General features: G+C 38.2%; 2 protein-coding genes across 5 annotated transcripts; one reads left to right on the forward strand and one right to left on the reverse strand.

The window, feature by feature from the left end:
• Positions 1 to 11,284: 11,284 nt before the first annotated feature.
• Positions 11,285 to 53,631, reverse strand: LOC136866908 (zinc finger protein 724). 2 transcript variants are annotated; one of them, XM_067144004.2, is made up of 5 exons: positions 53,481 to 53,631; positions 41,544 to 41,658; positions 28,711 to 28,806; positions 14,680 to 14,762; positions 11,285 to 13,032 (listed from the first exon to the last, which is right to left on the reverse strand). In XM_067144004.2, the coding sequence occupies exons 2-5, from the start codon at positions 41,607 to 41,609 to the stop codon at positions 12,393 to 12,395; spliced, it is 885 nt and encodes a 294-aa protein (XP_067000105.2). In that variant the 5' UTR covers positions 41,610 to 41,658; positions 53,481 to 53,631; the 3' UTR covers positions 11,285 to 12,392. The 2 variants fall into 2 exon arrangements, with proteins under 2 accessions (XP_067000105.2, XP_068083000.1); XM_068226899.1 differs by having other exon boundaries at positions 28,694 to 28,806.
• Positions 53,632 to 67,382: 13,751 nt separating this feature from the next.
• Positions 67,383 to 242,145, forward strand: LOC136865915 (gastrula zinc finger protein XlCGF57.1-like). 3 transcript variants are annotated; one of them, XM_068226897.1, is made up of 6 exons: positions 67,383 to 67,411; positions 67,536 to 67,629; positions 144,591 to 144,700; positions 177,437 to 177,532; positions 221,481 to 221,563; positions 240,619 to 242,145. In XM_068226897.1, exons 3-6 carry the CDS (start codon positions 144,635 to 144,637, stop codon positions 241,517 to 241,519), a joined length of 1,146 nt encoding a protein of 381 aa, XP_068082998.1. In that variant the 5' UTR covers positions 67,383 to 67,411; positions 67,536 to 67,629; positions 144,591 to 144,634; the 3' UTR covers positions 241,520 to 242,145. The 3 variants fall into 3 exon arrangements, with proteins under 3 accessions (XP_068082998.1, XP_068082999.1, XP_068082997.1); XM_068226898.1 differs by lacking the exons at positions 67,383 to 67,411; positions 67,536 to 67,629 and adding an exon at positions 137,158 to 137,237; XM_068226896.1 differs by lacking the exons at positions 67,383 to 67,411; positions 67,536 to 67,629 and adding an exon at positions 137,371 to 137,487.
• Positions 242,146 to 288,358: the final 46,213 nt, after the last annotated feature.

Consider the following 288,358-nt stretch of genomic DNA (forward strand, 5'->3'; position numbering starts at 1 on the left):
CAAAATCGCCAAATCCTTGAATGTGCCACAAAGTGTCACATCCAGACTTAGGAGATGATTTTGAGAAACAGGAGATGTTAGTTGTAGGCCAGTACCAGGTCGATCAAGGGTATCCACCCCACATCAGGATCTATATCTGGCCTTAACCACCTGACGAAATCGGAGTGCACCTGCAAGACAACTGCCGGCAGAGCTTGCAGCCATCTCAGGGGTTGCAGTTTCCTGGAAAACTGTGTACCGGAGGCTCAGAACAGCAGGGCTGTTTGCCTGATGTCCAGCGGTGTGCGTCCTGCTCATTCCAGCAGAGATGGGCCAGTTTACTGTGGAGACATTAACATCAAAACTGGACCATGAATGAGTGGAGGCCAGTGCTCTTCACAGATGAATCCCGCTTTAGTTTGCAGAACGATTCCCGTCGCACATTAATCTGGAGAGAACCGGGTAGTTGATACAACCACAGGAACATCGTGGAATGGGACCAGTATGTTGGTGGTGGTGTCATGGTGTGGGGCGGCATCATGTTGAAAGGCCATACGGACCTGCACATCTTCATGGCTGGTCCAAGAAACAATGTTAACGCTCGGGGATACAGCGATGAGGTACTGAGACGTCATGTTAGACTCTTCAGAGGTGCGGTTGGTCCAGACTTCCTCTTAATGGACGGTTATGCTCGACCGCACCGTGTTGCTCTGGTGGATGAATTTCTAGCTGGGGAAGACATTCATCGCATGGACTGGCCAGCGAGGTCTGCGGATCTGAATCCTTTAGAACAAGACTGGGATGCATTGGGGAGGCGAATTGCATCCCGACAGCCTCCACTAAGGACCCTCCAAGACCTTCACATTGTCCTTTAGGAGGAATGGGATCAACTGCAACAAGAGCTCTTGGAACATCTGATAGAGAACATGCCACGTCGCTCAGAAGCATGTGTGGCCATTAGGGGTAACCATACACACTATTTTGTTGTGGAAGACATTGCCAAGTTTTGTTAGTTGTAATCAAAGGTGTACCTTACCTATCAGAATCTTTCTGACACTGTTTTTTGGACTAGTTGTGTGACATACGGCATGAGATTCAGCATCTGTAAGTTCGGCAATCTGTCTGACATTCCTATCAGGCACTATGGCCTCATTCAGTGACTATGCTTAACTTTTGGACACTAGTGTAAGATTATTCCATTCATTTTTCATCCATCTTTTAATTTTATGACATTCTCTTTCTGACTAAATACTAATAGTTTACTATTACTAAAAAAGGTTTCTTCTAATCACTATAGTTTCTTTACTTTAATGAGATGAAATTCTTCTCTTATTTCCCCACACAACACACATTTTGCATTGTCCTTTTCCCTTATCCATCCCTTGTTTTTGTGGATTTCCATCATTCACCATATGAGTCCTCTTCTTTCTCTCCTGTTAACATTACTTATCCTCACATTACTTTCCTGGTTAATCATGTTAAATACCAGGAGGGTCGGCTTGCTCCTGCACAGAGACTCCAACAACTGTCTTTGAATATCCTCGACCCTTCATACAATTCGCTTCCATAGTAGGCTTCTTCCACACCTATCTCCCAATAATAACCCAATACTAACCTCTCTAAGATACTTTTCACCTTTCTTCTTCTTTCTTCTTTTCTAGCCTATTTCAATCCACTGCTAGATATAGGCCTCTTCCATATGCTTCCATTGTCTTCGGTCTTGAGCCAATTGGAATCAGCATGTTTGAGCCAACAGCTTCATGTCATCGAGCCATCTCTTCTGGGGTGTTCCAATGCCTCTCTTGTGTTCCCATGATCTCCAGTTAACAATCCTAGAGGCCCACCTGTTGTAGTCCTGTCAAGCTAAGTGTCCTACCCATTGCCATTTTAGTCTTGCTACTCTCTCTAGGATGTCTGTTACATTCGTTCTTCTCCCGATGTCCTCTGAACGGATCTTATCCCTAAGGCTGATCCCTAGCATCTGTCGCTCCATGGCTCAATGACATCAATGGCGGAGAGGGTGACCTTCGGTACGGCGGAGATGTTGGGAGAAGCAACCCTGTACTTGGTGACTTTTCACTTTACCTAGCCAATAATCTTCGGACATATTGTCTCTCTGGAGTTGATATGCCCTCTGCAGGAGCAGCCTCCCACTCTTCTCCTTTTAGCATTAACCAATAACTTATAATTCTCTCTACTTCAATATTCTCATCACATATTAGTCTTGCACCACAATTTGCTGTACAATATGGCAGTCCCATTACAATTTTGCTAAACATACTTACTGTTTGGTTCAGCCCTTACTCGCCTCTTCTACTCCCCATATCTCAGAACCATATAACATTCTGCTCTTTACTACAGCTTATAGTCTATATTAGGGAACTTATTTTCTAAAATCTTTATTAGTGAAAGTGCTGCCATGCCTTTCCATTTTGCTTGTTCCAACCTTACCAAGAAGTGCACGAAACAGCACAATGCAAATGTGCAAACATCAAGATGAAAACAAACACAATACTTACCGTAAGGGCAGTAACACAAAACACGAAGCGTGGAGGGCAAAAACATGAAGGAAAAAGGCCAGGGTCTTAGATTAACGTTGACAGGTTGCCAGGTCAATATTACTAACTACTAAATAACAGACAATATTAAATTTAAAATAAGGAATATTTACTTAATAAATAAAATTTGAAAGTCAGTATAGTATAAGAACAGCTAAATATATATATTCCTTTTTTAAATTAAAACCAAAATGCAATTAACACAAAGGGAGAAACAGTATTTTAAAATGAAATTTAAATTAAGATGAAATGAAGCTGACATTAACATAGGCTTTCACAAAGAATTAATGTTGGTAAACTCACAACTAATACCATTAAATAAAATAGTCAATTAATTAAATTGTTTTAAAAATTGGTTGCAACCAGGAACAATGGAATGATAATTCTAGGAAATTATTTCATGAAAATCATTTAAAATATAAAATATTCAGAGTATAATCAGTACGCGGGCCCGCGATATTAATACTGTTTAAAATTGAAATTTGCTACACTACTAACGAATAATAAGTTACTCACAAAGGCACACACAATAACACACATACAATAATAAATCAGTGGCTCCAACCGTGAATTAAAATTTATATAAACAAAACCAGATTAAATTATAATAAAACAAAGGTGGAAAACTATCCCAACTAACTTTAAAAAAATATCAATTGAAAAGATACTATATACGTTCCCACATAGTAACAGAACACGGAAGCATACAACAGGAGTGACATTTACCGACGCCAAGCCATCATCTCATTATAATCATCAAAGCCACCAAAATTAATAATGTGTCCATCAGATAAGATAAGAAAGGGATGACCATTACATAATAATAACAAAGGCAAGGAACACAAACAATGAGTAGAATGTGACAAGAAAACGAAAGAGAATGGGATAATTTAAGTTCGATATCGATGGGCAAATTTCAATCTTTCCCAGATTTGACGTTATTAAAATAAATAATTATTATTATTATTATTTATGCAAGAGGTTAGAAATTACATTTTCTTTTTTTAAGCAGTTAGCCTACAGCTTAGATAATCCAGAAAGAAGGGGGCTTTGGATTACACTAGGGTACGTACACGAAGTGTCATTAATTAAAACCCAAACAATACAAATAACAATCACGTCCAATAAATTAGCCAGCGAAGGCAATAGCAACAGGTAGAAGTTAAATACAAACGACGGAGAAAAATTTAGGGAGGAAAATCAACACCAAAATTAAATAACATAATAATAATAATAATAATAATAATAATAATAATAATAATAATAATAATAATAATAAAGGTTAGGACGATGATAATAATAAAAACATCACAAAGAATGGGTAGGCAAACAAGGTACGAACCACAACACAGTAAGATTAAACAACTCGCACAAAATACAACCTCATAGATGCATAACTAGCGATTCCAAATTCCCACATAATTTAGTTACATACTTTTACAAATTTAGTGCATTATGACACAATGAATTTTGCTTGCAGACATTGACAGTTTTTAATTAAGCAGCAAAAGTTTCAAAGGATGTGGTCCTTGGCTGTAAGACATCACTTGCATAATAATGACTTTCCAGTACTTACTTGAGTAGAGTTATCCAATACCAATACTTGCCATGTTACTTAACGGTTAATACACACACAAGGTTTTCTTCTTACACCTATGAAAACTTAAGGTTGGAGCACACTGAGAAACAATTAAAAAGTAACGGGCATAGCCCTAAAGTGCACGGAATCATCCACCAGAGTCAGGCTCCATTACTAAGTCTCTCTCATTACGCAAAGATGTCTCTTTCAGAGTTCTCCGTAACGTAGCCATGTTGAAAGCTTCAACGCAACAGGCCTACTGCCCCCGCTCTCCCACAGAGAAGGCGGAAGTTTACAGCTCCTAGCATTCAAAGTTGCACACTGCGCATGGCCGTACGGCCTTCGATCAAAATCGCGCGAATCAGATTAATCCAGCAAATATGTAACAATAAGAGAAATAGTTTGAATTAAGTGTGGATGGAAAATTCCACAACTTGATGACAGTTTCAAACAATGAACGATAGATAACGTCTCGTTTCAGAAGTAGACATGCCAGATAAATAAATACTCGTAGATGTTTTCAAGTTAGAATTCCATTATGCCAAAAAATATTAGTTCCCATTTTCATGTCAAGATTGTCTTATTTGGTGAGTCCATTTCCCATGCTACTTATATATATATATATTACTAAATACTCTAGTTTATTGGTTATCTCCATTTTTCTTCCTTTATCATCCATTGCTCATTTGCCACTCCCTTACATATCAACATCATCTTACCAATGTTAATTTTCAGTGACTATTTATAAGAGAATTTTATCACCTCATTTATACTTCTTTCAAGCCTCCTGCTGTTAGAGTCATCAGGAGAACATCGTCTGCAAAAATCATGCTTGGAGTTTCTAGATTTCCTAATACTGGACAAGCCCACCTCTCTCCACCATGGGCCAGTAGTATAGCATTTATAAATAACAAAAAGAGAATCGATGATAACTTGCACACCTGTTTCAACCCCATATTTGACTCTATCAATCCATATACTACTCCATCATCTACTCTAATACTGCAATATACCCTTTCATACATAGCCTCAATCGCCCTTCTCATCTTGTTTGACACCCCTAACCCAGCCAACTTCTCAAACAATGCCCCCTACAAACTGTGTCATAGGCCTCTTCAAAGTCCACTGAGGTAATAAATAATTTACCTTCTTTCCTTTTAAATATTTATATATTATTGTTTTAACAATCATGATATTATAAGTTGTTCATACTGATGGAATCTAATAGTGTTATTCCTCTATAATTAATAGGATTACTTCTATACACAAACTTTTTATAAACTGGGCAGTTTATGCCCCTCTGCCATTCCTTTGGAAATACTGCAACCTTTACTAGAGTTCCCAGAATTTGTTTACTTTTAAATGCTCCTTTCCAAAACTTGTTCAATAAACAACTTGTCACCCCCACCCCCTGCTTTCCTACATTTGGCTTTGCCCATCACCTCTAGTACTTCGTATTCTGTTCGCATCATCTAAGTAAGGTATACTTATCTTAACACCCCACACCACATCCAGACAGCTCTCATTATTATTCCACACCTCTTTCCTTCTTAATAATTTCATCAACCCACTATTCTTTATTAATTTTTGATTTTACATAACCTCTCTCCCCTCCATTTATTATGTTAATTCTACTCCATACCTTACCTCCTTAGTTATTTTTCCATTCTAAATTAATCAGCCATGCCTGCTCTTTCTGCCAAAGTTTCTTTCTTTCTACTAATAACTATACCCCTTCCTTATTTTACAATACTGTTCCCTGATCTCCGTATCCCCAGTCTTCTTGCAGGCCTTCAATCACTTCCACTCTCTTGGTTTTGTGTTCCTTGTTATATCATCCTTCTGCCCATCTCCTGTGCTCTTGTTTCCACTTGTGCTATGGTTTCTGTAACAATTCTACAGTTAAATGCACATTCCTACTACCTAGTGCTACTTCGACACAGCTCTTAATAATTTGAAATTCTTCCCTTTTTAGATAAGCATTTATTTTATTGTTGGTGTTTTCACACCACTTGTACTTTTTAACTATAGTACTCTTAATGTTTTCCTCCTTCCACTAATGTTCTCTTACCCCTTGTGCCTCCTTAATAACATAAATAGGGAAATGCTGTGATTCCGCCCAACTCTTTACTTCCATCTTCCTTAACATCTCCAATATATCTCCTGAATACACTACCAGGTCAATTGTTCTCCGTCCCTGCATTTTAATGTATATCAACTCTCCTCTTTCATCCCCCTCCACCATCCATTTAAATACATAGGTTTTCAGTGGCACATAATTCCAAGAGTTTATTCCCATAGATATTCCGCTCTTTGTCCTGACTACTTCTATTTCCTTTTGTTACCTCCCTCCCCTCCTTAATGCAAAGTGGGGTTAAGTCTCCTACTCTTGCATTCCACTCACCAATCATTACAATTCCTGCTTCTTCAAACTTCCCTCTAATTATACTTATTTCACTTATTAAAATCCTAAAAAAATCCTGGTTGCATATGTTGATCCTGTGATGATATAGATGTTGATTCCCACAGGGAACCTGAAATATTTGTCCCAAATGGGCAAATATATAATACCAGTATAGTTGGTCCATTATTGGACATTATAAATTTTCCAGCTAACTCATTCCTGGTTGCCAGCTTTTTGCCCAGTGTGCTAAGTTGGGCTCAACAGTTGGTAAATAGCACATCTACCAAGACGCATGGCTAGTGCATACCGTGGAGGCCACTGTGTAGGCTACTTGGAGAAAATGCACTATGAGAGACTTTGTCTCATTTAAAAAAATTGATGCCTGCCTGGCTACCAGATGATATTGATTCCTATAGGGAACCTGAAATATTTGTTCAGAATGAGTAAATTTATAATACCCATATAGTAGGTCCATTATTGGACATTGAAAAAGAGCATAATGCTTTAAATTTCTTGGATATGTCTGTGAAGAGGGAAGCCAGTATTTTCTCTTATAGAAAGGATACGTGCACTCCAGTGCCCATTAAAAATGATTCTTTATATCCTGGGAGTCATAAGAGGGCTGCTTGTTTTAGTATGTTTTATTGAGCCTTCAATTTACTTTTATCTCATATGGAAAGAGAGAGAAAGAATTACGTTTTATACAGAAGACAGCCAATATTAATGGGTTCAGTGTTAATAACATTATAAGTAAAGTAAAAAAGAAAGAAAAACATAAGAGTAACACCAGAGAATCACAAGAATTCAAAATACACTACTTTCATGTTTAGAGACCCAGGGATTTCACAAATCACAAAATTATTTAAGAAACACGACTATCAGCTTTCATTTTCAACAAAGAACAACAAAGAGTGTAAATTATGATAAGGAAAATTACTTAAGTTCAGGAGTCAGCAAACTTAACTGGGATCAATGTTTTCTCACGTATGTTGGGCAAACAGGTAGGAGCTTTCAAACTAGGTATCAGGAACATGTCAATGCTCATAGACACAGGAAGTATTATGCCATGAGTGTCCATTTGGGAGATACAGGTCACTAGTATACCGGTACAAATAGAGACTTGACCATATTAAATAATGTGCAAAGGGAACCTGATGAGTACATACAGAAAACATTTATATACGTTTGTACAAGAGTTATAGTATGAGCAAAAATTTGTTTGACATAGAAGAGAATAAACATCTCTTATATGAACAGATACCATTACTTTTATCATCATGAAAATTTAATACTTTTAACTTTCCTCCACTAAAGCAAACAGCCCACTCTTCCATTCTGCATATAGGTAGAGCAGTTGCCCCTTCCCCTGCTAACAGTACTGTTCCTCCTTCTACCGCCCCCAGCCAAGTTCCGCCGGGCGAGAGGAAACAATTAAAACACACACAGTATCTAGACTCGGATGGGGACTGGCTATAGGGAGATTTTCCAACTTCGAAGGTAGGTTTTTATGTCGTGTAATCGTGATGAAAACTCGTTTCTTAATTTCTGAGGGTTGAAACCCACTCATATGTACATATATCTCTTCTTTCCAGACCTTGTCTTTTGAAAGGAATCTTCTAAAGCTTTCAGTATTCTTCAGATGATAAGACCCCATCTCCCTCAGTCAGTACACTGAAGCTACCGATGTCAAATTTCAAGAAATATCATTTAGAATCAAATTCTAACACGTGAAGAAAATTTATTTGAAAGTGATGGACTGTTTTATGGAAAAATATTGTGTACTGCTTTTAGTGCACTTTCAAACATTTCACAAAGGACATGAATTCAGCCATTTCAAATTATTAGACAGTAATAATGACAATTCTTAGTTACTTGAGACACTACGTCTAAAGAAGTGCTAAATTGGATGAAACGAGTACCCAAAAATATATTTTAATACTGAATGTGTTCTCACTTGTAAAGTGAAGTGCATTGATTGGGTGGACCATTAAACTTAATACTAATTCTTAATTAATCATACCACATAGTCAAGCAGCTCGTCTCCTGCCTTCAGGGTCATCCAAGCCATAAACTGTAACATTTTCGTAAGGCTACTCTTTTTATTACAAGTTGTCCATTTCATGACCGTATCGATGTTTAATCAAGAAGTAAGTATAAATAACCTCCTAATCGATACTTTATTATTTCCTCAGGCAAAATTGAATAAAATTAAAACTTACAGGACATGTTTCGACCACTTAGTGGTCCTCTTCAGCTGTATAAATAAAGAATTGAGAAGAAAAAACATTATGACAATAAGCACAAATAAAAGTTCTTTGGAGACACCTTTCATAAAAATGGAGGTCATCAGAATAGGGCATCCTGCCTCTCGTTCTTGTTTGGAAAAGATGTTTATTACAGTGAAGTAACGATGTGATACAGTTTGACTTCACCAGGTCGCGCTCAAAGACAGACCCTCTAGACAGCGCACAATAAACACCTTTTCCAAACAAGAACGAGAGGCAAGATGTCCTATTCTGATGACCTCCATTTTTATCAGAGGAGTCTCCAAAGAACTTTTATTTGTGCTTGTCATAATGTTTTTTCTTCTCAATTCTTTATTTATACAGCTGAAGAGGACCACTAAGTGGTCGAAACATGTCCTGTAAGTTTTAATTTTATTCAATTTTGCCTGAGGCAATAATAAAGTATCGATTAGGAGGTTATTTATACTTACTTCTTTCTAGGCTACTTTTTTGTCGGAAATCACCCAGAACAAATCAACCTGCTTTCTTTGGATTTTTTCTAGTCCTTCAATCAAGCAATCCTGATGAGGGTCCCATACACAGAAACCATACACTATTTGGGGTTTTACCAGACTTATATGCCCTCTCCTTTACATCCTTAATAAAATCTCTAAACACAATCATTACCACGTGCACAGATCTGTACCCTTTATTTACAATACCATTTACGTGACTACCCCAATGAAGATCTTTCCTTATATTAACACCTAGGTACTTAAAATGAACCCAAAAGGAATGTTAACCCATCAATGTTGTAATGAAAACCTTGAGGAATTTTCCGTATTGCAAAACACACAAAATGTCTTTTTAACCAAGTTTATCATCATACCATTCCATACTGACCATCTCACGACATTATCAAGGTCATTTTGCAGTTACACAAAATCTTGAAAGTTTTATTACTGTATAAAGAATAACATCCGCAAAAAGCCTTATCTCTGATTCGGTTCTTTACTCATTTCATATATATATATCAGAAGAATGTCCAATAATACTGTCTTGAAGAATTCACCTCTTAGTTAAAGCTTTGCCTACTCTAAATCCCTCAGTTCAATTTTCTAGAAATATAGCCACGCATTTAGTCAATTTGTCTAGTTAAATTGCACTCATTTTTGTCAGTAGTCTCCCATGATCTACTTTTTATCATGTGCCTTAGATATGTCAATTGCGATACAGTACATTTGACCTCCTGAATCAAAGATAACTGCTATATCTTGCTGGAATCCTACATGTCGAGCTCAGGTGTAACTACCTATACTAAACCCAAACCGACTTCTATCGAACCAGTTACTGAATTCACAAATATGTCTGCTATATCGAAGCACTTTAGGATTTTTCAATAATGAAGTTACCAGCGTTTCACACCAGTGTAGCAGTGGCTCATCGGTTGGATTCCTACACCTTTCTAAGGTACTGGCGGCTAGTGCGCCGTTAAGAAAACACTGCAAACCTTTTATGTAGGACAACGCAGTGATGTTGCACTAGGGGAAGCAGGTGCCTCCACTTGTATAAATGCCTGCTTTTAGCCTACATATCCAAAATATATGTAATGTAATGAGAAAGTGTGCATTCCCAAAGCTCACATGCAATTCATGTTAATATTTCTGGCCTGTAATTTTCAGTTCTATGTCTATCACCCTTCCCTTTACACAGAGAGGTTACTATAGCAAATTAATTAGGCATAGTTCCTTCATACAAACAACAGTCAAATAAGTACTTCGATATGGTACTATATTCCAACCCATTATATTTAGTGTATCCCCCATCATCTAATTAATTTCAGCTGCTTTTCCTAGTTTTCAAGTTTTGTATCTTATTGTACATCTCATAATCATAGATAAATTTCAATACTTTTTTATAACAGCCACATCCACTTTCTGGACTTCATCCTCGTAATGAACAATTTTGATATACTGTTTTCCTTGGTTGACTTCTTTGCTAGATTCAATTTGCTAGTAAGTTCCTCCAATATCTTCTTACTTCCACAGCAATTTCTAACTCTATTTCTTTTCAACCTGGACCACCTTCTTAGTCATTTTACTTCTCTGTTATAATATAGTGGATCTTTATCATCCCTTACCACCTTTAGAGGCTCAGCAATTACTTTATACCTACCCCAGAGTATGTTTATATTTTTATTTTATTTTTTTTTGCTAGGGGCTTTACGTCGCACCGACACAGATAGGTCTTATGGCGACGATGGGATAGGAAAGGCCTAGGAGTTGGAAGGAAGCGGCCGTGGCCTTAATTAAGGTACAGCCCCAGCATTTGCCTGGTGTGAAAATGGGAAACCACGGAAAACCATCTTCAGGGCTGCCGATAGTGGGATTCGAACCTACTATCTCCCGGATGCAAGCTCACAGCCGCGCGCCTCTACGCGCACGGCCAACTCGCCCGGTATATATATATATATATATATATATTTTTATTTACTGTTTTCCACTGATCAGTTCCTTTCGAAGAACTCACTCATGCCTGCTTTATTAGCCATATGGTATTGCCTAATAGTCCTAATTTTAAGATCTTCCTTTCTATCACATTTATTTTTACTATGACTAAAACAGCTTTGTGATCACTAATATCATCTATTACTTGGTTAACCTATAAAGTTCATATGGTTTTACCAGCAGGAAGTCCAAAATATTTTCCCATTTAGTTGGTTCCATCACTTTGTGAATCAGCTGTCCTTCCAATATTAACTTATTTTCCATTTGTTGTTCTCGTCGTTCGCATTACCTTCCCAATTGACATTGGTAAATTGAGATCAGCCACTACAATCACGTTCCTTTCCATAGTTTTCCTCGTAGCTGATTATCTGATTAAATATTTCTGAATCAGCATCAGCGACACACTTTCCTGGTCTGTACAATCCAAAGATATCAAGATGCCTATTATATTTGAAGATGAACCTTACACAGGAATTTTCCTGTTTGTCACCTTTAAATTTTCTGTAGCATACAAATTCTTCTTTCACCAGAATGAATACTCCCCCTTTCTACCTGTCCTAACTTATCTCTACTACACATACTTCAGTTACATGAGAAATTTTCTGCATTCATTATATCTTTTCTCAGCCATAATTCAAACAAACCAAACACCATGGCACTACAGCCCTCGGCCTACCAAGCGACCGCTGCTCAGCTCGAAGGCCTGCAGATTACGAGGTGTCGTGTGGTCAGCACGACGAATCCTCTCGGGCGTTATTCTTGGCTTTTTAGACTGGGGCCGCTATCTCACCGTCAGATAGCTCCTCAATTCTAATCACATAGGCTGAGTGAACCTCAAACCATCCCTCAGGTCCAGGTAAAAATCCCTGACCTGGCCGGGAATCGAACCCGGGGCCTCCGGGTAAGAGGCAGGCTAGCTATAATTTAACAAAAAACACAACTCTCTGGAGTGTGAATTACCATGTTGGTTCAGATACCACTATGCCGAGTAGATGTACCTGACCGTTCTTAAAACCAGTACGGCCTTTCTCAAGTATATATCGGGATATATCTTTGCAGATTTCGTCGCCCAGTAAATGTACCAATTATTTTTTTATTTTGGGTCCTTTCTGCAGTATGTTTAAAAGTACTGCCGCATTATCACAATGGTACAGCTTTCACTTTGGTATGATTTGCCATGTGTGTTAGCATAATATCTCGTCTGTTGAACGTTTTGCCGCATACTTCACACCGATACGGCCTGTCTCCAGTATGAATCAGCATATGCGTTTGGAGTCTATAACGTCTGACAAACGACATATCGCATTCTTTACACTGGAATTTTCCTGTATGAATGACCATGTGGTTACGGAGAGTACTCCGTTTGTTAAACGTACGGTTGCATCTTTTACAGCTGTATGACCTTCCTCCAGTATGAATGCCCATATGGGAACGGAGATTACTTAGTACGTTGAACGTACTGCCACATTCTTTACAGGAGTACGGCCTGTCACCGGTATGAATTACCATGTGGGCACGGAGTGTATCTCGTCTCTTAAATGTCTTGCCGCAGTCCTCACACCGGTAAGGCCTGTCACCACTATGAGTTACTAAGTGATTCTGGAGGATTTTTCGTTGAGTAAATGTACTGCCGCAGTCTTCACAACGGTACGGCCTGTCTCCGCTATGAGTTACCATGTGGCTCTGGAGAATTTTTCGTTGAGTAAACGTACTGCCGCATTCCTCACATTGGTACGGCCTCTCTGCAGAGGGCATTGACAATACTGCAATATTCTCCACACTGAAATATACACAAAAATAATTACAGTTTCCGAGAAATTGAACACAATAACATTTTTAGTAGGTAGATCAATATAGTTACGAATACACTTATTGAATACTTCAATGAAACTCTATTGAATCCTCAGGCACTCAAGTCGCGCATTATGTGTAGTTTAGGACTTACCAGCAAATGTACCCTTGCTTCACAACGGTATTCTACATTGCATATGGATTTCTACGTAAAATACTGTACATGCGGTGAGCGAGATTTATTAAACTGCATGTCTTAGCGTTATCAAGGAAACATCATGGGGAGGACTCCATACGTTTTTTCCCGTGTAAGGTGCGAGTTGTGATCATAACGTCAGGCTCACTTGCCTACTGCCATTCTCAATCAAGCTGGTAATTTTCATTATAATGGCAGGACCTTTCCATAATGACCTTCACAATCGATTTGGGGGGGTTTTCGTTAAAATGGCGGCCACTTTCCTGCTTACAGACACATTCCATTCAATGTGTTTTCTTTATAAAGGCAGGTACCTCCCCTACTGCCTGTCAAATAGAAGTTTTGCTGCTATCATTATGACAGGCCCCTTTTCCTAATGGCTGTCAGCATGCTGCCAATCACAATCGAGTTGGTGGATTTCAATTATAATAGCAAGCCCCTTATCCTAATGCCAGTCATATTTCTTTATAATGGTGGGCACCCCTGTGTACTCTCAGATACGATTAGGTACAGGAGTTTGAGGAAAAATTGCATGCTCCACTGCCTTCTGCCAGTGATGTCCAGAAGGAAAGTTTCATTACAATGGTATGCCGTCCTTACTAATGCCACTTACACAAGAGTTGCAGAAGGCCCTGGTTCCTACTGCCAGGCAAAGTAGATGTGGGAAGTATTGATTAAAATTGCAACATGTATAATTATTGTGTGCACGTGAGTGAGCAAAATTACTTGATATTCGTATTGGTTAATATACAGTATACTATTGCAATTCTTTTATGCATGTAAAAGCATGTGTCTGTTAGCCTGATGGTAGATTATGAGTTAATTTATCCGTAGGTAATATTAAAGTAGATATAATTAGTATATAAATAAGTAAACACAAGAAATATATTGCTCAATGAAGCTTTGGTTTCTAAATTTCTGGATGTAATTACAATAGTTTGAAATAATAATATTGCTTTCAATGTATTATCACATGTAACAATGTTCATCTTGTAGATTATGTTTACAACCTATGAACATGTGTCACTGGTGGCACAAAAGGCTTAATATTTCTGAGAAGACACAGAAAACTTTGATGGAAATAGTTGCAAATGACATTTCAGTGATAAAAGGATCATGACAAATGATGCAATAACTGTGAAATAATGAGAAATATGGAACAGTTATGGAAAAGGCCTACACAATGGCTGATCAAAGGAAATCTACTTCAGACATGTATTCAATAAAACTATATTTAAAAACAGAGTAAACATGTTCTTAACATACCTGACTATTTCACTTTATTCTAGCCAGTACTTTCTTAACATATTACAGTTGTCAAGAAAGAATTAAATTGATCACAAATGCAGAGTTCATAGATACTGAACACCCACCACTGAGCATGACAGTGAATAAGTAACAATTATATTCCATATTGTGTAGGGTTAGTGGTGTACTTACTTGTTTTCTTCTTCGACGTATGGAACTGGTAGATCAACCATCCCTTGTTCCACGAATATTTCCTCTTTAATGGCTCTAGAAGGCTAGAAGAAATAAGGAAAACAAAGTAAAGAGGTGAAGAACCAAAATATATAAACAAGAAACAGCTGACAAAATAAATTTCACATTGACACAAACCTAGCATTAATTTATCCTCCAATGCAAAAATACAGGAAATTGAAAGGAAAATGTGTTAAATAGTAATTATACAGAGAGATATAACACGAAATGGAACACTGAACAGGATAGCACTTGAAGAGGAAGCAACAGAAAAGGGGAAACTTGGAACGAGGAGGGCAATCTCCACTCTTTCTGTTGCTCCCTCTTTTCACACCAAGTAGCTACTTTTCCTCTTCTAAACTTTCTTGTCACGACTCGATTGTTACTTGATTGTCTCTTTCTATTACAAACAGGATTCTAAATGCCAATCATCCCAACTGATCTCTCCAGCTTGATGAGTTCCTACCATCATTCCCAGACTGTTTACCCAATCATTATTTCTAAAGACAATTTTATCAGTAGATTCTTTCCAGTGATAATTTTCCCACAGACTATATTTCCCTAAACATATTATTGTACTACCAATTATTACCACAGAACTTTTATCCTATCAGTGCATAAATTGTAACTATAACAATATTACTGAGTGTAAGATCAAATAATTGAAAAGGAGGTTCAACCTATTCAATACTTAAAAGAAAGAAATGCAGTAATCACATTCCTATTTAAATGGGACCGGTTTCGACCTTAGTCCAGGTCATCATCAGCCGTAAAAATATGTACAATGTTTATGAATATTGGAGGTCAGTTTCACACTCTGATAGGCACAAAGACACGACACCACATTCTGTCATGCACAAAGTCACAACACTATCAACTAATATACGAAGATCAAAAATAACTTGAAGTCACAGACGAATAGATTTGTAGTAGAAAGCCGCCAGCTACTGGTGATCAGCGCGGCACATTCAAGGTCATGCGCTGCGGTCGAACGCCAAAGTAGAGTGGAGAATGTTTTGAAGGTCCAGAATTTGTCACGGTTGCGGGAAGTTAAGTACGTATATAAAAATATACGACGCAACCGTGACAAATTCTGGACCTTCAAAACATTCTCCACTCTACTTTGGCGATCGACCGCAGCGCATGACCTTGAATGTGCCGCGCTGATCACCAGGAGCTGGCGGCTTTCTACTACAAATCTATTCGTCTGCGACTTCAAGTTATTTTTGATCTTCGTATATTAGTTGATAGTGTTGTGACTTTGTGCATGACAGAATGTGGTGTCGTGTCTTTGTGCCTATCAGAGTGTGAAACTGACCTCCAATATTCATAAACATTGTACATGTTTTTACGGCTGATGATGACCTGGACTAAGGTCGAAACCGGTCCCATTTAAATAGGAATGTGATTACTGCATTTCTTTCTTTTAAGTATTGAATAGGTTGAACCTCCTTTTCAATTATTTAATTTTTAACATCAATAATTTCAATACGGAACAATGAAATTTTTATCTTTAAATGTAAGATCAAAGCAGAAAGCAGAACTGAAAAATCGGCAGTAGGAACACGTGTTTCGTCAGCAGGATGAGCGAGGCAAGTTCTGCCTTCATATCACATGACATGATGCAGGAGAGAAACAAGCGAGCGCAATGCGGGAAGACTGTGTTTTTGCTAGAAGCTTCCTGCTTGAAATGTGTTGTAAATGTGGCATATCCTAGCAGCAAACCACTAACTATGCATTCAGAACAACCTGCTTGCAGAAAGAGCAGTGAAATGGTGTGAAGAAAACTGTACTGTTTCCTTTTGTTATACCATGTTTATTGTATAGTATTTTTCATGTACCATCAAATATCCCAGCATCAAATTCCTCATTTTCCAAATCATCCACATCATCATGTATATTAGTGAAACAATTCCGAACACCATATTGCGATAAGCTTTTTTCAAGTTTCCACTTCCACTCATGTGATAACAATGTGAAAAATCTATCTTGAAAATATGTCAACTGGAGTGTCATCTCTTTGCCAGCATCGTTACTAACAGTGCAAAGCTTAATCCCCCAATGTTCATACATGCAGAAGCACTGCTTAGCAAAATAACATTCATTTAAATGAGCAAGTCATAGGTTACGAATTTCATTATGGTCCGTATTGACAATTGAAACCTATCAAAGGGTAGAGGAAGGTCCACCTATTCAGTACCATTAATTTGTATAGTGTTTTATATAATTGGGACTAATTTTGACCCCATATAAACTGGGTCATCTTCAGCCATGATTCAATTGCAAAAATATATGCTCGCATACAACACATAATAAATTAAACAATCAGGTATGTCTCAACTTCGAATCCACATTGTGAAACATTCATGAAGTCCGAACAGCATATCCAAAATTGAAATCAAGCAATGACATAGTTCGTCACCAACAGCAGGAGTTTGGAGTGTCATTTGATTTCAATTTTGGATGTGCTGTTCAGCCTCCATCAATGTTTTTAAATTTGGATTGTAAATTGAGACATACCAGATTGTTTAATTTAATTCTTCAACTGGATCGTGGCTGAAGATGACCTAGTGTATATGGGGTCGAAACTAGTCCCAATTATATATGACACTATACAAGTTAATGGTATTGAACAGGTGGACACTTCTCTGCCCTTCAATAGTAAATGAGTGAGCCCATAGAGACTGTGGCGATTCTGGGAGGAAGGCGGCCTGTAAAATCTCTAGGCTTGGTAACGAGAGTGTTAAACCTGAGAGAAAGGACATTTAAGTTTGAATAATTTGATATCAATATGATTATTCACTGTACAGGTAACTGTCATCGATGTCAGGTACTTCATGGTCCGATGCACGGTGAGCAACTGTGACTGTCACCTCCCACAGAACGGGAATCACTTTCCACTATTACTGTCTAAATCATCTGAAAATTTAAAGGTATCAAAATCATTCGGCCTTGAACATTGCCCAGCCATTACAAGAAAAATATGTCGCAAGCACATGCAACAATGGAGTAATGAGAAGATTTACAACTATTATTTAGGAAGTACAGCGAACACACGATATACCTAAGAAATAAATTAACTCTAAACTGAACTGGTAGCAAGAACAAATTGTTGCATTCATAAGCCAACCAGAAACAGATCCATGCAATAAAATGTTAAAGCTACTACAGCATAAACATTCACGCTCAATACACTTCATTTGTCGAAAATGAAAACATTATGTAGGGCTACTGGATCTCTTGAGTAAAATGCAAATTCAACACTTTAACTAACTGTGACGATCATCCTTTACCGTTAAACAGGCACACAAATGACCAAAAGCCATATATAGGACAGAGCCGATGTATCGGTGCCGTGAGTGGTCTCATCATAACATCTCGCACAGATAAATCCGCTTGCTGATTGCAAGAGGGTTAAAGACACTTATCATCAAAAAATGATCAAGGAACATTACACTCTCTGCATGGACATAAAATAAATACACTGTAAAATGGAACCACAAGAAGTCAGATTTAGTCCTAAATATATTCATTTTCACTGCCCAAATATTCACTTCGTTAGACCAAATACCTGTCTTCGTTTGACCACTGGTAAATAAATTTACCTTAGATGGTGGTCCACAACGTCTTTCCACTCCAGTAGCACCATGTTTTCTCTAGTACTTCTCATTCAAATGCTATAATATCTGTAAATTTTCAAAACAAATAACCGACCTGTTCGACTCTGCAACCCAAAACATAGTAGAGACAGCAAGCATCCTCTTCGCTGGTCACTACCGGTACTGCTGTTTAACATTAGGTAGCTTATCAAAGACAATGATATTATAACAAGTGCATATCTGTATAGTCAGTGACAAATACCTACAGACATTCCGACCATATGGTGCAGGGAAGTATCAGGTTGTATATACTGGATATAAAGGTCCTTTACATGGTACAGAATATATGGCGCATAGAGCAAAAAGTAAGATTTATTATTATTTGAGAACATTAGAGCACAATTAGAAAATGTAACTTACTGGCACTAATGTAAAAAATTCACATACAAAAAATTGTACCTCATAAAATACAGGATGCACACAAATGATTGGAGCAGATTCAAAAAATTCCTGATTGTTTATTATTTGTTGTAAAATTACAAAATTATATAGACAGACAGAAAAACTCACAAAGTTTTACTATGATCCTACAAGTGCTCGATATATGCTCCATGAGTAACTATACACACATTAACTCTATAGTCAAGTTCGTCCCACACCCAACGTAGTATATCACTGTCAATTTGACCAACGGCGTTGATGATGTGGGCACGCAGTTCTGTTAGATCAGCCAGTAATGGTGGCATAAAAACTGCATCTTTCACATAACCCCATACGAAGAAGTCGCAAGGGGAGAGGTCAGGAGAGCGTGGAGGCCACGACATGAGAGCGTGATCTTCATTCCTGATATGACCGATCCATCTTTCTGGCAGTCTGATGTTCAGAAAGTCATGAATATCAACATGGAAATGAGGTAGAGCACCATCATGTTGGTAGATGAAGTTCAAGCTATCTGTCTCCAACTGTGGCATGAGCCAACTCTCCAGCATATCCAGGTAGATGAGCCCTGTAATGGATTTTTGCAGCAAAGAAGAAGGGACCATAAACTTTAAATTTCGAGATGGCACAGAAAACATTGAGCTTGGGAGAGTCATGAATGTGCTGCACACAGGTATGGGGGATTTTCAGCCCCCCAAATTTGTACATTTTGCCTGTTAACTTCACCACTCAGAAAAAATGCTGCCTCATCACTGAAGGCAAGGTTGTCACAAAATTCATCATCTTCCATACGCTCCTGATAACTTGTACAAAAATCGAAATGATTCACTTTTCAGCCGGCAACAATGCTCGGACCAGACGCAAATGGTAAGGGCACATCTGCAATATTTTCCTTACGACTGTCCAAACAGTTGAACGAGGCACGTTCATTTCTCTGCTTGCTCGATGAGTTGACTTTCGCGGGCTACGTTCAAAACTGCGTCGCACACACTCTACCGTTTCTTCAGGCACACTAGGATCACCTGTTGATTTTCTCTTGCACAGACATTCCGTCATTTTGAACTGTTCATACCATCGGCGAATGGAGTTGGCACTGGGTGGATCTTTCCGATACTTTGTTCTAATGTTTTGTCACACGATTATCACTGATTGGCTGTCTGACTCGTAGGCTGAATGGCCAGCATACTGGCCTTTGGGTCAGAGGGTCCCGGGTTCGATTCCTGGCCGGGTTAGGGATTTTAACCTTCATTGGTTAATTCCAGTGGCCAGGGATATGGGTGTTTGTGCTGCCCCCAACATACCTGCAACTCACACAACACACATAACACTATTCTCCACCACAATAACACGCAGTTACCTACACATGGCAGATGCCGCCCACCCTCGTCGGAGGGTCTGCCTAACAAGGGCTGCACTCAGCTAGGAATAGCCACAAAAAATTATTATTTATACTGATTGGCTGGAATGAAATTCCAGAACAGCATACGCTTTTTCACTGTTAGTTGCCATATTTGCAACTGTTCGAGTAGAGGATGCATCATGTCTGCTGGATGTTGCAACTGTTGTGCTCTCGCGAGCATTGGGGAAAGCACAATATATGGAGGGCTATTCAAACAAAACAAAACAAAATAAAACAAAACTTTGAGGGATACTTGTCTTAGAAGATCAAATACCATCACAATATCTCTAATAAAATGACTAGAAATATTTGACAAAACTGCTCAAATCATTTGTGTGCACCCTGTATATAGTCTAATTATTTCATACTCAGTATATATAATATATAAAATATATTACAATGAAAAATTATACTAAAAAAAAGTAAGGGGAAAAATATTTTTAGGAATATTGTCAAGGGGCAAAAACTGTACTAAGAGTAAAACTGTTTTTGGGAAAAAAGCTGGGGAAAATCTCAGTGAATCACCTGCCATATCTAAGTTCATAGAACCCTACTAGACAATGACTTGACTTTGTACGTAAAGTTAGGGTTGATGATATCACCTTGGTTTATGAAAGAAACAATCTACAGTGTGAATCACAACTGTATGCATGAATTCATGAATCTATACTTAACTAAGAAAAGTTAAAGAAATATAAGCTATCATAAAATGGGGTTATGTTGACATTTTTTGCAGTTTTACTTTCACCAGAAGAAACAATTGCTTGAAATACATTTATTCCAATCCATATTATTCAGTGTATCTATAAGGACTGTCTTAACAAGTAATTTTACAGAATACAACAGAAAGCAAATTGTTATTAAAAAACTGAGTAACCCCCACATTTCAGATAACCACTGACATACTTCCAGAGTAATATAGGAAACCACAAATGTGCAGTTTTTAAAATTTCCATCCATTAGCAGGCTTTGATCTCTCAGGTTGAGGTGTCCCGTACTTTTCCGCGGATTCCCTGTACATGAGTCATTCATCCAGTATCCCTGTAAGGGCTTTATCAAACATATCTACACTTTAATTCCGATAGAAGATGCTCAAAGTTTACACTTATATTCTCCTGGCATTGTCAGAAGAAGTACCTCACACAACCACCTGATTTAAAAAAACACATACAGATGATGCTTGCAAATGCGTGGTGCTCAAACAACTACAAGCTGATCCTAACAGAACGTCAGTTCGTATAAAGCACCAAAACAAAATTGATTTAAATTTGCACTTGCTGACTATGCGAAAGCTCACAATACATTCAGTACCATGCGGTATAATAATAAAACTCTCTCAACAGGAAAAGTGCAAAAGTGCCGACATTCAAAGTAAATACCATTCACACAATAATACTAACTTTCACTCACAAATGGCTGGTTAAAAAACAATGCATGCTACATCAACAAAAATCTATCCATGGTCAGAAAATGAGCGCATATTCATCTGAGGATAAACCCTTATCATAATCAACCCCATTTTACGATACATGGTGTGGGGTACTGTAGTCACGTCCTAGTTCGTGAACCATGGGCAATGGCTGAATGGCCTAGTAAGTTGTCCTGAAAGTCGGGATACCAGCTGTTACGGAATAGGAGTGGGCATCTCGGACATATTCTAAGTCAAGGTCTTCCTTGTGCTCAGGCGGCTAGGGCTATACAATCCACCGGCAGTCCCTAACCCATTACGGGAGAGATCCTCACTTGGACTATGTGTAAGTAAGGTAGCACCTTGCTTCATGAATTAATCGTGTTCAGAAAAATTTAAGCAAGCCTCGGACCTATGGGAGTAATGGAGTCCCACTCCCATTTGACAGGCGAAGGACTCCTTGGAGACAACTTGGCAAACAAAATGGAATTTGTTGGGAAGCTATCAAAATTAATGGGGCTTATGGGAGAAAGAAATTAGAACTGGCTGAGTCAGCAAAGAGGATGTGCTAGGACTAAGGGATATTCAGGTAAGGGGAGATAAGGACAAAGAGATAGGAGATTATAAAATGTACTTGATGGGTGTTAAAAAGGGAAGGGCAGAGTATGGGATAGGACTGTTCACCAGGAATGTTATTGCACACAATATAGCTTCTGTCAGGCATGTAAACGAGCGGATGATGTGGGTAGATTTGGCAGTTGGAGAAATTAAGACGAGAATTGTCTCTCAGTGTATTCACCATGTGAGGGTGCAGTTGAGGATGAAATTGAAAAGTTTTATGAAGCATTGAGTGACATTGTAGTCAGGGTCAACAGCAAGGATAGGATAAAGATAATGGGTGATTTCAATGCAAGAGTATCCCATAATACCAAAACAATTTGATTCCTGGTGAGATAAGTGTCGAGGTGTGCAGCTCCAACATGTTCTTGGACTTAGGCATGTTTGATAGACGGCATTTTGGGTTTAGGAAAGGTTATTCCACTCAAGCTCAACTTGTAGGATTTTGGCAAGATATAGCATATATCAGAGGGTAGATCATGGGAGTCTACCGGCAAGAATGAGGGCTATTGGACTAGACAAAAGTCACTGAAAGCGTGGCTATATTTCTACAAAATAGAACTTAGAGAATTAGAGTAAAGGAGGATTATCAGATACTGTAATTAAAAAGAGGGGAATTCCTCAAGCCAGTACTATTGGACCTTAATGCTTTCTTACATATAGAAATGATATGAGTAAAGAAGTTGAATCAGAGGTAAGATTTATTGTGGATGATATTATTCTGCAGAGAGTAGTAAATAAATTACACACTTGTGGGAAGCTGCAAAATGAACTTGACAATGTTGTGAGATGGACAGCATAAAATGGTATGAGGATAAATAGGCTTAAAGGTCAGGTTGTGAGTTTCACTAAAAGGAACAGTCCACTCAGTTTCAGTTACTGCATTGATGGTGTGAAAGTTGGTAATGTGGATCACTGTAAGTACCTAGGTGTTAATACATGGAAAGGTCTTCATTGGAGTCATCACATAAATGTGATTGTAAATAGAGGGTAAAAATCTCTGCACATGGTTATGAGGGAATTTAAGGGAAGCAATAAAGATTTAAAGGATGGGAGATACAAGTCTCTGGTAATAACCCAACTAGAGTATGGTTCCAGTGTATGGGACCCTCACCAGGATTACTTGATTCAAGAACTGGGAAGAATCCAAGGAAAAGCAGTTTGATTTGCTCTGGGTGATTTCCGGCAAAAGAGTAGTGTTACAAATATTTTGCAAAATTTAGGTTAGGAAGACTTGAAGAAAAGGAGATGAGCTGCCCGACTAAGTGGTATGTTCTGAGCTGTCAGTGGAGAGATGCGTGGAATGATATTAGCAGGCAAATAAGTTGGAGTGGTGTTTTTTTAAAAGGAGGAAAGATCACAATATGAAGTTGGAATTTAAAAGGATAGACTGGGACGAATATTTATTTACAGGAAGGGGAGTTAGGGATTGGAATAACTTACCAAGGGAGATGTTCAATAAATTTCCAAATTCTTTACAATTATTTAAGAAAAAACTAGGTAAACAACAGGTGGGGTATCTGCCACCAGCGCGACTGCCCTAGATGCAGATCAGTGGATGCACGTTTATAATTTGCTGACGTTCATTTCTAGATTAACTGATGCTATACGGTATCTCTTACTGACAAACTGATTGTGCCATCAGATGCTATTTATTGTCATCTACATGGTCGGTCTTATGACATTGTCATATTCATGTGTTACATCGAATAAGCTCAAATTTGGGTGCAGTTTTCATACATTATTTTTCATATACTTCTGTAGCAGCTGGAATCACAAAATTTGGCTTGCATATGGCTGCTGCTAGTGCCAAAGTACACGCCAAATCTGATGATTCTTTCTCTTCTATGCTATACAATATACATATCATACATGTATCATATAAATTATACACAGGAGAGTTTTCCACCTATTCAATACTAAGTTGTATTTACAATGTTATTTACATTACATGGGACTAGTTTCAACCCTACTCGGGGTCATCATCAGCCATATTAAACATACACAATATTTGACGAAATCCTAAAACATGTTTCTACGCAGTAAGAATCTTATGAATATACAATTTGCAATATGATGTGTGGTTGAATTAGGCAAGGGCTATGGTGCTCAAAATGTTGCAAATGAAATGAAATATTACGTGTGACATAGGTGAGCAATAAATAATACAAGTACACTAAACATGCTAAAAAGTCTGGAATAAAAGTACAAATGAGGTGCTTTGGGTTGTAGGCTAAAAATTTCAGAATGATTTTAGACTCGTGGAATTCAGTAGGTCCTGGTAATACGTAACGGTTGTGGACCGAGTGCTATGATACTAAGAATGAACACAATGTAAACTGACACAAAATATATAAGTATGTACAATGTCTGAGTAACAAAATGTTTAGTTGATACTCTCTCTAGAAGAAGAGTCGACTATACATTGTATCAGCTTTAGCGGAGAATTTGGTACTTGGTGTATTAAGTAACCAAGCCATGTTGATAGGGCTTCATGGTTGATTGTTGGAATTGTGCAGACTGAATATGAAGTTTTTGAATTCTTCTTGAGAAAGTAGACACTGTGCGTGGTGATATTAATTGGTGGAACTCTCAGTTCATAGGGGAAAACAAATTGGACCCATTAAAATTGAGAAAAGCCAGTAAAATGCAAAGTATGCGGAAAGAGGAAAAGATTACCACAAAGCGAATGGACTGCGGTGTGTGTAGCTTAGCTGATAGTGTGTGACTGGTGGCGGACAGAGAAATATGGGAGGGGAGGAAGGCAGGCACATGCCACCTCCACTCTATCCATCTCTCTCAACTAAAACCTGTATAACTCTCTTGTTTTGCAATTTAGGCCACTAAGTTATGGCAGTAAGAAAACAGTTAAATTTCTTTCCATAACAGCTTAGAATCTTAAATTTGTAAATTGAAAAGTGGAGGACTTCTGCCGCACTAATCTAGTATATTACCTTTTATTGTTCCACCTGCGTAAAAAACTTTGCCTCTAATTAGGTTTACTTTCTTCCATTGCCCAGCTCTCATTACCTTTCCCCGCCTCCAAAACCGAGCTTGCATTTCACACACTCATCCTCGATGCCCCCTGCCTCATCTGAATGTGCAGCTTATATATAAACAAACTCTCTCCCTCTCTCCATAGCAACACCACTGTTGCCCAGTAAATTGTTTCAGTGCCCTCCTTGTCATCTGCGGCCGTGTCTCAACATCTGGCAAGTGATGGTGGAATGGGGTAAGGGCCCACCCTGCTCTGGCTCAGTCTCCTTCATAACGTCGTGCTGGAGCACCATACTTTCCGGCAAGAGCTCAGGTGCGGTAACTCAACCGCCTACTTCATCTTGGAGCAGTGTCTCTATATCAGGTCAGAGGCGACCATCACCATGGCTACCCCTCTCATTGTAGCGGGAGAGATGTATCTGAGGGTACTTGGGAGGTCCAGGAGACCCCACCCGGGTATCGTTGTGGCGGCCACTCTTGCTGTCAAATTTGACCTGAACATCCCAGACTTCTATGGCTTCAGAAAGACTTCAAGACTTGTTTTGACATAATTACTAACAAATGAAATTACATCAAGAAATTTTCAACTTCCAATATTTCTAAAACACAAAATTTCTAAACTGTGTCACCCGAGGAAGGACTTTTGGGGGGAAAAAGTCTGTACCGGAGGTTCACCACCCCATTCATTTAAATTCAGCACCTTGGAGAATGCCATCAAAAATATAAAACTTGCAAAACCTAGCACAAGAAGTTTGAATATTTCACTGCAGATGTCACTACTATAAACTTATGTTATGCCCTCTGGTGTGAACGTGAACTATTAAAATTCCAGAGTAATTTTGTACATTAAACTGAACAGTTTATTATTTGTTTTTGGTGTGCTAAAGGTTACAGTACTTCTACCTCTTTCTGCCAACTTAAGATGTTAGCCTATAGAAAATTTTGTATATATCTATTTATCAACCAATCAAAATGTTCTGGTATTTATTTAACTATCCAATAAGAATTAGGGGTGTGTAGGGCCTTAGCCCAGAGTTTTCTGGAACTTTCCCCTTGGTTATAAATGCTGGCACATTTTCGGACCAGGTTGGCTTATTGATCGCTGAAGTCTAGAGTGTGTGTTTATAAAGAAGGCCTCATCCATCTTCGAGAGGTCCACCATCTCAAGGTAATGGCAGATCCTGATTAAAATCTGATAGTCTTTTTCAGCTAGTTCGAGGGGAAGGATTTAAATCTTTAGTGATGTAACTTTATTTTCTAAAATGTAAATTACAAGCTTAAATGTAAATTTCAACTAGCCAAAAGAACTTAACCGAAATCAGGCAACAGAGAGTGAGGTACTCTCTCGTGTTCCCTCTCAACTTGATCTTCAGATGACTATGATGTTGTAACCATTAAAATCTATCTTATAATTCTGTAACTTAACCTCTTATCTAGTCACCTCAGTAGCGTAGGCTTAGCCTCTGCAATGTCGGGCCATTAGCCCAAATAGGTTTTTATGCATATAATGTAAATTTCTGGGAGTGCAAGGGTTCGCCTCCTTTCCATTTTGGTTTTCGGGCCAGCAATTTAACTTTTTGTTTTTACCAAAGGCCTTGTAGAATGGGTACTTACTACCCCTGTTAAACTCTATGTCATTCTTTTCATGGTAAAAATACCAGACTGTTGAGCATTTAAGAGAGTGAAAACTGTTTGATTTTGTAAAATGTAGGTTGTGCCTTTGATAGGCCTGGACATTTTTGAAAATAGATTCCTAAGTGTAAATTGATAGGGCAATAAAATGCTTCCTAATAATGTAAAGGTTCAATGATTTGGAGAGTAGTCTCCTGGAGCAAAGGCGCTTGACATTTAAAATATTATTTTTATATCTCAATGTTGTACCTTAAATCTTGTTATCTGCTTAGCAGATTGTTTTGTTAAAATTTAACATCTGAAAAAAAAAAAACAGAAGAAAAAGAAATGATGTTGTTGTTTGAGTCATCAGTCCATAGACTGGTTTGATGCAGCTCTCCATGCCACCCTATCCTGTGCTAACCTTTTCATTTCTACATAACTATTGCATCCTACATCTGCTCTAATCTGCTTGTCATATTCAAACGTTGGTCTACCCCTACCGTTCTTACCACCTACTTACTTACTTACTTATCCGGCGCTACAGCCCTGCGTGAGCCTTGGCCTTTTCTACGATAGTCCACCATTTACTTCGATCCTGAGCGGCTGGTCTCCATGGGCGGATGTTCATTGCCCTCAAGTCAGCTTCAACTTCATCACTCCATCTATTACGGGGCCTTCCTTGTCACCGTCTTTTGTCTACTCGGGATTTAACTACTTTTCTTGGCATTCGATCTTCCTCCATTCTTTCCACATGGCCAAACCATCGCAGTCTCTGTGCCTTAATAAATCTAACTATATCCTCCTGGTCTAGTATGTTTTGTATTTCAGCATTTGTCCTTATCCTCCAACCATTCTGGTCTTGAATTGGGCCATATATTCGTCTCACCACCTACACTTCCTTCAAAAACCAACTGAACAAGTCCTGGGTGTCTTAGGATGTGTCCTATCATTGTATCTGTTCTTCTCATCAAATTTAGCCAAATTGATCTCCTCTCACCATTTTGATTCAGTATCTCTTCATTCGTGATTCGATCTATCCATCTCACCTTCAGCATTCTTCTGTAACACCACATTTCAAAAGCTTCTATTCTCTTTCTTTCTGAGCTAGTTATCATCCATGTTACACTTCTATACAATGCCACGCTCCAGACGAAAGTCTTCAAAAACATCTTTCTAATTCCGATATCAATGTTTGAAGTGAGCAAATTTCTTTTCTTCAGAAAGCTCTTCCTTGCTTGTGCTACTCTGCATTTTATGTCCTCCTTGCTTCTGCCATCGTTAGTTACTTTACTACCCAAGTAACAATATTCATCTACTTCCTTTAAGACTTCATTTCCTAAACTAATATTTCCTGCATCACCTGCCTTCGTTCTACTGCACTCCATTACTTTTGTTTTGGACTTATTTATTTTCATCTTATAGCTCTAATTTTAAAGTTTTAAATTTTTGCGGGGGGCTTTACGTCGCATCGACATGGATAGGTCTTATGGTGATGGTGGGATAGGATAGGCCTAGGAGTTGGAACGAAGTGGCCGTGGACTTAACTGAGGTACAGCCCCAGCATTTGCCTGGTGTGAAAATGGCAAACCACGGAAAACCATATTCAGGGTTGCCGACAATGGGATTCGAACCCCTATCCCCCAGAAAGTTTTAAATTAATCTTCTGACTGTTATATCCACCCATTCATGCCCGCACCTTCTTTCACCTCTGTAAACCAAGGTATCCCCGTTACAATAATAACAACTATAACAACAATAATCAAGCTTGATATTTTCATTATATACCCACGGGTTAGAGAATTCTTTCCAAGTTATACAAGTTTGTTACGCATGCATCATGGGTGCGCACTGAAATTATTTCTGCAATTTTCTTGCTATTTCCATTATCAGACAGTGGCTTACCAAAGTATATACACTACCTCAAATGCATTTTCCTGTGTTGGCCCTGGCTCAGTTAACTCTGATTTAGTTTCTTGTTTCAGAGGTATCATATCTGATATAAATTCAAAATTTTCCTGTGGAAAGAGAGATATATTAAGCACAATCCTTGCACACATCCACAACTATATTCACTAGCAAATGAACATGATATTATCAGGTGGTATTTTAAATAATTTGAAAGTTTCATAAATGCTTTGGGAAAATTTCTACACGTAGACGATCATTAAAATCAAAAGGTGCAATTCAGGAGAGAACAAAAGCTTCCTATTTGAATGATCAGAAATATGTTTCATTGTGGAGCAATCTTATGACACATTAAAAAAATGAAGTTATCATAGTGACATCAGGAAAAATGTATAGAAACATTGATAATTATTCTACTCACAATAAAAGAAAAAAAGATTCTTAAAAATTCTGACCATCAAAATTGACACCAGGAAGTATAGCTCAGTGTGACATATGTTTATTACATCTCACCTGCTGGGCCGATGACCTTCGATGTTAGGCCCCTTAAAACAACAAGCATCATCAAGCAGCATGCAACCATCTCACCTGTTGTATGCTAAGTCCGCAGCTATAAGACTGGTTGGATACTCAACAGAACTAAAATCAACTATCACAAACTGTCCAGGTGTCACCTAGCCAGAACGTGCTATTTACACATTATTCTACCATGACTACCGAAATGTATTTTTACAATACACCTTGCACTTTATTTTTTTGACTGAAGCCCCTACTTTCCCATCAGAAAACTCCTGAGTTTTTCTTGCTTAAGCTGAGTGGATGTTGAACTAGACATCAGATTCAGGAAACAAAATACCTAACAGGCCAGTAATCAAATCAAGAGCCTATACTTAACAATAAGGCTCTTTCCCCTGATACGGTAAAAAGTATGAAGTAACCAAATCCTAACCTAAATTCTCTCTCAATAATGGTAAACATCAGGGGTCATTGTGAGGGCTTATAGCCCCACTGCCTGAAAGTGTCATGTTTGGACACACTACAGTTAGAGCACCGTGCATTTATTATTATGTCAAATCTGCAAAAATTTAGAGGGAATATAGCACAATATCATTGCAATTACCCACAATTTTCAATAAGAATAAATAACTTCCAGGATTCCATGACTGGTGCTCTGATGTTCAACATAGGAATGCTACAGCTTATATCATGAAGGCCTCTATGTATGCCGTGTGATGAAAGGATTTGCTATGCCCAACTAAGGAGCACCTTCTCCTCCCAATATCTGTCCATCCTCTTGCATTGTCCATCCTCTATTTAGTCAGGTGGGCTTTGACAGAAAATTTGTCTTTGTGAATTAACGTTCTGAATTTTATTCTATCTTGAATAGGGTGTTCATTAATGCCAATCTCGTTTAGGTCTTCACTGAATTCTTTTAGCCAATTATTGTGATTATTCATTGATGAGGATAAGTTTAAAATTTTCCTTGGGAGCCTGATATTATCCATTCTATATAAGTGACTATAAAATTGCAATCACTGTTTCCTGATTGAACCTGTCTTATTTTCTGTAACTTGGTAGATTTCATGTGATTTCTTTCTTCCACCCAAATTCCATTTTTGCATTTTGGTCTTAAGATTTCCCTGAGGATTTTTCTTTCTTGTATTTTGACTATCTTTATTCAAGGTTTGCTGCCAATTATAATAGTTCCAGATGCATAAAGTGCTACTGTTTCATCTACTGTATTATAATGTCATAATTTTGCCTTGTTTGGATATAGTTCTTTTACTGTGTCTGTTCCATGTAACTTTGTATGCTCTTTGAAGTTTTACATTTCTTATTATGTACCAAACATTATTTTATGTGAGAGAGTTTATACAGGATTAATTTAAAATGCAATGAATCATTTAGAATAATCCGGTATGTTCAACAAGGAAAAAAGCATTTATAAAATTCATCTCCCACACTGGCACTAATTTCTTCTACATATCTTTGATATTCTCACAGGTATTACACAGTAACATTACTTGAAATATCAAACTTAGAGTTGTTGAATATGAGTACACTCGTGTGACGGATATATGAAGACATTACTCTCTTCTGTAATATTTATACCTTGGAACCTTTTCAGCACATATTTATTCTGAGAATATTACTGCATTATGTGCAGAATTTTAGCTTTTAGCAACTCCTGGACAGCAGCACATTCTTTGTAATTCTATTAGTCATGTGACTTTCAAAGACACCTGTGTGTGTAGCAATTAACTTACATGTCAGTGTAACTTTTTACACATGCCGCAATATTTCAGCATCTTCAAAATACCACTGGACCGAACCAGTATCACTTGCGCCAACTCGGAATTAGCGTGCCACTGCTTTACACTCCGAGCTACCCAGACTGACATTTTTCCATTCAAAATTAAGAGTCAATAAACAGCAAACAACACACTCAAAAGTTTAAAATAGACTGTGTTGAATTTAAAAACAGGGCAAAGAGGCAAATAAATAAAAACTTGCACTTTTCTCCAAAACATTTCACTGGATTTCAGCATCCATCAAAGTATTTTGCATTAACCTGTCAAACCAATTTGACTACTAAAGGTTAAATTCAAATCACTATAATGTCAGTCACTAATCAGTCAGTAACTACTGATCTGCATTTAGGGCAGTCACCCAGGTGGCAGATTCCCTATCTGTTGTTTTCCTAGCCTTTTCTGAAATGCATGATGAATAGAATACCAAGTGTGATCACTCCACTCTCTTAACATTGTAGTTGGAGCATGGCGCTGCAATCTCAACGAACCAGCTGCAACAACACGTACAGCGAGCGTGCGTGAAGTGCCTATTTGCTTGTTTTAGTATTTTCCGAAAGTCCATGTTAGTATCTGGCAGTGCTTTGTATGTGCAATCAACTAGTTTTCTATTATTTCAAGAAAATATATTGTTTCATTCCTGGTTGAAAATCGGGTTACGCAAGGAAACATAAGGGTAGACACTTTTTACACCGCCAAAAGCAAATAATCTGTTTGTTAAGTGGGCTAGAGTTATTCCGCAGAAAGATAAGCAATTGTCAGCCAAAAGCAGAATATGTGACCTGCATTTTTCAGCAGATTTATTTATAAAGGCGGAATGTTCTGTGGTGAATGGTGAAAATGCTGAACTTCCTCATGTGACACGGAAATTAAAACCAGAAGCGGTGCCTCATGTGTTTCCAAATTTAACCAAATACCTATGCACTGACGTAAAATTGTGACAGGCAACCAGTAGGAAAAGGAGTAAGGACAATATTAAGAGGATAAGGAACAAGAATCACAAAGTAAGTGAAGCAATGATGGCAACAGTAGTCCGTAAAGTTCGAAGGTCAGCCTAGTTGTAGTCAAAGTGAGGGTCAGTCTAGTTCTCTTACCAATGCTGAAAATACAATATTGCCTCTCAAAATGCGACTAAAGAATGCAACTCATAATTTAATGCGAGCTAAATGCAGTCTTTCCTGAAATAAAGCTCAGATTAATTTCCTACAGGGGCTGATTAAGAACACAGAATTTTAATTTAAACATTGTAAATTTCTTAGTAAGTAGCAGAAAATTATTATAGACACTATGTTAAAGAAATGCCAAGTAAAATCTCCCAATGGTATGAGATACAGTAGTGATTTTCTTTCAGAGAGTTTATTACGTAGAATAAAATCACCTAAAAAAATATAGGCACTGTCCGTGGCATAATTTATTACATCTTCCCCCACAAAGCCATTTGAGGAAACTCTGCATAAGTGCTATTTCAGATTATTTTAAGGATGAAATGGACAATAATAAACAGTACGGGATAGTTATATTCGAAGAGGTAAACTAAGAGAAGAGATTCAGTTTAATGGTTCTTCACTGAAAGTATATGGCTTTGTCGATTTAGGCAAACTAATGCCAGATTGTCAAAGAAATCAAGGTGGCAAATCATGCATTAGTTTTTTATGTTTAGGCCTTCTTTGCAGAACTGGGTGCAACCTATCACCTTTTATGCAAGCAGAAATGCTACTTCAGGAGATATCCTTGCTAAACTTCTAATTCAGGTTATATTGTAGCTACAAAAGGTTGGGGCGAGAGTGGTAGGTTTCACCTGTGATGGTAGCCAGTCCAATAAGAAAGCCTGGAAATCTTTAGGAACTGGTGGGAAGAAAAATCAAGCACAATGTTATATTCCGAATCCAGCTTATATAAAACGGAAGATCGGGGGTTATTCAGATTTTGTGCATACCTTGAAATGTATAAGAAACTTTTTCCATATTAAAGTACGACTATCTTACAAAGGCAAAAATATGAATTTTGACTTTTATAGGGAACTGTTTAACGAAGATCTCTGTGGATATGCAGGACTTAGAGCTTGCCACAATCTAACAAAAGCTCATGTAGATCATTCCTCCGTTCAAAGAATGAATGCCAGGCTAGCATTCCAACTATTCAGCGATAGTATAGCCTAAGTATTAAAATTTTATCAAGAAATGGGACTGACCAGATTTGTAGGCAGTGAGGTATTTACAAGTGACTTAAACAATGTTTCTGATGCACTCACTGCATTCATAACTTCTAAGGCTCTCTATAAAAACTCACAACTAACCTCAATTTTCTTCAAGCTCTAAAATCTAGGACCACGGAATCCTTAATGGTAACACTTCAAAGTACATTAGAGATGAGCGAGTGGCTCTGGGAAAGAGGTTATGCATATGTGTCTGGCTCCATGGCTCAATGGTTAGCATGCTGGCCTTTGGTCACAGGAGTCCCGCATTCGATTCCTGGCAGGGTCGAGAATTTTAACCGTAACTGGTTAATTTCGCTGGCACAGGGTCTGGGTGTATGTGTCATCTTCATCATTATTTCATCCTCCTCAAGACAGGCAGGTTGCCTACGGGAGTCAAATCGAAAGAACTGCTTCTGGCGAGCCGAACTTGTCCTTGGACACTCCCGGCACTAAAAGCCATACGCCATTTCATTTTATGCGTATGTATTGACAGGAAAACCCACTCAAGATCCCTTGGAGTGAAACTTTGGAATCACGCGTTCACTCAGTTCGGATCCATCCATGACTGATATTTTTTATTTGCATTTACTACAATGTCCCTACGTTCCTGTAAAGAAGGCACTATCACCTGAAGGAAACTGTGAGCCTAAAAGCGAAGTAGTGCTGACATCCTTTATACACCAAAAGCGAATGTTGGCCTGGGATCAGAAAGTGTGCGATGAGACTGTAAAAAAGTCAGTGGAAACTTCCATAAAAGAAAAAATCGTTATTCAGTACAGTTCAAATATTGAAGATTGGGAAAGTGCTGTGCCAGAGTTGAGCCCCAACCCCGATCCATTGATACGAAAGTATTTATTTTATCATGTGGCTGGGTATGTTGTTAGGCAATGATCAAAGTTTATTAAGTGTATATCCTGTGTTCAGTTCTTACGGAAATTAAAGGTATCGATGTGCCAGTGGTACGAGATTTCTAAACCATCCGTCTAAAAGTGTGTATGACATTCTTTTTCAGACTGAAAGGAAAATTCATGAAAAACTGAGCTCGTCTAGTTCAATGTGGGGCAATAATTTTTTACGAGTGTCATGACTCGACTGAGGCGATTTCAGTTGTGCCATTAGGAGTTGGCTGTTGTATTGAACACACTTTGGACCTTATTCCAAACCTGGTCTACCACTATTTAAAGTGCTGCTTCGTCTTCAGAACGAGAGAAATCTGCAGAGAACTGCAAGCTCGATAATCTGCTGAGTCTACTCGTAAACTATCGAAAGTGGCCTCAAACTAGTTTTGGTGAGTAAATTAATTCATTTAATTTCTTTGAGAAAAGGGCCAGTGTTATTTACAATCAGGTGTATGTTTAATGTGCTCAGTTTAAAAAATACTCTTTAATTATTGACAGTATTATTCATGGGTTGTAACTTCCATTAAATCAGCTGACAGTGTAGCGTTGGTAATAGGCTCACTAGCGCCGCTGTGCAGGAGCGCCCTTGAACTCGGTGAGTGACCTCACTAGGTAATCTATTCGTAATGTTAAATGATTGCAAAGAAATTGGAAATTTATTGAACATCTCCCTCGGTAAGTTATTCCAATCTGTAACTGCCTTTGCCCCAATTTGTCCTCTTGAATTCCAACCTTATCTTCATATTGTGATCTTTCTTACTTTTAAAGACACCACTCGAACTTATTCGTCCACTAATGTCTTTCCACATCATCTCTCCACTGACAGCTCGGAACATACCACCTATTATTTTATAACATGTAAGTATTCTCATGTTTAGACCCGTATTGAAATTTGCTATAATCTGTATACAATTTTTACTTTTTATATTCCACATATTCAATACAATTTCGCAGGCACGGGGACTGGGTGTATTTGTCGTCTTCATCATCATTTCATCCTCATCACGACACGCGGTTCACCTACGGGTGTCAAAACGAAAGACCTGCTTCTGGCAAGCCGAACTTGTCCTCGGACTCTCCTGGCACTAAAAGCCATATGCCATTTCATTTTATGCGTATGTATTGACAGGACAACTCACTCAAAAAAAAAAAAAATTGTATGCAAGTTACATACCACCTAGTCGAACAGCTCATTTCCTTCCTTCCCAGTCTTCCCAGCCCAAAATTTGCAACATTTTTGTAATGCTACTCTTTTGTCGGAAAACACCCAGAATTAGTCGAGCTGTTTTCCTTTGGATTCTTCCAGTTCTTTAATCAAGTATTTCTGGTGAGGATTCCATATACTGGAACAATTCTCTGGTTCGGGTCTTACCAGAGATTACATGCCCTCTATTTTACATCCTTACCACAACCCTTAAATACCCTCATAACCATGCACAGAGATCTGTACCCTTCATTGAAAATCCCATTTATGTAATGACCCCAATGAAGATCTTACCACCAGGCGAGTTCGCCGTGCAGTTAAGGGCGCACAGCTGTGAGCTTGTATCCGGGAGATAGTGGGTTCGAACCCCACTGTCGGCAGCCCTGAAGATGGTTTTCCTTGGTTTCCTATTTTCACACCAGGCAAATGCTGGGGCTGTACCTTAATTAAGGCCACGGCCGCTTCCTTCCACTTCCTAGGCCTTTCCTATCTTATCGCCGCCATAAGACCTGTGTCGGTGCAACGTAAAGAATATAGAAAATACAGCAGCGAAGATCTTTCCTTATATTAACACCTAGGTACTGACTATGATCCCCATAAGGAACTTTCACACAAAAAATGCAGTATCGTCAACCGGGGTGAGATTGGTCCTACAAGGTGAGATTGTTCCACTTGGGGAAGTTTTAAGTATGTTTTTCCCCTTTGCATTTGATGGGGGATAATTTGGATTGTGTGGTCCCTCATGTTTTTAAGGACATATGTTGGCCACACTGAAACAACTGTTTGAGTTTCAGGAGAATTCCCATTGGGGCAGCACTAGTTAGTTTTGACTTTATATTTTATTGGCAGGAACAACATCCGATAACTTTCGCATGTGTGATTGGCAAGAAAAGTGGCAAAAATTGGTAAGTATTGTGCCCTTCAAAAGTGGTAATATTTTATTAAGAGAGAACATTTTATTACAACAGTGAGTTGGGACATTATTTCGACAGCCAGGAAGGGGAATTTCAACACTTCCGAGCTGGCGAGAACAAGTTATTTGGAGACTGGATTTCCCGGTTTAGTAGCGAGCAAGGGCGAGTCGGGAATTCTGTTAGTTAGATGTCCTTCAGTCAGCCGTGTGTGCCACGTGACAAGGTGAATAGTATGTGAGCTGGTCCATCGATAAAGCCAAGGATGATTGACGTAGGACAGTGTCAGCCAATAAAACGACAATCTTCGCCTGAATGTAATGGATCGACCAATCAAGATTAATTAAGAGACGCACCTCCGTCTCAAGACGATGAAATAATGGTATTTCCAAAGGAAAATTTTATTCTGGATTCTGCTTCTGAATTCTGCGTCTGATAGTTATTCTGACTGCAACTACTGTCGAGTTTAGACGTCTTTTACTTCGCTGGGGAACTTTACCTCACAGAAGGCATTGAAATTTGAACATACAGCAATTCAGACATTCCCTAAATTCTGTCTACGAATAATTTGAGATTTGCAAAAGATAAGTGTTTTTACCCATCTCAACAAGCATCGGGCGTGTGTCCTGGACTTTTTCTAAGGCCTGTTTGTCAGTTTCAGCTTTGTCATAAGGAAAATCAGGAGAGGAAGACTACTGGTTCGAGTGCATTTCAAGATGCCTGTCCTTCTACAAACTGAATTCTGCTGCTGTTTCCTGTACGCCCTCACGTCCTCAATGAGCTTCTAATTATGTGAGGCACCTCAGACATGGACGGGACACAGTTTGATGGTGGGTGAGGTGATCATACTCTAGGTCATCAGCCAGAATCCAACAGTCAACAGTCACATGAGTATCATTTAAAAAATTTTCTTTCTGTCTATCTATGTATAATTTGTGTAAACATAGCTTTTTCTTATTCATTTAGAGTAACTTCTATTAGTATTGTTATAGTTAGATTTTTCATTCCTTCTTTCCTTGGTGAAAGGTAGTTTGTGTTACTGAATGGATGTGTATTGGACTCTATTACCTAGTCATTTGAGTGAGTGTCTTCAAGAGGAATTTCGATTGTCCCAAGTTCAGTATGGCAGGAGAACTAAAATTAATTTGACCTCTACATTAATCTTGGATGAGTTTAAAATGATTTTATAATTTAATTGAAACCAGATGGGACAGTATTTCAGTACTTTTCATTATGTTAAATCTCATTCTATGATTATACGATGTTTCAATGGATATGAGATACGCTAGAGTCATATGAAATGTTATCGTACAGTAACCTTTGCGAGTGTGATCATGCGCGGTCAGAAGTAACAATAATAATAATAATAATAATAATAATAATAATAATAATAATAAAATTAAGTCAACTTAATTACAGGCTAAAAACATGAATAAGGTCATGAGTATAATATAATTTATTCTTGAATGAGATTAATGTGTGCTCATTTTGTGTAAATGTAGACCTGGAACATGGCAGTATCCTGACAGATCATTTGTATATTTTACTGTGCTACGGTATTATTTTTGACTTGTAGATGGACACTATAATTTGTGGAATAATTTGTGCATCTATTATAAGAGTCATTTTGGAAAGAAAATATGTTATTCAACATAATTTCTTCAGTTTGAGCACAGATTAATTGAGAGCCACAAGTATTAGGAGAATAAAATTAATACCGCATCTCATGAACCGTAAGCACATATTTTTGATTTTTGACTTGTGTTAAAGGCATTTTTAATTGATAATTTCTTGATGATTCCTATTCATAATATTCCCTTGGGTATCGTTGTATGATTAATTTCTTCACTGAAGTGATAATCTTGACTCTATCACATCCCAAGTCGATGCAAGGAATTTTACATGATATCGTCATATTAAGAATATTTACCCTGACTTAGATTAAACTCAAAAATAATAATCAAGGGTTAGTATTCATGTAAATAGTTTTATAATGTTACCATGTGCCTTTGTGTGAATGTGTTGTGTGTAATTTACTCATATTTTGTGTATTGTGATTTTTCTTGTCAATACTTGTGGTGATATTCTCCGTTGTGCGCGTAAATTTGGGTCGATTTTATGTCATTTTCGCGTGCTCATAATTCGATTGGATATGAATCTTTAGTAGATTTTATTGAATTTTAAGATAGAATAGGGTCTTATCTACTAAATAAAAATGAATAAGTTAAGGCCATGTCAGTGGATCAAATTCACGAACTCAAATTTATAGATATTACATAACCATTAATTATACGTAAATGAGTAACATGTGGATTGACATGATGTCAGGTTTAAACTGATTATGAGTGAATTATTTACTGAATAATTATAAAAGTAATTTAATTGGTAAATTTAAAGTCTAAGAAAGACAAATTGATAATAATTTCATGAAGGAAAAATTTTATTTTATTTTTAATAAGAGGGAGAAAGTGATCACTTTTTCATTAATATTACATGAGATCCAGAGGAAATATTTTAATTTTCGAAATAATTTTATTATTATTTGAGAAAGTGTTCTCGGAAATCAATTTGATTTTGTTACTAAGTTTAATGTAGGTTAATATTTATTATTATAATTGCAGATTCGAACATCTGCCGTCCTTTAAAATGATGAAGATTTCTTACCAGTAGTAGCCTGAAGAGAAGACAATAATACAGAATTTCCTACATTTTGTAATTTAAATGTTATTTGGAGAGTGTTAGTTATAATAAATGTGAAAAACCTATTTCAGCATTCTTTCATTTGCTGCTAGTCCTTAAGCTATCCTTGCCCTTAAAATTTTCTGCACAGCCAGTGAGCGAACAGTCTGCGACTGAGACTCTCGCTCACCGGCCGAGCTGAGCCCGGCATGACGGGGGCAGTATACATTTAGTGCTGAAAATTATGCTGATCATGAAGCAGCTAATATTATAAAGAATCAATGTACATATTCAGCAACAATTAACAAATTAGTTAAGAAGACAATTTTGAGGTTAAAATGGGGTAAATTTGGTCCTGGAACAATGTCATCCCATTTTAGGTTAATTAGTTGAAGGAAAGAAATTTGACACATTGCAGTTGATGAATTGAATCAAATGATGTTAATTGAGTTTACCAAACCAAGTTTCTAATATAGAATGAACTTTTTCCTACTTTCAGCTCCTCATGCCTATATTAGATATATTCAGCTGAAACATTAAGCAAATGCCTAGAAAACATCAGATGTAAGCGCCTCTCTCAAAGTGAAGCTGCAGAACAGTATGGTATTCCTTGCAGTGCAATAATAAACAAGCTGAAAGGTGTGCGCAGCTCAGTTATTGAAGGGCCAGCAGTGTTCACTTCGCAGGAAGAGGAGGGATTCAAGAGCCATTTATTGAAACTTGCAAAATTTGGATTTCCTGTTACTGAAATAGACTTACGGTTCTCCATCAAGAATTACCTAGTCAAAATTGGCAGAGTTGTCTCCAATTTTAAAAATAATATGCATGGCCCCGACTGAGTAAAATTATTTTTTGATTGTCATCCCAATCTAACAACTCACTTTTCTTCAAACATAAAAACATTAAGAGCTGTTGTTAGCAAAGAAATGATTGAGGAATACCAAGGAAATTTAGCAAAAGAAATCGAAAATATTCCACCAACATACATCTGGAACTACGATGTAATGAACCTGCAAGATGATCCAGGTCTAAAACATGTAATTTGTCACAGAGGGACTAAGTATTTAGAGCAGGTCTGTAATACAATAAAAACATCTACATCAATGATGTTTGCAGGCAGTGCTAGTGGGGAACTGATGCCTCCCTATGTTGTATATAAGGGACAGCATATGTGGGATACTTGGACACTGAATGGGCCCAAACATTCCCATTACAACAGAACAAGCAGTGGCTGGTTCAACAATTCCACATTCGGGGACTGGTCTATGAACCTGATGTTGCCAAGGTTGAAATGACTGGATGGTCCAAAAGTAATAATTGGTGATAATCTTGCCTCCCATATCAGTGAGGCAGTTCTTAAAGCTTGTGCAGATTTGAATATTCGCTTCATATGCCTGCCATCCAAGTCTATTAATTTAACACAGCCATTAGATGTTGCAGTATTCAGACCAGTGAAAATGGCATGGCAAAAATTTCTCTCACAATGGAGAGAAACCCAGAGTGGTAGCAGAAGCAATCTCTCCCAGTGTGAAGCAAAATTTTATTTCAGGTTTCAAGAAATGCAGTATCTATTACCTGAACAAACAAGAACTTTTGTACAGATTTCAAAGGCTTGAAGATGTTGACATGAATACTACTGGTGAAACGTAAAAACATTGAAGGAGTCAACACTGGAAACCAAAGAAAGAAAAAACTAACAGTGCCTGCTGGGCAGATTTGAGAACTGAGTCTGAAAAAGAAAAGCCAAAAGAGAAAACCTAGATGTCACAAACAAGCTGTAGATCTGAATACATAGAAATGGAACTGGGATCCGACCTTCATTCAACTACCAGTACCTTTATAATTCGCTACAATGGAGAAGAGTATCCAGCTACCTACTGATGATGAGAAAGGACCTACCGTCAGCTGTATGCAAAAAATGGAAATGGCCTAAGAAATAAGAAAATATAATCAGTAAAATTGCCCCTCCTAAAAGGGGATTCTTCAGTGTGCCTGAATTAAATTATTTTGTTTAAGTAGAATTTTAATGGGTGCAGTACTTTAACAATGTCTTACTGGTACTTTGAACTGTGTTGAATATATTTAGTTTTTGTTCATACTGGTGTTTGAAGAATTGTTTAGTATTTTATCTATTTCAAATTAAGTTTTATAACACTTCTGGACATTTTCCCTTTTGTTTTCTATGTTTCGTACAATAAGATTCATTCTTTGGGGTACTTTAATCATAGATTGCATTCAACCTTACCTGGTGTAGGGGTGACATTATTCTAGAGCGGAATATCCATCTGTAAACGGAGTATTCACAATATGGGTGAGATTGTTCCACATTTTTCTGACTCTGTATCTCAAATCATAAGATTCATTCTTGATTTACTGAATATTAGATAACTTCTATATTAGTTTATTTCATATAACAGAATTTATTTAAATTCTTGCAATTATAGATATCAGTTTCAACACAATCAAAACATAAACGAACACAGGTAATGGATCAGTCTCACCCCAGTTGATGCTAATTAAAACTGAGAGGACATTTCCTATTTGTGAAACTCACAACCTGACTTTTAAGACTATTTATCATCATACTTTTGCCTACCATCAATCTCACAAAATTACTGAAATCATTTTACATTTGGAATGACACTTACAAGAGAAGTACTGGTTGTTCCCTCAAGACAGAGAGGTTCCTCTTTGATCTGTACTATCTGGTCCATTTCACACTGCAAATGAAGTAGTTTGGAAATTGCTTCCAATGGCACCGCACTGAAAGATGAGCCAGAAATGTATATTAGATTATTATTATTATTATTATTATTATTATTATTATTATTATTATTATTATTGTGCCATTTATATTGTGATCAGAGCCATAGGATTTACAGCTTTACACAGAAATCAAACCACATGCATTTCACCTTTCAATTAAAAATCTCATGTGCATCAATCAGGACCAAATACCAACAAAATTAATGAAATTCCAGTGCCTAGGGCTTGATTACCACCTTGAACACTTAGAACCATATGCTAGTTTGATGCAACACCATACTGTGCTAACATCCTACACATATTCCAAATTAATTTTTATATCCTGCTTGTATCTTCCTATCATTCTTATTCTTTGTACTTTCCTTCAAACCAAATGAACAAATTCCCTGTGTCTTGATATGTGATCTAACAATCCTTTCCTTCTTAGAATCAAAAACTCACAAACCATTCTTCTCACAAATCATTATTCTCTCAAAAAGATTCACTTTCTCTTAATTTGTCACCTGTTCTACTCATCTGACCTTCAACAAATTTCAATGACACCACATATCAAAGAATTGTAGTCAAGCCCCATTTCATACATACATACATACATACATACATACATACATACATCATGATAGACCATTATGCTTTTCAGTGTTCAGTCTGAATTTACTAAACTTTGCCACAATCCTCCATTCGCAACTTGTGCTGTGGCCTCACTTATTTCTATACCTCTCATCTTTAAATCATTGAAAATTGAGTCTAAACATCATCATCTTAGCTTCCCTCTATTTCTCTTACCCTCCATAACAAGTCCATTATTCTCCTAAGTAACTTATCCTCCTCCATTCGCCTCACATGACCCAACCACCAAAGCTGGTTTATGTGTACTGCTTCACCCACTGTGTTCATTCCTAACTCAGCTTTATCTTCTCATTCTGAGTAACCTCCTGCCATTATTTTCACCTGTTTGTATCAGCAATCATTCTTGCTACTTTCACGTCCATTACTTCTAACTTAAGAATAAGATATCCTCAGTCCAACCAGCTTTCGCTCCTGTAAAGAGACATTGGTCTGAAAACAGACTGATGTAAGGATAGTTTGTCCGGGAACTGAGTTCCTACTTACAGAACACTGTTGATCGCAACTGCAAGCTCACTGCATTTGCTTTACTACACCTTGATTCAATTTCACTATACTACCACCCTGGCAGAACGCATAACCTAAATACTTGAAATTATCTACCTTTTTCAGCTTTGTATCACCAATCTAACATTCAATTCTGTTGAATTTCTTACCTACTGACATCAATTTAGTCTTCAAAAGGTTAATTTTCATACCATACTCATTGCACCTATTTTAAAGTTGCAGGATATTAGACTGCAGGCTTTCAGCACAATCTGCCATTAAGACCAAGTCATCAGCATAGGCCAGACTGCTTACTACATTTCAACCTAAGTGAATCCCTCCCTGCCACTTTATAACTTTCAGCAGATGATCCATGTAAACTACAAACAGCAAAGGTGAACGGTTACAGCCTCGTCTAACCCCTGTATGTATCCAGAACAAAGAACACAATCTACCATCAATTCTTACTACAGCCCAATTGTCAACATAAATGCCTTTGATTGACTTTAATAATCTACCCTCAATTACATAGCCTCCCATAATGGAGAACATCTTTTCCCTCGGTACCCTGTTATATGCTTTCTCTACATCTACCAAACATAAACACAACTGTCTACTCCTCTCGTAGCATTTTCCAATTACCTGGTGTATACTCAAAATCTGATCCTGACAGACCCTGTGTGGTCTTAAATCACACTGGTTTTCATCCAACTTCCTCTCAACCACTGATCGCACACTCCATTCCAAGATGCCTGTGAATAATTTGCCTGGTATATTGATTAATGAGATACCTTGATATTTTTTGCAATCCTTCCTTTCTGTTACTTACAGATAGGTGCAATTACTGCTTTCGTCCAATCTGAAGGTACCTTACCAAAACTCCATGCTAATTTTACTCCTCTATGAAGGCATTTCATCCCTGCCTTCCCACTATACTTCACCATTTCAAGGTCTAATTTCATCTATTGCTGCTGTTTATGACAATGAAGTTTGTTTACCATCCTTTCCACTCCCTCAAGCGTAATTTCACCAACCTAATTTTCCTCCTCCCCATGAGTTTGGTAGTTTGTGACACCACCATAGAGATTTCCTTTCATGGTAAGATTTTCAAAATATTCCCTCCACCTGTCCAGTGATTTTTTTTTTTTTTGCTAGTTGCTTTACATCGCACCGACACAGATAGGTCTTATGGCGATGATAGGACAGGGAAGGGCTGGGAGTGGCCTTAATTAAGGTGCAGCCCCAGCATTCGCCTGGTGTGAAAATGGGAAACCACAGAAAACCATTTTCAGGGCTGCCGACAGTGGGGTTCGAACCTACTATCTCCCGAATATTGGATACTGGCCGCACTTAAGTGACTGCAGCTATCGAGCTCGGTCCAGTGATTTCCTGGGGTCTATTATGAGTTCATGTTAATTACCCAAAACACTGTTCATTTCTTCTCTCCTCCCCTTCCTAAGATTCTTTATTACTGTCCCTAGCCTTTCCATGTTATTACCAAAACATTCCCACGACTTCTTTTTTGATTCAACAACTATATGTTTCACTCTGTTTCTTTCATCTACGCACAATTCCCTGTCTGCATCGGCCTTTGTTTCGAGCAATTTTTGATAAGCCTTCTCTTTCCATTTACAAGCCACTCTCACTTCATCATTCCACCAAGATTTTCACTTTTTCCCATTTTTAAACAGAGTTGTTCATAGGCATTCCCTTGCTGTTTCTACTGCAGCATCCCTGTATGCCACCCATTCACTTTCTATATACTGGACCTGCTTACTGTCCACTGTTTGAAACTTCTCACTAATCATATCCATGTACTTCTGTCTAATTTCTTTGTCCTGGATTTTTTCTACCTTAATTAATTTGCGGATAGATGTCACTTTCTCTATCCTAAGCCTAGAGATACTTAGTTCACTGCAGATCAGATAGTGGTCTGTATCATCGAAAAATAAGTCTCTGGTAAGACCCCAACTAGAGTATGGTTCTAGTGTATGGGACCCTCACCAGGATTATGTGATTCAAGAACTGGAAAAAATCCAAAGAAAAGCACCTTGATTTGTTCTGGGTAATTTTTGACAAAAGAGTAGCATTACAAAAATGTTGCAAAGTTTGAGCTGGGAAGAATTGGGAGAAAGAAGATGAGCTGCTCGACTGAGTGGTATGTACCAATATAAATGGTCCGTTATTGGACATTATAAATTTTCCAGCTAACTCATTCTTGGTTGCCTGCGTTTCGCCCTCGTGTGCTAAGTTAGGCTCGTCAGTTGGGACTTAGCACACCACCCAAGACGCAAGGCTAGTGCATACCGTGGAGGCCACTGCATAGGCTACTTGAAGCCACCAGCAGTGCCAATACACTATGAGAGCTATGTCTCATTTTCAAAAATTGATGCCTGCCTGGCCATCAAATGATGTAGATGTTGATTCCCATAGGGAGCCTAAAATATTTGTCCCGAATGAGTAAATTTATACCACCAACATAAATGGTCCGTTATTGGACATCATAAATTTTCCAGCTAACTCATTCTTGGTTGCCTGCGTTGGGTGGTGTGCTAAGTCCCAACTGATGAGCCTAATTTAGCACATGAGGGCAAAATGCAGGCAACCAAGAATGAGTTAGCTGGAAAATTTATAATGTCCATTAACGGACCATTTATATTGGTATTATAAATTTACTCATTCGGGACAAATATTTTAGGCTCTCTATGGGAATCAACATCTACATCATTTGATGGCCAGGCAGGCATCAATTTTTGAAAATGAGACATAGCTCTCATAGTGCATTGGCACTGCTGGTGGCTTCAAGTAGCCTATGCAGTGGCCTCCACGGTATGCACTAGCCCTGCGTCTTGGGTGGTGTGCTAAGTCCCAACTGACGAGCCTTACTTAGCACACGAGGGCGAAACGCAAGCAACCAAGAATGAGTTAGCTGGAAAATTTATAATGTCCAATAACGGACCATTTATATTGGTATTATAAATTTACTCATTCGGGACAAATATTTCAGGCTCCCGGGAATCAACATCTACATCATGAGTGGTATGTTCCAGGCTGTCAGCGGAGAGATGGCGTGGAATGACATTAGTAGATAAATAAGTTTGAGTGGCGTTTATAAAAGAAGGAAGGAGCAAAATATGAAGATAAAGTTGGAATTCAAGAGGATGAACTGGGGCAAATATTCATTTATAGGAAGAGGAGTTAGGGATTGGAATAACTTACCAAGGGAGATGTTCAATAAAATTCCAATTTCTTTGAAATCATTTAGGAAAAGGCTAGGAAAAAAGGAGATAGGGAACCTGCCACCTGGGCGACTGCCCTTAACAGAAACTATGTTGCGTTCAATAGTTTTCCTGATAAACAGCCCTATCCCACTCTCTGCCCTTCCCTTTTAAACACTCATCAAGTACACTTTATAATCTCCTACCTCTTCCTCATTATCTCCCCTTACCCAAATATCACTTACTCCTAGCACATCCAGATGCATCCTTTTCGCTGACTCAGCCAGTTCTACTTTCTTTCTTCCGTACACCCCTTTGATATTGATAGCTCCACATCTAATCTAATTCCATTTCATTTGCCAAGTTGTTTCCAAGAAGTCCCTTGCCTGTCAAATGGGAGTAGGACTCCGTTGCTCCCATAGGTCCGAGGCTTGCTTAGAATGATCTGATATCGGTAAATTCAGGAAGCAGGATGCTACCCTACTTACACATAGTCAAAGTGAGGATCTCTCCTCCAACAGGTTAGGTACCACCAGTGGATTGTATAGTACTAACCGCCTGAGCACAAGGAGGGCCATGACTCAGAATATGTCTAAGATGCCCACTCCCATTCCATAGGGACTGGTATCCCGACTCTCAGAACCACTTAGTAGGCCACTCAGCCGTTGCCCATGGTTTACGAACTAGGACGTGACTACAGTAACCCACACCATGAACTATCCACATTTCATGTCTTTAAAAAATGTTTTTAATATGAATATCTATGATGGAAGTGGGAAAATTTTTCTTAAGAAATGCATTAGTATTGTTGGCTCAGGTGATGATATTATTGCAAATATCATTAAAGTAAAGTTGAAGAGCACTATGTACATAAAATGGGGAATGAACAATATGATTTCCAAAAAGGTAGATCCTGCAATGATGCAGATATGAAGAAGATATTAATAGAAGAACACAGAGAATTCAATTTGGAAACACTTTCGTAGACTTTGAAAAGGCCTTCTCAAAGTAAGCAGGAATAAATTACTTGAAATTCTAAATAAAGATAATGTTCATCAACAGATCATACACAATACCAATATAGTTGCAGCTAACTCATTCTTAGTGCCAGCATTTTGCCCCAGTGTGCTAAGTTGGGCTCATCACTTGGTAAATAGCACTCCTACAAAGACGCATGACTAGTGCATACTGTGGTGGCCACTGCAAAAGCTGATGCCTGCCTGGCCATCAGATGATGTACATGTTTTGTAAATTTACTCATTCAGAACAAATATTTCCAGGTTCCCTATGGGAATCAACATCTACATCAGATCATATACATATCTACAAATACAATCTCATTTCTGTAAAACTGGAAGAGAATCAGGCAGAGAAGAAACCAATAAATGGAGTGTAAGACAAGCGTGTGGACATCCTCCTTTTTATCATTTATATAAATACTATTATGGAAACTTAGAGGCATAAATGCCTTGGTTCAATACTGAACGGTAAACATCTCAAATATTTATATGCCATTCTCATTGCTGGCTTTGATGAAGATGACCTACAAGATTCAAATTTAATGTTAGTAATGTTTACGTCGCACCGACACAGATAGGTCTTATGGTGACGATAGAAAGAGTAAATGTGTTCAGTTACCTAGGGCACAATTTATCATACTATATAGAAATAGATGTCTGTCTGTTAGGTCATCAGCCCAGAGGCTGGTTGGATCCTCAAATAGCACCACCAAAGGTTATGCGGTTATAAGAAAACCCCAAAAACCAATGGCAGCACCAAAATGAGGCGTACTAGGCAAGATGAGGAGTGAGGTAGTTTTTTTTTTTTTTTTTTTTGCTATGGGCTTTACGTCGCACCGACACAGATAGGTCTTATGGCGACGATGGGATAGGAAAGGCCTAGGAGTTGGAAGGAAGCGGCCGTGGCCTTAATTAAGGTACAGCCCCAGCATTTGCCTGGTGTGAAAATGGGAAACCACGGAAAACCATCTTCAAGGCTGCCGATAGTGGGATTCGAACCTACTATCTCCCGGATGCAAGCTCACAGCCGCGCGCCTCTACGCGCACGGCTAACTCGCCCGGTAGTGAGGTAGTTTGCCATTGCTTTCCTCACTGGGTCACAAAGTACTATTGCAGCACGACTGACCCTATGAGCAGCACCTTTCATAACACTCAGATGCACTAGTCATGCTCTGAATGTCATTACTCAGCACTACCCATATCCCAGCAACTTCCATGTTGTCACAGCCATGGATGAGACTGGGACTTCGGCGGAAGCTACACTTTACTCTGGCCTGTGCCAAGAGATGGATGCAAAAGTACTGTATCCATCAAGAAATGACAGCAGGCAGCATAGAAATAGATATAACTGCAAAAATTAATAAGTTTGCAAAACATCAGGAATAATCAACCATATCATAAAGCCATCACTCATACAAAAAACCACTCATTTGCAACTGTATATATATACCCTTGCTAGGCCAACACTTTGCTACGGCTGTGTGATAGGGTCAAGAATCACAGCATAAGAAATGACGTTCGTATGCCGTACCGCAGGATACATCAAGTTGGACCATAATAGGAATGGAGAGAAGCTAAAAGAACTGAAAATACAGCCAATAACTGACTACATCTACAGTTATCAGGGAAACGGGAAATGCCTTATGCAAAAGATGTAATGTGGAAGAAGGCCAAAAGAGACTCTCCAATAGCAACCCGGGAGAAAGATATGCGGGATGTCTGATGAAGAGGTGCAAGACCGTAATGGAAAACATGGCTCAATACATGAAAGGAAGACGATGATGAAAAAGAAAGGTCTATGTGGAACTTCTGTACGCTCCATCACCTATCAGCACAAGAGCACACCACACAGGGCACTATAGGACAATTCTTTCTTGTTGACTTGCTGGAACAATGCTATCAATTGTTACTGTCAGACCATTGGTCTAAATGATTAGAAGATTTTATTGTTCCCCAGCTGGTAATGAAACCTGTCTGTGTTGAATTCTGGGAGTGACTTCAGCCAATAGAAGTGATTTTTCAGCTGAAAACATGGAAAATATTATTTGTTTTGAGATAATTTACTATCAAAGTAAACATACATAACTGGGCAGATAATTAAACACTGACAATGAATACTTCTATTTCTCTCACATGTAATACGAGTTATAGTCCATCTTCGTAGTAAGCGTCTTTCTGGACGACCGGAGGTGTGGCCTGGCCTCGTGTGCGAGGAACTATGGGAGCGTTCGCGCTGGTGGTGGGGGAAGAACTTGAACCTTTCCTCCAGCTGACACAGTCGAGTTCAGGCAGCGGACGTAGCCCTGGGAACTGACTGAAATAGTGTGGAAAGCTTAGGCGCGATACGTTCCAGGGTCGGGGTGGTCATTATGCAATGGCTCATCGGTGTATATACAGCACACTAACTCAAAGGTGTAGGAATTACTTAATATGATAAACTAGTGAAAATAAAATAGTACCGTACATTGTACAAATCGAGTCTTATATTTCGATTGTCTGCCTTAAAACCTTGTCAATTAACTACACAGGCCTTTGAGCATAACATTCTAAAATTTCAGTTCTATTCCAGTACGGAAATATTTTTTAACTTTCGTCGTAAATGTTGGTGACGTCAAGAAATCAGAGGGTCATGCCTAAAAGAATTCATATCGCATAATGCTTTCGACACAACGTGAAATAAATCTCAGTGTATAGTAAAAGTGGAGGTCAATATTTTGGCACTCTGTAGCCTTTAATTTACTCTTATACAGTCTTATTATACATTCTTACGAATATGAAATCTGTTATATAAAATTGAAAGGTTTGAACCATTTGGTAGAAAATCAATTGAACATAAGACAGTAACTTGCAACTGGTAATACTGCGAATAAAGGAAGTTCGTTTGAAACTGTACTGTGCTGTATACCAAGGAAAGGCGCATCGGTACGCGCTATCAGTTCATCAATCGCCTAACGAATAGGAGGAAGTTGTTTCCACTGACACCCTGGAGATATAATCTACTTAACGTGATTTCTAGTGAAATACGTATAAAAGAGATTAATTAATGCAAATTTGTCGGGAAAATGCAGAGAAGAAGCATTAGTAGAAATACTTCAGCTACTTTCATAATAACATTAACAATGTCTACTTTTCTTGTCCATCAGAAGAAATATAATAATATATAATACTCTAGAATAACCTGCTATTGTTATGACTGAGAGAACAGGTCTCCTACAGCAACAGCAGCAACAAAAACAACTACGAAAACAGCAACAAAATGCTCCGGAATAATAGACAATCTAAATCTGTCTCATAAAATCAGAGCAAAAATATTATTGGACTTCTTACATGTTTGTTTAATATTCAGAGTTCAGGGATCTTATTTACAAATTATTCAGAATAATCTTCACTCTCGTCTGAATCAGTGTCATCTGAAGTTTCACTGAGGTTGATGTCGGACTGGTCTAATTCTAATTCCTTATGCATGGTGTCGTCAGGCTCCCAGTATTCCTGCTCAGTGTCTTTTAGGTGGTCGCAACATTTTTTCCGTTTGTCTTGCGAATACTGTGCAAGTAATATCTGCAAAGAGCTTCTTTTTTGTCGAGTGTGTCTGCTGTCAAGTCTTGAGTGATCTATAAGACAGAGAAATATTTTGTACAGAATAAGCATTTTTATTTATATTGGGAATAGGAGCGCCTCATTTATGAACAGTGAAAGCATTAGAGATGCTAAGGCACACATTTTTATGCTAAAAAACTAATTATGCTGTATTACTATTAATTGAGATATATTCTTTTCTTTTTTTGCTAGGGGCTTTACGTCGCACCGACACAGATAGGTCTTATGGTGACGATGGATAGGAAAGGCCTAGGAGTTGGAAGAAAGCGGTCGTGGCCTTAATTAGGGTACAGCCCCAGCATTTGCCTGGTGTGAAAATGGGAAACCACGGAAAACCATCTTCAGGGCTGCCGATAGTGGGATTCGAACCTACTATCTCCCGGATGCAAGCTCACAGCCACGCGCCTCTACGCGCACGGCCAACTCGCCCGGTGAGATATATTCTTATCACGGACCTCTCCTTTGATATCTCCCCAAACCTACTCAGTGTGATTGAGATCTGGAAGATATGTTTCATATGTTCACTCATGGTATAAACACTTTCACCTGCCTAGCCTCCCAGTGGTCTCCCAGATTTAGAAGAGGACCTAGAAGCCATGCTCGTCACTTCAGTAATTTCAACTTAGTCCGCACGTAACAACACGCGCCGCTTGAGAGACGTTTTCACTTCAGCGCTAGCCTGGCGACTGGACCTGCTGTAGGAGTGGGGGGACGATAGCTCCCACCACTGCATGCGCAACCATTTCTCGCGCAGGATGCTTTCAACCAAAATGGACTATAAGGTTTGACATGTTAGTTTTATATTTCAATGTGCAGGGACAACACTAATGAGTACCAAGTTTACTTGTTCTGGTAATCAGTGGTTATTCTATTAATATATTAATGCTTTTACAAGCAAATATCTATCTTTTACAATTTCCAGAGCCAAAGAAGTTCTTTTGTGCACTGATATAACTCATTAAATATATTACAAGAGAGGTGGCCTTCTGTTATGATATCATACAGAAAGAAAATGTCGGGAGTAAATACTGGCCATCAACTGTCGTGAGGTATTGATATGACACACAAGATTCTCGAAAATAATACTGATATACAGAGAAATTCTACAGAAAATCAGATAATCTTACAGATAACCTAAACAGAACAACTCCCATGATTTCAAATTTGGAATATTACTACTAATATGTTTTCTAGCCTACAGAGTAGGAAACAAATGAAAATCGCTCCCACAGGTACGTTAAGTCACATGCCAAACAATAATTAAAACTATACACAAAATCATGATTATAATTTTACCTTCCGCAGCCCAGCACTCGCTACATTCAGCTGCACACTGTACGACTGTTGTTTGTTTACACGCTTGGGTAGAATGTTGTCGAGAGGCAATCAGGGCTGCCAACCTCTGTACTTAGGTACTAATGAGTGGTACTTACTGCTACTGGTGGAGATTATTGTTTAGGATTCTTGCCGTGGACAAGACGATTGGTCTAGACGGTTAGGATTGTTGCTGTGGACAAGACCATAGGCCTGGATGGTTAGAAGCCACGAAGCGGCCTTAGGCACCTAATTTCGTAAGAGAACATGATTGGTCCGGATGGTTAGGATTCTTGCCGTGCACAAGACCATTGGTCTGGACGGTTAGAAGTCGCAAAGTGGTCTTAGGCACCTAGTTTTGTCAGGAAAGATGATTAGTGAAATTCCTCAAAGCTGCCGCAGCCCTGTATCCACCTCTACATTAACATAGGTATTAAATTAAACTACTTCTGTTGTGTATTTCACACTGTTTCCTTTACATGGTGTTTTTTCTTTGCGCTTTTATTCAGCCGGAGTTGGTACCACAATGTATCTATTAGCATTGATGGCAATGACGCCACATTCCATTCACATTGATCAATGACAATGCGATTAGTTACTCTACTCATGGCTGATGGCGGCTGCTGCTCATATTAGGTTATAGAAGTATCATCAGCACACTTTATCTGAATGCATTTACACCCTAGTGCTGAATCAATCAACCTCGGCAATCTTCGAGATTCGTACTGGCAACCTTTGAAAGACAAACTATGAATTGCTTAAGCATTGCTGTGCGACATCTGGCGCACACTTTACGTACTAGTACTGTTGTTGTTTACACAGCAAAGCAAAACTATAGAATTCATGCTAGGAACAAGATTCACATCGAGAAATGTCATATAATGTGTGTGTGACACAGTTGTTGGCTTAAGATGATAACGTTTTAGAAACTTCATATCTATCGATCGATCATATTCTCAATTCAATTCAGATTTCATTTTCATTAAGTTGGCAGCATTACCAGAACCGGGAGAGCTCCCTCCTTACTCCTCACCCCGGTACACAAATGCATCCAGATAAAGTATGCCGATAATAAATGTACTACTGGGGGTAGGATGGTGAGTTCCTAGACATCGCAATGAACACATCTCTCCTCTACAAGGTATTCCAAGTAAGATTTGCATTATATTAGCTTCCTTATGATGTTATAAACTCTGGGCTGCAGAAGGAAAAATTAAACCAAATCATGTTACGGTACTTCTTTCTAAAATTATCATCCTCCACTCTAATAACTGTTAATGAATAATCACATAATAATAACGAATGATTCAGGAAAATTCTCCAAGCCATTATATTTATACATCGGATGAAGTGAAGCACAAATAGGTTTATACACTGTTTCAACACAAGAGGGAAAGACTTGCCGGAAATTGAAACTCAAAAGCTACGGATTTTCAAAAGAAAGCTAGTTGTATGCGTATAAATTTTTAAAGCTTAACCATAAAGAATGGCACTAGCAAAAACTATGTGAATTTCGGAAACAGTTTTGCCTGATTCCTGGTTAAGAAAGATTTCTTACGATTTCTCCTGATGAAGTGCACTACTGAGATCTAGAAGATCAGTAGGAGTAAATGATTGACCCTTGAACTTTACCGACAATACAATATGTTAGAAGTTGTGGACCATGTGTACAACGACAGAATTCACAGTCTGTTGATGAAAATATGTTGGAGAAGTACGGTAACACAATTAACGGATTAAAGCTGTTCACCGTACAGCGATATGCCTAATACACATCATACAAATTAATATTGCATAACAACACTACCGTAACTAACAACATACTTACCACTTCGAAACCAAACTGGATATTATGATGAAGTAGGTACGATAATCGCAACTTACGAACTACTATCACTTAAACCAAATACTTGACGAACAAACTTTAATTTCTGTCTGGATTTAGAAAACATATTTGAGGAGCAACTGTAGATTATGTTCCAAATGTTTAGACAAACAAGGAGTCAAATGTACGTTATGATATTGTTGACCGTATAACGAAAAATAAAATAAAACTTTCCGTTAAATTATCGTTTCTTTTGTTGATGTTTTGTAATAATTATTATTTTTCTCATTTTCTATTAACTTTAGGATAATTATTTCCCCGGATGTGCGGTTAATACTCTACTGGATTGCAAGCTTGCACATCCAAGTGTACTTCACGATACCGTAGCACCGTAACCCGTACAAAGTTCAATATGTATTTATTACCTTCGAGACAGTTTGTGAATGAAATTTTTGACCGAACGGTTTCAAAGTGGAAAATAAAAAATAATTATATTCATTTGAATAGGAAATTCGTGAATAAATGTAGACTACATTAACGTTAATTACAAGGGGATGAACGCTATCCTGTGAGGAATAGCTGATGCCTTTTAGGAGCTGATTGTAAAACTGTGCTCAGTTGTACATTACGATACGAATTATTATTATTATTATTATTATTATTACAAGCGAATGGACCACTAAGGATCACGCTACAACTTCATTTCTTTCTCTTCGTGCGGAGTTTTCTCTGTGTCCAATACTCCTTCATGCGCTCACTGGCCTGCTTTCGTTGTTCGTCTGTCCAGGCTCTTCCGGTCTTCCTAGTTCCTCCTGCGGCTTGAACACCTTCCAAATTCTTCAGTGTGTTCCTAAACGTATTCCTTTCTAACAGCTGGTCTTGCAAAATGCTTAACCTTTCCATATCCTTCTTCGTTTCCTTAATCCATGCTGTAGTGGTCTTTTCTCCAGAAGTAATCAAATATCTATTTGGTAAGTCTGTTTGCGTCCATTCTGTATAGATGTCCAACAAACGCCAGCCTCATTTTCTTCATGATCTCTAAGATTCTTTCCACCTTCTGGTAAACTTCTTTGTTACTCCGAAGTTTCCATCCCCTTTCAGTTTGGAGAGCTCCTATAATTTTTATGAGGATTCTTCTTCCCAGGACCTCGAGCTTCTCCAGCTTGTAGTTCATAGACAGGCATTCACTGGCGTACATGCATTCTGTTTTGATTACGGTGTAGTAATGTTTAAATTTGGAATTCCAGGATAAGTACTTCTTATTGTAGATTTTTTTTTTTTTTTTTTTTTTTTTTTTTTTTTTTTTTTTTTGTCAAGCCGTATGCTCTCTCCATTTTTGAGATCCGATCTTCCAATGCAACTTTTTCTAGTCCATTGTCCTCTATCGTCTCACCAAGGTACTTGAAATTCTTGACCCTTTCTATCCGTCCTATCTCTGTTTCCAGGAATTTTGGTCAATCTTTGATGTTCGTCATGAATTTGGTCTTTTCTGCTGAGATCCTCGGTCGTGTTTGGTTGGCGATTCTTTCCAAGACGTTAATCTGGATGGTTGCGACCTCTGAACAGTCTGATAGTATAGCAAAGTCATCACCAGAAGCCAAGCAGTTGACTTTAATCCCACCTGATTTTCTCCCTAGACAGATCGGGATTATCCCTTGATATTCAAGTTCTGAGTTCCATATTCTCACTATATTTTCTAGGACACAGTTGAATAGGAGTGGGGATAGTCCATCCCCTTGCCTCACGCCTGTCTTGATTTCAATTGATTGTGAGAGATGCCCGAAGAATTTTACCTCGGAGGTTGTGCCTGTTAGGGTCTCTTGGATTATATTTGCCAGTTTGGTTTTGACTCCAAATTCCCTAATGATCTTAATCAAAGTCTCTCTGTCCACCGAATCGAAGGCTTTTTTGAAGTGTATAAACGACACCACGATTTTCTTACCACTCAACATTCTGTGGCGGAGTATTGACTTGAGGTTGAATATTTGTTCGATACAGGAGTGGCCTTTCCTAAACCCTGCTTGGTATTCCCCTACTTGTTGGTCCAAAGTCGCTTCTATTCTATTAAGAAGCAGTTTTGAGAGAATTTTATAGGCAATCAGGAGGAGGGACACGCCCCTATAGCTGTTGACATCTTGCTTGTCGCCTTTCTTATGCAGCGGATGGTTAAGTGCTGTTTTCCGTTCTTCTGGGATTGTCTGCTTCTCACAGATTTCTTTAATGATTTGGTGAAGAACATCTAAGATTTCCCATTCTGCCCATTTCAACATTTCTGCCGTTATTGAGCCCTCTCCACTTGCCCTGTTGTTTTTGAGGTTTTCAAGAGCTTCCTTGACTTCTTCCTTTGTGGTTGGTTCGTCATCTTCTGAGTTCTCTGAGTAGTATAATTGGACTGTTCGGCGGTCTCCTCCTCCTCCGGCTCCCAGGGGCCCGCTCCTCCTCCTCCTCCTCCTCCTCCTCCTCCCGAGGGGCCTTCCCAGGAGCCTCCTCCTCCGCAGCCAGGGGCCTCTTCCAGTGCGACCAACTTAAACTTACTAGCGCGAAATTTGAATTGGTAAACAAAGCCACGTGCTTTTTGACAGCTATCATCAACAACAACAACGCAACGCTAACCTCACTGCTGCCATATTGACGGACCTAAACCTCAGTGCTACCAACTTAACCTCACTAGCGCGAGATTTGAATCGGTAAACAAACCTATGTGCTTTTTTTGAGAGCCACGTGCTTTTTGACAGACAACAACGTATCGCTAACCTCAGTGCTACCTTCTTGACGGACCTAAACCTCAATGCTGCCAACTTAACCAAACTAGCGAGAGATTTGAATCGGTAAACAAACCTATGTGCTTTTTTTGACAGCCACGTGCTTTTTGACAGCTGACATCGACAACAACACATCGCTAACCTCAGTGCTGCTATCTTAACGGGCCTAAAGCTCAGTGCTGCCAACTTAACCTAACTAGCGCGAGATTTGAAAGGGTAAACGAAGCCACGTGCTTTTTTGACAGCTATCATCAACAACAACGCCTCGCTAACGTCAGTGCAGCCATCTTAACGGGCCTAAACCTCAGTGCTGCCAACTAAACTTTACCAGCGCCAGATTTGAATTGGTAAACAAAGCCACGTGCTTTTTTGAAAGCTGTCATCCGCCATCTTTAATCTACAGAGCACAGTGCCGCCCTCTTTATGGCACGTAGTAACGGGCAATTTCGTTAGCCGTCATCCGCCATCTTTAATCAACAGAGCACCGTGCTGCACTCTTTAGCTAAAATGTGGTGGCGGACAATTTGACAAGCTTCCATCTTTAATCAAGAGAGCGCCGCGCTGCAATTTTTATCGTAGTGGCGGCAATTTGAAAAATTCCACGTGCTCTTGTTTGGAAACAAATCCACGTGCTTTTTGTCATCCGCCATCTTTAATCAACAGAGCACCGTGCTGCACTCTTTAGCCAGATACCTTTTAGCAGGCAATTTCATCAGCTGTCATCCGCCATCTTTAATCAAGAGAGCGCAGTGCTGCACTCTTTAGTTAAAATGTGGTGGCAGGAAATTCCACGTGCTTTACAAATCCGCATGATTTTTGTCATCCGCCATCTTTAATCAACAGAGCACCGTGCTGCCCTCTTTAGTTGAAATGTGGTGGCGGACAATTTGACGAGCTACCGTCTTTAATCAAGAGAGCATCGTGCTGCCTTCTTTATAACACTAAACTTTATTCTTTGACGTGTGGTGGTAGGTAATGTGCTTAGCAGCCATCTTTTATCAAGAAAGCACCGTGCTGCACTCTTCATCGTAGTAGCAGATAATTTAAATGAACATGTCAAGGAACACCTGAAGATTATATTACAAAATAAGTGATTAAGAATATAATCGAACACTGTACTCGATCCAACATATGATCAGAACATCGATTGATGTGTTTAGAACATGACTGGGGGTATACCTTTGTTCTAAGACTTCAGTTCTGAACAGCTTGCGTAAGATAGGGATTGTTTGCTTAGCATAACTTGCACCTAACATGCTTTTGTAACTTAGCTAAAAAAATAAATCCTAGTCTTGTTACATCAGGAAGGGTAACTGGCTAAATCCCAGTCTTTCAGCGTCATGAAGGGCATCTAGCCGTAAAACAATGGTTTATGATGTAAAACAATAGATGCTTTGATTTAGAATCCTAAAAGAGTATCCGGCTCTAAAACAGAATCTTGCGACTTAAAATCTCATGCCAGGAAGGGCAACCGTCCGTAAAACAAGACTAGGAGTATGAGAGCAACAGCTAGCTGCTTTCTAGTGTAGTTCAGGTGTTATGCCTTGCGAGTAGGTATGTACTAGCACCGGGTTTCGAATAAGCAGACTCTAGAGTACCTGAACAAGGAAAAATATCGGGGATGTGTTTTTAAAGTAAGCATGAAGTAAGCCTACATACACACAAAAGCTACATCAGGCCGGCGAGCTCCCACCGGAATGTGATGCTTCAGCAAAGTACGAAGTTCACTGCACGCGTACAGTCCGCATCAAAATTTTTGGCAGCAGCAGCAACTTGTTGGACTGAGCTTAGGGGTACAGGCTTAATCGCGGTGAATATATGTTTGCCTGCAGAACTTATATTTCAGCACTTAAGCGTCTTGTGTTGTTCTCAAAGGTCGCTAACAGGTAGGGGATACCGTAGATGTAGGCTTTTTGCTTAGCTTAGCAACCTGCTAAATACAGGTTGGGGATACCGTAGATGTGATCTTAGCTCATCGCCCTTGAGGATCTCTTCTTAGCCTAGCGCTTACTCTCTACTTACAGGTAAGGAACACCGTAGATGTAGGCTTAGCTCAGCACCCTGCTAAGTATAGGTAGGGGATATCGTAGGTGCAGTCTTAGCTCAATACCCTTGAGGATCGCTTCTTAGCCTAGCGCCTCTGTCTACCTACAGGTAGGGGATACCGTAGATGCGGTCTTAGCTCCATGTCCTTGAGGATCGCTTCTTAGCCTAGCGCATTCTGTTTACCTACAGGTAAGGGATACCGTAGATGTTGGCTGTTTGCTTAGCTTAGCACCCTGCTAAGTACAGGTAAGGGATACCGTAGATGTGATCTTAGATCATCGCCCTTGAAGATTGCTTCTTAGCCTAGCGCTTACTCTCTACTTACAGCTAAGGAATAACGTAGATGTAGGCTTAGCTCAGCACCCTGCTAAGTATAGGTAGGGGATACCGTAGATGCGGTCTTAGCTCAATACCCATGAGGATCGCTTCTTAGCCCAGCGCTCTCTATCTACTTACAGGCAAGGGACACCGTAGATGTAAGCGTTTTTGCTTAGCTTAGCATGCTGCTAAGTACAGGTAGGGGATACCGTAGATGCGGTCTTAGCTCAATGCTCTTGAGGATCGCCTCTTAGCGTAGCGCCCATGTCTACTTACAGGCGAGGGATACCGTAGATGTAGGCTTTTTGCTTAGCTTAGTGCCCCGTTTAAGTTCAGAGGTCGAGGATCGCGCGCTGGCCTTCCTAGGTTCGATACGCATCAGCTTGCAGAATTCCTAAGTCCCGGTACCTCGGCATCTTTGAAAAGAGCAGGTTCGATTCTAGCCTAGTGCTTAAATACATCAGCCTGCAGAAATTAGCGTAAGGCACTCAGAAGAAGTCTTGTTGCATAAACATTTCATTCCAACTGTAGTGCACATATTTGCAACCTCGACATCCGCTTAGTGATAAGCTGCATATTTACTCGGTGCAGCCTGTGTCAAGCGCTCACAGTTCTCCCGTGTGCGTTAATTGTGTGCACATCCTCTACTTTCATACTCACCGTCTAGTAGTAAAAAACAAAAGCAAGATTAATTCCTTGCATATTATTATTATTATTATTATTATTATTATTATTATTATTATTATTATTATTATTATTATTATTATTATTATTATTATTATTTACGATTTATTTTTTCTTTGTTTTTTGGAAAATCACTGTCTGCTGTAAATATTATTCTTCAGTTTGCAGCCTTCAACTTAAGATAAGCCTAAACTGTTTGTTAGTGTTTGCATTTTCTGTTCGAAAGCAACTACTACGCTAGCTTACCCTTTCATATCCTATCGTCACAAGTGCTTTCATACTAGTAAAGATAGCTAGGCTAGCTGACTTACCCTTTCATATCCCATCGTCACAAGTGCTTTTACGCTAGTAAAGAAGGCTAGGCTAACTGACTTGCCCTTTCATATCCTATCATCACAAGTGCTTTTACGCTAGTAAAGAAGGCTAGGCTAGCTGACTTGCCCTTTCATATCCCATCATCACAAGTGCTATTACGCTAGTAAAGAAGGCTAGGCTGGCTGACTTGCACTTTCATATCCCATCATCACAAGTGCTTTTACGCTAGGTAATAAACATCTTCGAGTTAAAGATAGCTAGGCTAGCTGAATTGCCCTTTAATATCCTATCATCACTATGTGCGATGCAAGTGCTCTGTGTGTGAACATGAGAATGTGCTAACGCTACTTTCAGTTAGACGACATTTATAACAGGCTAGTTGTTGACGAACCAAGTAACTTTTGTAGCCCTTTCCTATCCCATCATCTCAAGTGCTTCTACACGAGGCAATAAACATCTTCGAGTTGCATGTTTCTAAAGATAGCTAGGCTAGCTGTTAACAAACCAAGTAACTTTTGTAGCCCTTTCCTATTCTATCATTACTATGTGCGATGCAAGTGCTAACGCTACATTCATATATTTTTGTTCTTTTCTAGGTACATCAAGAGTCATCGTCGACATTTATTCGAGTTACAGGCTTGAACGTGCACATTTTATTTATCCGAGTAACCGTTTGCAGTCTGCAGCGTGAACATTTTTAAGGTATCTTTCGATCTTTTCTAATTAATCTTATATGTTTGCATTATTTTTTAAAATCTAAAAAATAGTATTCCGCTTTTTTGTAGAAAAACCACGGAGAAGATTAACCAGATAGGTCATATTTCAACTCCAACTACCAAGACGCTCACAAGTCTACAGCTAAATGAGCAATTTAAAGTGATTGTACTACGAAGATTAGAAACGAAATTTGGAGAAAGGATTTTATGCGTCTGCAAACTCTTTCAAGTTTTTTTACCTAATAGATTTAGTGTGCTAACTGATTTAGAAATAGAAGAACTAAATCAACGTTCTATTTGCATTATATATCGCGGAATAGAGAACAAATCTTGTGTTATTAGTTTTGTTGATGCATAATAAATTAGGAAACTACACCTGTTACACCTTGCAAAGCTCTTAATGCATAAATTACACTAAGCACTTCGAAGTATTTCTACATATTAGTTATATGCACATACAATTTTAATACAAACATACATCTATGCCGCTACCATTGTCAAAATGCAACAACTTTAGCTAACTTACACTCTTTAGTTAAAATGTTGTTCTATTGTAGCAGCTTTAAAGTATTGTAGTGTCGGAATTTTATCCTGCAAGCGTTGTTTTCGATATTAAGCGTGTAAGGCTATCTTGTCTTGCGAATGTTACTCTACACTGCTCGCAGAATAACATAGTACATGCTTGATGTTTTTGATTTTATGTGGCGAGTGAGGCTATCCTGTATTCCGAATGTTACACTACACTGCTCGCAGAATAACATAGTAGATGCCTGATGATTTTAATTTTATGTAGCGCGTGAGGCTATCCTGTCTTCCGAATGTTACACTACACTGCTCGCAGAATAACATAGTGATGCCTGATGTTTTTGATTTGATATGACGTGCGAGGTTATCTTTTCTCGTAAACGTCGCCTTACACTGCTCGCAGTGTAACGTATCGGATGCCTGTTGATGTTTCCTTTTTACATGAAGTGCGAGGTTATCACATCTTCTGAACGTTTCATTGCACTGCGAGTAGGGAAAATCTGAAAAGAAAACAACCATTTATCAATAGAGATTAGGCGAAAGTTGTGATGTTCGGAAGAAACCAAGTTTTAACCTGTAGAGGTCAGACATGATCGCGAGTTCGGAAAAAACAACTTTTTACCTAAAGAATTTAGATATTATGGTAAATTTTAAAAGCAGATTGAGAGATGAATGTTCTATACCTAACAAAGTAAAAGCACTCTTGCTACCTTCTTAATAGACACATACATCCTTAGTTTCTTAGTAAAACCCTAAATCTTTTTGAATTCCTTGTACTTTCTACTTCTTCGATTGCTAAGCCTTTTGTAGTAAAGTAATAATAATACTGCAGTTTCAAAGTTAAAAGTTTGGTTATAGGTTTGTTCACTGCAAAAAGGAAGATAAGTAGGATATATAACTGTAAAGAGTGTAGTACAAGTAGAATAGACATAAACATTGCAACAGTATAACGTCTTACCTCTGTAACAATAGACATTACAACTGAACAACTTCTTACTTGTGTAACGATAGACATTACAACAGTATAACGTCTTACCTCTTTAACGATAAACATTGCAACAGTATAACCCTTCACTTCTATAACGATAAACATTGCAACAGTATAACACTTTACTTCTATAACGATAAACATTGTAACAGTATAACACTTTACTTCTATAACGATAAACATTGCAACAGTATAACACTTTACTTCTATAACGATAAACATTGCAACAGTATAACACTTCACTTCTATAACGATAAACATTGCAACAGTATAACGTCGTTCCTCTGTAACATTGCAACAGTATGACTTCTTTCATCTGTAACATTGCAACAGTATGACGTCTTACCTCTATGACGATAGACATTTTAACAGTATAACACTTTACTTCTATAACGATAGGCATTTGCAACAGTATAACAATTTACTTCTATAACGATAGGCATTGCAACAGTATAGTCGTGTAAGCCCGGTGTTAACAAAGACTTTACTTTTAGTACTACATTAATTACAGGAATGTAAACGCTCCCTAGTAAGTGTCAGCAGGTGTCGCTAAAGACGCGACTTCTAGAAAAAAAATTTTAGGAGTGTAGATGCTCACTAGTATGTGTAAGCAAGCGTTAACGAAGACTTAACTTCAGGTACTACATTAATTACAACAATGTAAACGCTTTCGAGTATGTGTTAGCTAGTGCATCTAAAAACGTAACTTCTTCAGATTTTTAATATTACATTGCTCACTACTGCATGTATTGCAGTAGCAGAATTTTTGTTCTGCGAGTAATTGATTTACTATCAAACAGTCTCAAGTTTTGTATCGCTTGGTTTTTAGTTATAGCCTTGTTTACTATAGCATAACATCAACTAAAACTATTACATACAATATTTACATTATTAATTGTAAGATAAAGCATGTACACACAAGAATTACATCGAGAAGGAAAAAGTACGCAAACATCACTACAAGTAAAATCATTCAAGATAAATCTTGTACATACAGGATGTAAATAAATACTGTAGAATTGGCATATTATTTTATTTTAGATTAGGTAATACCTTTTCCTTCTCCCACACCTTTCTCTTAAAAGTTTTGTTTATTACTTGGAGAAGAAGAGTAAGTATGTCAAGAAAGAAAGTGTTTAGCAAATTCGTAATATGTTTTCGTCTTAGAAGAGCAGCTCAGTAAGTATGTTGAGAAGAGAATTTTTTCTAAACAGTGTTTGATTCTACTCTTGCAATGCTGTATACAACATCGAACTATAGTATGTATATATGTTTTTGAACGGTAGTATGTGTTCAAGTCTAAACTTGCACACTCTCGCTTTTGCAATGCATGTTCGATAAAGATGTACCTTGGCAGAGTAAGTAAAGGTAAAGGAAGTTATAAGAGTTGTTATCTTGCCCAAGCTGTTCAGAATTCCAGTCTAATTTTTTTCTTAGAACAAAGCTATACCCCAGACATGTTGTAAACACTTCAACTGATGTTCTGATCATATGTTGTATCGAGTACAGTGTTCGATTCTAGTTTTGATCACATCAAATAATGTTCTGATCACATGTTAAAGTTAACAACATCGAGTGCAGTGTTCAATTCTAGTCTTGTTATGTTTCAATCTGATTTTCTCAGAACAAAGGTATTTCCTAACATGCTCTAAATACATGTTTCATCGAGTTCAGTGTTCGAATCTAGTCTTGACCACTTATTTAGTGATCTGAACACATCAATTAATGTTCTGATCACATGTTAAAGTTAACAACATCGATTTTAGTCTTGTTATGCTTTAATCTAATCTTCTTAGAATCTGAACAGAGCAATCATTGTTCTAATCATATGTTGAAGTTAATGGTATCAATTCTAGTCTTGTTATGTTTTAATTTGATTTTCTTAGAACAAAGGTATCCCCTAACATGTCGTACAGTGTTCGAATCTAATCTTGATCACTTATTTAATGATCTGAACACATCAATCAATGTTCTGATCACATGTTAAGGTTAACAGCAGCGATTCTAGTCTTGTTATGTTTCAATCTGATCTTCTTAGAACAAAGGTATCCCCTGACATGTTCTAAACACATGCTGTACCGTGTTCGGTTCTAGTTAGTGATCTGAACACATCAATCAATGTTCTAATCACATGTTGAAGATAACAACATCGATTTTAGTCTTGTTATGTTTTGCAAGTCTAAACATGCACAATAATGTTATCGCTGCACACTCTTGCCTTCGCGTTGTATGTTCGATAAAGCTATGCCTTGACAGAGCTGGAAAAGGAGGTTATAACAATCGCTATCTTACGCAAGCTGTTCAGAACTGAAGTATTATCTTTTTCTCTTAGAACAAAGGTATACCCCCAGATATGTTCTGTGTGCTAGTTGCTTTACGTCGCACCGACACAGATAGGTCTTATGGCGACGATGGGACAGGAAAGGGCTAGGAGAGGGAAGGAAGCGGCCGTGGCCTTAATTAAGGTACAGCCCCAGCATTTGCCTGGTGTGAAAATGGGAAACCACGGAAAACCATTTTCAGGGCTGCCTACAGTGGGGTTCGAACCTACTATCTCCCGAATACTGGATACTGGCCGCACTTAAGTGACTGCAGCTATCGAGCTCGGTCAGATATGTTCTAAACACATCAATCGATGTTCTGATCATATGTTGGATCGAGTACAGTTTTCGATTATATTCTTATTCACTCCTTTTGTAATATAATATTCAGGTATTCCTTGACATGTTCTTTTAAATTCTCTGCTACTACGATAAAGAGTACAGCACGGTGCTCTCTTGATTAAAGATGGCTGCTAAGCACATTACCTATCACCACATGTCAAAGAATAAAGTTTAGTGTTATGAAGATGGCAGCACGATGCTCTCTTGATTAAAGATGGCTGTTTGTCAAATTGTCCGTCACCATATTTCAACTAAAGTGTGCAGCACGGTGCTCTGTTGATTAAAGATGGCGGATGACAGCTAACGAAATTGCCCGTTACAACGTGCCATAAGGAGGGCGGCACTGTGCTCTGTAGATTAAATATGGCGGATGACAGCTGATGAAATTACCCGCTAGAGGGCAGCGCGGTGCTCTGTTGATTAAAGATGGCGGATGACAGCTGTCAAAAAGCACGTGGCTTTGTTTACCAATTCAAATCTGGCGCTGGTAAAGTTAAGTTGGCAGCACTGAGGTTTAGGCCCGTTAAGATGGCTGCATTGTCGTTAGAGATGCGTTGTTGTCGATGACAGCTGTCAAAAAGCACGTGGCTGTCAAAAAGGCACATAGCTTTGTTTACCGATTCAAATCTCGCGCTAGTTTGGTTAAGTTGACAGCACTGAGGTTTAGGTCCGTCAAGATGGTAGCACTGAAGTTAGCAATACGTTGTTGTCTGTCAAAAAGCAAGTGGCTGTCAAAAAAGCACGTGGAATTGTTTACCGATTCAAATATCGCGCTAGTGAGGTTAAGTTAGTAGCACTGAGGTTTAGGCCCGTCAAGATGGCAGCAGTGAGGTTAGCGATGCGTTGTTGTTGATGATAGCTGTCAAAAAGCACGTGGCTTTGTTTACCAATTCAAATTTCGCGCTAGTAAGGCTAAGTTGGAAGCACTGGAAGAGGTCCCTGGCTGCGGACGAGGAGGCCCCTGGGAAGGCCTCTCGGGAGGACGAGGACGAGCGTGCCCCTGGGAGCCGGAGGAGGAGGAGGCCGCCGAACTGTCCAATAATACTACTTCTCTGGTATGTCTGGAAATTCTAATTCAGAGGTTGGGGAAGGACAAATCAAGAGAGTGTGGTAGTACCTGGCTAATATCTGAAAGTTTTCTTGGTTGTTCAGTCCGATTTTACCCTGTTCGTTTCTGAAACTCTAACTTGGCGCTTGGTATCTTTTGAGTTTTCTCTTGAAGGTCTGATAAAAGTCTCTAGAATTGTTCTTGACAAAGTCGGTCTGGATCTTTTCCAGTTGAGCTCTTTCAAATTATTATTATTATTATTATTATTATTATTATTATTATTATTATTATTATTATTATTATTATTATTATTATTATTATTATTATTATTATTATTATTATTACAGGGATTTATCGTGGACCACAGAGGTAAGGAAGCGGATGGAGTGAATGGCTGGATAGGGAACCATTTCGAGTAAAAATTAGTCTCATAAAGAATTGGAAATGTTATTTCTTTCACCTCTTAAAATCCAAACAGATTATTTTAATGTTATAACAAGAAGCAGAAAATCATAGTAGTCGTAAATTTACTAGAGAATACTAATACATACAAAAAGCTCGTCAGCTCCAACAATATAGCGAAGTTGTAAGTCCTACGTGGTGTGTTCCGAGCTGTCAGCGGAGAGATGGCGTGGAGTGACATTAGTAGACGAATAAGTTTGAGTGGCGTTTATAAAAGTAGGAAAGATCATAATATGAAGATAAAGTTGGAATTCAAGAGGACAAATTGAGGCAAATATTCATTTATAGGAAGGGGAGTTAGTGATTGGTATAACTTACCAAGGGAGATGTTCAATAAATTTCCAATTTCTTTGAAATCATTTAGGAAAAGGCTACGAAAATAACAAATAGGGAATCTGCCACCTGGGCGACTGCCGTAAGTGCAGATCAGTATTGATTGATTGATTGATTGTCCTTAATCAGGTACAGATTAAATGGAAGAAAATCACATGTATTAATCTACATATTGAAGAGCATAATTGCTCTTAATAGGTACAACCATCTGGGCCGGTTTCTTCAGCTGTATGTTAAATGTAGCTTAACATATGTTAACTAACAAGTGTTTCTTTTTAAGATTTCGGTTAACAGGTTCCTGTTTCACAAAATTATTTCCAACATGTGTTAAGTAACATTTGTTAGAGACAAGTTAACACGTTCGCGTGAGGTTTCTGAACGCGCTCGACGGCGCACGTGGTGCTTATCGCGGTTAATTGGAACCTCATGCACTCTGGACGCGGGTTTTGTTGGGAGGATAGAGGTTATGGCTAGTGAGCAGCGCACAGCGAGTGTGAGAGGAACCTGGTTTTAGATATAATGGGAAATTGGGAAAATACAATAGAAAATCAGAGAACGGACGGTGTCAGCATAAATGAAAAAGACATTTCATGGGACAGGAATTTAACTCGGATATTAGAATTACAAAGCGCTGGACGAAACAGTTAAAGCAGTTCCATGTGAATATGCGAAGAAGGAAAAATGCCAGGGTGAAAATTGAAACTTATAAATCTGGAGGTGGTATTTTTCCTAAAGGGATGAACGATTGCTTGCGATAACGGGTGACCACGTGGAACGCCTTCAACGGCGATGCGGAATATAATGGTAAGTTTTATTGATAGATGTCTATTTCCAACCTTCCCACCAGTAAGTTTACATTGGAATGGAATTGAACATAGTACAACCTATACGATATATATAAGCAACTCTTTCATCCACATGATTCCAGTACCTGGACCGAAGAAGTAATTTCTCTGCAGGAGGAGAATCAAGAAGACCAAAGTACATTGGATACTCCCAAAGCTTCCAGGGGTAATGAAAATGTAAGTAACTTGTGTTTCCTTGCTGAAAAATGGGAGTGTGTTAGTTATCATCATCTTCACACAACAGGGACTAGGCCTTACTATATCATCACTTGCCTTGTACGTAATGAAAACTCCTTCTGATTAGTGCAAAAACATATTTTTTTTCTTCTCAGATTTTTATTTTGCACTTGATGATGATGATGCTTCTGGTTTAAAGGGGCCTAACGTCTAAGTCATCGGCCCCATTTTGCACTTAAGAGGTACATGTAAACAGAACTGCATGCATGAGGGCAGTGGTACGTGATACATCATGGTTATTGGTGAATGCTTTGCTATATGCACTTTGGATAATGTTGAGATTAATTTCCCCTTTCTGAATTTAATTGTTATTTTCCACCTCTTTTCTAAAATCTTCTTCTAACCCTAGAACATAAAACCTATGTTAATAGTACATAGTACATAAACCTAATATTGTTTACGACCGCACTTTCCATTTATTATTTTGCAGTACCGGTATACATATCACTATATTTTTTTAAAATCACACATGGCAACTCTTGTCAATCGAAAGTAATCTATCCACTGACTGTCATCATATTATCTGCAGTTGGCCACCTTCCGATAGTAACTGCAACTCGACATCTTTCGTCTCTTCATAGTAGCATGTTAGCCTTCTTTGTGCTGCTAGGTCCTACTTATGCTTGTCAAGATCCACAAAAACATCGCCCATAACTTAAGTGTTTCATTCATCAGAGCAGTTTGCATACTGATTTGCATGGTGTAATTTGCAGTATGTCTACGAACACTCTAACGTTATCATTCACCTCTTTTAAAAGACATGTGGCAAATTGTCCTCTTCGTCCTGATGGTTTCAGCTTCTACTTGAGATGGTCCACTTTTAACTCCTACTCCTGTATCATTATCTGGAGATCAGATTACGAGCATTCATTCCAGCAACATTTTCCAATATCGTTTCATTTCACCTGTCAACTAATACACTATATACAATACTGGACATTTTCGCATTCTCCTGTGCTAAACTGCGAAACATTTTGACAGTGGCGCACCTGGCGGAACGACCTTAAAAGTCAGGTGGTAAGATTGAAGCTGCACAAGTTGCATGTTAAAATTGACAGATATAATGTAACTAAATAATAATGTCGGCTTTTTCTCGGAATTCTTGGCGGAATAGTCAGCGTTGAGGCCTCCTCTTCAGAAGGTCACGGAATCGATTCCATCGGGATCGGAGATTTTAAACGCGTCTAATTAATTCATCTGGTTCGGGGACTGGGTTATATGTTCGTTCCAACAATTTCTATTGATATTCAGACAACACATTACACTTCCAACCATCACGATAACATGCTGTAGTGATTAATAGACGTCGGATTTTTAGGTGCCAACATGTTATCCTGTTGCCTAAAATAGGCTTTCAAATAGGTTTTAAAATATGTTTCGGCAGCTTCAATTTTACGTATTTTAATAGGCATCAATGAAAATACAATTTTTATTTTGCTAAATTGATAATACCTCGTTAGGGGAAAATGTAAAAACAAGTTTTTACTCACTTCCTTGTTGCAAACTGCTTCATTAAAGGCGAGTTGTGACCTGACACATAATTTACACCCTGAACAAACGGGAATACCGGAATGTTCTCACAGGTCAGTGGATGCTGTCTCCAGCCTCGTGACAGACTAGGAAGTGTTCGCTGCGGGAGGTTCTTAAGGTTTCCCAGGGTGTGTGGTTTACAGCTTTTCGATTTTAAGATTTGTTTAAAATACTGAAAAAGAGCCAAAAATATTGTATTTTCTCGGAGTACCTCATATTAAGAGCATGTTAACCGATTTAGGGATAAAATAGCAAACATAGGTTCAAACGTCACTATAGAACCAACGTTTCTAACATTATAAATACATGAAACGTGCAAATACAACCTCATTTTATGTTCTGTCTTCAAGAACAAAGTAGGCTTTCCCTAAAATCCGAGGTCAAGTGATTACATCCATCCGTATGGGTTGGCGTGAGGAAGGGCATCCGGCCGTAAAATAGGTTCAGATCCACATGTGCGACACAGCTCGCACCCGCGACCCCACAGTTCTCAGAAATACGGCAGAAAAAAGAATTGTTGTTTTATGTATTCTGTTTTAATTTTCTTCATGTAACAAATCAAAGATAAGAATACTTAGCAACTAAATGTTGCACCTAATGTGATATGTACACTAATACTTCGCAATATTGGGATTTACTTACAATGTTTTGTCTCGAGGAAAGCGGAAGAAAAATTTATATAGCTGAACAAGTGCAGCCAAAAACAGCATAAACCTTAACAGACATGGTTCAGTGCTTGTATGATTGTAATTCCAAAAAACTTTTGTCACTGGATAAATGAAATTTTCACGAAAATCTTCTTCTCAACGTAAATCCAAGATCAGAATTTCATTCTGCATAAGCTGATCGGTATAAGCAAATACAAAGAGACAATACGCGAAACTTACGGATTTAGCCTTGTTAAAATGGGTGACAATTCGCAAGTGGCGCTCCTAGTGGCGTGACCTGAAAATCAGCGCTAAATACAAATATCAATGGAAATGCATTTACGGAAATGGATAAATAAGTTACGTCTAGACAGTAGGTGTTACTAACATATTAACTTGAAAGTTGCTAAAATAATTCTGGATAAATATTTGAAAATTTATTTAACAAGTTATCATTTAAAGACTGAAATTAGACATATAACCAAGATGTGAAATGGACTGCTGTGATAGGGCTTGATCTTTCATTTATGCATTACTTTTTTACCTTTAGTATTCCTACCTGAACAGTCACGGTTAGATTTGTCTTTTTCTCATTTAAAAGCATTGTATCATCACATTAAGACACTTCTCAATAAAAATATCGGCACATTCCTTACACACATGATTCAATGAATTTATATTTAAGATTTGCACAATTTTCCTATTAACTTGAAGCCTACTAACAGGAAGAAATTCTATAAATTTACCCTCAAGAACATTCAAAATTTCCGTATAAGCAATACTTGCCATTACATTAGGGTAAAGCAAATTTGCATCTTCATATTGTTTCAACAAAATATGTACATTTCTTAAAACACCCATACTTCCTTCGGAGCTTGAGGACGCATTGCGGCATTCCAAGTGGGTTAACTTGGAACACAATCAGTCACACACAGGTGCATATGCATTTTCTAGAATTAAATCAAAACTCACAGATCACACAACAACACATCGGCATTGAAGGTTAACTGCTGCACTGTACAATAAAATAAGATTATATTTTAAACCAGTTAAAATATGGATCGCGCAGGTCAGAAATGGTGGAAGTACTATACAAATATTTTTGAAACTGGAGGAATATCTATGCAAACACAATATTTACTTACATTTTCTTGTCACGAGGGAAACGGAAAAAAAGACCGAGAATCCTTCTGCACTTCATAGTGATTGCAGCCAAGCACAGCATATATATTTCCACTGATATTGAGGGGAGATATAAAGGAATGACACACGCTACTATTTACTTGTGTCAACTTAATGCAAACGCATAAATGACGCCAAAAACTTTACAAACATTTACACGTGCTCTTATGACAGAATCAGTAACTCCCGGGTTACTCCGCTAGACAGAGCTCTAATCGCTGCCCTTCGATGTCTCGCAGAGCGTCGCGTATTGTCTCTACCACGGCCATCTTGATATATAGAGGCCTGCTACCAACAGTTGTGACGTCACGCGTATAGTGCTCACTCTCCGTCGTCGCGTGTAATTGCTATATTGCTGATACGATACCTTTTATCATAATTTGACAAAGAAAATTCAATAATAAGCCTATAAACACAAAACACAGAAGAAACACTATCAAAAGTATGCATACGAATACACAAATATATGCACTCAAGGTAATATATTACATATTGTAACATGTTCGACTGAAGGCTACTCACCTGGACTGTACGATGACGGTGAATAGGCGAATGGTTTTCTCTCAAAACAATGCAATTCTTTTATGCTTGTCTGAACACATGAATAAGTTAAAAACGTATTTTCCAAAATATGACAGATATTGGTCACAACACTCATTAACTCAGCAGCACACACCCACACTTGTCACAGGTTTTTCAACTTTCATTATCAAAACATTGAAAACATTGAAAGAAACATCCCTAGAATTTCCACTGTCTAAAAATATATCTTTGAATCAGACATCAAGGTATAAGTTAATGTATAGCTTTCCACAATTTAAAAAGTAATATGATGGTCACTAGGCAAATTGTTGCTGTTTCTAAAATGCCATTATATTACACTTATTTGAGCACATAGTGTTATTAATTAATTATTTATGAATGACAGGAAAATATTTGCTATGGTATGATAGATCTTGGACACAACGCTCATTAACTCTGCAGCTCACACCCACACTTGTCACAGAAATTACCAGGTTTTTCAACTTTCATTATAAAAACATTGGAAGAAACATCCCTACAATTACTACTGAATGAGGTATCAAGGTCTGAGTTAACGTGTACCTCTCCAAAATTTGAAAAGTAGTATGATGGTCACTCGGCAAGCTGTTGCTCTCTCTAAAATGCCCTTATATTACACATTACACTTATTTGAGCATATAGTATTATTAATTATTTATGAATGACAGTTAGCAAAAATATGTGCCATGATATGATAGATCTTGGAGACAACACTCATTAACTCTGAAGCACACAGCCACACTTGTCACAGAAATTACCAGATTTTTCAACTTTCATTATCAAAACATTGAAAGAAACATCCCGACAAATACCACTGAATGAGATATCAAGGTCTGAGTTAATGCGTAGTTTTCCACAGTTTGAAAAGTAGTATGATGGTCACTCGGCAAACTGTTGCTGTCTTTAAAATGCCCTTATATTACACTTATTTGAGCACATAATGCTATTAATTATTTATGAATGACAGTTAGGAAAAATATTTGCCATGATATGATAGATCTTCGACACAACACTCATTAACTCTGCAGCTCACACCCACACTTGTCAAAGAAATTACCAGGTATTTCAACTTCCATTATCAAATCATTGAAAGAAAGATCCCTATGATTTCCACTGTTTAAAAATACATCTTTGAATCAGATATCAAGGCCTGAATTAAATGTAGCCCTCCATAACAAATAATTTGATGCTCAATAGACGAACTGTTGTCTCTAAAATGTTAATTTTTTACCCTTATTTGTGCGCACAGTGTTTTTGTTAATTATTTTAGAGTAATTGTTACTAAAAATATTTCCGAAAATGTGGCAGATGTTGGACACAATACTAATGAACTCTAAGCCTACCACACACATACTTATTACAGTAATTGCCAGTTTTTTCAACTTTCATTTTCAAAAATTTGTAAAAACATCCCTGTGACTTCCGGTGTTCAAAAAGGCATCTTCAAAATCAGATGTCAAAGTCTGAAATAAAGTGTAGCCCTCCACAGCAATTTGGAAAACAAAATCTGTAGGCTGTTTCAACCCCTCTCTGCACAGCTTTAGCAAGTATGAATTTGGTTTGAAGCTTGTAAACAAAACTTTATTGACATCAAAATTTGGTAAAAATTTCAAGTACATTTAGGGTTGTTAACTTACCCAACAAGTCCTCATAATTTGATATCTTGTCTCCATCTTCTGGCGATTTTCCTTTGGCAGGTATTGGTTGAGACATATATGACGGCTGTCCAGGAAATATAGTTGGCACAGCATCGACAGTTAGTTTTGGCTTTACCCTGGGCACAGTTAAAACGGAACCATAGGGTCGTTTTGCAGTATCAACTCGAATTATGTGATTTTCGAAAAAAATGTTAGTAGTATAATTGGACAGTTCTGGCGCCTCCTCCCGCGGAAAATTTGAATTTTGGCGGAAAATTTGAATTTTTGGCGGGAAATTTGAATTTTGGCGGGAGATTTGAATTTGTAAACAAAGCCACGTGCTTTTTGACAGCTGTCATCGACAACAACGCATCGCTAACCTCACTGCTGCCATCTTGACGGGCCTAAACCTCAGTAGTGTCAACTTAACCTAACTAGCGCGAGGTAAACAAAGCCACGTGTTTTTGACAGCCACGTGCTTTTTTGACAGCTGTCATCGACAACAACGCATCGCTAACCTCAGTACCGCCATCTTGACGGGCCTAAACCTCAGTAGTACCAACTTAACCTAACCAGCGTGAAGTAAACAAAGCCACGTGTTTTTTGACAGCCACGTGCTTTTTGACAGACAACAACGCATCGCTAACCTCAGTACAGCCATCTTGACGGGCCTAAACCTCAGTAGTACCAACTTAACCTAACTAGCGTGTGGTAAACAAAGCCACGTGCTTTTTTGACAGCTGTCATCCGCCATCTTTAAACTACAGAGCACTGTGCTGCCCCCTTTATCGTAGTAGATGTAAAATTCGTCACCTGTCATCGGCACTGCTGCCAACTTGGCGGGCTAAAACCTTAGTGCTACCAACTTAACCTCACTAGCGTGAGATAAACAAATCCACGTGCTTTTATGACAGCTGTCATCCGCCATCTTTAATCTATAGAGCACAGTGCTACCCTCTTTGTGGTAGCGGATAATTTGAAAAATGCTTTTTGACAGCAACCATCTTTGAGCACCGTGCTGCCCTCTTTAGCTACTTACCTTTGAAATGTGGTGGCGGTAAATTCCACGTGCTTTACAAACCTATATGCTTTTCTGACAGCTGTCATCCGCCATCTTTAATCCAGAGAGAACAGTGCTGCAATCTTTAGTTTGAAATGTGGTGGCGACAAATTCCACGTGCTCTTGTTTGGAAACAAATCAACATGCTTTGTTGACAGCTGTCATCCGCCATCTTTAATCACTGTGCTGCCCTCTTTAGCTACTTACCTTTGAAATGTGGTGGCGGTAAATTCCACGTGCTTTACAAACCTATATGCTTTTCTGACAGCTGTCATCCGCCATCTTTAATCCAGAGAGAACAGTGCTGCAATCTTTAGTTGAAATGTGGTGGCGGCAAATTCCACGTGCTCTTGTTTGGAAACAAATCAACATGCTTTTTTTGACAGCTGTCATCCGCCATCTTTCATCAACAGAGCACCATGCTGCTATCATGCGGGCAATTTCGTCAGCTGTCATCCGCCATCTTTAATCCACAGAACACCGTGCTGCCCTCGTTATGGCTACTACCTTAAGAACGTAGTAGCGGGCAATTTGAAAAGTTCTGTTAGCTATCATCCGCCATCTTTAATCAAGAGAGCACCGTGCTGCCCTCTTTACCATCTTTAAGCCAGAGAGAACAGTGCTGCAATCTTTAGTTTGAAATGTGGTGGCAACAAATTCCACGTGCTCTTGTTTGGAAACAAAGCCATGTGCTTTTTTGACAGCTGTCATGCGCCATCTTTAATCAACAGAGCACCATGCTGCTATCATGCGGGTAATTTCGTCAGCTGTCATCCAACATCTTTAATCCACAGAACACCGTGCTGCCCTCTTTATGGCTACTACCTTAAGCACGTAGTAGCGGGCAATTTGAAAATTTCTGTTAGCTATCATCCGCCATCTTTAATCAAGAGAGCACCGTGCTGCCCTCTTTAGCTAGATACCTTTGAAATGTGGTGGTGGCAAATTGAAAAATTTCACGCGCTCTTGTTTGGAAACAAACTCACGTGCTTTTTTGACAGCCATCATCCGCCATCTTTAAGCAACAGAGTACAGTGCTGCCCTCTTTGTTGTGGCGGTAAATTCCACGTGCTCTTGTTTGGAAACAAAGCTATGTGCTTTTTTTGACAGGTGTCATCAGCGATCTTTAACCAACAGAGCACTATGCTGCTATCATGCGGGCAATTTCGTTAGCTGTCATCCGCCATCTTTTAATGAACAGAGCACCGTGCTGCCCTATGCGGGGCAATTTCGTCAGCTGTCATCCGCTCGCATACCCGCAGTGACGCATGTTTAGACTTGAACACACACATACTACTGTTCAAAACTTATTACAACTTGAACTGCATACTAGTGTTCGATGTTGCAGAACACAGCATTGCGAGACTAGAATCAAGCACTGTTTAGAAAAACAAAAAATTCTCTTCTCAACATACTTACTGAGCTGCTCTTCCTGCTCAGTGAAGGTACATCTCTATCGAACGTGCATTGCAAAAGCAAGATTGTAAAACATAACAAGACTAGAATCGAACACTGCACTTGATGTTAACTTCAACATGTGATTAGAACATTAAATCAGGTTCAAACATAGCAAGACTAGAATCGAACTCTTCCTACTCTTTCAAGGTACACCTCTATCGAACATGCATTGCAAAAAAACAAGATTGTAAAACATAACAAGACTAGAATCAAACACTGCACTCGATGTTGTTAACTTCAACATGTGATTAGAACATGAAATGAGATTAAAACATAGCAAGACTAGAATCGAACACTGCACTCGATGTTGTTAACCTTAACATGTAATCAGAACATTAATTGATGTGCTCAAAACACTAGATAAGTGATCAAGACTAGAATCGAACACTGCACTCGATGTCGTTAACCTTAACATGTGATCAGAACATTAATTGATGTGTATAACTTCCTTTACCTTTACTTACTCTGCCAAGGTACATCTTTATCGAACATGCATCGCAAAGCGAGAGTGTGCAAGTTTAGACTTGAATACATACTACCGTTCAAAAAACATATATACACATACTATAGTGCGATGTTGTAGTACACTATATTACAAGACTAGAATCAAGCACTGTTTAGGAAAAAATCTCTTCTCAACATACTTACTGTGCTAGACGATAACATAATTACGAATTTAATCAACATCTTCTTTCTTGCTCTTATTCTTCTTCGAGAGGAAGGAGTAGGAGGAGAAGGTAATACCTAATCTAAAATAAAAGAATATGCCAATTCTACAGTATTTATTCACATCTTGTATGTACTAGTTTTATCATGAATGATTTTACTTGTAGTGATGTTTGCATACTTTTGCTTTCTCGATGTAATTCTTGCATGTACATGCTTTTACGCATCAGTAAAACTAATAACACAAGATTTGTTCTCTATGCCGCGATATATAATGAAAATAGAACGTTGATTTAGTTCTTCTATTTCTAAACCAGTTAGCACGCTAAATCTATTAGGTAAAAAAACTTGAAAGTCTTTGCAGACACATAAAATCCTTTCTCCAAATTTCGTTTTTAATCTTCGTAGTGAAATTACTTTAAATTGCTCATTTAGCGGTAGACTTGTTAACGGCTTGGTAGTTGGAGTTGAAATATGACCTAGCTGGTTAATCTTCTCCATGGTTTTTCTAAAAAGAACAAATATATAAATGTAGCGTTAGCACTTGCATCACACATAGTAATAATAGGATATAAAAGGGTAAGTGTGCTAGCCTAGAGTTACGATGTTCGGAAGAAACCAAGTTTCAACCTATAGAGGTCAGACATGGCTGTGAGTTTGAAATTATAAGATTAACCTCTTCTACAGCATGAAAGTTTGAAGAGAATAACTATTTATCAATAGACTAAAGTTGCTATGTTCGGAAGAAACCAAGTTTGAACCTGTACAGGTCAGACATTGCTGTGAGTTTGAAATTATAAGATTAACCTCTTCTACAGCATGAAAGATTGAAGAGAACAACTATTTATCAATAGACTAAAGTTGCTATGTTCGGAAGAAACCAGGTTTGAACCTGTACAGGTTAGACATTGCTGTGAGTTTGAAATTATAAGATTAACCTCTTCTACAGCATGAAAGATTGAAGAGAACAACTATTTATCATTAGACTAATGTTACGACGTTCGGAAGAAACCAAGTTTCAACCTACAGAGATTAGACATTGCTGTAAGTTTGAAATTATAAGATTAACCTCTTCTATGGCATGCAGATTAAAGAAAATAACTATTTATCAATTGACTAAAGTTACGATGTTCGGAAGAAACCAAGTTTCAAACTATAGAGGTTAGACATTGCTGTAAGTTTGAAATTATAAGATTAACCTCTTCTATGGCATGAGGATTGAAGAGAATAACTATTTACCAATATACTAAAGTTACGATGTTCAGAAGAAACCAAGTTTGAACCTGTACCGGTCAGACATTGCTGTGAGTTTGAAATTATAAGATTATCCTCTTCTATAGCACGCACATTAAAGAATATAACTATTTATCAATAGACTAAAGTTACGATGTTCGGAATAAACCAAGTTTGAACCTGTACAGGTCAGATATTGCTGTAAGTTTGAAATTATAAGATTAACATCTTCTATAGCATGAGGATTGAAGAGAACAACTATTTATCATTAGAATAATGTTATAACGTTCGGGTGAAATCAAGTTTCAACCTATAGAGGTTAGACATTGCTGTAAGTATGGTATTATAAGATTAACCTCTTCTATGGCACGCAGATTAAAGAAAATAACTATTTATCAATAGTCTAAAGCTGCTATGTTCGGAAGAAACCAAGTTTCAACCTATAGAGGTCAGACATTGCTGAAAGTTTGAAATTGTAAGATTAACCTCTTCTACAGCATGAAAGATTGAAGAGAACAACTATTTATCAATAGACCAAAGTTGCAATGTTCGGAAGAAACCAAGTTTGGACCTGCACAGGTCAGACATTGCTGTGAGTTTGAAATTATAAGATTAACCTCTTCTATGACATGCAGATTCAAGAGAACAACTATTTATCATTAGACTAATGTTATGACGTTCGGAAGAAACCAAGTTTCAACCTATAGAGATTAGACATTGTTTTAAGTTTGAAATTATAAGATTAACCTCTTCTATGGCATGCAGATTAAAGAAAATGACTATTTACCAATAGACTAAAGTTACGGTGTTCGGAATAAACCAAGTTTCAACCTATAGAGGTTAGACATTGCTGTAAGTTCGAAATTATAAGATTAACCTCTTCTAAGACATGAGGATTGAAGAGAATAACTATTTACCAATATACTAAAGTTACGATGTTCAGAAGAAACCAAGTTTGAACCTGTACAGGTCAGACATTGCTGTGAGTTTGAAATTATAAGGTTATCCTCTTCTATAGCACGCAGATTAAAGAAAATAACTATTTATCAATAGACTAAAGTTACGATGTTCGGAAGAAACCAAGTTTGAACCTGTACAGGTCAGACATTGCTGTAAGTTTGAAATGATAAGATTAACATCTTCTATAGCATGAGGATTGAAGAGAACAACTATTTATCATTAGACTAATGTTATAACGTTCGGGTGAAACCAAGTTTCAACCTATAGAGGTTAGACATTGCTGTAAGTTTGATATTATAAGCTTAACCTCTTCTATGGCATGCAGATTAAAGAAAATAACTATTTATCAATAGTCTAAAGTTGCTATGTTCGGAAGAAACCAAGTTTCAACCTATAGAGGTCAGACATTGCTGAAAGTTTGAAATTGTAAGATTAACCTCTTCTACAGCATGAAAGATTGAAGAGAACAACTATTTATCAATAGACCAAAGTTGCAATGTTCGGAAGAAACCAAGTTTGGACCTGCACAGGTCAGACATTGCTGTGAGTTTGAAATTATAAGATTAACCTCTTCTATGACATGCAGATTCAAGAGAACAACTATTTATCATTAGACTAATGTTATGACGTTCGGAAGAAACCAAGTTTCAACCTATAGAGATTAGACATTGTTTTAAGTTTGAAATTATAAGATTAACCTCTTCTATGGCATGCAGATTAAAGAAAATGACTATTTACCAATAGACTAAAGTTACGGTGTTCGGAATAAACCAAGTTTCAACCTATAGAGGTTAGACATTGCTGTAAGTTCGAAATTATAAGATTAACCTCTTCTAAGACATGAGGATTGAAGAGAATAACTATTTACCAATATACTAAAGTTACGATGTTCAGAAGAAACCAAGTTTGAACCTGTACAGGTCAGACATTGCTGTGAGTTTGAAATTATAAGGTTATCCTCTTCTATAGCACGCAGATTAAAGAAAATAACTATTTATCAATAGACTAAAGTTACGATGTTCGGAAGAAACCAAGTTTGAACCTGTACAGGTCAGACATTGCTGTAAGTTTGAAATGATAAGATTAACATCTTCTATAGCATGAGGATTGAAGAGAACAACTATTTATCATTAGACTAATGTTATAACGTTCGGGTGAAACCAAGTTTCAACCTATAGAGGTTAGACATTGCTGTAAGTTTGATATTATAAGCTTAACCTCTTCTATGGCATGCAGATTAAAGAAAATAACTATTTATCAATAGTCTAAAGTTGCTATGTTCGGAAGAAACCAAGTTTGAACCTGTACAGGTCAGACATTGCTGTGAGTTTGAAATTATAAGATTAACCTCTTCTACAGCATAAAACATTGAAGGGAACAACTATTTATCAATAGACTAAAGTTGCTATGTTCGGATGAAACCAAGTTTGAACCTGTCTAGGTCAGTCATTACTGTGAGTTTGAAATTATAAGATTAACCTCTTCTATGACATGCAGATTAAAGAAAATAACTATTTATCAATAGACTAAAGTTACGATGTTCGGAAGAAACCAAGTTTCAATGTATAGAGGGCGGACATTGCTGTGAGTTTGAAATTATAAGATTAACCTCGTCTATAGCATGAAGATTGAAGAGAACAACTATTTATGATTAGCTTAAAGTTAAGATGTTCGGAAGAAACCAAGTTTCAACGTATAGAGGTCGGACATTGCTGTGAGTTTGAAATTATAAGATTAACCTCTTCTATGACATGCAGATTAAAGAAAATAACTATTTATCAATAGACCAAAGTTACGATGTTTTAGAAGAAACCAAGTTTCAGCCTGTTGAGGTCAGACATAGCTATGTGTGTGTTTGAAATTATAAAATTAACCTCGTCTATAGCATGAGGATTGAAGAGAACAACTATTTATGATTAGCTTAAAGTTACGACGTTCGGAAGAAACCAAGTTTCGGCCTGTTGAGAACAGACATAGCTATGTGTGTGTTTGAAATTATAAAATTAACCTCGTCTATAGTATGAGGATTGAAGAGAATGACTATTTATCAATAGTCTAAAGTTACGGTGTTTTAGAAGAAATCAAGTTTCAGCCTGTTGAGGACAGACATAGCTATGTGTGCGTGTTTGAAATTATAAGATTAACCTCGTCTATAGCATGAGGATTGAAGAGAACAACTATTTATGATTAGCTTAAAGTTACGATGTTTTAGAAGAAACCAAGTTTCAGCCTGTTGAGGACAGACATAGCTATGTGTGCGTGTTTGAAATTATAAGATTAACCTCGTCTATAGCATGAGGATTGAGGAGAACAACTATTTATGATTAGCTTAAAGTTACAATGTTCGGAAGAAACCAAGTTTCAACGAATAGAGGTCAGACATAGCTATGTGTGCGTGTTTGAAATTATAAGATTAACCTCGTCTATAGCATGAGGATTGAAGAGAACAACTATTTATGATTAGCTTAAAGTTACGATGTTCGGAAGAAACCAAGTTTCAACAAATAGAGGTCAGACATACCTTAAAATCTTCGCACTGCGGACTGTTACGTGGATGAATAAAATGCGTACTTTCAAGCCTGTAACTCGAATGATAATATTCTGGTCGTACCTAAAAGAAAAGAACAAACATATATGAATATAGTGTAGGGTACATCAGTTAGCCTAGCTATCTTTACAACTCAAAGTTCAAAAACATACCTTAAAAATGCATGTGCTGCAGACTGTTGCTCGGATGAATAAAATGCGTACGTTCAAGCCTGTAAATCGAATGATAATATTCCGGTCGTACCTAGAAAGAACAAACATATATGAATGTAGTGTAGGCTACATCAGTTAACCTAGCTATCTTTACAACTCAAAGTTCGAAAACATAACTTAAAAATGCACGTGCTGCAGACTGTTACTCGGATGAATAAAATGCGTACTTTCAAGCCTGTAACTCGAACGGTACCTAAAAAAAGAAAAGAACAAACATATATGAATGTAGATGTCTATTACCTAGCGTAGAAGTTGCTTTGCAAACAGTAACTAACAGTTCTAGCTTACCTTAAGATAAACGCTGAAGAATAATATTCACAGCAGACAGTACTTAGACGGGGGGTGTGTACGTAATATACGCATACAGAGAACTGTGACCGCCTCACGCAGACTGCAGCGAGTAAATATGCTGCTTGTTACCAAGCGGATGTGAAAATCGCTGACAAATGCAGTACAGTCGGAACGAAGTGTTTATGCAACAAGAGCTCTCCTGAGGGTCTTACACTGAGTCCCGCAGGCTGACGTATTTAAGCCGGAATCGAACCTCCTGTTGATGCCGAGGTGTCAGAATTTAAGATTTCTGCAGCGGATCGAGCCTTGGAAAGTTAGCGCGCGATCCTCGACTTCTGGACTTAAACGGGAGGGTACTAAGCTACATCCGCGGTATTCCTTACCTGTAGGCACTTAAAGGTATTCAGCTAAAACTACATTTAGCTAGATCATGTAATTACACGTTATGACGATCGCGCAGGCCCCTCGCCAAGCATTTGCTCTTTTTACGGCTTCCAACAGTAGGAGTTCGAACCCGCTATCTTCCGAAGTAGCGAGAATGATTGAAGAGTGTTGAGGGTGATTCATTTGTCGGATGGAGGCGTTGAGCTGTGTGCAGGCTTCTTCGGTAGGAGTAGGCTATGTACCGGTACCGGAACATCTAGTTATAAAACCCGCTACAACAAATTTATCGCGTATACTGCGATTTAAAATACTAGTCAGGAAGGGTAACCGTTCGTAAAACTATGGTGTATGATCTAAGAGGCGGGGTGTGCAAAAAAGCCAGCATTAAGTAAGGGCTGTTCATGGGGACGTTAAACCTTGTGCAGACTCCTTCGAAAATGATTTTGAGTACAAGACGTTGATGGTGATTCATCCGTCGGATGGAGGTAATAAGCCTTGTGCAGGCTTCCTCGGTAGGAGTAGGCTATGTGCCGGTACCAGGATATCTAGTTACAAAACCCGCTACAACAAATTTATCGCGTATACTGTGATTTAAATTCCTAGTCAGGAAGGGTAACCGGTCGTAAAACTATGGTGTATGATCTAAGAGGCGGGGTGTGCAAAAAACCAGCATTAAGTAAGGGCTGTTGATAGGGGGCGTTAAACCTTGTGCAGACTCCTTCGAAAATGATTTTGAGTACAAGACGTTGATGGTGATTCATCTGTCGGATGGAGGCAATAAGCCTTGTGCAGGCTTCTTCGGTAGGAGTAGGCTATGTGCCGGTACCGGGACATCTGGTTATAAAACCCGCTACAACAAATTTATCGCGTATACTGCGATTTAAAATCCTAGTCAGGAAGGGTACCCGGTCGTAAAACTATGGTGTATGATCTAAGAGGCGGGTGTGCAAAAAAAAGCTAGCGTTAAGTAAGGGCTGTTGATAGAGGGGTGTTAAACCTTGTACAGGCTCCTTGGAAGTAGCCTACATGCCGGCGCCGTGCAGGCTCTTTCGATAGGAGGGGGGCTATATGCTAGCACTGTGTGTTTAACCTCTCCGTACAATCATGATAATTTATGTTAGAAGCTTACACGGGCTACGTGAGTTACAAGTCGCTCATCAGCACACCGTGTCTTCGTTCAAGGTTAGTGCAGCCGGAAGCCGAGTGTACAATTTCAGCTAACGCATGCATTCCATACCTCGCTCTGAATGACTCCGCCGATACAACTTCAAAGATAGTGTTCTATGAAGTAGAACAGAATATGTTACCCATAACCCGTTCCTAAAGCTTAAAACTGTAAATGTTTGAAGCTCCTGTGTTTACAGCTAGATGTGGTTCCTAACGTAGCATGACCGGGATTAAAAATATGTTTTAAAGCTGAGTGCCTCCTCCTGACGCATGAGTTTAAATCGCAAGAATTCGTTCTACGACCGGCTGCCCTTCCTGACGCGAGATTTTAAATCACAAGAATCCGTTTTACAACAGAATGCCCTTCTAGAATTTTAAAAAGCAGTATCTAGCCTCTTACATCATACACTATTGTTTTCGACCGGTAGCCCTTCGTGACGCGAGATTTTAAATCACAAGAATTTGTCTTACAACTGGATACCCTCCTAGGATTTTAAATAGCAGTATCTAACCTCTTACATCATACAGTATTGTTTTCGTCCGGTTGCCCTTCCTGACGTCAAAGAACTGGGATTAAGAATCTGTTTTACAACTTCTAATATGTCTCACCGTTCACCACCCTCTAGGACCCCGGTACGACCTAGGGATGATGAGGTGAATAACCTTACCCACCAGGGTGAGAGTAGAAGAGAGAGGAAAAAGGACAGAGAGAGAGGGGACGAGAGAGAGAGAGAGAGAGAGATAGATAGAGACCCTGGTGAGAAGGTTGCTAGCGTGTCCGCCCCAAAATGGGAGTTATAGCGAACACGAGGGAGAAGATGGGCACAAGTAGAGCAACAACAAAAGTTCAAGCACAATAATAAAAAAACAAGAAACCATAGAAATAACTTACCGGAAGCAGCGGAGGAAGACGACTTAAGGCCGTGGAAGAAAATACACAAGAAAATCGGTGGCAGTGCTCCACCGAATGTGGCGAATGAAAACCAGCACTCCAATGAAGTTAAAGAATTTTAATTGAAGGGCAAATTGTAGATAACAAACCAAGTCATTAAGTTGATAAAACCTATGTTTATTTTAAGACGTAAAGCCAAAATGTAAATCAAGTCAACGTAAGGTTGAAAAGTGGAAAAGTAATTAACAATAAATAAAATAAATCAGAATATACCCAGGTATGGTTTTAAAGAAAAATTAATTCATTATCAATTAACAATTAATGGTAAATAAATACTCTTTAAGAGATAATAAATTGAAATTTTTATGAAAACAACAAAGAAAGGAAAAGGATGACCTCCGTACCTAATAAAATGTGATCAGAAAACAACGGAAAACCAATTGACTTCCTTACATAAATACTACCTTGAAATAAAATGTGATCGATCACGGATAGTTAATTAATTTAAAAAAATATATTCAGTTAACAGGTTTTCAATAAAATGGATCTTCAACGCGGCCGCTTCTCATAATTACCAAAATTAAAAACGTTCAGTTTCCACCAAGGACATTTTCCAAGACATATAGAATTTTACGTAAAAATACACACCACCCGGGGCAAGAAAATGGTAACACAACCTTAAAGGGTGGTCAAAATTGATAAATTAACATTTAAACAGAAAACGATACACTCAACTCAGAAATATGTAATTCAAGATCCACACAGGCTCCATGCGCCAGACAACATTAAAACCCGACAACAATACCCACACCAAACCGTTGCCAAGGTAACCACCAAACAAAAGCAACGCCTCCAAAAACAAGGAGGAAAACAGGCGAGAGAAAATTTTAATTCACCAAAAACCCCAGAAGGGGGAGGGGAGAAGAAAACATGCCAAACGAATTGGAAAACAAAACACAGGAAAGCAAACAGAAAGCCGAAGAAAGTAAAGCCCGATACCTTGGAGACTGTACCTTGGTTCACAAGGAAGGTTACAATTTAAAGTGCCAAAAAGAACTCATTTAAATTTTAAATTAATAATCCCAATTCAGTTCACTGTGAACCTTCCACATTACTGTGATTAGTTGCCGAAACTATTTTTCAGATTTTCACAACTGCACACGTCAAATAGGTACCAATTTAGCGACGAAGTTCAAATCGTTATTATTATTATTATTATTATTATTATTATTATTATTATTCCTGAAATCTTCGAAAGTATCAAAATCCTCTTCGGGACGACGTTAAAAATGTTTCAAACACTGGTGCACAGCTTTGGTGGTGAAGAAATTGTGAGAATTTCAAACCTGGCCATTGTTGACGAAGAATGCAGTCACACGACCAGCATCAGACCTTGTTACCGAGTATCCAGACGAAATATAGATGCTAAAATATGATCAGAAGAAATGGCAGGAGGTCTCCAACTGGTTCCACCGGGGAAAATCCCCGTTAATGAAGCAATTAGGGAGGTTTTCTGGTAATCCACCTCTCCATGGAGCAGCACACCAGTACACAAGCGCGCGTCATGGCTGACCCAAGCGAACTGGCTCTCGCGTCAGACGCGAGGAAGCAGCAAGTCACCCTGGTAGTAGGCCGGCGCATGCGCAGTTATGCGCAACCAAACACAAGGCCAGACGAATGGCGCGCGGGATACATTAGCTTAAAACGGGATATTGCAGAGCAGCCAATTGACACAGATATTCTAGGGCGCAAAGCCAGTCCAAAATGTTATAAGGGGGAGGCTCACACTATTTAATATTGTCTCAGCCCTCCCGCCCCGAAACGACGACAAAATCACATGCATATGCCATCAATGATGTGGTGGTCACACATATACTAAATTTGGGCGAAGTAGTCCAACAGAAAACGACCGCCAAGATTAACTAGTTTTAGTTAGGAGTTCACAATACCAGGTTAATAGTTTAAGACACAGTTCCATATCACATTGTTTGTAGAAATAATTGGCCGGGTGCTATCAACATCAGTGTCCAGAAACGTTAACCGAGCACTCGGAAAATCACCAGAGTAATGTTTTTCATCAAATAGAGGGCACAATGACCAGAGTTCACCAAATATTCAGGTTCACCCAATACACATTGTTTCAATGCATCTCACAATGATATAGTTTTGACACACGACCCAGTTCACCTTTGAAGTTTGGCAACTCTCACACTAATCACAGATATATTGACAAAAATCAAACGAAAACCACATGATTATAAGTCCACGCATCCAGGTTATTTTCTCAAGCACGGTGGTAAATTAATTTTAATGCACGAATACCTTTACAAATCTCTTATGATATTAAGGGAATGCATGATCTCGATTTGCAAAAAGGTGACAACAGGGAAATGAAACGCACAACGGGATCAGGGGAGGACCCAAAGAGAACGCAATTGGTGAATGTAATCTTCAAAATAAGAGAACCGCAAAATTTTAGATCAATACAGTTTTGTTACGCTTGATTGAGTCAGGGCCACGGTACACCACTCAAACACAGAAGTGAGTAGTCAACAGGGTAAGCACCAGTTAGTACACGGAGTATCCATAATACCGGAATGGAACGAGCAACCACACCCATCACCATAGCCAAACAAGACTTCAAACTTCAACACTCGATTCGGTTAGCAATCAAATACCCAGAATAAAAATTACCGCAACACAACAACCCAAAAACAAGAGCATCAACCATAACATAAGGTGCCATGACCGCAGTGCCAAATAGCAATATTCCACAGAAGTTCAGATCAGAAGCTCTGAGTGAAACAACGCCTAGCTTACAAGTACCAGCATGACAGTACAACGTCTTACCACCACTAACTAAACATAAGTAAATATGACATAGGTCAAGAAATTTTTCCTCTAGACGAAGGTCATTACACAGGCGTACACCAATGAAAGCAAGTTAAGTCCAAGGTTTTGAATTTAGAAAATACAGGGCTACGACACAGTGAAGAATCAACCACTAACAGATTCCAAAATCCACTGACAAGAGCATTAGGAAAAAAAAAATTCAAATACAGGTTCAACTTCCCACATCAAAATACACCACCTAGTTGAATAAGAGTGAGGACAAGCAACCAAGACGCAATAGATAAATCCAGCTTCAAGAAGTCAGTGTTAGGATATTAAAATATGGAAAATCCAAGGCTTAAAAGGGTAAACATGTTTAGAGCAAAGGAAGGATTGACTGGACCGGTTGGAGACTTCTTAAGGTATCCAGATAGAGGGTTCGCGAATAGTCTGTCATCGACAACAGATCAGCCAAGCAACACCAAGCAACCGCACACATCATTAGTCACAAATAAACGACATGGACTTAACGGAACAGAAATAGGAATAGAAGAACCACAGGAGGGACACAGACTGGAATCAGTAACCAACCTACTACACAGAACCTCTAATACAATTAATTTCACAATGGCCAGCCAATCAAATTAAAAGGCAAAGTAAAACCTCAGATCGGAAGACCAAAATGGAAAATATCGAGCAATGACGCACACACGTACACCACCGGATACCCAATAGGGTCTCGGCATTACCCGGTCTATAAATACGGGACTTTCCCATCACACTGTCCCAATACGGCCACAGGTACTTTCTCCTATCCACCAGGAGAGCAAGCAAATAAAACATAAGTGGCGGAATACGAGGCGAGTCCATGGAAAATGCTCACAGTAGCATGAAGAAGGCAGTACTCTACAAGAAGACCCCATAATCTACTCGCAGGAAGATTCCAGCACCGACTAAGGGAGAACTACTCCGTCCCATACCAGAGTAGCAAACCCCGAGCACGGTAAGATGACAAACACCAATGTCAACAGACACTAAGAGATCCACTGAGAAAAATGAAACACCATAGAATGGTAGGTAAAATTAAAATGAGCTTTACAGTTGAAGAAATTACAGACACGACGACATCAGACCAGTAGGAAATGCATGGAGACAGGGAAGGTAAAACCCGAGCATACCAAACAGACACATTACTGAAAACCAACAAGCTAATTCTGAGAGCAGTAGATTCATGTAGAAGAAATGGCCATATCCACAGACCACGGAGGTAAATCAAAGACAGACACGAACACTGCCCATACCAAGGTGCCAACATCACCAAATAATACAACACAAAGAATAACCCAAACCATGACAAACCACACCGGACATGTGTCAGCCCCACAAAGGGGTTAAAGGAACACAAACATCCTCAACAACATGCCGTGAAGTTCTCATGCCACCCCGAAATACATCCCCAAAAATAATCCACGGTACCGTCACAACACAACCACCTTACATATGTCCAAAGCCATCCCAATGAAGGTTCAAAAGGGCATATACCACCCCTCAGGCAGAGGATCATCAACAACACAACACAAGACCCGACAAGTAGATATGGTAGGGAATACTAGAACCCACAACTCAAAGGAATTAGATAAGTACCAATAGGTTAACAAAATTTTGACAACACATATTCTAGGCCTATAATTACCATGGCAGTGCACGATACCAAATGGAGAGAATAATCAGGCATAAGAAACACCAAATTACCAAGTAACATTTATACCGGAATGAAAACCAAAGCAGTAGTACAGAAAGGTCAGACAGATTAATTAATACACAGCAAGACAAGTTACGAGTAGGAAACTAGAAGCGGCCCAGACACCAGATAAATGTACTTCAACTAGTTGATAGGTTACACGAGGAAGATGGTTCACGACACACCAGAAATAGCTAAGTACGTCCGACCAATAATCAGGAAGGAAAAAACCAGTTAAAACTATAATAGCTCAGGCACAAGGCCATCCAGTTATCCCAACCTAATACCGGCCAACATGGCCCAACCATAACTGATAACTGCCTCACAAACAGTTGACCAAAAGGATAACTCCAATCACAAACCAAGACTAGACATACATACATATTCACGGATGGGATGATGAAATGAAAAAACACTCATACCAACAACACACAGCACTCAGCCCAAAGCACAAACACACACCAAACTCGGTAATGATTGAGGCACATTATATAGGCAGATTTCAATATACCAAATTCCACACAAGGGTGGGAACACGTCTCTAGTAACAGGTCAAATAAACCGGACATGATCTCACAAGGGTGTATATTTAACGGCACACTAAAAGCCAACTACACTTCAGATAACAGAAACTTAAACCAAATTTAAAGAAATAATAAAAGACAAGTGAGGTTAAGCGATTTCCAAATTAAAAACCAACCAAAGAGCACAGAAACATTGCAGGCTAGTAAGTTTCAGAATACCATGATGTTGCCCACTAGATTATCAGATACTAACAGCCAAGAACGGTTACTGGCATGGAAACAACAGAGGTTAGCCATAAGTTAGTAGGGGCAAATAACTTTACCCACACAGCCCCAACTAAATGAAAAGCACATACAACCATCAACGCCATAACACCAGGTCACAGTTCAAAACCATGAAAGGGCATAACACATCACCGTACACTACAGCACATAACCGTTTACACATATAAGTAGGCATATTTGGACATGCTTAGTGGCCAGGTCAAATTATAATCAGAATCACACACCAGAGTTAACGCAGTAAGACGGTATTAAATTTAGAAGACAAATAAACTGTTAGCATGTACACCACCGAGGTACCATACAGGAAATATGCTAGAAATGATAGTAACATCATTAAGTCTCGGAGCCCAAAGCAAGGCCAGAACAGATAACGCAATAAGATGAACCCAGGACACCCTATGTCACTCTCCAAAAGCAACCGAGCAAACTTCACATAACATAATGATCAGAAAAGCTCTCCAAGATAAAACCAGATTACTTCCCACCGAAATCGCAACCACAGTATGCAGGTAGGCAGCAAAAATACAAGGTTGACAGCCAGTACACATAATACAGGACATGTACTAAGCGGTAGTACACCAGTAGCCCTGAGTCAACCAAGTCATACTAAATTACAAGTTGTTCAATTTTTACAACTTCCACCAACCCAGAATAATTAATTACATGCAGTCACTCACCAAATCCGCCAGGAAAAGGAAGAAAAATTTACAGGTCACCTCGAAACAGCAAGGCAGAAGCAGAATTCACAGCACAGGTACCCAAAGGGTTTCAAAATCATAATCAGCAGTAGGTAAGTCCATACAGCTCAGCATAACACAGTTGAAAGCAACAGCGAACTCCAAAACACAGGTACATGAAACAAATAACATAGGGAATTACACGAGATCCTTGCATTTCCTTTTACAATAGTTATTGACAATAACACTTTTAGTTTCTTAGTCTTTGATTTCCATTCACCAACATTCACTGCAGCACTGCACCAAGCAAGGGTAGAAAGGGGAGGAAAGTTAGGCTGCACAAGGCAGAAACAACAGAGATTAGGCAGCAGAGCAACAACAACAACAACAACAACAGGTCTGCTACCACTCAAATCGGGTTCAGAACAACAGTGGAACAACAAAACAACCACGATCTGCTACCACTCTCACCGTTCACCACCCTCTAGGACCATGGTACGACCTAGGGATGATGAGGTGAATAACCTTACCCACCAGGGTGAGAGTAGAAGAGAGAGGAAAAAGGACAGAGAGAGAGGACGAGAGAGAGAGAGAGAGAGAGAGATAGATAGAGACCCTGGTGAGAAGGTTGCTAGCGTGTCCGCCCCAAAATGGGAGTTATAGCGAACACGAGGGAGAAGATGGGCACAAGTAGAGCAACAACAAAAGTTCAAGCACAATAATAAAAAAACAAGAAACCATAGAAATAACTTACCGGAAGCAGCGGAGGAAGACGACTTAAGGCCGTGGAAGAAAATACACAAGAAAATCGGTGGCAGTGCTCCACCGAATGTGGCGAATGAAAACCAGCACTCCAATGAAGTTAAAGAATTTTAATTGAAGGGCAAATTGTAGATAACAAACCAAGTCATTAAGTTGATAAAACCTATGTTTATTTTAAGACGTAAAGCCAAAATGTAAATCAAGTCAACGTAAGGTTGAAAAGTGGAAAAGTAATTAACAATAAATAAAATAAATCAGAATATACCCAGGTATGTTTTTAAAGAAAAATTAATTCATTATCAATTAACAATTAATGGTAAATAAATACTCTTTAAGAGATAATAAATTGAAATTTTTATGAAAACAACAAAGAAAGGAAAAGGATGACCTCCGTACCTAATAAAATGTGATCAGAAAACAACGGAAAACCAATTGACGTCCTTACATAAATACTACCTTGAAATAAAATGTGATCGATCACGGATAGTTAATTAATTTAAAAAAATATATATTCAGTTAACAAGTTTTCAATAAAATGGATCTTCAACGCGGCCGCTTCTCATAATTACCAAAATTAAAAACGTTCAGTTTCCACCAAGGACAGTTTCCAAGACATATAGAATTTTACGTAAAAATACACACCACCCGGGGCAAGAAAATGGTAACACAACCTTAAAGGGTGGTCAAAATTGATAAATTAACATTTAAACAGAAAACGATACACTCAAATCAGAAATATATAATTCAAGATCCACACAGGCTCCATGCGCCAGACAACATTAAAACCCGACAACAATACCCACACCAAACCGTTGCCAAGGTAACCACCAAACAAAAGCAACGCCTCCAAAAACAAGGAGGAAAACAGGCGAGAGAAAATTTTAATTCACCAAAAACCCCAGAAGGGGGAGGGGAGAAGAAAACATGCCAAACGAATTGGAAAACAAAACACAGGAAAGCAAACAGAAAGCCGAAGAAAGTAAAGCCCGATACCTTGGAGACTGTACCTTGGTTCACAAGGAAGGTTACAATTTAAAGTGCCAAAAAGAACTCATTTAAATTTTAAATTAATAATCCCAATTCAGTTCACTGTGAACCTTCCACATTACTGTGATTAGTTGCCGAAACTATTTTTCAGATTTTCACAACTGCACACGTCAAATAGGTACCAATTTAGCGACGAAGTTCAAATCGTTATTATTATTATTATTATTATTTTTCCTGAAATCTTTGAAAGTATCAAAATCCTCTTCGGGACGACGTTAAAAATGTTTCAAACACTGGTACATACCTTTGGTGGTGAAGAAATTGTGAGAATTTCAAACCTGGCCATTGTTGACGAAGAATGCAGTCACACGACCAGCATCAGACCTTGTTACCGAGTATCCAGACGAAATATAGATGCTAAAATATGATCAGAAGAAATGGCAGGAGGTCTCCAACTGGTTCCACCGGGGAAAATCCCCGTTAATGAAGCAATTAAGGAGGTTTTCTGGTAATCCACCTCTCCATGGTGCAGCACACCAGTACACAAGCGCGCGTCATGGCTGACCCAAGCGAACTGGCTCTCGCGTCAGACGCGAGGAAGCAGCAAGTCACTCTGGTAGTAGGCCGGCACATGCGCAGTTATGCGCAACCAAACACAAGGCCAGACGAATGGCGCGCGGGATACATTAGCTTAAAACGGGATATTGCAGAGCAGCCAATTGACACAGATATTCTAGGGCGCAAAGCCAGTCCAAAATGTTATAAGGGGGAGGCTCACACTATTTAATATTGTCTCACATGAGAATCGGTGTTTTACAGCTAGATGCTCTTCTTAGATTTTAAATCGCTGTATCACGGACTATTGTTTTACAGCGGGATGCCCTTCCTGACGCAAAACTAAGATTTTTAAATCGCAAGAATTTGTTGTAAGACTAGTTGCCCTTCCTGACGCAAAATTGGCAGTATCTAACCTTTTACATCATACACGATTGTTTTCGACCGGTTGCCCTTCCTGACGTCAAAGAAGTCGGATTAAGAATCTGTTTTACAACTTCTAACACGAGAATCGGGGATTTACAGCTAGATGCTCTTCTTAGATTTTAAATCGCTGTATCACGAACTATTGTTTTACAGCCGGATGCCCTTCCTGAAGCAAAACTAAGATTTTAAATCGCAAGAATTTGTTTTAAGAGTAGTTGTCCTTCCTGATACAAAACTAGCAGTATCTAGCCTCTTACATCATACACTATTGTTTCACGGTATGGCCGGTTGCCCTTCCTGACGCTTAAAGACCGGGATTTAGCCAGTTACCGTTCCTGATACAACAAGACTAGGATTTATTTTTTTAGACTGCACTTGGCTAGAAATAGCCACACGAAATTATTATGTAGAAAGAGAATTGCTGGGCGGATGACAGCTGTCAGAAAAGCATATAGGTTTGTAAAGCACGTGGAATTTACCACCACCAGATTTCAAAGGTAAGTAGCTAAAGAGGGCGGCACGGTGATTAAAGATGGCGGTTGACAGCTGTCAAAAAAGCATGTTGATTTGCTTCCAAACAAGAGCATGTGGAATTTGCCGCCACCACATAGAGGGCAGCACTGTTCTCCCTGGATTAAAGATGGTGGATGACAGCTGTCAGAAAATCACATGGGTTTGTAAAGCACGTGGAATTTACCGCCACCACATTTCAAAGGTAAGTAGCTAAAGAGGGCAGCACGGTGATTAAAGATGGTGGATGACAGCTGTCAAAAAAAAGCATGTTGATTTGTTTCCAAACAAGAGCACGTGGAATTTGCCGCTATTACATAGAGGGCAGCACTGTTCTCTCTGGATTAAAGATGGCGGATGACAGCTGTCTGAAAAGCATATAGGTTTGTAAAGCACGTGGAATTTACCACCACCACATTTCAAAGGTAAGTAGCTAAAGAGGGGGCAGCACGGTGATTAAAGATGGCGGTTGACAGCTGTCAAAAAAGCATGTTGATTTGCTTCCAAACAAAAGCACGTGGAATTTGCCGCCACCACATAGAGGGCAGCACTGTTCTCTCTGGATTAAAGATGGCGGATGACAGCTGTCAGAAAAGCATATAGGTTTGTAAAGCACGTGGAATTTACCGCCGCCACATAGAGGGCAGCACGGTGATTAAAGATGGCTGCTGTCAAAAAAGCATTTTTCAAATTATCCGCCACCACATTTCAAAGGTAAGTAGCTAAAGACGGCAGCACTGCGCTCTATAGATTAAAGATGGCTGGTGACAGCTGCACGTGGCTTTGTTTATCTCACGCTAGTGAGGTTAAGTTGGTAGCACTAAGGTTTAGGCCCGCCAAGATGGCAGCACTGCCGATGACAGGTGACGAATTTTACATCTACTACAATAAAGAGGGCAGCACAGTGCTCTGTGGTTTAAAGATGGCGTACGACAGCTGTCAAAAAAGCACGTGGCTGTCAAAAAGCACGTGGCTTTGTTTACCACACGCTAGTTAGGTTATGTTGGTACCAGTAAGGTTTAGGCCCGTCAGGATGGCAGTACTGAGGTTAGCGATGCGTTGTTGTCTATCAAAAACCACGTGGCTGTCAAAAAACACGTGGCTTTGTTTACCCCGCGCTAGTTAGGTTAAATTGGCACTACTAAGGTTTAGGCCCGTCAAGATGGCAGCAGTGAGGTTAGCGATGCGTTGTTGTCGATGACAGCTGTCAAAAAGCACGTGGCTTTGTTTACAAATTCAAATCTCCCGCCAAAATTCACATTTCCCGCCTAAATTCAAATTTCCCTCCAGAAATCAAATTTCCCGCGGGTGGAGGCGGCCGAACTCTCCCATTATACTACTAATGTTTTATACAGACACAGGCATATTTACTGAGTTCAAATTTAGATAAGTTAATATGGGAAGGACAGCTGATTCAGAAAGTGATGGAACCAACCAGAGGGAAAATATCCTGGATGTCGTGCTGATAAAACCAGATGAGCACTATAGGGAAACTGAAGTAATAGATGGTATTAGTGATCATGAAGCTGTTTTTGTGGTAGTTAAAAATAAATGTGATAGAAAGGAAGGTCTTAAAAGTAGGACAATTAGTCAGTACCATATGGCTGATAAAGTAGGCATGAGGCAGTTTCTAAAAAGTAACTATGATCGGTGGAACAGGCAAATAATAATGTAAACAGACTCTGGCATGGGGTTAGGAAATTGTTGAGGAATGCGAAAACAGGTTTGTACTTTTAAGGGTGGTAAGGAATGTTAAAGTCCCACCTTATTATAATAGAGAAATAAAGAGACTAAGAAGGAGGTGCAGACTGGAAAGAAATAGAGTTAGAAATGGCTGTGGAAGTAAGGAGAAATTGAAGGAACTTACTAGAAAATTGAATCTAGCAAGGAAGGCAGCTAAGGATAACATGATGACAAGCATAATTGGCAGTCATAAAAACTTTAGTGAAAAATAGAAAGGTATGTATAGGTATTTTAAGGCAGAAACAGGTTCCAAGAAGGACATTCCAGGAATAATTAATGAACAAGGGGAGTGTGTATGTGAAGATCTTCAAAAGGCAGAAGTATTCAGTCAGCAGTATGTAAAGATTGTTGGTTACAAGTATAATGCCGAGATAGAGGAGGAAACTAAGGCCAAAGAAGTAATAAAATTTACATATGATGACAATGACATTTACAATAAGATACAAAAGTTGAAAACTAGAAAAGCGGCTGGAATTGATCAGATTTCTGGCGATATACTAAAGACAATAGGTTGGGATATAGTACCATATCTGAAGTACTTATTTGATTATTGTTGGTCGGAGGAACTATACCTGATTAATGGAGAGATGCTATAGTAGCCCCTGTATATAAAGGTAAGGGTAATAGACATAAAGCTGAAAATTACAGGCCAGTCAGTTTGACATGCATTATATGTAAGCTTTGGGAAGGCATTCTTTCTGATTATATTAGACATGTTTGTGAAATTAATAACTGGTTCGATAGAAGGCAATTTGGTTTTAGGAGAGGTTATTCCACTGAAGCTCAACTTGTAGGATTCCAGCAAAATATAGCAAATATCTTGGATTCCGGAGGTCAAATGGACTGTATCGCGATTGACATGTCTAAAGCATTTGATAGGGTGAATCATGGGAGACTACTGGCAAAAATGAGTGCAATTGGACTAGACAAAAGAGTGACTGAATGGGTTGCTATATTTCTAGAAAATAGATCTCAGAGAATTAGAGTAGGTGAAGCTTTATCTGACCCTGTAATAATTAAGAGGGGAATTCTTTAAGGCAGTATTATCGGACCTTTATGTTTTCTTATATATATAAATGATATGAGTAAAGGAGTGGAATCGGAGGTAAGGCTTTTTGCGGATGATGTTATTCTCTATAGAGTGATAAATAAGTTACAAAATTGTGAGCAACTGCAACGTGACTTCGATAATGTTGTGAGGCAATGGTATGCTGATAAACGGGGTTAAAAGTCAGATTGTGAGTTTCATAAATAGGAAAATTCCTATCAGTTTTAATTACTGCGTTGGTGGGGTGTAAGTTCCTTTTGGGGTCATTGTAAGTATCTAGGTGTTTTAATATAAGGAAAGATCTTCATTGGGGTAATCACATAATTGGAATTGTAAATAAAGGGTACAGATCTCTGGACATGGTTATGAGGGTGTTTAGGGGTTGTAGTAAGGATGTAAAGGAGAGGGCATATACGTCTCTGGTAAGACCCCAACTAGAGTATGGTTCCAGTGTATGGGACCCTCACCAGGATTACCTGACTCAAGAACTGGAAAAAATCCAAAGAAAAGCAGCTCGATTTGTTCTGGGTGATTTCCGACAAAAGAGTAGCGTTACAAAAATGTTGCAATGTTTGGATTGGGAAGAATTGAGAGAAAGAAGAAGTGCTGCTCGACTAAGTGGTATGTTCCGAGCTGTCAGCGGAGAGATGGCATGGAATGACATTAGTAGACGAATAGGTTTGAATGGCGTCTATAAAAGTAGGAAAGGTCACAATATGAAGATAAATTTGGAATTCAAGAGGACAAACTGGGGCAAATATTCTTTTATAGGAAGGGGAGTTAGGGATTGGAATAACTTACCAAGGGAGAAGTTCAATAAATTTCCAATTTCTTTGAAATCATTTAGGAAAATGCTGGGAAAGCAACAGATAGGGAATCTGCCACTTGGGCGACTGCCCTAAATGCAGATCAGTATTGATTGATTGATTGATTGATTGATTGATTGATTTGAACGGTAATTGGATGTAGGCCTACATCCAGGCACTCTACACGTTCGCCCCACTACACTAACACATTATAGTAATTGTACCGGGCGGTACACCTCCACGCCGCTAATTTAAAAATTGCGCCAGGTGAAACTCCTCTGCTGGAGGAAGTCTGAACTTTATCTACGCTGTTAATTCTTTACCTTCTCAGAAGGTGTCACCACGTGGAAAATTTTGAGTTTTTGAACTGTGTCATTTTTTATGTGTTTTTGTTTCGCTTGAAGTAAGAAGTGTAAACTTTCTCTCCTAGAGGACACTACTGAAGATCAACAATAGTGCAACCTAGTGCGGAGTCAAAGAACTATTTTGTTGGAGAAAATTTAATTTCAAGAGTTTGTTCTTTGTTAAATTTCTTTCAGTCATTGTTTAAGTTGGCAATATTCACCCCTTCTTTCCCCTTGTGTTGAACCTAACCAATCCCGAATTTCTTAAATTAATTTCTATCCAATCAGATGTATCTTCCCCCAACTTGAATATGTTGCTGTGTCCTACCCAATAAAGTGTTTGTGGGAGGGTGTTTTCATTCCCCTAACGCCTAGAAACTTCCGCGAGAGTATTTAAACTGCTGATTTTTGGGTCTCTCGGCCACTTCTGTTCCATCTTTCAGTGTATTAAGTACATAGCAGGAGGCGGGAAGCGCCTCTTTCCTCGGCAGCGGTCAGCAACAAGGTAATGGCCGATTAATAAATTCTTTCTTTGCTAGCTCAGCAGTTTAACTTTCGGGGCGGGTTCTAAGCGTTCCACTATGTAACCTTTTCCTAAAATGTAACTTCTCTTTTCATCTATTTTCTTGTAAAGCTACATACTGGGATAGAGAGTGCTAACCCTCTCGAGCTCCCACTCACATTGTCTTGAGGTGAACTTATTTTCTCAACCAATTCTTCCGTAATGTAATGTAAATTGTTATTTTCTTAAGTCACCTCTGTAGTATGGGATTAGCCCTTGCACTAACGGCCTAAGGCCAAGTAGGTCTTAAACAAAGTGTATTAGGAGTGCAAGTTCGCCTCCCCTCAAATTGTATTTTAGAGGTCATGTATTAACCTTCTTGTCATTTAATAGACCTCAGTAGGTTGGGTATTTTACCCCTGTGTATATGTCCTTTGAGGACAGCTTAAAGGTGGAGTTTGGTGTGGCCTGGGAGAGGCTTAAATTTGAGAACGAGTGGCTCTTTTGAAAATTGTATATTGTATGCCTCGAGGAGGCTTTTCAGTGTAATTTGGAGCAAGGGTTCCTAGGTATGAATGGGGTTTTCTGCCCCTCTGTTAAAATTGTGTTTGGGGTAAAACTGAGCTGATTGCCCAAGAATTATGTTTCTGACTTTTGAAGCCCCAAATGGGGTACCTATGTAAATGTATTTTTCAATTGTGTTTCGGCTACTAAGTACCTGTTCTATTTGTTGTTACCTAATTTTGCAAAGAAAATATAACCTTGTTAAATTTTAAAATTAATTTCACTTTAGTAGCTTGAGACCTATTCACCACCCAGCACCTTCTTTCATGCATAACTACCACCAAAACACGGTAACAAGTGGTAGCAGAGCGTGGTTGAATGGGTCTCAATTTAGCCCCTTTTGACGGCTAAATATTGTTTGTTCCGAACTCTAACTATTTTCCCAGTTGCTGGAATTTTTTGAGTTTTTCAAAATTGTTCTGTCACCATGCCCGGCCCTCGCGATGTTCTCCTTCTTAACTATTTGCGCAAGGAGGGGTTGATCTATGAATTAACTATCAGAAATGTGCAATCTGGAGGCACGGTTGCAATAGACACTAACAAGCTTAGAGAGTCCCTTGATTTGCCCATTTCCATCCCCAATTTGGGAGAGAAAGAAATTGACGATTCTCTTTCCACGATCACGGAGAATGTTACTGGGCTAGCTTCTGTAGTTAGTTTTTTTGATGAAAATGATCCGTCTCCGAATCAAATTAAGCGTGTGCAAGGCAGGCTATATCATTTTTCGAATAGGGTTAACGATCTGTTGTCTCTAAAACTGAATGATGTTCAGAGGAAGGAAGCTAGTACGCTCCTGGAAAATATTTCCGAATTATCTAGTAAGGTCACTCAATTGTTAACTGGGGAAGTTCCTCCCAAATCTGATCAACCCACCATAGTAAATGCAGGTAGTGAGGAAGCGCCTCCCAAGGGAGAAGTTAATAGAATAACCGTTGCTGCTCAAACTATCCCTGCCCCATTGGACAACGAATCTGAACGTCGTGCATCATTGAGTAACATCCGTTCTGAATTAACTTCATTACCATTGAAACCTTTACCTACTATGACACCCGGGTTTAGCAGCTTGCCTCATCCATTGGCAATGTTGCTCAGAGGTATCTCTAAGTTTTCCGTTAATACCACCAGTGATGTAATTTCATTTTTAAGATTTCTAGTGGAATTTCAGGATCATGCCCTTGTTTTTTCTCTTTCTCCATGTCAAATCTTGCAAATTATCTATCCGTATGCTATTGGTATTCTCTCTGATAAAATCGTAAGAGCCATTGCCGAGCAATCATCTATTGAGGATTTCCATGCCCACTTGCTAGCTAACTTCATCCCTGCTAGGGCCAGGTCCTCCCTTATTCAGAAGTACTATTATCGTGTACAGCGCTTGGATGAAAACTTGGCTGATTTCATACAGGACATTAAGTTTTATACTAGGGTGTTTGCCCTTCATTTTCCTGAAGATCAGATTGTACAGGCTATTGTAGAGGGAATTTCACCTCCCTATAGGTCATATTTGTGTTTCGCGGCGTGTCCGCAAACCTTCTCTGAACTTGAAGCATTGGCCGTCTCAGCGGAAGGAGTTAGATACGCCGATTCTTTGCGTGTCGCGAAAGAACCCCCGCCTTCCTTTAGTAACACTCGGCCTCCACCTCGCCGACCAGTCAATCCCCGTAAATGTTATGCTTGCGGGTCGCCTGACCATCTGCGCAACAAGTGTCCTCTGATCAAGTCTAGTAGGGCAAATAATGGAGCGGGTTCATCACAAGGCTGTTTTAAATGTGGGGCTTTCTCACATATCGCAAAGAATTGTCCCAATTCGAATAGCACCCCCTCCTGCTCAACTTCTGGTGTAACTTCCAACAACAATCAAAAGTGACTAGTGGCTGCGGCTGAGTCAACTAATTCTGCTTCCCAAGGCTCAGCCCCTGGCAAAAAGGTCGAGAATTCAGGGAACGATAAGTCTTCGAATACATCTTTTGAATGCCCCAAAGAGTGTCTTAGGATTGCGGCGGATACCCCCGCACCTGTTCCTTTTCTTAAGATTGAGTTAAATAACGAGCCTATAACAGCTCTCTTAGATTCAGGCAGTGTTTGTTCGATTATTTCGGCTGAATGGTATTCTAAATTGAAAGCTGTTTGTAAACTACCTGACTACGTCTCATCTCCTATTCAATATGTTTCGGCTAATTCATCTCCATTAGAAATTCTAGGTTCCGTACTGATCAAAATCCGTATTTTTAAATTTACATGGAAAATTAAATTGTTTGTGGCTAAGCACTTGTCTTGCCCCATCATACTGGGAGCGGACTTTATTTCTCACACTGGTCTTGTGCTCGATCTTCAGAGTAAGTCGTGCACATTCAAATTTGCGTCCAATTGTAAAATTCCCTTGTTTAAGTGTAATTCTGTGTCATGTTCATCTATTTCGCCTACCCAGGATGAGATGTTGTTAGACCTTAGACATCTACCTGAGGAGCAGGCTGATAGTATTCGTAAATTATGTCAGTCATTTCCAGAGGTGTTCTCTGATACTCTTGGTGTTACTGACCTTATTGAATACAAAATTGAGGTCACGGATTCGATTCATGTCCGTTTTCCACCTTATAGGCTATCTCCACCTAAAATGAAGGCTCTGAAAGAAATTATCGACCAGATGTTGAAGGATGGTATTATTAGGCCCTCTAAGTCGGCGTATTCATCGCCTATATTTCTAGTCCCGAAACCCCAAGGAGGCTTCAGGCCTGTCATTGATTACAGGGCTCTCAATCGGAAGGTGGTGTTGCAATCTGTGCCCCTTCCTGACCTTCATTCTTGTTTTTCATGGTTTCGTAAGGCCAAGTTCTTCACTATCTTGAACTTGAATCCGGCCTATAATCAAATTCCCCTTGCCGAAGAGTCTAAACACCTTACAGCGTTTGCCACGGACTGGAATTTATACGAATACAACCGCGTGCCTTTCGGGCTCCCCACCGGAGCAGCTGTACTCACTAGGCTACTAGATAGGGTCTTCTCCGACATCAAATTTGAGTACTTATATCACTACTTAGATGATGTCGTCGTATTTTCAGAGACTTTTGAAGAACATCTAGATCATCTGCGAGAAGTTCTCGATCGCCTTCGTAAGGCTGGGTTAACTGTTAAATTGTCCAAGGTTGCCTTTGCTAAGCCCTCTATGTCATTCCTAGGGCATATTGTGTCACCCGATGGTGTAGCAGTCGATCATTCTAGAACACAGGCCATCCGTGATTTTAAACCTCCCAAGGACATTAAAGGTATCGCCAGGTTCATTGGTATGGTGAATTTCTTCAGGAAGTTCATTCCTAACTTTGCTAATAGAGCGGCGCCCTTAAACCTTCTTCGTAGGAAAGGCATCAAATTCGAGTGGGGACCTTCTCAACAAGCCGATTTTGAAGACCTTAAATTAGCACTTTGTAATGCCCCTGTACTTGCTATGCCTGATTTCTCGAAGAAATTCATCGTCCAAACCGACGCGTCGTCGTCAGCGGTAGCTGCAGTCCTTCTTCAAGAGACTGAACTAGGGAGGCGCCCCATCGCCTATGCATCTAGGACTTTGTCGGCTCAAGAAGCCAAGTATTCCATCTATGAGCTCGAAGGTTTGGCAGTCTTATTCGCCTTAGAGAAGTTCCGTCTCTATCTGGAACATGTTAAATTCGACCTGGAGACAGATAATCAAGCCTTAAGCTGGGTCTTAGGTAGGCCGCGTCGTACTGGTCGTATAGCCCGTTGGGCCATCCGTATTTCTGCCTTCCAATTTGACGTCAGGCATATCAGAGGTACCGAAAATGTTGTCGCTGATGGACTCAGCCGTATGTTTTCAGACGACGTCGAGACCCACGAACCGGTCGATAGTTCATCACCTTCCGAGTCCATACTATCTGGTGTTAATGCCATCTTAACAGATGCTCCCATGCTTTTTAGGGATATTGAGAAATACCAACGTGAAGATCCGACGCTGGCTCCGATAATGGAAACCCTTTCTTCTGGGGAACATGCTGTCCCTTATGTTCTGAGGAATGGTGTTCTATGTTGCCCTTCGAGGCATGATAAGTTGATGAAAGTTGTTGTTCCAGCGGTTCTTGTACCTATGATCTTCAAGTATTATCATGAGACCCCATTAGGAGGGCATCTTGGAATCTTTAAAACCCGTGAAAAGATTCGTGAAATGTTCATCTGGAAAGGTATGGACGGCGAAATTCGTGAACTTGTAAAAGCTTGTAAATCTTGTTTGCTCAGTAAACCCACCATGTCCACCAAGGTAGGCCTTTTGTCTTCGCATCAAGCGTCGCGCCCCATGGAACGCCTGTATATCGATTATGTAGGACCCTTCCCCCAGTCAAAGGGTAATGCTAACAAGTTCATCTTTGTGTGCGTAGATGGTTTTACCAGATTTTCTTGGTTATTTCCGACTAAGCTGGCTACCGCTCAGTCTACCATTACCTGCTTAAATTCTATTTTTGCTTCTTTTGGTCCATGTCAATATATTGTATCTGATAATGCTAAGGCTTTTACATCTAATTTATTTCGTAAATTCTGTTTTGACTTATCAATCTCTCATGTAACTACTTCTGCTTATTACCCTCAACCATCTCTGGCTGAACGGGTTAACCGTAATCTCAGGTCCGCACTTATTGCCTATCATCATGAAGATCATTCCAGGTGGGACACGTCCCTGCATTGGATAGCTTTTGCTTTGAATTCGGCGGTTCATGAATCTCACAAGTTTACTCCAGCTTCTTTGATGTTCAAGTTTGTTCCCAACTCGCCGCTCTCTAACCTCTGGTCTCTGAATGACATTCTACCCGAGACAATAGATCCGGATAAAATTAAAGATCTTTGGAAGAAGGCTAAAGCCAATCTTAAAGTGTCTCATGAAAAGGTTAGGGAAAGGTATGATCGTGGACGGAGACCCACCCCTTTGAAGGTAGGTGACCAGGTTATGGTCAAAAATTTTCTTCCCGCGGGCAAGCTTGCCCCCAGATTTCATGGGCCATGCATCATTCTCGATTTTCTCACACCGGTTACATTGTTAGTAAGCAATCCAGCCACCGAGAGGATATTTAGGGTTCACCTGTCCCAGGTGAAACCGGTGTAAATTTTGTGTCAACTTGCTTCATATAATTTGATAAGGATATGAAGGTTATATTTTTTTTTTTGAGTTTCGCTTTTAAGGCATTCTGCCCCTTCTGTAATATTTTGGTTTTAGATGTAAGCCTTTTGTAAAACCTGCCCCGATCCATTAAACTGCCATCCTGTACTTGCCACGGCCATTACCACGCTCCCGTCTCCTGCTCCACCTTACACAGTGGCTTTACTTATGCCATGGATATTTGCACGCCGCTGGCCCCTCAACCTCTCCACAAGCCTGTACCCTCAAAGAAGATGATAGTCCAACACAATTCTGCCGCCTAGCTTTAATGTTTCAGTGCCCCCGCAGCCGCGCGGCGCTATCCCGCGGCTGGTTTCGAGGACGGGCCCCCTCGGCCCCAGCGAGGACGACATGTGCACGGCGAGCCGGAGCTCTCCTCCCGGCCTAGGCTGATGTGCGGCGCACGACCTGCTACTTGCCCGCAGCCTGTATTTGTTCACCGCGGGCGCGGCGTAATTCAACACTTCTGCTCCCCTCATAGTGCGGGCGAGCGGTATCTCAGGGTACTTGAGGGGTCCGAGCGGCCTCCTTTGGACGCAAGCCGCAACGGCCGGTCTGGCCATCCCACTTCATCACCATCTACTACATGAACAGTTACTATAAGTAATGACTACACTTGGGAATTCAACTGCAATATTTGGTGGACTTTGAAATTATTTTTTTCCTTCACTTTCAAGTATAAAAAGTTATCTTCATAAATTCAACTTCTACAAATATAAAGACTTTACTTCATCAGCAACAACAAAATTTTGAAACTCAATCAAACCAAATTAAGAAATCTTATAAATGCTTCTGCAATCAATCTTCATATCCACAGCATAACTTGGACCTTGTTTCAAACAGATTTCATGTGTCACCCCTGGAGGAACTTTTGGGGGGGGGAGGTCTGTACCGGGCGGTACACCTCCACGCCGCTAATTTAAAAATTGCGCCAGGTGAAACTCCTCTGCTGGAGGAAGTCTGAACTTTATCTACGCTGTTAATTCTTTACCTTCTCAGAAGATGTCACCACGTGGAAAATTTTGAGTTTTTGAACTGTGTCATTTTTTATGTGTTTTTGTTTCGCTTGAAGTAAGAAGTGTAAACTTTCTCTCCTAGAGGACACTACTGAAGATCAACAATAGTGCAACCTAGTGCGGAGTCAAAGAACTATTTTGTTGGAGAAAATTTAATTTCAAGAGTTTGTTCTTTGTTAAATTTCTTTCAGTCATTGTTTAAGTTGGCAATATTCACCCCTTCTTTCCCCTTGTGTTGAACCTAACCAATCCCGAATTTCTTAAATTAATTTCTATCCAATCAGATGTATCTTCCCCCAACTTGAATATGTTGCTGTGTCCTACCCAATAAAGTGTTTGTGGGAGGGTGTTTTCATTCCCCTAACCCCTAGAAACTTCCGCGAGAGTATTTAAACTGCTGATTTTTGGGTCTCTCGGCCACTTCTGTTCCATCTTTCAGTGTATTAAGTACATAGCAGGAGGCGGGAAGCGCCTCTTCCCTCGGCAGCGGTCAGCAACAAGGTAATGGCCGATTAATAAATTCTTTCTTTGCTAGCTCAGCAGTTTAACTTTCGGGGCGGGTTCTAAGCGTTCCACTATGTAACCTTTTCCTAAAATGTAACTTCTCTTTTCATCTATTTTCTTGTAAAGCTACATACTGGGATAGAGAGTGCTAACCCTCTCGAGCTCCCACTCACATTGTCTTGAGGTGAACTTATTTTCTCAACCAATTCTTCCGTAATGTAATGTAAATTGTTATTTTCTTAAGTCACCTCTGTAGTATGGGATTAGCCCTTGCACTAACGGCCTAAGGCCAAGTAGGTCTTAAACAAAGTGTATTAGGAGTGCAAGTTCGCCTCCCCTCAAATTGTATTTTAGAGGTCATGTATTAACCTTCTTGTCATTTAATAGACCTCAGTAGGTTGGGTATTTTACCCCTGTGTATATGTCCTTTGAGGACAGCTTAAAGGTGGAGTTTGGTGTGGCCTGGGAGAGGCTTAAATTTGAGAGCGAGTGGCTCTTTTGAAAATTGTATATTGTATGCCTCGAGGAGGCTTTTCAGTGTAATTTGGAGCAAGGGCTCCTAGGTATGAATGGGGTTTTCTGCCCCTCTGTTAAAATTGTGTTTGGGGTAAAACTGAGCTGATTGCCCAAGAATTATGTTTCTGACTTTTGAAGCCCCAAATGGGGTACCTATGTAAATGTATTTTTCAATTGTGTTTCGGCTACTAAGTACCTGTTCTATTTGTTGTTAATTAATTTTGCAAAGAAAATATAACCTTATTAAATTTTAAAATTAATTTCACTTTAGTAGCTTGAGACCTATTCACCACCCAGCACCTTCTTTCATGCATAACTACCACCAAAACACGGTAACAGTAATAATCATAATTAAATGATAAACTTGAAAGTACTTTAGACAATTCATAATAGCTCAGTGGGTACACTTAACCTATTACATAACCTAGCAAAACCGTACTTCCTAACATCAGGCTGCTCAAATTAGAATTCTATAGTATTTAACACATACTATTGCTGAAAATACATACTTTACTGATGCGTTTTCATACAGTTGTGACTTTTAAACACGAACGAACACCTCTAATATCGTTGAAATAACAACGTGCTACGAAACCACCATGTAAACAAGACTCGTGCCTACATATCACTGCACTAAAAAACTGACGTCATCACTGTGGAACTGTCATGTGTAGCAGGCCGGAACTTCGAGTTGGCCGTGTCTCTACTGTATTTGGTATAACTATAAAAACTCAGTTTTGAGCACTAGGTGCGCTGGTAATCAACGTCTTGCAATATCTCGCAAAGTGTCACGAATTATCTATAGTGAATATGCTGCCAGTCATTAATCATTACCCGAGAGGAGCGCGACAGGCTTCGGAAGCCGGCACAGTTCCTATTCTCGCTGCTAGATGGGTACTGCTTTCAATCCATTCCCGACCAGTTCGAATGACTGGAAGCAAGGTGTGGATTTTATTTTCATGTAAAATGAAACTTTAAGCATTAGTACAGAGAATAATATACATCTAATACTCAAACCACGAGCAATTTCTGTCTCTATATCTATGAGACGTTTCAGCTTCGACAAACCAAAACTTTATCCGAAGGTAATCTTTTTGTTAGACCACTTTTAAATAGGGTATAGCAATGGAAAATTCCAAAACTAGTATAGCTACATAGCTATGTATTATCAGATATAAATTCGGTCACAACTCTCAATAGTATAATTGATTAGAAAAATTTATTAATACATTCTGTCTCAACTCAACTCTACACTCAACAACACATCGCGCCATTACTCAGCACAAGTAAAAACAAAAGAACCACACTTTTAGTCATGGAGTAAACATAAATTTAGCCCGGTTTTGGTGTGAGAAAGTTGGCGACACAATCTCTAGATAAAACAATTGAATAATCAAAAACACTACCAGATAGGAAAAATACTACACACACTACGAACTAATTTTCTCATCATGTCAAATTTTAAATGACACTCAATACAGAAGAAAATTATTAATTCCAATACCTCCCCTTGTCATAAAAATTTGACCACAAACATAAATAAGAAAAATAAGCAACATTCGTAGATAAACATGTGGACATTAATCAACAAGTCCTAACAAGTTCCTAAATTTAGAAGTTCCCTCCCCTGACAATGCCTTTGTGAAAACGTCTGCCACGTATTCATCTGATGGTACATACACAAACTTTACCAATCCCTTGGCCACACTGTCCTTCACAAACAAATAGCGAACATCCATATGTTTAGTTTTTTCAGACACAAGATGAGTTGAGCTCACATGTATAGCACCTTCTTTATCACAAAGAATTAGAATAGGCACTTTAACGTAATTACAATCATCAAATTCATTGAAAAAACTATGCAACCAGAACATTTCCTTTGTGCACACCACCATTGATACAAACTCAGCGTCCACAGTTGAAGTGGCAACATTCTGTTGTTTCTTACTAGACCATATAGCTGGACAACCAGCAAATTTGCACAGATACCCAGAAATAGATTCCCTGTCCTCAGAGTTAGCATAATCAGCATCGCAATAAACACTCACTGAATCATCACTAGCTTTGTAGCATAATTTCACACCTCTTGTTTTCTTCAGATATCTAAACACCTTCGTTATTCTTTGCCAATCTTTTACGCTAGGGTTCCGAGAGAACTGGCTCAACTTGCTGACCGCAAAGGATATGTCTGGTCTTGTATTGTTGGCTATGTAAAGTAGATTGCCTACAGCCTTTTGATACAAAGTCTGATTACAACTATCAGCCTCCCCTGAAATCCTCTTGTCCCCTACATCCAACGGAGCAACACATCCTTTGGCATTATCTAAGTTATACTCATGTATCAGATTATCAGTGTATTTGCACTGATCAACATACGCCGCATCTTTGGTTACAGTCAGAGACATCGATAAAAACTCTTAATTTGCCCAAGATCCTTGAAGTCTAGATAGCGACACAATTCTGACTTAAACCACTCCAAAACTTCAACAATACCAATAGCTACCCTATCATCAACATACACTCCAACTAGCATGTTTTTACCAAAGTACACACATGGTTCACAAACAGATCTCTTAAGACCGACTGACTTCAAGACACCATCAAAACAAATGTTCCAGTCTTTTGAACTTTGGTGTAAACCATACATGCTTTTCTTTAACTTGTAGACACAGTTGGGTTTTCTTTCAAAACCACTTGATTGCTCCACAAACACTTCCTCCTTAATGTTACTCTTTAGAAATGCCGCATCTACATCATAATGTTCAATATTCCAACCTCTGACAACCGCAAGAGCAATCAAGATTCTGACAGTCTGACGCCTCAAAACAGGACTATAAATATCATTATAATCAACACCTTCTACCTGCTTATAACCTAAAGCTACAAGCCTAGTCCTGTAAATGTTCTCATTACAATCAAGTCCTTCTTTGATTCTGAACACCCACTTTGTCGCAATAATATTATTTTCCTTCGGTCTACAAATTCCCAACACTCATTTTTCTCAAAATTACTTAGGTCCTTCTCCATTGCTGATTTCCATTTTTCACATTCAGGACCAGTCAAAGCTTCCTTGGCACTCTTTGGTAAACTGTCAGTTACAGCAGACACAACATGTAATTACTTCCAATGCAACCCACACACTCTCGTCTGTTTCTGATTCTCTGTGACCTACGTAGTTCAGGAATTATGGGTTCTTCCTGCACTTCAGCGTTGGTGTTATTCACACTGATTTAAGGACCTATCTCTGACTCATCAGTTCTGTGCACCAAGTCATACTCATTATCACAGTCAAACAAACTTAGATCTACGACCAATGGTTTCTCACATGACTTAACAGGTAACACAGTAGCAGGTCCTTCCTTAGTTTTCATGGGAAACACTCTCTCCTCAAATACTACATTTCTGGACAAAACAACACACTTGTTTTCCAAGTCCCACAGCCTATAACCTCTTCTATTGTCAGGATAGCCCCAAAAGACACATTCCTTTTCTCTAGACTCTAATTTCTCAGCTTTGTTATGTTGCTCATATGCCCAGGCACGACATCCAAATACTCTCATTCTACAAATTTCCTCATCAGACAATTTTTTGTTAAACCACAACTCATAGGGTACACTGTTTTCAATAGCAGATGCTTTACACCTATTATTAATGTAACAGGCAGTATAGATCGCCTCACTCCAAAAATTCAATGGCATACCTGCATTCAATAACATGCACCGAACTAAAGTCAGAAGCTGTTGATTCAGCCTCTCTGCCACTCCCATTTGCTGGTGTTCGCCTGGTAAAGACAGCCTGTGGACAATACCATTGTCAATAAAGAACTGTTTCAAGTCATTATTACAATATTCTCCTCCCCCATCTGTTTGAACACTTTTCAGTTTTTTATCTTAAATGTTCTCAGCTCTTTTCTTGAATTAATTATTTTTTCACAAGCCTCATTTTTGTGCTTTAACACAATCACTTCACTGTATCTGGAATAGTCATCTGTCAAGGTTAGGAAATATTTTCCCCCTCCCAAGGTTTCAGGCTTTACATAACAAACATCGGAGTAAACAAGTTCTAAGGGAACTGGTGATTTCACTAGTCTATCCGGGAAAGGAGCCCTTTTAGCTTTGCCTTTCATGCACACTTCACACTTGTCACTACCTTTTTGCTTGCTAATCAAATCATTCTCAGGAAAATTTTCAGCATGCCCTAACGGCCATGCCATATTTCTCTTGCTAACATCTTGCAAGCGCCTGCACACACAGATTCCTGTTCACCATCACTATCTTGACAGTTAGATTTCTCTAGTTCATACCAATCACATTTGATGATATACATGTCATCTTCTTCTCTTGCATAGGCACTGAACAATTCTTCATCTCCATTCCCTTTGTCATAAGCAGTCAAAATGCACATTAGTTTTCTCAAGTTGCCTCACCGACAAAATATTATCAGATGCATCTGGAACCCACAGCACTTTGGTGACTTTCAAAGTCCATCCACCACACTGATCACTTACTTTCAGTACTGTGGACCCACTGCCTTTCCCTTCTAATACGACACTTTTCTTTCCCACCTCCACTGAACCTGACACATTTCTTGTAAAGTTGTTCAAGTATTCACGGTGGGGTGTAATGTGATGGTTACAGCCATTGTCCACAATCCAAGTGTTTGCATCACTTGACTTTTCGTCCTGTTTACATTCTTTGTCCTCAGGTCCTCTCATCAAATGCACAGCATATTTCACTATCACAGTACTATTTCCAATCTTCTTTTCTTCTGACTCCGGTTCTTTCTTCTCTTCATAAGTGGCAACTTTATTCTTGAATTCTCTCTGTGGTTTATTGTTGTCATGGGCATTCCCGTCTGAGCCCCTATTGTCACTTGTACTAGCTTCAGAGTTTCTACACTTAAACGAAGGATGTCCCTCCTTGCCACAAGAGTAACAAATCACATTTCCTCTTGACCTGGCTTCTCTTACTTTTGGACACTCTCTTGCAAAATGCCGAAGTTGACCACAACAGTGACAGGATCTATCAGAACAGCTGAATTTTTCACCAGAAAAATAGTCTTTCTTTTCAAAACCATGGAATTTTCCTTTTTTTCTTCATAACATAGCTTCTCAATTCTTGATTTTTCTTCTCACGTTCATCCTTCTCTCTCTCTCTAGTCTATCCTCTTCCAGCAGCAATTTACTCTTCACATTTTCTGACGATAGTTTTTCTTCATTTAACTCCATCACATGGGCAATGTGTTTGTAATTTTGCTGCTTCAAACCTCTCAGCATGTAGGCCGCCAGGTCTTGATCATTGATGTTGGATCCATGATTTCTCAGTTTTTCCACTAATTGCTCAACTCGATTCAGATATTCCAAAACAGGTTAATCATGTTTCTTGATGCTGTTTGCCAGTTCGTCCATGGTACTCACAAATAGAAAAGGAGAAATCTTGAAATGGATTGCCTTAAGTCTGTTCCAGGCATGCTTTGCTCGTTCATGTCTGGTTACAAGTAACAGTCCTCTACCAACTCCGTCAAGTAACTGAGTGCAGTGGCGTTTAGGTCCTCTTCGTCTGCAGTTAAATCTCCATCATCATCGTAACCGGGATCAATGGCAGTCCAGCATTTCTTTCTTATTAGGAAAGCCTTCACACGCTTGCACCCCACCACATAGTTTTTCGGCCCAAGTCTCTCAATCTTCGGCGTATCCGCAACTGATGCCATTTTTACTCACGACTTACTGACGCTCTGGGCCCATAACCTATCAGAAATAAATTAGGGCACAACTCTCAATAGTATAATTGATTAGAAAAATTTATTAATACATTCTGTCTCAACTCAACTCTACACTCAACAACACATCGCGCCATTACTCAGCACAAGTAAAAACAAAAGAACCACAGTTTTAGTCATGGATTAAATACAAATTTAGCACGGTTTTGGTGTGACAAGTATGGCGACACAATCTCTAGATAAAACAATTGAATAATCAAAAACAATACCAGATATGAAAAATACTACACACACTACGAACTAATTTTCTCATCATGTCAAATTTTAAATGACACTCAATACAGAAGAAAATTATTAATTTCAATATGTATGTCAAAAACTCTCTTTATATTTGGTTAACATGTGATTGTGACTGCGGAAGTTTAAATTTTCCGTCATACCTCCCCTTAAGAAATAACCACGATGCTGATAAGAGCGCTGACGTATTCTACAGGCAAAAACAGCTTAAATGTGAGTAGGGTAAAACAATAATGTTAATAGCTAAAGAAGAAAAATGCCACTCGCAATTTTTTTGAGAAAGGTAGGCCGAGTGCCTCACATAACCAACAGGCTCCCTAACCGGCCTATCAACTGCATTACAGCCCTGTGTATTACACCGTTGTAAAACAGGGCCAAATCAACATGTGCGATAGAGTTCGCACCCGCGAACCCACAGGTCTGGGTAAATTGGTAGAATAATAAGAAGAAGAACGTTTCACAGCAGGCAACTGTCAGGATTACTATTTTTGTTTTCATCACTGCTTAACTTTAGTTAAGGTTGACTCTTTAGTACAATTGTATTTTGTTGAAATAGTAGTGTAGAATTTCCGTACAAGTTTTGATTTGTTTACAATCCGTACAGTTTCATTATTTTCAAATTACAGTCGCATTAGAGTATGTAACTCCAGGACACTACAGTGAGAGCAGGTACTGCTTGTAAAGTGACCTGGTCCTAAAACAAAACGTACTCGCATTACAGATGGTAGGCCTAAGATTCACGCCATCTAGCACCACACGTGAGGTCACGCAAAGCCGAACATAGCCGACTCCGCTCCGACAAGAAACATTATCTACTCCAGCACCCGGTAGAGGCCAGCGGTTGCGCGCAATGGGACTCGCATTAATGTCATAATTTAAGAAAGTACTGACATATACACTTTCACTGTCGTACACATTTTATAAATGGTGAAATGAGATCATCCCGGTAGTAATAATTATTGAACATTGTTGAAAATCATTGGAAGTATATTTTAAATTCGAAGTTTTTTCTTCTGAAATATAAGTACAAAGTACGCCTACACAATAAATTTAATAGTACTGTAAATATCACTTTGTCAGAAACATAATGCTGAACTTCAGCGGGATAGGAATATGCCATAAAATAACTTTATTCAGAACTGTTCTGTTAGTTTTATGTCTTCAGTCAGAATCCTTGGAAATCTCTCTGTAAATAAAGAATATTCATTCATTTCATGACAGCAAACGATATGTTTAAAATTCTGTGTAACTTTATTATTAAAGTAAAACGAATATTCGGTTAGATATCAGTTCTCAGTAAATAATAAAATTGTACAAAGAAAATATACACAGCTTTTATTAGTGAATAGCTAGTTATCTCCCTAGAAATTATGTCTTTAGTTAATCCCCGTTTCAACCCAAACCTCGTAATTATCTCTATTTCTGTTTACATCTCCATGAAACTGAGAAGGTGGTGGTGATTATTGCTTTAAGAGAAAATACAATAGGGCATCCATCAACGCCTAACAAACTGATTACAGGAAGAAGTCCGACACAATCAATCAATCAATCAATACTGATCTGCATTTAGGGCAGTCGCCCAGGTGGCAGATTCCCTATCTGTTGCTTTCCTAGCCTTTTCCGAAATGATTTCAAAGAAATTGGAAATTTATTGAACATCTCCCTTGGTAAGTTATTCCAATCCCTAACTCCCCTTCCTATAAATGAATATTTGCCCCAGTTTGTCCTCTTGAATTGCAACTTTATCTTCATATTGTGATCTTTCCTACTTTTATAGACGCCATTCAAACCTATTCGTCTACTAATGTCATTCCACGCCATCTCTCCGCTGACAGCTCGGAACATACCACTTAGTCGAGCAGCTCTTCTTCTTTCTCTCAATTCTTCCCAATCCAAACATTGCAACATTTTTGTAACGCTACTCTTTTGTCGGAAATCACTCAGAACAAATCGAACTGGTTTTCTTTGGATTTTTTCCAGTTCTTGAATCAGGTAATCCTGGTGAGGGTCCCATACACTGGAACCATACTCTAGTTGGGGTCTTCAACAAATGAAGGAATCGGCCAAAGAAAGACAAGGGTCACAAAGGGCGTGGAAATGAAAGACTCCGTAGCATACCGTAGTATACCGCTGGGGTCGGAAATGAACAAGCGTTGATCAAGAGATGTTGGACAGGACTGATGAAAATGTGGAGTCTGGCACAACTAAGTGGAAGCAATGCCAGGACTCAGCTAAGGGCCTCGTGGTCCCCAATCCACGCTCCCAAGCTGAAAACCCCAGAGACCCGTCTTAGCCACCTCTTACGACAAGCAGGGGACACCGTGGATATTATATTCTACAGACCCCGCACTCTCAGAGGGCTCCATGAAAGCCGTTAAATATTACCAACAATAAGTTTATACAGTACTTCAGTGAAACTTTAATGTTAAAGATTTCTAGATTGGATAGGCCTACTAATTCTGAATATGGCCGATGACCTACTTGTTAGGCCCTTTAAACAAACAAACAAACAAACAAACAAACAAACAAACAAACAAACAAACAAACAAACATTTCTGAATTTTTAAGAATAATGTGCACAGCTAAAACAGATGCAATAGGAAAGCAATAGTGGCATGGACTTTTTCTATTCTTCCGTTTTTCCCACATCCTTGTCAAGTTGGCAGCACATGTGGACTTGAGCCTGCTTTACGACCGGATGCCTAACGCCAAATATATGTGGAGGGATATATTAAATACGAGTATTACGGGTACCATGCGGTTAAGGTCGCGCAGCTGTTAGCTTGCATGCGGCAGATGGTGGGTTTGAATCCCACTGTGGGCAGCCCTGAAAATGCGTTAATGAGACTTTAAATCACTAGCAAAAATAATCCAACCAGTCCCCGACTTAAGTTAACCAGACGCAGTTAAAAAGCGACCCGACCGGGAATCGACGTTCTGAAATGGAGGTCTTGACGCTGACCATTAAAGCAGCGTAGAATAATATGTGTTAAATAAACATTTGTATGTGTTATAGCTATGAGCATTATTTTTAAAAATTCCGAATTAAATATCCAATATCGAAATCTTTCCCTCTGAGGTTTTCTTACAACTTGCCTTACGTCGCACCGACACAGATAGGTCTTATGGCGACGATGGGAAAAGAGAGGCTTATGAGTTGGAAGGAAGCGGCCGTGGCGTTAATTAAAGTACAGCCCCAGCATTTGCCTGATGTGAAAATGGGAAACCACGGAAAACCATCTTGATGGCTGCCGACAGTGAAATTTGAACCCACTATCTCCCGGATGCAAGCTCACAGCTGCGCTCCCGTAACCGCACGGCCAACTCGCCCGGTACCCTATGAGGTTGCAGGGTCTGTAGAATGTAATATTCACGGTATTCCCTGCTTGTAAGAGGCGGCTGGAAGGGGTCCCTGGGGCTTTCAGCTTGGGAGCGTGGTTGGTGACCACGAGGCCCATGGCTGAGTCCTGGCATTGCTTCCACTCAGTTGTGCCAGACTCCACACTTTCATCAGTCCTGTCGAACCTCTCTTAGTCAACTCTTGTTCATTTCCTACCCCGGCGGTATACCTGCGAATGCTACAGAGTCTTTCTTTTGTGACCCTTGTCTTTCTTTGGCCGATTCCTTCACTTGTTGAAGTGTCGGACCTCTTCCTGTAATCAGTTTGTTAGGCGTTGATGGTTGCCCAGTTGTATTTCCTCTTAAAGCAATAATCAGCACCACCTTCTCACTGTCATGGTGTTATAAACAGAAATAGTGATAATTACGAGGTTTCGGTTGAAACGGAGATTAACTAAAGACATAATTTCTAGGGAGATAACTAGCTATTCACTAATAAAAGCTGTGTATATTTTCTTTGTACAATTTTATTATTTACTGAGAACTGATATCTAACCGAATATTCGTTTTACTTTAATAATAAAGTTACACATACCGGGCGAGTTGACCGTGCGGTTAGGGGCGCGTGGCTGTGAGCTTGCATCCGTGAGATAGTGGGTTTGAATCCCACTGTCGGCAGCCCTGAAGATGGTTTTCCGTGGTTTCCCATTTTCATATCAGGCAAATGCTGGGGCTGTGCCTTAATTAACGCCACAGCCGCTTCCTTCCAACTCCTAGGCCTCTCCTTTCCCAACGTCGCCATAAGACCTGTCTGTATCGGTGCGACGTAAAGCAACTAGCAAAATAAAAAAAAAAAAAAGTTACACTCAATTTTAAACATGTCGTTTGCTGTCATGAAATCATTCCTTTTGTAACTGTGAAAACTATTCTTTATTGACAGAGAGTTTTCCCATGATTCTGACTGAAGACACAAAACTAACAGAACTGTTCTGAATAAAATAATTTAATGATATATTCGTCTCCCGCTGAAGTTCAGCATCATGTTTCTGACAAAGTGATGTTTAATATCAAATTTATTGTGTACTTTTTATTTATATTTCTGAAAATATAAAGGACTTTGAAGTTTGAAATATACTTCAAGTTACTTTTAATAACGACTACTGAGGATTGTCTCATGTCATCATGCGTACTACAGTGAAAGTGTATATTTCAGAATTTTCTCAAAGTATTACATTAATGCAAGTCCCAGTGCGCGCGCAGCCGTTGGCGCCTGTCCGGTGCTACAGTACGAGACTGTTTCGGGTCGGAGCGGAGTCGGCTATGTCAAATACAGTAGAGACAATACGTGACATTTATGGATTTCGCCTTGCTAAAATGAGAGACAATTCGACGGTGGCGCTCCTAGTGACTTGACCTGAACAAATCGCGCTAAATTCAAATATCAATGGAAATGTATATGCGGAAGTGGATAAATAAATTACGTCTAGAAAGAAAGTGGTATTGAGATATTAACTTCGAAGTTGCTAAAGCAATTCTGGATAGATTAATGAAGAATTATTTAAAAGGTTATTATTCAAAGACTGAAATTAGACACATAAACAAGATATGAAATGGGCTGCTGTGAAATGGTTTGATCTTTCATTTATGCGTTACTTTTTTAGCTTTAGCATTCCTGCCCGAACTTTTACGGTTGGATTTGTCTTTTTTCTCATTTAAAAACATTGTATGCTCACATTAAGACACTTGTCAATAAAAATATCGGCACATTCCTTACACACATGATGCAATGAATTAACATTTAAAAGCTGGACAATTTTCCTCTCAGCATGAAGCCTACTAACAGAAAAAAAACTATAAAATTCCGGCTTTAATCTGAGAAGAGGGATTAAAGAAAGAAAAGTATGAAAATGTTGTCGATAGTAATGCTTTGAGGAATATTTACGTACAATTAGAGTAAAAATGTAACATACCCTTGGCTGTATAGTCGAGGATTTTTAAAGTCGCTGGCCTGGAAATGATCTGAACAGATCTTATAATTCTTATACACTGACTGACAGAGCAAATGCAACACCAAGAAGGAGTGGTCAGAACTTTATGCCAATTGCAGGGTAGACTGACGACACTGAGGTATGCTCATGATGTGAAATGCGCCGCTGTGCTGCGCACGTAGCGAACGATAAATGGGACACGGCGTTGGCGAATGGCCCACTTCGTACCGTGATTTCTCAGCCGACAGTCATTGTAGAACGTGTTGTCGTGTGCCACAGGACACGTGTATAGCTAAGAATGCCAGGCCGCCGTCAACGGAGGCATTTCCAGCAGACAGACGACTTTACGAGGGGTATGGTGATCGGGCTGAGAAGGGCAGGTTGGTCGCTTCGTCAAATCGCAGCCGATACCCATAGGGATGTGTCAACGGTGCAGCGCCTGTGGCGATGATGGTTGGCGCAGGGACATGTGGCACGTGCGAGGGGTCCAGGCGCAGCCCGAGTGACGTCAGCACGCGAGGATCGGCGCATCCGCCGCCAAGCGGTGGCAGCCCCGCACGCCACGTCAACCGCCATTCTTCAGCATGTGCAAGACACCCTGGCTGGTCGATTGGTTGAAGGAGGCCTGCACTCCCGGCGTCCGCTCAGAAGACTACCATTGACTCCACAGCATAGACGTGCACGCCTGGCATGGTGCCGGGCTAGAGCGACTTGGATGAGGGAATGGCGGAACGTCGTGTTCTCCGATGAGTCACGCTTCTGTTCTGTCAGTGATAGTCACCGCAGACGAGTGTGGCGTCGGCGTGGAGAAAGGTCAAATCCGGCAGTAACTGTGGAGCGCCCTACCGCTAGACAACGCGGCATCATGGTTTGGGGCGCTATTGCGTATGATTCCACGTCACCTCTAGTGCGTATTCAAGGCACGTTAAATGCCCACCGCTACGTGCAGCATGTGCTGCGGCCGGTGGCACTCCCGTACCTTCAGGGGCTGCCCAATGCTCTGTTTCAGCAGGATAATGCCCGCCCACACACTGCTCGCATCTCCCAACAGGCTCTACGAGGTGTACAGATTCTTCCGTGGCCAGCGTACTCTCCGGATCTCTCACCAATCGAACACGTGTGGGATCTCATTGGACGCCGTTTGCAAACTCTGCCCCAGCCTCGTACGGACGACCAACTGTGGCAAATGGTTGACAGAGAATGGAGAACCATCCCTCAGGACACCATCCGCACTCTTATTGACTCTGTACCTCGACGTGTTTCTGCCTGCATCGCCGCTCGCGGTGGTCCTACATCCTACTGAGTCGATGCCGTGCGCATTGTGTAACCTGCATATCGGTTTGAAATAAACATCAATTATTCGTCCGTGCCGTCTCTGTTTTTTTCCCAACTTTCATCCCTTTCGAACCACTCCTTCTTGGTGTTGCATTTGCTCTGTCAGTCAGTGTATAAGCGTAACGTCCCTTCTTTCTTGTACACTTTATCCAAATAACTTCTGTGACATTTCAAAACCCACAGATCACACCTACAACACCACATCGGTATTGAAGGTTAACTGCTGCACTATACAATAAAATATGCGTATTACATTTTATGCCAGTTAAAATATGGGTCGAGCAGGTCAGAAGATTATGAAGTACTATAAAAATATCTGTCACTGGAAGAATATATATGCAAACACAATACTACTTACATGTTCTTGTCACGAGGGAACCTAAAGAACGACCGCGCATTTTTCTCTACTTCGTAATTACTGCAGCCAAACACAGCACATACCTTTCCCCTGATGTTGAGAGGAGATATCAAGGAATGACACACGCTGCTATTTAATTATGTCAACTCACTGAAAACGTATAAATAACACCAAAAACTTCACACAAAAATACACGTGCTCTTATGAGAGAATCAGTACTGTTCAGGTCTATCCGCTAGCGTGAGCTCCAATAGCTTTCCCTCGATATCTCGTTCAGTGTCACGTATTGTCTCTATTCTATTTGGCTATGTTCGGCTTTGCGTGACGTCACGCATGGTGCTAGATGGCGGTGAATCTTAGGCTTCCCCAGGGAGTAAAGGATACAGGGAGATGGCTTGGAGCTCTGAGAGTGAAGCCCGTTGACAGTGGTCTACATAGGGGACGTGGTCGTAAATGGGCGCGAAAATGCATGCTCTTTTTTGATAGTCAAATCTATCACAGCTCATTGAAGCGAATACGGTGTACGCAAATTGTAATTGCGGGAATTTTCAGATGCAAACACTGTACGACACGCTAAAAGGTAAAAGAGATACTAATATTTAGTTGTAACTCTTACAATGTCGTGTTGTGCATACGGTTGCAAGAATCGGAAATCCAAAAATATTCCTGGAATAGCATCTTACAGATAAGATTCTATGTATGGCTTGTAATATGTAGTAGGCCTACAGTACATTATATTACCTCCATTGTATTTCGGAGTCTCAGAAGCACCGTTCACTTTTTGTAAGAATTGTTAGGTTTGACTTGTTATTTATCGTCAATTTTTCCTGAGGTTTCCTGTTCATGAAGAAAGGAGAGCAGAGTGGATTAAGGCCATTAGAAGGGAAAATTGGATACCTTCTCCTTGCACCAGAATATGTTCAGCACATTTGAAACCGGAATAATTTTATCGGTCCATGAAGAAAAGTGTTCTGAAGGAGAATGCATTACCTACTATTTTTAAGCATTCCCTTCTTACCTACAGATTTAGAGTATTCAAGGCCTCGAGAGTTTTTCATTTTCACACCCTTCGTGGCTCTTGTCTTCCTTTGGCCGATAACTTCATTTTTGGAATTTTCGGATCCCTAATTAGTGTTAATAGAGGATGGTTGCCCAGTTGTACTTCCTGTACGGTAGAATAAGACCCACGGTATCTCCTGCCTGTCGTAAAAATCCCTGGGGAGGTGGGTGTAGTAGGACGACACCCACGGTATACACTGCTTTTCGTAAGAGGCGAATTAAAGTGGCCCCAGGAGCTCTCAGTTTGGGAGCATGATTTGGCAACCACAGGGCCCTTAGCTGAGTCCTGGTATTCCTTCCACTTACTTTTGGCAGGCTGATTTTAATCTATCATGTCCGACCTCCGATGGTCAACTCTTACTCTTTTCCGACCCCGAGGCTATAAGAGGATTCGAGGGCTAGGGAGTCTTTCTTTTTCTCGCCCTTCATGGCCCTTGTCTTTCTTTGTCCGATATCTTCATTTCTCTCTTATTAGTATTTATAGAGGATGGTTGCCTAGTTGTACTCCCTCTTAAAACAATAATCACCACCACGTGTCGTAAAAGGCTATTAAGAGCCTAAGGGGCTCTTAACTTCGGAGTGCGGGTTGGCGTCCAAGGGGCCCTTAGTTGAGTGCTGCATTGTTTCCACTTGTGTCAGAGGATGGTTCACTTGATGGTTTTACTTCCCATTAAAATAATAATCACCACCACCACTCCAAAATATGTAGTAAGCGATGTTGTTAAGCCCAGTTTGGTGATTTATTGCGCATTCCCCTAAAGCATTCAGATTGCGGTATACCATTATTAATAGCCTACTCCTTATCTCGACTGATATCTGGTGAAGATTTGTATCTTCTGTTTTTAATATACTCGGTTTATAGTACCGATATTCAACTAGCGAGAGGCTGCGGGTCATGAGAAACGCCTCCTTAGAGCTTAATAAAAAAGCATTATTAGGTCTGTTTGGCAGAAAACTTTGTTACAGTTAATCGCCGTGTTATTTTGAAAACGATTGTACTTCACTGAGCGATTCGAAGTTTCCCTACTCCCGAGAAAATGTCTTAGTTTGTATATATCCACAACGTAAGAACTGCCATGTTTTGGTAACCATGGGGGGCGTGGCCGTTGGCTTCAAGCGATAGCCACAGAGAGTAGTGTAGCGGGCAGCTCCCTGTATTCTTTACTTCCTGGGCCTCCCATTACGGATCACATTCATACTGCACGTGTTTACGTATCTGCATCATAGATGGTGCTACTAGCTCCTCGGAATCGATTCACCCGATTCCCCAGGCATATGGAACCAACTCTTCGCGATTCCAGTCGCAACCCATCACTAGGCATTAGTGAGTGAGGACTTTCGCTTTTATAAATAATAATAATAATAATAATAATAATAATAATAATAATAATAATAATAATAATAATAATAATAATAATAATAATAATAATAATAAGTACAATAAGAAGTCCAAGAAAGTTATAGGAAATTTCCCTGCACACAAAAGAACCAGTCCCAACGGCAAAAGACTGGTGTCCATTTGCGAAAATCACAACCTGCAGGTCATGTCGACCCACTTTCACCATCTACCCAGAAAGCAAATGACTAGGCGTTCTCCTGTCCAAGATCTCGGAGAGTTCCAAATTGATCATGTTGCAATCTCGAGGAGAAACAGCCCTGAGATTATGAATGTCAAGGTAAAGAAAGGCATGAATGTGGCCTCAGATCATTATATGCCTCTTATCAAATTCAAACCAATTCCCGCAAACACAAGAAAGACAACCAAACAGATCACACGCTTCGACAATGATAAACTTCGGCAAAGGGTCGAGGAGTTCCAGGAGAAAGCTAGACCAAATGACTGTGACTTTAACAACGCCAAAAGTCTCCTTGTTGAGGCCGCCAAAGATGTTGCAGAAATCAAGAGAAGCAAAAAGCATGCCTGGTGGAATGATACCTGCGAATCAGTCCTCCAAGAAAGACTCAATGCGTGGAAACAGTACTACTCTACGAAATCAGAAAATGATTGGGAAACCTACAAAACCCAACGTGCCCAAGCAGCTAGGGTATTGAGAACTGAGAAACGTAAATACGAAAAATCTCTCATTGAAAAGATAGAACAAAACTTTAGGAAGAATGAAAGCAGAGAGTACTACAGAGCCTTCAAACGCAAACTCACTGGCTATAAACCACCATCTCTATGCTTTGAGAGAAAGGACGGCACACTGGCGACGTCACATGAAGAAAATTGCAGCATACTGGCAGATTACTTCAAGAATTTACTTAATTGCTCTAAACCCCTAAGCGCCATTGAGACCAAGGAACCCTTACTCAGGTACCCAGATTCCAGACCACCCGACAGAGATGAAATCAAGCGCCACATTGCCCGTCTCAAAAATAACAAAGCGCCGGGGGAAGACTTAGTAGTAGCAGAACTATGGAAATACAAAGACTGACAGAGCAAATGCAACACCAAGAAGGAGTGGTTCGAAAGGGATGAAAGTTGGGAAAAAACAGAGACGGCCCGGACGAATAATTGATGTTTATTTCAAACCGATATGCAGGTTACACAATGCGCACGGCATCGACTCAGTAGGATGTAGGACCACCGCGAGCGGCGATGCACGCAGAAACACGTCGAGGTACAGAGTCAATAAGAGTGGGGATGGTGTCCTGAGGGATGGTTCTCCATTCTCTGTCAACCATTTGCCACAGTTGGTCGTCCGTACGAGGCTGGGGCAGAGTTTGCAAACGGTGTCCAATGAGATCCCACACGTGTTCGATTGGTGAGAGATCCGGAGAGTACGCTGGCCACGGAAGCATCTGTACACCTCGTAGAGCCTGTTGGGAGATGCGAGCAGTGTGTGGGCGGGCATTATCCTGCTGAAACAGAGCACTGGGCAGCCCCTGAAGGTACGGGAGTGCCACCGGCCGCAGCACATGCTGCACGTAGCGGTGGGCATTTAACGTGCCTTGAATACGCACTAGAGGTGACGTGGAATCATACGCAATAGCGCCCCAAACCATGATGCTGCGTTGTCTAGCGGTAGGGCGCTCCACAGTTACTGCCGGATTTGACCTTTCTCCACGCCGACGCCACACTCGTCTGCGGTGACTATCACTGACAGAACAGAAGCGTGACTCATCGGAGAACACGACGTTCCGCCATTCCCTCATCCAAGTCGCTCTAGCCCGGCACCATGCCAGGCGTGCAGGTCTATGCTGTGGAGTCAATGGTAGTCTTCTGAGCGGACGCCGGGAGTGCAGGCCTCCTTCAACCAATCGACGGGAAATTGTTCTGGTCGATACTGGAACAGCCAGGGTGTCTTGCACATGCTGAAGAATGGCGGTTGACGTGGCGTGCGGGGCTGCCACCGCTTGGCGGCGGATGCGCCGATCCTCGCGTGCTGACGTCACTCGGGCTGCGCCTGGACCCCTCGCACGTGCCACATGTCCCTGCGCCAACCATCTTCGCCACAGGCGCTGCACCGTTGACACATCCCTATGGGTATCGGCTGCGATTTGACGAAGCGACCAACCTGCCCTTCTCAGCCCGATCACCATACCCCTCGTAAAGTCGTCTGTCTGCTGGAAATGCCTCCGTTGACGGCGGCCTGGCAGTCTTAGCTATACACGTGTCCTGTGGCACACGACAACACGTTCTGCAATGACTGTCGGCTGAGAAATCACGGTACGAAGTGGGCAATTCGCCAACGCCGTGTCCCATGTATCGTTCGCTACGTGCGCAGCACAGCGGCGCATTTCACATCATGAGCATACCTCAGTGACGTCAGTCTACCCTGCAATTGGCATAAAGTTCTGACCACTCCTTCTTGGTGTTGCATTTGCTCTGTCAGTCAGTGTATGCCCCAGAGGAATCACTTGATATCTTGCAAAAGCAAACAGAAAAAATTTGGAACAAGGAGACCCTACCCGAAGATTGGAAAATAGCTTTGATCCATCCATTACACAAAAAAGGCAGCATGAAGAACATCAACAAATACAGAGGAATATCTTTGCTACCCGTGACTTACAAAATTCTATCACTTGCCATCCTGGAGCGTTTGGAAGCACAAGTCGAACATCAAATAGGCGAATACTAAGGAGGGTTCAGAAAAGGTCGCTCAACAGCTGAACAGATCTAAAATCTCAAAACGATCATCAGATATTGTACACTAAGGTCCAAGCAGTATGTGTCTGTCTTTGTGGACTTTAAGAGAGCGTACGACTCCATAGACCTGGAAGTCCTGCTAAACATCTTAAATGAATTTGGAGTTGATTTGAAACTGCTGGCATTAATTAGAGCCACCCTGACCGATACAAAATCCAAGGTGAAGTTCCACGGATGTCTCTCGCATCACTGCCTTCGTGATGTCCAGGCCGTACTGTAACGAGCGCGGGAAAGCAATCAGCTGATCGTTAGGAGGGAAGTTTAGCACAGGAGGTAGTAGAGTTAAACATAGATTTTCGCAGTTTTATTGAAATTTTTAACGATGGCCGCGTGTTCACTCAGATATATGTGAGAGTGAGTCGTCATCGACTGCATTATTAAGTGGAAAGTCGTTAATTAGTGAAGAAAACTTAGTGTGAGCGTGTATTTATGTGAAGCTATAGGTTAAGAAGATCGTTCTTCAGTGTTTTAATTTTGTAGTTTATTTGTGTACAGTTATATTTATAGTGTAAAATTAATTGAGTTAGTGCATTCTGTGTTTTATTATTAACCACGAATTGTATATACTTGAATTAAGATGATCTGTGAGGGAAATCACCATGCCTAAGAGTTGCTGTGTGCCTGGCTGCAAAGCCAATTTATTATAAACAAGGAGAGTACACTCAGTACCTACTAATACAACAGGCCTCACAGCACGGCTGATGACGTCACAAGGATAGGCAGTCACTCCTGAAGCGCGCAACGGCACTTCAGTGGTTGTTGAACGAATTACTTTGATGATGAGAACTTGTGAGCTTTACAAAACGTTTTCAAAAGATGCTCTTTCAGGGTATTAAAGCACATTCAGTTGTACCGAGACCAATTAAAGCAGAAGAAAGGCGGAGAGATGGCGCACTCCGTTTTCTGGAAATTTCATAAAAGTTCAGATTGATAGTAAATAACAATAAGGGGTTTTAATTTGATTGTTACCATTTTTTAGTTAATAATAATTTTATGACCCTTGGTGATTAGTAATTAACCTACGTTTTACTCATGAAGTATCAGTTAACATTTTACTGGAAAATAAAATAATTATATTAATTAATAATCAAGGTCTTTCGTATATACTACTAATTATAAGCCAAAGTAAACTGGAATTTCGTCCCATTTAAGACTCTTCAACGTGCCGGAAACCTCCCTTTATTTCTTATTTAGAACATTTTATTTTTACTATTTTGGTAAATATTTCTGTCTTAGTGCTGACTTAGAAACAAATCGGATATTATACATAATGGAAATAATTAGTTACAAATGAAAAATGGAATACAAACGGGGGAATGATTCACAGAGGATGAAGAAATTATGCTGGAATTCATAACAGGAAATACAACAATTTAACAATAATAACATAGTTTTAGTTAAATAACTTAATTCTTCTGTACAAACATTACATCAATACACATTTCTGAACTGTTAATTCTTAATCAAGGGAATTTTCTCACAGAAACTTGTTTAAACTAATTTGTTTATTTAGATGAAATTAAATCCTGTAAATTTTCAATGTTTAATAATAAGAATAATAATATAATAATTCCACAAACATTACTGAAAATCCACTGAAATTTTCCTTAAGTCTTCCAGTGAAATAATCTGACATTTGTCCTAGATGTTCCGTATTTCTTTTCTCCATTAGTGGCAAGATGCCGTAATTAACTTAATTTTTTACTTTTCAAGTAATACCCTGTCAATCACATTCCGTTAATGTAAAAGCTCTCTTTCTCTCCAACACACTGGTTTAAACATATTTTGGTCAAATTGCAAGAAAAGTGTTAAATATGTTTTTATGGAAGACAATTTAACTTAGAAACTGGCATAACATAGGAAAAATTCTAAGCAAAAGAAATCTAAAAATTCCAACAAGTGCATATTTTGCACAAATTGCAAGAAAGATGTTAAATCTATTTTTTTTGTGGAAGACAAATTAGGCTGGCTAACTAAGAAAATAGCATAATATGGAAAGAAATTCTTAGCATAAGAAATTTAAAATTTTGCTCAGATTACAAGAAAATTTTTAAATATGTTTTGTTGAAGACAAATTAACTTACAGACTAGCATACAATTAGGATGATGGAAGTAAAGCCTTTTATAGCAATAGACTAACCTTGAAACAGTGAATCAACAACAATACACTCAGAATATGAGTACATGGGCTTAATAATATCACAAAATTAGAGCCCAGAAATGCCTGATTAAATTCAGATTACATGGAAGTACTGATACTAAATTATGTACTCTCAAACTCAACATGTCAAAAATTAAAAGTATCTATTTGAAAATATTTTAACTTGGCTATAAAGTACCACTGGCCATTTAGATAATGTTTGAAAAATATTTTTTCATTGTCAATAGAAATATGCAAAGGTTTGGAGTATATTTTTTTAAGAAATAATTTACAGCATACATGGTAATATAATCATGCATCCAAACCATAGTCACTGCAAGATATTAATTCTTAAAATTACAAGACACATTTAAAAGGGTATGCAAGCACCTAATATTTTTCAAGGACACTCATTAATGAAACTGTGCAAAGATTTAGGTTCATTAAAAACATGATGTGATTTAATTTCAATTTCAACCTTGGCATAGAGCTTGAAAGTGAACTACTAAGTTTTTCACTAAGGCAGTACTTTAAAATTTAAAGATTTTTTTCTCCTTTGCAGGAATACATACATCTTCTGGTTCTGTTGCCATTCTGATAGGAATGAACACTTTATATTAATTGAAGAACACTTTAAAAATATGATACTTTTTGAATTACACTACACTGCATTTATGAAAATATCTGAACCAGTTTATCACTGACTAAAGGGTGGAATATGACAACATAATAGCCAAGTTTACAGGGTATGCCTACATTATAACATTTCATCCTCTTACTGTAGAACCACTCTATTACAAGATAATTTAGTACCCTTAACCTATGAGACTGTTAAGCTTCCTCCTCTTTGTATGTATGCGACTCTGGACATTATTAAGTTTCTTAACATAATTATTAAGGAATATGTTACATCCTGTTTTTACAATGTAAGAGAGAATTTTTTCATGAGTATGGTCATCTTGAGTACATGGCAACTCCACAAGAAGTACACCTTCTTTTCTAATCACAGACATTGCCAATGTTACAACTAAATTTTGCTGTGATGGGTGCTTCATAAACAAGTATTCATACTTCTCAGATACCAAGGTTTTGACAGTCAAGTAAGTGAAAATAATGGCATTAACAACTTCTGGGTTGGGACAATGCAGCCCCCCCTGTCAACACTTTTTATAAGCTCATAATTACCTTGATCATCTGTTAATGATAACGTTCTATCCAAAACGAGTGATGTTTTACAAATTTCACACTTCAACCTTCGAAGAACTGCTCTTACACAATATCCTGACAAATATGTGATAACAGGCAAATATTCCTGAATGGATAAAAGCTGGTCTTCACTGACATCTACACAGTAAAGGTCAACATCTGGGGGACTAACCTCAAAGTCATCCAGTTTGAGATCACATTCAAATGAATCCAGGTCCAGATCAATTTCACCAAAAGCATTAGATGCAATTTTCAATGACAATAGAGTTTGAATTCTTATCTTTGATTCAATTTCAAATACTTGTCGCAGAGATATTAGGTACTGAGATCCAGCCATTGTTCTGTACTTACCAAATCGTGCTTCAAGTGTATCTGATTGAATTTTACCTGGCAAAAGGTATTTGAAATTCAGCTCTTGAGTACAGTATTTAGTGATTTCTAAAAGGGCATGAGTAGTATGTGATATGGCTAGATGTGTTTCATTTGACAGAGCACTTGCACGGTTTGGTAAATTTTTCCAGAAATCTAACCAACACAAGAAACGTTCCAGAAATATGAAATTTTCATCACTTGGATTTGACAATGGTTTTTGACAGATATCCTTAAAACGAATATCTCTACCAGGTGATCCTACATTTACAATTCTCCACCATGTACAAATTAATTTAATGAAAGTGGCAGTTGCCTTAAAATTTACAATTCTGTTGCTTTCTCCAAGAGCTTCCAGCCCCTGAATAGTCATTTCATTGAAAACATTCAGTACAAGTTTTACATTTTGACGTTCAAGATTGGTAGGAAATAGTGACTTCAAGTTCAGCCTGTTGGCATATTTTACAATCTGAGTACTCTTAATGTCATGAAGTGTCTTAATGGCTGAGAATTTGGCCACTGCTAACTTAGTGTCCTGAGGAAATGTCTCAAATGAGGGATACATTATCGACTGATCAACATCTTTTTGGTTAAGCCAATTGTTTCTAATACATTTCAGAATGTGAACAGAATCTAACACATAGAAAAGAGGCTTGTTGTCATCACATGGGTGCCTATAAACAATTGATAATTTTGGTGGTGAGGCAAAAAAAGACGTAGCCCTTCTATTGAGTGCATTATTGTCAGTTACAATGCATATGACCTTAAAACCTATTGCATGTAATCCACAAACCACTTTCTTAATAAATTGAAACAGGCCCTCACCATTGAGCTTCTTGACTGGAAGTATGTGTACTACATCTTTGAATGATGACAATAAACTTTGAATCATAAAAACTTGAGCACTAGCAGCAGCATTTGAGGAATTAACTTATATGCAGCACCTAGTATGTTACCACCAGTATAATCTAGGTAAGGTTTCAGATGGATTTCATCAACCATTAGTGAAACAATATTATCTGATACACTAAGAAATTTATATTTCTGCCTTATATAAAGGAGAAAATTCTTGTCAATTTGCTCCATAGCTGGGTTGGTATTATATGCTGAGCAAATTTTATGCAGTGTGTTGGGATGGGGCAGTATCAAATAGCCTGAACTTCTCATAAATCAATATGCATGAGGTGAAATAGAAAATAAAATGCTGCAAAAAATGAGGAAATCTGATGAATAAGAATAATGATTCTTGGGTAAATTAAATAACAGTAACTGTTCACATATAAAGTTGATCAAACTAGATTCTTCTCCTTTAAGTAGCTCTGATAACTTCATTAAACTGTCCTTAATAAACTGAAAATGATCTTTTATAAAATCCTGATTTTCTAATCGTCCAATCTGCTACATCATTGATATTACTAACTATTATAGGAAACTTTCTTTTATCTAGGTTATTAAGTTCCATTTTCCCCACATGTAAGGACATACTCAGGTCACTTTTTACCACAATGGAAGCTAGGAGTGTGGGAATATTGCATGTCTCGAGTAGGACAAATGAAACATTAGATTCTGATTTAACACAGATCCAGTCATCTAAAATTTGGATATTAAGGAGACATTGAAGAAAACCTTGAAAGTCAGTGAAATTCCTTTTGTCTTGGTACTGAGCATGGGTTTTCAAACTTTCTGCTAATGCTGTTTCAAGATCCCTGTTTTCCAACCTTTCTCTTCTTTGATCACCACTCTCTCTACACGAAGAAGTGGAAGAGAGATAAGAGGGGCAGTTGAGCATAATTGTTGGCACTGCTCCCTGTTTCAGACGAGGTTTCTGAAGAGGTATACAATACTTATTTCCAGTCTTACTGTCATAGCAGTCACTATGCCTCAGGATTTGGTCCTCACTAAAATGCAGTTCACAGACCTTAAAAAGAAAAAGAAAAGTCTAATTTGTTATGCTAATACCTTAGAAAACAGTGAGGTAATTAATTAACTACGGATAATCATCTCAAGGTGGGCAGTTAAAATGTGGAACAGGACAGCAACTTGGTGTGTGTGGTTCAAATTAGGGTGGTCTTAGACTCAAATATTATAAATCTTAAATGTTCACATTTATCACCTGGTTCAGTTTGAGAGATAATGAATACGGTATAACAAGCTTCCTAGACCTTTAAGTGAAAAATAAGAGCTCACAACCTAAAAGGAACAGAATTTTCAAAATATAAGTACTGAGCTTACCTTTGAATTCTTGCGTGACCTGGAAATTATCTCGGCGTATTGCGTTAACCCATATCTTGCGAAGTCCTTCATCGCTTGTGAAGGAAAACACAGCTACACGGGATCCTTTATCATAATTTCCCCTGCAGCGGGGAACGGAACAATTAAACACCATTCTTCTACGAACTGTAATACCGATACACTACACTAATTATTTCGACCATACGCCAGTATTAAACAGATTCAGCACAGCATTATTTAGTCGCATGTTCCTCACGCACAACTCAACATAGCAGCCATGTTTGATGATACTCATTACAGTAGGGGTGCCAACATGGAAACTTCAATTTTTCTCCAGGTGAAGAGGCAGGGAAGGGAAAATAAATTGGTTCGAAATACATTTAACCGTTTTTATTCATTAATGAACTTCGCTGTTCTTTGTAGTTCATTATAATCACATTTATTTACGATGCTGAGCGTGGAATTAATATTCCATACGTGGGGTGAAATAATAGACGTTGGCACCTCTACTATGCTTAGTTCCTCCTTTCACCTCCAAGGAATCTCTCTCTTTGCTGTGATCTAAACGCTGGGTCGTCGACTGGCCACGTCTGCCTATCCCCGTGACGTCACATACCTCACGACACATCTGTTGTAAGGCCTGTAGTATTAGTGGGTACTGGTACACTCCGGTATTTGTGTTTCCTTCTGATGAAGAACGAGTTAAGTTATGGAAGAAGGCTATTCCCAGGGGGAATTTAATAGTTAATCACAATACAGTTGTGTGTATTAAGCACTTTCCTGCATATCACATCCTGGGAGAAATAAGAGTGTCCCGTCCAGATGGTGAGTTAATTTTTTATTATGTCATAAACATGGGTAACATTAGGTAGGCCCTATACTTTTATGTTATCAGACCTACGGCTTATCTGAATTCGGTGTATTTGAAAATGCAAGCCTTATTTATGAGTATCACCGAGCTCGATAGCTGCAGTCGCTTAACTGCGTCCAATATCCAGTATTCGGGAGACAGTGGGTTCGAACCCCACTGTCGGCAGCCCTGAAGATTGTTTTCCGTGGTTTCCCATTTTCACGCTAGGCAAATGCTGGGGGTTTTCCTTAATTAAGGCCACGGCCGCTTCCTTCCAACTCCTAGGCCTTTCCTGTCCTATCGTCACCGTAAGACCTATCTGTGTCGGTGCGACGAAAAGCAAATAGCAAAAAAAAAGAAAAGAAATAATAATAATAATAATAATAATATTATTCTACTCGGTGATTTTAATGCACAGGTAGGCAGAGAAAACGTTTTCAGCAAAACAGTAGGGGCATATCCGGCACACAAAAGAACAAACAAAAATGGCATGAGACTAATTAATCTCTGTAAATCCTTTCACCTAAAATTAATGTCGACCTTCTTTAAGAAACTTCCAAGAAAGGCTAAAACATGGGTGTCCCCAAATCCGATGTTAGGTGAGTTTCAGTTGGACCATGTAGCTATTTCTCAAGAAAGTATTAAGGAAATTATGAATGTTAAAGTAATAAGAAGTGGGGAGTTTGACTCCGATCATTACCTCTCTAAAATTAAGCTAAAGCTTCTACCTCGCAGGAATCAAAGAAGGCCGAGAAAATTAATGAAATACAACATAGATAGGCTCAACATTACACAAGCAACTATAGAAAACTTTCAGGAAGAAATTAAAATAACTCAGCATGGCAAATGGCCAGAATTATCTAAACAGATTAATAGTGCAGCGAAGAAAGTATTTGGATCAGTTAAAACTAAAAAGAAAGTATGGTGGAATAACGTATGTGAGGAAGCACTTATGGAAAGAGTGAAAAAGTGGAAAAAATGGAAATGTTCTGGAAAGAATGAACACTATGAGCTATTTAAACAACAAAGAAAGGAAACAACAAGAATAATAAGGCAGGTTAAAAGATCTTTTGAATAATCGCAGCTATTAGAAATTGAGAATAATTTTGTAAGAAATAACTCCCGAAATTTCTATCAGACCTTTAAGAATAACCTGAAAGGTTATCAATCCCGGAGCATTTGCTTCAGAGATGCAAATGGTAATATTGGCCTTAACAATGCCGAGAATTGTGAGATTCTGGCAAAACACTTCGAACACCTGCTGAACTGCCCTGACCCAAATCATAAATTAGAATTTTCAGAAATTCAGGAAAATCTAGAAGCTGATTCACCTCCAACAGCGGAAGAAATAAAGGAAGCAATAAAAAATCTTAAAAATAACAAAGCTAGTGGGGAAGACTCCATAACAGCTGAACTATTAAAATGGGCTGAACCAAAAATTATAGAAGATCTACAAATAATCTTTGAAGAAATTTGGGAAACAGAAAAGATCCCAGAGGATTGGAAAGTGGCTCTAATACACCCATTACACAAGAAGGGTAACAAGCAGGATGTCAACAACTACAGAGGTATATCTCTCTTGCCAGTTGCTTACAAGATATTCTCAACAATACTACTAAATAGAGTAAAATCGACACTGGAGAGTCAATTGGGTGAATATCAAGGTGGATTTAGAGAAGGAAGATCTTACTCCGAACAGATTTTCAATCTGAAATCTATAATTCGACACAGATTAATAAACTCCAAAGACATAGTTGTAACATTTATTGACTTTAAAAAAGCCTTTGACTCTGTTGATAGGGAAACCCTAGATAAAGTAATCCGTGAATTTGGAGTTAAAACTAAATTGGCAAACCTAATTCGTGAAACACTTACAGACACTATCTCGAAAGTAAAATTTATGGGTGAAGTATCTCGACCTTTCAAAATAAATACAGATGTCAGGCAGGGCGATGGTCTATCTCCACTCCTTTTCAATTGTGTCATGGAGAAAATTGTAAGAATTTGGAATGAAAAACTGAAAGAATCTAAAATATTGCCACTCATGCTGGGGAAGAAGAACAAAGGTGTTGCAATAAATTGCCTAGCATTTGCAGATGACTTTGCCATACTTTCAGAAAGCCTTACAGATGCAGCAATGCAAGTCAATCTCCTTGAAAAGACAGCCAACATGACAGGCTTGAGAATCTCTGCCGAGAAAACAAAATTTTTGACGAATATAAAAAGTGCCCCAAAGTTTTTAGCAACGGATATTGGTCGAATAGAAAAGGTAAAGAAATTCAAATATTTGGGTGAGACAATTCAAGAAAATGGTTTAGAAAAATCTGCTATAGAGGAGAGGATACAAAAGATGGAAAGAGCATACGGTATAACTAAGAATACTTACAACAAAAAGTGCTTATCAAGGAAACTTAAAATAAAGCACTACAACACAGTAGTGAAACCAGAATGCCTTTATGCCAGCGAATGTCTAGCACTGAACTACAAGCTTGATAAATTAGAAATATTAGAAAGAAGAATTATAAGGAAAATATTAGGTCCTCCAAGAATTGCAGAGTTTTGGAAATTAAGAAGTAACAATGAAATATACCAGAACGTAGAAAACATATCAGAAACAATAAGAAAAAGGAGACTGCTATTTCTTGGACACATTTACAGAATGGATGACAATAGACTAACTACACGAATCTTCAAGTACCTTTGGGAAAAGAAATCAACTACCACCTGGATTCAAGAAGTCAAGAAAGACCTGGAAAGGAACAACATACGAGAAGAAGAATTATTGGAAAGAAAGATTTTTAGGAAGAAAGTCTTACAAATGGAAGGATTCCAAAGGAGGAAGGAAAAGAAAACAGGCACAAAGTGGACTGAAGACAGGAAAAAGAAACACAGTGAAACAATGAAAGAATACTGGAAGAAAAGGAAAGAACAACTAAGGAGGAACAATTGAAATTGTAACGTGGTCCTTAGAAGGCCGGAACGCAAGAATAATAATAATAATAATAATAATAATAATAATAATAATAATAATAATAATAAAAATTATGAGTATCAAACAGCAGTGTGATTGATGTAAATCTTATCTTCTGGCAGATTCAGATATTATTTATGAATTACCTCCAGAAGTAAGATATCTGAATTTCCTAAATCGAAGGGGCTTAAAGTATCCATCAGACATGTCAATAGAACTTGGAATTGAGGTGAACAAAGTATTTTGTGTGTTAGTGTCAGATACATATAAGATTGTTTCTAAATCAGACGATCCTAAGTGTGTCACAAAATCCCTTGCTTTGGAGTAAATGCAGTTGGCAGATTCCCTAGTCATTTGTGACTGCGGGAAGAAATTGGAAGACCTGGCCGGACAGTGTAGGCCTATATATATTTGGGTGAATATATTTTGAAATAACTTTTCCAAAATTCACACCGACTTGTGTATTCAACAAAGTGCTTCAAAAAGAGCAGACCTACTCCATACTTGTGTAACTTCCTGTAAGAGGTCCAGGAAAGCTGCAGTGTTCATGGAGTGGAAACAGTGAGATACAGAAATAATTTATATTTGTAATAAATAGTAATGGTAATTGGCTGCATGTTTTCTGTCAGTGTGTATGATGTGAATGTTCCAGTTGACCATAAAATGGATAAAATCGCAACAATATGTCTCAAAGTGTTAGGCTGTACTCACGCAAACGAACGTATATACGCGAGAAATAGAACGTTACGGAGAAGGATATGCATTGAACGTCAGAATTAACAAATATTTGAGGGTAGGTTTTGGTTTTATAAGGTGTTAACAGTTATTTAAGTAATTTAAACGAGTGTGTTATTCAAGCGGAGCGTATGCGTATCGCCTTCAAGCCGCCCCCCAAAGCGTGACGTCATCAGAGGTACAGTACGGCCTGGACATTACGAAGGCAGTGCTCGCATTCCTTTGACATCAAAACAGGAGTCCGACAAGGTGATGGGCTATCCCCGATACTCTTCAACTGTGTTCTTGAAAAGATCATTAGAACCTGGCGGGTGAGATTACAGGAAACCAACTACAGTCCATTGAGAATAGGAACCAAATCCAAGGGGATCGCAACAGACTGCTTAGCATTTGCCGATGATATTGCTGTTCTCTCAAACGACATAGACACCGCTAGAGCTCAAGTTGAAATTTTAAAGGAAATTGCCGAACAAACTGGTTTGCAGATATCGTTTGAGAAAACAGAAGTAATGACTAACATCAAAGAGGCTCCACCAAAACTCCATACAAAATACGGGGACATCACCCGAATAGACAAATTCAAATACCTGGGTGAGATCTTCATGAAAAATGGACTGGACAAAGTAGCACTTCAGGAGCACAATCTACAACAAAAAATGCCTTTCCCAAAACACCAAGATACGTCACTATGAAACAGTTCTGAAGCCAGTAGTTCTATATGCAGCCGAAACCCTGTCTCTAAATGCCAACAAAGGACTCCTTGGAGAACTGGAGAAAAGAGAACGCAAAATTGTGAGAGGAATCTTGGAATCAAAGTAGAGAAATTGAATCTATCAAAAGAGATCCAACAAGGAAGTCTACAGCAAAATAGAGAAAATTGCCGACACAATCAGAAAAAGACGGGCACGATTTTACGGTCATCTGAAAAGAATGGACGGAAGAAAGTTAACTAAAGAAATCTTTCACTTTTTTAATTCAAATCCCAAAACCACAATTCGCTGGTTTAGAAATACCAAAGGAGACTTGCAAATGCTACATATTTCAGCTGAAGACGCCCTTAACAGAGATCTCTTCCGCAAGAAAATATTGACGAACGGGCTAAACCGAGACGAGCAACCGAAGAGAAGACACGGTGCCCCTTGGACAGAGGAGCGTAAGCAGGCCCACTCACAAAGAATGAATGAGGGAAATTTGGGCTCTAAAGAAGGCCAAGTTCAGTGTCAAATGCAACAAGACTTAAGGCCACCACACACAGAAAGCTAGGCTAAGCTAAGGTAAGCTACGCGGTGTTATGAAAAATATCGCTCCCAATGCATTTAAGTACGATGACACACACAGGCCGCTATGCTAAGCTATACTAGGCCATGCTAAACTAAGCTAAGCTAGACAGATCGCTAGGCAGGCGATTTTCTTGGCTGTAGCTGGCCTGGCGCATGCGCTTTTCATTTCTGAGCAGTTGGTCTGGCGGGCTCTCGTGTGTGTTTAGAAGTGTCGTGTGAGTCTCTTGTGGTAGTGCTTCGTTATTTTAATACAATGGATAACAGGCCAAAAGAAGAACGGCTAATTGAGGAGGTGGAAATATATCCCTGCCTTTATGATACCGTACGTCATCAAATTACTACAGAGACTTGACAAGAAAGGAAAACTGTTGGCAGGAAATAAGTACAGTACTTCAAATTGATTGTGAGTAGGCTACTCTTTATAAATTAGCAATATAATCACAATTTTGAGAGTTCTAATTGTTTGAGAAGAATACATTTTTGACATGGCTTTACTCATTTTATTTACAATTTTGCAGCTAAGACAGTATAAACATTTCACTAATAAAATGAACAACATGAATAATTGTGTTGGAAGCACAAGGCGGACTGGCCTTGCCTTGTGCTTCAAACACACAGTTCAATATGCTCATTCTCCATAAACAGATCTCCATGTGTCATTTCTTAACATACCTTTGCATGTGTATTAATAGCTTAATTTTCATCATAGCACACATTCAAACATTGACAGGCAGGGAACATATCGAGGTCAAGAGATAACTTAAGTAACCACCCACCGGGCGAGTTGGCCGTGCGCGTAGAGGCAGCGCGGCTGTGGGCTTGCATCCGGGAGATAGTAGGTTCGAATCCCACTATCGGCAGCCCTGAAGATGGTTTTCCGTGGTTTCCCATTTTCACACCAGGCAAATGCTGGGGCTGTACCTTAATTAAGGCCACGGCCGCTTCCTTCCAACTCCTAGGCCTTTCCTATCCCATCGTCGCCATAAGACCTATCTGTGTCGGTGCGACGTAAAGCCCCTAGCAAAAAAAAAAAAAAAAAAGTAACCACCCAGATGACTGAGAATCCGGAATGCAAAGACCTACACTCCTTATCACATATATCTGATTCATCATCTGTTCCGTCCGCCCCCACATCAACACAATCACAGTCAGTCGAACCCCTTCGAAAAAAAAGAAAAGAAAAGAAAAAAGAAATATCATGCCACCGAGCAGAGAGAGTAATTGATTAGTTACAGCAGCGCATCAATAAAAGTGCTGCCTAGCGTAGTTTAGCTTAGCTTTTTATTCGTGTCATAGCACACCACAGCTTGGCATCGCTTAGTGTAGCATAGCGTTGCGTAGCTTAGCTTAGCTTTCTGTGTGTGGTGGCCTTTAACGTGGTCCTTGATGGCCCCAGCGAATAATAATAATAATAATAATAATAATAATAATAATAATAATAATAATAATAATAATAATAATAATAATAATAATAATAATAATAATATGATGATGATAATGATGATGATGATGATGATGATGCTGCTGTACACAAGTCTATCACTACAAAGTGTGCGAGTAAATACTGCTACCCTCGGTTTTGTTTCGAAGTGGCAGGTATGTTATTAGTTGATATTTGTATGCAATTGATTTGTCTGATTCGTTTAAGGAATACCGCGATATTTTTGAACAGTTTTATTCCGTTAATTGTGTTATTTCTCTGAGACTTTCTTCAATAGGAAATTGCGATTTCTATGATTTTACACCGTGTCCACAACCTCTGCCTTATTTTTGGCGAAGTCACTTTTGCCTATATTCTACGTCTCAATAGAGAACATAATCCATAACGTCTTAGGAAATAAGTGCGGTGAGCTTCGTTTCTCAGTACACTTTTCATAAAGTAGAAACGAGATGTTTATTTTCTGCCTAAAGTAGTTTTAATACTTCATTATATTTGTAACATGCAGAGCATGCATACTTGACTGGGTCTTTCTTTTCCAAATAATCTTCATCAATCAGGAATCAGGCTAAACTGTTTCAGAATTCTACTTATTTTGTCGTAGCAATAACGTTTTTATTTTTTTCGAAAATTGTTAGCTTCTGCTTTACAACTGCCAACAGGTTTTCTTTCGTCTTGTGTTGTTCCAATATACATGGATATCTAGCCTATATTTAATGGTGTGGTGAATTGTTCTGAAGTACTACGAGTTCTTAGTCCGTAGATGTTAGAACACCTCGTTGCATGCTTTATTATGTTTCAATTTGGTTAGATATCTGTTGACCGTTTTCTCTAAAATAAAACTTCTGCTTGGACATAGGCAGAAAGAAAATATACAGTAACTTGTCCCTTAACTGTGCAACATTGTCATATTATTCTGTTCATTGGTAATCTTGTAATGTTGCCAGGAACACAACAAGGGTCGTAAACCTTTTAATATATGGAATAATCAGCACTTAACCCTTCATAAATGTCTCAAAACGTAAGAAATTGAGGCTTTTATTTATTTTTTTTACTTGTAGACATGCAATAGGAGATGTGCATGGCAAAAGAATAAGCAGAGAAACCCTGGGCAGTTTACCAAGAACACCAGGCAAATGCTGGGGCTGTACCTTAAATAAGGCAATGGCTGCTTCCTCCTATTCCTAGGCCTTTCCTGTTCCATCGTCTCCATAAGACCTATCTCTGTTGCAGCAACTAGAAAAAAAAAAAAAAAATTACCAAGATTGGAGCTCAATTGTAGAAATTAGTTAGAGGCCTTGGAAAGGCTGTCCAGTGGTTGGATATGATGTACTATCTACTATGTAATTTTATGAAAAGGAAAACTCTAAGGAGTTTAATTTCAGCACATTTGACTTCTTGCAAACAGTCAAGCTCATGGGGAGGAGGAAAATGATGTTGGTGAAATTATGCTTGAGGAAGTGGAAAGGATAGTAAATAAACTCCATTGTCATAAGGCAGCAGGAATAGATGAAATTAGACCTGAAATGGTGAAGTGTAGTGGGAAGGCAGGGATGAAATGGCTTCATAGAGTAGTAAAATTAGCGTGGAGTGTTGGTTAGGTACCTTCAGATTGGACAAAAGCAGTAATTGCACCTATCTATAAGCAAGGGAACAGGAAGGATTGCAACAACTATCGAGGTATCTCATTGATTAGTATACCAGGCAAAGTATTCACAGGCATCTTGGAAGGGAGGGTGCGATCAGTCGTTGAGAGGAAGTTGGATGAAAACCAGTGTGGTTTCAGACCACAGAGAGGCTGTCAGGATCAGATTTTCAGTATGCGCCAGGTAATTGAAAAATGCTATGAGAGGAATAGGCAGTTGTGTTTATGTTTTGTAGATCTAGAGAAAGCATATGGCAGGGTACCAAGGGAAAAGATGTTCGCTATACTGGGGGACTATGGAATTAAAGGTAGATTATTAAAATCAATCAAAGGCATTTATGTTGACAATTGGGCTTCAGTGAGAATTGATGGTAGAATCAGTTCTTGGTTCAGGGTACTTACAGGAGTTAGACAAGGCTGTAATCTTTCACCTTTGCTGTTTGTAGTTTACATGGATCGAAAGGTATAAAATGGCAGGGAGGGATTCAGTTAGGTGGAAATGTAGTAAGCAGCCTGGCCTATGCTGACGACTTAGTCTTAATGGCAGACTGTGCCGAAAGCCTGCAGTGTAACATCTTGGAACTTGAAAATAGGTGCAATGAGTATGGTATGAAAATTAGCCTCTCGAAGACTAAATTGCTGTCAGTAGGTAAGAAATTCAACAGAATTGAATGTCAGATTGGTGATATAAAGCTAGAACAGGTCGATAATTTCAAGTATTTAGGTTGTGTGTTTTCCCAGGATGGTAATATAGTAAGTGAGATTGAATCAGGGTGGAGTAAAGCTAATGCAGTGAGCTCGCAGTTGCGATCAGCAGTATTCTGTAAGAAGGAAGTCAGCTCCCAGACGAAACTATCTTTACATCGGTCTGTTTTCAGACCAACTTTGCTTTATGGGAGCGAAAGCTGGGTGAACTCAGGATATCTTATTCATAAGTTAGAAGTAACAGACATGAAAGTAGCAAGAATGATTGCTGGTACAAACAGGTGGGAACAATGGCAGGAGGGAACTCGGAATGAGGAGATAAAGGCTAATTTAGGAATGAACTCGATGGATGAAGCTGTACGCATAAACCGGCTTCGGTGGTGGGGTCATGTGAGGCGAATGGAGGAGGATAGGTTACCTAGAAGAATAATGGACTCTGTTATGGGGGGTAAGAGAAGTAGAGGGAGACCAAGACGATGATGGTTAGACTCTGTTTCTAACGATTTAAAGATAAGAGGTATAGAACTAAATGAGGCCACAACACTAGTTGCAAATCGAGAATTGTGGCGATGTTTAGTAAATTCTCAGAGGCTTGCAGACTGAACGCTGAAAGGCATAACAGTCTATAATGGTAATGTATGTATGTATGTATGTATGTATGTATGACTTCTTGTTGTATTAGGACATTTTTCTCTTTCTCGTAGGTTTGAAAATTCATACTTTATTTCGATGTTAAATTGTATCACAACTATCCAAAGAGAGTGAAGAGAGTGAAGAGTGTTTTATTATGACCTGCAGAACAATAAAACCCATGGTTTGTTATGAAACTCCCTTCAAGAGGATCTCTACTAAACACTCTTAGGTTGTGTCCTTCCCAAGATATGTGAAAACCAGTAAAGAAAGTGTGCATCGATAAAGATCGGCAGCATTGCAGGAGCAAGTGAGCAAGATGCTAAAGACAAGAAAGCATTTTTCTTCATGTCCAATGCACTTTGCTCTCACAGTGTTAGCTGATGGAACGTACAGAAATTTGCTACTTCAGACTTACATACATTATCATTATAGATCGTTATGCCTTTCAGCTTTCAGTGTGCAAGCCTCTGTGATTACAAAATGTCGCCACAATCCTCTGTTTGCATCTGTGGCCTCATTTAGTTCTATACCTCCTATCTTTAAATTGTTAGAAACTGAGTCTAACCATCATCATTATGGTCTCCCTCTACTTCTTTTACCCTCCATAACAGAGTCTACTATTCTCCGGGTAACCTAACCTTCTCCATTCGCCTCACATGATCCCACCACTGAAGCTGGTTTATGCCCACACCTTCATCCACTGAGTTCATTCCTAACTTAGCCTTACTAAATCTTCTCATTTCGAGTACTCTGCTGCCATTGTTCCCACCTGTTTGTACCAAAAGTCATCCTCACTACTTTCATGTCTGTTACTTCTAACTTATGAATAAGATATCCTGAATCAACCCAGCTTTCGCTCCCTTAAAGCAAAATTGGTCTGAAAACAGACCGATGTAAAGATAGTTTCGTCCGGGAGCTAATTTCCTTTTTTTACACAATACTGTTGATCTCAACTGCGAGCTCACTGCATTAGCTTTACTACACATTGATCTAATCTCACTTACTGTATTACCATCTGGGGAGAGCACACGTCCTAAATATTTGAAATTATCTGTGCCAGGTTTGTATCACTAACCTAACCTTAAATTCTCTTGGATTTCTTGCCTACAGACAACAGTTTAGTCTTTCTTTCCATGGATTTGCTTGTTGTTTGTTTGTTGTTGTTGTTGGGTAATTATGTTAACTTTATTATTACATAACTGTAAGTGAGCATTGCCACTGGGATTTGCAATGTATTAAATACTAATACTAATACTAATAATAATAATAATAATAATAATAATAATAATAATAATAATAATAATAATAATAATAATAATAAAATTTTCATATATGGTACTCATTGCACCTGTTTTCAAGTTCCATGATATTAGACTGCAGGCTTTCAGCAAATTTTCATCATAGACCAGACTGCTTATTACATTTCTACCTACCTGAATCCCTCCCTGCCACTTTATACCTTTCAGCAGATGATCCATGTAAACTACGAATGAGGGTGAAAGTTTACAGCCTTGTCTAACCCCTGTTAGTACCCTGAACCATTCTACCATCAATTCTCACTCCAGCCCAATTGTCAGCATACATGCAGATTGATTTTAATAATCTACCCTTAATCCCATGGGGAACGTCTTTTACCTTGGTGCCCTGTCATATGCTTTCTTTAGATCTAGATATACAAAACATAAACATAACTGTCTATTCCTCTCGTAGCATTTTTCAATTACCTGGCGCATACTGAAAATCTGTGGTCTGAAACCACACCGGCCTCTCAACCACTGATCACACCCTCCCTTTCAGGATGTCAGTTAATACTTTTCCTGGTATACTAATTAGTGAGATACCTCGATGGTTGTTGCAATCCTTCCTGTTCCTTTGCTTATAGATAGGTGCAATTACTGCCTTTATCCATTCTGAATCAACACTCCATGCTAATCTTATTATTCTATGAAGCCATTTCATCCCTGCTTTCTCACTATACTTCACCATTTCAGGTCTAATTTCATCTATTATTCCTGCTGCTTTATGAAAAAGGAGTTTATTTACCAACTTTTTCACTTCCTCAACCATAATTTTACCACTTTCACTTTCCTCCTCCCCTTCCTAAGATTCTTTATTACTGTCCAGAAAAGATAGCCTGCTGCTTAACCTAGCCGTTCCATGTTATTACCAAAACCTTCCCATGACTTCTTTTTGGATTAGCAGGTGTTTGTTTCCCTCTGTTTCTTTCATCTACATATAATTCCATATCTGCATCAGCCCTTGTTTGCAGCTATTTCTGATAAGCCTTCTTTTGTTTTGTTTAAAAGCTGCTCTCACTTCATCATTCCACCAAGATATTTGCTTTTTTCCCCATCTTTACTTATAGTTGTTCCTAAACATTCCCTTGCTGTTTCTACTACAGCATCTCTGTATGCCACCCATTCCGTTTCTATATCCTGAACCGGCTTACTGTCCACTGTTCGGAAATTCTCACTAATCATACCCATGTACTTCTGTCTACTAATCCTGGAGATTTTCTATCCTTATTCATTTGCAGACAGATTTCACTTTCTCTATCCTAGGCCTAGAGATACTTAGTTCAGTACAGATCAGATAGTTGTCTGTATCATCGAAAAATTCTCAGAAAATCCATACAGTCCTAACAGATTTTCTGATTTCAAAATCATTTTAAGATATAGTCTATTATGGATTGGGTTCCCCTACCCTCCCAAGTGTAGCAGTGAATTAGTGATATGTTTGAAGGATGTATTCGTAACTGCTAAACCCATAGTAGCACCGAAATCCAGCAAATGCTTCCCATTCCCATTATCTTCCAACTCTCGCATTGAAATCGCCCATTGGCACTATCCTATCCCTGCTGTTGACCCTGACTACGGTGTCAGTCAATGCTTCATAAAACTTCATCCTCGTCTGTACCCTCACATGGTGAATACACTGAGACAATTCTCCTCCTAATTTCTCCAATTGCCAAATCTACCCACATAATTCGCTCATTTACGTGCCTAACAGAAACTATGTAGTGTAACGTAGTATTCCTGATGAATAGATAGTCCTATCCCATACTTTCCGCTTCTCTTTTTAACACCCATCAAGTACATTTTATAATCTCCTATATCTTCCTTGTTATCTCCCCTTACGCAAATATCACTTACTCCTAGCACATGCAGATGTATCATCTTTGCTGACTCAGCCAATTCTACTTTCTTCCATAGACCCCATTAATATTGATAGCTTCGCATCGAATTCCATTTCATTCGCGAGGTTGTTTCCAAGTAGTCCCTCGCCTGTCAAATGGGAATGGGACTCCGTAACTCCCATAAGTCCGAAGCTTGCTTAAAATGTTCTGAGCTCAGTAAATTTATGAAGCAGGATGCTACCCTACTTACACATAGTCCAAGTGAGGATCTCCCCTTTAACAGTTTAGGAACCACTGGTGGATTGTATAATCCTAGCTGTCTGAGCACAAGGAAGGCTATGACTCTGAATATGTCCGAGATGCCCACTGCCATCCTGTAGCGACCAGTGACCACTTACTAGGCCACTCAGCCACTGCCCACGGTTCACAAACTAGGACATAACTACAGTAACCTGTACCGTGAACCATATTCATATTTGAATTATTTTCTAAAGTCACGGTGTTTAAATTTCACTTTTTCGGTGTTGACCTAGTTGAAATAACCTCTAAGTGTTTCAGTCTCTTGAACACAAAATACATGTTTATAAAATACTAATACATAGCTGTGCATCTGGCTGGTACAGCATTAGGTAGTGACAAATTCTAAATGGTCCACAAAGCAACAACATTTTGCTATTGTCTTTTTATCTCTCTTAACACGTGGGCACATTTGTGCATAACAAACCACCTATCTGCATGTATTTACAAAGATGAAGTGAACTGAGAGTTGTGTTTTGTTCTTTTTTATCTTGAGTTCAAGAGATTGAAAATCTTATGGAAATGAAATATCGATTGTAATAGGTGCTGAGAAAAACAGAACTGAAGTTTTTGAAACGTAATGTTATCCAAAGTTGTTGATGGAAAAAATTGATCATATGAATGCAAAGATTGATAGAATGTATCTTGAGAAACTGGGCACTTATTCTGTTAGTTTTGAATTGATGTGCAGAGGATAAAAATCCTAGGAAGATGTGAGGAAAATATTACAGACTACAGTATATGTAGGATGTTCTGGGTATATCAAAATCAAGATATTAGTACAGTTTAGTGTCATGAAAAAGGGCATCAAACCAGGATATGGGCCCAGGTATTAAGGGTGATAAACAATTGGTCTGGTCACATTATTTTCATGAAGAGTCCATAGTTTAAAAAATGAAATGAAATTCATATCCCTACAGTTTTAGTTCTATGTTAAAGTGTATGTCCTATGGGTATGATAATGCTATGAATAGTCATAAAAACCAGAAGACTATTTATATGATCACATTATCAACAGTACAATCTTGCTGCTTTGTCTATGCACTGATGACTTTAACAAATATTGTAATAATAATTTTCTTGCCTTTGTTTCAGTGTAAATTTTGTTGAATTTCTTTGCAATCCCAGCACCTTCTGACATGGACATGGAAGTAGAGATCAAAGAGGAGCCAGTTTGGCTTGAAGGAACAACAAATATGTCACTTGTAAGTATCATTCCAGATAACTTTATTGTGATAAGAGTTTAACCCTTAGCTGTCAAATAATTTTTCAGTTACTCCTTCTCTACAAGACCCCAATGAAGGGTGAGTTTCAGTGAAGAGTTCTGAATCCTGTCCCTCTCTGCTACAACCATCACAATATTGCACCATTTCACCCACAATACTGAGATATGTATTAGATTGTAATAAACATGTAGGATCTCATATGGCCAACAAAATGGTGGCTACAAATTACGTGTTAGAAAGCGGTGATGAACATCGATAATATGATGGATATCTATCGTCTTCCGTGATGGATAATGTATCTTTAACCCCTTTGTTGCCGTGCTTTAATCTAGTGTTTGCACTAAGAATGCAAAGCTAATTTTATTGAAAATGCACACACTAAAATGATATTCTCCTACTTACATTTTTTGAGGTAAATCCCTTGTTCCTTTTTTTCTATAGCACACAGGTGAATAGAGAATATGTGAGTATGATTGTAATTGCGTTAATGTTACATTTTCTTTATTTAAAGATGTACACATTTTTAAATTATGTGTTAAAAATATTTTTTAAATTTGACGTAATTTTACATTTGCAGTGTATTTTTATCATGGGTGAGAACTTTGTGAGAATATTCAACTAATTTTGAATGAAAACTAATGCTTTTTACAATTCCTGATAGTAGATACTTTTTGAGAATTACAAAATTTTTACAAAATTATGCACACATAGGTTAAATACACAATAAATAACCTCTTCTTTACTTTGAACACTAATCAGTTGATAAATTATTCTCTAACAAATCACTTTATATTAAACATTGCATATTTTAATTATTTTTCATATACTTATCCATCCTTACACTATTGAATAAAATAAAGAAACGTATAAACAAATGAGATAACAAGCAAGTGACACAAAGCGGCAGAGTGCAGGGGTATTATGTACGAAACATACAATGCGTTGAAAGAAAGCTTTTATAAAATCTCTCTGATATCACATGTTATTGATATTTCTAGGCAGTGAAAGCCTCAATCCTTCCAGTAGTACTGCTTATGCTGCCATCGTGCAGCAGAAATTTGATATACAAGTGAAAGAAAAACATTGCCGACTGATCGGTACCCAAAGATATAAGCTTCTTTGTTGTTTCCATATTGAACTGAGATCACAGAGATGAGTTATTTATAAGGTTCAACCTATTCAATACTAATTACGTGTTGTATAGATGTTATTTACAACATTTATTTAACATGGGACCGGTTTCGACATTTAAATGTCATCATCAGCCATACAACAAATCGCAGACAAATGAGCAAGGACATACTAATTAAAACTGGTGTAGTGACACATTGAAATATGTACATTCCAAGATTAAGAGAAGGTTTTGAAATGTTATCAAAGCACAAAAGTCTTTATACACCAGTTCACATCTTGCGTTAATAAAATAATAATTAGAACCGGCGTAGTGACATACTGAGATTTGTATATGGTTTTCGTACCAATCAAAGTTAAAAGAAGGTTCTGACATATTTTCAAAGCCAAAAGTCATTAAAACATCTGTACACACCATGTGTCAAAATTCCTATAAGCCTATCTCAAGCAGTCATTCACCGCGTGGTTAAGCTGAGCATGTATGGCTCGATATGTTACTCAGTATGAAGTTTACCTTGTGATAGGGCTGGACGGAAGTATAGGACAGTGTTCATTGGAAATGCTGGTGAAATTAGTAGCACAGTTCCGTGAACTAATACCTGGTGCATACTGCCTCCTTAGAAAACTGCTGTAAGTTCCATTATAAACCTATTGGTAACATTGAAAGCAACAGCAGATTTTTTGAAATTTTCATGGCAAGTAGTTCAGTTGACTCAGCCAATGTGTACTGGGTTTAAAAGATTGAAAATGGTCGATTAGATGAATAGTCTACATTGAGGCCTTTGGTTCAGAGTCCTTGTCGGATGCAGAATTTTTACAGAGAATGGTTTTTTCGTGTGACTTGGTGACTGGTTATTTGTGTTTGTCCCTATACTCTTCTCTTCAAATACACTGCAAACAAATTACACTAGAACCAGAACAGAGGCACATCCTTTCCAGAGAAAGGGTATCAGACTTTAAAGCAGGGTCAAATCCATATGTGCGACCCAGTTCACGCCATTGAGATGTGAGAAAATTTGTAGAAGAAGAAGAAGAATCATGTGGTAAAATATCTTGTATTTTGTATATGCAGTTGTATACCATTCCATGTATCTCACTAAATTTTTAACAGTTTTCTTGTAGGACCCTGCACATAACTTTGCCTTGCCTCCATAACTTTTAAACACACCAGAGTTTTGATATTTTAGTGACATGAGCCTCCTAAGTTAAAGTTTTCGTAGAAGGAAACTGCCTGTGTATCTATGGAATGTGAGCTTTCGAGATAAGTGTACACCATGGGTTGTGGGGATGGTTTATCATTATAACGTATCTACAAGCAGACTCGAGATGTCAGCTGTATTTTGTTGTTACAAAATGAGGACTTGAAACAAAGCTGAAATGGCCTATTTAGGGTTAACCAACATATCTGCTAGAACATTTGTTAAGTTTATCTGCTGGCAAGATGTAGTTTTTACAGTGCACTATGTCTTCTGGTATGGGCTATATCAAATTTGTTACTTTCATTGACCTGTCTCAGTCTCATCCTTGGCTTTGACAATATGAAAGTGACTGAGGTATGAGTAATGCTAGTAATACCATTCCTTATGCAGCCAGTCTCTGTTATGAATGGTGTAAAAATATCGCTCATAGGGTTGGTTGCTGCATGCATTTCAGTGGGCTTGGCAGACTGATATGTAATAGCAGCGGCTGGCTCAGTGAGGAAAGCAACGGGAAACTACCTCACTCCTCATTTCCCTAGTACGCCTCTTCAGTGACGCCTAGGCTGTTTATGACAGCTGTTGGCGGAGCTGCAGAGAATCAAACCAGCCTTCGGGCTGAATACCCAACATACATACGAGGAAATGTCGGGTGCACCTTTAGTGTACAATAGGTAAAACAGCTCAAAATCTAAAAAGTCAGTTTTCTCATATGTTAAATTCGCTTTTGATGGTACAATAGTGATAGGCTCATTTTATTCCTCTGACTTGTTCAATCTCTGCCAGACATAGAGATCTCTTTTTAATGCCCTAGAATACATTATTACTGAGAAATTTTTCACTAATATCTCCCTACGTTGAACTCCAAAGTCTTGCTCACGATCATTTTAAGATGGTGTCAGCGAAGGTAGCTCCCAGTTCTCTTGTAAAATAATTGGGAATGAGTGTGGTGTACATAAGAAGTGAGTATCCAGTGTGAAAAGTGTTTAATTTGGTACCATTTTCAGCATATATGTAGTGCTGGTTATGCTGAAAATGAAGATGCTTGGACATATGTGAGCTGTGGCGAGTAGCAGTAACAGTCAACCGTCAAAAATCGCTGGCATGTCATTTCTTGGAGGATGGAGGTAATGATAATGTAGTTGTAATTCTACATTTATTGCAACAGGAATTACAAACATTATAAGAGGAGAATGAGATCTTAAAGGAAAAGATACTGATACTGGAATCAAAAGTGAAAACAGATGACTTTGTGAATTCAATCATATGGTGTCAAGTTGTTTCAGCTTCTACAAGGAAAAGTATACAGTTAGACAAAGAAAACTTTTAATTGAGACCAAAAATAGATTATCAGCTCTGAGAGAATGAAGCATTACCCAGGGATTTATTTTAGCGGAAACAGCCAAACGTACAGCTCTAACTCCGTTACGAGATGTGGCAAAGTTAGGCATAAAATTCCACACATCCACCAGTGAAAATGTTGAATATTCTTATATGTGGTGATAGCCACACAAGAGGAATTCCAAAGGAAGTGAACAGTGAAGATGTTGCAGCATCAGCCATCATCTATCTTGGGGCCCGTATCAAGAAGGTACTGGAAAACATGGAGCAGGAAGCAAGAAATCTTGGAAGTTGTGATGCAGTAGTGATCATCAGCGGGTTGAACGACGTAGCTCACAACGACACCAAGAATATCAGTTCTCTGCTTAAATGTACACTAGGTAAACTGACTCACACTAACATCTTTGTAGTGAATGTACCCCACAGGCATGATCTTAGTAGAGAATCGCGTGTGAACATTGAAGTGGTCAAACTTCATACAAATATGGTTAAAATTTGTAAACATTTCCATAATACCCGGGTAATTGAATGCAGCAGTTTCGAGAGACACTGTCACACAAAACATGGCCTTCATCTAAACAATTCAGGTAAATGAAAGATTGCAAATATTGTTCTCTATTTTATAAAACATAAGATATGTGCTCTAAAAAAGACAACTCTCTTGAGTTATAATAACGAGCACGAAAACAAGTAGAAGGAGCCAGCTGTACTTCAAGCTGGCTCAGTCAATTAGAGAATGAAACCCAGGAAAGTAAGGAATTTCAAGTTACCCAGTTAAAACAGTCAAGTTTTAGGGAGGAAGGGCATCTGAGATTGCTCTTGGTAAACTGTCAGTTGTAGCAAATAAGCAATTAAAATTCAATACATTGATGGAATCTTATGAGATTTATGTGGTGATACGAGTGGAATCATGGTTAAGAGAAGGGGTGGGTAATAGAGCAGTATTTCCAGAAGGGTATACAGTCTATTGTAGAGACCAAGGAGATAAAATGGGAGGGGAGTGTTTATTCTGGTGTAGGAAATCTATTGTTCACATGAATGGTTTACTGATGAAGGGGATGAAATATTAGGGATAAAATTAGTTTGTGATAATATGAAGGAGGTGGGAATTATAGGAACATCCTGGCCTGAAAGAGACACAGAAATATTTGAGAGAAAACAGATTATACTCATTAGAACAATAATAATGATATGGTAATAATTGGGGGAGATCAAAACTTGCCTGAAGTTGAATGGATTGGAGCTGCAAGTAAAGCCGATGAACAGAAACTGGCAAATAAATTAATTTGGGAGGGAGGATTTGCAGAAGTAGTACAAGCACCAACATGTCTCAATAACTTGCTAGATATTTTCTTGGTTGAACCATGGGAAATTGTTGATAAAACTAAGGTAATTGAAGGAATAGTAGACCATAAGGCTATAATAATGGATGTAGGACTGGTACCAAAGGGCTTAATAAGAGGGTCACACATGACAAGAAATTGTACAGAAAAACTAAAGTTGATGAATTCGGGATTTACCTTAAATCATAATTCAGTTGTTGGATAAGTGAAGGAAGTAATGTGGCTATATTTTGGACAAACTCTGTAGGAATTATTTGGGAAGGAGAATAGAGATTTATACTTGTTGAAAAGGGTAAAATGAGCTCAGACCTTGTTTATTATATAAGGGAAATAATAACATTAAAAAAAAGAATAATAAACAGGAAAGTCAAAGAGGGTAGGTAGACTAGAGAAACTAAAAAACAGCTAATGAGAGAAAATAATAGACTAAAAAAGAAAGCAAAGGAGAATTATATGAATGGCATACTTCATAAGGGGAAATGGAAAAAGCTGTATTCATATATTGGGAATCAAACAGTTAAAGGAATCCAAATTCCCACAATGGTGAGAGAAGGGGGTGAACACTTTTTAACAGATACTGAGAAAGCAAATATATTAAGTAGGGAATTCATAGATTCAGTAGAAGATTGTCAGGAGTTGGAAACTGAAATAGAAGATAGAGAGGGAGAGACACACATGAAAACAAGAAGCTTCTCATTCACAAATGAAGATATTTTCAGAAAAATCCAACTCTTTCAGCAAGGGAAAGTGTCAGGGAATGATCGAATTACTGGGGAGGTATTGCACCCTTCTAGAGCGGTGTTGACTTGAAGTCCACTATTGCCACGGCTGCCGCTGAAAATAATATACTTACCGAAGCTTTGAGATCTATCTCAGTCGCAATCAGTCCCTGTCGTCGATTTAGGCATGCATAAGGTATAATTCAACTAGGCATAGTCATCTAACTAAATAAAAATCGTGACACAGACTGATTTTGAAAATTGTTTATAAAATTTATTGATCATAATTAAACAAAAATGAAGAAATGTAATTAACCCTCCATCGGTCGTGCCGTATCCAGAAGACGCCGGTGCTAGTTTTTCGTGCCTTACTCCACAGCGCATGTGCACTCACAGTATCTTCATAGCTTCCAGTGTCCTACAATACAGTTGGGATGTTGTCATTGTTGATAACATTAGTGTTGGGATACTGAACGTTGGCGCCTACCGGATGCCACGTGACCTAAACCTTCCGTGTTTTTAGTATGGCCGGTAACCGTCAGTTTTTCGATTTAAACAATCCTAGTGACTTGAAATTAATGCAGAGTTTACTTACTGATGATAATTTTGTCGAAGAGCAACAGAATGATGAGGACAGTGATACTGACGCTGAAGATCTTCCGGCTGAGAGCAGAGAAGACAACTCCGATACTGAGGAAAGTGGAGCGGAGGATGAACCTCTTCTCAGGGACATCCTGTTTTATTCAGGGGAGGATGGAAACATAAAATGGGGTAAGCACCCTGAATCTAATCGTAGGAAGAAAACACCCTCACATAATTTTCGCACCAAACTGCCAGGAGTTATTGGTGATGCACGTCACGTAAAAGATGAAGGCGAGTGTTGGAAATTGTTTATAACTGACAAAATGTTACATAATGTCGTTCAGTATATAGAACACGTAAGAGTTAAGAGATGCGAAAGTGACTGATATTATTGAAATAAAGGCATTCTTCAGACTTTTATATTTGGCTGGTAATTTCTCAGACTGGTTGCATAACTTTGATCTTCCCTCAAATGTACTGAATAATGATTTTAGGTGGGTGGAAGTAAATCTGCAAACAGTCAGAAGTATTGTCACAAATTTGAATTCATCTAGTACCCAAGACATTTATGGTCTCTCTAACAATACAATCAAAGCAGTTATTGACATGATATTAATGCCATTGACATTTTTAATAAATTTAATGCTTAGACAATGTGTTTTTCCTGAGTGTTTAAAGATGTCTAAAGTGATACCTATCTTTAAAAAGGGGGATAGAATGTGCCCATCAAATTACCGCCCTATAACAATAGTACCCATTCTGAGCAAAATTATTGAATCCTGTATATTTATACAACTCGACGAGTACTTTTTCAGAAATAATTTGCTTTACAACAAACAGTTTGGATTTAGGAAGGGTCATTCAACGATAAAAGCAGTTGAATGTGTCATCAAAGACATATTAAATAATTTTGAGAATAAAACAGTCACAGGTGCTACATTAATTGACCTGACGAAAGCTTTTGATTGTGTCTCGCATGAAATCCTAATTCACAAGCTTGGTTATTATGGAGTAAGGGGTCATGAACTGAAATTAATGGCATCCTATCTCCATCAAAGGAGACAGATGGTGGTAATAAGTGATAAAAAATCTGGTATGGAAACGGTTAAAGCAGGTGTCCCACAAGGGTCTGTTTTGGGACCTTTCCTGTTTTTGGTCTATATCAATGACCTAGCATGTAATGTTCCCTGCACATCAGTTCTATATGCTGATGATACAACTTTCGTAAACAGTAATGTTGATATCACAACACTACAAAACCAAGTCAGCACATCTGTTAAAATTGCTGAAAACTGGTTTCATCACAATAAATTAACTATTAACGTCACTAAAACAGAAAATATCATATTTACCTTGGATCACACTGTAAATAATGGCTGCCGTAATTCTGTTAAATTATTAGGCATACATGTAGATACAAGACTTACATGGGAAATACATACATCAGAACTCTGTAAGAGATTATCCAGGGTGTGGTATGTGTTGCGGAAACTGAAAACCTGCATCAGTCGGGATATGCTACTTGCATCCTATCATGCTTTCTTTCACCCTCATATACTGTATGGGATCAGGTTATGGGGAAATTGTCCCACATCAAATAATGTATTTATATGGCAGAAAAAGGCAGTCCGTCTAATTGCTGGATTAGAATTTAGAGACTCCTGTAAAACTTCCTTTGTGAGCCTAAAAATTATGACAGTTCCCTGTTTATATATTCTTACAAATATTATGCATGTGAAAGAGAATCTTTCCAAATTTAAAGAAAGATCTACAGTTCACATGCACGACACAAGATACAAGAATGATCTGGATACTCCTTACTCCAGGCTTAGTAAAAGCACAAACAGCCACTGTTATCAACAGCTTAAGATGTACAATAAGCTTCCACTACCTATTCGAACATTAGACAATAGTGCATTTAACAGGGTACTGTCACAATTCTTAAGGAAAAAGGCATTTTATAGTGTAGAAGAGTATCTAGAATGTGGTATTTCAAAAACTGACATAATATAGGTAGCTAAAATAATTTTTCTAATGACTCAGGCATAATTACTAAGATATTGTATATAGATTATTTTTATTTATACTGACAATACCTAGTGTACATTTCTGTACTTGATGGTGGAAGAATAAAATATCTAAATATCTAAATATCTAAATACATGCTAACAAAATAATGCTCGAGGACTTGTGGGGCACGGATGGCAATGAAGTGGAAAAATTCCATCTTGTTATGAAATTGAGGCATTGGAAATAAGAGCAAAATTGATGTCAACATTATTTAACTCAATCATATGCAAACATATCTACAGGAAATGTATTTTTAAAACTAATAACACAATGGCGCCTCCTAGATGCCGCGCGACTTATCGTGTCAAAATTACGGCGCGACCGACGGAGGGTTAATCCATAATTGGTGAATGTGATGTAAATTCAGACTCAAATTTATACTATTACATTGCCACAATGTCCAAGAGTATTATTAATAAAATATGTTATCACATCACTGATTAACTCTTAAGATAAGTAATATTTTAATTAAATTGTAAAAATTTTTTATAATGGATACCAAACCTGTTACTTAAATTCATTAAATACTTGTATAAATGTACACACTTGCACGATAATATTGTGATATTGACCATGTATAAATGTAATAATAAGTGGACAGTAATAATAATAATAATAATAATAATAATAATAATAATAATAATAATAATTTTACCCAAATAAATTTTACAGCGGCTGTCCAAAATCAAGCATTAGAAGTGAATAATCATCCAGCAAACTCAATTAAAAATAATAAAATTACTCAGAAGTTACATAAAAATAAATAAATGTGTTAATATTCTAATTAATTAAAATTATAATTAATTCCAAGAATGCATAATTAACTGCTTCAGAAAGATTGATGACATGCCTCCATCATTATATTAGGCCTTCCAAAATAATAGGTAAATTATAGTGATAACACACTGAAAATAATAACAACAACAACAACAATAATAATAATAATAATAATAATAATAATAATAATAATAATAATAATAATAAGCCACTGGTATCCACTATAATTCATTACCACTGTGTAAATGAAATTTATAATTCAGAACATTCACATTCCAATAGATCAAACCTCTGGTGATTACAATTTACTCTCATTTACATAATTTAATAAACATTTGTTTTAAATGACAGTTACCATGACATGTTTCAATTCAAAAGAAAGAGTCTGCTCACTGTGTAAAATAAAGAAAAGTCAACTGCCTAAAGAGTGTCATGGCGGACAGTGCACAGTCGGACAAGGCAAGGCTCCTGATTAACGTTAAGTTTGAAGGTGTACTTTCGCAGTGTAAATGATTTGTGACGCTAATACTTTTTCCTACCATTGTTGTGCGTATACAGAAGTGTTAGTGACGTGATACGTGTGATTAACATCTACCAGCAGACAAAAAATATCATGCCACGTAAAGTAGAGCAAGTGCCGATGGAGAACTTGGTGAAGCAAGCCGTCCAGGACGCGCTGTGTAGCAAGGACATCTTGACCACGCTTGCCAACCTAATATAGGAGCAAGTGACAAAGGTAGTGGTAGAACAATTGCAGGAGTCTATAGACTTCAATACTAAGGTAATTGAAGACTTGCAGAGTGCTCTCGAAGATAGGGACAAAATCATAAAGAGACTAGAGTCCCAGTTACAGAAGACCAACGATTTGGAACAGTACATGAGCCACCAGTGCTTGCGAGTGTTCGGTGTAGCAGAGTCCGCAAATGAGAACACGGACAACATAATTTTAAATATCGCTGAGAAAATTGGGGTCGATCTCAGTCTGGAAGACATTGATAGGTCACACAGGGAAAGGAGAAGGCAGTCATCCGAGACCAATAATAGTGAAGTTTGTGTCCTATCGGAAAAGGAATGCAATGTTCACAAATAAGAAAAACCTGAAGGTCACAAACAAAACTATCCGAGAAGATCTCACTCCCCTGAGACTACAGCTTCTCCAGGAGGCAATTTCGAAGTACGGTGTAAAAAGTACGTGGTCGAAGGACGGGACAGTGATAGTGAAACGAGGTGACAGGAAAATTCGGGTCACAAATTGCCAAGAACTAAACAGCATTAGTTAATCATGCGCCTAAGTTGAAACTAGGTGATAACTGTAATTGAATAGGAAAATACCTAGATTTGTAAATATATGTTAAATTTAATTGATAACTTAGATTAGGCTTAACTAAATTCCAGGAAACTAGTTCAGTTAGCATTTAGAAACTGTCAAGTTGGCTTTTCTTAGGTTAAAGGAAACAAATGTCTCTAATTACAGCCTGCAAACCTCCCCTCCCCAAACGCAGATCGGTCAAACTACAACCACCCGTTCCCAAACCACTGCTGGCTGCCCCAGCGACATTCCTCCTGTACCTCCAAGCTCTCTGCAGGTGGGCCACGTGAACACACAGAGCCTTCTTTCCCATTTCACTAAATTCTTAGACATATTCTCTAATAACAACTTCCATGCCATATTAATATCCGAGTGTGGTTGAAACCAAGTATCCCGTCTTCACTAGTACATATGGAGGGTTACACGCTGATAAGAAATGATGGAGTAGGAAAAGGTGGGGGAGGCATAGCGATATATCTGCGCAAGGATATGAAATTCAAAGAATTACTCAAAACACCAAGTGAATTTCACAACGGGCCGGAGTTTCTATTTATTGAATTAAAAATTCACAGTGTTAAGTGTTTACTGGGTGTTGTGTATCGTGCACTGAAGACGAGATATATCAAAGACCTGGAGGAAGCACTACAGGACCTATTACCCAGGTATGAGCATGCTATTTTAATGGGCAACTTTAATTCTGACACGATGAAATGTGACTCTGCTGAATCTAGATGACTGAAAAGCATGCTTACCTCACTCAATATGACGATCCTTCCCCTAAATCCTACACACCACACAGCTACTTCCCATACACTACTGGATTTAATTATTACAAACAATACTGATAGAATGCAGACTTACGGACAACAGCCAGCTCCCGGACTTTCTCCACATGACTTTATTTACGCAACTTACTCACTGAAATGTCCCAAATATGAGCCTAAATTAATTTCCTATCGAGACTTCAAAAGCCTAAACGAAGAGGTGTTCATTGAGGACACACTCAAAACACCGTGGCCCAACATACAGCTCGTACATGACATTAACGACAAAATAACCTTGTTTAACAAACTACTTTTAGGACTGTATGACAAACACGCCCCCATACGGACAGCATGAGTGAAATGAAAACCATCACCTTGGCTGACGCAAGACATACGGTTAAAAATGTAGGAAAGAAATGCAGCTTACAAATATTATAGAAAAAAATCCAACCGCAGACAATTTCGAAAAGTACAAAAAATTGTGTAACACAACAACTCAGACCATCAGGAATATTAAGGTACGCCACACACATGAAATCTTAAAAAATAACAATTCTGACAATGTTTGGAAAATTTTTCGGAACATTGGTTTGACAAAAAATAAAACCGACGAAAACAACACTGACTTGCCATTAGACGAATTAAATAAATTTTTCTGCTCACAAAATTCACATACAGATGAACGAACTAAAAGGGAAACAATTGACAGACTACATACGAAAACAAAACACGATGGAGGAGAATTTTATTTTTCACATGTAACTCTTAATGACGCCAGAGAAGCAATTCATGAAATAAAGTCAGAGGCTACAGGATATGACGGAATAAATTTGACATTAATTAAAAGACTCTCTGAAATTGTTCTCCCAACAATTACACACATAATAAATACCTCACTCATGACAGGAATCTTTCCCAATATATGGAAAAGTGCCATAATACGACCGATAAGAAAAATCGATAATCCAACAAAACCCAAAGACTTTCGACCAATTTGCATACTTCCTTGTCTTAGTAAAATATTAGAAAAGGTCGTTCACGAGCAGATAACAAATTACCTTAACAAACATAATTTGCTCGACAAATACCAGTCAGGATTTAGACCTAACCACAGCACAACCATAGCACTACTAAAAGTTACAAATGACATTCAAGTAGGAATGGACAATGGACAAATGACTATCCTTGTACTTTTAGACCTAAGTAAAGCATTTGACTGTGTGGACAGGGAAATATTATTAGCTAAGCTACAAGCACAGAAATTTTCTTCAAGCGCACTGACGTGGCTTCACTCTTATTTAACTGAGCGGCAGCAGTGCGTTTCAGCAGGTACGAAAGTGTCACACTGGCAACAAACTGAAGTTGGCGTAGTTCAGGGCAGTGTTCTAGCGCCACTGCTATTTTCACTGTACTCAAATGACCTACCAGAACATATAAAAACATGTAAATACCATTTTTGCACAGACGACATTCAGCTTTATATACAAACAAACCCGAAAGACATCCAACTAGACATTAACAAACTAAACGATGACCGGGAAAATATAAAAGACTGGACTAAAAATAATTATCTTAAAGTCAATCCATTCAAATCGCAAGCAGTCATAATTGGATCCAAAAGTAATCATACCAAACTGAAAAGTGTTCAAATTCCCCCAATCCTATTCCACACAAGACCAATACAAATAAACGAAACTGTAAAAAACCTTGGCCTCATTTTTGATAAGTACTTAAACTGGACAGAACACACGACGAAAATATGCCAATGAGTATTCTTTTCTTTGCACTTTCTTCATCGTTTACGGGATCTCTTTCCTCTGAATACAAGAAAGTTACTTGTTCAAAGCTTAATTGTACCCATCTTCGATTATGGTGACGTAATATACAACAACCTAAACACCACACTTAACGCTAAACTACAGCGGGTTTATAATACATGCATCCATTTTGTATTTAATATGCCCAGGTATTGTCATATATCACCTTGTCTTGAACAGCTGTCATGGTTATATTTAATTTATTTAAATCTAAGAATTTCATTTTTGTCCGTATTGAACTGAGAATGGAAGATAGGAAACTTAAAAGGGTCCACCTTTTCAATACAAATAAATGTTATAGTTTATTTACAACATATATTTACACTTGGAACTAGTTTCGACGCTGTTTGGCGTCATCTTCAGCCAAAATGTGGGAAATGGTTATATTTGATTGAAATAATAACATTAAGTTATTTATTAGACCACCTAATCAATACAAAATCGTCTTGGATGATTTACATAAATTTGTTAGCTAATAGTGGGACATGTTTCGCCTTCTCTGAAGGCATCATCAGCCATAGTCTTAACCTTAAATTAAAAATAAGCGTCTAAATAACATGTAGTGATGAAATGAATTTTAAAATCTTGAAGAGATTTGAAGTAAAATAACATTAAAAATAACAATGATGGTTTGAAAATACAATGTGATGAGATACAATAGTGGAAGTGTTAACAAAATTAACCTTAGAAGGCTGCTAAAATAAGTACAATGGAATAAAACAGATTGTTAAACAACAAGTAGTAAGATTGCATAAAAGTAAAGTTGATAGTAATGGCGGTTATAATTAGACGATGGCGAAAAATCTTATATAATCAAAGTAAAGAGGAGAGAGTAAAAGTCAAAGTTAGTCGGGAGATCCGAAGTTCATCATGATCTTGAAGATAAAAGACGAAAGTCAGATGCATATGGTGAAGTTGTAGAACACGTTGAGGATATGAAGTTGGTGAATAGAAGTTGAAGAACAGTTTCAAATAGGATCACTATGGACCATCTCAAAATTTGAAGTGATGTTAAAATGTTGTAAATTGTGAGTTTGTAGATATTCTAGTTGAAAAAGCATATACAAGTGGAATCTGTAAAAGGAAGCAAGAAACGTAGAGTTAATTGTGTGAAAAGATATTTGAAAAATATTGAAGTAGAATCTTATGCACTTACCATTTGACGGTGACAAAGATAGCTTGTAATATTATGAGTTAGAAGTATTTGCAACAGTAGACTTCTTGCTACGTGTGTTATAACTGAAGTTTTGTGCTGGAGGGGGATCTGTTTGCGTTGACGTAACTATTAGAGGGGGGCTGCTATTGGTGGGAGGGAAGGAAGAGAGTGTATTACTGCGCGTGTTGTAACGGTGTAAGGCTATTGGAGGGAGCGATGTTCCGGTGGGTGTGGCTATGGGTTTATTGGTTGTATTTGAATTAGAGGTACTAGCGGCGGGGGGAAGGGAGGGGGGTATATTAGCTGTAGGGGAGGTGGGAACTCTAATTGATGTGAGGTTGAAGATTTTTAAGAATTTGTTGGTGAGGGAAGTTGATTCTCGTAATAAAATAAGAATCTGTTCATACAAGGGGCTTTTTTTATCAATAGTGTCATTTAGATTTTTATCTTTATTAAAATGTTGGTCGAGGAAAATAAATAAGTTTTCATATTCTGTCATGAGTTTGCTTTTATCAACTCTTTTTAGGATATGGAGGTCTTGTTCTATTGTGGTGAATTTATGCCCGGTGTCCCTCATATGGTTGGCCATTGCGGAGAATTTGTTGTGTCTTTGGGCATTGTAATGTTCGGCGTATCTGGTAGAGAAGCTGCGGCCAGTTTGGCCAACATAAGAAAAATTACATGTAGAGCATTTCAATCTGTATATTCCTGATCCAGAGTAACTATTGTCTGTGATGTTGATAGAGTTGTGATTGAAGAATAAATTGCGATTAGTGTTTTTTGTTGTGTAGGCTATTTTTATTTCGTGCTTCATTAATGAATTGGTTATCGGGTAAATGCTATGGTTAGTGAACGTGAATTTAGCGTATTTTGGTTTGACGGGTTTTAATGGAGTTAAATTGGTAGCTAGTTTCAGTTTGGTTTTATTGATGATTTTATCAATCATATTCGTGTTAAATCCATTGAATTTAGCAATTTCCTTGATGAATAGTAATTCTTTCTTTAAATTAGTAGAGGACATAGGGATCTTTAATGCTCTATATATTAAACTGTGATAAGTGGCTTTTTTATGTGAGTTGGGATGTAAAGAATCATTTTTTATGGTTGTTGGAGAAAAGGTGGGTTTTCTGTATATTTGGAAGTCGAATTTGTTCAAAGCTCGTGTGATTTTGATATCTAAGAAGTTCAAAGAGTTATTGAACTCATCTTCTTTAGTGAATTTAATATTATTATCTAAGTTGTTGAGGAATGATAGTATGTTATTGCTGTTGTTGATTTGTTTATCAATGATAGCTATGGTATCATCAACATAGCGATGCCAAAGACAGAGTCCGTTGATGTTATTAATAATCTTACTATGTTCGAGATTATCTAAGTATATGTCGGCTAGTATTCCAGATAACGGGTCTCCCATCGCTAGACCTTCTTGTTTGTAAATTTTCTTATTGAAGGTAAAATAGTTGTTGTCTAAAACGAAATTAAGTAATTTTAACCATTCATCAATTTCGATTTTACTCAATGTGCTATGTTTCAACAGATTGTTTTTTATGATGTTAATAGTATTGTTGATAGGGATATTAGTATACATGTTGGTGATGTCAAAAGAACATAAAACGTGGTTTGGTTGTAGACTGAACTTATTTAGGGAATTACAGAGTTCGATCGAGTTCTTTATGGGGTTGGAGTTGTGAAATTTGAAGTGTTTTTTTAGGAATTTGTGTAGGAATTGAGAGGTTTTATAGGTAGGACTATTGATACTATTAATTATAGGCCGAATGGGGACATCATTTTTATGAATTTTGGGCAGTGATCTGACTGTAGGTAATTTTGGGTTCATTACAGTTAATTTCTGATAATCTTGATCATTTAAAATGAAGTTAGAATTTTTCAGAAGGTTCTTTAAGTTACGCTGTATTTTGTTTGTTGGATCTTTGTTGATTAAGGTATAGGTATTGTCTGAAAAAAAGGTTTCAGTTTTATTGATGTAATCTTGTTTGTTCATTATTACTATGGTGTTGCCCTTATCTGCTTTTGTAATTACTACGTTGTTGTTGTGGATTTTGGATTTCAGGTTTAGAATTTGTTTCGACACATTGTGGTTATTATTATATGTTATCTCATTAATCAAAGTTGGGAGTTTCTTTTTTACTTCATATCGTACGTCATTCTGTTTATCAATTGGGATTTGTTTATCGATATTAGTTTCGGTTTCAGCGATGGTAGTGATGATGTCTTCTGCCTTTTTGTGATTAGGCCAATTATGTTTGATGCCTTTATCTAATAGATTTAATTCTTGGTTAGAGAAGGTTGCATTAGATAGGTTGATTGTAGTGGGAATGTTAGTCAAATGGGAAGGGGACACTTTGTTGTTTGTATTTTGTTCAGGAGTTTTACATTTGTTTTCTTGAAGACTAAGTAATTTATGGTTTAGGGTTTTCTGTTTCTTGTCTAATACGTAAGATAGTTTGAGGTCAGTGTACCTTAAAAATGAGTTCCATTCAAGTGGGGGTAATTTCTGAGAGATGGTCAAATGAGTCCTATATAATTGTAAATTTAGTAAAGATTTCTTCTTGTATAATAGTTTAATTTCATTTTTCAACCAAGAATTAAATCTATTAGATAAAGGCATCAAACATAATTGGCCTAATCACAAAAAGGCAGAAGACATCATCACTACCATCGCTGAAACCGAAACTAATATCGATAAACAAATCCCAATTGATAAACAGAATGACGTACGATATGAAGTAAAAAAGAAACTCCCAACTTTGATTAATGAGATAACATATAATAATAACCACAATGTGTCGAAACAAATTCTAAACCTGAAATCCAAAATCCACAACAACAACGTAGTAATTACAAAAGCAGATAAGGGCAACACCATAGTAATAATGAACAAACAAGATTACATCAATAAAACTGAAACCTTTTTTTCAGACAATACCTATACCTTAATCAACAAAGATCCAACAAACAAAATACAGCGTAACTTAAAGAACCTTCTGAAAAATTCTAACTTCATTTTAAATGATCAAGATTATCAGAAATTAACTGTAATGAACCCAAAATTACCTACAGTCAGATCACTGCCCAAAATTCATAAAAATGATGTCCCCATTCGGCCTATAATTAATAGTATCAATAGTCCTACCTATAAAACCTCTCAATTCCTACACAAATTCCTAAAAAAACACTTCAAATTTCACAACTCCAACCCCATAAAGAACTCGATCGAACTCTGTAATTCCCTAAATAAGTTCAGTCTACAACCAAACCACGTTTTATGTTCTTTTGACATCACCAACATGTATACTAATATCCCTATCAACAATACTATTAACATCATAAAAAACAATCTGTTGAAACATAGCACATTGAGTAAAATCGAAATTGATGAATGGTTAAAATTACTTAATTTCGTTTTAGACAACAACTATTTTACCTTCAATAAGAAAATTTACAAACAAGAAGGTCTAGCGATGGGAGACCCGTTATCTGGAATACTAGCCGACATATACTTAGATAATCTCGAACATAGTAAGATTATTAATAACATCAACGGACTCTGTCTTTGGCATCGCTATGTTGATGATACCATAGCTATCATTGATAAACAAATCAACAACAGCAATAACATACTATCATTCCTCAACAACTTAGATAATAATATTAAATTCACTAAAGAAGATGAGTTCAATAACTCTTTGAACTTCTTAGATATCAAAATCACACGAGCTTTGAACAAATTCGACTTCCAAATATACAGAAAACCCACCTTTTCTCCAACAACCATAAAAAATGATTCTTTACATCCCAACTCACATAAAAAAGCCACTTATCACAGTTTAATATATAGAGCATTAAAGATCCCTATGTCCTCTACTAATTTAAAGAAAGAATTACTATTCATCAAGGAAATTGCTAAATTCAATGGATTTAACACGAATATGATTGATAAAATCATCAATAAAACCAAACTGAAACTAGCTACCAATTTAACTCCATTAAAACCCGTCAAACCAAAATACGCTAAATTCACGTTCACTAACCATAGCATTTACCCGATAACCAATTCATTAATGAAGCACGAAATAAAAATAGCCTACACAACAAAAAACACTAATCGCAATTTATTCTTCAATCACAACTCTATCAACATCACAGACAATAGTTACTCTGGATCAGGAATATACAGATTGAAATGCTCTACATGTAATTTTTCTTATGTTGGCCAAACTGGCCGCAGCTTCTCTACCAGATACGCCGAACATTACAATGCCCAAAGACACAACAAATTCTCCGCAATGGCCAACCATATGAGGGACACCGGGCATAAATTCACCACAATAGAACAAGACCTCCATATCCTAAAAAGAGTTGATAAAAGCAAACTCATGACAGAATATGAAAACTTATTTATTTTCCTCGACCAACATTTTAATAAAGATAAAAATCTAAATGACACTATTGATAAAAAAAGCCCCTTGTATGAACAGATTCTTATTTTATTACGAGAATCAACTTCCCTCACCAACAAATTCTTAAAAATCTTCAACCTCACATCAATTAGAGTTCCCACCTCCCCTACAGCTAATATACCCCCCTCCCTTCCCCCCGCCGCTAGTACCTCTAATTCAAATACAACCAATAAACCCATAGCCACACCCACCGGAACATCGCTCCCTCCAATAGCCTTACACCGTTACAACACGCGCAGTAATACACTCTCTTCCTTCCCTCCCACCAATAGCAGCCCCCCTCTAATAGTTACGTCAACGCAAACAGATCCCCCTCCAGCACAAAACTTCAGTTATAACACACGTAGCAAGAAGTCTACTGTTGCAAATACTTCTAACTCATAATATTACAAGCTATCTTTGTCACCGTCAAATGGTAAGTGCATAAGATTCTACTTCAATATTTTTCAAATATCTTTTCACACAATTAACTCTACGTTTCTTGCTTCCTTTTACAGATTCCACTTGTATATGCTTTTTCAACTAGAATATCTACAAACTCACAATTTACAACATTTTAACATCACTTCAAATTTTGAGATGGTCCATAGTGATCCTATTTGAAACTGTTCTTCAACTTCTATTCACCAACTTCATATCCTCAACGTGTTCTACAACTTCACCATATGCATCTGACTTTCGTCTTTTATCTTCAAGATCATGATGAACTTCGGATCTCCCGACTAACTTTGACTTTTACTCTCTCCTCTTTACTTTGATTATATAAGATTTTTCGCCATCGTCTAATTATAACCGCCATTACTATCAACTTTACTTTTATGCAATCTTACTACTTGTTGTTTAACAATCTGTTTTATTCCATTGTACTTATTTTAGCAGCCTTCTAAGGTTAATTTTGTTAACACTTCCACTATTGTATCTCATCACATTGTATTTTCAAACCATCATTGTTATTTTTAATGTTATTTTACTTCAAATCTCTTCAAGATTTTAAAATTCATTTCATCACTACATGTTATTTAGACGCTTATTTTTAATTTAAGGTTAAGACTATGGCTGATGATGCCTTCAGAGAAGGCGAAACATGTCCCACTATTAGCTAACAAATTTATGTAAATCATCCAAGACGATTTTGTATTGATTAGGTGGTCTAATAAATAACTTAATGTTATTATTTCAATCTAATATCATCAATACGGACCAAAAATGATATTTATTACATGTAATGGTTATATTTGGCGGAGAGAAGAAACCTTCACTCTGTTTTGCTTGTTCATAAGTGTACAGACACACCAAGTTATCTGAGAATGGATCTTAAATACTTGTCATCTCCAAACAGTATACCTACAAGGTCAGAAACCTCTTCCCTGCTGACCTTCCCAATTTACCGCATGACCGGTTACGGCAATTCATTCATACCTGCAACCATACGCTCTTGGAATTCCCTTCCGGCTGTAATTAGAGACATACCTAGTAGAAATGTATTTAAAAAAATATGTTATAAATGGTACATAGACTTAAGAAATTAGTATTTAATGTTTTTTAAATAGTGACTCTCAGTAATTTACCTTTTGTTTATAACTATTATTCAAGTTTAATTTTATAATTAATTATATGTAATTAGAAATTTTAATACTCTGTAGTTTGTACAATGTAGTACATATGAGATGGTTTGGCATAACAGCAGGCTTCATAGCCTGAGCCACGCCATATAAAAACAAGTCAATAAATAAATAAATAAATAAATAAATAAATAAATAAATAAATAAATAAATAAATAAATAAATAAATAACACAAAAATGCCAAAATTTTTGAATAATAATAATAATAATAATAATAATAATAATAATAATAATAATAATAATAATAATACATAGTGTCACACAAAAAGTAGTTCCTGAAGGTAAGCGATATCTAACGATCTTAATAAATTAATTGGGTGTTCCACGTACCAACACGATATTCAGTGGCAATATAAATATTCAATAAAGTTTTACATATCAATAATTGATGTCGCATCACAATTAGCCTACAAATGCGTCATTAGGTCCTTTCAAGTACTTAATATTTAAACTGGTTCATCAGCATATCTACCTCTCAATACTATATTTCTTCGGCTTCACAATGCCGTTATTCAATTCATATCAGTTGCATCGCTGATTTCTCTACATTTTTCAGTCAACAGCTGGTGCATAAATCTCTCAATTATTCTCTGAGAAGAATATCACGTATCACAATACTCTGTTAAATATGGACCTCAACAAATATCTGACTGCTATTGTCACTCAACATAGCATTTCATTTCAATGACAAATAGTTCTTACTAGAGGCTATAAATTTTATAGTAATAATAATCACCCAATTATTTACTGAGATTCCACTTCAAAAAAAAGTAACTATCACTTTTACTGACCTTTTGATAGTAAATCAAATAAATTCCTCATCATAGTATTGAATTAAGTAGCCACAATCCTAACTCGATATGCTGGTTCACACAAATAAAATGACACTATTAATTAATTAATTAATTAAAAATTTATTTTCCAACGATGGTCCTATAAATATCTCAAAATAAACATGTTTACGACACCACACTAAACTGAAATTGTATTTAACACAATCGTAAAAATCATTACAAATAACCTGGGGTAGCAACATATTGATAATAATAATAATAATAATAATAATAATAATAACCGAAGCATGGGATATGGAGGAAATGCCATCCCGAGTCGAACATCAGGCTCTCTCCATGGCTTACAACCTTGGAAGTAACTTGCTCGATGTAAAACTACACCGACCCCAAACTACAAGTTTTCAACTGCAAAGCATGGAGGAAAATTCAACAGGAAATTGTACCCCAGGTGGTAACCAATCCACTGTCGCCTTGAGGGACGCAAGCAGGCCTTCGGATTCTGGGGAGCCTGCACCTACATGCAAGGAGGTATCGGAGACTCCTAGGAACAAAATCAGCCACAAACACCGAAATTTTTTTTGCTACCTTCAATGCCAACTCCCTCTTGAAAGTTGGTAAACTCAAACATCTTACGTATGTCCTCTCCCATCATGAAATCCTAATTACAGCAATTCAAGAGTCAAGGTTTACTGATGAACATGCGTTTGAATCACAAGGTTATAGAATCTTCAAAGGGAAAACTGGCAAACGTGTGATGAAAACTGTTCCACACCTCGGCACAGGATTTATTGTCAGCAGGAAAATTATTGATTCACTCACCGATTTCAGCTCTCCTAACAGCAGGGTCTCGATGCTTAGCTTTCGGAGTATGAACAATGTACACACGCTTGTGAATGTACATGCGCCAATTAACCAGGCAAACAAGAAAGACCCAGAAGGAACAGACAAATTCTGGGAGGACCTGGAAGATGTTATATCAAAAATTCCTGACAAACACACAATCATTTTGCTTGGAGACTTCAATGCCCAGATTGGCAAAGAAAGGAAATTCCAAAATATTGTTGGAAACTATCCAGCCCACAGACGAACCAACCAAAATGGGGAAAGGCTTATAGAGCTTTGTAAGGCATTCAATTTTGTTCTTAAGTCAACAGCCTTCAAACATCTACCAAGAAAACAAAAGACATGGATATCACCATATCCTCACTTGGGAGAATTTCAAATAGATCATGTTGCCATTGCACGAAAAGCAACACAAGAGATCCAAAATGTTAAAGTCCTGAGAAGTGCTAACCTTGACTCAGACCACTATCTATCCAAGATCAAAATTAAGCTTCATCCAAGAAACACCAAAAGAGTTAAGATAAAGAAAACTAGCAAATTTGATACAGAAAAGCTGAAAACCAGCGAAAAATTCACTTAGAAACTTCAGTCTTTGGACACAGAAAATTGGGAACAACTGAAAAATGCCATTGTTGAAACGGCTGAGGAGACAGTATTGCTAAAGAAACCAAAGAAGCATCCGTGGTGGACTCAAGAATGTGATGAAGCCATAACACAAAGACAAATCGCTTGGCAAAGATGGAATTCCCTGAAGAATCCAGAAAGATATGAAGACTTTCTGGAGGCTAGGAAACATGCAGCGAAAGTGATCCGCCAAGAAAAGCGCGCATTTGACAAAAACCAACTGACACAGATCGAGCAGGACTTCAATAAGAATAACACTAGGGATTTCTATAGAACCTTCAAACACAAGCTCACCAAGTACACCCCACCAAGTCTACATTTCCGAGATCACAATGGAAAAGTTGCCTACAACGACAAGGATAACTGCCAAATCTTGGCTAAATATTCTGAATCTCTTCTTATCTGCGAAGAACAAGAATCAGAATTCACCTTTGAAGAATCCAGACATCCCAACCCAGACTCTTCTTCCCCCACAAAAGAGGAAATCAAACAGATAATTACATCATTAAAGAACAAGAAAGCACCTGGAGAAGATGCGATAATTGCTGAACTCTGGAAGGCTGCAGGTGAAAAGGCGATCGATAAACTAACTGAGATCATTCGCGAGATCTGGGAAACAGAGAAGATCCCAAATGATTGGACAGCAGCCCTGATTCATCCCCTACATAAGAAAGGTGACAAAACAGATGTAAACAACTATCCCGGCATCTACCTTCTCGCAGTAACATACAAAATTCTCTCCAAAGCCCTTCAAACTCGGGCAGAAGAGCAACTTGATTCACAGTTGGGTGAATACCAAGGAGGCTTTAGAAAAGGACGATCTTGTGCAGAGCAGATCATGAACCTTAAGTCTGTCCTGTCGTACCTAAAATCCAGGAATAAGAATTTTGTAGTTACTTTTGTTGACTTCCAAAAAGCCTTCAACTCCATAGACCGACACACACTCCTCCGCATTCTGAAGGAAATGGGCTTAGACAACAAAACGAGAGCTATCATTCAACAGACCTTAACCAGCACTACGTCCAGGGTGAAATTCAGGGGAGAAATTTCGAACGTCTTTGAAATCAAGACTGGTGTTAGGCAAGGGGATGGACTATCACCGCTTCTCTTCAACTGCGCTCTGGAGAAAATCATTCGGGAATGGCGCAAGGAGATGTGCAAGGAAGAGGTTGGGAATGGCCTTAGAATAGGATATAAGGAAGATGATCTTACCATAGACTGCCTAGCTTTTGCAGATGACCTAGCGATCTTTTCTGATTCCCTAGATACTGCTGAAAAACAAATTAACCAACTGAGAATCCAAGCAGCAAAAGCTGGCCTCCAAATCTCTTTCCAAAAAACAGAGTTTATAACCAACATCAAGCCAGCCCCCGAGAGCTCATTGTGGAACAGGGAAAAATCAAGCAGGTGGAAAAGTTTAAGTACTTAGGCGAGTGGATAGTACCTAACAACTCTGAGAAAGAAGCAATCATGTGCAGAATCAACAAGATGGAGGTGGCATATCAGCTGTCTAGGAATGTCTACAACAAAAGATCAGTGTCCATCAGCGCCAAGCTTAGGCATTATTGTTCGGTTGTACGCCCGGAAGCACTGTACGCAACAGAATGCCTTGCAATGAACAGAAAAGGTCTGATGGAGAAGCTAGAAGCTAAAGAAAGAAAAATCCTGAGAAAGATTCTTGGACCAATCAAAGAAAATGGTGAGTGCAGGAGACGACACAACAGCGATCTGTACCAGCAAATGGAGAGGATAATGGACACGATTCAGAAAAGGAGGATTAATTTTTATGGCCATATAGCACGTATGAGCACACAGAGACAAACCAATAGGATCTTTTCCTACTTTCTTAACAAGAAAACCAAGGGACCCTGGTTTATCGAAGTTGAAAAAGACCTTCAAGAAATAGGAATCACACTCGAAGACATCCAGAAACATGCTCCTCTCCAGAAAAAGCTCCAGGGATACAAGAGGTTCCAAGAAAGGCCAAAGTTGAAAACAGGCAAGAAGTGGACTGATGAAAGGAAGGATGCTCACAGAACGAGAATGCGTGAGTACTGGGGAAAAATTAAAGCTCAAGGATGCAAACGGTTGAAATAACGTGGTCCACAGCAGGCCGAAACGAAGAAAGAATAATAATAATATCTAAACTTATAAACACAACAAAAATACCCTAAATAATTTGACTGTGCCCTTGTGTCTACCTCTACGACTCGTGAACCTATATCTAAATTACAGTAAATATATGTTTTAGATTCTACATAATAATATGAGAATAATACTCACATTTAGCAACTAACTCCAACCCACCAGAGGACTCCGCCATAAGAAGTTAGTATTCCATGTTACACCAGTTATTATTATTCTTCATTTTTCTTGAAGTATCCATATTGCTTAACCACTACTTACATCTAACACAGAAATGTTATACTTGATTATTTACACTTTCACACAATATTTTCACTGTACTGCTGATATAAGGTATCGGAACACTAATAATTTAATATGTACACATCCTATCTCATGCTCAACCACAAAGGGTTGTTAATAACATTTTTCGTCTTGGACGTCTTTTCGTTTCATACACACGCAGTCAGCTTACTACAGCAGAACAAGGAAAGTGTTCTCAAGACTAAAGTGATATCCTTGCATGTTAGAATGTCTAAGTTCCATCACTAGTTAGCATAACAAAGCTTGTATTACAGTTGTGTTGTAACTATTACCCAACTCAAAATCTCGTGTGAGCAGTATGTAAATAGTCCCATAGAATATGTTTTTCCATTATTTAGTTCCCTGATATTCTGGAAAATGCTGTCATAGGCACTTGGTGTTTCTATGACTTAACTTTGTACGTATACATAAGCAGATGCACTTTGTTCACTGTAGCTATTTATGAATACAGAGCGATACTCAACATGCGTCTTGTTGTTATGACCCCTTCTGAAGAACTGAATTTCGCGAATTTGGAGCTCTGCAGTGAAGGAGTTACTTTTCAGCGGAAGGATACATACTTTTATCACACAAAAATCCCCATTGGAGGGTGTCTCCTGATAAAAGTGTTCAAGAGATGAAATGCATTACTCAGTTAATTATATAAAATGCATGCCAATATACTGGTATAGCATAATCCAAAAATTGTTTGTAATATTTTTTATAATCTCGATAGCGTTGGTCGGATTAATTCCTCCCACGCGCTGTCGAACCCACTCCGTAGTCGCGGGAACTGCACATCTCTGTTGCTAACTGAGAGTTCAGTGCGTAATTAATATTTTCCATTACCATTAATGCATTTGCTTGGTCCTAAAATTACTTGATCAATACCAATATCCTGCTGTTATAAAGTCCATCTTAATTATTTGCCTTGATTGCAGATAAATTAAATATTCCATCCCGCTAATTTTGAAATTATTTGAATCGTGAAACCTGATTGGACCAGATATATTCGTCAGTCACTTGTATGGATGAATCCACTTCAGATGAAGGGATTTCAGGTAGTAATGTTCGTTGTTTTCTGTCTCACTCATCCAGTGGAATTTTCCGCTTCTACTGCGTAATTTCTATTCTGACGCAACTGACCGGGTGTTGACTGTTTACCTTACGGAGATAGTGTTTCCTTCTAGAAAAGAGAGGAAGCTTGGGCTTCATCTAATTCTTTGTTCACATACAGTGGCCTCCTGAGTGTCCCAAAATTTTATAATTTTGATATCATTTATGAATATCTTCCATCCGAATTCAAATATAATTAATTAAATTTCCCAACAGGCTCAAATGATGTGTGCAGTATCAAAGACAATAGGGTGCTTCCTAATGCCTTATTTAAGATTTCTCTTTGACTATGTCATAAATAATATAATAATACCAAAGGAATTGATGGAATCCCTAACAATACCAATCTATAAAGGAAAGGGTGATAAAAGGAAACCTGAGAATTAGTAGTGTAGTTTTGTAAAATACGGGAGAGTTTAATAGCTAAGTATATTAGAGGGTATGTGAAGGTAAAAATTGGTTCATTAGGAGCCAGTATTGATTTAGAAAGAAATTTTCGTGTGAGGCACAACTGGTTGGATTTCAGCAGGACATATCAGATCATTTGGATTCAGGAGGCCAGTTGGATTGCGTAGCCATAGACCTTTTGAAATCATTTGACAGAGTGTGGAACACGGGATATTATTAAAGAAACTGGGGGAAAAGGATTAGACATAAAGGGTTACATGTTGGATAAGAACATGTCTAAATTCAAGAGTTCAGAAAGTCAAAGTAGGAAACCATGTATCACAGGAAGACAAAGTTTGGAAGGGAATTGCACAGGGTAGTATAATCCATCCATTACTTTTCTTAATATATACAAACGATTTAGGGAACAATATAACATCAAAAATATGATTGTTTGCAGATGACATAATTGTTTATAGAAAATAACACTGAGGATTTTGCAGAATCATAAAGGTACCTTGACTGTATCCAACAATGAGTTGAAAAGAATAATATGAATGTTAATGGAGGCAAATCAACTGTTACAACATTTACAAAGAGGAATGTAAAAACTGAATTTAATTATACTTTGGATGAGGTAATTGTTCCAAAAGATGGCAAGTGCAAATACTTTGGTGTGAGATTTGAAAGTAATTTGCACTGGAAAGGTCATGTTGACGACATTGCTGGGAAAGCATACAAATCCAGATTGTTACATATTTGAATGGGAATACTTTAAAGAAGCAACAAAAAAGGAACAGAGAAAAGTTACTCACATATGGTCCATTCATTATTGGAATAAGCAAACAGTGTTTGGGATCATCACCAGGAACACCTAATAAAAGAAATAGATGGCGTGCAGGGTAAAGCAGCAAGATTTGTAAAAGGGGATTTCAGGAAGAAATGTAGTGTACGGTATCAGAAATATTCGAGAATCTTGGGTGGGAAACTTTAAGTAAGAGAAGGGAGAAAACTAGGCTTATTGGATTATATAGAGCCTATACAGGAGAGGAAGCATGGAGGAAATCCATGAGAGGCTTCAGTGGGAAAATAATTACGACAAGTATAAATTTAGAAGGGATTTTAGCAGAAGCGCTTGGGGTGAATTTTCATTCAATGGGCGTGAAGGAATGGATCAGTTTGCCAGGGGAAGTGTTCGTTCTATTTCCAAAATATGTACAGGTATTCAAGAAAAGAATAAACACAAACAAAGAAAAGAAATGTTACAGGGCACTCAACCTGTGCAGGTTATTGTAAATAAAGAAATTTTGTGAATAAATTAATTCCATCCCATGGTCTATGGAGGTGGGACAACCAAAGTAGGGGACTGCCTGTAAGGGTGAAGTACAATGGAGACTTCAAGGGCCCTGGGACCGCTATTGTTTCTGTGAAGGCCCGTCAGGAACTTTGAAAAACAGTGGCAAAATGCGTCCTGCTTAAGATGCAGCAGGTTGTTATGCATGTCACATATCAAGATAGGTTAAAATGCAACAAATTTTAATCTTATAGCTGTTGTATAGTATTATTTGAAGTAATATCACTTACTACATATGAGTTGATTATGTTTGTAAGTACAAAAGATTTTATGGGTAGAATTTTGTAAATAATATAAAATAGTAATATTTTTATTGTAAATTATATAGTACTCTATTCTAGGAAAATGTCTCCTTCTCTTGTTAATTTAAAATTTAGTACTTGATATTAAAGTATTCTTGTGTACCATTTGCCACTGGGGTAGACGCCTCATTTGCAAATAAACAGATTTTAATTGATTTGAAAAGAAAAGTTTCTTTTCCCCTTTTAAGTCATTTACCTCTCCCTCTTGTGGATTGTCTTCTTCCTCTCCTTAATTTGGTAATATCCATTTGCTTCTATATTGAAAGTGTTATGCTAATATCTTCTAGACATAATGAACTTTTATTAGTAAATTTACTTATATTAACATGTTAGCTTTGGACCACAGTCCCCTCCCCACCCCTTAATGCTGACCAAGCGAGAAAGTTAAGGGACTCCTCATTGATCGCCACTCATGTTCATGGAGGAGGAAGTCGATTTTACCTTCACAGAGCAGTGCGTCACATCCCTCAGTCCAGGAGAGTTTTATATTTTGTTGTTTTGGACCTGGCCTACTGTAACATGGTTGCTCCCAGGGACGTATTCTCCTTGCATGCAAGGCATTCATTGCATGTGTTATGATAACACAAAGAACTGTATGAAGTACGATACTAGGTTGTTTCAAGTCAAATATTAACGATTTCATCTCTCAGAAGTTCACAATTTCCGCGCAACTGTACTAGTTCCCTTGCTGGTGTAGTGTCACCATATATTCCACTCTAGAGAGAAAGAGACAGCAAATGGAGAAGTTAAGGATGTAAGGCATTCGGTGGCAGACGTAGTTCTGAAACCCTCCGAATGATGTCGCTGCAATTGAAACTTGGTCAGACTTTGTCACCCCATATACGTGCTACCCTCTGCCATCTGTGAGCAACTTGGAGAAAGTCAGCATGTCCAAGCTTACAGCGAACGGGACCCACGGTTTACTCCCTAGCGAGAACTCAACGTGACGAAACTGACCAATGTCACTGGGGTCACTTACCTCCAGTGCTTGAGTTGTGGCTAACAAGTGAGTTCATTCTTTGTGTGCTGTTCCTGTGCTATTCGTTGTTTTTGGTGTTTTATTGTATCTTGTGCATATGTGGTATTGACGATGGATTAGTCTAAAACTGATATAATAGTAAATCTGTTTGAAAAGACATTTACTGGCTGTTCGTTTGATGAAAAGATTCAAATAGTTAAAGCTGGAAGACCTCTCTCATCCCTCACAGAAAACAGGAATTGTGTTCAATAAAACTGTTTGGCTCTGCTGCTCTGTTGGCCTTGCTTATTGTTTGTTGTTGGAACAGCAAGAAACGTGGATATGTAGATCTAAACAATCTGCACACTGGCATTGCGAGGCACGAGAAATCAGATATCATATCCACGCATGGATATCCTTAGGTACCTTTGGTAAAACTAGGATAGATTTCCAGTTGGATAAGCAGAAGCAGGAAAATGTTCTAAGGCACAACGAAGCTGTTAAGAAAAATAGGGGGAGCTAAATTCGTAGGAATTATGATTGATGAGACTTCTGATGTTTCGAACTTTTCACAGTTATCTACTGTCCTCAGATACGTTCATAATGGTGATGATGTTGAAAGATTTGTTGGTTTCTATAGTGTGAGTTCTGATAGGACAGCAAATGCATTGATGAGACTTGCGATTGAGTGTCTGGAGAACTTTGACTGCCGCGAAAAATTAGTTGCGCAGACTTTCGATGGAGCGCCAGTGCTTACAGGTCAGCTGGATAGTATGCAAGCTAAATTAAAAGAAGTAGTTCCTGAGGCTGTATTCACCCACACAAGCTTGATTTAGTCCTCTCTCAAACTGTATCATGCACAAAGGAATGTTGTACATTCCTTGCAACGATGAATGGCTTTGCAATATTTTTTAGCAATTCTTCTAAGAGAACTAACCTGCTGGACAGTATCCTCAAGAAAAGGTTTCATAAACTAGCTCCAACAAGGTGGAATTATTGTAGCCGTATATGTAGTACAGACCATCACAGAATATCGTGCTCCTCTCCAAGGACTTTATGAAAGTATTTTGGAGGAACCTGGGAACTGGGATAGCAATACAATTAATGAGGCAAGTGGGTTTCTCGTGAGTTTAATATAATTTTGGTTCAATTTTCTTCTGAACGTTTTTAGTGAAATATTTTCATTGAGTGGTGTTACCTTCAATCTAAGACCTTAGACATTGCATATTGCACCAGAGAAGTGAATTATTTAGGAACTAAAGTATCTATAATGCAAAACAATGGATTTGCTAACATCTGGGACAGAACAGAAGAGAAATTTGATCCACCAAGAAAGAGAAGAAAGGAAGAAACTTCATTTTCAGTTAAAGATGAGTATAGGAGGGTTTACCTGGAAGTACATGATATTCTAGCACAGTTAACATATCGCTTCTGTTCATTAGGAAATCTGTCCTTCATTGAAAAGCTTGATTGTAAGAAATTTTCATTTTTTTCTGGTGATTTTCCTGAAGAGCAATTCAGTAAATTGATTGAGGTTTATGGAAAATATTTTGATATAGTACGACTTAAATCCAAATTGAGGGCAGTGTTCACTTCTGAAGACTTCAAAGATGAAATGAAATGTCGTATGGCTTTTAGTGCCGGGATATCCCAGAACAGGGTCGGCTCGCCACGTGCAGGTCTTTCTATTTGACGCCCGCAGGCGACCTGTGCGTCATGATGACGATGAAATGATGATGAAGACGACACACACACCCAGCCCCCGTGCCATTGAAATTAACCAATTAAGGGTAAAATCCCCGGCCCGGCCGGGAATCGAACCCGGGACCCTCTGAACCGAAGGCCAGTACGCTGACCGTTCAGCCAACGAGTCGGACACTTCAAAGATAAGACTATGGCTCAAATCCAGAAATTCCTATTGACCAGTGGTCTCGACAGCAGTCTTCCCAAGCTTCATAAGTTGCGCACTATTCCCGCTACATCATCATATGTAGAAAACACTTTCTCGGCTGCAAGTCGTCTCTCTGCATTAGGAATAATGTCTATAGAGAAGGATCTACTTGTTGAGATGAAGACATGTGAGGACTTCTACAGTCATGTCACCAAAAAGAAACGCAGGTTCGAGTTCACCTACATGTAATTAGGGTGAGTAGAATTGAAATTTACTTAATACAGTGTGTTACTGCATGATTACTATTTGCATGCCTCAGTGGAGATTCCAGGATACGCCACTGGTTGCTTGGTTTTAGTTTGTATGTTTTGAAGTATCAAATAATACTGTGAGCTCAGCAAACGCAGAGTAGAAAAAGTGATTAAATATTTCAAGAGGTTTAAATCTGTCTGTAAATTAACTCTAGTATTTAATATTTCTCATTAAAATGTAAAGTATTCAGTATTGTATTCACACTCAAGCGAAGTTGTTCAAACAAACTGTGGTATTTGTTTGATATGATAGGAGGCATGTTCTGTGTTTTAGGATTATGTCATTGACGGCTTCCTTCCCAAATTCTATGCGAGATGACCCGAGGTCCATCTGTTGTCTTCTGGTATGGGCCTGAGCAAGTTCATCACTTTTCTTGTCGGGTCTCGGTCTCGTCCTTGCCCTGACAATAGGACAGTGAGTGAGGTGTGAGCACCGTTCTCAGTACAGCCAGTTCCTGTAACAAGTGCTGTTAATGTGTTTCTAAGAGGGCTGGTTGCTGTATAGATTTCAGTTCTACCAAGCTCGATAGCTGCAGTCGCTTAAGTGCAGTCAGTATCCAGTATTCAGGAGATAGCAGGTTCGAACCCGACTGTCGGCAGCCCTGAACATGGTTTTCTGTGGTTTCCCATTTTCACACAAGGCTGAACCTTAATTAAGGCCACGGCCACTTCCTTCCCACTCCCAGCCCTTTCCTGCACCATCGTCGCCATAAGACCTGTCTGTGTCGGTGCAACGTAAAGCAACTTGAAAAAAAAAAACTCAGTTGGAGGAAGCGTGTCAGCTACACTGTTTGTATCACATAGCTGTGAGCTTACATTCAGATGATAGTGGGTTCGAACCCATCTGTTGGCAGCCCGGAAGGTGTTTTCCTATTTCCATCCATTAATTAAGGCTATGGTGGCTTCTTGCCAGTCTCAGCCCTTTCCTTATCCAATAACCACCATAAGGAATGACTGTGTAAAACAAATGGTAAAAACATATTGGGGGTCTTGGCAGACTAATGTGTGATTGCACGTTCTGGCTATGAAGCAAAATTCTAACTCACTCCTCATTTCCTTAATATGAACTCTTGGTTATACCTAGGCTCGCTGTGACAGATTATTGTAGATCTTATGAGGGTTTAACCAGTCTTTTAGCTGCAGAAGTGTTTTATGTGTGATGTAATTGCTCCACAATAAAATAAGTATCCCTGAACAATCAAACAGAATGCTGTTATTCTCCTGAACTACACCATTTTATTTTAGGTATTATCTGCATATACAAATTTTCCATAAACATCAGAGAAATATTGAGTTTGACTCAAATACTGGCAGGTAATGAATTATTGTGCTTATTTGTATGTGACTAGATTGGCAGATGTGTATAAATTGCTTGTCTAATATATGTTCTTTCCCACAGGAAAACGTTCAACATTTATCAGAAATGATACCTATGAAAGAAGGAACGAAATCGGAGTTAACAGAGCCAGGACCAACAAAGGAAATCACACTTGAGGTATTCTATATAATTTGATATGCCACTGTCTGGTATTGGAAATAGTGAGAAAATGGCTGAATGGATTTCATAGGTTTCATAGGTTTGAAGACGCTTGAGAAAATATAGTTTTGTAAGACTGAAGGTTTCTTACCTCATTTTCATATTTCCTTTGAGAGATCTCGCACTAGGTATCATGTGGCAGATGGTATAGTTTTTGTAAGACTGACAATTCTCTTTCCTCATTGTCATAAATCCCTTGAGAGTTGTTGAGGCAAGATGTAATAGAGCAAGTATAGAAGGAATACATCTGGAACATCCCTTGAGAGTTGTTGAGGCAAGATGTAATAGAGCAAGTATAGAAGGAATACATCTGGAACATTTTCCCAACTGAATACAAGCAAGTCATAAGGCTTTTATTGCTCTTGTCCTGAGACAATAGACAAATGTAGCTTACATTTAAAGTAAGGGGTCATTCACTGGGGATGATAATCATAATTATTTTTTCCTTTAAAACATCTGTCAACCAGTCAATCACTCAAATACTTCTAAATCTGCCGTGTAGGCTACACTGTACTGCCCGGTGAAGGTATCCCAGTCCTTTATATGAGGTTGCGACAACAACTGAAGAGCAGTTGTTTTAGAGGACGAGCACCTCTGTTCAGTTACCAGCTGACTCCCTCACCTCTTCACGCCTGATGCTCTAGCTGCAGCAGACTTAGTTTGCCACTACTGGCTCAAGAATTACTGAATATCTAAAACACAGTGGCTTTTAAAACTTAAACATAGCTGACAAATTCTTATAATAGTCTCTTCTAACACCTGAAGTTCTAATACCTGTCCTTCACTGTCCATATTTTGTTTCACTTTTCTAAATTTGTACTTTACTTATTACCACGTAGTTCATTCATTGTGTCATTGACTATTTGGGTGCACTCATTTCTCACTTAATTCTTTGTATTTTTGATTCTTGTGTTCTTAACCTTCTTTCTATCTTTTCTTTTCCTTCCCTGTCATCTCTAATTTTCACATACTTATTTCATCATCTCCATCTTGATCTTTCCGTCATTTCTCTTTTCTATATTCCTTCCACCCTGCCTTTGACTAGTCTTTGACTCATGGACTGACAACATGGTGACATTGATGAATAGTGAACATTATCATTTAAGGAATACAGTAACCGTCAGTTGATAGCAAACCTTTCAACATTATCGGAACAGTCGTAGTTCACTTGTGAGGAAAGAGAGTAAAGTTTCCATGGAGTTTGTCTCACGTCGCTTCGCCTATTCTGACATATGGCATGAGAATAAATAACTGAGCTGCACTTCCACATCAGATCAGCTGATTTTGAGAGCTGTAATATCCATGCGTTTGTTCACATGCATATGTTGTCATTTAGTAACAAATCCTTGCTTAGCGTTAACTGAACGAACAGAAATACACAATTATATAACCAGTGAGGTTCGTTCTTTCAACTGTGTTAAAAAAATACACTAATAGGTAAGCATACAGTCACAACTCCCAATTACGACAGTAGAAAAGCTGAATATTCAGTCACATTTCTGGATTGATGTTAATCATTCTGTTTGATGAATGAATGTTAACAACTTACTCACCATCACCACACGGTACCTTAACATACGTATGATGTACAAGTATACTGAAGGAACCAGTTAATAAATGAGTTGAGACGTTCAGATTTGTTCTGTAGGACAGGATCCAGGTTACAGCCAGCACAAGTGTAGAGTGCACACTTTTTGCCTGTTGTTGGCCAATTGCAGTATAATAATTTTGTGTGGCTATTTCTACTCTAGTGCAGACCTTGTAAGGCAGACCCTCCGATGAGGGTGGGCGGCATCTGCCATGTGAGGTAACTGCTTGTAATTGTGGTGGAGGGTAGTGTTATGTGTGGTGTGTGAGTTCCAGGGATGTTGGGGACAGCACAAACACCCAGCCCCCGGGCCATTGAAATTAACCAACGAAGGTTGAAATCCTCAACCCGGCCGGGAATTGAACCCGGGACCCTCTGAACCGAAGGCCAGTATGCTGACCATTCAGCCAACGAGTCGGACGCCAATTGAAGTGAAAATTTAATATTCATGGCTACATCGTACTTGGAATTGAATGATTGTGGTTCCAGTCCCACTTGTGTCCAGTTGGGCACAACACAATAGGATAGGACTGAGGGAATTACCACTCAACATTCTCCAGTTACCCAACAAAATTAATGTCAGGTATAAAACTGCTCAGTAGTGAACATCTGTGGCATCTCCTATTTTACTTAAGATTGCTTAGGATGGGGAGTGCAATATTATTTTACATTCGTGGTAGGGAATTCTAGAAGCGTTAAGAATTCTACTGTATTCAGTAGTTCTGGTGTACGTGTTAGCTTCCTGCACTCTACTGTAGGCTGTAAGTTAACAATAATTATACATTGTGAAAAACATTCTAGTACTGTTTAAGTACTTTTTGTGTGCGTGTGTAAAATAGAATATTATTATTAAATGAAATCACTTTTAAGGGTCCATATCCATGGCTAAATGATTAGCGTGCTAGCCTTTGGTCATAGGGGTCCCGGGTTCAGTTGCCTGTAGGATCAGGAATTTAAAACCTGATTGGTTAATTTCTCTGGGGGTTGGGTGTATGTAATGTCTTCATTATGATTTCATCCTCATCACGATGCGCAGATCGCCCACGGGCGTTAAATCAAAAGACCTGCACCTGGTGAGCGGAATATGTCCTCGGACACTCCTGGCGCTAAAAGCCGTACGCCATTTCATTTCATCAGTTTTAATAGAAACTCGGTTCTTACTATAATAGATTGTGAGACTCATTACCGTACTCTGTGATATTATTTAATAAATAACTTTATAGAAATTACATATTTGTGAGATATGTTGAAGAGGTTAATAAGATGGGGGCTGTCCTGAATCCATTTGTGCTAAAATTATAAACAGCAAAAATGTGTGTGTGTGTTTGTAACAGAGAGACTCAAAAACTACTGAACTAATTTTAAAAGCGTCTTCACCTATTGAAAGCTACATTGCCAATGAGTAACATGGGCTGTATTTTATTTTCAAAACAATTTGCAGTGGGGGGGCACAGGGGGGAGATATAGAAGTATTAGGCTAATGTAGGCAAAATATTGAATTTGTTGTATAAGGATGAGACAAAGCTCAATTTAATCCTCTTGATGCAAAGAACAAAACTCGGTAAGACCTACGGGCCCAAAAACCATATTTTAAGGCCATAAAATCAACCATTACAGAGATACTGGCACCACACTACCCCTGCTCTAGGAATCGGATAAAAGAAATGAACTGCCGTAACCATGCCGACGTCAGCTCTAGGATTCTAGAGCAGCGACATTATGCATGTACGTTTGGGCATAGCTGCCAACCAAAATTAGTACATATACTATCTGGAAAAAATATACTATTGTGTAAGGCACTCATAGGACTCCCTTGGGCGGGGATGGAAAGGGGGTGAAGTATAAAAATCTTACTATATATAAAAATGGATGAATGTGTGTGTGTGTAATTGACACATCTCCTCCTAAACCACTCGAGCAATTTGGACCAAACTTGGTACACATATTACTTACTATCGGGAGACAAGCACTGCGGGGGTAAGCAATCCCTAGCGCCTTTAAGGGAGGGGGGTCAGGGGGGTTAGTTATAAAAATAATTGAGAATAGTATCGAATTCATAGTTTTTGGGGATGATGAGTTGAAAAGTTATACTTCAGAAATTTTTCAAGTCCAAGTCAGCCCCCTTTTAGGTGGGGAGCGAAGGGGGGGGGGTGAGGTATAGAAATGATTAAAAACAGTTTCGAATCCATACATTTCAGGGTCTCTGAGATGAATAGTAATACTCCGGATATTTTACAAGTCCAAGTGGGGGGCGAAGGGGGTGAGATATAAAAATAATCGAAAAACTATATGTAAAAATCTTATCTTATTCTTCTTACTATATATAAAAATGGATGTATGTGTGTGTGTGGGTGGGTAAATGACATCTCCTCCTAAATCACTGGAACAATTTCACCAAACTTGGTACACTTATCAATTATATCAGGAGACAAACCGCGTGGGGGTAAGACACCCCTAGCACCCTTATGGGCAGGGGGCGAGGGGTGTAGTATAAAAGTAATCTAGAATAGTATCAAATCCATAGTTTTCATGGTCGCTGAAATGAATAGTGACACTCCGATTTGTTAAAAGTTCATGATCAGCCCCCTTTGGGTGAGGGTGAGGGGGGAAATGAGATATAAAAATAATCGAAAACAGTGTCGAATCTACAGTTTTCAGGGTCACTGAGATGAATGGTGACAATCCAGATTTTTAATCTGTTAGGTGTGGGAAGCGAGAGGGGGACAGTCTCATTGACAGTTGAAATCCTGTACATCGTATCTATAGTGCAACAGCTAAATACATATAGTTATCACTTATTCATTTTTGACAGGATCATATACTTCCCAGTTGATTCAAGCTTTCATAAGGACGAAGATTTACTCGGAAATTAAATAATCTAAAACTTGAAATCCAACACATCTAAATAATTCTAAAACTACATAAGTGATCGTAACATATCAATCTGCAAGTCAAAAAGGAATTCTGTAAAAATTCACTTCACACATAACTAAGTGGTAATGCAAATCTTAAAGGTAAATATTCATAAACTATCCGGGCAATGCCGGGTACTACAGCTAGTTTCTTATATGCTGACATTTCTGCCATTTGTATATATTATTGGTAGAAACTGAGTCATCCAGCCATTCTTATTTATTTATATCAATGGAACGAATATTCTTTACATCACAATGACAACACTTGATTATTGAACAGGCTCCTCCTTATTCAATACCTTATGGTTAATGTGAATTTAAAAAAACTTACATTTCACATTCTTCACAACTATACATTTTTCGATCCTTATTGGAATATCTTCAGTAGATTGCTAAAAATGACTTCATGTATTGTAGTTAATAACATTTAAAACTCAAGTAAGAATCATGTTATGAATGTTAAAATGTTGTAATTAAGAAAAAGGTCATGGTTCAAAATCTCCCATGTGCACTATTGTCCACTTGTTGTGATGTCCTTTTGATATTATCATTTGTTGCAAGTCTACTAATTGGACTAGGCGGTATCTGATTAACCTTTTAAGTGCTGAGTTACCACTTGACTGTTTGGTACCTCAGTGCTGAATTTTTTCATTTGTATGTAAAAAAAAAATTGTGGAAGCCTCAATTTTTTACTTATCAGTGGGGTGATTACCTTAGAATGTTTATAAATGTTGGTTCTTTATAAATCTAAATGCAGATGCTAAATCCTACACTTACGTTCAATATTGTTTTAAGAGAAAACAAAATTACACTTTTGTGCCCATGCGTACATTTTCTTTATACAAAGTAAAGAGCCCAAAATAATATTATTTCCTAAAATCTTTAGGTAACTTGTTAAAAGTACACAACTTGATATTTTAAAATACTTTATAAACCTGGAATGTGGTGATAGCTCAATGTTTTGTAATGGTTGTTTGGGATAGCAATTTGTTCAACTATCTGCACCGATGCCACTGGCACACAAGTTTTTGAAAAATCAATGATTTTCAGGTTGTCATCAAACACTACTTGGCTCTGAGTCTGTTACAGTTACCTCAAAGCCTGGTGGAGAGAAGTAATCCGTCCACCATGAAAATAGTGATAAAATAGCTTTTGAACTCACTGTGCTTTTTCTTCTCTCATTTAGGAGGAGGCTCTGTTTCTTTCTCACATACAATATTTTTGGCACTCCCTGCTTCACTCTCACCTTCAAAATCGCTTAACAATTAATTAAACTCATCATCTCCATCATCACTTTCCGCTGTAGCAAATAACTGAAAGATTCTTTGATCCGAAATAGCATCGCTGAAAGAGCAACTACATTGTTGTTCTGTCATGTTTGTTTACATCACAGATGAACTCCACAGATGTCTACAAAAAGCTTGGTAAGTTACTTCCCGAAGGTATAATCTGTGATCAGTTAGTTCTACATAATGCTCAACAAATGGCACAACATGTTAGAGATCAAATTGGCACTGAGAGTGAACCGGGAAATTAAAAAATATTAAAGTTCTTGCACACCGTCTGTAGACGTGCGTAGCAGTGCTGGACTGGCCACGTCAGCCCATTTATAGGCGGGCATAGCACTCTTCAGGTTAACGACTGATATTATGTGATTTGGTTTACTGCCTATTACCGAGTTTTAGTGGATCGCAGAGGTGAAACAAGGTGCGGGCGTGAATGGGTCTAACTACTACAATCAAAAGATTAATTAAAAGATTTAAAATCAGAGTTATATTCCTTTTCTACTGTTTTTCAAATGCCAACTGTTAACAAAACACGTCGCTCAGCAACAGAACAAGATTTCAGGTACAATAGTTGAATTACAAGGTATGAGAAAACAGAAAATCAACAAAATTTGTTATTTAATCATTTCAGCACATAATTTTCCAAATGTTATTTGAGCACTATTGCTCAATGCACTCAAGAGTCAATGAGACAGGTCTCCCAATTTCATTTACAGAGTATATCTGCAAGAATAGAAAGAGCATCCATGCCCTATTAATTGCCTAGGAGACTGAGCTCCAAACCAAATATCATTACTGCCTTATCGAGGCAAACTTCAACAACCAGAGCATCTTTGCTCACTAAAACTTACACTTTTAGGCCTGTCAAGGCACAACCTACATTTTACAATACAAACAGAATTCACTGTCTTCAACTCTCATGGTGTAACCACTTAACATAAGGAATTTTACAGGAGTATCAAATACTCATTCTACTGGGCCTTGATGGGAAGAAAGAAAAACACAGGTTAAAGTTACTGGCCCAAAAATCAAAATGCTACAGAGGCAGACACTTGCAGAACTTGAAATTTACACTTAGAAGCTTAAAACCCTAGGTGGGCTCACTGCCCGACGTTACAGAGGCTAATCCTATTCTACTGCAGTAACTAGATGGAGAAAACTTACATTACAAGGCTACAGATAGAAAACAGTTACAAAAATATAGTGACCTCAAATACAAGGTGATAGGGAACTCGGGAGGGTGTCACACACTTTATTCCTGAATTTTAGCTAAATTTCTAGGCTAGTTTTGAGATTTACATTTGAAGATGAAGTTTACATTATTGAAGATTGGAAATTAAAGACTGGAAACCTTTCCCTCGAGCTAGCTTTCAGAGGCTATCACCTAGTTATTAAATGGCTGCCATTACCTGGACTGCTCGAAGAAGGGTGAAATGCCCCACCTCCACTATTAGCACACACTCATTACTCTGGACGATCAAGAAGACTAGGAAGCTTGAGAAATCGCCAGCTTTTATACCCGAGAGGAAGGTTCTAGAGAGATCTGGACTAAGGCCCAACATACCCCCAATTTTTATTGGATAATTAAATATGTAGAAGAAGACGCTGATTGGTGGAAAAATACACATACTCGTACAAAATTTCTTATTGGTTATTTTACAAGTTGGTGGAAAGAGATTGATATGTTGACAACTGTGATACACCAAAAACAAAGGCAAATCAACTCTGTTTAGGAAACCTTAAAATAACAAATTACATTAGAATTTTAATAGTTCCTCTTCACACTAGGGGGCCTAAGATGCGTTCTTTTAGTAGAGACATCTGTGAGGACAAGTCCAAACTTCTTTCCCAAGTAGTTCCAAGTTTATATTGAATATGGTGTTTTTCAAGGTTTCAAGGTTTTTGAATGAATGGGGCAGGTGTACCCTCATGGTATACTGCCAATAAGGATTATTATAATTGCATAAGTCTCAGTGGTATGAATTCTGTTGTAGTAATTAGGGTAGACTTAACTGCACTTTAGAATTGTGTAATTCTTGTGTATTATTTTCTGTTTCCAGTAATTAACAGCAATTTCCATCCTGTTAGGATGTTTTAGTAAAAAAACCATTCAACTAGGTAGTATTGTAGTGTTGTGGTAGACTATATGAATTACCTTATTGTTGTGTGATATTTGTGAGCTATCCTAGACAATATTTCTTTCCTTTCATTCTTATTTTGTACAGAATAAGTCACCTTATTTTTCCTTTTCATTATTCAGTAAAGAATAGCTAAGGAACTGTGGGTGTGGACAGGCATTAAGGAGTATGAGGGAGGAGTTGGAGAGTTTGAGACATAATATGTATTCTCCAGAGGACAGGAATAAAATTAGGCCTCTCTCAAACAATGTACAGGATACAGTAGGTGTAAAAGAGAGATGGGAAGGAAAGGGGGAATTCTAGAAAACAGGTGGACTAATGTTTTAAGGGGAAGGAGATTGCAGGCTAAGGGCTCTATTCACAATCAGAATTCAGGACAGGTGTCTGTGAGAAATCGGTACGACAATAAATAAACTTGATATTTCCACCTATTAAATACAATTTTAATGCTGTTATTCAATTACAACATATTAAATTTCACAGGACTAGTTTCGACGCGGACTAGCGTCATCTTCAGCTTTTTCGGAAATTAGGCAACCTTGAAATTCATGACATGTCTTAAAATGTTTGGCATGAAATCCAGTTAAATCTATAATTAAAACCTTAACTCATTAAAAACTATTATGACAAGTAAAAGACGTGCAAGTCAGTCGTATAATAAAAGTTCATTGGTTAAATTATATTCTTATGATCGAGCAGTTATGGAGTCCTTAAATTTGTTGAGCGATAGATAAAATGTTGTGTTCCATTTCACTACAACTTGTACACTGTTGAACCATCTCGAAAAACGTGAAGGTTGGTCATATGGAATTTTCTGCATAAAATCTTCTATGTCTTAGGCCTATGAGGTGGAAACATTAAAGTAGTTTCTTGTGATGTTTGTGAAACCAATGTTTCCTGGTTCAATGCGGAACCTGTAAATATATTAAAACGCGGTTAACGATCCTGTGTTAAATGTGTTGTGGCTCTAATCAGCAAAATGATAAAGTGATTGTATGTAGGACTCACCTCAAAATGGCGTAAGACGATGCTGTTACTAGCCGCGCTCAATGAACAATGAAGGCTCTGAGCTGGTTTGCATGATCGGACGTAGCTAGAAAGGGGAAGTAGGGGTGGGTTGAGACGATGTATGTTGGCCTGTGGAGGGAGTCTGGTGGGCGTGGACTGCGGAACGAATATCGGGAAAACTTGTTGCGAATTATACGTAAAATTAAATTCGTGTTTGGGATTTGAACACTTTTTTAAAATGTTGTCAGGAAATCGAAGAGAACTTTTGGAGTTTCAGATATATCATTAAGATTGAGGTTAGCGTTAAAATATTGGTCTATATGAATGTAACATAACTCGGTAGCGTCCAGCAATGGTCCCTTGCTCAAAATCTCTAATATTTTAATGTCTTGTTCCAAGTTTGTAAAATTATGTCTTAGCTCATGGATATGTTGTCCCACAGCGGAGAATCTATTATATTTTACTGCATTAACGTGTTCGCCATACCTTGTCTTAAAGTTGCGCCCAGTTCGCCCTAGGTAGGCGCTGCCACAGTCATTGCATTGGAACCTATAAACACCTGACCTAAGATAAGGGTTGGATTTATTTACACTAGCTGCATTGTGTAAAACTTCGGTACTTTTGTTATCTGTGCGAAAAGATATCTTTACATTATTCTTTTTGAATATATTAGTGACTCTGTGAATGTTGTTATTAAATGTGAAAGTTGAATAGGAATTATGACTTTGTTTGTCTTTGGTAAGCGGACGATGTTTGATCTTATTCGTTATGCTTTCGATGAAAGAGGCCTTGTAGTTATTAGCATAGAATATATTGCGGATAGTATTCAGCTTTAGTCATAGGGATTCTGAAAGCCCGGTCTACGAGGCTGAAATATGTAGCTCTTTTGTGAGCTTGTGGGCGTGTTGAATCTTGTCTTATAGTGACGCTAATTTGTGTTGGTTTCCTGTAGATGTTAAAGGAAAAAGTAGGAGGCTGTCTGTTAATAGTTACATCTAAAAAGTTAATTGATCCCTTCTTTTCAGATTCCAAGGTAAACTTGATGTGCGGATCTATGTCATTGAGTTTACTTAAGGTGGTCTTTGCATCTATTATCCGCTCATCTAGAACTACGAATACATCATCAACGTACCTAGACCAATGGTGTATGTTACTGAACGTGTTTCCGTTATCTATCGCGGAATCCTCTAAAAAATCCAGATAAATTTCTGCTAAAATCCCCGAGGCCGGAGACACCATTGATAGCCCATTTTGTTTATAAATTATACTATCAAAAATAAAGTAATTATTGTCTATTAACAACCTTAATAAATTCATGAAGTCCTGTATCTCTAGTACGCTTAGGTGACTGTAAGATTTTAAATTGTTATGAATGATCGGTATTATCTTACTGGTATTAACTCTTGGAAACATGTTAACCACATCGAACGAATGTATTGTGTGGTAGGGTCGTAGTTCGAAGTCGTTCAACTTGTTAACTAATTCAATAGTATTCTTAATTGATTTATTAGCCCTAAAAGTATAATGTTGTTTGAGGAATTTCTGAATAAACTGTGCTACTTTGTAAAAAGGACTTGGTCTATAGTTTATTATTGGTCTTTTAGAATCCCTATGACTAAAGCTGAATACTCTCCGCAATATATTCTATGCTAATAACTACAAGGCCTCCTTCATCGAAAGTATAATCAATAAGATCAAACATCGTCCGCTTACCAAAGACAAACAAAGTCATAATTCCTATTCAACTTTCACATTTAATAACAACGTTCACAGAGTCACTAATATATTCAAAAAGAATAATGTAAAGATATCTTTTCGCACAGATAACAAAAGTACCGAAGTTTTACACAATGCAGCTAGTGTAAATAAATCCAACCCTTATCTTAGGTCAGGTGTTTATAGGTTCCAATGCAATGACTGTGGCAGCGCCTACCTAGGGCGAACTGGGCGCAACTTTAAGACAAGGTATGGCGAACACGTTAATGCAGTAAAATATAATAGATTCTCCGCTGTGGGACAACATATCCATGAGCTAAGACATAATTTTACAAACTTGGAACAAGACATTAAAATATTAGAGATTTTGAGCAAGGGACCATTGCTGGACGCTACCGAGTTATGTTACATTCATATAGACCAATATTTTAACGCTAACCTCAATGTTAATGATATATCTGAAACTCCAAAAGTTCTCTTCGATTTCCTGATAACATTTTTAAAAAGTGTTCAAATCCCAAACACGAATTTAATTTTACGTATAATTCGCAACAAGTTTTCCCGATATTCGTTCCGCAGTCCACGCCCACCAGACTCCCTCCACAGGCCAACATACATTGTCTCAACCCACCCCTACTTCACCTTTCTAGCTACGTCCGATCATGCAAACCAGCTCAGAGCCTTCATTGTTCATTGAGCGCGGCTAGTAACAGCATCGTCTAACGGCATTTTGAGGTGAGTCCTACATACAATCACTTTATCATTTTGCTGATTAGAGCCACAACACATTTAACACAGGATCGTTAACCGCGTTTTAATATATTTACAGGTTCCGCATTGAACCAGGAAACATTGGTTTCACAAACATCACAAGAAACTACTTTAATGTTTCCACCTCATAGGCCTAAGACATAGAAGATTTTATGCAGAAAATTCCATATGACCAACCTTCACGTTTTTCGAGATGGTTCAGCAGTATACAAGTTGTAGTGAAATGGAACACAACATTTTATCTATCGCTCAACAAATTTAAGGACTCCATAACTGCTTGATCATAAGAATATCATTTAACCAATGAACTTTTATTATACGACTGACTTGCAAGTCTTTTACTTGTCATAATAGTTTTTAATGACTTAAGGTTTTAATTATAGATTTAACTGGATTTCATGCCAAACATTTTAAGACATGTCATGATTTCCGAAAAAGCTGAAGATGACGCAAGTCCGCGTCGAAACTAGTCCTGTGAAATTTAATATGTTGTAATTGAATAACAGCATTAAAATTGTATTGAATAGGTGGAAATATCAAGTTTATTTATTGTAATTCTTGGTTCAATACGGAAAAATGAAATTTCCTACGTTAACCAAATCGGTACGAGTCACTGCAGGTAGAACAACCGAGGGAAGATGACGAACGGGGAACTGTTGCTGAGATGTGTGGAAGTATTAGAAATGTGATAGAAAGGAAGGTCTTAAAAGTAGGACTATTAGGCAGTACCATATGGCTGATAAAGCAGGCATGAGGCACTTTCTAAAAAGTAACTATGATCGGTGGAAAACGGTAAATAAAAATGTAAACAGACTCTGGGATGGGTTTAAAGAAATTGTTGAGGAATGCAAAAGCAGGTTTGTACCCTTAAGGGAGGTAAGGAATGGTAAAGACCCACCTTATTATAATAGAGAAATAAAGAGACTAAGAAGGAGGAGCAGACTGGAAAGAAATAGAGTTAGAAATGGGTGTGGAAGTAAGGAGAAATTGAAGGAACTTACTAGAAAATTGAATCTAGCAAAGAAGGCAGCTAAGGATAACATGATGGCAAGCATAATTGGCAGTCATACAAATTTGAGTGAAAAAAGGAAGGGTATGTATAGGTATTTTAAGGCAGAAACATGTTCCAAAAAGGACATTCCAGGAATAATTAATGAACAAGGGGAGTGTGTATGTGAGGATCTTCAAAAGGCAGAAGTATTCAGTCAGCAGTATGTGAAGATTGTTGGTTACTAGGAAAATGTCGAGATAGAGGAGGAGACTAAGGCCAATGAAGTATTAAAATTTACATATGATAACAATGACATTTACAATAAGATACAAAAGTTGAAAACTAGAAAAGCGGCTGGAATTGATCAGATTTCTGGGGATACGGTATACTAAAGACAATGGGTTGGGATCTAGTACCATATCTGAAGTACTTATTTGATTATTGTTTGGTCGGAGGAGCTATACCAGATGAATGGAGAGTTGCTATTGTAGCCCCTGTATATAAAGGAAAGCGTGATAGACATAAAGCTGAAAATTACAGGCCAGTTTGACATGCATTGTATGTAAGCTTTTGGAAGGCATTCTTTCTGATTATACTAGACATGTTTGTGAAATTAATAACGGGTTCGATAGAAGGCAGTTCGGTTTTAGGAAAGGTTATTCCACTGAAGCTCACCTTGTAGGATTCCAGCAAGATATAGCAGATATCGTGGATTCTGGAGGTCAAATGGACTGTATCGCGATCGACCTGTCTAAAGCATTTGATAGGGTGGATCATGGGAGACTACTGGCAAAAATGAGTGCAGTTGGACTAGACAAACGAGTGACTGAATGGGTTGGTATATTTCTAGAAAATAGATCTCAGGGAATTAGAGTAGGTGAAGCTTTATCTGACCCTGTAATAATTAAGAGGGGAATTCCTCAAGGCAGTATTATCGGACCTTTGTTTTCTTATATATATGAATGATGTGAGTAAAGGAGTGGAATCGGAGGTAAGGCTTTTTGCGGATGATGTTATTCTGTATAGAGTGATAAATAATTTACAAGATTGTGACCGACTGCAGCGTGACCTCGATAATGTTGTGGATGGACAGCAGGCAATGGTATGTTGATAAACGGGGTTAAAAGTCAGGTTGTGAGTTTCACAAATAGAAAAAGTCCTCTCAGTTGTAATTACTGCATTGAAGGGGTGAAAGTTCCCGTTGGGGATCATTGTAAGTATCTAGGTGTTAATATAAGGAAAGATCTTCATTGGGGTAATCGCATAAATGGGATTGTAAATAAAGGGTACAGATCTCTGCACATGGTTATGAGGGCGTTTAGGGGTTGTAGTAAGGATGTAAAGGAGAGTGCATATAAGTCTCTGGTAAGACCCCAACTAGAGTATGGTTCCAGCGTATGGGACCCTCACCAGGATTACCTGATTCAAGAATTGGAAAAAATCCAAAGAAAAGCAGCTTGATTTCTTCTGGGCGATTTCCGACAAAAGAGTAGCGTTACAAAAATGTTGCAAAGTTTGGGTTGGGAAGAAATGAGAGAAAGAAGAAGAGCTGCTCGACTAAGTAGTATGTTACATGTAATTAATCTCATAATAGAACCGTATTGAGGATAATATATTAAAATTATAAAATTCTTTTATTAACAACTACCTACTCAATACAATATAATGCACTCATTGAATTATAAAATAATCATGAGGTATCTTAAAGAATGGCTTAAATAACGGAACATGTTTCGTTCGGCATTGCGAACATCATCAGCCGTTAAATGTACAAAGACCAAGTCAGGGCCCTGAACTTAAGTGATCAAAATTGTTAAAAGAATAACAATGTCGTAATAAAAAGTAATATGATAACATTAGACTTAATTAGTAACAGTATGTACAGATCAACAGCGAGAATTTGTGGCGAAATACATTGAACGATGGCAGTCTGTAAAGTTACAAACAATCATGGGGTTGTTAAAGTAAAAAAACAAAAATAGATATTGTAGACATTTAAAATATACGTCAATGCGTGAAGCGTGGATTAATTATTGACGTTGGAGTTCTTACAACTGTGCAAGAACAAAAGTTGAATTAGAGTTAATTGAATAGTACGAGTCAAATAGAACCAGTCAAAAGGCGCATGACGACGTAACCAAGGTTGATATGACGTGAACTCCGGTAACTGCGAATTCTGTAGGAGAGAGAATCACAATGCCAGAAGGAGATACAAGTTGAACTAGTCCACATTCACGCGCTAGCAATAAAATTAAAAACGGAAACATCAATGATGAACTCTTTAAAGAGTAACTGCGATCTTGAAATATAGGGAGAGTTCAGGCAATCCGCAGATGAATGAAGCAGATTATGACACAATTGGAGTTTGAAATCTGGAATGAAAGAAAAGGGGAGGAAAATGAAGTTATGTTATAACGGAAAATGAAGAAGGAGAAAAGAAAAAATTTAAAGAGGAGGCTTACCCTTGGGAATAGTGTGAGATGTCCGCTAGCGTTGGCTGCGTGGAGCAAACTGGCGAGTGGCTTTATTGCTGCTTCTAGTGTTGTATGTATGTATACGTAAAGGCGGGGAGTGAGTCATGTGAGGTGGACGGGCGGGTCGGATGTTCGTGGAGGGGGTGTCGCATGAAAGGGCGGTAGAGTAGTAGCTGTTTTTACAGAGGAAATATTATTAGCAGTTGTATAATTAAATTTCTCATATAGTTATTATTATTTATATTAAAAAGAGAGAGTAGTTCTGGAATTTGGTTTTCGATTATTGGACTTTTAATTTCTGAAGTATCATTTAAATTTTGATTTCTATTAAAATACTGGTCTAAGAATATGCAAATGTTTTCAAACTCTGTCATAAGTTTACTTTTATTGACGTATTTCAAGATTTGAAGGTCTTTTTCAATTGTCGTAAAACTATGACCAGTTTCTTCCATATGGGTGCTCATGGCGGAATACTTTTTATGTTTCGAAGCGTTGTAGTGTTCAAGGTATCTGGTCAAAAAGTTACGTCCGTTCTGTCCGATATAAGAAAAACCACAATGGGTGCATTTAAGCCTATAGATACCAGAGTTTGAGAATTTATTGTGGTTAATGTTAACTATATTTGAATTGAAGAATATATTACGGTTCGTATATCGGGTTCTATAAGCAATATTAATATCGTATTTCTTTAGAGGGTTAGTGACTTGAAATAGGCCTGGGTTCGTGTAGGTAAAGGGAGCATATTTCGTTTTCTTAGGCTTGTCCGGAATCAGTTTCGTTGCGGTTTTTAATTTTATCTTGATGATTTTGTTAATCATCAAGGGATTATAGCTATTAATTCTGGCCAAATCCTTGATATAGTTTAGTTCTTTTTTGCGATTTTCAGTTGTAAGCGGGATTTTTAATGCTCTATAGACAAGACTAAAAATGCAGCCTGTTTATGAGATTGCGGATATAAGGAATCGTTTCTTATAGTGATGGGGGCACAAGAAGGCTTTCTAATTATTTGAAAAATGAATTTTTATTCTCTCTTGAAACGTTTAAATCCACAAAGTTTTGAGAACCGTTGATCTCGTTTTCCTTAGTGAATTTGACATCATTGTCAAGCGCATTAAGGGATGTTAGCACGCTGTGACTATCGTTTTTCTGTGTATCTATAATGGCAAAAGTGTCATCAACATACCTTAACCATTATTGAAGACCGTTGATATTATTGATTATTTTGTTATTTTCCAAATCATCCATAAAGATATTAGCTAGAATGCCCGAGATCGGGTGATATATTCTATTATTGAAGGTGAAATAGTTATTATTAAGTACACATTCTAACAAACTGATGAAATTATCTATTTCGCATTTACTAAGGTTATTGTGGTTTAAAAGGTTTGTTTTAATAATCTTGACCGTTTTGCTTACCGGAAAATTGGAATACATATTAGTAATATCATAGGATACCATTATGTGATTATGCTCAAGAGTGAATTTCGATAATTTTCACATAACTCAACGAAATTTCTTATATAAGCTGTATTATTGAATTTAAAGTGTTTACTGAGAAAATTATGCAGAAATTTTGAAACTTTATAAGAAGGGCTGTTCATGCAGTTAATAATAGGGCGTATATGTACGTCTTTTTTATGGATTTTTGGCAAATTGGGAGTTTTGTGTTCATTATTACAAGTTTCTGATATTCGTGTTCTTGTAATTAGAACGGTAGATTTTTCAATAGGTTCTTCAAACTTTGTTGGATTTTGGGGGTGGGATCTTTATTAATAATACTATAACTGCTATTAGCAAAGAAATCTTCAGTTTTTTAATGTAATCATCTTTATGTAGTAAGACTATGGTGGGGCCTTTATCAGCTTTAGTGACGATGATATTATTATTATTATTATTATTATTAATTTTATTTTTTACATCATGTATTTGTTTGCTAAGAGTCAGGTACGAGGTAGTTTACAGTTCCTTTGCCAAAAAAGGGAGCTTCTTCTTTATCTCATATTTAATGTCTTTATGCACTTCTACGGGGAGTTTTTGAATGTTAGATTCAATTTCCGCGATTGTTTTAATCAGATCGTCTGTTTTTTTTTCGGATTAGGCCAATTAAATTTCAGCCCTTTATCAAGGATGGATAGTTCATTATCTGAAAATTCAGTATTAGATAAGTTCACTGTTGTAGGAAAATGATTTAAGCCGGTGGAGGGGGAGTTAGTTTTACTGTTAACATTACTCAGTTTGTTCTTAGTGTTATGCAGTTGTATCAGTTTATTGTCTAATGTTGTCTGTTTCTTGTTCACTATGTTATAAACCTTTTCATTGACAAACCTAGAGTATGAACTCCATTCTAATGGGGACATACTAGAGGATATTTCAAGATGCGTCTTATAAAGTTTTAGCCTTGTCTATAGAGCATTAAAATCCCGCTTATAACTGAAAATCGCAAAAAAGAACTAAACTATATCAAGGATTTGGCCAGAATTAATGGCTATAATCCCTTGATGATTAATAAAATCGTCAACAAGATAAAATTAAAAACCGCAACGAAACTGATTCCGGACAAGCCTAAGAAAACGAAATATGCTCCCTTTACCTACACGAACCCAGGCCTATTTCAAGTTACTAACCCTCTAAAGAAATACGATATTAATATTGCTTATAGAACCCGATATACGAACCGTAATATATTCTTCAATTCAAATATAGTTAACATTAACCACAATAAATTCTCAAACTCTGGTATCTATAGGCTTAAATGCACCCATTGTGGTTTTTCTTATATCGGACAGACCGGACGTAGCTTTTTGACCAGATACCTTGAACACTACAACGCTTCGAAACATAAAAAGTATTCCGCCATGAGCACCCATATGGAAGAAACTGGTCATAGTTTTACGACAATTGAAAAAGACCTTCAAATCTTGAAATACGTCAATAAAAGTAAACTTATGACAGAGTTTGAAAACATTTGCATATTCTTAGACCAGTATTTTAATAGAAATCAAAATTTAAATGATACTTCAGAAATTAAAAGTCCAATAATCGAAAACCAAATTCCAGAACTACTCTCTCTTTTTAATATAAATAATAATAACTATATGAGAAATTTAATTATACAACTGCTAATAATATTTCCTCTGTAACAACAGCTACTACTCTACCGCCCTTTCATGCGACACCCCCTCCACGAACATCCGACCCGCCCGTCCACCTCACATGACTCACTCCCCGCCTTTACGTATACATACATACAACACTAGAAGCAGCAATAAAGCCACTCGCCAGTTTGCTCCACGCAGCCAATGCTAGCGGACATCTCACACTATTCCCAAGGGTAAGCCTCCTCTTTAAATTTTTTCTTTTCTCCTTCTTCATTTTCCGTTATAACATAACTTCATTTTCCTCCCCTTTTCTTTCATTCCAGATTTTAAACTCCAATTGTGTCATAATCTGCTTCATTCATCTGCGGATTGCCTGAACTCTCCCTATATTTCAAGATCGCAGTTACTCTTTAAAGAGTTCATCATTGATGTTTCCGTTTTTAATTTTATTGCTAGCGCGTGAATGTGGACTAGTTCAACTTGTATCTCCTTCTGGCATTGTGATTCTCTCTCCTACAGAATTCGCGCCTTTTGACTGGTTCTATTTGACTCGTACTATTCAATTAACTCTAATTCAACTTTTGTTTTTGCACAGTTGTAAGAACTCCAACGTCAATAATTAATCCACGCTTCACGCATTGACGTATATTTTAAATGTCTACAATATCAATTTTTGTTTTTTTACTTTAACAACCCCATGATTGTTTGTAACTTTACAGACTGCCATCGTTCAATGTATTTCGCCACAAATTCTCGCTGTTGATCTGTACATACTGTTACTAATTAAGTCTAATGTTATCATATTACTTTTTATTACGACATTGTTATTCTTTTAACAATTTTGATCACTTAAGTTCAGGGCCCTGACCTGGTCTTTGTACATTTAACGGCTGATGATGTTCGCAATGCCGAACGAAACATGTTCCGTTATTTAAGCCATTCTTTAAGATACCTCATGATTATTTTATAATTCAATGAGTGCATTATACTGTATTGAGTAGGTGGTTGTTAATAAAAGAATTTTATAATTTTAATAAGTAGTATGTTCCGTGCTGTCAGCGGATAGATGCCATGGAATGACATTAGTAGATGGATAAGTTTGAGTGGCGTTTGTAAAGGTAGGAAAGATCACAATATGAAGATAAAGTTGGAATTCAAGAGGACAAACTTTTGATGCCCATGAGTACATCACATGTATACACATAAAGAGCCCAAAATAAAATGATTTCATAACATCTGTAGGCAACTAATACATGTAACGCCGTACAAGTCCATAAATTGATATTTTAAAATCTTTCTAAACCAGGAATGTGGTAAGAGTTCATGCTGTCCACCGGTTGTTTGTGATACCAATTTGTTCAACCAGCTGCACCAACTCCATTGGCACAAAAGTTTTAGAAAAATCAATGATTTTGGGGTTGTCATCAAACAATATTCATTTATAGGAAGGGGAGTTAGGGATTGGAAGAACTTACCAAGGGAGACATTTAATAAATTTCCAATTTCTTTGAAATCATTTAAGAAGAGGCTAGGAAAACAACAGATAGGGAATCTGCTACCTGGGCGACTGCACTAAATGCAGATCAGTATTGATTGATTGATTGATTGATTGATTGAAGTAGGAGGAAGGGAAAAGCTAGGAAAGGGAAATGTAGGATAGTGGAAAGGAAAAGGCAGGTGGAACTGGGTCATGGGGGGAGAAAAGGGAGGAAGAAGCAGCTTCTGCAGCTCTCAGGAAAGATAGGACTGACTAGGATGGGAAGGGATCAAATGAGTTGGATAGGGTTGAGGCTCTGGTCATGGGGGATTCCATAGTTAGACATTGTGGGGAAAGTGTGTGGAGGGAAGGGAATCAGGGTAGAGTGTTATCCAGGAATTTGTGTTAAGGCAGATGTTGAGGAAAGTAGAAGGGAAGAATGAGGTAAAGGAGAAGGTGGTAGTGTTTTATGTTGGTACTAACAACGTAAGGCAAGCAGGCATAAGTACCATCATAGTTGAGGATGTGTGGGATCTGGTAAATGCAGCATGGGTGTAGTTTATGGAAGCGGAGTGGGTATGTTGAAAACTGGGAGTGACATTTGTAGATCCCAATGGGTAGGTAGGAGATAGGGATCTGCCCTCAGATGGCCTTCACTTAAACTGCAGTGGTACATATAAGTTATCATAGGATATAAACTTCATGGTTTTGATCCGTATTGAAAATTTTGATCTCAATAATAGTTATAAAATTAATGTCGTAATGGTCCACCTTTTCAATACTATAACATGCAATACTTTTAAATTACATTACTAAACAAGGGACTAGTTTTGGCCTTCGCTGGCCGTAATCAGCCTTAATGTAATACATCTAATAACTAAACAATTAACATATAAACAAATGTACAAACACACAATTGACATTAAAAATCTGGGATGAACTATGTGCAAGAAACAGTTTCGATGATGAGCATAAAGATGTTAAGAATTTATAGCCTAATTTATTTTTCAAATTTTACACAAATTTTTGACATTAATTTTATAATTATTATTGTGACATACAAGTTAGAAGGGTTATAGGGAGTTACATTTAGGGAAACGGGCTGGCCTTGGGAGCGGTGATAAGGGAACAGGGAACTGGAAGTCAAGTAGGGATGACATAAAAATGTTAGTGCTGAACTTTACAAGTATTGTAAAGAAAGGAAGAGAATTAAGTAATTTAACCTTTTAAGTGCTGAGTTACCAGTTCACTGTTTGGTACCTCAGTGCTGAGTTTTTTCTTCCTATGCAAATTTTTTTATAGAAGCCTCAATTTTTTACTTATAAGTGTGGTGATTGGCTTAAAATGTTTACAAATGTTGGTTCTTTATAAATCTAAATGCAAATGGAAAATCCTACCCTTATGTTCAATATCATTTTGAGAGAAACAACATTACACTTTTGATGCCCATGAGTACATCACATGTATACACATAAAGAGCCCAAAATAAAATGATTTCATAACATCTGTAGGCAACTAATACATGTAACGCCGTACAAGTCCATAAATTGATATTTTAAAATCTTTCTAAACCAGGAATGTGGTAAGAGTTCATGCTTTCCACCGGTTGTTTGTGATACCAATTTGTTCAACCAGCTGCACCAACTCCATTGGCACAAAAGTTTTAGAAAAATCAATGATTTTGGGGTTGTCATCAAACAATACTTGGCTCCCAGAGTCTGTCACAGTTACTTGAAAGTCTGGTGCAGAAAAATCATCCGTCCGCCATGAATATAGTGATGAAATAGCTTTTGAATTCACCGTGTTTTTCTTCTTTTATTTAGAAGGAGGCTCTGTTTCTTTCTCTCTTAAAGTATTTTCAGCACTCTCTGTATCACTTTCACTTTAAAAATCGGTTAACAATTCATTAAAATCATCATCTTCATTATCACTTTCTGCTGTGGTTAATAACTGAAAGATTCCTTGATGCAAAATAACATCACTGCAAGAGCAAATGTAGCTTGTTGTTCCGCCATGTTTGTTTACATCATAGATGAATTCTGCAGACGTTTACAAAAAGCTCTTTAAGTTAGTTCCCGAAGCTATAGGCCAAGATCAATTAGTTCTACATAACGCCCAATGGATGGAAGAACATGCCACTCGAGAGTGAGGTGGGAAACTCAAAGAAATCAAAGTTCTTGTGCACCATCTATAGACGGGTGTAGCACTGCTGGACCGGCCGCATCAGCCCGTCTATAGGCGGGCATAGCACTCATCGGGTTAATAGATATATACTTACCCGATATTGTAATAGGAATTTAATCATGGTTGACAAATGATATAATGGATGTAGAAATTTTCTCACAGAATTGGACTGTGTATCGTAGAGATAGGATAGGAATGGTAGGAGGGGAGTATTCATTCTGGTGAAAGAAGAATTTGTAAGCTATGAAAAACTTAAAGATGACAAACATGAAATTCTAGGTGTAAGGCTCATCTCTAAAGATAGTAGGCAACTTGATGTCTTTGGAGTGTACAGACCAGGAAAGGGTAGCACTGATGCTGATTCAGATTCAGAATGATTTGATAAGATAATCAGCTATGTGGGAAACAATAAAGAAAGGAACGTGATTGTAGCGGGTGATCTCAAGTTACCAAATGTCAATTTGGAAGGTAATGCGAATGACAGAAAGCATGACCAACAAATGACAAATAAGTTAATATGGTAAGGGCATCTGACTCGGGCTCAGACTCTGACTCAAAAAGTGATGAAACCAACCTGTGGGAAGAATATTCTGCATGTAGTTCTGGTAAAACTAGATGAGCTCTATAGAGAAACCAAAATAATAGTTGGTATTAGTGTTCACGAACCTGTTATTGTGGTATTTAAAAATAAATGTGAAAGAAGGGAAGGTATTAAAATTAGTACTATTAGGCAGTACCAAATGGGCAATAATACAACCATGAGGGAGTGTTTAAAATGTAACTATGATCGGTGGAATATGTTTAATAAAAATGTAAACAGACTCTGGGATGGGTTTAAAGGAATTGTTGAAGAATGTGAAAACAGGTTTGTACCTTTAAAGATGGTAAGAAATGGTAAAGATCCACTATATTATAACAGAGAAGTAAAGGTACCAGGCAAGCATCAATTTGTTGTAATGAGACAAAGTCTCTCATAGTGTATTGGCACTGCTGGAGGATCCGAATAGCCTACGCAGTGGCCTCCACAGAATGTACTAGCCATGCATCTTGGTGGGTGTGCTAAATACCAACTGATGAGCCCAACTTAGCACACTGGGGCGAAATGTTGGCAACCAGGAATGAGTTAGCTGGAAATTTATAATGTCCAATAATGGACCATTTATATTGGTATTACAAATATTTCATGTTCCCAATGGGAATCAACATCTATATCATCTGATGGCCAGGCAGGCATCAATTTTTGGTGATGGGACAAAGTCTCATTGGCTCTGTTGGTGGCTCCGAATAGCCCACACAGTTTCCTGCACGGTATGCACTAGCCATGCGTCTTAGTGGGTGTGCTATTTACCAAGTGATGAGCCCACTTTAGCACACTGGGGCTAAACGCTGGCAACCAGGAATGTGTTAGCTTGAAAATTATTAATGTCCAGTAAGGGACCATTTATATTGGTATTATAAGTGGTATGTTCTGAGCTGTCAGTGGAGAGATGGTGTGGAATGACATCAGAGATGAATAAGTTTGAGTGGTGTCTTAATAAGTAGGAAAGATCGCAGTATTAAGATAAAGTTGGAATTCAAGAGGACAAATTGGGGCAAATATTCATTTATAGGAAGGGGAGTTAGGGACTGGAACAACTTACCAAGGGAGATATTCAATGAATTTCCAATTTCCTTGCAATCATTTAAGAGAAGGCTAGGAACACAACTGGCAGGGAATCTGCCACCTGGGCAACTACCCTAAATGCAGATCAGTATTGATTGATTGATTGATTTTTGATTGATTGATTGATTGATTGATTGATTGATTAATTGATTGATTGATTGACTGGTTGATTGATTAATTGATTGATTGATTGATTGATTGATTGATTGATTGATTGATTGTAAGTGAAACATGAAAATGTAGTATAATGTGTTTGTGAGTAACAAAAGTTTTGACAAACCTTCTATGCCCAGTTGAACGATATGGTTTTTTGCATACTAACCCAGTTTATCATGTGGTGTAGGCTCAAGATCTTGATGTGATTGGTAAGAGAACTCAGAACCTTTCATTATCAGATGTGTAGCAGAATAAAAGTTTCAAATAAAGAATTCACTTTGTCAGTGTCAATATGTACAGATGTTGAGTAAAGGCCTGTAATTCTTATTCGAATGACATGTAATCATGGTTGAATTCCTTCATATGCTTACTTATGGCCGATAAACACATACTACATTTTCATGTTTCACTTACAATCAATCAATCAATCAATCAATCAATCAATCAATCAATCAATCAATCAATCAATCAATCAATCAATCAATCAATCAATCAATCAATCAATCAATCAATCAATCAATCAATCAAAAATCAATCAATCAATATACAGGAACTGATTAAAATGATAGGACAGATAAAGTCTTGATTTATCTATTGGCATTTAAGTGTTGTTGGTACATTATTGCAAAGTTTCTCCCAGTTTGACCAACATATGTGATACTTTGCAGGATTGACAACTGATTTTATATATCCCTGACCTGAGATATTTGTTGTCATTATTATTAATGGCATGTGAATTGTTTAGTACACTTGAATTGGTGATTTTAGTTCTGTAAGCTATTCTTATGCCTTGTCTTTTGAAAGTGTTAATAATTTGATAAATATTATTACTGTTGAATGTGAAAGCAGCATAATTCTTGTCTGAGGTTGAATCCTTGATTTAAGTTGTGTTCGGTTTTATCATATATTTTTACTATAAACTGTTTCTTATAATAGCATGTTACATAGAGCTTCCATGATCCCTTTATCTCACAGGGTCATTGCAGAAATGTTGGAAAAGATCAAAGAGAAACAGAAATGGAAAGCAGTAGGAAGGTGAAAGGAACTTAGGAACAAATTTCCAGAAATTATGTCGAGTAGCTAAGAGTCACTGGCATGATTAACAATTTAAAAATATACAGGAACTGATTAAAATGATAGGACAGATAAAGTCTTCACATCCTCTAGGACTAGAACCTCATGTGCACTTGCAGGGAACTGCAGTGAACAGCTGGCGGATTTAGGAAGACCTTACTACAAGCATTTCTTATTCCATATTAGCACATTGTGAGAATGACATTCTCAGGGAAGAATTTGAAATGCTCTGCAACAAATATATGGAAGGAAATCTTAGACATGTAATGTGATTCACTGACACTTTGTCCAATCCTTTTTTTTCTGCAGAAACAAAATTTCCCTAAACATTTTTTCCTTATTGAATTTTTGCCCATTGACAGTATTCATAACCAAATTTTTCCCATTACCTCTTTTTCTGAGATGTATTTTTCCTTGCATTGTATTTTTTCCTGGTAGGAACATTGATAATTAATATGAAATCAATCTACATGTTTTATTATATACAGTTTTTGTGTATGAATTTTTTCCATTAGGGAAGGGAGGAGTGTTTTGTTGTCTGACTAAGTTTCAGGTCGCAGACTAAAAGAGTGCTGTAATCTTTTTTTACACAATGTCACCTTTTGAGAGATTTTTGTAATGTAGCATTTGAATTAGAAGTAGCAGAATATACAAACCAAAATGCCAATGGGCACCATTGAACCATTATCTAGGGAAAAATTGATTTGACATTGGTGGAAAGAACACTATATTAGTTCTAGGGAAGTGAAAATTTTTACAACACCATTATGAATGACTGTGAAGATGAATCTGTACTTAGAAATATGAATGAGTATTGTGGTTTCATTTCAGTTTACAGTGTAATAGTTTCTGTCTATGCTTGAAGTGTAACAGTCCATGATATATTTTTGGTAAAAAATGCATTTAAATGTCTTTTGCTTTCATTTCCGCTCTAATATCAAGAAATATCAAGGCATACCTTATGGTCTGGAGTGACATCTGGTCCAAAAAAGTATTGTATATTATATTGCAACACAACTGATTTTATTCTGTCCTGAAGTCAAATGAACTTCATTAGAGGTTGTGTTTTTATTGGTTGTACAGTGGATAAGAGTTGTCTCAGTATCACGATGCTTGGCAACTCTGCTCAATGATATTGTTATGGTTATGTTTTGAGCACTGTCCTTTTGTTCGTCCATTTCCCCCTTTTATCTCCAACCATGTTGGGATGATTGTGGCACCTTTCAGTCTTTCTCTATCTGACCACCATTGTTGCTCATAACTGTGTTTCAGTCCATGTTTCTTCCAATTTTACTATTCTTGATCCTTTTCAAACACCTTAGTATTGGTCTCTCTCTTGCCCTCCCTCCTCCTGAGTTTCCATCGTCCATTTCACCATCCTTCCCACTTACATCTATGTAATATGTGCAAACCATCTATGTTCATCTCTCTGCATTCTGTAGAAAAGTTTTTCAACTCTGATTTTGTTTATGACATACTGTACCGGGAAATAGTTGTTGGGCAAGAGCATGGGAAGGATCTCAGGTTGTGTACCGTTGCTATTAGAGCAGGTACAGAGAAGGATGATTTCACAGGGCGAATAGTAGATGGTAATTAACATTTTGACAATATTTATTAATAATCTCAAGCAAATCATCCTGCTCCTCATTCATCGAAAATTGAATCTTCAATTGATCTCTTCAGAATGCAATTAAATAACCGAAATATATACGCTGTTATGATTGAAACAAATAGAGTCTTTGTCCTATACATCACTCAATAATGTTCAGAATAAATACCAACTTTCAATAATTTCATTACACCCTACAGTTCATCTAAGATTTCACACATAGACTCAAATTCAAAATAACACTTTGATCATAGACCTTCATTCAACCACTTTGTCAACTGACTAAGATTTTTAGACTGCAAAGAAAATTAAATCAATCACTTTTGGTGCAAGCCTAAAGTCTGTCTAAAATTATTAAACATAATATTAACTTGCACTTGCTTTAGCAATCTCATAGTTGCAATTAAATATTTTCAATCACTTGCCGAAGAAATCCTACAGTTCATCTAAATAAATTAAACAAGATTTAAATGGTGCACTTGTTATAGACCAAGCCCTATAGTTCAATTAGGTTCTTGTGAAATGACTTCAGTTTACAGAAACTTCGAAAAGAACATCCCAAAGTTCATTTAAAAATGGATCTCCAGTTATGTTGGCTTTGGAGAGAAACCTAAAGTTCACTTAAATATGATCTAAAGACTCGTTAAATGACCTGCCATAATTTCTACAAGAAGTAGGATTAGGATTCACACAGTCAAAAATTATTTTGTTAGACGAGGCACTTTTCATTTGATAAACGTAGCACTGTTGAATATTGAGTCAGTTATTGTCTCACTCAAGAAAATGTAAAATGCACTTATATCACCTGTGTTCTGCTCATAAGAATGGATGAAGTACGGCTCTGCAGCTTGATGACTAGAACTTCTGCAGCGAACAACCTGAAATCGAACTCAGCACGAGCAGCGTACCACGTTCCATCCCACGAAGACACCACGAATAATCCCACGCTGGATACGACGTTCTAAGTATTGTGATATTACGACACTTCGCCAAGATTTCCGGTGTTTTAAAAAGAAATGTAGAAACACGGGAAAGTTCAATTGGCACTATACAGCCAGTCGTAGCACTGTTAATTATCATTAATGAGTTGCATTTCACACTGAAATAAGTTCGAATGCACAGTTTGTACTCGCACTTTTATAGTATGGCTTTGAATACGTGACTTGAAATAGCACAGTCTATGTGACAGTTCGAACTACACGCCAAGTTTCTGTTGTAATAAAATGAGATCACGTCTGAAGTCGAAAGCACAGCCTTTCACTACACAGTTTGTAAGACATGAAATTAGACACTAGCACAGGTCGTAATATCCACGAATTATGACGTAAATTCAGTATTAGAATGACTATGACAGTCCATTAAATACTCGAGTAAATGCAATGAACATAACTTCTACAGCAGTCTCTAGAATCCTAATATTCACTGCTTAATTGGATTTTATGAGTGAGATTTCATGATAAGGATTCGAATGACCTAATATCACCATAAAATGTCATTAATATTCACTTCTTTTCTCACGACACTGATCAAATATTGAAGAAAATACGTGAAAGTTAGCTACACTCGGTCCTATTAATCACTGAGTATTCGAGTGGAATAATACTTCAAATAGTTCACAATCATAATTATATACAAGAAATATTTCTCAAAGCTCATGAAACTGTCACTAGTTGAATAGTTTGAATTATCACGCACAATTTCCTAATATGCTTGTCACCGTAAGTGATTACGGCAAAGTTCAAATATATGAGGAATTAACAAAGTCCATAATACTGTCGAATGGCAAATCAAACACTGGTATTCTCAGTTCTACCTAAATACACAGTCTATATCGCGAGATTACTTGTTCAAGAAATTCGTAAATCTTATACGGCGAAACTCAGTTTTATAGAACTTTATAACATCCTACACGTCCACGACGCGGTTGAAGTTTTACTTACTACGATCTCGCACGTCCTAGAATATGACTTACTCGTATCTCGCGACGAAGCAGCATGACCTTCAGTCATGATAGAGTTGTAGATTTCAACTGTCTATCCCCTCGAGTCTTTGACCTATTCATATTCTGCTGGAAGCGAGTTCACTGGGTCAAGCGAAAGACGAGTGCTTACGTATCCCAAACTTCCTCCTGTCATATCTTCTAAACTGATAGATGGATTGATCTCAAATTTTTATCATTGTACAATTGAAATGTGGGCTACATGTTGGTGTTTGTCTCATTTTTATATGTCAAACCGTTTAGAAGTTACAAAAATAATTTCAGGACGTTTCCATGGGGAGGTAAAATACATGTGGCGCTGACGTCACTTGACCTTGTTCCCCCCACACTTACACGGAGCAGTAGAGACGAGAACATTCCCTCGCACAGCTGTTCCGGCCATTCTTTAATGATTTAAAGATTTTATAACACTGATGTGCCAGGGCCTATGCCTTCCTGGTACAATAATTATTTCATACTCAGTCCTTTGTGTGAGGTTGAAACGGAATTAAGGAGGATAAGGGAAGGGAGAGCAAATTTTAGGGAAATAATTAGACTTGTAATGAATGATTTCCAATTCTCAAATCAAGTAATCCTGGTGAGGGTCCCGTACACTGGAATCATACTCTAGTTGGGGGTCCTAGCAGAGACTTATATGCCCTCTCGTTTACATCCTTAACACAACCTCTAAATAGCCTCATAACCATGAAGATAGGTCTCACTCAATGTACTGGATACGGTAGGATGGAGAGGCGCAGAGGAAGGGAGGGGAGGAATTGTGGAAGACAGGTGGGCTAATGTCTTTAGGTCAAGGACAATGAGGGTTAAGGGTTTTCATTAGAGAGTAGGCCCAGGAGAGGAATCAGTGTTTCACTGCAGGTAGATCAGCAGAGGGAAGAGGAGATCAGGGAAGTGTTACAGGGGTGGAGCGGGGCAAGAAGAAAGGGTCTGGTAGGAAGGGAAATGTAGAGTACAGGCTAGAGAGAGTAAGGTAAAGCAACAACAATGCACAAGAACGACCACTGATCTGCATTTAGGGCAGTAAAGCAGATGGCAGATTCCCTATCTGTTGTTTACGTAATCTTTCCTGAAATAATTGTTAATAATTTTGAAGTTTATTGACCATCTCGCTTGATAAATTATTGCAATACCTTACTCCTCTTCCTATAAACGAACATTTGCCCCAATTCGTCCTCTTGAATTCCAACTTTGTCTTCATATTGCGATCTTCATGCTTTTAAATGCACAACTCAAACGTATTCATTTACAAACCTCATTCCACGCCTTCTCTCCAATGACAGCTCAGAACATACCACGTAGTTGAAGACCCCGTCTCTTTTCCTCTAAGACTTCTTAGCACAAATTTTGCCACATTTCCGTAATGTTACTCTTTTCATAAGTTATGAATTTCGTGATGATCCGTATTAACAGTTGATCACTATCAAAGTGTATAGAAGGGTCAAGCCATTCAATACTGTTAGCTTTATACTGTCCTATATAACTGGGACTAGTTCCGACCCCATATATATTGAATCATCTTCAGACATGCTCAAGGGTTCGAGCCACTCTGTTGGCAGCCCTGAAGATCGTTTTCCGTGGTTTCCCATTTTCACACTAGGCAAATGCCGGGGCTGTACCGTAATTAAGGCCACGGCCGCTTCCTTCCAATTCCTGGGCTTTTCCTATACCATCGTCGCCATAAGACATATCTGTGTCGGTGCGACGTAAAGCAAATAGCAAAAAAGACATGCTCAAATTGGAGGACATATGCTTACATACAATCAATAATAAAGTAAACAACGTGTTATGTCATAATTTAAAATCCAAGTGTAAAACATTGATGAAGTCTGAATAACACATCCAAACTTGAAACCAAATGGGACATCAAAACTGCTGCGGTTGGTGCTGAAATATGTCGTTGCTCCTACAGCAACTAAATGTTCCTGAGTTGATTTGGGAGTTGGCATTCCCCATCAGTACAGATGATCCACTTGATTTATAAATTATATTTTTTCAATAGTAATATGCATAATGGTTTATATGTAGCTTGAAGGGGAATATTCGTACCTTGATTAGGTATTGCTTTTCATCAGATGTAGTGATCTATTGTTTAATTTGGTTTGAAGTAAATGTCTGAAAAGAAAATATTTGAAGTAAACTATTGAGAAAAGAAGCGAAGCTAGATGATCGAGATAGCTATATGAGACTCACCTCTATGTTCCCCATAAGTTGTGTGCGTGCAAGTTCTGCAAGTATCGTTCACAGTGTACACCATTTAATTATTGAGCTAGTATCAATGTCTAAAATGTGTATCTTGCAACTATATGAACTATTCTAAATCTTAGTTTATAAATCTCAAGGATTATTATCTATTGGAAGGATATTCCATTTATTAACAATCATCTTTCTAACAAATTATTAATTGACAAGTTAATCGGAATAGCAACATGTCTGGATGACAAGCAAAATTGAATTCAACCTCGACACACATTAATTACTTTATGGTTACTCCAAATAAATTATACCTCTGCAATAATTGGTACATTACGTTTCAATATATAATGACTATATTTCATGAACTATGACCGACACCTTCCGATAAAATTCCTGCATAACACTTGAATATATACTCGAAGTTAAACGAGTAACACATGGAAAAATCAGCATTCCAACTAAGCCATTCTTAAAAGAAATTGACCGCACTCCACTATTCTCATGGACTTAATGATGATCCTGTTGTATCACTCAAGTTGTTATATCAAATATGTCACTTTCTGACACCACGAAATAATCTGCTCAAAAGCAGCTACTTAATAGAAAAAAAGAAAGACACTCATTTGGGTATTTGTCATGCTGATGGAATCGCGAAGACGGCATCTCCAACACCTCGGCTGTTATATTTTATGATTTGGATTCCTTCCAACATTATTCCAGACCTTCCAGAACACCATCCTGGATGATCTTGTTATTTAACATCATACAACGACAATCCATTACATAGGTCAGCTTCATGATCCCTGAAAGTCGTACAATAAATATTAGTACAATATTGTACACTATAAATAAGTCCACTGGCGTTTTGGAATAACAGTCGCTTTATTTGTCTTATAGTAAAATCTATATACTATCTTTAAAATCTCGTATCTCATATACGATAGCTATTCTGATCTTAGAAGTTTCTGACCAGCTTCCTTCTCGTTTGTATGCAATAGTTTTCAGACTCTTCCCTTCAATATAACCACATTGTTCTAACTAATAGTATCCGCTTGCGTTTCATAGATCTGCTACATGTACTGTGAGGGCTCATGGGGATGTCAGCTTTGTGGATCTTCGGTTTGGCTCCAGCTTTGGGGATTCCTGGATTCATATTGATTACTTCAGTGGTTTACTTGTCATTTAAGAGGGAAGTTAGACCTTTAAGCAATTGTCTTACGTTCCTTTGAATTTTAGTTGTAGGTTCTTTGGATAATGGTAAAAGTATTATCGGAAAGGAAGTTGTTTGTTTTATTAATATATTTCACTTTACTCATGACGATGGTTATGTTACCTTTGTTGGCTTTTGTTACAATTAAGTTGTTTTCTTTAATTTTTAGTTTGAAGCTTTGAAGCTGAATAAAAGGAGCCATAGATATAATATACAATAATTTCAGGAAGTATAGTAAATTATCCATACAAGAATTTCAGGAATTGATGTCCTTTCTGAAATAAGTTCTAAATAACAACTACTTCAGTTTTAATAATGTCATTTACAAACAGAACGGTTTGGCCATGGGAACGCCAGCCTCGGGGATATTGGCAGAAATTAACTTAGATAATTTAGAATACACAAAGGTCTTAAATAAACCCATATTCAATAATATCTGCTACTGGGTTCGCTATGTGGATGATGTTCTGACTATATTAAATCAAGACTTTGGAAAAGCGGCTTATACCCTATCCAGTTTAAATGCTCTAGATCCGCATATAAAATTTACACTAGAATATGAATTCCAACAGAATCTAAATTATTTACATTTAAGTATTACTTGACGTCCCACCGACTATCTTATCATATCTGTAGAAAACCAACTTGAACCGTTAGTACAATTCAAAATGATTCTCTCCAACCTCAATCGCATAAAATATGAGCATACTATAGTATGGTAAATAGAGCATTCACCATCGCGTTATCCAAAAGAGACCTTCAAAATGAACTTAATGGGTATAACGCACAATTTATCAAAGAAATAATCAACACGACTAAAAGACGTCCAATGGACATGAGACACACTCCTCCTTCACAATATAAACATATACCGAAACATAACCAACTAATAGCTTTTAAAACTAATAATAACAATTTTTCCAATTTCTTTAATACACGTACTATCAATCAAACTAATACATGTTCTCAGTCAGGCGTCTACAAACTACAATGCAATAGCTGTGAAAGTACATATATAGGCCACACAGGATGTAATCTATATAAATAAATTTGTTGGGGTTCCGCTGTCTGTAATTTCCCTTGTTTTGCCAATTTTTCAGATACTTATCCGTTTTAAGTCAACTCAAGACGGAATCTGTGGTATTTATTTTTCATGTCTGTTTTTTTGTCTGTATGTTCGACCATCACGATGAAACAGCTGAATATATCTCGACCAAATGCCACATTTTGAGTATACTCATCCCGGGGAAGGTTTTGATATGCGTATGATTTAAAATCTTTACCGGCGAGTTGGCCGTGCGGTTAGGGGCGCGAAGCTGTGAGCTCGCATCCGGGAAATGGTTCGAATCCCACTGTCGGCAGCTCTAAAGATGGTTTTCCGTGGTTTCCCATTTTAACACCAGACAGTTGCTGGGGTTGTACCTTAATTAAGGTCACGGTCGCTTCCTTCCCATTCCTAGGCCTTTCCTGTCCCATCCACGCCGTAAGACCTATCTGTGTCAGTGCGACGTAAAGCAAGTAGATTCAAACATCTTTGAATAAACAGGGGTTTATAGGAAATGCAGAAGAGTTTTCCTCCATTTTCTCTTATACTATTGATTTTCTGTAAAATCCATGGACTGGATGTGAAACATCTCTTCATCATAAACAACTTTTGTTATGTTCAAAATTTGGGTTACTCTTCAAATGACGGAGAAAATTACTCTTTTCTGCGGGTCTCATGCTCTGCACTGATGACCGACAGACCGACAACGAACCTACAGGTTACCATGGTAACGTCTCTGACTACTGTCCAGCAGGGAAGTAACGTATTGCCATTTTCCTCATCATTCCTGTAAACTCATGGTTGTTCCTTGGGTAGAAAGCAAGAGAGACGTCAATCGGCCATTCTGCGCGATATTGGTGGAATATCGTTGGATGTTATAAGCGTCCTTGAATAGCTTAAGTAATAACAGCGTAAGTCATCTTATCTGTGTACCTAAGAATCCCTGCACCTAAATTTCTCCTTTTACCGCTTTCTTATATCCGTAACTTATACCTTCATCATTTATTGAAGGACATTTGATTTTCCAATACATCCACTTGGTATTGACATATTTAACCTCTCCGGCTGTCCTCAGATACTCCGTACGTATGCGAGTGCTCATCCTGAAACCTGGAAACTCTCTTCTTTGAGGAAAAATTCCAAGCTATTTTTCGACCCCGGAAAATATCCAAATACGGATGCAATTTTAATGACGGTGCAAACCTTCGTTTCGGGATAATTGGTGGTTAAACGGTAAGTCATATTACAAAACAGATAGCACAATCCCCGTTCTATTGGGAATAATCAACAACTTTGGTCTTATGACTTATTGTCCTGTCGCAGTTGTTGGTACGTTAGATATAACTACATTTCTCGATTATAATCAAATCTTTCGAACTCGATTGTGATTAGCAGTAGGAAATGTGGCTTTCTGTTATCCTAAAAACTTCTTCAATGCCTACCTTACGTCAGAAGCAACGTATTGTGACCTTCCTGATTTGTTTCTAGAATAACGCTAGGAAGCATACAATTTATTTTAATCTTACTCACTGCCTATACAGTAATTTATGCAGAAATCCGTTTACAATGTAGAATACCGTAGCGAAGCACTGGTACATTTGCTAGTTTTTCAATAAGATAAATGGAAGATGTCGATGTTTCAAGATGCACTCATTTCTCTGCCATGGCACAACACATGACAGGCTTGAAACATAATTTTACATCAATTGACCAGGATTAAGCTAACTGAAAGTGGTTAAGAAGGGCACCATACTCAGCATATTGGAGAACTGTTACATTTATTTAGAACAGTAATATTAATGAAATGAATGAAAAACTGATTATTCTGTTTGATATAATCATTCCTATATACGCAAAGTATAAACGGAAAGAGACACGTTAATTCCGCCAATCAGTTCAAACCCCCAACCCCCCTCACACAGCCGTCCTCCAACCCCTGCCATCATAAGCTCACTCTCAACAATCAATCTGGGGTTGGTGTCCATACCAAGTGCACACAACTTATGGGGAACATAGAGGTGGGTCTCATATAGCTATCTCGATCATCTAACTTCGCTTCTTTTCTCAATAGTTTACTTCAAATATTTTCTTTTCAGACATTTACTTCAAACCAAATTAAACAATAGATCACTACATCTGATGAAAAGCAATACCTAATCAAGGTATGAATATTCCCCTTCAAGCTACATATAAACCATTACGCATATTACTATTGAACAAACATAATTTATAAATCAATTGGATCATCTGTACTGATGGGGAATGCCAACTCCCAAATCAACTCAGGAACGTTTGGTTGCTGTAGGAGCAAGGACATATTTCAGCACCAACTGCAGCAGTTTTGATGTCCCATTTGGTTTCAAGTTTGGATGTGTTGTTCGGACTTCATCAAAATTTTAAATTTGGATTGTAAATCGTGACATACCATGTTGCTTACTTTATTATTGGTTGTATGTGAGCATGTCTTCCAACTGGAGTGTGGCTGAAGATGACCCAATATATATGGGGTTGAAACTAGTCCCAGTTATATAGAACACTATACAAGCTAATGGTGTACCCTTCTCTTTTGTCTGAAAACACCGAGAATAAATCAAAGTGGTTTTCTTTGGACTTTTCCAGTTATCAAATAAAGTAATCCTGGTGAGGGTGTCATACACTGAACCCGGGGTCTTACCAGAGACTTATATGCCCTCTCCTTTACATCCTTACTACCCTCATAACCATGTTCAGATATCTGTACCCTTTATCTACAGTACTGTTTATGTGAATACCCACTCCTAGGTACTTACAATGATCCCCATAAGGAACTTTCACCCTGTCATCCCCGTTTATCATCGTACCAATGTCTGCAGTCCATCTCACAATATTGTGGAGGTAATTATGGAGATGCTCACAGTGAGAAAGGCAGTGATAGTGAAAAAAGGCAGGAGGAAGTGAGTTCTGCAGGCATCAGGGAAGTTAAGGGAGACCAGAAGTGGAGAGGATCTAGTGAATGAGGTTGGGGCAGTTCAGGCAGTTGAATACACAATGTTACCAACATAGAAGTATAAAATGTGTCGTGCATATGGCCCAACAACACATATGAAAAGTCCGAATATATTATGCAGATATACGAAGAAGTACACCGTCAGATTTCAAGTTTATTAATTAATTATAACGCCTCAGCAAAAAAGTTAAGGATGAGGAACAGGGAAATTCTAGGTGTAAGACTCTTCTCTAGAAACAATAGGCAACTTGACGTTTTTGTGGTGTAGAGACCTGGCAAGTCTAGCGCTGGCGCTGATGCAGAATTATTTGATAAGATAATCAGCTATGTCAGGAATGATACAAGGTGGGACATTATTGTAGCGGGTGATCTGAACTTTAATGGAATAATTTCAATAAGTTAATTTATTGAATTTACCACCTAATCAATACAAAATGTCTTATTTTAGTTGGTTTATTTTTGCATATTAACTTAAATGGTACATGTTTCGCCTTGAATTCAGGCATCATCAGCCATTATCTTAACATAAAAATTGAAACAGGCACCTGATTTATATATACATGAAATACAACAAAAAACCTTGGAGAGACTAGAATTACAATTAACATGTAGTAAAAGAATTAAAGTTAAGTTGGTTATAAAGATATTACAATGAGTGAGTAAAATTACAATTGGTGAAAGTAATGGTGATATGACATTAGAAGGCTTCTATTGTAATTAAAAAACAAAGCAACAGTCTGTCATAAACAAGTGATAGGATTGCTAAAAATTATGTTGGCCGACCAGCGGTTACAACGAAAATGACAATGATAATCGTATTTAATAAAAATGAAGAATAAAATAATAGTGAAATATGGTCATGTGACCGTCAATGTTTGTTAACAAGAGATAAATCGAAAGTCAATGGCATATGGTGATATGGTTCAGTTTAATAAGAATACGAAGTTGAATAACTATGTTTAAATAGGGCCTTTATGGACCATCTCAATTTGTTGCAAATGCTGCAATGTTGTTAAGAATGTGTGGTTAATTGACATTCAAGTCGAAACAGAAGTGTTACAGTTGAATCTGGAAAAGGAAATAAAAAACGTGGTGTTAATTGAGTGAAAAATCTTAATGAAATGTTAAAGTGAAGATTGTGTACACTTACCATTAGACTAAGAGAGGGTAGTTTGTTACGTTATTAACTGAGCGTTATTGTCGACTGTCTGCTTCTTACTGCGAGTGTTGTAACTGTATGTTTGAGTTGGAGGTGGAACTGTTTGCGAAGGTGTGACTATGGGCTGGTTTGTAGTACTTGGAGCGGAGTTGCTATTGGCGGAAGAGAGAGAGGGAAGTGTACTGCTGCGCGTGTTGTAACGGTGAGATGCCGTTGGAGGGAGCGAAAATACAGTGGGTGTGCCTAAGGGTCTATTGGTTGCATTTGAATTAGAGGTACTGGCGGTGAGGGGAAGGGAGGGGGTTGTGCTAGTTCTAGAGGAGGTAGGGGGGCTTATTGATTTGAGGTTGAAAACTTTTAGGAATATATTGGTGAGGGGAATTGAATCTTGTAATAGACATAAAGTTTGTTCGTACAAGGGGCTTTTTTATCAATGATATCGTTTAAGTTCTTATCTTTGTTGAAATGTTGGTCGAGGAAAATGAATAAATTTTCATACTCAGTCATAAGTTTACTTTTGTTGATTCTTTTGAGGATATGAAGATCTTGTTCTATAGTGGTAAATTTATGTCCTGTGTCCCTCATGTGGTTGGCCATTGCGGAAAATTTGTTATGTTTTTGTGCATTATAATGTTCGGCGTATCTAGTGGAGAAGCTGCGGCCAGTTTGGCCAACATAAGAAAAATTACATGTGGAGCATTTTAGTCTGTATATTCCTGATCTAGAGTAACTATTGTCTGTGATGTTAATAAAGTTATGATTAAAGAATAGGTTACGATTAGTGTTTTTGTTGTATAGGCTATTTTTATATCGTGCTTCATTAGTGAATTGGATATCGGATAAATACCAAGGTTATTGAACGTGAATTTGGCGTATTTTGGTTTAACGGGTTTCAATGGGGTTAAATTTGTAGCTAATTTTATTTTGGTTTTATTGATGATATTATCAATTATATCTGTATGAGATCTGTTGAATTTAGCTATTTCTTTAATGAATTGTAATTCTTTCTTTAAATTATTAGGGGACATAGGGATTTTTAATGCCCTATATATTATACTGTGATAAGTGGCTTTTTATGTGAGTTGGGATGTAAAGAATATTTTTTTATGGTTGTCGGAGAAAAAGTGGGTTTTCTGTATATTTGGAAGTCGAACTTGTTTGATAATCGTGTGATTTTGATGTCTAGGAAATTTAAAGAGCTACTGATTTCATCTTCTTTAGTGAATTTAATGTTATTATCCAAATTGTTAAGGAATGATAATATGTTATAACTGTTGTTGATTGCTATGGTATCATCGTCACAACGAGTTCGTTGATGTTATTGATAATCTTGCTGTGTTCGAGGTTATCCAAGTATATATAGCTAATATTCCAGATAACGGGTCTCCCATCGCCAAACCTTCCTGTTTGTAAATTTTCTTATTGAAAGTGAAGTAATTGTTGTTTAAAACGAAACCAAGTAATTTTAACCACTCATCAATTTCGATTTTACTTTAATTTGCTATATTTCGATAGATTGTTCCTTATGATATTAATAATATTATTGATAGGGATATTTGTATACATGTTGGTGATATCGAAAGAACATAAAACGTGGTTTTGTTATAGATTGAATTTATTTAGGGAATTGCAAAGTTCGATCGAGTTTTTTATGGGGTTGGAGTTGTTGAGTTTGAAATGTTTTTTTTAGGAATTTATGTAGGAATTGAGAAGTTTTATAGGTAGGACTATTCATACTATTAATTATAGGTCGAATGGGGACTTCCCTTTTTATGAATTTTGGGTAATGATCATACTGTAGGTAACTTTGGGTTCATTATGGTCAATTTCTGATAATCTTGATCATTTAAAATAAAAGTAGAATTTTTGAGAAGGTTCTTTAAGTCGCGATGTATTTTGTTTGTTGGATCTTTATAAATTATAGTATAGGTTTTGTCTGATAGAAAGGTTTATGTTTTATCTATGTAATCTTGTCTGTTCGTTATTACTATGGTGTTGCCTTTGTCTGCTTTGGTTATTACTACATTACTATTATGGATTTTAGATTTTGGATTTGTTTTGAGACGTTGTAGTTGTTGTTAGATGTTATCTCATTAAACAATGTTGGGAGTTTCTTTTTTACTTCATAACGTACGTCATTTTGCTTCTCAATCGGAATTTGTTTATCAATATTAGTTTCGGTTTCAGCGATGTTAGTAATTATGTCGTCTGCTTTTTTGTGATTAGGCCAATTATATTTAATACCCTTATCCAATAGATACATCTCTTGTTTGGAGAGGGCAGTATTAGATAGATTAATAGTAGTGGAAATGTTAGTCAAATGGGAAGGGGACACTTTGTTGGTTGTGTTATGGTCGGATGTTCTGCGTTTGTTTTCTTGTAAACAAGATAATTTATGGTTTAGGATTTTCTCTTTCCTGTCTAATATGTAAAATAGTTTAAGGTCAGTGTGCCTTAAAAATGAACTCTATTCAAGTGGAGATAGTTTTTGAGAGATGGTCTGAACTTGCCAAATGTTAATTGGGAAGGGAATGCAAATGAAGGAAACATGACCAACAAATGGTGAATATGTTATTAATGAAAGGGCAGCTGAACCTGGAAATGATGGACCCAACAATATTCTAGACGTGGTACTGATAAAACCAGACGAGCTCTATAGGAAAACTGAAGTAGTACTCCACACTAAGAAAAATGAATTTGCACAAAGGATGAAACACCAACTAATTTGTAGAAGCAGAAAATAAATCTTACAGAATACTTAACATCAAGAATACCACATCCGTATGGAGGCTCATTATTCTGAACTCGCCCAACATGACTCAACAAAGAAACTGTGACATAATGGGATATAACAGATGCAGAAGTATAGTCAGTTGTACAGAAAAGCAAAACTTGTAAAGCTGCTGGTCCAGATAATATAAAAAATGAACCAATCATGGAGACCATCTGCTCATGTAAGAACTCCGAACGTTCTCTAATGCCTAGAGAAGGTCAGTGGTAAAGGTCAGAGCTCTCCTGACTTGTACAGTGGGATTGCGCTAGAATGTGCAGCCTTTAAGATGATATCCAATATAATTAGGAACAGGACCAGTTGATGGAAACCATGCCAGTGGAGCAATATGGATTCCTACCAGGGAGATCTACAGTAGAGGCAGTTTACTGTGTAGTCATGTATATTGGAGATTCAATAAGGAAACCAAAAGGGCACACTTTCCCAGTATTCATCAACTGTACAAAGGCTTTTGATAGGGAAACCCTTAACATCCTCATAGAGAAGTTCAAAGCTGCTTTAGGACCTGAAGATCATTTCTTCCAGTTAATATTGAACATCATGGAAGGGAATGTACTAAACATCAGTGATGGTCTTCTTCAGTCAAAAGACATCATACAAACGAATGGCATACTGCAAGGTGACCCACTGAGCCCCATGATGTAACTGGAGATGTGAATGATGTGGTTATATTTAGCAACAGCAAAAGCTCATTACAGGAAGTGCTTAATAGACAAGTGGAATGGTCTTAATGCTTATAAACCGGAGTAAAACAAAGGTTATGAATTTCGAGAAAGGAGGGAAAGTGTCATCAACAGATATATTTACCTGCTGAAACCAAACAATTGAAATAGTCTGATCTTTCAGATATTTAGGGGTGACTCTGCAAGTCACTAGATTCACTTTGACAAGGCACACTGGCTGTGATAAAGGCTGCAATGGAGATTCGAGATCTCAAATCCCTTTCACTGAAAACAGCAATGCCATTGCATCATATGGAGTTGAGGGAACATGGCCGTAACTTAGGACCGAACTAAAGAGCACTCTGCATCTCCGAGCAAGCAGGAACATCTTCCTTCATAGAAGACTTGATGACACGAACCCCACCTACGAAAAGGTTCCTAGATGAACGACTCCAGAAAACTGCAGAAATAGACCCAGAATTATTTAAAGTCCTGCCATGAACAACGGTGAATGGAATACAGCCAGTAGCTCTACACTGTATTTAATATTTTCACCAGGAATCCAGCAACTGTCTTTGTGAAATCTGCGGTTTGCATTGTTCAATATACCACTGTTTGACACTTCCTATTTCTCATTATGCAAGAGTATTGGCAGTGAATTCCTCCACTTTTAAATCATATGTACACATTGTTTCTAATATTACATATTAATTGAAATGACAGATGGCATAAGTGATCATGAAGCTGTCTTCATCAGTACAAAAATAAATGTGTTGGAAAAGAGTGTTGCAAATTATGACTATTATGCAATACTATATGTCTGATAAGAGAGGAATGGGGAAAATTTTAAAAAGCAATATGTTTAATGAAAAATGGTAAATAACAATGTAAACAGTCTTATGCAGTGGGTTTAAAGCAATTTTTGAGGAGTCTGAAAACAGATACGCACCTTTCAAAATGATAAACGATAGTAATGACACATTTTATTATAGTAGGGGAGAAAGAGATTAAGAAGGAAGATTAGAAGGAAATAGAATTAGGAATAGTTGCTGGAGTAAGGAGAGAGTGAAGGACCTCACTAGGGATTTAAAATAAGTGAAAAATCAACTAAGGATAAAATGATGGCAAACACAATTGGGAGCCATATTGATTTCACGGAGGAATGGAAGGACATGGATAGATACTTTAAGGCAGAAATGGGATCCAGAGAGTAGGGGAGTGTATATAGAACGACTTCCAGAAGACAGAAGTGTTCAGTCAGCAATATATATAAAATTATAGTTGGATATAAAGATAATATGCTGATAGAGGAAATTACTAATACTGGCAAAATTGGAAAATTTACCTTTGATAATGAAGCCATTTATAAAAAGGAACAAAATTTGAAAGCTTGAAAGGCAGCTGGGATTGTTGGGATTTCTGGGGTTATATTAAAAGCTGTGGGTGGGGATATAGTGCCATACCTGAAATAATTATTTAATTACAGTTTGTCTGAAGGAGCAGTACTAAATGAATGGAGAGGTGCTATATTAACCCCAGTGTAAAAGGGAAAGTGTGTCAAACATAAAGCAGATAATTAAAGGCCAGTCAGCTTGACAGGTGTTGTTTGTAAGCTCTGGGAAAGCATTCTTTCTGAGTATATTAGACACATTTGCTATATTACTAACTGATTTGATAGAAAGCAGTTTATGTTTAGGAAAGGTTATTCCATTCAAACTCAACTTTCAGGATTTCAGCATGATATAACAGATATTCTAGATTCAGGAGGTCAAATGGATTGTATTGCTATTGACGTATCCAAGGTTTTTGATACAGTAGATTGTGAGAGATTACTGATGAAAATGTGTGCTATTGGACTAGAAAAAATAGTGGTTGAATGGGTGGCTACGTTTGAGAAGTACAAGTCAGAGAATTAGTGTAGATGAAGCATTATCCTCTCCTGTAATGATTAGGAGTGGGTTGGTCCTTTATGTTTTCTTGTATATACAAATAATATGATGAAACATCTGGAATCACAAATAAGGCTATTTACGGATGATGTTATACTGTACAGAGTATTAAATGAGTAGCGGGATTGTGAGTGACTGCAGGGGACAATAGTATGAATGTAAATGGGATGAAAAGTTAAGTTGTTTCCTCTTTGTTTTAATTATTGTGTTGATGTGGTGTCAGTATCTCATGGAGAACAATGTAAATACCTCATTGGGGTAATCATATTGAGAAGGTTGTTAAGAGAGGTTACAGATCTCTTCACAGGGTTATGAGAGTATTTAGGGTTTGTAGTAGGGATATACAGGAGAGGGCTATAAGTAACCGGTAAGACCACATTTAGAGTATGGCTCCAGTGTAAGGGACGTTCATGTGGACTACTTGATACAAGAAGTGGAAAAATTTGAAAGAAAACAGGTCAATTTGTCTGGGTGATTTCCGACAAAAGTGTGGTGTTACAGAATTGGTGAAAACGTAGGCTTAGGAAGACTTGGGAGGAAGGAGACAAAATGCTCAATTATGTGGTACATTTCAAGCTGTCAGCGAAGTGATGGCATTGAATGGCTTAAGTAGAAGAATAAGTTTGCATGGAGGTTTTAAAAGATGGAACGATCATATTATGAAGATAAAGTTTGAATTCAAGAGGACAGATAGACGTTTGTCCTTCCTAAATTAACAAAAATAATTTTACTGGCTTGGATCATATTCTCCTGCCATCTGGCAGTGTCGAGGTCTCTGCTGCATATAGTAGTACATCTTATATATCATTGGTACAACTTTCACCTACACCAGGTTTCTCACACTTGGGTGGAATGCATTTCCCTGTTGAATAATTTTACCGATCTCTATGCCCAGCACCACATCCTGCATAAGTTCACTTAACTAATACTCAAGGATCTCAACAGTTTCAAGGTTTTGCTCCTTTATTTCTATAATTCCTTTCCCTTCCTTTCTCCTCTAGTCAACATCATAGTTTTACTGTTTTCCATGCTTCAGTATGTTCCTCTGTTTGCTACCATACCTCAATATCATCTCCAAATAGTATTATCTTCAGCTCCCTGGCATTATATTTGTCTTCTTCACACTGATGATACAATTATAGGTGTTACAATACTGTAGTACAATAATGCGTTTTGGGGCAGGATAGATGTTGGGTAAAATTTTTCACTGGGGAAGAAATATAATGGAAAATTTGTCTCTAGATAAATTGGTTATGAAAACTGTCTGGGAATGGTGGCAGGTAAGTTATTAACCTGGAGAGCTCAATTGGAATGACAAGCATTACATGTCTGCTTGATGATTAGAATCGTTTTTGCAATGGAAAGGATAAATGAATTGATGTCTTGTCAAGAATAGAGAGATTGGAACAGGAAAAGAAACACTTAATAGCATAAACATAATGGCTAGTCAGTGTGGAATGAGAAGGATGGTATTTTGTAAGGATGTGGAGATTGTCCTCATCCTTCAAGTTTCTCCTTTTCTGTTGTTACCCCATCTAATGTTACCCTATTCTTTTTCTTTCCCTTTCATTTTTCAGTCTATCTATTTAATTATGACTACATGTAATACATGCTCTCTTTCCTTCTATTCCTTATATTTTTACTTTGGAAGATATATTAATGATAATTTCATTGTGCACATATGAAATTTATTTTGTGAGCTGTTTATGTATATATTTTTGTTCTCCATCTCTTTACTCTACTTTCCTTATTTCTTACATTTAGCCTGCTGCAGACATTAAAGAGGAAGTATTGTCAGAACAACATCCAGTCGATCAGCTGCTCCCATATGTCAAAGAAGAAAACAAGTAAGTACATCACTAACCTAACACAATATGGAATGTATTGTTTACCTCTTCAGTGTCATGCTCAGTGATGGCTGTTTTATCTCTATGAACTGGGAATTTTTCATCAATTTAAGCCTTTCTCCACAAGGTTACATTTTAGCTGTAATATCTTAAAATAACTAGTGGATAGAATTAAGTGAAATATTCAGGAACTTTGAGAACAGGTTTAATGTCTGCAAAGATATCTCAGGTAGATCAAGATATTTCGGAAGTGGGTTTGTTATAATATCTGTGATCAACCATGGAAACATTTTTCATTCTTTCCCTCTTGCTGCAACATTCTTCATATGTTTCATTATCTGAAATGTCATGTGCAACAATTTTCTCCATAGCATTCTCAATTTTTTCCAAATATCTTTTTTTCCTTTTGTTCCACCGGTAACACACAGAGGAAAACATATTCATAAATTGTCAACTATGCATACAAATTCAACATTTTTTGATTTCAGTATGTATTGCAAACAGTACAGATATTCAGACTATCATAGTTAAGCATAGAAATCTATGAACCAAACCTTCATTAATCAGTATAATTTTTAATCAAGACTTTTTTATGACAGGCATACCCAATAGCTCGTCAACCAAGGGTAAGGCCTGAGTAGTATTCCTGAGAGTCAGAATACTATTTGCAATGGAATAGGAGAAAGCAACAGCACCTCAGACATATTTTGAGCCATTCCCCTGCTTGTGCTCAGGTGGTTAGGACTGTACTATTCACCTCTGGTTCCTATCCCGTTAAAATAGCAACTCAAACTGGGATTATGAGCAAGTTGATTAGCGCTCTGCATCACAGAACTTACACATCTCAGAATATTTTGAGCAAGTCTCTGACCTATGGAAATAATAGAGTCCCAGTACCATTGATAGGTGAGGAACTCCTTGGAAATAACTTAGTGAACAAAATGGTATATGATGGAAGCTATCAACATTAATGTTGCTTATGAAAGTAACAAAGTATAACTTGCTAAGTCAGCAAAGAGAATGCATCTGTATGTCTTAGGAATTTATGATATTTGGCTAAGGGTAGGTAATGAAGAAGATATTATATAGTTTTTTATATAGTTGTTAAAAAGGGAAGGGCAGAGTGTGGGTTAGGACTGCTGCAGGCTACATAGTTTCTGTTAGGCACTTAAAGGAGTGAGTGATGTGGGCAGATTTAGCTGTTGTATGAATTAGGATGAGAATTTTCTGAGTGTATTCACCTTGTCAGGGTGAAGAAGAGGATGATTTTGGCAAGTTTTACGAAGCATGGGTGACATTACAGTCATGGTTAACAGGCAACAGCAAGGATAGGTAGTGCTAATGGATGATTTCTATGTTTGAGTTTAAAACAGAATTGCAAAATATGAGAAGGTGATGAGTTAATTTGGAGAAGATATAGAAGCTAACAGGAGTGAAAAGCATTTGCTGGGCTTCTGTGCAAGTATGGGATAAGCAGTTATGAGTCAAGCATAAGGCTGTTCACTGCTACACTTGGGAGAGAAGGGACACCAGATCCGTACTAGACTATATCGTAAATGAATTTTAATTTTGAAATTATTCTAGGAATTTGCGGATTTTCGAGAGATTTTTGATTGAGGCCACGATATTATATGCAATCAAGTATCCCTATGACTAGGATAGAGAAATTGAAATGTCTCTGTAAAGGAATGGCAGTTGAAAATCTCCAGGATGAGGAAATTGGGCAGAATTACATGGATATGATTAGTGAAAGAATCCAAAGAAAGGCAGTGAGCAGGTTCAGGATATAGACGGAGATGGATAGAATACAGGGTTGCTGTAGTAGAAACAGCAAGGGAATGCTCAAGAGCAACTGCATTTGAAGAAGGGTAAAAGCAAACATCTTGGTTGAGTGATGATGAGAAGGCAGCTTTTACACATAATATAATGTCATAATGATTCCAAACAATGATTGACACAGACAGATGCAGATAAATGAAACAGAGGGAAGCAAATAATTTTTGAATCATAAGAAGATTTCTGTAATAACCTGGAAAGAGGCAAGGAAACCTTTCTGGACAGTAGAAAGGAATCTTAGAAAGAGACAGAAAAAGGAAATCAATAGTGTTTAGTTTAAATCAGGTGAACAATAATAAATCACAGGCAACCAATGGTCAGGTGGGAGCAATATTTTGGAAACAATATCTACATAAAAAGAAATCTTTCTGCTGATGCTGTGAATGACTGAACTCATGGAGATGAGGACAACAATTTTGGTGAAATTACATTTCACTGTGTAGAAATCATTCTAGTAGACAGCAGAAATAGATGAAATTCAACCTGAAATGGTAGAATATAGTGCAAAGGCAAGGATAAAATGGCTTCATAGAGTAATTTTAGCATGGGATATGTGTAAGGTACCATTTGATAGGACAAAGTCAGTAATTACATTTGTTGATAACCAAGGGAACAGAAAGGATTGCAACAACTAGCTGTTGGATTATGTCATTGATCATTATACCAGGCAGGATGTTCCCTGCCGTTTGGGAAGAAAGGGTGCGATCAGTATTTGAGAGTACATTGGCTGAGAAACAATGTGTTTTAGGCAATAAAAGAGCTCTTAGGATCAGATGTTCAGTGTTAACCAGGTAATTGAAAAATGCTACAAGACGAATAGACAGCTATGTTTATGTTTTGTAGATTGAGAGGAGGCATTTGACACAGTACCTAGGAAAATGTTGTTAACTATACTTGGGCCACTATGGGATTGAGGGTAGATTATTAAAAGCAACCAACCTCATTTATGTTGCCAATTGCGCTGATAGAGTTTATGACAAGGACTTGGACTTCGCATTCGAGAACATACTGTGCAGGTGGATCTCTGTTGCTGCTTCCCACCGATTTTTCCACTCTGTAGTTGGGTTGTAGCCTCTAGCAACCATGTCTAAGGCGTTACGTAAAGTTGGATGGCGTGAATGTAATCTGTTTTGGTTAATAGTTTGTAGATCTTCATGTACAGGTAGATCGGGGTTCCTTAAGATTTTATTGAATTACTTGATGAGAGCGGTGGACCTGCGTAAATCAGGTGGCATTATTCCAGATAGAAGCGGGATCCAAAGAGTTGGTGTAGATCGAATTGTGCCAGTTATTATGCGCATAGTGGAATTCAATTCACTATCAATGAGTCTTGTGTGATGACTTCATCCATACTGGAGCACAGTACTCAGCACTTGAATACACCAAGCCTAAAGCTGAAGACCGTAAAACGCTTGCTGAAGAACCCCAAGTAGTTCCACAAAGCTTGTGAATGATGTTGTTACGTGTTTTCAGTTTCTGTGCAAAGTCCAGCAGATGTTGCTTGTAGGATAGTGTTCGATCCAAAATTACTCCAAGATATTTTGGGTTCCAGTTGTGGTGAAGTATCCTGCCACAGAAACTTACATTCAATTTAGTATTTGCTAAGTGATTGTTTAAATGGAAACAAGACACCTCCGTTTTATTGGTGTTGGGCTCAAGTCTCCAGTTCCTGAAGTAAGTTTCCAAAATGGACAAATCCCTTGTTAACATCTTTTCAGTTCTCTCCAGTCCTTTGAGTTGCACAGCTAATGCTATACCATTAGTGTGGCAGAATTTCCTTGATGTAACTTCAGGAAGATCAGATATATATACCGGTATATATAAGCTGAACAGGAGTGGCGATAGGACTGAACCTTGAGGCAAACCACTTTTAAGCTTCCTCTCCTTGCTCACATTGTTCCCGATGATAACCTGAAGCCTCCTATCGCTCAACATATTGTTAGTAAGTCTTGCTATCTTTATGCATGGTATGACCCGGAGAAGTTTACAGACCCTAGTTTCCCTCCACACGGTATCAAATTGAGACAACATTAAATAGTGTGAGCCTCCCCTTTATAACCTTTTGGACTGGCCTTGAGGCCTGGAGTATTTGTTTCAATTGGCTTTTCGCTAGCATAACTTTTTTAAGTTACTGTAGACAGCGCGCCATTGTCTGGCCTTGTGTCTGGTTGCGCATAACTGCGCATGCGCCGGCCTACTACCAGAGAGACTTGCTGCTTCCTCGCGTCTGACGCGAGAGCCAGTTCGCTTGAGGCAATCATGGCAAGCGCTTGTGTAATTGTGTGTTGCGCCATGGAGTGGTGGATTACCAGAAAACCTCCTTAATTACTTCATTAACGGGGATTTTCCCTGGTGGAACCAGTCGGAGACCTCCTGCCATTTCTTCTGATCATATTTTAGCATCTATATTTCGTCTGGATACTCGGTAACAAGGTCTGATGCTGGTCGTGTTACTGCATTCTTCGTCAACAATGGCCAGGTTTGAAATTCTCACAATTTCTTCACCACCAAAGGTATGTACCAGTGTTTGAAACATTTTTAACGTCGTCCAGAAGAGGATTTTGATATTTTCGAAGATTTCAGGAAAAATAATAATAATAATAATAATAATAAAGATTTGGACTTCATCGTTAAATTGGTACCTATTAGCGTGTGTGGTATTGAAAATCTGAAAAACAGTTTCGGCAACTAATCACAGTAATGTGGAAGGTTCACAGTGAACCGAATTGGGATTTTTAGTTTAAAATTTAAATGAGTTCTTTTGGCACTTTAAATTGTAACCTTCCTTGTGAACCAAGGTACAGTCTCCAAGGTACCGGGCTTTACTTTCTTCGGCTTTCTGTTTGCTTTCCTGTGTTTTGTTTTCCAATTCGTTTGGTATGTTTTCTTCTCCCCTCCCCCTTCTGGGGTTTTTGGTGAATTAAATTTTCTCTCGCCTGTTTTCCTCCTTGTTTTTTTTGGAGGCGTTGCTTTTGTTTGGTGGTTACCTTGGCAACGGCTTGGTGTGGGGATTGTTGTCGGGTTTTAATGTTGTCTGGCGCATGGAGCCTGTGTGGATCTTGAATTATACATTTCTGAGTTGAGTGTATCGTTTTCTGTTTTTAATGTTAAATTATTAATTCTGACCACCCTTTAAGGTTGTGTTACCATTTTCTTGGCCCGGGTGGTGTGTATTTTTTACGTAAAATTCTATATGCCTTGTAAACTGTCCTTGGTGGAAACTGAACGTTTTTAATTTTGGTAATTATGAGAAGCGGCCGCGTTGAAGATCCATTTTATTGAAAACTTGTTAACTGAGTATGTTTTTTTAATTAATTAACTATCCGTGATCGATCACATTTTATTTCAAGGTAGTATTTATGTAAGGAAGTCAATTGGTTTTCCGTTGTTTTCTGATCACATTCTATTAGGTACGGAGGTCATCCTTTTCTTTTCTTTGTTGTTTTCATAAAAATTTCAATTTATTATCTGTTAAAGAGTATTTATTTACCATTAATTGTTAATTAATAATGAATTAATTTTTCTTTTAAACCATACCTGGGTATATTCTGATTTATTTTATTTATTGTTAATTACTTTTCCACCTTTCAACTTTACGTTGAATTTATTTACATTTTGGTTTTACTTCTTAAAATAAACATAGGTTTTATCAACTTAATGACTTGGTTTGTTACCTACAATTTGCCCTTCAATTAAAATTCTTTAACTTCATTTGAGTGCTGGTTTTCATTCGCCACGTTCGGTGGAGCACTGTCACCGATTTTCTTGTGTATTTACTTCCACGGCCTTAAGTCGTCTTCCTCCGCTGCTCCCGGTAAGTGTGGTAACTTCATTCTTTGTTTTTTTCTATGGTTCCTTGTTTTTTTATTGTGCTTGAACCTTTGTTGTCGTCCTTCTTGTGCTCATCATTCTCCCTCGTGTTCGCTATAACTCCCATTTTGGGGCGGACACGCTAGCAACCTTCTCACCATGGTCTCTATCTCTCTCTCTCTCTCTCTCTCTCTCGTCCTCTCTCTCTCTGTCCTTTTTCCTCTCTCTTCTACTCTCACCCTGGTGGGTAAGGTTATTCACCTCATCATCCCTAGGTCGTACCGGGGTCCTAGAGGGTGGTGAACGGTGAGAGTGGTAGCAGATCGTGGTTGTTTTGTTGTTCCACTGTTGTTCTGAACCCGATTTGAGTGGTAGCATACCTTTTGTTGTTGTTGTTGTTGCTCTGCTGCCTAATCTCTGTTGTTTCTGCCTTGTGCAGCCTAACTTTCCTCCCCTTTCTACCCTTGCTTGGTGCAGTGCTGCAGTGAATGTTGGTGGATGGAAATCAAAAACTAAGAAACTAAAAGTGTTATTGTCAATAACTATTGTAAAAGGAAATGCAAGGATCTCGTGTAATTCCCTATGTTATTTGTTTCATGTACCTGTGATTTGGAGTTCCCTGTTGCTTTCAACTGTGTTTATGCTGAGCTGTATGGACTTACCTACTTGCTGATTATGATTTTGAAACCCTATGGGTACCTGTGCTGTGTATTCTGCTTCTGCCTTGCTGTTTCAAGGTGACCTGTAAATTTTTCTTCCCTTTCCTGGCGGATTTGGTGAGTGACTGCATGTAATTAATTATTCTGGGTTGGTGGAAGTTGTAATTATTGAACAACTTGTAATGGAGTATGACTTGGTTGACTCAGGGCTACTGGTGTACTACCGCTTAGTACATGTCCTGTATTATGTGTACTGGCTGTCAACCTTATATTTTTGCTGCCTACCTGCATACTGTGGTTGCGATTTTGGTGGGAATTAATCTGGTTTTATCTTGGAGAGCTTTTCTGATCATTATGTTATGTGAAGGTTGCTCGGTTGCTTTTGGAGAGTGACATAGGGTGTCCTGGGATCATTTTATTGTGTTATCTGTTCTGGCCTTGCTTTGGGCTCCGAGACTTAGTGTTGTTATTATCATTTCTAGCATATTTCCTGTATGGTACCTCGGTGGTGTACATGCTAACCGTTTATTTGTCTTCTAAATTTAATACCTTCTTACTGCGTTAACTCTGGTGTGTGATTCTGATCTATAATTTGACCTGGCCACTAAGCATGTCCAAATATGCCTACTTATGTGTGTAAACGGTTATGTGCTGTAGTGTACGGTGATGTGTTATGCCCTTTCATGGTTTTGAACTGTGACCTGGTGTTTTGGCGTGGATGGTTGTATGTGCTTTTCATTTAATTGGGGCTGTGTGGGTAAAGTTATTTGCCCCTACTAACTTAGGGCTAACCTCTGTTGTTTCCATGCCAGTAACCGTTCTTGGCTGTTAGTATCTGATAATCTAGTGGGCAACATCTTGGTATTTTGAAACTTACTAGCCTGTAATGTTTCTGTGCTCTTTGGTTGGTTTTTAATTTGGAAATTGCTTATCCTTATTTGTCGATTATTATTTCTTTAAATTTGGTTTGAGTTACTGTTATCTGAAGTGTAGTTGGGTTTTAGTGTGCCGTTATATATGCACCCTTGTGAGATCATGTCGGGTTTATTTGTCCTGTTACTAGAGACGTGTTCCCATCCTTGTGTGGAATTTGGTATATTGAAATCTGCCTATATGATGTGCCTCAATCATTTCCGAGCTTTTGTGTGTTTGTGCTTTGGCTGAGTGCTGTGTGTTGTCGGTATGAGTGTCCTTTCATTTCATCATCCCATCCGTGAATGTGTATGTATGCCTGGTCTCGGTTTGTGGTTGGAGTTATCTTTTCTGTCAACTGTTTGTGAGGCAGTTATCAGTTATGGTTGGGCCATGTTAGCCGGTATTAGGTTGGAATAACTAGATGGCCTTGTGCCTGAGCTGTTATAGTTTTAACTGGTTTTTTCCTTCCTGATTATTGGTCGGACGTACTTAGCTATTTCTGGTGTGTCGTGAACCATCTTCCTCGTGTAACCTATCAACTAGTTGAAGTACATTTATCTGGTGTCTGGGCCGCTTCTAGTTTCCTACTCGTAACTTGTCTTGCTGTGTATTAATTAATCTGACTGACCTTTTCTGAACTACTGCTTTGGATTTCATCCTGGTGTAAACGTTACGTGGTAATTTGGTGTTTCTTATGCTTGTTAATTCTCTGCATTGTTTGTATCGTGCACTGCCGTGGTAATTATATGCCTAAAAAATGTGTTGTCAAAAATTTTGTTAACCTATTGGTACATATCTAATTCCTTTGAGTTGTGGGTTCAAGTATTCCCTACCATATCTACTTGTCGGGTCTTGTGTTGTGTTGTTGATGATCCTCTGCCTGAGGGGTGGTATATGCCCTTTTGAACCTTCATTGGGATGGCTTTGGACATATGTAAGGTGGTTGTGTTGTGACGGTACCGTGGATTATTTTTGGGGAATTATTTTGGGGTGGCATGAGAACTTCACGGCATGTTGTTGAGGATGGTTTGTGTTCCTTTAATCCCTTTGTGGAGCTGACACATGTTCGGTGTGGTTTGTCATGGTTTGGGTTATTCTTTGTGTTGTATTATTTGGTGATGTTGGCACCTTGGTATGGGCAGTGTTCGTGTCTGTCTTTGATTTACCTCCGTGTTCTGTGGATATGGCCATTTCTTCTACATGAATCTACTACTCTCAGAATTAGCTTGTTGGTTTTCAGTAATGTGTTTGTTTGGTATGCTCGGGTTCTTCTTTCCCTGTCTCCATGCATTTCCTACTGGTCTGATGTCGTCGTGTCTGTAACTTCTTCTACTGTAATGCTCATTTTAATTTTACCTGCCACTCTATGGTGTTTCATTTTTCTCAGTGGATCTCTTAGTGTCTGTTGACATTGGTGTTTGTCATCTTACCGTGCTCTGGGTTTGCTACTCTGGTATGGGACGGAGTAGTGCTCCCTTGGTCGGTACTGGAATCTTCCTGCGAGTAGATTATGGGGTCTTCTTGTAGAGTACTGCCTTCTTCATGCTACTGTGAGCATTTTCCATGGACTCGCCTCGTATTCCGCCACTTATGTTTTATTTGCTTGCTCTCCTGGTGGATAGGAGAAAGTACCTGTGGCCGTATTGCGACAGTGTGATGGGAAAGTCACGTATTTGTAGACCGGGTAATGCCGAGACCCTATTGGGTATCCGGTGGTGTACGTTGTGTGCGTCATTGCTCGATATTTTCCATTTTGGTCTTCCGATCTGAGGTTTTACTTTGCCTTTTAATTTGATTGGCTGGCCATTGTGAAATTAATTGTATTTATGGTTCTGTGTAGTAGGTTGGTTACTGATTCCAGTCTGTGTCCCTCCTGTGATTCTTCTATCCCTATTTCTGTTCCGTTATGTCCATGTCGTTTATTTGTGACTAATGATGTGTGCGGTTGCTTGGTGTTGCTTGGCTGATCTGTTGTCGATGACAGACTATTCGCGAACCCTCCATCTGGATACCTTAAGAAGTCTCCAACCGGTCCAGTCAGTCCTTCCCTTGCTCTAAACATGGTTACCCTTTTAAGCCTTGGATTTTCCATATTTGATATCCTAACACTGACTCCTTGAAGCTAGATTTATCAATTGCGTTTTGGTTGCTTGTCCTTACTCTTAATCTACTAGGTGGTGTATTTTGATGTGGGAAGTTGAACCTGTATTTGAAATTTTTTTTTTCCTAATGCTCTTGTCAGTGGATTTTGGAATCTGTTAGTGGTTGATTCTTCACTGTGTCGTAGCCCTGTATCTACTAAATTCTAAACCTTGGACTTAACCTGCTTTCATTGGAGTATGCCTGTGTAATGACCTTTGTCTAGATGAAAATCTTTCTTGACCTATGTCATATTTCATTACGTTTAGCTAGTGATGGTAAGCCGTTGTACTGTTGTGATGGTACTTGTAGGCTAGGTGTTGTTTCACTCAGAGCTTCTGATCTGAACTTCTGTGGAATATTGCTATTTGGCACTGTGGTCATGGCACCTTATGCTATGGTTGATGCTCTTGTTTTTGGGTTATTGTTTTGCGGTGATTTTAAACCAGGGTACTTGATTGTTAACCGAACCGAGTGTTGAAGTTTGAGGTCTTGCTTGGCTATGATGATGGGTGTGGTTGCTCGTTCCATTCTGGTATTGTGTATACTCCGTGTATTACTGGTGCTTACCTCGTTGACTACCTACTACTGTGTTTGAGTGGTGTACCATGGCCCTGACTCAATCAAGTGTAACAAAACTGTATTAATCAAAAATTTGCGGTTCTCTTATTTTGAAGTTTACATTCACCAATTGCGCCTTCTTTGGTCCTCCCCTGATCCCGTTGTGCGTTTCATTCCACTGTTGTCACCTTTTTGCAACTCGAAATCATGCATTTCCTTAATATCATAAGAGATTTGTAAAGGTATTCGTGCATTAAAAATTAATTTACCACCGTGCTTTAGAAAAAAAACCTGGATGCGTGGACTAATAATCATGTGGTTTTCGTTAGATTTTTGTCAGTATATCTGTGATTAGTGTGAGAGTTGCCAAACTTCAAAGGTGAACTGGGTCGTGTGTCAAAAACTATATCATTGTGAGATGCATTGAACCAAAGTGTATTGGGTGAACCTGAATACTTGGTGAACTCTAGTCATTGTGCCCTCTGTTTGATGAAAAACATTACTCTGGTGATTTTCTGAGTGCTCGGTTAACGTTTCTGGACACTGATGTTGATCGCACCCCGCCAATTATTTCTAAAAACAATGTGATATGGAACTGTGTCTTAAACTATTAACCTGGTCATGCGAACTCTAAACTAAAACTAGTTAATCTTGGCGGTCGTTTTCTGTTGGACTACTTCGCCCAAATTTAGTATATGTGTGACCACCACATCATTGATGGCATATGCATGAGATTTTGTCGTCGTTTCGGGGCGGGAGGGCTGAGACAATATTAAATAGTGTGAGCCTCCCCTTTATAACCTTTTGGACTGGCCTTGCGGCCTGGAGTATATGTGTCAATTGGCTTTTCGCTAGCATAACTTTTTTAAGTTACTGTAGACAGCGCGCCATTGTCTGGGCTTGTGTCTGGTTGCGCATAACTGCGCATGCGCCGGCCTACTACCAGAGAGACTTGCTGCTTCCTCGCGTCTGACGCGAAAGCCAGTTCGCTTGAGGCAATCATGGCGAGCGCTTGTGTAATTGTGTGTTGCGCCATGGAGTGGTGGATTACCAGAAAACCTCCTTAATTACTTCATTCACGGGGATTTTCCCCGGTGGAACCAGTCGGAGACCTCCTGCCATTTCTTCTGATCATATTTTAGCATCTATATTTCGTCTGGATACTCGGTAACAAGGTCTGATGCTGGTCGTGTGACTGCATTCTTCGTCAACAATGGCCAGGTTTGAAATTCTCACAATTTCTTCACCACCAAAGGTATGTACCAGTGTTTGAAACAGTTTTAACGTCGTCCAGAAGAGGATTTTGATATTTTCGAAGATTTCAGGAAAAATAATAATAATAATAATAATAATAATAAAGATTTGGACTTCGTCGTTAAATTGGTACCTATTGGCATGTGTGGTATTGAAAATCTGAAAAACAGTTTCGGCAACTAATCACAGTAATGTGGAAGGTTCACAGTGAACCGAATTGGGATTTTTAGTTTAAAATTTAAATGAGTTCTTTTGGCACTTTAAATTGTAACCTTCCTTGTGAACCAAGGTACAGTCTCCAAGGTACCGGGCTTTACTTTCTTCGGCTTTCTGTTTGCTTTCCTGTGTTTTGTTTTCCAGTTCGTTTGGTATGTTTTCTTCTCCCCTCCCCCTTCTGGGGTTTTTGGTGAATTAAATTTTCTCTCGCCTGTTTTCCTCCTTGTTTTTTTTGGAGGCGTTGCTTTTGTTTGGTGGTTACCTTGGCAACGGCTTGGTGTGGGGATTGTTGTCGGGTTTTAATGTTGTCTGGCGCATGGAGCCTGTGTGGATCTTGAATTATATATTTCTGAGTTGAGTGTATCGTTTTCTGTTTTAAATGTTAAATTATTAATTCTGACCACCCTTTAAGGTTGTGTTACCATTTTCTTGGCCCGGGTGGTGTGTATTTTTTACGTAAAATTCTATATGCCTTGTAAACTGTCCTTGGTGGAAACTGAACGTTTTTAATTTTGGTAATTATGAGAAGCGGCCGCGTTGAAGATCCATTTTATTGAAAACTTGTTAACTGAGTATGTTTTTTTTAAATTAATTAACTATCCGTGATCGATCACATTTTATTTCAAGGTAGTATTTATGTAAGGAAGTCAATTGGTTTTCCGTTGTTTTCTGATCACATTTTATTAGGTACGGAGGTCATCCTTTTCTTTTCTTTGTTGTTTTCATAAAAATTTCAATTTATTATCTGTTAAAGAGTATTTATTTACCATTAATTGTTAATTAATAATGAATTAATTTTTCTTTTAAACCATACCTGGGTATATTCTGAATTATTTTATTTATTGTTAATTACTTTTCCACTTTTCAATTTTACGTTGAATTTATTTTCATTTTGGCTTTACTTCTTAAAATAAACATAGGTTTTATCAACTTAATGATTTGGTTTGTTGCCTACAATTTGCCCTTCAATTAAAATTCTTTAACTTCATTTGAGTGCTGGTTTTCATTCGCCACGTTCGGTGGAGCACTGTCACCGATTTTCTTGTGTATTTACTTCCACGGCCTTAAGTCGTCTTCCTCCGCTGCTCCCGGTAAGTGTGGTAACTTCATTCTTTGTTTTTTTCTATGGTTCCTTGTTTTTTTTATTGTGCTTGAACCTTTATTGTCGTCCTTCTTGTGCTCATCATTCTCCCTCGTGTTCGCTGTAACACCCATTTTGGGGCGGACATGTTAGCAACCTTCTCACCATGGTCTCTATCTCTCTCTCTCTCTCTCTCTCTCTTCCTCTCTCTCTCTGTCCTTTTTTCCTCTCTCTTCTACTCTCACCCTGGTGGGTAAGGTTATTGACCTTCATCATCCCTAGGTCGTACCGGGTACCTAGAGGGTGGTGAACGGTGAGAAAATGCAGCAGTGAGATCAACAAAAGCAACAGATGTTTTCAATTTTCTTTGGAACCCCATTTCTATGAATGTTGTAAGTGCCAAAACTTGATCACAACAGCTGCGACTTAGTCTGAAGCCTGCCTGATCAATGGGAATGTGCTGTAAAATGGTGCTGCTTATTCTGTTAAATATGAGTCTTTCAAACAGTTTGTAGCAACAGCCAAGGAGGGCTATGGGGCGATAACTTTGTGTCTTGTTGTTGGATTTGCCAGGTTTGAAAATCGCAATTATCTTAGCTTTTTTGAACTCCAAAGGCATGTGTCCAGTTAGTAATATGTCTGTGAAAAATGTTGCCAGCCACTTTTTCGCATTTTGTCCCAGATTGATCAAGAACTCAGGATGAATTCCATTGAAGCCAGGACCTTTAAAGCGTTTTACATCTTTCAGTGCTGTATCAATCTCAGATACTGTGAAGGGATTTGCATATTCTGAAGACTGAGGTGCTGTTGACCTCAAGACTTGAAGTTGTCGTCTAATATATTTGGTGTGTTTCTTGTCACCTGGAACTCGTGATGTTGCAATGATGTGAGAGGCAATTTGATCTGATGTAACTTAGCCTGTTCTGTGCATACTGGTGGGCTTCCTCTTAATTTTCTGAAAATACTCCAAGCTTCTCTGCTAGAGCAAGTAAAATCTATCCTCTCAACTCTTTCTATCCACTATTGCCTTCGAGATGAGTCACAGACTGGACAGAAGCTCGGTTGCTATGTTAGGATCTCCACATCTTTGAAAGTCTTGATATAGTGCTTCACTTTCTTCATTCCATCCAGGGATATATTCTTTGTGGTAACCTCTTGGAGTGAACTTCTTAGCTGTTTCTATAACTGCACAAGCAAAACGCCTATGGTTGTTATATTTAGGAGGTATCCATCGGATGCACTTATCAAGTTCTGCTGTGAAATTAGTCCAGTCAGCTTTACGAAAATCCCAACAAGAATGTTGTGTTGATCTAATTACAGGGATTGTGATACCAATTTCAATTAGGATGGGCTTCTGTTGGCTATGTGGAAATTCACCAATCACTTTTCTTGTGATGTTTTCAGGAAAACCACTTTCATTAGAGCTTAAAAACAGAGGTCTGGATTTGTATCTTTGATCCATGCAGCTGATCTAAATGTGCCCTTGTCTTTAGCATCAAAAATTAAATGGAGGTTATTTTCCTCTGCCCATTTCAGGAGCATTCTACCATTTTCATCATTTTTTTAGTACTTCCAGAATCCATGGTGACTGTTAAGATCCCCAACATTAATTGCAGGATGCTTTGCAGTTTGTAAGACATGTTCAGGCCAGAGAATGTTAGGTGGTTTATAGACATTCGTTATAGTAATGCCATGCAACTGTGTGACAACTGTATGTATATTTCCATCTGTATTTTCAGAAATAAGTGAGGCTTCATTTATGTTGTTACGGATGTATGTGGCTATTCCATACACATCGTGATACGTCACTCCAAAAGCAGTATAACCAGGGATACGACCTCTGCTTTGAAACTGATCTGCATTAGAAACATGCATTTCCTGAATGACAACAATATCAATATTGTTGTCCAATAAAAGTTTAGATAGATAGTCACACTTTGCTTTGCTGATACTTTCGACATTTAGTTGGAGGAGTCGAATCATTGGTCCAATGTTTCTTGTTAGGGAGCTCATAAAAGAGCTGTTGAGACGTGTTTGATATGTCATTGTATGTAATTGCCAGGAGATCGCAGTGATAGACAGGCTGCCAGATATATTGTTGCTCGCTTAGCACCGCCCAAGGGTTGTAGGGTATTTTGAGGTTAAGCCTACAGACATGAGCAACATCAACCCCCATAAAGAAGAGAAAGAAGACTCAAGGAAGGGTACAGGCTGTTTTAGAGTGGATGACAGGATGTAGTAAAAGGAGTAGGAATGATCATTAGAAAGGATGTCATGGGATATGGTGGAAGAGGTGAAGTAGATCAATGACAGAATGATCATTGCAAGGATACAGTTTGAGACAAGAGCACAAGATCTGTTCCTAGTATGTGCTCCACAAACTGGAAATACAGAAAGGGATACTGAATAATTTCTTGAAGAAATGGAGAAATGCATAGAAGACAAGGAATTAATAATAATGGGAGGTCTGAATGCACAAGTGAGAAGAGAGGGACTGGGAAGAGAAGAGATTCTGGGGTCATATGGATATGGCAACAAGAAGCAAGAAGGGGATAGTTAATGGTCTTTTGCCAGAGGAACCAGCTGATAACAGGAAATACATGGTTCTGGAAAAAAATATTCAAGTTACCAAGTATGGACGAGACAGAAGAACAGTAATAATGTTAATTGATTCATTATTTGTGGAAAAATGATATGGAATAGATCTTACTGATGTTAGAGCTATCGCTGAAGAAGCCATTACAAGTGATCATGGAGCAGTAATAGCAAAGTGAAAGTAGGCAAGATCACAAAACTACAAGAAAAAATAGAAAGAAATATTAGGGTCTCTTGACTAAAGGAAAAGGAGATTTAGGAAGTGTTTTGGAAAGAATTGCATAAACTGATACCAAGGACAAATATTAGTCATCTTGAATAGGAATGGAATAGCTTTGGGAGTGCATTTGTGAGGTGTGCAAAGAAAACCTGTGACAGAAGTTCAGGAAAGGTAAGAGAGAAAGAGTCAACATGGCAGAGAGATAGAGAAAGTAACAGAAAATAAGAAAACTTGGAAGTATGGAAAACAAAAGATTGAAGAGAGTAGAGCATGGTACAAACAAGGAAAAAGAGTTTTAGAAAAGTAGTAGCCAAGGAAGAGAAGAAAATATGGGAAACGTTTGCTCAGGAAATAAAAGAAGATATGAATTGTGGGCAAAAAATTATTTGGAATTGGAATAAAGCATAGAAATGAAATAGTGAAGAATTACGGGGTATTGCTGACAAAACTGAGGAACTAAAGAACACATAGAAGGAATATTTCAGTAAACTAATAAATGTGAGTAACCAGACCTGTGGATAAAATGTCCAGTTAGCAAGAATAGAAGTAACAGAGAAAGAATCATGCATTTGTCATGAGTGAAAGTGACTATTTACCTTTAAGTGGGTTTTATTAAACAAATCTCAGAATAACATTATGTAATGGTTGAGTTAGATTAACAATAAATCAAAGAGCATCACAGAGATGTCCAAAGAGTTCTGGTATACTCTGAGCAAATAATCCATGGAACTTATAGCACCATAGAACTAATATCGTCACATTTACCCGCTCCTCAAAACTGAACATAGTCCTTCAAATATGCTGGATGATGAGGGATGATGCTGCTGAGATGTAGGAGTTTTTCTTCTTGAGTATTATCCGGGGTTTATAGTGGACTGTCAGGAGTTTAAAGGATTTTAACCTGAGTTGCAGGTCTCCGTTCATTAGAATGATCAGAATCTGTGGTGGGTTTACCAGGGTGTGGTGCCTTTCCATCGGTTGCTGTGTGATTTTGTTCTCCTCTGTGCAAAGTGCCTAGTGGACACTGTAGACTCTCATCCATTAGGTTACCAAATTAGTGCATAGTCCTAATTACCATCTAGGAGGATAAATACTTCAAGCACTGAATCGAATTTAGAATGTCAATTGAAGCGACGGAGTAGTACAGTTCCTGGTTCCAGCAGCCACGTAGGAGTGGCCAAACATGTGCTTGTCAGGCGTAAGGTTTGTGGCGGTGGAGTGTAGAGACTGAGTGGCTTGAAGCTCTTCTTGATATACAGATTCCATTTCGATGGCATTTTGGGTTTAGGAAAATTTATTCCAGTTAGGATCAACTTCCAGGATTCTAGCAAGATACATTAAATATTTTATATCCAGGAAGTCAGATGGTGTGTATCACTATTGACCTATTCAAAACTTGTATGAGGGTAGATCTTGAGAGCCTACTGATGAAAACAATTTTTATTGGGGTAGACAAATGAGTGACTCTTTGGCTGGCTTAAATTTGTATGAAATAGAACTGAGATAATTGCAGTAGATTAACCATCATCTGATCTTACAATTATTTTGTGATATATTGTGCACGTAGAAAGCTTCAACACTTGGCTATTTTCAATTATTTAAGATGTGTATTCTCCCTCGATGGAGTTTAGTAACTGAGGTTGAATTATGTTTCAGCAAAGCTAATGCAGTGTGCGCAGTTATGATCAATAATATTCTGTAGGAGTGATGTCAGCTCTGTTATGAAACTATATTTACACTGGTCTATTTCAGCTTTGCTGCACGGGCTGAAAGGTGGTGACTCACTATATCTTTTTCATAAGAAAGAAGTACTAGACATTAAAGCAGCAAGAATGATCCCTGTTACAGACAGGTCGAACAATGGCAGGATGGTAGTCGGAATGAAGAGATAAAGGTTAAAACAGGAATTAACTGGATTGATGAAGCTGTGCGCATAAGGTGTCATCATTGATGGGGTAATGTGAAGATAATAGTTTGTCTACATAGAGAAAAATTATCTTGGTCATGGAGGCTAGGAGATGTAATGGAAGATTAAGACGGCATTGGTTAGACTCAGCTTCTAAAGTTTTAGAGAGAAGAGGTATAGAAGTAAACTAGAACTCAGAAATATATTGACTGAGCCTGTTGGCCATGTTTTTATAGGCACGCAGCTTTGAGCATGCATTTGGGTGGTAATGGGTTTGAACCCCAAGGTCGGTCGTCCTGAAGATGGTTTTACATCTTTCCCCATTTTCACGGCAGGCTAATGCAGAAGCTGTGTTTTAATTACTCCACAGTCACTTCCATTCCACACCTAGCCCTTTAATGAGAATTAATTGCAGCCAAATGGCCAAATAATGGGTTACAACAATAGCTTACAAGGCTACAAAGTAAGCATGAAATATCATTACACAATATGCTGTGAATTACAGATGCTCAAGGTGATTTAGCCTTGCTATAATCAATAATGCTCTTTTCCCTGTCACTACACAGTGTTATGTGATATTTGCTGCATGACTTCTTACACAGAGAACATGTACATTCTTTGTTTAGTTCATAATATTTTATGTTTTTGCAAATTTTGTGATGGGAGCCAAATACGGTTAGTCTTGTTCCTTAGTTCCTGATTTTCCTCTGTCCTTCGCATGTCGGTCATTGCTTTCATTGCATAGAAATCTAGTGGTTCATCCTGTTGCTTCAGATACTTCTGCTCAAATGGCTTCTCCATTTACTGTGTAGATGGTAGATGAACCAGAAATCTTCGATATAGAAAGGTTCCCTTCGTAATTCATAGATTAGTCTGGATGGTGACTTTTTTGCCACTTCCTCTAAAGCATTACTTTGTCAATTTATATATTTTTCATCTAAATAATGTTATGTGGCTGAAGATGTTGGTAATATATGAAACATGTACGACTTTTAACCATTAAAAATTGCCTTAAGCAATCATTGTATCGACTAGGTGGAAAATAAATACTTAATTGTGAATACACCCAGTGCTCTCGTAAAGAATCATGCTACCGGGCGAGTTGGTCGTGCGCATAGAGGCGTGCGGCTGTGAGCTTGCATCCGGGCGATAGTAGGTTCGAATCCCACTATCGGCAGCCCTGAAGATGGTTTTCTGTGGTTTCACATTTTCACACCAGGCAAATGCTGGGGCTGTACCTTAATTAAGGCCACGGCTGCTTCCTTCCAACTCCTAGGCCTTTCCTATCCCATCGTCGCCGTAAGACCTATCTGTGTTGGTGTGACGTAAAGCCCCTAGCAAAAAAAATCATGCTTTCACGTTTTCTGTCATGGTGAGGTCTGTTATTGTTAGTGTTTGTAGTGAGAGTTTGGTTATGTTCATCTGATCGCACATTCCTCTAATGACAGCTGCTGCTCGTTCCTTTGTGTGGTGTCTGAAAGTGTGGCACGGTGTTTGCAGGTTGATGCCGAGGTGCTGTGAATGGAAAACCAAATGACCCTAGATGAAAAAGAATTTACATCGGTCAATACCTATAAATACCTTGGCAATCTTATGCTTTCCCTAACCCATCATTGCCATGTATCCTACATGTGTCTGTGCAATATAAACAATGTAAAAAATAGAAAATAGAGCTTATCAGTAATAGAGATCTTAGGTGGGAGCAAATGTGCATATTTTTGAGTTTTAAAGCAAAAATGAAATTACTTAATTGGAGAGGTTAAGCATTAAATACAGAGAATTGGTACCTCTATTGATTCTGCTTCTAGAATTGTGTTCATTTTCTGTCGTTCTAAAATTTACTTTGCTTTTTTTTCATTTCAGTGTGAAGAATGTTCCCGTACTGAGCGTGCAAAATGGAGAAAAGGCACATCGGTGTGTTGTGTGCAATCAGACCTTCCCTCGTAAATATAGTCTCAAAAGACACATGGCCCGTCACTCCGCAGAGAGGCCATACAGTTGTGATGTATGCAATAGCACTTATCGCCTTTGGGGCCATTTGAAGAACCATATGCTTGTTCACATGGAAAAGAAGCCATTCACCTGTCAAGAATGCAATCGTGCTTTTAAACTCGCGGGTAATCTTCGAGCCCACATGGTAATTCACTCTGGTGAAAAGCCTTACTGTTGTGGCGAATGTAACAAAGCTTACAAGCTAAAATCTACTTTAAAGAAACACATCTTAACTCACTCTGCCGTAAGGCCATACGAATGTAAGGTATGCAGTCGTAAGTTTAGTGACCGCAATAACCTTCGAACCCACATGCGTCTTCACACTGGAGAAAGACCGTACAGTTGTAGAATTTGTGACGGTACATTTTCTCACGTGACCTCTCTGTATTACCACAAGTTAAAGCACTCTGCAGAGAGGTCCTTCTCTTGCTCGCAGTGCAATAAAAAGTTTTGCGATAAGGGAATACTCCGTCGACACGTAGCGACACACTCTGAAGAAAGACCGTTTTGTTGTACGCTATGTAGTAAGAAGTTCGCGCGTAAGGGGGCACTCCAGCGACACATGGACACTCATTCTGAGGAAAAGCCATTCGCCTGTGAAGTATGCAATAAAACATATCGCCGGAAGTGTACTTTGAAGAGGCATATTTTAAAACACTCTGGTGGGAAATTTTTCTGTACCCGATGCAATATTAAGTTTGCCTATAAGAAAAATTTTCGCAGACACATGCGATCTCACTCTAGAGACAGACCGTTCTCCGATTGCAATTAATAATTAGTTTTGATGTTTCGGATACCATTGAGTGTCACATGCATAGTCTGTGGTAGTCCTTTTTTCCTGCAATAAATATCCGAAGTCATTCTAGGTCACATGCTAGGACGTTCATACTGATTCAAAGAGTGTAATAAAACGTTTACCCACGCCGTAATTCATTCTATGAACGAGGGCGTACGGCTGAAAAGAATTGAATTAATGTATGTAGCAGGGGACTGTGCAGTGTGTGAAAGTGAATGAGCGATTAAGCATATTTTATAGTTGATATGGAACAAATCTTTTATGTAATATTCGCGGGAGTATTTCGAAAATCAGCCGCAGATGGAGTAATTTAATTTAGAATATAACTTCTTTTCCCGTTTCCTAGAGTTCGTATTGCAGTGACTGCTTTAATGTTCTTTCATTAATTCTTGATGTATTTACTTTTGAATTAACATGCTTTTTAATTCGCAGTCCATTACATTTAGTTACCTTCACAGTAGTTTGGTAGGTACCTCTCATATTCTTTGGCTGCATATTTGAGTCATTGCTCGCGTATCGTCTTCAGCTAATTCGTATATTTTACCAAAATTATTCAAAACTCAATTGTTCCTTCAAATTAGCAGTCTTGGTCTACATTTACTTGGTGCAATCACTTGATTATATATCTTTGTATATATTCTGTGCTTTGTGAATTCTTTAAAGGATGAGGTATGTTGTAGTAATTCTTTTATTCCAGGTAGTCTGATTTCCTTGACATCTCTGCATAACTTTGCTGTTTTCATTAATATAAATAATTAAATGGAGACAACTGTATTGCAAAATCGGCATCTTTCATCCTCTACCACAACTGTCCCATTATTTCATGAACAAATAAAATTGTTAAGACATTACTTTCTAGTTTTAAGGGATAAAAACTATGATGCTTTATGAATGATGAAAAATGCATAAAACATCCAGCTTAATTTCTGTGCACATTTACACCATTCAATCTCTCTTCAACCCTTTGGATAAATTGCTGTTTATGTTTATTAGTGTTCTTACAATGCTGTTTCCCTATGAAAGTTTCAAGAGGAATGGCTATGCTTACTTGCAAAACTGCAGCTTGAAATGTGTTATAGAATTTGGTCCACACGAGTGTTTAAGAAGGAAATTATTCTGTTTCTCCACATTTTGTTGTCCTTCATTCTCTTCTCAAAGATGTGTTGGAGAATTTCATATTATTATTCTCTCATGGTGTTCCCAAAATACCTGAGCATTTCCTCCTTGAGAGTTGTTAGCTGCTCTGTTTTCTTATTCTTTAAATATGGGACTTCCTAATTCTCCCCACTACATTCAATGCATTTACCTAGTAAGTACATTTCAGGAGCTTTAATCTGCCTCTCCACTGAAGAGCTGACCATCCAGGCTTTGATACCATAGGGAAGGACAGGGATAGCATTGGGTCACAACATTCAAACTCGCTGGATGAATGTTGAGGTCCACTGATGAATATCGCCCTTATACTGCTGAACAATATTTTGGCTTGGTCAATTCTGGATAAGTTTTAATTCTTGGGATCACAATGCTCATTCACTTAAATCTCAAGATATTTCAATGATTATAATTGCTGGGCAGTTGTGTTGTTGATGGGTTGTGAGACCTGATTATGTATTTTGCAAAATATCATCTTGATCCATCCACTGTTCTTGAACAGAACAAATGTTGTATGTTATTGATCCATACAATGTTGTTAATAACAAGTAGCAAAATTCTATTCCTCTCTTTGCACTTATCTAACAACTTCATGTCATTTTTACCCTGTCCTCCATTTGCCACATATGACGGAATTTCTGAGGACAGCTTTTTCATAAAGCTTCATCCATCCAGTTTACTTCTAACTTAACCTTTTGCCGTCACTGTCTAGAATACAGCCCTCCCATTGCTGCTAAATTTTGGTAATACCAAACTTTCTTTCTAATATCACACTTCAATCATACAAATTCCATAAGTGTTTTATGTGGCAGAAAGGAGCTGTATGGTTACGTTCACTCATCAGGTATCCTGAAAGCCGATGACAAAACCACCATCTGAGTGTCAAGACATCTTGAGCAGTTGGAAAGAGCACTTCAGCTTACTCTTAATCTGCATTTAGGGAAGTTACCCAGGTGGTGGATTTCCTACATGTTGTTTACCTGGTCTTTTCTTAAATAAATGCAAAATTTTGGAATTGAACATTTCCCTTGGTAAATTATTCCAATCTCTAACTCATCTTCCTGTAAAGGAATATTTGTCCTCTTGAATTGCAACTTTATCTTCCTCTTGTGATCCTTCCTACCTTTAAAAGCACCACTCTAATGTCATTCCATGGCATTTCCCCACTGACAGCTTGGAACACACCACTTAGTCGAGCAGCGTATCTCCTTCTCCCAAATCTTCCCAGCCCAAACTTAGCAACATTTTCGCAATGCTACTCATTTGTCGGAAATCACCCAGAGCAAATCGAGCTGCTTTTCTTTGGAATTTTTCCACTTCTTGAATCAAGTAATCCTGGCAAGGGTCCCATACACTGTAACCATACTTACAGTAATTTGTGTCTTACCAGAGACTTATATACCCTCTTTTTTACAACCTCACTACAACCCCTAAATAACTTCATATCCATGTCCAGAGATTTATAGCGTCTATTTACAATCCTGTTTATATAATAACCCCTAAAAAGATCATTCATTATAGTAACACTTAGGTGTTTACAGTGATCTCCATAAGCAACTTTCACCCCGAAAATGCAGTAATTAAAACTGAGAGAACTTTTGCTATTAGTGAAACTCGTAACCTTTTAACTCTGTTTATCATCGTTCTGTTGTCTGCTGTCCATCTCACAAAATTGTCGAGGTCTTTCTGCAGTTGCTCCCAAACTTGTAACATATTTATTATTTTATATAGTACATCATTGTCTGCAAGAAGCCTTATCCCTAATTCCAGTTCTTCACTCATACCTTTTACATATACGAGAAAACATAAATGCCCAATAATACTGCCTTCAAGAATTCCTCTATTAATGGTTACAGGATCAGATAGTGAATCACATACTTTCATCCTCCGAGTTCTATGTTCTAGAAATATGGCCGTCCATTCAATTACTCATTTGACTATTGTTATTGCACTCATTTTTGCCAGCAGTCTCCCATGAACTACCCTATCAAAAGTCATATATGTCAATGGCAACAGAGTCCATTTGTTCTCCCGAATCTGGGATATCTGCTATATCTTGCTGGAATCCTACAAGTTGAGCTTAAGTGGAATAATCTCTCCCACACCCAAACTACCGTCCATCGAACCTGTTATTAAGTTCGCAAATGTGCCTAACATAATCAGAAATTATGCTCTCCCAAAGTTCACAAATAAAGCATGTCTAACTGACAGGCCTGTAATTTTCAGCTTAATGTTTATCACCCTTTTCTTTCTTCACAGGGGCTATTGTAGGAACTGTCCATTCATTTGGTATAGCTCTTTCATGCAAGCAGTAATAAGATAAGTACTTCAGATGGTGTACTCTATCCCAACCCATTGTCTTTAGTGTAGTTATATTGTATATCTTATTGTTATGACTGTTATTCTAGGTAATTAACAATACATCTTTCTTATCTACCTCATCCAAACATTCTTTATGTACTGCTGACCTAATACTTCTGCTATCTGTACATAATTTTAGTAAGTTTAGACATTTTGGAAGATTGAGATGGGATAAACTGTCATTTTGTTCCCCTATAATGGGCGATCATGTTTTCCTAACTCCCTGATCAATACTGGTGTATGGCAAAATATAATATTCCTGCTCTTCATGCAACAACAGGATATAAAAGGAAAATTTAAATAACTCTCTTAGCTAACAGACCAATAGAATTCTTTGGGAAATACATTTCCTGGTCCTTTCAAATGTCTTTAAATGAAATTCATGTTGATTCCTAATATATCTTTTAACTCAGAACATTTATAGACTTCAAGCTTCTGTTTCTCAAAATAACATAAATCTACGTGCGCTGTTATTGCATCCAACTCCTCAATTTAAACCACAAAGCCATCATAAACTAGGTAATCAACAAAAACACCAGCAGATATAAACAAGTAAGGGCACGAGGTAGTACAAGGAACACAACCGAGTCAAACACACGATCTCGCCTCAAAATTAAAAAGAATGCATTATTATATACACGATGCCACTCGAGACTCGACGCAATCCCAGACAAGACAATAATGATCAATCAGTTACGTAACTGCTAAGCCACGATAAGATAAGCAACAACCATTAGAAGAAGAGATAAGGACCCGAACGTCAGATCGCTCACACTAAGGCTATCCAAATCCCTCCATGAAAACCCATTATGTTACAAGTTACATTGACAGAATATTATCCTTTTAAAATAACTGCCGGGATAAACCCATTTAATGAGAACACACGCAGTAATGACGAACACATACAATAAATATATGCACCGAAGAAAATTAAAATTAACGAAATTTGATTATTGATGTTAAGAAACCGTGATGACTAGTGCTTGCGTAGTACTTAGGCCGAAACACACGTAAAGACGCACCAATTAAACAGATGAGAATGACAACGTGCACTAAAAGTCATCAACGAGAGCAATATAAAGTGTAACCGCATCCAACACTCGCAAATACTCAGGAAAACAAAATATCCAAGGTAAAAAATAATTTGACGAGGCAACATACAATTTCAAAGGTTACCGAGACAACAACGGCATCGCCGTAACACTTGAAGCTTGAACGCTTCAGATGAAGGTAACTCACCGTGTTTCGCCTAATACTACTGTGAATAAAATACTAACTGCACTAATATTTACAGAAACTATTAAAAAACAATCCCCTGTTGTGGTTGTATCCACTTGAACCGATACCAGAAGATTCAGTGTTTATGTTAGAAACTGAACAGCAACTGCACATCACTTTGATAAGCGTGCGCTCGTAAGCAATTCCAACCATCGACAGCCACTTTCAGCTCTAGGCCACTAGTCGCGACACCGTCTAACACTGCATACGCGCTCTGGCGAGAACAGGTCGGTACAGTGCACTTTTATGCAATTAGCCCGAGTATCGATCTTGAAATCTGCCAGGTTAAGCTTACACTCTTATGCGGTTAGCCTGGGATATTAGGTTAGGTCAGGGATGGCGAACCTTTCCCAACAAGTGTGCCATTTTAAGTCTGGTTTATTATTCTCAACTGTTCATTGTGCCACTTATTATTTTCCTTTAAAGAGTGGTTACAACCTACAAACCCCCTTACCCCCCAACCCGACTTAACTTCCCAAGTTCCCAATTATGTTCCATAATATGTTATTTATTTTATTTACTGGCATATTTATTTGTTTGATATATATTTTGTAAATACATCTGACTGCATGTTCCGTGATCGTATTTTGCGAAAAACTGCAAAAAAAAAAAACATTTTAAGTATGTAAGTTTTGAGAATACCTATTATTATTATTTGTAAATAAATAATAAGCTCCCGTTGTAACACACTTCGTCGTTAAAGATTACTACCGGGTGAGTTGGCTGTGCGGTTATGGGTGCGCAGCTGTGAGCTTGCATCCGGGAGCTAATGTGTTCGAGCCCCACGTTCGGCAGCCCGGAAAATGGTTTTGCGTGCTTCCCATTTCCACACCAGGCAAATGCTGGGGTTGTATCTCAATTAAGGCCACGGCGGTTTCCTTCTCACTCGTAAGCCTTTCTTATCCCATCGTCGCCATGAGACCTATATCTGTGTCGATCCGACGTAAAACAAATTATAAAAAGACGTATATTATTAGATATAAAAATTACTAATATTGCCAAAGGACTTTACTTCCACCATTAGCTTCATTATTTTCCCATATTGTCGTAGTTCGTATGTTCAACAATTTAACTAATTTCTACCTCATCACATTTCTACAAGGAAATCAGACAAAACAGCTATCCTTGCTTGTAAGGTCACATCTATGCTTTCATCAAAACATACAGCATACAGCTGGGAGTTATCCAAATTGGCTTTCAATTGCTCCGAAACTTCTTCACTCATTCTTATTACCCTCCCTGACAGCAGTTCAGCTGGCTGGCTTTCCTTTCATTGTGTAAATTATTTGATGTTTGTTATGTTTGTTCAAATAATGTGTCGGACATCAATAAGGAAGTTTATTTCAAGAACTTACCTTCAGAAAGCGGTTTCCCATGCATGCTGTAATATGCAGTCAGACAGATGGAAACAGCCGCCCTGATATTATTCCTTGACCGGAAAGATGATACAAAAGAACTAGGTTGTTTTGTGTAATGTTCGATGTTTTGTGACTCGAACTCTCTTCTTTCTTCATTTGGCACGGAACAAACATTTGAATGATTAGCCTCGAAATGGCGCTTTACATTAAATGTGAGGAATACAATTGTCTTCGAACACAGGCAACACATCTTTCTATCAGTCCGAATTTCCTTGTCCACTGTTTTTGAAACATCCGGTCACTACCTTTGTTAGTTTCTGTTCTTTTCGGCACCGAAATCATGTTTGCGAGGTCCGTATACAAAACCACCAGAAAACGACACTGTTATCTCACTTAACTTTTGGACCTATCAGTGTAGCAGTGTTGCCATACTTCACGACCGGATGGAACTAGTATTTAGATTTTCGATACTAATTTCTTACACGCGAAACACTATAAGAAGTGAGTTGTCTGTGGTATAAGACTTAATATATGTCTTGTACCACAGACTACAGACATCTATTATTATGTTCATGTGGCGTGCCACAGAAATCGTGTTCGCGTGTCATCTAGTGACACGCGTGGCACGCGTGGACAGCGTAACGTTTGGCCTGTAATTTTATGCAGTTAACACGGGTCGTAGTTAAAAATAAATGTGAAAAAAGGAAGAGATTAAAATTAGGACTGTTAGGCAGTGCCATATGGCGGATAAAACAGGTATTGGAAAGAAATAGAGTTAGAAATGGCTGTGGAAATAAAGAGAAATTGAAGGAACTTACTAGGAAATTGAATCTAGCAAAGAAGTCAGCTAAGGATAACATGATGGCCAGCATAATTGGTGCCCATACTAATTTGAGTGAAAAATGGAAGAGTATGTATAGGTACTTTAAGGCAGAAACAGGTTCCAAGGACATTTCAGGAATAATTAATGAACAAGGGGAGTGTGTATGCGAGGATCTTCAAAAGGCAGAAGTATTCAGTTAATAGTATGTAAAGATTGTTGGTTACAAGGATAATGTCCAGATAGAGGAGTTTACTAATACTAAAGAGGTATTAAAATTTACCTATGACAGCAATGACATTTACAGTAAGATACAAAAATTGAAAACTAGAAAAGCAGCTGGAATTGATAAGGTTTCGGGGGATATACTAAAGACAATGGGTTGGGATATAGTACCATATCTGAAGTACTTGTTTGATTATTGTCTGCATGAAGGAACTATACCAAATGAATGGCAAGTTGCTATAGTAGCCCCTGTATATAAAGGAAAGGGTGATAGACATAAAGCTGAAAATTACAGGCCAGTCAGTTTGACATGCATTGTATGTAAGCTTTGGGAAAGCATTCTTTCCGATTATATTAGACATGTTTACAAAATTAGTAACTGGTTTGATAGAAGGCAGTTTGGGTTTAGGAAAGGTAATTCCACTGAAGCCCAACTTGTAGGATTCCAGCAAGATATAGCAGATATCCCGGATTCAGGAGGTCAATTGGACTGCATCACGATTGATCTGTCTAAGGCATTTGATAGGGTAGATCGTGGGAGACTACTGGTAAAAATGAGTACAATTGGACTTGACAAAAGAGTGACTGAATGGGTGGCTCCGTTTCTAGAAAATAGATCTCAAAGAATTAGAGTAGGTGAAGCTTTATCTGTCCCTGTAAAAATTAGTAGGGGAATTCCTCAAGGCAGTATTATTGGACCTGTATGTTTTCTTATATATATCAATGATATGTATAAGGGAGTGGAATCAGAGGTAAGGCTTTTCGCAGATGATGTTATTCTGTACAGAGTCATAAATAAGTTACAAGATAGTGAGCAACTGCAAAATGACCTAGATAATGTTGTGAGATGGACAGCAGGCAATGGTATGATGATAAACGGGGATAAATGTCAGGCTGTGAGTTTTACAAATAGCAGAAGTCCTCTCAGTTTTAATTACTGCGTTGATGGGGTGAAAGTTCCCTTTGGGGATCATTGTAAATACCTAGGTATTAATATAAGGAACGATTTTCATTGGGGTAATCACATAAATGTGATTGTTAATAAAGGGTACAGATCTCTGCACATGGTTATGAGAGTATTTAGGGGTTGTAGTAAGGATGTAAAGGAGAGAGCTTATTTGTCTCTGGTGAGACCCAACTAGAGTATGGTTCCAGTGTATGGGACCGTTACCAGGATTACTTGATTCAGGAACTGGAAAAATCCAAAGAAAAGCAGCTCGATTTGTTCTGGACGATTTCCGACAAAAGAGTAGCGTTACAAAAATGTTGCAAAGTTTGGGCTGGGAAGACTTGGGAGAAAGGAGACGAGCTGCTCGACTAAGTGGTATGCTCCCAGCTGTCAGTGGAGAGATGGCGTGGGAGGGCATCAGTAGACGAATAAATTTGGATGGTGGCTTTAAAAGTAGGAAAGATCACAATATGAAGATAATGTTGGAATTCAAGGGGACAAATTGGGCAAATATTCGTTTATAGGAAGGGGAGTTAGGGATTGGAATAACTTACCAAGGGAGATGTTCAATAAATTTCCAATTTCTTTGAAATCATTTAGAAAAGGCTAGGAAAACAACAGTAGAAAATCTGCCAACTGGGCGACTGCCCTAAATGCAGGTCAGTAGTGATTGATTGATTGATTGATTGATTGATTGATTGATTGATTGATTGATTGATTGATTGATTGATTGATTGATTGATTGATTGATTGATTGATTGATTGATTGATTGATTGATTGATTGATTGATTGATTGATTGATTGATTGATTGATTGATTGATGATTGGGTATCGAACTTGACGTCTTGTAGGTTAAGCTTATGCCCTTATGCGGTTAGCCTGGGAAATTAGATTAGGTTAACGCGTGGACAGCGTAACGTTAGGCCTGTAATTTTATGCAGTTAAAACGTGTATCGAAGTTGAATTCATGTAGGCTAAGCTTATGCTCTTATGCGCTTAGCCCGGGAGTTGAACTTTCAGTCCCTTAAGTTAAGCTTGTACTCTTAGGCTTCGAACTAGGGTCTGTACGATTAACGCCCTTTGTCCTGGGTTCGAATCCGAGTTCTCTAAGGTTAAGCCTGGATACGTAGCCAGTGTAAGGTTATGTGAGGTTAAGAGCGCACTCTTAGGTAACCTTCCTACATTTCAAGTGAGGTCATGTGGTTTTGTGTATCAGGTTGGCCAATAACACTGCACAGCAGCGCTCTACTTGACAGCTGTCGGATTGCAGAATTACTTTGACTCTAGTATACGTAGCATCGAAGCTACTTCACAGGTTCTTCTAAAAACAGGGGAACTGCTGGCAAGCAGCAACCATACAACCAACGTAAAAGAAGTTTGCGGCACTTGAGGGAGGCAAGAATTAAGGAGCCACCTTACTCTGCAAAACTGAATGTGAGTATTATGTTACTCGGATTTCATTTTTATTCACAGAGTTTTTTAAAAATGCTAATGCAAATTATGCGCCGTTATTTATAGATCAATTACTGCAGAACTTTGTTGACGGGAGAATTTGAATTCGAGGCTGGCCTTTCGAAAAGTTGTAAGCACATCACTGCACTTTGTGTACATCTAAAACGTGAGCTTGATTCATCTGAAACGACACTCCTTCTGCTATGGCAAGACCGAAGGAAGCTCGTGACTACTTGTACTAGAAAGAGAAAACCACTGAAGGAACGCATGATAATAAAAAACACTACTCATTGGTCTACAAGTCCTGAGGACCAACATTTGTTTGCAAAGACGAAGCCTTTGAAAAGATATAACGCGTTGACTGTTCTTTGAACAAAATATTTCAGGCAGAGAGCGAAAAAGAGTCTTCTGATATATGTAACCCATTGTTGAGTACGTAGTGTATGATGCAGTTGAGGGAAATGAGGACACCACCTTGTTGAGATGTCTTCAAAACTTGTGAGACAAACGCTGCTCTGTTACTGACATGGAACAGTCAATCCGGACGAAAGAAAACCCTTAACGCCAGTGTAATGACAAACACGTGAGAGAAACCCACCACGTAGCCAACTCTCTCGATAACAAGAAAAGTGCAGTTTACAATCTTTGTGTTAAGACAGAGAGTATCTGCAGTGGGTCCTTACCCCTGTGCTCTAGTCCACACGGATTAGTATCTTGTTCAGATGAACATTATCTCTTAGAAATTAAATACGGTATCCCTTTTCATGTAAGGAAAAGTGCGACGATGGGATAGGAAAGTGCTAGGAGTGGGAAGGAAACGGCCGTGGCCTTAATTAAGGTACAGCTTCAGCAATTGCGTGACGTGAAAATGGGAAAGCACGGAGAAACATCTTCAAGGCTACCGACAGTGGGGTCCGAACCCACTATCTCCTGAATATAAGCTCACAGCTGCGTGACGTACTTACTCCGTACTTCTAGTTTTATGCCACTAATATTAATATATCTTGTTCATTATCTTTACAGATTTGTAACCAAAGAATTCAAGCTTTGTTTCCTTAAATTGTCCCTGACAGTGAAGTTATTCTTAGAGACATGTGTCTGTCATTGCCTGCTTACTAACATATTACAGAGGAAAATGACACGTTGTTCTCTCTGGGTACCTACATTAGAAGAAAAGCAAGAATTAAAACGTGCATTGTTGCAGGCAGTCCTCTGTTTCTAGGATAGTTTGCCTCGACCTTCTTCCTTTACACTTTCCCGAAATTGTCCTCGCTACGCCCCACTTTGTCACATCATGTAAAAAGTTGGGTTGTATCCAGGTTTGACTCTGCTGTAAACACAAGAACAAGGAGTTCCTTCCCATCAACTGTATTTCCTGCTCAAACTGTGTTTGTTTTTCATCTGGAAACCTGAAACTGAACTTTCCTGGTTCCAGTGGCGTATGCTGAGGGGTACCAAGGCTAACCTCAAATGAGAGCGATGGAAATGTAAAGCTCATTAAAATGTAAGCATTTACAAAACTTGAAAACGTCGCTCGTATTCCAGAGTGCAAGGCATCGGAGACTGACATTGCAGCGAACTCCCCTCGAGTTACTACTGAATGGCGTATGTTTGCGGGAACCGGAGGGACACTGTCAATGCTAAGGAGGGAGAGAGCTCAATGACTCGACGTTCCTCGGAAGACTCCGAACAGACAAGACCGACCCATGTACTAGAGTCACGTGTTTGCTGTTACATGGAGAAGTAATCTTACTGATTGTTTACAGATGAGAACATCATTTGTGTATCTCAAAAGAATGAACAACCGTGCGTTCCTCACCTCTTAGATAGCACAGTGCAGGTATTTCACTCTCGCCTACTTCTACATCCTGCAAGGGCTGCTGTTTGAGGAGTAAAGTTATTTTCCATTTGTAAGTAGATCTACTAAAATAAAATGCCATCTTTCAGCTTTGGTGTCGTTTGGAATCGAACCCGTGTTCATGGGTCGGACTCCACCACCGATCTACCGAGGAAGGTAATAAACCAGTGAAGGACGAGTACGAGCGCCACAAGAACTATCCGTGTCGATAGGCAAAAGGTGACCTACTGAGGGAGGTTCATCCCCTGAATTGAACCGGAGCCATAGGACCAAAAGAAAGTGTTATATCAATTTAGCCACACAGCCGGGCTTTAACTTGGTACTATTTCCCGTGTTCAGTCGTTGAGTATTGGCAGTGACATCACAGCAGCCAACTCCGATGGCTCAAAACGATTAAGATTTGATGTTCATTAAACCAACTGTCGAAAGGAAGGGACTGCCTGCTGCGTATGGTTGTACCCGACTCTTTGAAGGATTGTTACGATCGGTCGTACTCCAACAGAAGCTCTTCAGAACATACCGCAGATAGTAGTGCCAGAGTTGCCGAGAGAGCGCCACACGCTCCCTTGCCCACGTTGTGCCCTCCCAGAAGGGGGGTACAATGTGACTCCTGCTCCGCTACGGTATTATACTGAAATATATAATTGAATGCTTAACATGTCATATATAATCCGCCAAGATTCGCGACCTGACGGCAACGTTCCTCACATTTATCAATCTTTCCTTCCAGCAATCGATTTCGCACTTTCCTGGCTAGCTCAAGGTATTCCTCCCGGTCACTTTGGTCCCTGAATCTTTGCATCTTTTCCTACAAGCATTTTAATACGGATCAAATCCTTGAGAAGATCTGGCGTGGTGTCGTCTTGGGTGCCTTGTAAGTACTGAACCCGTGGCCGGACTGCACTCGTAGTCATTACCTGGCCAGCACCCGTTTTCAACGCGGTCCGCACATTTTGAGGACGTTCCAGGTCATTAATATTATTATTATTATTATTATTATTATTATTATTATTATTATTATTATTATTATTATGCAAGACCGCTACTTGGCGGTAAATTACACCTGCTACCATTCTCATTGCTGACAATGCGACCAGCACCATTGTCGCGCGAAGTCAAGTGCGCGGGATTTCTGGTGATACGAATGATTTACTTCCGTGCATTATTGACCTTATTATAGAGGTGAACAATTGCATGGTCAATATCATTCCTACCGTTTATTTCGAATGTGTTTAAATTTTTATATGCCAGGAGAATCTACTGTAATCTAACTTTGAGTTCTCCTAAGAAAAAGATGGCTCTTGAAAACGAACCCAGGAAAGTTTAAAAACGATTGGTTTATGATCAGAATCAAGTACATTATGAACAGTAAAATCAATTGGTCTTAACTAATCTTTCATCCCACCGCCGTTGATTTCCCCTATCCTCAAAAAGAAGCCGTGTCTTTTAACGTTTAAAGGAGATTCCAAATACCAATGTTCACGTTTTGATATATAAGTATCCCCATAATAAGAATTCACTATTTTCACTTCCTTTCACACTCCACCACTTCAGTGAATATTCCGGAAAATTTAATTAGTAAAGGATCTTCTCAATACCAATTATCACGGCTGTAACATCTTCACTTTTGAGATATGTGTCCCCATGAAAGGAATTCAACTCCTTTTTACCCCCAACCCCCAAGATGTTTTTCCCCCATATATGCGTTTTTCTTTGTTTTTAACCCGCGAGTGGTCGCGCGTGAGACTTTCTCTCACATTAAAATAAAAGTGACATTTTTCACAGTTTTGTGGGGCGTTAAGGCTGAAATTTACCACTGAAATCAAACGCAAGTTCTACCTTATATATTTTAGATAAAATGAAATAAAGAAAATGAAATGGCGTGTGGCTTTTAGTGCCGGGAGTGTCCGAGGACAAGTTCGGCTCCCCATGTACAGGTTTTTGATTTGACTCTCGTAGGCGACCTGCGCATTGTGATGAGGATTAAATGATGAAGACGACACATACACTCAGCCCCCGTGCTAGTGAAATTAACCAATTATGGTTAAAATACCCGACCCTGCCGGGAATCGAACCCGGGACCCCTGTGACCAACGGCCAGCACGCTAAGCATTTAGCCATAGAGCCGGACATACATATGAAATGATTAGCTGTTTATTAAAGGCACAAATTGCTACTTAAAATAACATATGCAATGTACATAAAAATAACTTCCGCCCTGGAGTTGTAAAAAAATAAAATCTCACACATGCATTATATCTAGTAACATTTACTTAAAAAGCAAGGATTCTGAACACAATAACATTTTCAAAAACAAGAAGTGCTCATAATACAAATACTAACAGGAGTAAGTTCCCCCTCCATATCAAAATAACACCAACGCCGTTGGTGGCGCGATGAGAGAAACTTTCACACAGCGCGCACGGATATATAGGAAATTTGTTCTGACTAGGAGAGGGGGTGCTTACCCTTCAAATGTGAATCGCTCTACTCACGACAGTTATAAACTCAGCTGGAAGAGGGAACAGTCACCTCCCTTTCATCACTGTGAAGTAATATCACAACAAAATATAATGTGAGAGAAAATCTCATATAGCGACCACTCGCGGGTTAAATGAGATGCAAACACCAATGTTCACGTCTGTAACAACTTTATTTTTTATTAGATATAAGTATCCTCATACAAGTAATTACATTAATTTTTCAATTCTTTCACCCCGCTTTCATTGGATTTTCCGAAATAGAAGGAATACGTGTTTCTTTACTTTTAAAGCAGTTTCCAAATACCAATTTTTACGTCTGCAACATCTTTCGTTTTTGAGATAATAGTATCTTCATACAAATAATTCAAATAATTTTTCAGCCCCCCCCCCTTTTTTTGAAGTGGATTTCCGAAAACATAAAATGCGTATTTCTTTAATTTTAAAGGAGATTCCAAATACCAAATTTCACGTCTGTAACATCGTCAGTTTTTGAGATATCAGTGTACCGGGCGGTACACCTCCACGCCGCTAATTCAAATATTGCGCCAGTTGAAACTCCTCTACAGGAGAAAGCCTGAACTTTAACAAACTGAATTAACTCAACGTTTTTCGGAAGATGTCACTACTGTAAATTTGGTAATTTTGAAGTGTTCTGAACTGTGTCTATTTCGATTTGTGTTTGTTTGCTCCGTATCAAGAAGTTGGGATATTCTCTAACAGATGTCTCTACCAAAAACTATGATAACGCACTCTGGTGTAAAGGAATGGATTCTCCTGAAGAAATATGGTATTCCTAAGTTTTGTTTTTACTAAATTTTGTTCTGTGGTTTGTGGGTTGGCAATATAAATCCTTTCTTTCCGCCTGTTTTGAATGTAGCCAATCATGAATTTCTGTAATTAATTTTCCACCAATAAGGTGTTTCTTTCTCGTCTTGTGTATTAGATTTTGCTGTTATCCAATAAAAGTTTGTGGGCGGGTTGTTATCATTCATGAAAGGTCTCGAATTTTCCACGAGGGTATAAAAACTGCTGATTTTCTTGTCTCGGGGCCACTTCAGTAACCTCTCTCTTAGTGTGTGAATATGTAACAGGGGGCGGGAAGCGCCTCTTTCTTCAAGCAGAAGTTCTTCAACAAGATAATGGCCTGTTAACATCTTTATTTCTTGCTAGCTCAGCAGTTTAACTCTCGGAGAAGGTTCGAAACCTTTAAAATGTAATCAATCTTCCTTAAAATGTAATTCCCTTTTTCTGTAAAAACTCATATTTCTTGAACTGTAAAGAGTGGATAGAGAGTGCTTCACCCTCTCGAACTCCCCTTCATTTTGAAAAGGAGGTTACTACGCTTTCGTAACCGTTCTTCTCTTGTAGTAAGTTTTCTCATACGTGTCACCTCCCTAGCTTGGGATTAGCCCCTGTATGATCGGCCTAGCGCCACATAGGTTTTTAGACAAAAACTTTGTGTAGGAGTGCAAGTTATCGCCTCCATTCAATTTGCATTTTGGGCCATTTACTTAACCCGTTTTGTTTTCCTTCCTGCGAAGCCCCAGTAGATCGGGTATTAGATACCCCTGTTTCACTGTATGTGTGCCTTGAGGGCAGTTAGTGTAAAGTCAGTTTATGGCCTCTTAAATAGGCTTGAAGACTTTGAGAGCGCATCTGCTCTTTCTTGTGTGTGAAACGTGCCTCTAGGAGGCTTAACATGGTAATTGGGAGCTAGTGCTCCTTGGCATGATTGGGGTTTTCTGCCCCTTTGTGTGAACTGGGTACATTGGTAAAGTTGGGCTCATAGCTCAAGAATTGTAATTGTGGGGCTCGAAGCCCAAAACTTGTAACGAGTGTAATCTGTAATTTCTTAATTTGTTGATCTGCTACTTGGTACCTGTTACACTTTTGTTATTTGTTGTCATTTGTTGATTTTGAAAAGAAAATATAACCTTTGTTAAAGTTTTAAATTAACTTAAATTTTGTAGTTGAGACCTATTCCAGCCGGCATCTTCCTTCACCTCTAACTGCCACGGATATCTCCGTAACGATCAGTATCCCGATAAAAAGAAATCAACCCCATTTTCAGTCATTTTCACTCCCACCCAAATGGTTCTTCCAGAACAAAAATACATGTTTCATTATATTGAACAGACTTAAAAATACGATTTTTCACTTCTGTAACATGTTAAGTTTGTGAGATATACTGTAGGCATGCTGGTTTTAGTTCCCCTTAAGTGGAAGATCCGAAAAAAATCACCTATGTTTCTTCACTTTTACATGTGATTCCGAATACCAATTTTTACGTCTGTAACATTTTACGTTTCTGCGATATATATATATATCTTTCCAAAAATTCACACCATTTTTCACTCCTGTTTAACATCCATTAATTGGATTTTCGAAAAAGAAAAAGCTGTTTTCTTTATTTTTTAAGGATATTCCTAATAGGCCTAGCAATTTTCAGGTCTGTAATACCTTCAGTTTCTGAGATATAAGTATCCTCATTAAAGGCATTCAACACCTTTTTCACCCCATTTCAACCATCCCAGTGCGATTTTCCGAAAAAAGTACGTGTTTCTTTATATTTAAAGGAGATTCTAAATAACTACCAATTTTTACATCTGTAAACTTAAAGTTTTCAGATATAGATACGCGCATTTTGAAATTCTCCCCCCTTTTCACACCCTTAGCGACGGAATATCCAAGAGAAAACCTCTCTTAGCGAGCACCTACATTGTAATATCATTTCTTTATGTCCAGTAGTTTTGATGAATGAGTCAGTCAGTCAGGACATGTACAGAGTGAACAAAAAATGCCGCACTTGTAAAACGAAAGTTTCTATAGACAAATCGGATCTGGTGGTGTTGGAAACGAGAAGCTGGCAACACTGTCACATCCTGCAGCGCATCATCCCTCTCTATCGTGCTCACTGAGTAGACAGGCTCGAATCTACGTCAAGTGTGTGTGATGTCAGAATCCTCGTTCGCGTCGTGTAACTGCGTCTGTAAGCATGACATCCTGTTGTCACATCGCAATAGTCGAACACATGACAGTGTGATCCATTCAACTGAATGCATGAGTCGACTAACCCCGCAGTGGACAACCATAACTGGTCCTGTCAAGTGTATGTAGGGCGGCTCCCCGATGGAGTACACAAACAGCGAATACGTCGATATGCTTTTAGTGTTAGCTTCTGCTGCTGCTCGTGAGTATGCAGCACGGTACCCTCAAAGGCGCCATCCCGATAAGAATGTTTTTGGCTACCTTGAGCAACGCCTGCGGGAAACAGGTAATCTTCGTCCACAAGTAGTGGACAGAGGTCGTCCAACGACTAGACGTACTCCACAAACAGAGGACGACTTTCTTGAAGCCGTTCACCAGTCACCACGGCGAAGTACCCGTGATATTGCAAGGCAGTTCCATGTATCTCAAACACTGGTTGTTGACGTGTTGCACGACGAAAAACTGCATTACACGTTAACTCAACACCAGCGGCCAGAAGACCGCATTCGACGAGTACAGTTTTGTGAATGGCTTTTGCAACAAGTTGAAGATAACGAACATTTTATAAAGAATGTGATTCGGAGTGACGAATGTAGATTCATTCGGGAAGGTATTTTTAACGATCACAACAGCCATTATTGGTCTCACATGTCCCCCGTGAACGTGGCTTTCAGGCACGCTTTGCCATAAACCTGTGGGCTGGAATCGTGAGAGGAGTGCTTTTAGGCCCCTACCTATCGCCGGACAAGTTGAATGCGCCCCGCTATTTTACGTTTCCGGGCAATACTTTGCCTGACGCTTTAGAAAACATTCCACTTGGTGTTCGGCGACAACTGTGGTTTCTGCATGATGGTCCACCGCCACACTTGGGAATGACTGTGCGTAAGTGATTAAATGAAGCGTTTCCAGAGAATTGGATTGGTCACGGAGGTCCAATGTTCTGGCCTCCGCGACTCCGGACCTTAATCCAGTAGATTTTTATTTGTGGGGACACTCAGACGAACATGCTTATAGTACTCCAGCCATGGATGTACAAGATCTAATAGCTGGCGTGCATGCGGAGAGTCCGGTAAAGTATGCAAGGTGGTCGCTTTGAACATCTGCTGTGAAGTGAACGTTGCTCGTAAGTGTACGCACCGGCTCTGTGAAGATACGTAAGAATAGACGTCAGACGTGCACTATGGAATTATTGTGCGTAGCGTAGTGGGCAATCCATTGTAGCATACCGACTGAACTGTATTGTGTTTCCATGTACCGCATTGGATAGAGCTGATATTACAGTATCCACTGTCCGGCTCCATGGCTAAATGGTTAGTGTGCTTGCCGTTGGTCACAGGGGTCCCGGGTTCGATTCCCAGCGGGGTCGGTTCGTTTCCCGGCAGGGTCTGGTATTTTAAACATCATTGCTTAATTTCGCTGTCACGGGGGCTGGGTGAATATGTTGTGTTCATCATCATTTGATCCTCATCACGACGCGCAGGTCGCCTACGGGAGTCAAATCGAAAGACCTGCACCTGGTGAGCCAAACATGTTCTCGGACACTGCCGGCACTAAAAGACATACGCCATTTATTTTACTGTATCCACTATTATGTTCTACGTATTGGCTTTATTTGTGCTGTGGACGAAACAGAGTGGTCGTTTACGTCTGTAGGAAATTCATGTTATATTTGAATGTTTAGATACAGGCAACTGTAACGGTACGAAAAAACATAGTGTATTGCATAGTGGAGGAGTACAGTGGATACAGTCAGATACACGATCTGACAAAATCCATCCATCCATCCATCCATCCATCCATCCATCCATCCATCCATCCATCCATCCATCCATCCATCCATCCATCCATCCATCCATCCATCCATCCATCCATCCATCCATCCATCCATCCATCCATCCAGTCATCCATCCATCCATCCATCCATCCATCCAAACTTAATCGTTTACTGGTGTCATTCCATGCCATCCCTTGACTGACAGCTCAGAACATACCACTTCGTCAAGCAGCTCACCTCCTCTCTCCCAAGTCTTCCCAGCACAAACTTTGCAACATTTTTTTAATGCTACCCTGTTGTCAGATATCACCCAGAACAAATCGACCTGCTTTTCCTTGGATTTTTTCCAGTTCTGAACCAAGTAATCCTGTTGAGTTTCCCATACACTGGAACCACTCTCTAGTTGGCATCTTACCAGTGTCTTATATGCCCTCTCCTTTACATCCTTCGTACAAAGCCTAAATACCCATCCATCCATCCATCCATACAGGTGGAAATAAAGGTGGAAGGTGGAAATAAATATTAAATATATTCCTATATACATTTTGTGCCTTAGATAGGTCAATTGCGATACATTCCAAGAGATCTCCTACATCCAGGATATCTGCTATACCTTGCTGGAATCCTACATGTCGAGCTTCAGTGGAATAAGCTTTGCTAAACCCAAACTGCCTTCTATCAAATCAGTTATTAATTTTGCAAACATGTCTAATATAATCAGAAAAAATGCTTTCCCAAAACGTAAATGCAATGCATGTCAAGCAGACTGGCCTTTAATTTTTAGCTTTATGTCTATGACCCTTTCCTTTATACACATGGGCTACTATAGCAAGTCTCCGTTCATTTGGTATAGCTCCTTCATGAAAACAATAACACATAACTACTCCACATATGGTACGATATCCCAATCCATTGTCTTTAGTATATCCCCCAAAGCCTTATCAATTTCAGCTGCTTTTCTACTTTTCAACCTGTGTATCTTACTGTAAGTGTCATTGCTGTCATAGGTAAATTTTAATACTTCTTTGGTATTAGTCACCTCCTCTATCTGGACATTATTCTTGTAGCCAACAATCTTTGCTTATTGCTGACTGAATACTTCTGCCTCTTGAAGATCCTTGCATACATTCTCCTCTTGTTCATTTTTTATTCCTGGAATGTCCTTCTTAGAACCTGTTTCTGCCGTGAAATACCTATACATACTTTTCCATTTTTCACAAAAATTTGTATTATTATCAATTATGCTTGCCATCATGTTATCCTTAGCTGCCTTCTTTGCCAGATTCAATTTTCTGGTAAATGCCTTCAATTTCTCCTTACTTCCACAGCCATTTCTAACTCTATTTCTTTTCAACATGCTCCGTCCTTCATAGTCTCTTTACTTCTCTGTTATAATATAGTGGATCCTTACCATTCCTTTCCACCTTTAAAGGTACAAACCTATTTTCGCATTCCTCAAACAACGATCATAGCTACTTTTTAAAAACTCCCTCATGCCTGTTTTATCAGCCATATGGTACTACCTAATAGTCCTAATTTTAATATCTTCCTTTCTTTAACATTTATTTTTGAACAGTACCAAAACAGCTTCGTGATCACTAATACCATCTATTACTTTGGTTTCCCTAAAGAGCTCATCTGGTTTTACCATCTCCATCCAGAATATTCTTCCCTATACTTGCTTCCATCACTTTCTGAATCAGGTGCCCTTCGAATATTAATTTGCCATTTGTTAGTCATGCTTCCTGTCGTTCGCATTACCTTCCCACTTGACATTTGGTAAATTGACATCACCCGCTACAATCACGTTCCTTTCCTTATCGTTTCCCACATAGCTGATTATCTTATCAAATAATTCTGAATCAGCATCTGCGCTACCATTTCCTGGTCTGTACACTCCAAATATATCAAGTGGCCTATTATCTTTAGAAATGAGCCTTACGCCCAGAATTTCATGTGTCTCATCTTTAACTTTTTCACAGTTTACAATTTCTTCTTTCACCAGAATGAATACTCCCCTTCCATCATTCCTATCCTATCTCTAAGATGCACACTCCTGTTCCATGAGAATATTGCTGCATCCATTATATTATTTCTCAGCCATGATTCAACTCCTATTACAATATCTGGTAAATATATATAGCTATTATATTACTTAATTCTATTCCTTTCTTTACAATGCTTCTACAGTTCAGCACTAACAATTTTATGTCATCCCTACTTGATTTCCAGTTCCCTGTTCCATTAAGGGGACCAAGTACCCTTCCACAGGGTAACCTGGACGTATTTGTTTTTGTTTCAATTTCCCGTCGACTGATGTGTAATAAGTGTAATTCCAAAGTTTAAAATATTAATTCCTATAGGTAATGCTTCATTTTTAATATTTAGTGCTTGCTTGCATACTTCAATTTCGCTACGCCCCCTTTAGCATGAAGATCCTTCGCTCCTTTCATAAGTAACTACTCCACGAGTTTTTGTGTCAGATTTATGAATGGACCCTTGTTTCAATGAGGAGTTTACGTAGCTGAAGTTGGCCATACTCTCATCAAGTTCTGCGTTTTGTTTTTACACAGGGAGTTGGTTTGTTTTTCTCCAAAGCACAGGACGTTGTTTGTTTTAATCTAAATTACCCGTCTTACTAATAAACGGTGTATAACTTTTATACAAGGTTTATACACCGTTTAGGTGAAATTCGTTACTAATAAACCGTGTATAAGCCTCCTCTGTATACATCTGTTATAGTTATTCATTGAATTGCTTATACAGACCAGGACCCTTGTATAAGCGTTGTATAGCAGTGAGTAGCGAAAAAAGAAATGAGTGAGCAGTTTATTTTCGTGGTATTTATTGTCTACAGTAATATAATCGTGATGAAATATTTGACTTATTCATTTAACATTGAACACACATTGAAAGAATGGACGATAACGTTGATGATCCTCACGATATTTTAAACGTAGAAGACATACACCATTCAGAGGTTATGGAGGCCTGACATCTTCGTAAAGTAAAACACTTTAAAGAGACGGAATGACAATGAATAACTATAAAAGAAATGATGGTTGGGCGTATTTTTTGTGTAATAATGTGTTACTGCTTAATAGACTTTTGATATTGCGAGTTTATTATACATCATCTGTCCCTACAAAGATCTTTCTCAAATTTGAGTACGGTACCTGTAAAAGGGGACATATTCCTCGAGATAAAAAATGGTATAACTTGAAAACTATACGTAATATGATTTCCATACTTTGTAGCTGAATACGTAGAAATATGATGTATAAATACTTAATAGAAACTTTTTGATAAAACCTTTCTTTTAAGCTACAACCCAGTTTTTCCTTTCTCCTGAAAAGTAAGGACGATTCAATTACAATTGCTTACGTTTTCCGTACTACGCCAGTTAGGAGCTTTTGATCTTTCTTAGCTTTTCTATTTCGTCTTTGGCGTTCATTACATAAGCAAGCTGAAGAAATGTTGATATCAATATAAGTCAATTTCCAGCTGTCTCACGGAAAGACAAAGAATAACTAAGTTATAAAAGAAGTGATGGTTGGGCGTATGTTTGTCTAATAATGTGTTACTGCTTAATAGACTTTTGATATTGCGAGTTGATTATACATTATCTGCCTCTACAAAGATTTTAGATCTTTCTCAAATTTTAGTATAAAAAGGGACATATTCCTTGACATAAAAATGGTATAACTTGAAAACCGTACGTAATATGATTTCAATCAATCAATCAATCAATCAATCAATCAATCAATCAATCAATCAATCAATCAATCAATCAATCAATCAATCAATACTGATCTGCATTTAGGGCAGTCGCCCAGGTGGCAGATTCCCTAACTGTTGCTTTCCTAGCCTTTTCCGAAATGATTCAAAGAAATTGGAAATTTGTTGAACATCTCCCTTGGTAAGTTATTCCAATCCCTAACTCCCCTTCCTATAAATGAATATTTGCCCCAGTTTGTCCTCTTGAATTCCAACTTCATATTGTGATCTTTCCTACTTTTATAAACGCCATTCAAACTTATTCGTCTACTAATGTCATTCCACGCCATCTCTCCGCTGACAGCTCGGAACATACTACTTAGTCGAGCAGCTCTTCTTCTTTCTCTCAATTCTTCCCAACCCAAACATTGCAACATTTTTGTAACGCTACTCTTTTGTCGGAAATCACTCAGAACAAATCGAGCTGCTTTTCTTTGGATTTTTTCCAGTTCTTGAATCAGGTAATCCTGGTGAGGGTCCCATACACTGGAACCATACTCTAGTTGGGGTCTTACCAGAGACTTATATGCCCTCTCCATTACATCCTTACTACAACCCCTAAACACCCTCATAACCATGTGCAGAGATCGGTACCCTTTATTTACAATCCCATTTATGTGATTACCCCAATGAAGATCTTTCCTTATATTAATACCTAGATACTTACAATGATCCCCAAAAGGAACTTTCACCCCACGAACGCAGTAATTAAAACTGAGAGGACTTTTCCTATTTGTGAAACTCAGAACCTGACTTTTAACCCCGTTTATCAATATACCATTGCCAGCTGTCCATCTCACAATATTTTCGAGGTCACGTTGCAGTTGCTCACAATCTTGTAACTTGTTTATCACTCTATACAGAATAACATCATCCGCAAAAAGCCTTACCTCCGATTCCACTCCTTTACTCATCTCATTTATATATATACTTCGTAGTTGAATACGCAGAAATGTGGTGTATAAATGCCTAATAGAACCTTTTTGATCAAACCTTTCGTTTAGCTAGAAAACAGGTTTTCCTTTCTCCTGAAAAGTAAGGATTTTGGAATGTGTACCCTTTTCAACTCGCCGATTCAATTACAATTGCTTACGTTTTCCGTACTATCATAGTAAGGAGCTATTGATCTTTTCTTAAGCCATTCCGTTTCTTTTTTTGGCGTTCATTACACAAGCAAGCTGAAGAAATGTTGATATCAGTGTAAGCTAATTTCCAGCTGTCTTACTTAGTGTTGCCACTGCCTTTTCGATATGCCGTGCTACTGTGTGACTTTCCGGAAAGTTTTGCTCGTAGATAACCAGCAGAAACGATCATAAAGGCGGTGAACGTGCGAAAAACGTCGGTGAACTGCAGGAAGAGATTCCTACGCCTTGGAACGAGTGTATACTAGTTGTGTGACTAGCAGTGATTTTACACTCACAGGTCAAACTGTGATTGCTATTTTGAAGTAGCAGTTATTTTTAACTGTGATTAACTGTGATTCAGCCAACGCCACCTAGGATACAAGGCCACTGTGCGGCCTACAGGAGTACCGAGGAGTACGATGTCGTGCAGCATTCAGTACACGGGCGAACTCGCGCTAACGCTGAAAACAAATACTCATTTTCAGAATCATATTTTAAACAGTTATATACAATACCTTTTTTCAAAAAGTACGCCACCGTACGAATCAACAAGGACTATTTTATTTATAATTGCTAGTTGATGTGCCCGTGATTCCCTACGGGATTTTCAGAAAGACTGAATTTGTGGTTTTCCTAACAGAAGTCAACATAGGTCATTACAAAATAGTAAGTAGGAATGTAGCGATTAAAAGCAACATTATCATATAAAATACTCGATCAAATTAAAAACTGCAGATTTTCTCACTTTTAACGAACAGTACTAAGGTGCCGATCTAACAGTCCAAAGTTCCAGAGCTGGAATGACCAGGCCGTAGACATCCGTGAAGATTCTCTACCAACTTTCCGTTAAATATGCACACTGCTCATTCGAGTCAGTGCCTCAAAGAAGGGATTGAACAGCTCGAATGCTATGATGAACCAGTGTGTTATGTACCAGTAGCATCAGAAAATTTATGAACCAGAGGAATAGCATGATAAAGAAGAAAGTTAAATAACTCCTCAGCTACTTCCCGCCAATATTCAGGTAGGCTGTTACACTCGGTATGACCTGGCGAGTTGGCCGTGTGGTTAGGAGTGCGCAGTTGTGAGTTTGCATCCGGGAGATAGTGGATTCGAACTCTATTATCGGCAGCCCTGAAGATGGTATTCCGTGGTTTCCCATTTTCACACCAGACGAATGCTGGGGCTGTACCTTAATTAAGGCCAAGAACGCTTCCTTCACACTCCTAGCTCTTTCATATCCCATCGTCGCCGTAAGACCTATCTGTTTCGTTGCGACGTAAAACAAATTTTTAAAAAAATACTCGGTACGCAGTAGCAATCCTAACTATCGGAGATGGGTGGCAACAGAAGACACAAAGCACGTCACAACAAACAATGTTCTATGTAATGTTATTGTTGATCAATTTTATGAGCTTTCTATATTGTAGCCCTTCACATTTAGTTGGATTTTTTCCACTCTGCTATAGCCTATTAGGGCGGCTTATAAAATTATTTATAGCGTAGACTGTAGTTCCTTATTCTCCGACTTTACATACCGATTTTCATTAAATTCTGTTTACCTATTTTTCTCGTGACTCGGCGCTGATATGGACTTAGTAACAAAAATCCAAATTCATGAATATATCTGTGATCATAACCGGTACGGTAACAATATACAAGACATACATGATCGGAAACTTAACACTATGTAACTTTAGTTATGCAGTATTTATCGATACGACCACTATTAACATAAATATTTGAGAATTAAATTGTAGGCCTTCCCCTAAACTACCATTTCACTCAGCGTGAGTAAAATTAGTTATGGCCTCGATTATAGCAATATATTCCCCGATTTTGCATACCGATTTTCATTAAGACAGGACCACTAATAAATATTTGAGAATTGAATTTTAGACCTTTCCCTAAACTACCATTATTCTCAGCATGAATACAATTATTTATAGCCTAGATTATAATGACTTATTCCCGACTTAACGATTTCCATTAAGATACGACCACTAATAACATAAATATATGAGAATTAAATGTTAGGCCTTTCCGCAAACTACCATTTCAATCAGCGTGAATAAAATGATTTATGGCCTAGATTGTAGCTACTTATTCCCCGACTTTGCATACCGATTTTCATTAAATTCTCTTCAGCGGTTTTCTCGTGATGCGTGTATATACATGCAACTGCGACTTTGGTGTGGATCACAGTTAGACCTTTGAGTGTGATGCTGTAATACAGACAGACATTACGGAAAATTAAAAAGTGCATTTCCTTGTTACTGTGGACATGACTGATACAGAAATACCATCCTTTTTGAATTCTGAGCAATGTACAGAAAAAACTCTTATAGATTTGAAGGTTAACCAATTGTCTTTTATCAAAATCATTGGTATAATTATATTGGAATTATAGAGCTACTCATTAAGGAAGAAAATCAGGGAGTGAGGAGGAGAAAATTACTTCTTCTTCTTCTGACACTTTTCCCACACCTGTAGGATTGTGGGTGCGAACTACGTCGCACATGTGGATTTTGCCCTGTTTTACGGCCGGATGCCCTTCCTGACGCAACTCTATATGGAAAGATGTAATTTGCGTGTTTCTGTGGTGGTTGGTAGTGTAGCGTGTTTTGTGAAAATGAAGAGGAAAGTGTTGGGACAAACACAAACACCCAGTCCCCGAGCTAGAATAATTTTTGTTGCTATTTGCTTTACGTCGCACCGACACAGATAGGTCTTATGGCGACGATGGGACAGGAAAGGCCTAGGAGTGGGAAGGAAACGGCCGTGGCCTTAATTGAGGTACAGTCCTAGCATTTTTCTGGTGTGAAAATGGGAAACCACGGAAAACCATCTTCAGGGCTACCGACAGTGGGGTTCGAACACACTATCTCACAGATACAAGAAGAATTAATATGACGCGATTAAAATCCTCGACCGGCTGGGAATCGAACCCGGGACCCCTCTGAACCGAAGGCCTCAACGCTGACCACTCAGCCAAGGAGTCAGACAGGAGGAGGAAAAGATTATTCTGATAAAATGCCCAAAACTCACTCATTGTTCGCCTGCTGCTACTTCTCTTGTTAGCAATACCACTAATTTTAGTACCGAATACTTATACTACTGTACAATAGTGTAAAAACAAAAAACAGTAGGCAAAATATTATGCCTACAACGTCATAAATCACTGATCAAAATACTTAGTCAACTCAACTGCTACCATCACAATTTTTCACTTTTAGACCTACAACCACAAGTCACAACCCAATAAAATGAATTATATAATGAGAAGACTAAAATAAATCACAGGTTGGGAGGTTATAAATCCCACAACACGACAATAGCTCCTTTCAAAAATGGGCAAGATGGCTTTCACGGCCGCAGATTCTAATTACTTTCCCTTCCTGTGATCGTATGACAATGTCGACAATAAATGTTTACAATCACAGCGCAGCCGCAACTGCGACTGTGGTGTGGGTCACAGTTAGACTTGGACTTGTGAGTGTGATGCTGTGATTACTGATTAGATTAGTTGCTACTGCTTTCTTAACTGCTAGTCTGTTAACTGCTATTGGCTGCTACTATTGGCCTTGCTGCGCGTTTTACGCTGGTTGATCAGGTGTGGGTCACAGTTAGACTTGGGCTTGTGAGTGTGATGCTGTGATTACTGATTAGATTAGTTGCTACTGCTTTCTTAAGGCCGAGATTGTGTAACCAACAATAGCAAAAGAAAAAATTATGAAGCGGCCAGGGAGATTTGAAATGGCGTCGGCGCGAGATATAAAGATCATTTATTAGCTTTAAGGTATGTTTGCGCCTCGAGGCCAATCTCTGTCATGAGAACAGTGGCTCCCTTCGGGAGCCACATTCCCTTCGAGAAGCTCTTAACTATGGCCACGGCGCATACTGTCCGCACGGCAAGAAAAAAAAAATGAAATTTAGTAGCTGTAACCTATAATTTTAAATCCAGGCTAAGCTCTGTCATGAGAGAAGCTCTTAACTATGGCCGCGGCGCATACTGTCCGCACGGCAAGAAAAAAGTCATATAGGTGTTTCTAAAATGCAAGAAATACAGTTGACAGCATTGTCGTTCCTCTCGGCGCTCCCTCTAAGCGCTTCTAGTGTGACAGTAAACTCGCGTGCGCCACCTGGTGATGGCTCTTGTTACTAATCCTTGCGTGTCCCTTTATACAGTTATGCCAAAACATCTTTAATTATTTAATAAATGTGTTGGTACATATAGTGGAAGTGAAAAAATTAGTGAAGTAAATCATGTTGAAAGTGAGGTTGTAAAAAAGTTTGGCTCATGTCCAAATGATTGTACAGCTACTGCTTCAAGTGCATCAAGCAGTAAACTATCATCTTCAGGGACTCCTTACAGTGAATTTGGTGATAGTGTGGATGTAAATAAAGTGACAACAGGTTTTCAGTTAGTAGACATTGAAATGCTGTCAGAAGCCCTGAGACAATTTGTACAGTGTAAATTTTGTAATAATGAAGGGCAAGAAATTAGCTAATGGCAAGGCTATTGGAGGATTAAATAGATTATCTGGTAGTGCAATTGACAAGTTGCAGGGTTATTATGGTAAAGCCATAAGAGAAAATGTGCATAATTGAGAAAACATGAGGAAAGCAGTATGGTGCACATATTTATAAAAGCTCTCAACAGGCGATCAGCCTCAACATGGACTGTAACCTACAGATTCATGGTGCAAGTATAATTCTGCTACAAGGGCAACCTACAAATATCATGGTCTGTCTGAGGCTATTTTAGATGTAAAAAAACCTGTATATCGGGACTTGGCTCATCCAGACCTAAGAAAATGTTTGCATGGTCCAACCCAGAACCCGAATGGGTCATTTAACAATGTGATATGGACTAAAATACCCAATAATGTGTTTATTTGGTATAATACCCTAAAATGGGAGCACTGGAGAGTGTTCCTTCCTTCAACATAGGAAACATTGGGAGAGCACAAGTACTTAATCATCTTGGGATTAAACCAGGTGTGAACACCATCAGACAGCTTCAGATAATGGACAACCTGAGCAGGAAATATGCTGAAAGACAAGCAGAACAGATGACAAAGGAAGCAAGAAAGAAGACGAGAGGATCCAAGAGGAAGAATGAAGACATGGATGATTCTGAGTATGGAGTTAGGAAGTTTTAAACCACAAGATGTGTGTTTTCCCCACTACCTAAATTTTGAAGTTGATTTTCTCTGAACAATACTTTTTTTTTGTTCTGGGGTGCTCATCTTGGAAACTACTAAAGATACCAGTATGAAATTTGTATCACCTTTAAAACCAGCACTGCCCTCCATGTTAAATACAAATTCATTATTTAACAATGGAAACTTTCTACATAAAAATATATATGTGTGAAAAAATGGTGATTTTTTTGCTTATCAGAAAAAGTAAGCAATAAAAAAACAGTCGACCTGTTTTTGTTAAGATGCATTTAGCACGGAGTTAAAGGCTGTTGGTATAACCATACCAAATTTCACTGCTCTATCTGCAGTAGTTTGGAAGATGAGTACCCCCAAGTTTAGCAAATTTAGCATTGCTCATATAGGGAATACTTGGTCCCCTTAACACCGCTCCCTAGGCCCCCCTGTTTCTCTGATTGTACCTCCCTATGACCCTTCCAAACAAATTTCCTAACTCATATGTACTACTGCAGTTTGAGTGATGGCCATCTGAGCGCAGATCCCTATCTCCTACCCACCCATTAGCATCTAGAAATTTCACTCCCAGTTTCCCACATACCCACTCCATAGTTTCATTTAAATCCCCAATCACCTTCCAGTCAGTATCCCTCCTACACAGTATTCCACTGATAACAATCTCCGCTTTCTTAAACTCCACCCGTGCTGCATTTACCAGGTCCCACTCATCCCCGTCTATGTTGGTACTTATACCTGCTTGTCTTACTTTGTTATTACCAACGTGAAACACTATCACCTTCTCTTTTCCGTCCTCCTTCTCTACTATCCTCAATATCTGCCTCAACCTAATTCCTGGATAACACTCTGCCCTGGTTCCCTTTCCTCAACACACTTTCCCAACATGTCAAACAATGGAATCCCCCATGACCAGAGCCTCAACCCTACCCACCTCATATCATCCCCTCTATCTCAGTTCAGTCCTATCTTTCCTGACAGCTGCAGAAGCGACTGTACTTCCTCCTCCCTTTTATCGGACTTGCTCATGTGGTGCTCTCCGGGAAGGGATGTTCAGCGAGGAAGCGTGGTACAATATGATAATTAAGTAGCGTACCGTAATTTATTATTTACTATAACGTTAATAATAACTTACCAAGCAAGTGACTGTACGGTTTGAGTCGTAGATTGTTGATTCGAACTCCACTGTCAGCAGCCCAGAAGATGGTTTTCCATGTTTTGCCATTTTTACACTAGGTAAATGCTAGGATTGTACATTAAGGCCACGGTCACTTCCTTCTCCCTCATAGCCCTTTCCTATCCCGTTGTCACCATAAGACTTAACAGCGTCGGTGCGACGAAAAGTGAATTGAAGGAAAGGAAGCAATTAATCTTTCTTAAATAATTATTCATTTATTGTTATCTTTATTAGTACCTATTAATTATTGTTGATTTTGGTACGCAAAGTATATTATAAATTAATAATAAATACTATAAAGAGTATCAATGTTCAGGTTGCCTCTTTGGTACACATTGAATTTGTTACTTAACCCTTTATTTATGTAAACATTTGGAGTATAATAATCGACAGTTGCTACCCTAATCCTTTTCTGAACCCACCCTGTTCTACTGGCCGACAGAAGTCAAGTTTGCCTTGGTTAAATTAATACTAGTTTATAATTTATGATTACTGCATAAACCTACATCAAAATATCCGGTTTGGGTTCGAAGTGGCAGCTATGTTGTTTGTTATAGGCGAATTAGGCATACCGCGATAGTAAAAACAATACAGTCAATACTAATCTGCATTTAAGTCAGTCACCCAGGTGGCAGATTCCCTATCTGTTGCTTTCCTAGCCTTTTCCTAAATGATTTCAAAGAAATTGGAAATTCATTGAACGTCTCCCTTGGTAAGTTACTCCAATCCCTAACTCCCCTTCCTATAAATAAATATTTGCCCCAGTTTGTCCTCTTGAATTCCAACTTTATCTTCATATTGTGATCTTTCCTACTTTTATAAACACCATTCAAACTTATTCGTCTACTAATGTCATTCCACGCTATCTCTCCGCTGACAGCTCGGAACATACCACTTATTACATGTTATAAACCTCATTTTAGGTCCGTATTGAAAATTTTACAGTTCAACAATAATAAAGGTGTTTTAATTTGTACCACCTACTCAATACTTATATTTTCACTTATAGTGGTTACATAAACAGATTCTTAGTTACATGGGATATGTTTTGCCCTCAATTAAGGGCATCTTCAGCCTAAACACAATCATCAACTATACAACTAAATTAAAAGTGGAAGTTAAAAGTTTAGTCAGTTATTAAAATTCAAAACATAAAAATGTGAAAAGTGATACAATATATAAAGATGTTAATGGAAAACTGTCTTATGATTAAACTATAATCTTGTCTGAGACTAGAACTTCTTCTATTAAAATTCTAATTAAAAACAGTTCATATAAAATATTAGTGGAAAACCAAAGTGGTAATAATGTAAAGCCAACGACATGAGGGCGTGAACACAAGCATAAACTTGATTGTCATGAATAAAATCTTTCCAAGGCCGCTGATGAAATTCGTCAGCAAGTGAGACAGAAGCATCTGTTGAAAAATTGTAAGTGGCCCTTAGCACCGGTAGGTAATAAAAATGGCTGAAACCTTGCCAGAAAAATAATATCAGTAGATGCAGAAATAATGTTTTCTGTAAGAGAAGGAAAAGAAGAAATAAGAAATTGAACATAAGGAGAGAATTCGGTTTACATAAAATTGAAACAGATGAGGATTTACATGTAAGTGGAAGTTGTTATGTGTTATCTACTGTTGTGCTGATTGCTGCCCGTCTGTTGGCTCTGAGTCTGGTGTTGTAACTGTGCTGCAGAGGCGGCAGTGAACTCGGAGGGGAAGGAGAAGGGGATTGTGGAAGGGAGGAGAGGATGGGTGGAGTCAATTGTGACGAGGCTGACAAAGGGGCGGAGTCAACCGTATTGCTGGAAGTAAGCCTAATACCTGTGGGTATGGGAGGAGCATTAGAATTTGAAGAATTAAATATATTAGGTATCCTAAATTTATTCGACCTAACTGATTTTAATAATTTCGGCATTAATTCACGTAACATTGTTTTATTGTCCGTGGTTTCATTAAGATTCTGTTGCTTATTGTACGTCTGATCTAAATAGATATATAAACGTTCTAATTCGTTCAACATTCTCCCTTTTTCTATGTTTCAAATTATCGCTAAGTCTTTCTCTATGGATTCAAATCTGTGACCAGTCTCCCTCATATGTAAACTCATCGCTGAGTATTTCCTATGTTTTTCCGCGTTAACATGTTCCATGTATCTTGCCATAAAACTTCTCCCGGTCTGTCCAACATATGAAAAATTACACTGAGTACATTTGAGTCTGTATACTCCCGATCCCAAATAACGATTTTTATCATAATTAACTTTTTTATGATTAAAGAATATGGACTGGTTAGTATTAGTAGTTCTAAAAGCTATATTAAAATTATGTTTCTTGAATACGTTAGTAATCTGGTGTATAGCTGGATTATTAAAAGTGAATGTAGCATACTCAGTTTTTTTGTCTTTTCTGGTATCAGATTCGTAGATAACTTGTTCTTAATTTTATTGATTAATTTGTTAATCATTTCTATTTTGAAACCATTTTGTTTAGCAAGGTAACTAATATAATTTAATTCTTTCTTCAAATTCTTGTGAGATAGAGGGATTCTAAGTGCTCTATAAATCTGACTGTGAAAAGATGCTTGTTTATGTGAACTCGGGTGTAAAGAAGAATTGTTTATAGTTGTAGATGATTGTATCGGTTTTCTAAATATTTTGAAATCAAAAGTGTTAACCTCACGCGTAACTGTTATATCTAGAAAATTCAATGAGTTATCGACTTCGTCCTCTTTCGTAAATTTCAAATTAAGTTCGATTTCATTTAATTTATTTAAGATTTCTTGACTATTAGTGACATATTTGTTTATGATTACAAATGTATCATCTACATATCTCAACCACAAATCAATTCCTTTAATTTTTGCTATTATTTCATTGTGTTCGATTGAATCCATAAATATGTCGGCAAGGATGCCCGATATTGGGTCACCCATTGCTAATCCATTCTGTTTATAAATATTATTGTTAAATGAGAAGTAATTATTGTCTAATATGAAATTTAACAATCTAGTGAATTCTTCTACTTCCATTTTACTAAGATTACTGTGTTTACAAATATTATCAAGAATGGCATTAACAGTTTTATCTGTCGGAATATTCGGGAACATGCTCACTACGTCATACGAACACATCATCTGGTTTGGACGCACGCCATATTTAAGCAAAATGTCACACAAGTCAATGGAATTTCTTAATGGTTGTTTATTACTAAAAGTGTAATGCCTTTTCGAAAAATTATGAATGTATTTGGAGACTTTATACGTGGGAGAATTGATAATCGGACGAATCGGAATATCTTTTTTATGTATTTTGGGCAAAGCTCTAGTTTCCGGGAGCCTAGGATTCATATTGACAAGTTTTAATTTTTCTTGTTCAGTAAAGAGAGATGTGGATCTTTTAAGTAAAGCCTTTAAGTTGCGTTGAATTTTAGTTAACGGATTTTTAGTTACTAATGTGTATTTGTTATTATCAAAAAATTCTTCAGTTTTGTTGATATATGTATTTTTATCCATCAAACCGATCGCACCCCCCTTGTCAGCCTTGGTTACTATAATATTGTTATCTTCAATTTTCGATTTCATGTTTTTTATTGTTTTCTGTTGTTTAGGATCAAAATTGGTATAAATATCTTCTTTAACTCCAATCTTACTTCGTCTTGTACATCGCGTGGGAGTTTTGATATATTCGCCTCCGCTTCTGCAACTGTGTTAATGATGTCTGTTTCTCTATCTTTATTAGGCGAATTGTGTTTTGGACCCCTTTTAAGTAAGTCATTCTCTCCTTCCGTAAATTTTACCTTGGTCAAGTTAACTACCGTGGGAGTAACATTGTCCGATGGGCCCTTAATTTGTTCTTGTTTCGTTTGTTTACTACGACGTATTTGTGTGTCTATCAAATGATTCAATTTCTTATTCAATGTATCCTGTTTCTTACTAAGTGCGCATGTTAGTGTGTGTTCCATGTGTTGATAAAATGACTGCCATTCTAATGGGGCTAAATCCTGTGTCACCGCTAAGTGAACGTTATATAATTGCAAATTCAATTTGGATTTCTTCCTGCAATAAGCCTTGATTTCATTTTTAAGCCATAATTCATTTACCTTATTTTGGGCTACATTATGGCTTGGATTGCTTATGTTCTTACGTTGTGTTGATTTAAGAAAAGTAGGTAACAGCTTTTGTCTCAGAAGTTGTTTAAGAAAAGCTAAATCCTTTCCTAACTTACAAATCTTCATTTTCAGATTGAGAAACTTATTTAATCTACATTTTGCCTGGTTGGCTGTCACATTACATGTTATAAACCTCATTTTAGGTCCGTATTGAAAATTTTACAGTTCAACAATAATAAAGGTGTTTTAATTTGTTCCATCTATTCAATACTTATATTTTCACTTATAATGGTTACATAAACAGATTCTTAGTTCCATGGGACATGTTTCGCCCTCAATTAAGGGCATCTACAGCCTAAACACAATCATCAACTATACAACTAAATTAAAAGTGGAAGTTAAAAGTTTAGTCAGTTATTAAAATTCAAAACATAAAAATGTGAAAAGTGATACAATATATAAAGATGTTAATGGAAAACTGTCTTATGATTAAACTATAATCTTGTCTGAGACTAAAATTTCTTCTATTAAAATTCTAATTAAAAACAGTTCATATAAAATATTAGTGGAAAACCAAAGTGGTAATAATATAAAGCCAACGACATGAGGGCGTGAACACAAGCATAAACTTGATTGTCATGAATACAATCTTTCCAAGGCCGCTGATGAAATTCGTCAGCCAGTGAGACAGAAGCATCTGTTGAAAAATTGTAAGTGGCCCTTAGCACCGGCAGGTAATAAAAATGGCTGAAACCTTGCCAGAAAAATAATGTCAGTAGATGCAGAAATAATGTTTTCTGTAGGAGAAGGAAAAGAAGAAATAAGAAATTGAACATAAGGAGAGAATTCGGTTTACATAAAATTGAAACAGATGAGGATTTACATGTAAGTGGAAGTTGTTATGTGTTATCTACTGTTGTGTTGATTGCTGCCCGTCTGTTGGCTCTGAGTCTGGTGTTGTAACTGTGCTGCAGAGGCGGCAGTGAACTCGGAGAGGAAGGAAAAGGGGATTGTGGAAGGGAGGAGAGGATGGGTGGAGTCAATTGTGACGAGGCAGACAAAGGGGCGGAGTCAACCGTATTGCTGGAAGTAGACCTAATACCTGTGGGTATGGGAGGAGTATTAGAATTTGAAGAATTAAATATATTAGGTATCCTAAATTTATTCGACTAACTGACTTTAATAATTTCGGCATTAATTCATGTAACATACTTTTATTTTCCGTGGTCTCATTAAGATTCTGTTGCTAATTGTACGCCTGATCTAAATAGAAATTGAAACATACCACTTAGTCGAGCAGCTCTTCTTCTTTCTCTCAATTCTTCCCAACCCAAACATTGCAACATTTTTGTAACGCTACCCTTTTGTCGGAAATCACCCATAACAATCGAGCTGCTTTCCTTTGGATTTTTTCCAGTTCTTGAATCAGGTAATCCTGGTGAGAGTCCCATACACTGGAACCATACTCTAGTTGGGGTCTTACCAGAGACTTATATGCCCTCTCCTTTACATCCTTACTACAACCCCTAAACACCCTCATAACCATGTGCAGAGATCTGTACCCTTTATTTACAATCCCATTTATGTGATTGCCCCAATGACGATCTTTCCTTATATTAACACCTAGATACTTACAATGATCCCCAAAAGGAACTTACACCCCATCAACGCAGTAATTAAAACTGAGAGGACTTTACAAATTTGTGAAACTCACAACCTGACTTTTAACCCCGTTTATCAACATACCATTGCCTGCTGTCCATCTCACATTTTCGAGGTCACGTTGCAGTTGCTCACAATCTTGTAACTTATTTATCACTCTATAGAGAATAACATCATCCGCAAAAAGCCTTACCTCCGATTCCACTCCTTTCCTCATATCATTTATATATATAATAAAACATAAAGGTCCGATAATACTGCCTTGAGGAATTCCCCTCCTAATTATTACAGGGTCAGGTAAAGCTTCGTCTACTCTAATTCTCTGAGATCTATTTTCTAGAAATATAGCAACCCAATCAGTCACAATTTGGCTAATCCAATTGCAATAATTTTTGCCAGTAGTCTCCCATGATCCACCCTATCAAATGCTTCTTTTGCTAGTTGTTTTACGTCGCACCGACACAGATAGGTCTTATGGCGACGATGGGACAGTAAAGGGCTAGGAGTGGGAAGGAAGAGGCCGTGGCTTTAATTAAGGAACATCCCCAGCATTTGCCTGGTGTGAAAATGGGAAACCACGGAAAACCATTTTCAGGGCTGCCGACAGTGGGGTTCGAACCTACTATCTCCCGAATACTGGACACTGGCCGCACTTAAGCGACTGCAGCTATCGAGCTCGGTATCAAATTCTTTAGACAGGTCAATCACGATACAGTCATTTTGACCTCCAGAATCCAAGATATCTGCTATATCTTGCTGGAATCCTACAAGTTGAGCTTCAGTGGAATAACCTTTCCTAAAACCGAACTGCCTTCTATCAAACCAGTTATTAATTTTACAAACATATCTAATATAATCAGAAAGAATGCCTTCCCAAAGCTTACATATAATGCATGTCAAACTTACTGGCCTGGAATTTTCAGCTTTATGTCTATCACCCTTTCCTTTATACACAGGGGCTACAATAGCAACTCTCCATTCATCTGGTATAGCCCCTCCGACCAAACAATAATCAAATAAATACTTCAGATATGGTACCATATACGAACCCATTGTCTTTTTTTTGCTAGGGGCTTTACGTCGCACCGACACAGGTAGGTCTTATGGCGACCCCATTGTCTTTAGTATATCCCCAGAAATCTGATCAATTCCAGCCGCTTTTCTAGTTTTCAACTTTTGTATCTTATTGTAAATGTCATTGTTATCATATGTAAATTTTATTACTTCTTTGGCCTTAGTCTCCTCCTCTAACTCGACATTATCCTTGTAACCAACAATCTTTACATACTGCTGATTGAATACTTCTGCCTTTTGAAGATCCGCACATACACACTCCCCTTGTTATTTTTTTTGGTTGCCTGCTCCCCTCCCTGGCTCAAGACTGTCCCAGTGCTCGCCCGTCACCCGCCTTTTATAGCCGAAGCTGGCTTGCGTGTTCATTAATTATTCCTGGAATGTCCTTCTTGGAACCTGTTTCTGCCTTAAAATACCTAAATATACAATTTCATTTTTCACTAAAATTTGTATGACTGCCAATATGTTTGCCATCATGTTATCCTTAACTGTCTTCTTTGCTAGATTCATTTTTCTAGTAAGTTCCTTCAGTTTCTCCATACTTCCACAGCCATTTCTGAACCAATTTCTTTCCAGTCTGCACCTCCTTCTCTCTATTTCTCTATAGTAATAAGGTGGGTCTTTACCATTCGTTACCACCCTTAAAGGTACAAACCTGTTTTCGCATTCCTCAACAATTTCTTTAAACACATCCCAGAGTCTGTTTACATTTTTATTTGCCGTTTTCCACCGATAATAGTTACTTCTTAGAAACTGCCTCATGCCTGCTTTATTAGCCATATGGTACTGCCTATTAGTCCTACTTTTAAGACCTTCCTTTCTATCACATTTATTTTTAACTACCACAAAAACAGCTTCATGATCACTAATACCATCTATTACTTCAGTTTCTCTATAGAGCTCATCTGGTTTTATCAGCACCACATCCAGGATATTTTTCCCTCTGGTTGGTTCCATCACTTTCTGAATCAGCTCTCCTTCCCATATTAACTTACTTCACATTTGTTGGTCATGCTTCCTGTCGTTCGCATTTCCTTCCCAGTTGACATCTGGCAAATTCAGATCTCCCGCTACAATAATATTTTTTCCATGTCGTTTCCCACATAGCTGACTATCCTATCAAATATTTCCAAATCCGTGTCAGTGCTACCCTTTCCCGATCTGTACACTACAAATATATCAAGTGGCCTATTATCTTTAGAAATGAGCCTTACACCTAGAATTTCATGTGTCTCATCTTTAACTTTTTCGTAGCTTACACATTCTTCTTTCACCAGAATGAACACTCCCCCTCCCACCCTATCTCTATGATACACACTCCAGTGCCGTGAGAAAATGTCTGCATCCATTATATCATTTCTCAGCCATGATTCATCTCCTATTACAATATCTGATAAATATATATCTATTAAATTACTTAATTCTATTCCTTTCTTTACAATACTTCGACAGTTCAACACTAACAATTTTATGTCATCCCTACTTGACTTCCAGTTCCCTGTTCTCTTATCACCGCTCCTTAGGCCATCCCATTTCCCTAAATCTACGTACCTCCCTATTACCCTTCCAAACAAATTTCCTAACTTATACGTACCACTGCGGTTTAAGTGAAGGCCATCTGAGCGCAGATCCCTATCTCCTACCCACCCATTAGGATCTAGAAATCTCACACCCAGTTTCCCCACATACCCACTCCATAGTCTCATTTAAATCCCCAATCACCCTCCAGTCAATATCCCTTCTACACAGCATTCCTCTAATAACAATCTCCGTTTTCTTAAACTTCACCTGAGCTGCATTTACCAGATCCCACACATCTCCAACTATGTTGGTACTTATATCAGCTTGCCGTACGTTGTTGGTACCAACGTGAAACACTACCACCTTCTCCTTCCCCTCCTCCCACTCTTCTACTTTCCTCAACATCTGCCTCAACCTAATTCCTGGATAACATTCTACCCTAGTTCCGTTTCCTCCACACACTTTCCCCACGTGTCTAACGATGGAATCCCCCATGACCAGAGCCTCAACCCTACCCACCTCATTTGATCCCCTCCCCTCCTGGTCAGCCCTATCTTTCCTGATAGCTACAGAAGCTACTTCCTCCTCCCTTTTCTCCTGCCCATGGCCCTGTTCCACCTGTCTTTTCCTATCTTCTACTCTACATTTCCCTTTCCTACCTTTTCCCTTCCTCCTACTTCCACACATCTCACCAACAATTCCCTGTGCCCCATCTTCCCTCTGTTGTTCTACCTGGAGTGACTCGTACCGATTTCGCACAGACACCTGTCCTGAATTCTGATCCTGAATAGAGCCCTTATCCTGCAATCTCCTTCCCCTTAGAACATTAGACCACCTGTCTTCTGCAACTCTCCCCTTTCCTTCTCCTCCCTCTTGTACACCTTCTGTAACCTGTACATTTTTTGAGGGAGTCCTATCTTGCTTCATGTCTTCTGTGAGAATCCTAATTATCACCCTCAAACTTTCCAACTCCTCCCTCATATCCCTCAATGCCTCACCACACCCACAGTTCGTACACTCGCGCTCCTTAGCCATTCTTAATGGAAAAAATTAAATTAAAAATAAAATAACTTATTTGCAAAAAGTAAATGAACGGAGGGATATATTGTCTGGGATAGTACTCAAAGATCTCACAACAATAAGGTAATTAATATACGACTACACTACAATACTACTTAGTCGTGCTCTATTTTTTTCCTACAACCCATAACAGGATAAAAACTGCTGTTAATTACTGAATATCGAAAGTAATACACAAGAACTACACAATTCCAAACTGCAATTAAGCCTATCCTAATTACAGCAACAGTATTTTAGTACCTACGAGTTTCTACGGATACCTCTACTACTCTTCAACAACAATAAAGGTGTTTTAATTTAATCCACCTATTCAATAGCTTTATTTCCACTTATAGTGGTTACATCAATAGACTCACAGTTAAATGGGACATGTTTCACCCTCAATTAAGGGCATCTTCAGCCTGAAAACAATCAAGAGTACAACTAATATTAAAAGTAGAAGCTAAAAGTTTAGTCAGTTATTAAAATTCGGGACATAACAACGTGAAAAATGATACAATATATAAAGATGCTAATGGAAACACTGTCAATGATTAAACTATAATCTTGTCTGAGACTAAAACTTCTTCCAATAAAATTCCAATTAAAACAGTTCATTTAAAATGTTAGTGGAAAACCAAAGTAGTAATAATATAAAGCCAACGACATGAGGGCGTGAACATAAGCATAAACATGATTGTCATAAATATAATATATCCAAGGCTGCTGCTGAAAACCGTTTTAAACACGAGACTCAGAGCCAACAGAAGGGCAGCAACCAACACAACAGTAGAAAACAAATAACAACTTTCAACTAACATAAAACATTGTTTCAGTATCTACTGGCATTTTCTGGCAAGGTTTCAGCCCATAGTATTTATTACCTACGGTGCTAAAGGCCACTTACAATTTTCCAACTGATGCCTCTGTCTCACTTCATGCTGACGGTTTTCATCAGCGGCCTTGGACATATTATACTTATGACAATCATGTTTATGCTTATGTTCACGCCTTCATGTCGTTGACTTTATATTATTACTACTTTGGTTTTCCACTAACATTTTAAATGAACTGTTTTAATTGGAATTTTAATGGAAGAAGTTTTAGTCTCAGACAAGATTTTAGTTCTATCATTGACAATGTTTACATTAGCATCTTTATATATTGTATCATTTTTCACATTTTTACGTCCCGAATTATTAATAACTGGCTAAACTTTTAGCTTCTACTTTTAATATTAGTTGTACTCTTGATTGTTTTAGGCTGAAGATGCCCTTAATTGAGGGTAAAACATGTCCCATTTAACTGTGAGTGTAGTTCGTAACCACTATAAGTGGAAATAAAAGTACTGAATAGGTGGATTAAATTAAAACACCTTTATTGTTGTTGAACTGTAAATTTTCAATACCGACCGAAAATGAGATTTATACCTCTACTACACCAGTACTACACAAATATTTTACAATAATAAAATAAGCACACTAAATTCTAATAGGATACTACTCGTATACTACTGTACAGTACACTACAGTAATTTTTAAACTACTTTAAGACGTATCCTAATTACGATACCGGTACCGTATGTCACTACTAAGCACAAACAGAAATGAAATTTGCAAACTACTGTACTCAAAGATTACCAACGAAGCTAAATGCTTAGACAAATTATTATTAGTATTACGGTCTAATAGGTACACACGAATATAGCAGGCAAGATACAGCACTATCTAAATGTACTGTATCTATACTACAATGTATCTACACTACACTACACTACACTGCGTTTGGATAAGGGGACCTGGGACAATTTTTTTCGGTAAATGGATGAAATTGTTAAATTTGAATTCTGGCATAAATAAATTATATTAACCTTCCTCTACATAACAAAAGTTGTTTTGTGCCGCTGTGACTATTTTTGATGTAGTTACGACCGTTTTTAAATGGCTCTGCACGGCCATTTAATTCTCCACCACGCCCCCTTTCCTCTGTATGCTCGGCTATCCGTGTCCCTTCTGTTACCATTAATTGCCCCTTTACAGTAGCATTGAGATGGCACTATTTTTGAATATTGCAATATATACTGCCGTCTGTTGGCTATGTTATGAACTACTTGAACCTACAATTTAGTCAACATAAAACTTTATATTTTAGAACATGTTTATAATTGTATCCATTCTAGTGAACATGTTTGACTTGAAAAAATTCTATGTGTGTTTAAAAGTAGTATTTTGATATGTTTGACAGTTGTAATCAAATGCGTATATTTAATAAGTTAGTGGACAGCCTGAAATCGACCTATACACTTCCTTGTTTACTGTTTTGGTCAGTTTCATGAATTGCAAGCAAAGTTGAGGGAAATTGTTAGTGAATATTATATCAAAATGGATAGAATTTGCCGGAGTTGGAGGAAACCAAAACAAAGAATGAATAAGAATAAAGTGCAGTGTGTTTCTGTGAGTGAAATGTGATGGAGAAATAAATCTCTGTCTGGAACTTGGTGGAGGGGGCCTGCAAGTTTGAAACAAGCAACTATCTAACAAATTATTGTAGACAGACAATATATATGCAAATATTCCCTCAGTAGATGATATGAAATCTGCAATATATGCCACACTGTACCATTACTCCTCCACAGATGAAGATCCTAAGCAAAAGAAAAGCCCCCAAGGACCTGAATCATGGTGCTTCTACAACAAGAGTATTGAAACTGGACAAACCTCTCAAACCCACAAAAAGATGTCAGTTCAGTTCACAACTGCAATGCTGCTGAGAATTGTGCCTGTAAACCAAAGGCTGGCATCAACAGAACTTCTGTCTAGATATTTTAGAGGGGCTACTCAAAATGCCAGTGAAAGTCTTCATGCATGTATATGGAAAAAGTGCCCAAAAGAGATCTTTGTGTCCTCAACAAGACTTGGAATAGCTGTTTCTAATGCAGTTGCAGAACACAACATGGGATGTAGTGCAGCACAAGAAATAAAAATGGCTATAAAGAATTGTAAACTTTCACCAGTATCCACCAAACTTGCCACACAGAGATGAAAGAAGAAAATTTGACAGTCAGTGGTCAGTCACCCAACAAAAGAAAACAGCCAGGAAAAAACTGAAAATCCTCAAGGTACACAGGGAGGAAGCCAAGAAGAAGCAGGAGGGTGGGAGCTATAGAGCTGGTGAATTTTAAGAGATTTGGAAAAGCCATAATGAAAATTTTTAATGGTTTTAGAACTAAAATTCATTTAACTCAAAATGACAATTTTTTGTAACCTGTAGTGTTCCATGCGGGTCAAATCTAAACCTATATTTACCAAAGTTTGTATGTAGCTTCTATGTGACCTAACAAAGAAACTGTAGGATGGATGTTGCATTCTTCTTCAATATACTCATTTTATGAAGCAAAAGGTGCAGAAAATTAGTGGAAAATTACATGAAATAAAATTAAAAAATTGAAACAGGACTTAATTGAGCAACATAGAGGGAGAATCAGAAATTCCATCCTTGAGTTTTTTATGTTATAAGGAAGAATCATTTCACAAGTTTTCAAACTATCAGGGAACATTTTGAAAGTTGCCTGTTTTGCGAGTGTCATAAACACAAAGTAAATCGTATCTCATAAACCAATAAGGATATTAAGCTGAAATTAAGATATGTTCTTTCCATAACAGCCCTACATGTTCCATAACAATTTCATTGCAATTGCACAAAAATTGTGGAAAATAAGAAATGTGTCCCAGGTTCCCTTAAATGCTTAAGTATCGAAAGGATTGCCGTACACGAAGAAAAACACAAATATAACTGGCAAGATACTATCTAAAATATTATACCTTATCTTCACTACAATTCTACTGAAATGAAGTTACGTGATTTATTACAGCTGGTGAATTACTATTATTTTCCCTACTCCACTGGACGGAGAATAAAAGAGTCCTTAATTAGGCCTACTGAAAAATACGAGGTTGTCTACAATAATTTCTCAAATATTTCTATCTATTTCTATTCCGATAACTGGCCTACTACACCAAGACATTTTCGTGAATGAATTGTGAATTGTATCATTGTACCCTGTGTTCACAGCCCCTAACATATTGTCGGTAAAGTCCAAGGCTCAGTCATTTACTTCTGCTGATCTTTTAGATCTGAGCAGGGAACTTTATAAGAAGAGGAAATCGTAAGATATATTTCTTAATAAAAATCAGGCAAAACTGTTTCTGAAATCCACATATTTTGTGCTAGCACTACATTTTTAATCTTTAAGCGTTACAGTTATATACCCACACAACTTTGAACATTTATAGCTCTTGCATTAAAATTGTCTTGAAACAATGTATAAACCAATCTATGTTTATTGCATCGGATATCTAAATTTAATGGCATGGCGAATTTTTCTGAATTATTATTATTATTGTTCATTGTTAGTTATTAGAATTGATGATGATAACAAGATTCAGTGTAAACTTATAAATTTAATTGTATTGGTGTGTTACTTAACCTATGTAAATTAGCAATTTCAGATGGTTTCCATGAATGGTGAATTTTGTTCTAACTTTGTAGGCTACAAAACATGTTAGTAGTAATGTTCCTGCTGTGAAATCTTTGATAGTTGTTCCGTTTAGGTTAACTGTACTGTAGACTTTCTTTGTTAATCTGTTTTTTGTTTGCTGTTTGCTTTACGTCGCACCGACACAGATATGTCTGACGGCGACGATGGGATAGGAAGGCCTAGGAATTGGAAGGAAGCGACCGTGGCCTTAATTAAGGTACAGCCCCGGCATTTGCCTGGTGTGAAAATGGCAAACCACAGAAAACCATCTTCAGGGCTGCCAACAGTGGGGCTCGAACCCACTATTTCCCGATCTTTGTATATCGGTGCTATTTTGGATATCCTTCTATACTATATCACATAAATACCTCACAGCAGTTGGTAGCCAGTACTTACTCCTGCTGTTCCCATTATGTGTAGGAGGCTGCTTCTCATCCTGAAAATATCAGTGCATTAAGGAAGTAGTTGTGGCTCGGAAGCTGCAAACAGTAGCTTTCCGCTTGTAAATACATTAATATATTTATAGAATAACCACTGATGGCCAGAACAAGTAAACCTGCTACCCATTAGTATTGTCACCACACCAATATATAAAATGAACAATTCAAATCTTACCTCGAATTGTGTGTGAGAGAAAATGGAGTATTCATTGTCAGTGCTTAGGACCTGGCAGTCAGGCCTATTAGCTATGTTAATTATTTTTATAGCAAAATATCTTTCTAGGTTTGCAGCTGAACAAACACTGCTATTGTTTGAAACCACTCCCAGAATTCAACACAGACAGGGTTCCTCACTAGCTGAGGAACAATAAATCTCGTAATAATTTAGGCCAATGGTCTGACACAAAACTCCAATCAATCAATCAATCAATCAATCAATCAATCAATCAATCAATCAATCAATCAATCAATCAATCAATCAATCAATCAATCAATCAATCAATCAATCAATCAATCAATCAATCAATCAATCAATCAATCAATCAATCAATCAATCAATCCTGATCTGTTTTTAGGGCAGTTGCCCAGGTGGCAGATTACCTATCTGTTGATGTTATAGCTTTAAATAATTTCAAACAAACTGGAAATTTATTAAACATCTTCCTTGGTAAGTTATTCAAATCCCTAAATCTCCTTCCTACAAATGAGTACTTGCCCCTATTTTTCCTCTTAAAATCTAACTTTAACTTCATATTTTAATCTTTCCTACTTTTAAAGACACTACTCAAACTTATTTGTCTGCTAATGTCGTTTGGAACACACCACTTACTTGTAGGATGCTAATTAACTTACTATTTAATCACCCATTCAATACATTAACGTATTATAGTGTTATGTACATTATAGGATCTTCAGTATGGAACCATAATGATATTTATCAGTTGCAACACACCACTTAGTCGAGCAGCTCGTCTCCTTCTTCGTAGCCCAAAATTCGCAGCATTTTTGTAACGCTACTCATTTGTCGGAAATCACCCAGAACAAATCGAAGTGCTTTTCTTTGGATTTTTTTTCTAGAATCAAATAATCCTGGTGAGAGTCCCATACACTGGAAGCATGCTCCAGTTGGGGGTCTTACAAGACACGTATAATGCCCTCTCTTTTTCATCCTTACTGTAACCCCTAAATACCTTCACAGCCAGGTGTAGACATCTGTACCCTTCATTTACAATTCCATTTATGTGATTACGCCAATGAAGAACTTTTCTTATATTAACACTCCAGATGCCACACGGATCACAATAGTGATCCAGCCATTTTGTCTTTTTGCTCCTGTTTTTTGGTATCACTGTTGACCTTGAGCATCTGTGTACCTTCCTCGTGCCCCATCACCTCTCTGATAACGCAGTAGTCTGCTCACCTTGACTGATGGTTGTTGCATTATAAAGCAATTTATCCCTGTGGATCACAGCTGTGATCCCTGCGACCACGATCGTGACTTCTTTCAACATTGTTTTCTTATTATGGTGTCTAATCTCAGGTGATGTGCATATATCTACTCCGTTTTATGAGTTTATAATAATTATTGGTATAGGGAGACTACTGGCATAAATGAGTGCAATTGGACTAGACAAAAGAGTCACTGAATGGGTTGCTATATTTCTAGAAAACAGATCTCAGAGAATTAGAGTAGGTGAAGCTTTATCTGACCCTGTAATAATTAAGAGGGGAATTCCTCAAGGCAGTATTATCGGACCTTTATGTTTTCTTACATATATAAATGATATGAGTAAAGGAGTGGAATCGGAGGTAAGGCTTTTTGCGGATGATGTTATTCTATATAGAGTGATAAATAAGTTACAAGATTGTGAACAACTGCAATATGACCTCGAAAATGTTGTGAGATGGACAGCAGGCAATGGTATCTCGATAAACGGGGTTAAAAGTCAGGTTGTGAGTTTCACAAATAGGAAAAGTCCTCTCAGTTTTAATTACTGCGTTCATGGGGTGAAAGTTCCTTTTGGGGATCATTGTAAGTATCTAGGTATTAATATAAGGAAAGATCTTCATTGGGGTAATCACATAAATATGATTGTAAATAAAGGGTACAGATCTCTGCACATGATTATGAGGGTGTTTAGGGGTTGCAGTAAGGATGTAAAGGAGAGGGAATATAAGTCTCCGGTAAGACCCCAACTGGAGTATGGTTCCAGTGTATGGGACCCTCACCAGGATTTTTGGTCCGTATTGATGATATTTGATTGAAATAATAACATTAAGTTATTTATTAGACCACCTAATCAATACAAAGTCGTCTTGGATGATTTACATAGATTTGTTAGCTAATAGTGGTACATGTTTCGCCTTCCCTGAAGGCATCATCAGCCATAGTCTTAACCTTAAATTAAAAATAAGCGTCTAAATAACATGTAGTAATGAAATGAATTTTAAAATCTTGAAG

This window comes from Anabrus simplex, chromosome 3 (assembly GCF_040414725.1).
Source record: "Anabrus simplex isolate iqAnaSimp1 chromosome 3, ASM4041472v1, whole genome shotgun sequence".
Lineage (NCBI taxonomy): Eukaryota > Metazoa > Arthropoda > Insecta > Orthoptera > Tettigoniidae > Anabrus > Anabrus simplex.

Excerpts from the sequence above, each read along its gene's own strand:
- LOC136865915 (XM_068226897.1), top strand. The coding sequence starts at position 144,635 with ATGGACATGGAAGTAGAGATCAAAGAGGAGCCAGTTTGGCTTGAAGGA. Across the intron at positions 144,701-177,436 it reads GAACAACAAATATGTCACTT|GAAAACGTTCAACATTTATC; the intron begins GTAAGTATCATT and ends TCTTTCCCACAG. Across the intron at positions 221,564-240,618 it reads TATGTCAAAGAAGAAAACAA|TGTGAAGAATGTTCCCGTAC; the intron begins GTAAGTACATCA and ends TTTTCATTTCAG.
- LOC136866908 (XM_067144004.2), bottom strand. The coding sequence starts at position 41,609 with ATGGACCAGATAGTACAGATCAAAGAGGAACCTCTCTGTCTTGAGGGA. Across the intron at positions 28,807-41,543 it reads GAACAACCAGTACTTCTCTT|GAAAATTTTGAATTTATATC; the intron begins GTAAGTGTCATT and ends CTCTTTCCACAG. Across the intron at positions 13,033-14,679 it reads TACGTCGAAGAAGAAAACAA|TGTGGAGAATATTGCAGTAT; the intron begins GTAAGTACACCA and ends TGTATATTTCAG.